Here is a 288,358-nt window from a genome sequence, read left to right on the forward strand (position 1 = left end):
GCTGCAAATCATGTATAAAGTCAGAAACAAACTGCCACTAGAAAGTATCCAAGAGTTGTTTAATAGGAGAAAACCAACGTGACTTGGGAGGAATATGAATGTTAAGGAGGCATAATGTAGAAAAAACATGCATATCAGTTAAAGAGCTGAATTAATGGAACAGTTATAGAGAGAAATGAAAAGATATATAAAGATTATAAAATATAAGTATGGAGGATTAGTGTTCATTTTTTACATCAAAAAGGTGGTGTATTGTAAAAAAGGGTCAGTTCCCACATGCTTCGCCCAAACATTAGCCTTACTTGGAGTCCTGATGGGCAGGTGGCAGCCCTCTCCCCGTGCTGTCATTGTAACCGTAACAGTTCGGCGGAGGGTCTGGTGACACTACTTTCATTTCCGGCCTGGCGATGCTTCTTAGCGTGCAGATCCGTGCGTCCCATGACAACATCCGGGAGTGGTGTTGGATGGTGGATCAAGCATCTTGTAAGACAAAGGCTGGGAAGGAGAAGCCGGGCCCATTCGATGAGTGTGTGTGAGTGATCGTGTTCGAGACCAGTCCTGAATGTGGTGCGTCTGGAATAAAGGGACGTCGACGTTTTTCACACTTGGACACAAACACTGTACAAGTGTTCTTTGAGGCCTAAATGTTGTCAACATTTTAGTAAACTGGCAGCTATCCTGCACTTAGTCTATTAAAGAAATCTGGCATTTGCTCTTTTGTTACACTGGTGGAAAAAAGCAGCTATTATAAAGGATGGATTTTACCCTCCCTGACCTGTGTGTGTGTGTGTGTGTGTGTGTGTAAGCGTAAGCGCTTACTGTCTATACTTGTGTTTCTTGGCGATTCTTTAGGGCTTTGACTAGAAAAGAAAATGTTTCACTCTAAGCTATTCCTCCAATTGAAACTACATGAACATTTTTAAGATAAATGTTCATGTAGTTTTGCTTGAAATCTGCTGGAAGAGCAAATGCAGCCCAGCTATGTCATACTGTAAGATTCACATCAAACAGATACAGAATATTTTATTCATTGATTAGTCAGTGAAATGTAAAGAAAATGCCTACATTGCCCCATCTTCAAATAACTTGTTCTGTCTCCCCAAATGTCTCAAACCTAAAGATAAATTATTCCAACACCAGTCAGGAATCAGTTCTATGGTAACCAAGTTCACATTAAAAAAAATATCGGCCCATTCGATTCCAGCCCAAGCTTGATGCTAACAAAACAAAGAGGCCTAACTAGTGACTTCAGCTGCCTCTTTGTTTTGTTTTTTTACACATTACTGATACTTCTCATTTTACATATAATCTTTGGCTATTATTGAGTCTTAAAAGTTTGTGGGGAGATCATTTCCACCTGTTTTAACTGGCTTCATTCATTTTGCTGAGCACGACGTGAGTTCCAAATGGCAGACCCTAAGCTTGGGTTAAAGGTCAGCGGGTCCTAAACATAAGTCAGTAAATCCTCCTAACCTCTGTAGCTGACCCCTGAGTATTAATATCAGGTTGTTTTGCTGGACACTTCACTTAAACCGTTGGGAAAGGTTGGTCCTCACAAGTATGGTCACAAAAATGTGTGTCACAGGCTGGGTTAGTTTCTCCTGTGGGATGCTTCGCAGGTGCACACTGGGATTTACCACACTAGGTCAGCTCAGCTCCGCTCAGCTCCGCTCACCTCATTATCCTCTTTGGACAAGGACGAACGTAATCTCCCTCTCTCGCACCCCCACCCCCACACTTCTGGCTCTCTCTTGCATCACCTCTCTTTTTTTCCACCTTTCTGTCGACCTTTTTGTCCTCTCTTCTTTTCTTCTGCTATCCTTCCCACTCTCACCCCTCACCCTCCCTCTGTATGGCAGTCTCTCTTTCCCCTGTCTCTCTCTGTGTGTGGATTGATTAGTGTAGTCTGCTGTTGCTGTTGAGCCCGCTCGTCGCGCTTGGTTTAGCGGGTTAGGGTGGCTCACGGTAACATGGAGTGTGGTGGTGGGGAAAGTGGGATCGGAAGGTCGGAGGTGGGGGGCTGTTGAAAGGAAAACGTCGGCATCCGTTAAACTGCGGCGCATGCTTCTTGTTCTGTCACCCTCTCACCGCCTAATATGCCCCTGTCACGTCCTGGGGGACCGATGCGACTGAGCGAGCAATGCTTACAACTGTGTGTGTTAAAAGAGAGCGAGAGACAAGGCTTGGTGAAAGAGATTCTTTTATCTGACTGGAAAGCAAATATAAATCAAACATGTGGGGTGACATGACAAAACGGAAGGTGACAATAAACTTGTCATTGTCATGTCCCCGTGGGCCAATCAGCAGCAAGTAATTGTCAGTGTAATTGCTACTTTAATCCGTATAATCTTATAAAAGCATCACCAGAATCCATTAAGTTGTTTAAAGCGCATACAGCGTAAAATTTCTCAAAATATCTCATCCACTACAATAATAGAAAGTCAAAGTACCAGGTTTCGTAAAACACTATAAAAACATACAAACCATTGTTATAAATAACTAAATTAAGTGGCATTGAATAATCAAAATTAACTGAAATGATGCCCTAAAAAAGACTAAAAGTCCAATAAAAGTGGTGAAAAGTCTCAGGAATTAAAAGCAGGTCTCTAAAAGTCAAAGTGAAAACACCAAAGTGTCTACTGTTTCCACTTCTTTGGTTTTTCTGGTTCCAGCCCAGTCACCAGGGAAAACATGTTGGCATTGTAAGTTTCTGCAAAAACCACGGATACGTTGAATGTGGACTTATTTGCATTTGTTTAGAGTAAGTGACGTATAGCAAAACGTAGTATATCGAGTGACCGTTATTGAAAGGTACGTGGTATGAAACTTACCTGATATGACAGAAGTTGGATGTATCAGACAAACTCAGGACTTTCACCCAGGAGACACCTGTTCGTGTCCTGTGTGAAACCAGAACTAAATGTTGTTTTTACGCTTGTGATGTAACGTTGTTACGCAACACAATGTAAGAAAGTCTGTTAAAGGCGGTTGTTGTTCCGTTCATTTTTTTATTTTTTTAACAAAAAGATTTTGTTTATTTCTTAACTATGACCAAATTGTTATGTTGCTTAAACCGAACCAATCATTTCACAACCATGTGGCATCTCCATACGAGGCTGATATTAAACGCATTTACGAAACTTTTCCCCCGGTTCAAACACATCGTCATTCCACGTCTCCCATGGTGTGTAGAAACTCACAATGCCGACATTTTTTTTTATTTATGGCGGCAGGGTTGCGGTCACTTTTTGGCCTCTCGCTTTCCAGCACACTTGAGGATGCCTTGGAGGAGAAGAGAGCTGAATTCGTCCCTGCCTCACTCGTCTGTCTGTTGGCTGGTGTGGGGTCTGGCATTGACTGTTCCTTGAAGTTTAGTCAGCACCACTTCTCCACTTTCTCCCTCCTCTTAAAGCTGCCATCCACTCCATTACTCTGTCCACCTGCTGGTTATCTTTCAGGGGAGCTGGGTCAAAGCCCTGTCGGTTGGGGAAACCCGTCCTGCAGTTCACGGCACTGTGAGGCCCTCTGACACATATGAGAGACACGTTTAAGGCCGCCAGTGACCATGCACACTCTGTGTGTAGAGTCATGACTAAAACTCAGTGTATTCTAAACAGACTGTAGGTGTGAAATTAGCCATTTCTGTCATTTAAACCTGCAAATATCTGAATGAAAATCTAGATACGGAGAGCAAAAACTGCAAATCAGGTGTGGCAGCTGCTGCTTTTTTATCGGAAAACAGTTTGTGCATCACCAGTATGATTGCCAGAATACATAAGATTGGAAGGGAAGAGCAATCCTTTATTACGGTAGTATTGCTGTCTGTTGCTTTTATTAGCAGCTGGCAGTCTTTGCCATATCCACGGTATGTGCATCTGTGCAAGGTGGCGTGTGTTTCCTCTCTAAGATGTCGTCAGTGATTACAACTAGTGTGTGTGTGTGTGTGTGTGTGTGTGTGTGTGTGTGTGTGTGTGTGTGTGTGTGTGTGTGTGTGTGTGTGTGTGTGTGTGTGTGTGTGTGTGTGTGTGTGTGTGTGTGTGTGTGTGTGTGTGTGTGTGTGTGTGTGTGTGTGTGTGTGTGTGTGTGTGTGTGTGTGTGGAAATGAAGGATGGAGAGAAAATGAAGGAAGATGGTTTGAGAAGAGGAATTGTGAAAAGGGGTGAAATAGCAGAAAGACGTAGAAAATGAAAGCTTGGATTCCCCGTCGTATTTTTCATCGCTGGATTGTCTGACCAGCTGGCTGAATAGAGCAATGAAAAACAGATGGACGGAGTTGTGTGAGTGTCTAGCCAGCCAAATGGAGCAATGGAAAGAGATAAAGCTGTGTGTGTGTGTGTGTGTGTGTGTGTGTGTGTGTGTGTGTGTGTGTGTGTGTGTGTGTGTGTGTGTGTGTGTGTGTGTGTGTGTGTGTGTGTGTGTGTGTGTGTGTGTGTGTGGCTGACAGAAGCCGTGATTGTATTGACAGCTAGCTTATTGTGGCGGCACCGAGGCCCTCGATAAATCATCTGGCCCCTCATCCTGTGAGACTGTTAATGTGACATCATCACACACTCGCATTAAGCCTCGCTCTGAGTTTGTGTGTAATGGACAGACGGGGCCGGCTAGAGGGTGAGAGAGGTGGGTAATTAGAGGAGTAAGGCGCGAGGGGGAAAAATAAAGCCTGGTGGGTCGAGGTTGACGGTGAAAAACAACCCATGATTCAACAGCTTGATCATCTTTTTAAGTTATAACTTGCAACAAATGCCATTTGGCCTCTCTCTATCATGAGTAATGCAGCACATTTTAATGAGAGCATGTACGTTCTTACATTTACTGATATGAAAACAACCCTCTTTTGTCTGCTTTGTCTGCTATATGCGAACGTCGTATACTGTATAACCACGATCCATGGAAATCTGTAAAGGCGAGAAAGCACAAAGACTCCGGGAAAGAAGCAAAGTTAATAATGTGCATTAATGGGACATGAATTCATACAGAAGGAGAGAGAGAAGAGGAGAGAGGATTATCAGTGCATCCTAGGAAGTCCCCCGGCAGTCTAGGCCTACAGCAGCTTATGTAGGGGCTGGTCCAAGGCAAACCTGAGCCGGCCCCAACTATAAACCTGAGCCGGCCCCAACTATAAACCTGAGCCGGCCCCAACCGCACTATCAAAAAGGAAAGTCTTAAGCCTACTCTTAAATGTGGTGAGTGTGTCTGACCCCCGGACTGGAACGGGAAGCTGGTTCCACAGAAGAGGAGCTTGGTGACTGAAGGCTCTGGCTCCCATCCTACTTTTTAAGACTCTAGGAACCACAAGTAACCCTCCATTCTGGGAGCGCAGTGCTCTAGTGGGGTAATATTGTACTATAAGCTCCTTATGATATGATGGTGCCTGACCAATTAGGTCTTTGTAGGTGAGGAGAAGGATTTTAAATTCTATTGTAGATGTTACAGGGAGCCAGTGTAGAGAAGCTAATACAGGAGTAATATGATCTCTTTTCTTAGTTTTTGTTAGTACACGAGCTGCAGCATTCTGGATCAACTGGAGACATTTAAGAGACTTATTAGAGCTGCCTGATAATAAGGAATTGGAGTAATCTAGTCTAGAGGTAACAAATGCATGTACTCATTTTTCTGCATCGCTTTGAGACAGGATGTACCTGATTTGTGAAAGAGGCACATCCTGTGCTACCTACATCTTTTTTAAATATAGGGTCAGGGTCCGACAACTATCCTGCTGTGCTCCACAGACTCTCACACAGTCCTTTCAGATTTTGACCTGTTTTTGATGCTGACTCAATTTTAGATAATATTTCTTTAGGGGGTGCACTTGGTGACATTCCATGTCTTCGTACTGGTCTTTTAGCATGACCTTCTTGAATAAAATGGCAAAAACTCAAAAAAAGACTCACATTTTTGAGTTAGCAGGGACTTCTTTGCATGTTTTTTAAAAAATAATCACAGAAATGTAAATGCCATGGACATCAGACAAGGGTTTGCTGATTCATCAGTATGTGTTTTACATTACATTACATCCCGTTCCAGGTCGATTACCTTATGACAGTTGGTATATGGGCTGCAAAACCGCATTGATCAGTGTTAAAGGTTAATAGAAAATGCAAGGAAAAAGCTGCAGAAACACCACAGCAGTGATCACTTCATATTGTCTTCCTTTGCCTGTAATTGCATTGGAAACACTTAACTTTTAAATGTTAATTCAGGACGTCTAAACTGCCGCCATTAACATCAAAGTGATGGGCTACAGGGCTTGTGGACCTGGATGCCATTCAACAAGAAGATGGCTCATCCATGATTGAGATGATGCAAGTATGAAAACAAAGGGGGAAGTGTGCCTAGATGGAAAACTGCCTTTGCACTGCATTAATACGGCTTATTGCATTTGTCTCTCTTCGGGTATCCTCGATTTTTCCGCATACGAGTTCATAATATTGAGTCTATATGGCTGCGGTGTGGTCACAGGAGGGGGTTCAAAAGCCTTCAGTGTAAACTCAGTTGGCAAGCAGCTTAAAGTCATCCACATGACAAAAAGAAATCCTATCTGCACTCTTCGTGTGTGTGTGTCCCAAGCCAAAGCTTAACAATACTGTCATCCTTTATTTGCATTTCTCTTCTGTTTTCTTCACATCAAGGTCAGTGTGAATAGAGTCCGGCCCACAAACAAGGAGAGATGTCTTTGTGACTCGCTCTGTTATATAAAGGAGATCTTCGCTGCAGACAAATCACTTAGGTAGGAAGGAGGAAAAGGACCACAGTCACTGCCTGTGAAAGAGCGACACAAAAAGAAATGAAATTGTCGCTAACAGGCTCTCCTATAATTGTTTTGGCTTTAATTTAGCTAAACACAAAATCCAGAGCATAGTCTTGAAAAGGGAGGAGCAAGCGGAGGGATATTCAGTTGGTTAACATATTAACAAGATGGGAACGTGCTAACTTTAACTTGACTTCAAAGACATTTCATTGGTTTTAAATGTATCCATCCTTCCATCCCACATGAGTCTCAGTGTCTCATAGGAGACTCCCTGGATCTTTTGTATGTCTGTCATTGTTCCTCACCAGGAATTCCTCGCTTCGTCTGGCAGTAGGGAGACGGATAAAATAGTTTCCATCCCACCCTTTTCTCCTACCCGAGGAGCGGTGGGCTTGATAGCGATCCCCCAGTGGAAGTGTTAGCTGCAAGCTCACCGGTTGCAAAGTGTTGCATCACTTTTTTTTTTGGCGAGTCAAATTAGATTATTTTTCCCTACCCTGGCCTTCACACTGTTGCAGCGAGGAGGGATTAACTTGGCATATGTCGCTGTGATCCTTGACGTTTTCTTTATTAACACATCACATGGCGGTAGAGTTGCTGTCAGATATTTGACTCCAGTCTTTAGGGGAATCAACATTTGTTTACACAGAAACCCGAATTGAATAGAAGGCATGGTCATTTTCCCAGTTGACAGTACAAATATGAACAAATTTATGCATGCAGGTAGAAAAAGATAGACAGATGATTGGATGAAAGGATGAAATCAATGAACCAACGCGACAGATGGGAGCCGTCTCTGGCCTGTTACGAGTACATTTCTGTTGCCAGGAAAAATTTCTGGTCCCAACTTCCTGCCCAGGTTAGTGCAGAACAGAAAGGTAGAGCCAGATGGGGGAGAAGAGGAGAGTTGAAAGTCAGCATGCCTGTTTGTGGTTATTTTTTAAAGAGGCTTCCCTTGTAGATCAAAGCAAAGGCTCCATAGAACAGCTCTGAAGACGGTGTTTTTACATTTCTCGCTCAGGGAGTGTTTTGCTCTGAGGAGTTCCAGCGGAGTTGGATGTGGTGTTGTGATGTCGAATACAAGGCGCTCCTCTCTGGTCACACAATTCTTGTTTTTCCTTGCAATGTTGTGCAATGCATGAAAACCTGAGCCTTTAAGTTTGATGCCGTCATTGAACACATTCTTTAACACCTGGAAATATGGCACTGCCTGTATGAATGTGCTGGAATGCATTAGCATCAGAAAAGCTGTAATTACGGTTTGCACTGTTTCCTCATAATTATGGAATTCTCCAACCATTCCATCACTTTTGCGTGAATTAGCCACTATTCAAATTGAATTAACGTGAGTGCAATGAGACATGTGGTAGCCAACTACTGAAGAAACCTAAATTTACTGAGGAAAATGTAAGTGTACGGATTGAGAGTGGTGTAACGTTATAGTGTTTGTTGACGTGTAACTTGATGGTAGCTTATTAGCTAGTTAGCTACTCAACATTAGAATACCAAAATTACAAATCCATGCAGGAAGCTGAAATGTAATTTGACGTGTTCGCACTGAATATGTGTCTGAGTTCCAACTCTAGGCTCTAATAGGACATTTTTTGTTGTCCGTCATGATTTTCTAATGAGAGCTGTCCAAACTGGTCGATGTGGATTGCTGAAGGGGGGAGCACACCACCGGTGATGGGATATAAGCCCCAAAAAAAAAGTTTAAAGGCTTTGGTTAACTCAAAAAATCTGTCACGTTGTGAACAGCCTGGTGTTTGTTACCGTTTTACACCTGATAATAAGCGGACTATCAAACGGACTGCCCCGGGTTTTATGAGATGACATTTTTATGATCCCTGATGAACGGATGCTCTAATGGAAGTTTTGATCAACGGAAAACGCTTTTAGAGGGCCAACAGATATTTTGTGGCCAAATACGTCTTGCTGGCTTTACTTTGGTGTCTCTCAGTGAGGGACAGGCTACTACTGCCGGCTCTAGGGATGTCCATTAATGGTGTGATATTGGCTGACATTTATGTATGTGTGAATGTTTTTGTGTCTACGCTCCTGTGTGCATCAGTATGTCCATTTAAGGGTGTGTGTGTGTGTGTGTGTGCGCGTGTGTGAGTGTAGCACAAAAGTACCCCCGTCTACATCACTCAGTACCATTCACATTGCTTTTCCTATCAAAGATGGCGCTTTTAGCCCCGCGGCCAGCACTCGCAGCGCTCCTGTGTGTGTGTGTGTGTGTGTGTGTGTGTGTGATAGAGATGGACCCTCGGCAGGGTTGGATGGAGATAAAAACCGACGGAAGAGGAAAAAAAAGGAGAGATGGCCAGAGAGAGGCAGTGTGTCGGGATGGGGGTGTTCAACAAAGTGCGTTAAAAGCAAAGTTTATCAAAGTGTGTCCAGATGCACGGTGAAGGGAACAAGGGAGAAGGGAGTGAGGATAGAAGAGGGGAAAAGAACTGCACAAAGATAGGGATGGGACCAACATTTTAAATCTGTGCTATCACAGGCTTCCCAAATTGCCTTGCGTCCCCGGAGACCACGGAAAGGATGACTTTCTCTCTCTCTCTCTCTCTCTCTCTCTCCCTCTCCCTCTCCCTCTCCCTCTCTCTCTCTCACGTAGAGTCTAGCCTCGGAGCTGACAGGCATCTTTCCCCGCCACTTGAAATAGTCATCTGATCAAAACGTCTTTCAAGTCGAAAAGATTGGCGAGTACTTCTCCTGCGACAAGATCGGTCTTTATCAGTCCGGGATATTTAATGAGGAGGTCTCATTATCACCATAATAGGTGTGGTTAGCACGAGAACATGACTACAAAGGAAAATATGTCATACAAGTTAAGCCTGTGAAGTGTCCTGCATGTCATCTAGAGGGCAGCGACTGTTTTAATCGAAAGAAATCCACCATCTAAAGACGGATGTCGCTTCTGCTATTCCTGCAAGATTATTGCCTGATTAATAGCTGAACTGTTGTCAGTGTGAAGCTCCCTCCCAACCGGCAAGTTCAATTTATTTTCAATTCAGCGTCTCACACAGGCATGAAACTAAAGAGCAATATTGCAAAGGCGTCGCTAAAAATACAAAAAACCACAGATTAAATCATTTCCCTTTTGTGTGTGCTCCAAATAGCGATTTGAATGGACAAATTTAAAGGGAAACAGAAGGAAAACAAGCATCAACATCAAACATGCATGCTGGATATCATCCTAAAGATGTGATGGCTGTTTGTATGGAAACCCAAAGTGGACAATATTAAATGAATAAATAAGACACAATGAAATAAATACTTATGTATTATGTACTTTTCCAAACTTGATTTTTCTGTTTTTATTCAACATTCTTTTTCTGTGAATCAAGACAAACAGAGCCAGTTATGAGATTGGCTGTTGCTTCAGGCATTTCACAATATCATGGTTATATTGGACATTTTGTCTGCATTATTTATATGATTATTTATTTCATAATGTCTTGTTTGTTTATTTAAATTTGGACTCTTTGGGGCTCCATACTTTGGCTCATTAATAATTGACAGTCTGATGTGTAAAACAGCTTAATTAATAAGAACCAAATTCTAGTTTCCTACTCGGGTTTGTCAGTTACAATCACATGCACACTACTATCCCATTTTGGATCAGGTTCTTGAGTATTAGAACCGAGTTTTTGGCAACAAAACCACAACCATAAAACCACAATGCGGGACCAAACACCGGTCTTGTGGTTGTTTGTCCCTTCCCGCCCTCCATGAGGTGACCTTTTGGTTATTAAATACTACGTCGCCTGCTCTGACTGTTGTTTATTCATGCATTAGAATGCATTTTATTTGTGTCCACAAATAAAAAGTATCCTAATTGCTAAGCGACATGAAAAAAACCCAGACAATTTGTGTCCATGTACACGAAACCAACAGATTGTATTTTCTGACTATTTTAGAACCTGCCATGACACTGGGCTGGTCTCTAATGCGTGCACAGGTTGGGTGCAAATAGCATTGTTGACTACGGACACCTGGGTGCTAACTGCATCTGCCTTAAGTTTTCAATGTGAAACAAAAGCATGCATTGAACTTGCACGTCTTTGGAAGGGACTTTTTGTGCTTTTCTGCTGTATCTCTAACATGCCGTGGATGACAACAACAACTCTACAGTAAATAGACTGTAAATGTGATGCCCTTCGCCCAGCATTGAACGGAAACAGATGCAATCTAGAGATTACACCCACCCACGGTTGCACCTTCCTTATTTCATTCCCCTGTCGTAGGTTGAGCCGGGCCGAGGCTTGTCTGGATTCAGCGGCTCGGAACGAAAACCTCATTGTAAACAGATGCCGTCCAGAGATTAGCCTGGGCCGCCTCACATGTGTTATGGGGGACGTTGTCTCTGCTTTCCTTCAGTTTGCGGTGAATAAAAACGGATTGTGAACGGATGAATTCTGAAGATTATTCTGGAGTGATTGTCACTCAGTCTGATCGGGGTTCAGATATTACACCGGGTGCCACTAATTCAATCTGATTGTGCATTGATTTCATGTCGTCTGGTCGATTGACAAGGGCGAAAGAGGTTCATTGTCATTTCAGTCAGTGTGTACTCGTGGTGGCGGGTGTGTGTGTGTTGGCATGTGTGAGTGCAGATAGAGAGAAAGCGGTGGAGTGAGGGAGCCTGGAGGAAGTGAGGGAGCCTGGAGGAAGTGAGGGAGCCTGGAGGAAGAAAAAGAGTGTGAGAGAAGCGGACCTATTCTATTGACAGGGGGAATGCCTTGCGTGTGGAGTGCATGTGTGTAATCATGTTTTTGGCAGTGTGTTGGAGGTGTTGCACAGCCAGTTTATTGGCTAATAGATGGGCCTTATCATGCTGTGTCCTACTGGTCTTAACTCAATGCTGTCTGAGGAAATCAATGCTTACATCTTTTTTGATGTCCGTATCACTTCATTTAGTTTTTATTCATTTTTTTACCCCCCCCCCCCCCCCCTGCTGCTGTCATCTCCTCCCCCACTATTTCTCCCATCCTTCCACTTATACCGCCTGTTGACTTTCACCCCCCCCCCCCCCCCTTGCTACTCACCCGCCTCCCCTTCCAGCAGAAGCTGGGCGATACGCAGAGCACGTACTCTTCTTGTGGATACAAAGTGGAGGGTCAGTGTCTTCGCCTCCTCAGATAATATCGCCAAGAATTCTGGTTGATTCTGCATTTATATGCAGAGAGGCCAATAATATGCAGGTCCAAGAGCACATGCCGCTTCCACATTATTATGTTTTTTCTCCAGTTATTGATTCAGTTTGACCGTTGCCTATTTGAAGCAATTTAGGTGGGTTATATTGCCTTCAGCGGTGACAGAAAGTCAACGTCTTTATAGATTTAATAGAATGGCACCGTGGCCCTTGACTAATTAATTAACCATCAAAAAAGACAATAGGTTATAGCTGCTGGCAGAATTTCCTCGGTGGGTATTTCAAGACTTTACCTCTTCACAGTTTACAGGATTCGGTTGTCTGTGTATTTGCAGGTGGAATGAGCTAAATAAATCTGCTCATATGGCCTTTAAGTAAAAGCCGCTGTCAAATTGAATATAGAAATTGTTGATCATGCATTCAGTCACGTTTGTGTGTCTGTCTGTCTGTCCGCGGCTAATCTGGCAAACTACTGGGCCCGTGGCCTAATATTTTGGTCATTTTTATGACTATATGCTCAAGGACCTCTCGTGGTTTCAAGGATTCACACTTTTTCGAAAAACATATATCTTATTGACTCTTCCTCTCACTCCTCCACTGAAGTGAGCCACGTTACGATATGAATACATTCCTGTTTTTGTTTGCCACAATTTTGACTGTTAGCCAGAAGGGACTATAAATATATAGTAAGAAACAAATCTAATATGCTGCATTATAATAGGTTAAACTATCCAGCTGTATATAAAATAGGAAGTCAAAGGTCAGCCTTGCTGTTTGTAAACCCACTTATCTTTGATGCCCTATCTGCCGGGCGGGGCGTGACGTTATTAAAAACCCACTTCCTGCCTCTCTGATCACATGACTTTCCCCAGAGACGCAGACGGAGCAATACACACCCTCCTCTTATCCCGTCATCTCCCGAGGAGCTTGATAGGCCGAACCACGTCTTCATTTCCTGTCCTCTGAGCTTCGGGTCCCTTCCTGTAACAGAGCGATCTGCTGCCAGATAATGATCCGTCTCAGAGAGGAGTGGGAGAAGACAGGAGGACAATGGAGATTCTGTCTGTCTGCGAGCATCCCTCTCCCCGTTATTGCCGTGTGTGTGTGTGTGTGTGTGTGTGTGTGTGTGTGTGTGTGTGTGTGTGTGTGTGTGTGTGTGTGTGTGTGTGTGTGTGTGTGTGTGTGTGTGTGTGTGTGTGTGTGTGTGTGTGTGTGTGTGTGTGTGTGTGGTCGATTTAAGGCATGAAAGTGGCCATCAATCAGCCGGTGAATATCTGTGATCACAAACATCTGTCGGAGCAAAAATAAAAGGAGAAGATGAAACATTTGAAAGTGGAGGAGGTTATGAAATCATATTGGCAGATTGTAAACTCTGTTTCTACTCTCACCATACTTCTGCTGAGATTTTTACACATGTTTCTGTACGGCCAACACATACATGAGTGTACTATATCTATGTTCATCTTGATCCAATGTTGGTAACTCGACCACAGCAAAGGTTATTTTCCTTGTGTGCGGATTGCTTGTGATGTGCTGCTGATAGCAGAGATGCACTCCCTTTGTGTGTGTTTGAGTGTGTGAAGCCCTATTACAGTGTGTCTATATCAGTGATGGGGGTCTTAGCGGCCAGGGTGTGGATCTCAAAGCAAAAGCACTTAGAGATGTCCAGGGAATGCCCGGGACTTAGGGGGGCCCCTCTTGCTGTGAGGCAACAGCCCTATTTGCAGAAATTGAATATAATATTCATCTGAAACAAAGAATCGTGGTGTTTTGGTAAGCCTAGGATGAGCCCTTCATATCTACGAACATGGTTGTAACTTGCCCAATGAGCATCAGAGAACTCCATACAGTGCTGCTTTAATTAAAGCTGTTTGTCGAACGCTACTTTTAGAAGACCGTGAGATGAATTCTGAATACGTGGCAGCAAAACTTCACCTGCTCCCTTGTCGCGCTGCAGTGATTACGAGCTTATCTGCACACACTTAGCATACACTTTCCTCCAATGGAAATAAATGCAAAGCAGGCATGCAGTGTGTGCGCCATAGTTGCAACAAAATAAGTTACTTTAAGGAGAAGATTGCCCACGGAAGGTCACTACAAGCATCCCAAAACACACACTTATGCGGAGCACTCCACTGAGACTTAGTGAAGGAGAGCACTGGTAAAAGATTCAGAGCATGGAGTGCCTGGCAGATCATTACAGACCCAGTGTGGGAATTTAGAGAGACGATGTGTGCGTGTTTGCGCGGTGCAGTGTGTGGAAGATCATTATAAGGTCACGGCAGGGGTGTGAGATAGAGGGATAGAGGGCCGGAGGAGAGTTCAATCATGGGTTACCCAATGGAGATCGCCCATGCAAAGTGTGTGTGTGTGTGTGTGTGTGTGTTAGAGGATGAGGTAGAAAAAGAGAGCGTTCAATACTCGGTTCTCCGTTGGGAAACACCCCTGCAGTGTGTGTTTGTCTTCGTTTGTAAGAGAGAACAAGTGGGAGGAAACACTGTGGAGAGAAAGTGAAAGAGAGTGACAGGGACACTGTGAGTGTGTCTGCACTTCATCAGCCACCTTCGTAAATGAAGTCTCGCAGTGTTCCACTCATAAAAGCTTTGCTTTTTTTCCCAGACTCTTTGGGCATTTCTCGCTTTATTCCCGGAGCGAACTTCCAATTCCAGCTTTTCCTGGAATGCTGACAATCGCATCAACGCAAAAAACAATCCTTGAAATCCTCCCTCGCAGCTTCCAGAGTTGTGACAATAACGCCAGAACAAAAATGTAATTGCATTGGAGGGACTTTTTCATTCAGTACGAGCTCGGTGTTATTCTGTGCATGCGATGGTTTTTCACGGGTAAATGCACTAATTAGTACACCCTGTTGTAAACTGCTACCGTGAAATCTACAGCCTCTCGTGAATTGTGGTGCAGAAGTTCAATATTGTGATGATCAGATGACTTGTGCGGCCTGGTATATGCAGAGCTCCAGGAGCTGCGTGCATACACAAGCTCAGTTGTTGTGTGGTGTTGTAAACTCAAGCTGGAAAATTACAAGAAACATGTTAGTGTCTCATATTGATCAGAGTGGGAAATTGAACTCTGACTGATCACAAGTGATGCAGCACTATACTGAACCTGATGGCCACCAAGGGGCTTAACACACATTTCTTATTTGCATTACTCGTTCATACTGTAGCCACTTGTTAGTAATTGCTTTTTTAAGACACCGAAAGCTTCAAAATTCACGTGAAGGGTATTTATATCAATTATTTTGTATCGTGAAACAAAATCTCTTAAGCCTGTGTTAACCTAAAACTAACCAACAACACATTGGCTTCGAGACAAGCATATTTGTCTCCCCTTACCACCAGTAAACGTGAAACGTTCTAGTGACACGAGAAGCTTTACATCAGACAGTGAATGTGTCCAGGAAGCAAAACATGAGGAGAGAGTGTTGGGATGCAAACCTGGCCAGAACAGTAACCATCCAACCACCAGTGTATGATGAAATGCTGCATCTACTGAGTTTAATAAGCTGTCTTCAAGTGTCAATTTGTATCCATATGCTATTACTTGCTGTTGTGTGGATTAAATGGATCTACGTGGACCAATTCCTCTCAAAGTTTCTCTCCATTTTTCCCATAAATATATACTAAACACGACACAGTGCTGCCGTATCCTCTTCGTCTTCACACTTTGCATTGCACGCTTCTCTTGGGGCCCGGTGTCAGTGGAGACCTTGGTATCTCTCTCTTTTAAGAGATGGATTTCTCCCCGTACGTCTGTGGAATATCAGTTCAAAATGATTAATCTAGAATAGAGCCCTTGCTCTTTGATTCTGAAAGGCTGACAGCAAAACCTGACATTTACTATTGATGTTTTTAGATTGCTGAAAAATTGCTAAAAGTGCTATCAAACTCCATCGCTGTTTTGGCTGTAAATATCTTGATGGGATGAGACGTCTCTATGTTGGGCCCCAGAAGTAAGAAAAATAGCCGAGAAAACAATGAAAAGGAAGCTCGAGATGCATCGATATGAGTTTCTCCCAGTGTAACCCCCGTTTCCAACGGTACAGCAGAGATGCAGCAAGTGCACAATAAACAACTTTGGATAGTACATCAAAGAGGATCGCTGTCGAACCGGATTCATTAGTGGGAAATTGACTTGACAAGCGTGAGCAGGACTAGCAGGCTATTGATCAGCTGCTGTCATCAGTATAGGTGATTTGTGCTGGCAGCGACAACGAAGAGAGAGGCACCGCAGGAGGAGGAGGTGGAGAATACTGTACGGAATATCAGAACAGGCTGTTCTAGTGATGGAAGAGATTGAGCTTCACAGGGACTCTCAGAGGTCCTTAAGAGGAGGTCAAGAGGCCAGCAGTAAAATGAACACGAGTTCAAAAGGGAAAATTGGCAGAATTTCTTCGATGGTCTTTGATTTAACTTTTATATCTGCAGTTCACCTTTAAGAGCCTGAATGTTTTTATTGTTCTGATAATCTGTTCTAATAATCTGATAATTGTATAACATTGAATCTAGCATGATAGGCTAGTGTACATTCTGTATGTTTTACTGATGAGGGGAAATAAAAATGGTAAATGGACGTTTTTAGTCTTCCGACCACTCAAAGCACTTTAACACTACATGTCATCATTCACCCATTCACACACATTCATACACTGATGGCCAAGGCTACCATGCAAGGTGCTACCTGCCCATCAGGACTCTAACTAACAATTCATCCTCATTCATACACCGCAGGAACAGCCTGCGGGAGCAATTTGGGGTTAAGTGTCTTGCCCAAGGACAATAGCAGAGCCAGGGATCGAAACACCTTGAAGGGCAAGATGCTGCTCTACCACTGATCCACAGTCAGAACTTATTATTGACTTTTTAGTATCTACGTTATCCCTGCAAATGATCAATGATGCAGGACTTTTAGTTACTGTATGGACCTTTTGTACCACGGTGGTCTTTTGGCAAGAATACTGGCGATATGATAGGTATCACGATTTTAAGAAAACTGTAATGTCAAGAACACATCGCCATATGCATAAAATCAGAGTTAAAAAAAAACTTGCAGTTGAGAACAGCTACAGTATCACAAAACATAATATTATAAAACTCAAGTGTATCCATATTTTCTTACACCCCTTATTTGTACAGTGTGGTATTTAATTCTACTTCAATAAAGAATCTGAATACTTTCACCACAGTGATTTTTTTCTATTGAATGTCAGCAAAGGAGTCCCATGCGAGTTAATTTTGGAGTGCGAGACATTAATATGACTCGGGGGGGGGGGGGGGGGGGGGTTACCCAAGCATCCTTGTCTCTGTGGTCGGATCGTAGACAGACGGTGAAAATCTGCATGGGGGGATATCGACATGATCCTGCTCCCCTCACAGCCTCTGTCGAGTGTTTGTGACAGGCAAGTCCCAAGTTAGAATTAGTGTTACTGTGTGAAGCAGGGTGTCACTGCCGAGCTCAGTCAAACATCCCTGGATAGATGCAGTGTGGTCTCTCATTTTGAGACAGTGTTTCGGGAAAGCTTCGATTGTCTGCATAACAATTGCGTTTAGGATGCACTGGAGTCCCAAGCATATCACTGACCTGTTACTGAGATCTGCCGCCTTCGGTCTTGAGTGTTTCGGGCACTTCGTACAGACTATATGGATTGAGCCAGATTGGAACCCTGACGTGGTCACCCCTGATTCATTTTTAAATTGTCCATATTTCAAATCGGTTGTTGTTTGACGTGCAGTGTGAGGGGGTCACAACGCCTGAAGAACTGCTTCGACGATCAGCGATATGGTTTTCAAGGTCTGATTCCCCCAGATGGCTGCTGTCAAAAGTAAACTGAAGTGAGCTTGTTTTATTATGACTACAGACCTGTTTTCTATGTTGTGGCTGTTTGACTTGGAGTTAATACTGAACTTCACTGCAGAACAAACACAATAATAAGGCTCTCAAGCATTCTGTATTGCTTTTAAATATGTATTCTCCTGTAGATAAACTTTTCAAGAGGTTTCCCGTCCTTCAGATGCAGGAAGACGGTGGGCTTTTAATGAAATAATAACCGAGGTCCGGACCTTCTGACCTCCCAAAAATATCGGTCCATATGCAAACCTTTGGAGAAAAGTTGGAGAAGCCGAGATATCCTCATTTTTATTCCCTATTATGGTTTATGATCCAGAAATCGTTGATCCTATAATTCCCATCGTGCAACCCTTCTAGGTAGCATCAATTGTTATACCCTTTTCCCCTTTTTAAATGTCTGTCAAACTCCACACCTTCAATCCTGATGCGGGTTGTTTGTTATAAATGTGTAGTCAACAAATCCAAGCCATGATAACCCAGATGACATCGCTTATGACATCATCAGGGTTATTTTCACAGACCTTTCCAATTCCTCCAGAAACACAGAAGATAATAAACCACAGTGTTAACCAGCTGGCAGTATAAACTGTGTATAAACAGCTGTGATGCATAGTGGCAATGAACTTCCAAAATTCAATCCAAACTTCTGTAGAATTGCCCAAAGTTCTTATTGGTCTTATGATGCATCTAAGGGAAAGATCGTGTGATGGAGAAAGAGAAATAGAAGGGAATAAAGAGGGGTATTAAGAGGGGTGAAGAGAGGGCCACAGAGAGAGATGGGTTTCATGAATGGCTTGACAGAGCTGGGCGGAGACGGTTGAAGTGGTTGAGTTATTTCAAGTTGAAGTAACTTGCGCTGTTTCTCTTCCTCCCTCTTAGCAGGTGCGACGGTATTTTTAGGTCCTGTTACAGTATTTCTCAGCTGAGCAGGGAGGCCGAGAATGAAAGAGAGACAGATGGAGAGGAAATCATAGGGAAAGAAAGTGACGCAGCGAGAGGGAATGGAAAGGGATGTGAGAGAAAATGTGAGCAAAGTAGATGCAGGACAGCAACGAAAAGATGAAAAGTGTAGCTTTTTTCGTTCCGTTTTCTTTAAGTGCAGAAATCGTTGTGCTTTTAAAACCAGCCCGGGAATAAAATAGCATTTCTAAAGCGGAACAAATGACAGCTGTCCTCTTATGCCCAAAGCTGAATTGCAAAGCAAGAATGCAGTCGTCCTAGCATTGAATGATTGGAAACAGGTGTAACATTAAAATTGGCAGCTGTGCTTTTTCTTTCCTCTTTAATTAGCGAGTCATGTGGTTCATGATGGAAGGTGTAATTCAATTGCAGTCAGTAAAGATGTTACTTACATGTGGTCTAATTTAACCCCGGCTGTGTTGAATGTGTTTTTTTTATCATGATATTTGGTTTTGATGCATCAAGTCCCTGAGTCCAAGTTTCCCCAGCGGGAGACAATTTGGCAACCTTTACCCTGAGATACCACTCTCTTCTAGCTTGCTCTTTCGGGCTTCTGAATAGACTTAAGACTCGCTCAGAAAGACTTGAGACTTGACTTGAACTTGGTCTGATAGACTTGAGACTTGACTCGGACTTGTCATAACTTTCCTTTTATATTTCCGAAATAAAAGGAAGATAGTGTGGGTAGCAGACAGTCTTCTAAACTTTAAAAAACACAATTTCATTGCCTCTGAAAGTTTGCCACACTTCGTAGTATGTGGTGGCTTTCTAAATAATGCGACTCCACACAAAAGACAGATCCCAATGACCTGATACTCCCCACCTCGAGGTCAGTCAGCGAGTCTCTTAGAACAGCATTCCGCCCTGCAGGCCGGCCAGTCTCTCAGCCATTAGCCAAAAGAGAGAGAGTGCATATCGGCATTTCAGAGAAAGGGAGGTCGGAGGCAAGATTGATTCACGGCTCTACCAGCGCACGATGCTGCACACAGAATTAAATGGCATTAGACCGGTGCAATGTCTTGCTGCTGCAAGAGCTTACTGCCTACTCAAACAGGCCCCTTCGCAGCAACATTATGTGATTAGGAGAGCAACAAAGTTTCAGCCTGGACCTTTGACTCAACCACTGACATAGAAAAAGTGAAAGGACAGATGAAAACGGGAGAAGAAACGGAAATAACGCAGTAAAGATGGAGAACGGAGGGAAAGATTCTTGCCTCATTTAACCCAACACTGTAGGTAGAGCGTAACTGCCCAGGGCTAGCTCTGTTCCCGCTGGGGCCACTTATTCTACACCAATGTATTCACAAGTAGTTTGCTAAGACAGTGAAAGGAGCAGCTTCCAAAATCTTCACATACACGAATTGTCTTCATGTGGCAGGGAAAGAAGAGGGGAGAAAGAAAAGGTTTCTGCTGCGATAATCATAATGATCCGTCAAAAGTTTGATGTCAGTAAGTGGTGGTTGCTTCCAACTTGTGGACATATGGTGGGTTTGAAGTAGTAAGCCAGTAACTCTTCTCTGAGTCATTTCTTTCTTGTTGATTATACACATCGCAGCTGGGAATCAGGTTTAGCAATTAGACAGCCCAGCACAAATTAGAATATACGGAGAGGAATGCCACATCAGAGCTCCCTCATTGGTCTCAGGAAATCTTTAAAAACACAAGGGAGGGACATTTTTAGAAATGCTGCTGATACGGCACAATATAACAAAATGTATATTGACAACCACATATCTTTGCTTTTGTCTCATGTAAAAATAAAATAGTTTTCAGCAGAAATGTACAGCCATAATTAGAGGGAAGTGCAGCCTGTTTTTTTACATTTGGAGTGAATGGTGAGCGATTTGAGTGGCTGAAATCTGAGTTGAGCGAGGAGTGATATTAAGCAGCTACACCGAATGGACATACATGTTGATGGGTATTTTTGAATGTGAGATGTGCATGCATCCACATCGCCTTGCAGCATGCCCAGCTAATTAACACTTGAACTGTCAATCCATTGCTTTCCATCTTGCGTTAGTCCAGTAGACTGAGAGCTGAGATAATCAATCTTGTTTTACAATGATGTGCACCTATGAGGAGGGCCATCACGCCCATACATTTTCTGGACTGGGGTCTACAGAGGCTGCTGCTGGAGTTTCATTCAGCGCACAAACACATTAACGCATGTTCACGCTTGACGCGGCTATATTTAATCAACAACGGGACCCTGGCCCAATTTGGCGTCGGTGTGTGTGCATCTGGTGTGATCCCATCGCAAGATGTTCTCCAGTTTGTATTCTGAATTATATAACTGTATGGAAACGATATGAATAACATTGAGAACAGTATTTACTGAGGGAACAGGATTACACAAACAGGAGATCTCCGTCTCGCTCTGTGGTTACACGAGTTGGACCAGCAATCAAAGGCAGGCTTTTCCACGCTTTAAGGGACTTGTGAGCACAGTCAGACCAGATTTCTAGTCTGTCTTCTTATATAATATTTTATATTACACATTGATTGTAAAAAACACAATCATGTAATATTCATTTGTCAGCTCTGTATTCAAATGGTTATATATGTGGACTGTATAGAAAGAGATTCTGCAGAAGCTGTGGGAGAGGTGCGGATTAGTTCCTAATCTTCATTCATGCGTCTGCCTTGTATCATCTCCCATTGGGATTCAGACTGAAGCGTGGAGACATGATGACTCTCACCGCTGAGTTCCATCATGTCAACCTTATTCATGCTATTCATTTCAAAGTCTCATGGAAAAATTGACTTTATTCTCACGATAATGCTCAGAACTAGCTCCATGGCTTTGTGGATCTTTGAACCCGAGCATGCGTGGGTTAATGGTCACTACGTGTTAACAGGATACAGTGGAGGGTAGAATCGTAGAATTTCGAAAAACCAAGTCAGAGTGCACTAACTGATGTGCTGTCTGGGAAACAAACAACCTTGTTATCTTGATTACCTTCCACTACGGTCCAGGAAAGTTCAGTTTAACATTCTCCAACTTTCCTGCTACACCAAAAGACAGTGGTTGACATTGACTTGCATTTTCTACCACTTAAATTGTAACCCATATTTGGGTTCAGGTCCACCACCTACGTCTAATCAATTGTTCCTCGGCCCAAGGTCTGTGCACCAAATTTCACAGAAGTGGGTTAAAAATAGAAGTTATTTGGCTTTTTCACTCCCACCAAGGTCAAAGGTCTTAAATCCAATAAAGCAAAGTGTAAACAAAGCCAGCACTGGGGTGACAGGGCATCACGCTGCAGTTACAGATTGGAGACTTTATTATGTCAGTTATTTGCTATCATTTGTGTCCACTTTTAGCCAGAGAGTCTACTTTCTTTTGAGGTCCGCCCTAAAGCAGATCCCCTAAAGCCAATTAGGGACTAGAGAAGTGAAAATCGGGAAGTAAATTGGTCTTTTGGCTTATCTCTCAGGGGACTGGCTGGCAAGAGAGGCTGAAGAGGAGGGGCGTGAAGAGAAGGTTTGGAGATGGATCGAAGACGGGAGATAGAGGAGGAGGATTTAAAGATGTGCAGATGTCTGCGTCTGGGTGTGTGTGCTCACCCCCGTGTACCTCCCATATGTTAACGCACGGCTAACACACAACACGGGAAAACAGATGCTTCACGTGGAATGGAAACTAGACCAGGGAAAGAGCTGTGCCACAATCACCACGGAGGGGGGGGGAGGATTTTCAGACTTTGTGTACATGCACTAATAAACAACACAATTTGTATATATACAATATCCACAAGCTTTCCCCGAGGCCACTTCAGGCCTGATGAGTGAGTGTGCATGCCATATGCTAAGCTGAAACTCAAGAGGTTTAAACAAGTTATACATCGACTGTACTAATGCAAACACAGCAGGGATGGCAATCCACAATGCAAACATACATTTGACAAAATTAGCTGATGTTTAACATATCGTCGTACACAGCCGCAGAGCAGTCAGCAGACAATCATCAATTATTAGGCACCCAATCCACATGTTGCCGTTCTGACCGAGCGAGTGCCATGCTGTTCCTTTCTTGACTGTTCATATGCGGCGCAGACCTCAAAAGAGTAAATGTTTTCCCCTTCATCTCAAATATATATATGACTCCTTCACCGCTCACTGCCGTACACTGCTGAAGTGTGACCAGTTTTTCAGTGTGAAGTTGGGTTTATCACGCGGCTCGGCCCGACTAAAGTCTACTCATCTAATATAATGCCCTCCCTTAACAGTGGGGTTTTGTAGTGGGATAAATTGTGGTGCAACAACTACTCTGGACAGATGTGAAACCATGAAATTTCCCACTTAACACAGGTGATGATCCGACTGTGCCCACGCCTGTTCTCACCCTGCCGTTATACTGCTCCATCCCCGTTTGTATGCTCTGTTTATTTGTGTAGCTATATTTACCCAATTTTATTTTAATGTTTGATAATCATCTTGAAAGATGCTTTCTTGACCAGTTACCGTCTCCTCCAAATTACACACACGGAAAGCAAAAAAAAAGTTATTTTCTGACAAGCTAGCAGTTAAATAAACCATTTTGTTTTTTACCATCGGTTTGGTTTATATCAGAACCCCGTATCTCAGTTTTTTCTTTAAATGGCAGACTCTCAAATTTGTGCTGTAGGAGAGAACCCCATTGTTTATGGTGACGCTGTTGCTATCTTCTTTAAAAGAAATACTTCTGCCAACTGCGAGTAAATATTGACGACAGCACTTGGCAGATCAAATTGCAGCGAGGCAACAGGCAATCAACCCCACGCGGCTTCAAATGTGTGCCATCCGCATTTTTTGCCAAAGGCTTTTGACATTGTTCTGCATTTAGAACTTTTAGCTGTTTAAAGCAAGACTAGAACTTTTGAAAGAAAAGAAATACCACATTTGGACTCGAAATTCAATTTTTCTATTTTCTGTAGCAAGTTAATGTACCAGTGCATGTGAAGCTGAGAATAACGTGCACAGCTTAATACATGCAGCACCTTCCATATGCATGTGGTATTTGGAGCACTGTATTTTACTGGATATTTGTGCATTTCGGGTGTATGTGCATCCATATTTTAGATGATTTTTGATGCAACCATGCCTGATATGAGAGACATTTACAGATGAAAAACTACATATTTGCCATATTACTACGCTGCTTATTGAAGCATTTAGGAGGTATTCCTAAAAGTCCATTAAACTAAAGTTGGAGGTCAATAGAAAGTTATTGCTCGCCACTGGAGATGGACCAAAGAAAGTAAACCAGGACAGTACCCTCCATTAAGCTTGAGGTTGTGCACTTAGCATTTCTAAACAAGTCTGTGCAGAGCTGTGCAGGGGGGATTGTGGGTATTCACACCACACACAAGCTCTTACGTGTCCCTTAATGAAAGCCGTGCAACCCTGAAAAATGCTTCCACAGAGTGTGTACACATGCAATAAACAAGCCATTTTCCTTTTCTGTATCACAAATTGCTAGCAGTCAAATCATTTGGATTTGGGCAATTTTCTGATATGATATCTTTTTTTTTTTTTTTTGCTCTGAATTGGGCCTGAAATCTGATGCCAGCACCAGTAATCCCCCATTCAAAGCAGATATGAAATTTTTTTCCAATTACAGGGATGAGAAAGTACAGACAGATGATGAAAATGAGTCGACAAAGGAGAGAAATTTGAGCGAGATTAAAACAGCCCGAGGAGTGAATGGACTGGCAGACAGACGGAGACAGACGCGGGGAAACAAACCTGGAGTTGGAGCAAAGTCGGAGCTTCCAACTTAAGTTTTTTGTATCTCGAATTTGAAACGAAAGCTGACTTTCAGTGGTCTTGATGTAATGAGGAGGCTCGCTGTGTGAAAGTGGGTGTGATAATTATTTAAACTTAAATGTACTGAATTGTTGTTGATCAACTGAATGGTATCCGATACCAGATCGACACATTGTCACTGATACCCGATCCAGCTATTTGAGTCAGTATCGGACCCATATGTGATATCAGTATCGCGTCTCTAGACCCGAAGCATAGGTTTCATTCTGACTGGGGAGCAAGGTGATATATATATTTTTTGTGTGTGTGTGCAAATGTCAACAACTACAGTGTTTTACCTTTCAAATTGTGTAAATGCAACACTTTTGTTCGGTGTTAGAAATGACTCGACGGGGGAAAAAAAGAGTCAGAGCGGAGAAAAAGCCCTCCAAGGCTTCCTGTCTAATAAAACACAGCGGGAGGAAAGATTACTTTTCTTTATAGAAGAGGTAATTACATGAAAGTCTGCTTTAATGAAGACATAAATTGGTATGAGATGGGAGATGGGAGATGGGGAGGGGGGGGGGGGGACGTAGTGGGGAAGTAGAAAGTGTAGAGACGGCCTCTGTAATCCGTCAATAGGAATTATCATGCCACTGACAAAACGGACTGGCTAGTGTGTGTGGAGTGTCTGCAACCTTATTTGTCTCGCTTTCTCCCCTTTGTCAGTGTATCTTTCCACCGCACCTTTTCCATCTTGTGTCTCTCCGTACAGTGTGAGTGTGTGAGAGTGCTTCCTGTGTCCGAGTGTGTTCTTAATCTGCATTAGTGGTGCGGTTAATCCTTATCTGGCAAAAGAGCGCACTGGGTTAATCTGGAACAGGTGGCAGCTGTGTCATGTGGAACACACACACACACACACACACACCAAAATGATGGGACAACATAAAAAGACAAACGGATTTATGCATAGACAGGTGTTTAAAAAGCATTTTTTCACCATAGTTTACTACTAAATAAAATATATTTTTTTATAATTTCATAAACAATGTTTTGAGAGGTGTACATTGTGTTCACATATTCTTAACTTCAAAACTGCCAAGAGTGAAGTTTCCCCTGATGTGATTTTCATATATTTTACAGACCCAAATGTGTCCATTTTATTTTATTTTATTTCAATGTGCATCAGTTTAATTTAAGATACTTTAAGTCAAGTAAAGTAAATTCTACAGTGAAGCAGTGGCTGCATTTCCCGCCCAGATTTATCCCGCCGGACTGGAGATCGAACCTTGGCGGGCAGTAAGTCTGAATTAAGTGTAATAACTTTGACTGAAATGTGATTTATGTGATTTCTCCCCTTGATGTGATTTCACCAAGGGACGACCTCCAGGTCTGAAAAGTGAAACCAATTTAAAAGTGCCTTAAAACTGCATTCATTCTACTGACCAGCAGGGGGCAACTCCTCTGGTTGCAAAAAGAAGTCTGATTCTATAGAAGTCTATGAGAAAATGACTCTACTTCTCTCTTGATTTATTACCTCAGTAAACATTGTAAACGTGAGTTTATGGTCTCAATCTCTAGTTTCAAGTCTTCTTCAATACAGCATGATGTTCATCTAGTAAATTGGTCTACCAAGGCGTCACTACCACGTCAGTATTCAGTGTTCGATTGTACTAAAATATCCTGTTGACGATAACCACTTTGGACATTTTGGGAATTTGACGCACTGTCAACCTCTGTTCACTGGAGAATGTCAGTGTGTAGGCTACAAACGGTGATGCAAGACCTTTTTCTTTTATTCAGCAAAACAGAACTGTCCCTTTACAATAGTCAACATTTTTGGAAGATCCCAGTGTTGACTGGGAAAGGGGAAGCTAGCTTTGAAATAGTTTATTTAAAGACAATATGTCCAAATTTCCCTTCTTTTTTCATTTTGTATGCATTTGAATGGCCTTTGTATCTGAACTTATCTCTATCTGACTTTATATATATACTTGCCCAATAAATTGTCTCTCCCTGTTCATCCTAATGTTCCTCTGATGACTACTTTGATGACCAAAAAGGAGCAGAAATAAGTTGTGTATAGCCTTTTGTTCTAGAAGTGGTTTGTGGCCATCAGTATGTACATGTGGATCCACTGTGTTAGGGATCAATTGAGGGGGGATGATGTGAAAGTTGGTTTAGCTTTGTGCTGCTTCAGTGAAGTGACTTCAGTTACTTTTGTCCATCAGCAGTTTTTGTGTGTGTGTGTGTGTGTGTGTGTGTGTGTGTGTGTGTGTGTGTGTGTGTGTGTGTGTGTGTGTGTGTGTGTGTGTGTGTGTGTGTGTGTGTGTGTGTGTGTGTGTGTGTGTGTGTGTGTGCGTGTGTGCGCGCGTCAACATTTCTACAGAAAAAGCAGCCAAATCAAATATTGCTGCTCTTGAGTCACATTTTCTGGGTTTACTGTGTTTGGCTGCCGGTGACACACACACACAGTCGCAGTAAGATGTCTCACCTTTTCCCACACACTCTAATGTTTACACACACACACTCATACAGGACCATATGTTTCCATCAGTGGGGGTGTGGATGTACATTATAACAGGGTTTTTACCAGCCAGGGAAAATTAGTCTTCACTCATCTTCCTCTCTCACATCCTCTTTTATTTTTTATTCTTACCATTACACGCCAGTTTATTACTACACCTCGTTTTCCTAGCCTCTTTCTAATTAATTTTTCCTCTCTTTTTCTCTTTAATCTCTCCGTCCATCCCTCTTTTGTCTTCCTCCTGCAGTTTTCTTCGTCTATCTTCTTTAACTCTGGTCTTATTTTTTGTCATCTTCCGTTATCTGTTCTCTCTCTCTCTTTGATCTCTTTTTCTGTCCAAACCTGATCCAAATTTGGTAAAAGCTGTTATTTTGCAATACACCTGAATCCCTGCACCATGTTGAATCTAATTGTGTGTCACCTTTATTGTTTTTTCTATGGATAATGTGAAATCATTTGCATATATCATAGCGTTACACGTTGGTTTACAAGTCATTTGCTACCACAGTAATGGCGGTATCGATTTATTGATAGCTTGGCACTTGGTAAATGGACATGCATTCGTATAGTGCCTTTCCAGTTTTCCGACCACTAAAAGTGGCAGTAGCTATCATTCAAGGTGCCACCTGCCCATCAGGACCAAACAACTTTACTTTTCACGTGACATGCACAGCTCTCTCCTGAGTGAAAGTTTGTTTGTTTGACCCAGCCAGGCGGCAGCACTGGTTGCAAAAACAAGTCAGATTGTATGGAAGTCTATGAGAAAATTACCCTACTTCTCGCTTGATTTATTCCCTCAGTAAAGTGACCGACATCTTAACATTTAACATTCCACATCAGGAAAACATCCTCCAGCAACTTTGTGCATCATTGGTGCACAACAGTCACTGACCTCCTGTTGCTAGGTTCACCTTCAGTCTTATTTCCTCCAATTTTCCTGTGACCGGACATCAGAAAGCCAACTAACTGGGTTGTCTCTGAACGTCTAATACGAATCAGATGGGTTTGCATTGGAGTTGGTTGAAAGCCCGGTGCTTCTCATACAGATGCAAAATGGTGCCACAGAGTACAAGTGTCTGTATTTGACGTTGGGAGTGAGAACGGGTTGACTTAATATCTTCCTGACATTTCTTTTCCACCTGAGAAGATGAACCACTACCTGCCAAGTTGTAGATTTTTAAAATAAAAAGAGTGTGCTGTACAGTGCTGGCCACAGTGAGTAGCAGTTGGTGGACATGTTTTACCAAGAGGTTAAAGGTGTTTCTCTCTCTAGGCGTAGTAGTGCATTGTTGTTTTTTATGAACATCTCTCGGCCGTCACTTCATCCCTACCCCAATTTCTTTTTTTCTCCGGCTCTCTGACTGCAGATGACGGGCTGACTGCAGCTCCACATTTTGGAGCTTGTAAATGTATTCCTGGACAGCTGCAGACACGCGCACACACACACACACACACACTGACACGCGCATGCACACAACTATCGCACTCGTCCAGCCCATCTGTGCCTGAGAGCTGAAGAGAAAGGCCTAGAGTACATCTGTGGCAGCCTTATTTTATTCAGAATTACTGAAGTGTGTCTGTCTGTGTGCAACACAGACAAAATGAATGTAAGTCAATGTAATGTTCCTCTAAAGTGACGAAAACCTGACTGTGTGTGTAGAGAGAGAGCGAGGCCACTAGATTAGGTGAACATTACAGTTTGTGTGGCACTGACAGAAAACTTAGTTTGACTGTGAGTGTGTGTGTGGTGCTAATTGACATTGAGGCTGACATCATCTTGTTATGGCCCTCACTTTCCAATCATCCTTTTCTCTCTCTCTCTCTCTCTCTCTTGCTCTCTGTCACTTCCTGGTTCCCTCTTTCTTTTCCTTGTCACCCTGTCTCTCCCTCTTTCTCTCTTCATCTGTTTCCCCCCTCTCCGTCTTATCTCTCAGTAATGACCCCGACCTGATTGGATTTGGTCTCGGATTCCTTCCGTGGCTAACGGCCTGCGACCGTTGCTAGGCAGCCGGTGTCAAAACAGCGACAAACATGGCGGTTGCGCCGGGGCCACGCCGACAGCGGAGACGGATCGCTCGTTTGGCCTCGCGGGGCTTCTTTGCTTACACTTTCACTGAGCGCCATTAGGACGGGTGACAGGCCCGCGAGACCGGCCTCCATGATGGATTAGACAGTTGCCACAAATTTATCCATCCAACACACACAGTGCCGGTCTATTAGACATACATTTAAGGATGATAAGTACAGGTTCTGCATAATCTCCAGGCAGATGTGTGACACATAAATGACATTTAGTGTCAGCCTCAGTTCATTATGGTTTAATTCGAATGTGATCTCGGCTCTTCTGCTGAGAACACGGTAGCGCCACGGAAAGACTGGCACGCTAGCAGCTGAGCCCTAAACACGACTTGCAGCATATTGCATAATACGTGATGGAGAAGATTTAATAACTTGTGTAAAATGGCACAAGACGAGTTGTCACAGTGACAAAGATTTAAATAAATCCAGTGCGTGGCGGCTGCCTTTGCAGAGAGATAAAGAAGATGTCAGATTAATTTGCATAGCAGAAGAGGATCACATTAGCGGTTTGAGAAATTACAGCTAATATGAGGAGATTTGTAGTTTTTTTTTCAGTGTGACAAAACTTTTAAGATGGGGTTGGTGATTCCTACAGCAATCAGTAAATCAAATCTGGTATCTGCGAGTGTCACAGGAGGATCATTTCATTTGACCTGAATAAAATGCACTTATTGCACGTCACTGGAGTTTTCACAAGCTGCTAGCTTGACCGCTGTGAGTTTATTTTCACTCTAATCATTTTTGGGGGAGTGGCTTTGGAGGGAGGCCTGAAGGGACGGGCTGCCGGTGTTGCTACATTTTGAAAAAGTCAATCACTTCCAGAGGAGCAGACTTCGTTTAGTCAACAGGTGAACAGACACACGGACAGACTTCACAATATTGAGGCTATACTGTGATAGTTTTGGGGACCTCATTTCTTCACTCCCTGCTGTAGCTCAACATGAAAGCGTCAAACTGTAATTCCACTCAGGTCTATTAACTGTGCAGCTGAGAAACCACCACCGGTGTCCATGGCAAATAGGCCTCCCCCTCCAAGGCCCTCTCGATGTCCCAAGATCAGTTCAGGAAAATATTAAGCAGACTATTACTTTTACTGTGTCCTTGCTTTATCTCTCAAGATTCAGTATTTTTTGCAATTTTAATGAGCTGAGACCTTAAGCTTATTTTACTGTTGCACTTTTGGTCAGCCGTCTGCCACATGAGCATCTGCTAAGTGTCTTAAAATATGAATAGAACTTAATGACTCAAATTAAAAATGCATTTATGGATTTGTATTCGCTTCCTTGGGAGAGTGCTGTCTTGGTCCTTTTTCACTTTGAAAGCAAAAACCATTAAGGTAGACTAAAAGGATGCCCGTGCTGTTAAAGTGTTTACACTTCAATCATTTGATTTGTTTTGAATTTTTTCTTTTCTTGCAACAAGGAACTGGGAAGACTTTATGTGCTGTGGGCTTTTGTAATGACCAGTGCAGTAGATTTATTCTCACGTTCGTATTTGTACCTTAAACACATGCTTGTTTTTGGCCTTCCAGAAAACATCTGCATCCATATTTCATGACTTACAGCTCTGTACTAAGTTGAAACTGTACTGTTTCCAGAGCCTCGGTAGTTTTGCATGCTGACAGGCTCCAGCTGGCTCCCATGACGCATCAAAACAAGCTTCCAGTTTCTCTGCCATCATTAGCTGAGAAAATGATGGGTTAAAAGTACGCCCCATGTTAGATCAGACTACCCCCCTCCCACCTAGCTTCACTAGACTCTATTAGCCGGACAGATGCTTTGATGCTGCTGCTTGCACACTGCTCCGCACTCCCTCTTCCTCCCTTTCGTTTTCTTCTGTTTGTCAAGTGCTTCGGCAGACGTTAGGTGTGCCGCTGGTCTGGCCGACTCTCTCCTGCTGTCTGACCGTCTAAGTTAACTGCGAGGTTGTGTTGCCAGCGCAGCTTCTCTCTCAGCGGGACCCGTTCGAATGGTTTTCTCAAGGGAACAGAGGACGGTATATTTTTAGATTAATTGAAGAGTTTTGTTCAGAAAAGTACAAAGCCCAGCAGGTGTCTGGAGAAGTCTTTTGATAAATCCCTCCATCACCAAAGTCATTTGTGCCCTCAAAGTACAAAATACTGACTGCATACGGTATACTACTAAAGGTAGGCAGATCAGGAGAAGTGGGAAAGTGAATTCAGCTCCGTTATCTCAGGGTGGCTGTGGGGAAACCTCAAGAATGAAATACAGCTGTGGGGGGTTCAAAGTTTTGTACAGTTTTTTTTTTTTGCCGTGAAACCATGCTGAGCTTTAAAAAAAAAAACACAGAAGAATTCAAATTGAGTCCTAAAATAGGATTAGAGCGACTGTGGCTTAGTGGGTCGTCCCTTAATCAGAGGATTGGTGGTTTGATCCCCGGATGTGTCTTTTCACAAAATAAGTTGTTCCCGCATTTTGTGCATTTGGTCTTTGAATGTTAGTTAGTCCTGATGAGCAGGTGGCACCTTGCATGGTAGCCCCTGCCATCGGTGTGTGAATGGGTGTGAATGGGTGAATGATGACATGTAGTGTGAAAGCGCTTCGAGTGGTCGTAAGATAGAAAAAGTGCCTAATAAGTCCATTTACCATTTAAAACTGATTACTTGGCTAAATGTTTCAGCTCTGATGGATCAGTTGTATCTACTGCTTTGCCACAGTCGCTGTCCAGAGTGCTGATCTGGGAGCTGTCCCAGGCACTCACAAATGTTCAGTCAGCAGGTTAGAGTCCAGCTGGAAAGAACTCCCATGTTGGCTCTTTTCACTCAGAAACCAGCTGGGGCCATTTTAACTAACTTATCTTGTTACGAGGAAAGCAGCTGATAGAAAATTTGACTGAGGAAGCTAAGAGGATAAACATCATTATTGCTTATTGTTGGTCTATAGTCCAAACAATAAGCAACATAAAATAATGAAAAGGGTTTTCTTAAGCCCTAGGTAACATCTTCAGATGACTTTTTTTTTTTTTTTTTTTGTCGACCACTTTTGAATGACCTTGGTTAGTCGGTTATAAAATAGTTACTATGTATTTATCTGTACTGCTTCTCACTTCTCTTCGAGCTGAACCTTTGTGATTTACTATTAGACCAAAAGCTTAAAGGGACAGTTCACCGGTGCGCTACTTGTTACACACATTTCAAGGTGTTTTTCTGGTTTTCTGTCACATAGATATTTTTGTAGTTCTTCCTCTGATACAGATCCTCCATCTTCTTTCCTCTCTTTCACTTTGAGTCCTCCAGCTTTCTGTTATCTTCATATATCATATATCTTTGCTTTCCACTCTCTGTCCTTTCGGCTTTCTCTGTTTCCCCTTTGCTGTTTTTCCTCTAATAATTTCCTTTCTCCCTGTCGTCTTTCCTCTCTCCTTTTATTCAGGCCTTGTCCAATCTATTCTCTCTTCCTGGGATTTCATTCTTTCATTCTCCTTACCTCTCTGCTGGATTTCCTCTCTTTCTCACACCCCTCTCAACCTAAGATTAAGCTGTTAATGTTATCTTTAATAAGATGCATGTGCATGCGTCATGACTGTGTGTGCAGCCACTGCAGGTTTCAGTGGCAGAACAGCGGTTTAAATGGACTATTGATCGTGCCTCCCTCTCTGTCAGTCTTTAACTGCCTTCTGCCTTCCCCTGTGGTTCTCACACACTCACTCACTTTGCCTGACAGCACACACGCATGGATGTAAATTTACACAGAGACTTTCAAACCAACACATTCTCACTCCAAACTTGTCAAATACCAACGCTTGGACAGAGCCCTTAAGCCTCAAACTATGACGCTCAAGGTTCCCCTCTTGCATCAGTTTTAAATGTCAGGAACTGCGTGTAAGTTTCTGCTCGTTGCATGCATACTGTCTTTTCAAAATAAATGTCTGTGTTCACAGGAAACGTACAGTTTAGCAAAGAGTATTTTCAAAATAAACTTCCAATGTAGGTTTACATAGTTTTAAGGTTTTACTTGCCATTTGGTTAGGTTCAGGAGGAGATTGTGGTACCAAACCGTGTTATGTAATTTACGTACTTAACTAACAGCAAGTTAGTTAACGGTTACAGTAAGTCAAAGTCAAGATAGCCTTGGTTTCACATGGGACACAAACTGTGGTCTACTGGGTGAACATCCTGCGTTTGTTTGACCCATCCATCCATCGAGACCAACTCACTATGCAGACTTTCTCGCTCTTAACATTACGTAAATTGTTCTGGCCATCACCAATATAAATGGTGATGTATGGCTTGTTGATATAGAGAAAATCAAATATCGCAATATTTTTGACCTCAATGTCGATATTGCGACGATATTATGAGGCCCACCACTGGTGCAACACGCACATGCAGAAGAACATTGCCCTAACATTTGCATTGTGGGAATACAGTGAGACACACACACACTGTACACCGATGGGAATGGATCACCTGCTTTAGTGTGCTACATGCTTCTATTTCATTGATGCTTCACCTCTCAGCATCAGCATGCATTGGATATATAGTGTGTGTGTGTGTGTGTGTGTGTGTGTGTGTGTGTGTGTGTGTGTGTGTGTGTGTGTGTGTGTGTGTGTGTGTGTGTGTGTGTGTGTGTGTGTGTGTGTGTGTGTGTGTGTGTGTGTGTCCGGCGTCTCACCACATTGCACCGCTCAACTCGGGACCTTTTTAATTAAGGGAGAAGTTTCATTATCAGCTCCATTAGTCAATGCCTGGCTGGTGTCAACACTCTCTCACAGACACACACACACACGCACGTGCGCTGAACGGGTACTGTTAGCTGGGCTGGTGTAATATTTAACCTGATGTTCTGTTTCACGATGAGTGTAATTTATTATCAGTAGTAATGGGAAGTGACCCTATTTCCAGTCAAATGAGAGCGGCGGTGGAGAAGTGTTATTATAAGTCATCATGTCCCTATTTGCATTGTAATGCGTGTCATAGGCCACACTGCACCGCTCTGCTGCAGAGGAAAACACACGGTACAGTGGAGGATAATGTCCCTGCTGTACAGGAATCTGCGGTGGGATTGTTTTAAGGTGGCAATTATCATTCAGTATCTCAGTGAATGTATCACCTGTATGGCTTCTTGTGGTCCTTATCATATCAAGTTAAAACAAATGTTTCAATGTCAATATAATCATCCAGAAAGCTCAGGAATGTCCACCTTTATATTTCATTCAAAGATCACATGCTCTTCAGTCGCGGTGCAGAAAGAAACGAACGGCTTTTTGAAACCTTTTGATAAATAATGGAACTGGAAAATGCCGTTATGTTGTTAAAGCAGAGCTGTGTTTCTTTGTGCCTGAGAAAGTTGACATTTCAGAGATGAGACTGTGAAAGCTTTTGGCAAACTGGTTCTCAGAAGCAGGAAAAGTGCTGGTGTTTTCTCACTGATGGCAGACCAACGTTAACGTTTGAATTTTCTGTGTGGTGGATTGTGCCAATCACAGATGAACAAGACTAAGTTGCACGAAGAAAACCCAAATGTTCGTTTCTTTTTGGTGTTTAGCAATGTTGGTGAAGTAACTGAGTTAATTAGCCAGAATATCTATAAACATCTCAATCTGTAGGCAAGGGGACAATTTTTTGGTATCTGAGGCGTTGGCATGCAGGGAAATAGTCCATGTGAAGAGCCAAAGAGGGTGAACACATTGGCAAAATTCAATCTCTGAACCCATCGGCTATCGTCTGACGAAGATTTAGCTTTTAATTATCTTAAAATTAGCCTTCAAACTGGCTACCTGTGAGACAAAACGGTTATCGAAGTCGTCTCTCAACTCCAACTCCATCCTCACATTGGAATGCGGAATCATTGTCAGACTGACAGCTGATGGGTTCAGAGATTGACCGGAAGTTATATAATAATTAGCAAATAGTGCAAAATGGATCTTACCAATGGAAATTGATCAGATCAGATATGCTTCTATTCTATTCATGGTGTTACGTACGAACCTCTGGCAGCGGTAGCACCAGGTTTCGTTGATTGGTAGCAAACGGCTACACGACTGGGATCACAATAATGTTTTTTTAATTGAAGAGAGGGGGCTGTTCCACGAGGGCAACAAAGTGCCGCAGACTCACTCCAGTTTGTCATCTGGCGCGTCGGTGAAGGCTTGTAAGCGGCGCGCTGATTGATATGATGAGGATGCAATTAGCCCTGAGCTAAATACGAGGAGCCTTTTACCATGCTGAGCACCACTTGCGTTTGTGTGGTGTGTGTTTGAGAGAGATACAGAAGCCTGTATAGAGATTGTCAACCAGTCAGTCAGAAAATTGGAGCGTGGTATGTACGGGCCTTTATCAAAGTGTACTGTAAGTAGGTCTTTTTCATGCGTTTTCTTTTTTACTCGCTGTCATTCATCTGACAGACAGACACACACACATACACACACACACACACACACACACACACACACACACACATGTATATACACACAGATATGTACAGGTCATTTTTTCCTGACTGTGCCTTTTCTCTTCCGGCAGATGAAAGAGAAGTCGTTCAGAAGAAGACTTTCACAAAATGGGTAAACTCACAGTTGGCTAAGGTAAGACAGCGTCCTGCTTACTTTCCATTATCTCCTCCATCCACTGTGTCTTCTATTCCCTGTCCACACTTGCCAGAGTCTCTAACTGGACTCCGATCGCTTTCTATCATCCCTGTGTAGTCATGTGTTCTTGAATATTATCAACGAGCAGATGACACAATCTGTTTCCATCGCTTGCTCCTTGGAGCCTCTTTGTCTCTGTATCTTGGTTGTGATGGCTGAGGCCCACTGCTTTGACAATGGCGTCTTAATGGAAGAGGTCTCTGTGTATGTTATGAGATATTCTTCATCATGTGGGAGTACTATCCATGCAGGGGGATGCATGGAAGTATATGATCGTCATTCCCATGCTCAATTATGTCTCATTCAAATTCTGGGTTGGTACCACTTGTTTCACAGATTTTGTGCTCAATTCAACAATTTTTTTTTACTGGAATTGATAGAAATGATCAAAAGTCCCTTCAGAATATCACACGAGGACATCAAGCCTTTGAGGAACACCACAGAAAAATCCACGCTGTGATTTGATTTGACATTTGAATAATGTTTTTAATGCAAATAACCAGTTTAGATTACAATTACAAAGTAAAAGGTTAACTTTAAGAATTTTGGACGGTTTATTCTGATTTTGGGAGAGTGTGAAGTCATTGTTTTGGATGATTCTGGACGGTTGTAGAAAAGAGTTAGTGTGGGCCCTTGCTTTCAATTACAGTTCTGTGAAAGACAATTGGAATCGGCAAGTCAGAGTACAAATAAGAAAATCTGGAATTGACAAAACTGCAATCTCTAATTATTAGGAAAAAATAGGATGCACTAGACTGCTAAACCACATATGTGTAGTACTAGCTTCAGCATGTGCAGTATCGATCGGGCAAGATGTAAGGGTCTGGTTGTGAGTGAGTCATGTTGTTGTTGTTCCTCTGTAGTTAAATGAGCTGATAAATGGTAAATACATTATTAAAATACATGCAACTCTGTGTTGCATAATGACGAGAAATCTTCCTTGAATCCTTAAATGATAAGAAAAGAAGATATTGGATCGGTGCATAGACTCATTTTAAGGTGTATCCGAGACATTTCAGATACAGGTATCAGAACAGCTCTACTTCAATTATTCTCTATGCCTGAACCCTCCCCTCTTCTGGAAAAAAAATAAATGAAAAAATTCAGAAGAAAACAAACGAGAAGAAAAGATTTATTTTATTTTATTTACGCCGGCAGTGCCTACCACCTCCTTTCATCTGGGGCTGTTTTCTGTTCCTCCGAGTCACGGACAATTTCAGAGGCATTTCCTTTTACGGCTGTGATTCAGACGGACACACACACACACACACACACAGAGGCTATTCCCACCACGTCCATTCTCTCTGGAGGATTGGTTCGGTGAAGCTAGGATAAAGGGGAGAGGAGAGTGTGGCACATCTTTCAGGGTTCTCTTTTTCTTGTGATTATACATGCTTTGTATGGGACTGTGTTCAGAAAATGTGTATTTAATTTGTCATCTCTTTTCTTTTTTGGACTTGATTGTTGTCTGGGGCCCTTTGTTGTGTCCCCCCCCCCCCCCCCCCCTGCCGCCCTCGTGGGGACTGAATAACTTGTTCTGAATTTCATTCTAATTACATTTCGGTGTTTATTTGCGGTGTGTGGGTATTTTGTGCGTGCCAACACATCACTTTTATTCCCATTTTCTAAGTTGATTACAATGGTGCTTGGGGTGTGCCGTTGCCAGGCGATGAAGACGTAAGCGAGTGTGTGTGTGTGATGGGTGCTCGTTTGTGCGCGTGAGTAAAACACAGTCTGATCCGAGCCAGGTGATTAAAGCCAGGAGAGGGATAAACGGGATGGAGAGGTCTTCTATATCCCCACCTCCTCTCCTCTTTTCCTAGTCCTCTGTTTTTCTCCTTCCTTCCACTTTCCTGTCTCCCCTTCTTCTTTCCTGTCCTTTCCTCATCTCCTATTTTCCTTTCATTTCTCCCCTTTCCTTCCCAGCTTGCCAGATCCCCTCTACCCTTAAATAAAAGAAAGAGGGAGGGATTGAATTTGGAGGTGCGATAAGGAGACAGATAGAAAGAGAGCGATAGATAGGCAGGAGAGGAGAGAAAGATATCTCCTCATCCATCCAAACTCAATGGAGCATAATGGGTACCCCATCCTAGATAGATGAGTCTCTCACTCACTCACTCACTCACTCACACACTCTCACACACTCACACACACAGACCTCAGTGGAGCAAGAGGTAGCGAGACAGCAGATGGGAGAAAGTAAGATTATAACAGGGGAGAAATAGAGAGGTGAGAGGAAAGGAGACGAAGGATGTAAGGAGCAGTGTGGACAAGCAATGGAAAATGAGTGAGAGGGAAACCAAAGTTCAGGCAGGGACAGGAGTGGAGGGCGAGCGAGTTATGGCAGGAGATGGAGAGTATGGTTAACGGCAGGCGTGAGAAATGTTTGGCAGTGAAGCAGCGTCACATCTGATTCTAGTGTGATTTGCTACTCAGCAAACCATAAAAAGAGGCGCTTCAGAAATGTACAAGGTCTGTCATCAGGGCAGGAAACTGAGCTTTTTTTTTTGTCCTTGTTTACCAACCACAGCTGGTACTTTATTCAGTGACGTCAACGGGTTGGCTCAGAGGACCAGTTTAAAATGTGTTAACAGCCCAAAGAAGGAAACGGAACAAGATCCCCCCCCTAACCTGACTGAGTTTAATCGATTGGTTGATAATTATTTAGGCGTTTTTTTCCCATAAGGTCAGAATGGACAAATGAATCCACCTCAAAGACCCAGGAATGGAGGGAAAAGGGTGACAGAGAGAGGGGAGCACAGCATTCATCCAGTGCCTGGTGTTAATTTCACACCCTGGCTGTCACTGTGTGCTCAGGTCCTCCAAAACCGCAGAATAGGTCTGATGGGAGAGGAGAGGGAACAGGAGAGGGAAATGAAGCTCAAAGGAACAAACAAGAAAAGAAGAGGTGGGATGATATGAAAGGATTAGGAGCACAGACTGCTGTTTTCTTGTTTTAGTATCCCTATATGCCTCGTTATGCTGACGATACAAGCTTATATTTGTCTAATACCTTTACTCATAATTTCACAGTCCTTAGCATTACAGTTATTTTGGACCATCCCACAGTTAGTGATACGTCTGCACTGCACTAGTTTTGTTTCACATCATCTGTGTTACATTTGGGCATTTTAGGAAGTGAAAATAGAGCCACAACAGAGGTGTTGACCTATTTGGCTTAGCTTCTATTTAGTTCAGAAGGAAGGGCAATCATACGAGATTTAATAGTAAATTCACTAGAGACCATCTTGCTGCCACAACGCCAAATCCGGCAAGGGGCATAAAGTGGGTGGGCCAATGGCCCCTTTTAACAGAATAAGAACTGATATGGTTGATTGAAAAGAGAGGGGCCTATTGCATATGGATAAAAGAAGAGAAATAAAACATGCATTCTGTGTCTGCGGTGTATGAATGTTGCAAGAATGGTTAGTTAGAGTCCTGATGGGCAGGTGGCACCTTGCATGGTAGCCCCTGCCATCAGTGTATGAATGGGTGAATGATGACATCTAGTGTTAAAGTGCTTTGAGTGGTCGGAAGACTAGAAAATCGCTATACAAGTACAGCCAATTTACATAGTTTCTTCTGGGATTTCTGACCTGGTCTGAATCAAGCTGTGAAAATGAAGAGCTGTCACACAGTTACAACAGCTGAGTGATCCTTTCCCAGGTCAGAACTAATCTAAACTTGCTGTGGGGGCGTGGGAGAAGTAAGACTGAATGGGCTGCTTGTTCTGTCTACTGAGAGCTTCATAACTTGCGATGTACTGTCGACTTAAACGTCATTGGATGAGGAGATTTAGGGTTTCTGATTGGCAGCTGTACCAACCTATTAGAAGTCATTTTCACTGGCTCACTGCTGACTAATTGCCCAAATTACCGTGTCAGTAATATAAGTAGTTTCAATTTATTTAAACCCCACAAACAATAATTAGGTTTATGAATTTGTTGACTTGATTTTAACACGGAGTGCTTCCGATGATGCTCGAAGTGGAGCGGATTAAATCCAACACATTGTCTGTAAGTAAACCAGGCATGCAAATGAATGTGTCAGCAAAATACAGGAGTTTTACTTGTAATAGAGTATATCTACTTCATGAAAAGTAGAAGTACTTCTTAGAAAAAACAACAGGGGCTTTCAATTCCATATGAAACTAAAAGTTAACAGGTTGATACATTTTACATTACGAAGTTATTTTAAGTTACGCACATAACTCCGATAGTACGTAGATGTTAGTACTTAACCCTTTCACTTACTTACGTAATGTACAAAAACGACGTCATGCAACAGATCCAACGTTTTTTTGCCTAAAACTAAGCAAGACCTTCCGTTTCACAACGTTAACCATGTGTTTAAAACGGTGGCCGCTTAAATAGAGTGATCGCATGTTTAAAAAGTGCCACAGTGCGGCTGTTTCACAACATTTCATAGAGCGGTCATTTAGTTTGAGGTGTCGTTGGCAAACGGCCTGTTCCGTCATTAAGTTATGAGCACGTGTTGATTATTTCAGGGTCGTACAACGTTAAGTGAAGATTTTACAGCAGAATTAGGTGGAAAAGACATTGTTACTTGTTTGTGAAGCAAGCTGCTCAATACAAATATGCTGCAGATGCACACACACAGTGTTTTCCGGGGATGGTGCACTGGAGGGTTTGATTACCATCAAGGGAAAGTAGAGTGCAAAGTAGGAGTGAGGCACCAGGGTAAGATTAAAGTAAACTATACATTATAGCTTTTCTGACCTGTGTTCACTGTCTTGTTGTTGGAGTCTTACTGAAAGGGAATAAATCAACGTCTGTCCTGACTCCACAACTGAGCTCTGTCACATACACACTGTCTCTTCATACAGCATGTAAAACACAAATTAAGACGCACACATCAGTCGGAATCATATCTTTTTTTCCCGCTCATGGTAACTTCAGCTTTAAGTAGATGCATAGTTTTGGTCAAGTTGTTCTGTTGGACAGTTGACCTGTGCCGAGGAATGCAGTAATCCATGTGTCCAGAGTTGATCATTTGCTCTAGTGATCCATGTCAACAACTTAGCACACACTCTGAGTGATACAGGCTGCTAGTATTTACTCAAAACTTGGAGCAACTTTAAATCTAAATGCTGATTTAAGCAGTACTGCATGGAAGTTTGGGGCTTTTGCTAGTGGGTAGCATTCAGGGGGATCCATTGCCAGAAATGGAATATAATGAGTGTGTTTTTCTTTAGTGTATATGTCAAAAAAGACATTTGTATAATAATGTAAACATACTAGATATTTTTTATTTCACCTTGACGTTTTTGTGTTTGCCAGTCGAGCGGAGGATTGTTTCTCTCCTTGGGGGACTCAAACTAATTTGCTTCTTTTCTTTTCTTTTACCGACTTCTGTTTGTTTTAATTAGCTCAAAAATAAATAGAATGCTGTTCCCTCAGGGTAAGATTTCATAGTGGATGACGCCTTTTTTTTTTAGTTATAATGCAAAAGCATGAAATCTGAGTGAAATCTTGTGATCCAGTAACGAGTCACCTAATCTGGAAAATCATGTATTTGGAGGCAGCGAGAGCACCAGAATCTGTTGAATTTTGATTTAAAGGATTTAAAGGATACACACTGGACACAGCTTTCTGCTGTAGCTTGTGGAGAGAGACTGAAAACTCTGGACGGCTATTCTTTATTAAATCCTCTTGAGAGCCCCCCCCCTCTAAGACCTCCCTGGCCTATTCCATGCAGGACTTTCAGGTCATCATGGCATTCAAACTGAAGTGAAGACAGATTTTTATTTTATTTGACCAAAATGTTCAATTTAATCTCCATCAGTCTCCCTCATTACTTCCATTAATACAGCTTTTATACTTTTTTAAATGTATACTGGTGTTCTATATTGTGGCTCTATGTTCATTTGCATTTTATATTTCATAGCCCTTTATTTACATAGTCCTTTATTGATATTGTTTCTTATATTTCTAGAAGAGCAACTCCAACGTACAAATTTGGGATCAATAAAGTATTCTGACTCTGACTCTGAAGATAAATCCAGAATATCTGAATATGTAAACGTTTGTTCAATTCAAAGGTTTTACTGATGGACCAGGCAGCAACCCATATCGTTAGTAATGCTAATACATGTTGTGCTCCTCTCCGTTAACTGCCACGCCCTTTATATAAGTATCTTCCCTGGTGAGCTGAGCGAATGGAGGGGAGATCATGCACATCCCTGCTTGCAACCAAATTGTAATGTAACGGCTTCTAAACTGTATACATTTACTTTAACTGATGCCTGTGGAGTGTAATGTCTGTGTCCATCTCAGGAAGTTGGGACCAAATTTGTATTTTTTTTTCAGTGTTGCCAAGATACATCAAAAGCTTTTTGTGCGTCCAGTGATCGAATCATTGCTTCCTGCTTTCTGCCTTGCGAGTTATTAAGGTTTGGTAGCCGACGGAGGTTGCCACCGTAGTACCTTCTATTAATGAATCCAGTTTGAACCAGATGTATGATATCGGTACTGATTTTACTCACTCGTCTAGCAAGAATGGTTGTTAAAATACGAAGATCTCCATTCAGCAACAATACAAGTCGATATGACAGGTAGGGTCTTTGCCCTCTTTGTGAATCACTACTATCATTGCTAGTTTCAGATTTTAGAGCATAATGATATGCTTTCAGTAGTAAGGATTTAGCGCTTTTATAGAGTTCATTTACATATAGCCATCAGGGCTGGACTTTTAATATTTTTTAATGTGGAAATGTATCTCCGATTCCTTTTTATAGGTTTATCTAATTATTTTGTCAATGAATCTAATATGTCAGTTAATTCAACGTCTTTCAATTGGTGAATTCATTTTTCATCCTCGGAACAAGTATCCGTGTTTTTGTACAAGGACTTAAGCCAATGATCCAACGATTTCATCTGTCTTTTTAGAAGTAGGTGGACTCACAGTAGATTTAACCTAAGTCTTAATCTATCCTGGAAGTATTGTCATATAAACTACTCTGTGAATTACATCTCCATTCTATTCTGCCTCAGAGGCCAGCCAGCTCTCCTATTCTGGAATGCTGCCTGGCCTCGGGTTGGCTGTTGTGTCAATTAGCTTGTGACAATTTAATTAGAAGAAGACCTGGGGCTTGGGGGACCTGGGGCTTCTGTATGTCGACTAAAACCCTTGCGGTGTTTATGACTTTGTAAATCTTCCCTGTGTAACACGGGGAGCCCGTTAGCTGTTCAGTCAGACAGCTGATGTCGCCTGTCACGAACAAAAAATAGCGGTGACTCAGAGCTGCCATTTATCTGCCACGGGAAGATGTTACCATTAAATGTGTCACGTTGACTGTTATCTCAGTGGAATCCAAACACTTCCAGAATGAAGATAAGTAGTCAGTGGGCGGACTGAAGGAAAATGTCCGCATGGAAGCCTCTCTCTGTTTACCCAGTCACTAAAATGTAAGGTTGTCTTCCTTTAACTGTCCTCAGACCAGATTGTATGGGTTGCGCCTCATCTTTTGTGTCATCTCTCCTCTTTGTGATTTGTGAGGTCACAGGATGACCTGGTAAAAATTCAATTACTGAACCTGACATCTTAAAACCTTTCTGATTTGTTTTCTTAGCAGATTCTGGGTTTGTGTCTGGCATGGAGGACAGAGCGCAAACTTCACACAGATTTGGACCTTTCACTAAAAGTACAACCACATATTGTCTGCTGGCAAGGGTTTCCTCTTTTAGTTTATGTATTCATTGGTAATGCACTCTGAATATATCTGTACTGCTTGTGCATTTTTCACAGCAATGTATTATATCTCCTTTCATTTTTGACACAATTTGCTACAAACATCACACCACTTCTTCTCTGAACTCGAATCAAAATACACAGACATAATGCACACACTGTGATCTGATACAATCAACAGAACTCTGTTCAGAAATTATAGGAAAAAAAGGCCTGAGTAACATTTCTTCCGTTTTTCCCCAGAGTAGTTCTGCAGTGCAGAATAAAGCTTTAAAGATGTTATTTTCACCACACGATTAGATATTGAATCTTGTGTGACTTGACGGTAGATGGGAACCGACCAGCAGGAGTCAGGGACTGTCATAAAAAGTGCACGCAAAATGACCCAGAGAACTTTCAGATTTTTGTTAATAGCTTTTTTCCCTTTAAAAAAATACATCAAAGACACTTTAATGCTTTTTTAATTGGTATATTTATCCTCTAAACGAGTCTCGGAACGAATCTACATGTAATCACACGCATGTGAGAAAGGAGTCAGCGGTGTTTGACCTTCTGGTCTACGTGCTTGTCGAGGTCATCTTACTTAATCTTACTCTGAAAATGTAAAGGCGCTTGTGTGTGTGGGAGGGATTTTCCTCTGAGTTCTGATGGTATGTGTGTGTGTGTGTGTGTATGTATTTGGTTGTGTATGTTACTAGCAGTTTGTGTTGGAAGAAGATAAAAAGATACTTGTGTGCTGAAACAAATCAGGGCTGAGTGTCTGAGAAGCAGCCTGGGATTTCACTTATTTGTTGGCCGATGCAAAGAACAGGCTGTCCTTTACGTTACCTGCAAAAATCTCAGTCTCTTGGAACATCAAGAGGGTTTATTTTTTATCTTTATTCATTTGAACAATGTAGCCAGTCATCACTCACAGCAGCAGACTTTAAAGTGAGCTGGACTGCCCTCGACAAATCACCTGAATGTTTTTTTCTTTTAAAAATAAAGTTGACTGAGACCGTTATGATGTGAAATGGAGTGAACAAAAGAGAAGAAAAAAGTTAACTCCAGCCACACTCTTTCATTTTTAATTTTCATGCATTTTTCTACAATCAAGCACTTTCTCTAAAGATGAAAGTTCAAAAGTTCTTCTTTTTTCATCCAGTTGAATTTGAAAACTGAGAATAATAATTGATAAAATATAATTGATGTGTACTTTCTTTGATTGATTTGACAGTTAACTACACAGAGGCTTCTTGATAAATATGGCACTACATAGCGGTGCCATAGGTTTGAGAACGCCCTGTAATAATCCATTTTGTCCAGAGCAATTGTCTTAACATTCCTCTTAAAAATGTACTTTCAAATTAAATGTAATGTTTGCAGTTGTCATACAATGCAGTTCAAATTAAATGAAATACAGAAGTGGTGTTTCTTAGCAACACATGGAGGTCACATCATCTTGGTCGACATATCTGAGTCTTAAGATCGAAGGACACCAGAAAGTGCTGCTTTGTCATTTGCATTGAATTGTTTTCTCAATCCTCCTGCGACATTACAGTACAAAACACACTTACCATGTGGTAGTCTGCAGGTAAAACCTGCAACACAACAGCCACGGAAACAGAGTAGAATAGAAAACATTTTGATTTGATTTGCCTTAAATCAACAAAACATCTGCTCTGGATCTGCGTTTCCCATTTTCGATGATTCTTCAGTTACTAAGTAAAGACCAGTTTTCAAGGTTTGAGTCGTTCCTCTGAGAGCCGCGATTATAGGAACATGATTTCAGGCCAGAGAACACCTTCATTGTTGGAGTGAACTATCAAACATGGAGGACATCGTCGCTAAAACAACAATAAATGATGGGTGCATTCGTTTATGTGCATTCTGTTTTCCGGTGTCGTAATATTCAAAAGTGCGTACGCTTCTTTTGCACAACGTTTCCTTTTCTTCTATCTGTGTTCACCTGTGGTTTCTTCACTCATCACCTACACCCATGCACTGTCCGCAACCCGTTCAAATAACACATCTACTCCCAATACACAAGCACACACACACACACACACACACACTGCCCCGGCGAGGAGTATGCCTCAATAACGTCGAGTCTCAGGACAATGCCGAGAAGCGTAGGTCGAGGGCAGAAAGGGATGGAAACAGAGAGAGACGGACAGAGGGAGGGAAATGAGAACATAGGGGAAAGGAGGATGATGTGTGAGAGAATGTGTGGGCGAGTATGAAATATAACAGAGGGAGAGAGCAGAAAGGAAAGGAGAAATGTGAGAGAAAAATTTTTAAAAAGGCAATGATAGGAAGAAGTCGTTTCTCAGAAGATTGATAACTGAATTCCGTCATTACAGAAAAGTGATTTTCCCTTTTCTTTCTATTGTGTTTATTTTGCCTTCCCACACAGTTCTGGGTCATTTCTACGACTACTTCTTCTCTCTCTGTCTCACTGCCGCTGCTAATGCATTTTAGATGCAGGAGTGGGGACTCCTACATGGCAGCCGTTCGTTGTAATAATGCATGATCGATGCGGGGAAGGAGAGATCTCTGCCACAGGAACCGGGCCGGTAATCACGCAGGGAAGATTCATGATGTTATTGCTTCATGCTGCCAACACGTGCAGAAATAAAGCTTTACTTTGCTTCCTTGTCGTCTATACCGCCTCCTTGCCCCTTTTCCTGTCCTCACCAATTCCTCCCACACTTTCTCATAATTACTTACTTCAGTGGGCTTTTACTGGATTTCCAAATAATACGATCGTGCCGCTCGCCGTGCTAAATCAAGTGTTGCCGGAAAAATTTGTCCAGATTAGCCGATCTCAAATCTGTTATGACACCCCTAATAAACCGTGTGCATGCGAAGGTCATTCGCAATACCCAAGTTCCATTGAGCTAATTGATCAGCCACAAGTTAGGAGCTGTAGTCCTGAGACTGCTGAGGTAAAAAAGCGGTGATGTTTAATCCAGTTATTGTTTTAGAGTGGTCTGATTTATTTTTTATGGTTTGGGGTTTTTAATCGTCCAGTGGCGCATTATACCTGCAAACATAGTAGTGCTGGGGAATAATTTCATAACATGTACTTAAACCGTTAATACTTTTAAAAGGACATCGGCTTTTGGTTGCCAAAACTGAAAATCTGGTTGCCATTTTTAGTGACCTTGACATTGTGAATATATGAATGCTCATAACTATGAAGTAACTCCTCAAATCCTCCTTTTTCCTTCACTCGGTGAAGGCCCAGAGAACACACTCACTGTATTCAGCCTGCGGTGTTTGCCAATGTGAAGTAACTGCTGGTTTGTAATCCCAGATTTACCAGCTCTGATAAAGAACAACCTCTTGGCTATTACCTGCTATCTTTGGATTGAACACAGGGCTGGTGTCTGTGTGTACTCTAGAGATGTCTCCAGTACAAGGATTGAACAGTTGTTTTTCATAGCCATGAAGCCAAATGCTTCTACGGACTAAACGATTGCAGAGATGTAACTCTTAAGTATGAATGCACATTGTTTTTAATGTTAACATTCTTGGTTGAATTTATAATTCTGTGTTTTAGACAGGGAGACCACCCGTGGAGGATCTGTTCTCTGATCTGTCTGATGGAAGACGCCTGCTGGAGCTGTTGGAGGGGCTGCCAGGACGTGAGCTGGTATGAATACAGACACACACACAGACACGGGAACATGCAACCTGGGCCACAATGTGTACGCAGTAAGCGCTATGACACACATGCTGGGATCAATAAATCTGATCAATCGACTGGCCGTAGTTGCCCCTGTATGGTCTCGCCGCCGCCGGACATGCTTATATCTTTGATTGAGGGTTGATTGCTCACCGTGACAGCAGTTTTGGTCCGGTTGCTCTTTGTGGATGGAGTCTGTGGCAGACTTGTATCTGTTGAAATAGCACATATTAATGAAGGAAATAAGAAAAATAATATAACGGGGGGATTCCAAACTTTTGAACACTTATGAATGTTGAAAAATGATTGTTACTGAGAAAATGACCCCATAGCATAATCAGATTTTTGCTCGTACCACGCCACTAACCCTACTTAGCATACCGTGGTAACTGGCAGATGACATTTGCTCCTGCAAAGGCCGTGAGGGATTAGGGCTGTCCCACTGCCAGATCGTCTGTTTGAGGTCTCTCTCTCACAGACAATTTGAGCCCTTTTATGAATACTTTCCGTATATGTTCGCATTTCTGCAGCCTTTGCCCGAGGGAATTACCCACAATTCATTATAAAGCAGCCACAGAAACAAAGCAACAGGCAGACGTTTGGAGTTCGTCCACTCGACTGACTCTGGTCACCACGCACTGCTTTCCCGTCACTGCTTTGCCGGCTTAAACGCAGCATTAACCTCAGCTTGACCCAAGCATGTTCCTAACCGTCGTGCTCAAATCGTCACTTGAAGAAGTGAAAAACTGCAAAAATAAATGCCAAGTGCCAAGATTAGAATCCTAATCTGGCTCTTGGAGGGAAACACACACACACACACACACACACACACACACACACACACACACACACACACACACACACATCAGTCTTAATCAAACTTCTACTCCCACCTTGTTTTTCTTTCCCTCTCCAACTCTCTTCTCCTCCACCACCAGCTCGTCTTTTTCTCATTCTCTTTATCTGTAGTCGCTCTTATTCTCTCTCTCTCTCTTCACCACCTTTCCTCCCTCCCCTCTCTCCCCTACTTATCTGAGGGAGAGACATTATCACTCGTGTCCTTTGTTTGATACTATCTCCTTATTGTAATGGCACACACACATAAACACACACTTTTTATTGTTATGTGGCTGTTCGCGATGCTCAGAGATGCCCCTGAGCAAGGTCTGTTTATGCCTCAATGATCTCCTCTGGTTTGTGTGTGTGTGTGTGTGTGTGTGTGTGTGTGTGTGTGTAGGTGAGGTTGGAGAGGGGATTCACCCGTGTTCACTCGCTCAACAATGTCAACCGCGCTCTGCAGATCCTGCAGAAGAACAATGTGAGTATAAGTGCAGTGTCACGTACATATTTCCTCATATGGTGCGTGAGAGTTTCATTGGATAAAGCTTTGACTGCATTAATGATCAGTGGTTAGACTCAGCGTCCAGTGAAGTGTCTCCTCTGTAGCTTTGTTTCCATATACCTTTACCCTTTATCCAGTACACTTTGGCTTTTCCTGTGTAAGAAAAGCATCCCTTCTTTCTTTTCCCTTCATTCCCCTTTGAGGAATTTGAAATAGATATTAAAGGGGATCTATGACCTGTTTAACTCACTCGATAACTAGAACACTAGCTCTAAGCAGTTAGCCGGGTGTACTGTTTGTAGCTTGCGTTAGCGCCGACAAACACACCGTTTAGACCGCTTAAACACACAATAAGTTTCTTACACTTTTGATCTTGTACTTTTGCTCAGGAAAACCCCTCCTACCATCCTCCAGAGTCTTTGTATAGGCCTACCAAGTACTGCTTTTACCACAGCCCCATACACACCCCCCTTCAACATGTGGAGATAAATTGGAGCAGTTATGGTTGCCAAGCTATGATTAGACAATCGCTCCTTGGGGGAAGGCTTTAGCGAACGATAAAATTGCTCACAACTCATGTTTGAAATACAATTATAACCTGCGATGAGTTGTCACAAGGGGTCACCAGCCAAAGATGATGGGAACCACTGAGTAACAGGAAGTGATGGGACTGCGTTTTGTGAAATAAACCCATCCGTTCATCCCTCTCTTCTAGGTTGAATTGGTGAACATCGGAGCGGCGGACATTGTTGATGGGAATCACAAACTGATTCTCGGGCTCATCTGGAGCATCATTGTCCACTGGCAGGTGTGTGTGTGTGTGTCTGTGTGCGTGTGTGCATGCATGTGTGTATATATATATAAATGCATTTCAGAAAGCTGTTTGTGTTGTTTTATTTACCGTAACCTTGATGACTATTTACTCATCCAATTGCACTGAGACAAACAGAAAGCTGTGCAATGTCCCTGAACTCTAAATTGTATGTAAATCCACTTCACTTTATAATTGCATCATATTCAATGGAGCCCATTCAGAGGGCCACACAAAGTTTTATAGTGATGATAAAAAATGCTACAACAAGTAGAATGACTGCTCTCACGCTGGGGAGGTGATCGGAATACACAGCTTTCACCAGGAAGCATCACTTCTGTTCATGACGCTCGAAATAACTGCGTTTCACATTCCTAGAACAAAAACACATTATCCTTCTGTGTCCATCTGAATATTTCTGTCGGTGATATTCGGAAGGTATACTGTTTCCTGTACAGGATTTAGCATTTACATATATCTGCCTACTAGTGATGCCCAGGACAGGTTTTTTAAATACCCGCACCCGAGGTGGAAAGTGGAATATTGCACTCAGTGTATCTGTAAGATGATACACTGATCAAATTCTTGAAGTTGTAGATTGCATCCAACTGTATACCCCTCCACTCCCTTTCAAAGCATGTTTGAGAACTACGGTGGCCTTCAGGTAACGTAAAAATGCAGAAGACGCTCTCTGGAAACAGTGTTTGGTTTTTCCATTCAGGGCTACTGTAGAAACATGGCGGTGCGACATGATGCACTCCATGAAGAGGACCCTTGGTAGATAAGAAGGGCTCATTCCAAAGTAACGACACAATGATTATAAGTTTCAGGTCATTATACACAAATGACAACATAGTTATGAATATTATATTCCATTTCTGCCAATAAGTCCCACACACTGTTCCTTTAAGCTGTATTTAAAGCTCGTAATTATTTTACGATGGACTTAGTGTTTAAAACCAACTTCATGTAAAGTCAGCTTTAATAGCTTACATCACAATACATTCTAATTGTATTTCATTCCTCATTAAGTTGAATAGTGTCTAATGTCTCAATCACGCTACTTTTGGCATCGACTTAATGACGCGATTAATAGCAAAACACAATTCTGTAATGAGGTGTGTGTGTGTGCGTGCATGCCCGTCAAAGGCTGCTACGCCCTGGAGGTTATCGCTTTACTTGTGTGTGGGCACGTCTGTGAGGGCTTCTGTGTGTGTGTATGTATCTCTGTCAGTGTGTAGGTGTGTGTCATTGTGAGTGTGTGTACACAGCAGTCTTTGTCAAAGCGCCCCTCCAATTAAAGTGGAAATGCATGCAGTGACCTACTCCCAAATGAGTCCCTTTTTTACCCAGCAGACCACATTCTATAAGGAATCGCTAACAAACCTGTGTGTGTGTGTGTGTGTGTGTGTGTGTGTGAGAGAGAGAGAGAGTCCCCTTGCTGGGAGTTCACCTCGACTCCAAATTACACCAAACTCTATTATTAGGTTTCGTGGTGTGTGAGTGTGTATCAGTAAATGTGTAATAGACTCTTTCCTCCTCTTTCTTACTCTATTACTTTACGTGTGTGTGTGTGTGTGTGTGTGTGTGTGTGTGTGTGTGTGTGTGTGTGTGTGTGTGTGTGTGTGTGTGTGTGTGTGTGTGTGTGTGTGTGTGTGTGTGTGTGTGTGTGTGTGTGTGTGTGTGTGTGTGTGTGTGTGTGTGTGTGTGTGGCTGTGATAGTTTTTTGACTGATTTGTTGACTGGATTTGAGGCTTTCAACTCAGTTTTTTTTGTCATTCCATCCTCCATTCATTCGTCGGAGCTCTACTAACTCACTGCAGTGCCTAGCTGCGTGTGTGTGTGTGTCGGAGTGTAGAAAGCAGGGAGACTGAGGCAGAGGAGGGTTGAGTTATTTGCTGAGGGGTAGAAAGAAGAAGAGAGGAGTGGTGTGTGTGTGTGTGTGAGTGCATGTGGCCGATAGAAAGGTGAGGGTAAGATATGCATAAGCAATGTTCAACTGGGCAGTGAAAAGTATAATCTCTCTCTCGCTCTCTCTCTCTCCCCCCCCCCCCCCCCCCCCTGAGCCCTGAACAAGTGCTCCAAAACTGTCACTCACAACTGCCAAAAAAATCCAGCTTGTGAGGATGCAACCATATCCGCGCACAGGCTCGAGTGCACACGAGTGTCTTTGTGCTGCCGTGTGTGTGTGTGAATATGCAAAGTATCCAATGACGGGCCACGTCAAAACTTTGCTCGAAAGCAGCGGATATTTTAAAAAATGCCGCTTTGTGGTAATGTGACATAGATGGGCGTCACATTAGCATGGGTTTTAATCTGTTATTCTGTCTATCAGGAGAGATCTTTGTACGTGTGTGTGTGTATGTGTGCAAGCGTATGAGCAAGAGAGAGAGTGGGTGTGTTTGATGGTATCTGCTAACAGTAGCTAACTGTGCATGTCTGTTCTCTCCAGGTGGATTTCAAAAGGAATATTTGGGTGCATTTTGCAGCCTAATCGCCCCCTTTCAATTAACTAAAAAACGACACTCTGTGTGTTCTATATGAACCATCTTCGCCTCAAATTTGAGCACACACTGTGTACATACCGGACAGACCAATAGCTCTACTACTGGCTAGAAAATCGTACACTTCTTTGGACCACTGGCATTGGAACGCACTGTGACGGCCCCTGTCTCTAATCACTGCAAGTATGCTTTTGTCCCTCTGTCCCTAGAGAGCAGATTACCTGATGCAGAGCACCTGGTCCGGGAACAGGGAGGGCATAAAAACCCTGCTCTAGCGTTGCTCGGGGCAGGTTTACTCTCCGGCGTACGTGGAGTGATCCCAGCCAGTTGCTGCCGGTTATTTTGGTTTTGGCCGTCACACGCACACGCATTGTAGAAAGACGTCACCCCAGTCATTGCGACTTTTTTTTTTTTTACTAACGTTACTACCCCTTATTAGTGTATAGATGTCAAGATATTTCCCTGAACAAATGGAAACGTTAAAGAATCACCGTAGTCACTGTGATTTATCTACTAGGGACCATGAATATCTAGACTAAATTTGCCTCTTAGGACAATGCTTGTCTTCAAAATATATCATGGCAGTCCATCAGATAGCTACTGAGATATTTCAGTCTGTCAGTATGTGGGTGTATTTGTTTACACCAGCTATACTTTGTATATGTTTGCAGGTAAAGGATGTGATGAAGGATGTGATGGCGGGCCTACAGCAGACCAACACTGAGAAGATTCTGCTGAGTTGGGTTCGTGAGAACACGCGCCAGTATCCTCAGGTCTGTTACCTTACTTTTCACTCGATCTTATCCTCAATTCACAGGCTGTCACACTGGATCCACCGTTACTGTAGTTCTCTTCTACCGCAGTCCCTCCTGGGTTTTCAAGAAACTGTAGTCCTGTGACGCCATAAAAAAGAGTTGTCTGATTAACTGACCATGTAAATGTCGAGCAAATGTCTTTCTTCATTTAAAAGCAATGGCTTCAAGTCTAATGAGTCTTCTTTAGTGGTATAAAGGGGTTTCACCAGAGCCAAAGACCTCATGTTTTTTTCTAGTTGTCTGTCATCTGTGTGGATATCTAAAACTCCTCATGAACAGATTTCCCACGAAAATTGGCTGATAGGCTCTGGGCCAAGGAATAATGGATTGGTTTTTGGTGGTGATCCAGATCTGGGACTACTGCCATGAGATGATTGTCATTTTATAGCCCTATGTATGAGGCTCGGGGTGAAAAAAGGAATCCAATTAACTTAAAATTTCAGTGGTTGGCATTATGTCTTTGGAGTATTCAATATTTGTACAGGTTTCTACAGTGCCATGTAGTTTTTTTATTTTCTCCATTTAATCTGTTTCCTTTGGCTTAAGTTGTTCTCGTATGTATTGAAGCCTCAAAGCTAAACTGCTAAGAGGACTCACAACAAATCATATGCCACTGTGTAGATAGCATATGGCATTTAATAGTTGTTTCACCCCAAATTGTACCAGGCGCACAACTTGAAAGTGTGGTCTATTTCCGCAATAATTGACCCTTCGCTAAGCCCTGCCCCCCATGTCTACTCCGTCAAGCTGTCCGAGCCACCATGGAGCCCACACTGCCACTACCTGCACTCCCTGAATAAATATCATCTAATATTTGGAAAAACAGAAAAGCAATTTCTGAGAGAAGCAAACAGCAGGGTCTACAATTTTCAACTAACTTAAATTTAAACAACATAAATTGACCAATGTTAGCCAGCAACCAGGAGTAAAATCTTATGGAGAGAGACTTCACATCAGTCGCCAAAATCAATGGTCGTTGTTAGAAATAAGGACTGATTTTGGTTAATTTATGCGTCTTCTCTTCACAGTACATGTTCTTCCAGAGCTCATGTATTGCATTTGAAAGCCATTGTTAGCTATAGTATTCTGTCACATGTATTAAATGCTCACACTGGCAATTTGAGAGGGAAGAGATATAATCTAATGTATATCTTTGAAAATGGAAACCAGTATTGGGGTGACAGCATTTCAAAAGTGGGTGTCATACTGCTTTCACAGGTTAGCCTTTTTATATCCATTATCTCTGTCCTCAGGTCAATGTGGTTAACTTCTCCAGCAGCTGGAATGATGGATTGGCCTTCAATGCCCTCATCCACAGCCACAGGTACTGTAAAATGGGTTGTGTGTGTGTGTGTGTTAGCAGAGAGAGAAATAGAAAGAAAATATAGCAATAGACACAAAGGAGTGGAATCTCAAAGTGGTACGGAGGGAGATTTATTTGGCTGCCTTTATTCTGGTCTTGTTCACATATTTTATTAAATAGATAAACAGAGAGGTGGAAAATCAGCCAATTATCACTGAGGGGAAAAATAGAAAGGGTGAAAGGGAAAAAGAATATGTCAGGTAGTATCAGCCAGCTATTAGTGATGCACTGCTACAGGAAGCCAACCAAAAGAATGATGTGGTCTTACTTTAAACCTAATCAGTTATTCTGCAGACATTTAATTAAAAAGCTTGTACTCCAGCCAGTGAGCCTCTATGCTGTGTATATAGAATAATTACATATCTAGTGCAGTGAAGTCCTGATATTATATAGAAAAGCTGCACTAAATTAAGTAGTGAATGAACAAATAAGTAAATAAATCAGTTAATGGATGAAAGCCCAATCAATGGATGGACGCACGGCTTTGTAGAGGTGAAACAATGTCAATCTGCCTCCATGGATACCCATGAGAGTTTAGGTCTCAGGCCTGGACTCATGTATTAATGAATCAAATCATGGTAAGCTGGCATGGACATCTGTTTGCAGTGTCCTTACAGGAATACAGAGTGGGAGATCACACACACACTGAAGCCATCACCCTGCAGATCACTTCGCTCATGCCAACAACGCATTCTGTTTACTGATGGTGGAGCTTCAGCAGATTTCACGGAGCAAATGTTCCAATTAAATAACAGAATCGTACCGTTTTGATTTTTTATGGCTGTTGACTGGAGACTGTGTGCAGCTAAGAATCATACATGGTTGCTGACTTGGAAAGCTGTTCCAAAAATAAACCTGACTGCCTCAGCTGAAGTGAGTTAATTACAGTGTATTTCACTTTTAAGAAAATGAATCTCGGCTATATAATAAGAACATTAAAAACTTTTTTATTACTTCAACGTCAGCCCTTTTACTTTAGAGAATGCTCTTTGTCTCCTTTTATTCAACACATCCTGAAAAACTTGCAGAGGGCAACTAAGAAAACGATCAACCGGGGACATGATCTAGTAAATACTTGGGGTGTTCCTCTATTTTAGGATGCAGTGGGTACGTGATCCTTGTTTATTTCCCCTTTGCCTCTGCAGACCTGAGCTTTTTGATTGGAGCTCAGTGGAGAAGAAGACGACTGCGATCGACAGACTGGAACACGCCTTTAATAAGGCACAACAACACCTGGGGATAGAGAGACTGCTGGACGTTGAGGGTAACTAACACACACATCCCAGTACTTTCATCCTTTTGGGGGACCCTCATTGACATAATGCATTCCACGGCCCCTTACCCTAACCTTAACCATCACAACCAAATGTCTAACCCCAACCAAGTCTGAACCCTCAAACAAGACTTTAAAGAAGTGACGACCGGCCAAAATGTCCTCACTCTGTTGGTTAAAAACTCATAGATCCTCACTATGTAGCAAGTGCAAGAACACACACACACCAATTATTCCAGAGAAGAACATTCGAGGTGAGTTACAGCTCTAACCGTATTTTGTACGCCTTCCAATCATACACCTTAATTAGCCCCGTTGAACAGGATGTGCCATGCTGTGATTGGGTGTTGCCATAGTGATGACTGAGGTCACCTTGGTGGAAGGACTTGATCAGTGATGTGCAACCTGACTGATAGGTTGGCAAACATCTTCCCACCTGCAAGAAAAGTCCTTTGATTTTGTGCAAAATAACACCAGAGATGCCTCAGAGGAGTTTATTCACGCAGAATTTGTTGACATCCGGGGTGTCCATCACTGCCAGGGCTGCTGCTGGCCTCAGACCAGTAAACAGGCTCTTATTCCAAACTGTCAGGCGGGGGTAAAGTGAGTGAAGCTGACCTGGGTATAGCAAACATAGGCTCTATGTTTCACTACACTTATCACAAAATAAATGATAAGTGATATTGCCTATTATAATATAACTAGATATTGAGAAAGTCAGTTAGTGCAAGTTGTGTATCAAAATTGTCCTAATATTTTATATGTAGCAAAAAAGATTTTTTTTTAATCTTCACCCTCGTAGGAGGACAAACTTCTTCATAACAATTATTCTTTTAATTGTCTTTTCTTTTCTTTTTATCCATTTTCTCAAAATCTCACCACATACATGTAATGGACTTTTTGTGACGGCCTCGATTGTAAATGCTCATGGACAATGGACTTGTACCTCTATAGCGCCTTTCTAGGCGTCCGACCACTCAAACTAAATTCAACATTTCACACCTATTCATACCCTGACGGCTACCGTGCCACATGCCCATCGGGACTATCTCAGCATTCACACAGGAGCAATTGGGGTTAAGTGTCTTGCCCAAGGACACATCGACAGGGAGTCGGGGATTGAACGGCCAATCGTCTGATTGAGGGACGACTTGCTCTACCTTCTGACTCACAGTTGCCCCAAACTGGTTCTGTCTGACAAACCTCTGAGAAGGTCCGGCGGTTGGCCACGCCACAGATGCATAGTTCCATAACTTTTTGAAACTAAACTAATTTACATCCCAAATGTGAACATCTTATGTACAGCAGTTTTGGCAGAAAGGCTTGTTGAACCGTGTGTCGTATGTGAATGCAGTAATTGAGCAGTATTCCTCCTTAATCCCCTCCATTGAGAGCGCTGTGTTTCGACTCTGAGCCAGCGCGACAGGGAATGTTGTAATCCCTCGCAGCTCGCTTAATCCTTGAAATGAATTTCCATTGATCTTACAACAAACAATCACAAGTTTTGAGCAAGTGGGGTGAACGTGTATCAGTAGCAGGCTGTGCACCGATGCTCAAAACACTATTAACCCCCCACCTGGGCTTTTTAAACAGTCTTATGCTGTGAAAGAATTTCAAATTGGGTTTGTCTGCGGTTTGTGCAAATCTTAGTGAAGATGTCAACTGCAGTTTAACTTTTTTTTTTTTATGGATACTCTGGTGTAATCTTAAACGTCAACCATGTTCACTTCATGTCCTTTTCTTCTTTGAGTTAAATCACTTGTGGGCATGACTTTTTAGAGGAGGGATTATCACCAAAGCTGTAAACAAATTGTTCAAATCATATTGTAGTGATGAATATTTTTGTGTTCTTCTGACTCAGTTAGGTGTAGCACCATGGGGTGGTGAGGTCCAAAACTTTGAGTTTCTATTAAAGGTGCAGGATCCGAGACTGGGAGCATTTCGGTGGCCTCTCAATGGCCATCGAAACGGCTCCTACGAGGGCGGTGCAGAGTGACTTCATTAGAGACATCATTATCTGCTCTGGTAGACATCACCCCACGATATTTTGAAACGTAATAAAAAGCTGTTTGCTGTGGAGCTTAGTAACTTAGAGTTAGTTCTTCGTTGTTCTCTCCTGCAACTTGGTTGCTGTCGGATTGGTTCCATCAATGGCTCTTTTCAAATTAAGTGTTGGACTTGCTGGGAGTGAATAGCTTAAAATGTTGATTGAGTTTTAATAATAATAATAATAATGTTTTTTCATCTTTGGGCTTGAGGGATGGCATCAAGTACTTTCAAGTCAAAAGACTTCACTTACACTGCAACCGGAAATATACTGTAAAACATACACACACACATACACACACACACACACACACACACACACACAAGGAGAGGCAAACAAAGATGTCCTTGAAGCAACATGCAAGCAACACACACACATATCAATTCATATAAATGCAGACACTATACACAGTGTGGCATGCTTATACACACACATAAATACATTTACATATGCAACACTCACGCATACACACTATAGAAAACATTCACACGCCCAAACACAAATATCCACACATGCAAACACACACTTGGATACCTGCAGAGCATCATAGGTGCGCACACACGTGTAGCTGTGGTGAAATGATTCAAATGGAGATGATGAGATGAGAAAAAATGATGAGATGAGAAAACACAAGCAGACTAAACAAGTGAGGGATGTCTACACACTTGGACGCACATTTGCAGATGGCGGCGTTATTTACGGAGCCGTTTGTCTTCCTCAGACAAACAATAACGTCCTCAGATTTCTCTGTGATGCTGATAAATCAGTATTCTACATCCAGAATTATGACTCTGTGTTTATCTGTCTATCGCTGACACACATATCTGTCTTATCACACACACATTTTTCGCTACTTTGCATCCGGCTATTTTTCTCTCCGTCTCTTCCTCTCCATCGTCATCCTCCTTTCTCCTGTTCATTATTCTGAACAGTGGCGAGCCAGCCACACTCTACACATCGCTCTGTCAACGCACCCGCCACCATCAGCTCATTAGCTCTCTCTTGTCTTTTTCTCTGTCTTTTTCTCTCCTCCCCTTCTGCTCCCGGCCTCCTCACCCTCAGCTCACCCTCTTCCCTTACATCCTCTCTCTGTCTCTTCTGGCGGTCATTTGTCCACCGTGTCTCAGCTCCGCTGTGATCCGTCTCTATTAGTTTTGCCCCGGGGCCGTCTGGCCGGACCGCAGGCTCTTTTGCCACCCTTCCTGAAACCACTGCTCTGTTATATCGCTCCTCCACCTGTCGGGGAACTTCGCTCGGACCTAATTTAGCCATGAGATTTCAGGGCAGACGGGCTGACACATGGCTGCTATGGGAAATAAAAAAGAGTGAACGGTGGTCTGCGGTTATTCACGAGCACAAAGAAAAATTACTGTTTTGGCAGTTGAGAGATCGACTGCATCACCCTGCAGCCTCTTGGATGCTTTTATAAGTGGCCGTGACATACTTACATTTATTTTCAAGCTCCCTCTCATTGAAAGTAAGAAAGATTAGTTTTCAAGTGCTGCAACTAACAATTCTCACAATCTTCCAACATCTTCAGATGTCTTGTTTTGTCAGAGCAGCACACCAACATTTTCAGTTCCCTCTCATGGAGGACTAACAAATGCCTGATCTTAAGGTGTAGGATGTGTGTGATTTGTTTTCTTCATTGTTCTTACTTTCTTCATTCTTCATTGTGTGATTGTATCTTTATTCCGTGTCCTCGGCTCCCCTAAGAACAAAAAAGTTCATCTCAAAGGGTTCCTCTTTGAATTTTGAAATGAACTTTATTTGTCTCACTTCCTGCTCTTCAGATGTGGCGGTGCCTCACCCTGACAAGAAGAGTGTCATCATGTACGTGACGTCACTCTTCCAGGTGCTTCCCCAAAGCGTTTCCATGGAAGCCATCCAGGAGGTGGAGACGCTGCCGCGGGGGTCCGCAGCCAGCGTCCCCCGGGTGACGTCAGAGGAGCACTACCAGATCCAGACCCAGCAGCGTTTCTCCCAGCAGGTTAGACACACATGTTGTCCACGCCGTCGCTGTTTGTTGACAGTGTTGCTGTTACTGCCGTGTGACACTGCTGTGGCTCATTGTTTGGGTTTCTTTGGCAACTTCCTTTTCTGAATTTATTCAAATAGTAAGATTAGTTTCAAGTAATTTTAATCCAAATTGTATGTCCTATAGACATCAATAATGAACTTCTCATCCATAGACATTTATCCACAGCAGGTAAAGACCTAGTGTTTTGTCCCACCACTGCAACATTTTCTAATGGTCCGTGGAGTCGCCAGGCGAATTAAATAGTGTCCCGCTGCAGAGCTCCATCCCCCGGACCCATGGTGAAAAGCCATTGTGTTAAAGTGGAACATCTATGGACGTGTAGTTTAGGACGAAAACAACGGCAATAGAAAGTAAACGAGGATCCGTAATTGTGGTGGACACACAGATTTAATGCATCCACGTGACTAAGCGACAGTCGGAGCAAGTGACGTAGATTTTAATATCCATAAAGAGCATTTGGTGGTGGGTGATGGGTCCAACAAGCGCAGGACTTACAATCAAACGTTTGTGACAGTTTTTGTAAACCTATTTACCGGGTTTTGTTGCCTAAACCTAACTTTAGTTTTTAACATAATGTTGTCCCGGAAAAAAATGTCGTTCCGAGCGACATGAAAAATATGGACAATTCATGTCCATGTACACGAAAACCAATAGATTGCATTCCGTGACTACTTCAAGAACTGATGTCATACTGTGTTTACGCGTAGTTTACTTCTCCAAGCAAAGAAAGGGTCCAACGGAGGAGGTGGGCTCGAGCCTGGAGCTCTGCAGCTAGACCCTTCTCGGCCAATTCCACCAACTTCTGCTGCATTAACATCTAACAAACCAAGGACAGGGAAGGAAGGAAGGAAAGGTAACCAAAACTAATGAGCCCAAGATAGTCATAGAGGCACGGCATCCTGTCCCGTTGTATCATGGGAACTAGTTGAGTTGTGATAGCTGCATCTTTGCTCCAGTGATTCTTGTCATTGGGCAATTTGGTGTTACTGTTACCATGATGGTAGTAAGACGCCGCCATTGATCTCCCATGAGCCTTTGCTCTGCATGCATTGTGTCTGTGCTCAGCGATGTACACTCACTTGGTCTTCAGAGCTTCATATTTACATGTCATTGCTTTGTTGTTGTGGCAGCGCCCACACTACCGAATGATACTCTATTGTATTGCATATTACACAAGTAAATGACTTATTATCTAACCAAGTTGCAAAATGAGTTTGCATCAACCTCCGCTATCTGGCCAACCTGCAACTTTATCAAGATGACGAAGTGGGCTTGTGAAATTCCCAGCAGCACCCTCTCTGTTGTAGTATTTTGAGTGAAACTGAAGGGGGATGAAAGAAGCAGAGGGGAGGATCCCTGCTCTCAATCGCCCTCAGAGTTGTCTTCAGTCAGCGCTGTATGCCAGCAACACCAAGAACAGAATTCTTGAGAATAAATTGAATAATGAAGGGTCGGGTAACAGCATTACTGAGGAGGCACTTCATTTTTACATCTCTACAAGCTGTAAAAGAAGAAAGAAAAACATGAGAGCACATTTTAATGATGAATTAGAAAATTAATAGTTAGAGAGCATATTTGTTTCTCAGTGGTACCACAAACCGAGAGCAGATTATCCCAATCATTTTAATCACAAGGCATGATTAAGATGAGAAACCGCTGTGAAACTGATGGTAAATACTTAAATTATATCAGTAGAAGTTTTGGCATAGAGAGGCGAAACAATTATCTGCCACGAGATAATAACCTTTCAGCTTGACTGGTCCTAAAATTGTAGATGGTAGCATGCTGGTAGATCGAGTCACCTTCCAGTGAGGAGTACTTCAATCACCGATCTCTTTCTTTTAGTCGGTCTGAAATTTGAGAGCGTCGGAATGAAAATTGACTGCTAAATTGAGACGAAACCTCTGAAAAATAAGTCACAAATTAGATCCAGCTGCGCTGACCTTTAGAGGCGAGTTGAGAAGAGGTCAGTGTCATGTTACTGTGTAACTGAGTAATGGGCGGTAATATTATTATCTCACTCTGTTTAATGGCCACATCACCCCCCCCCCCCCCCCCCCCCCCTTCATCAGCTCTCTGAGAATAGAGAAAAACTGCAGGCCTTTTCCTTCTGGGAATCAGACAGACGGAGAGGCGTAGATTTAGAGAGAAAGATGAGAGAGGAAGTGGGGTAGGTGTAAAGATTTAGAAAGACGTACAGAAAGATAGAGGGCGGGAATGTAGAGTGAGATGGAGCAGGCAAATATAGAGTGCCAAGAACAAGTCAGGTGGCAATAAAACGAGAGACGGGGAGGAAAGACGAGAGGAAAGAAACAAAGTTACTGACAGCGGCTATTATCTGCCTCCTCCCTCATCTGTCATCATCAAAGCGGTGCTGTCACCACCTCCTTACATCAACACCACCACCTGGGACTCAGGGAGGAATAGAGCTTTTTGTGGAAGCAAAGTAGAAAAGAAAAGACAAAATCCAAAGTTTGAGGCATATGCTTAAAACTAGACAAACTCAGCTTTTCTGTGACATTATCTGAGGTGTCCTGACACAGCAAAAAAACAACACCCGTCTGGTGCTCGGAGCGGGTGAAAACAAACGCAAGGAGTAATTTACCAGGAAGGGTTTGATCAAGGTCCGGGTTGCCTCTGGCTGTCTGCTCTTTGCAGCAGAAAACACACCTAATCCACCTTGAAAGAGAGAAAGGGGAGAACAGAACAGGGAAGACAGACGGAGAGTTGAAGACGGGTGAAGAGAGAGGAGAAGACAGAGAGGAGTGGAGAGAGACAGTTGATGGAGGTGAAGGAGGAGATTGATAGCGGGAGAGTAAGTGCAGAGACGGCGAGAGATTAAACTTTTACGATGTCTGTGGTGGAACGGTTGAGTAGGTTTTTAGCGATACACTCCGTCGTAGAAAAGGCAGCTTGGGAATGTCAAGCAAGCGGGGAAATCAGTCATCAATTAAAATGTTTCTTGTCCCACCAAAATAAAAGCTCAAACCGAGCTCAGCTGTTTGAAAAGGTGACACCTGTTCTGTGTGATTATAAAGGTAAAATCCTGAACTGTGCACACAACTGGGCCAAAAGCCCAAAGTATGTGGACAGAGAGAGATCACATATGGATTTAAGTTTGTGTTGACATACTTTTGGCCATAGAGTGTCTTTTAATATACATGAAAAGGCAGGACTGAAATTCCCATCCAAACCATGTACAGTACAATAGCTGTACGTGACTGTGAGCCGTATCCAAGAGGCTTCATAACTTCAAAACTGTGTTCATCCCACACTTAATGACTCATTAGTGAACTGATTTCAACAAGCCATCTTGTACATTTTTAATTTTGCACGTCAAACATTTGTAAAGAATGCGCAGATTACCACTCAAATATAAATAATGCATTCCACACCGCAGTGTGAGTGATTTAGTGTGGAGCACACCTACACTTCTGGTGAATATTGTTTTCCCTCCCACTATGGCCAAAAGCTGCAGCACTGCGGTCCCAGCTGACCCCGGTCCAAATGTCAAAGTAGACTACTTTTACTTACTGTACTACTGCATATGATTAATATTCATACATCTTATTTGTATAGCCCAAATTACACATTTTCCACAGAGGGCTTTACAATCTGTACAGCATACGACATCCTCTGTCGAAATGAACAACTAAATAAATAAATACATTACATTATTACATTACATTACAGTCATTTAGCAGATGCTTTTATCCAAAGTGACTTACAATAAGTGTATTCAACATAGGTATTCAAGAGAACTACTAGTCACCAGAAGTCATAAGTTCATCTCCTTGTTTACACAAGCATCTAAGAGCATAAACTAGAGGAAAAACCAGAGCAAAAGTACAGTGCTTGACAACAGTCAATCCATATGACAGAAATGATACATACAGTATAATGAGAGTAGAGTAGTAATAGCAGTAGGAGCACTAATAATAGCATAAATACACCTATAATATACTATAGGTGTAGGGTTGATTGAGGCTTGAGTCAAAGATGGGTGCTACTCCACCTGCTCGGCCGGTGCCAGTATTCATATGACTTCATATGGATTCATTTAGGATGACATATTCGTCATGACACAGCCAGGTTTCAGTAAGATGCAATAAATCAATACAATTATCTGATATTAAATAATTTACTAGAATAGCTTTAAATAACAGAGGGCACACATTTAATTTGTTATATTTTGTTAAATATTTTTGTTGCACTGTTGTGCTGGTGGCTTTTGTGTGGTTATTTTGTATAACTTTTCTGTTTTTGTTTGAATTAATTCAAGTGGGGGCAGACAGTCTTTATGACTGCGGTCAAGTCAGCAGACACTCAGATCTCCGTGGTCAACTCAGCAGACACTTAAATTGTAGTGCACCTATACGCTGAAACTTACGGTAAACGCAACCAAACGGCACAGGACGGGAGCGAGCGAAAGATTTTGCAAAGTTAGCGGAAATATTAACGTGAAAACTTCCGGTTTTCTACAGACGAACATCCGGTTTTCAAAATAAGATGCCAACAAAGTATACATATTGCATAATGAAATGAGATTAAATTAATTATATTCCAATAAGTATAAAAAATGATACCATCATCTCGTGAGTTAAAGGGAAAATACGCCTAAATTGTGCGTAAAGTGTATTTATTCTTTGATTTGAGGGTTGCTGGAAATTAATAATACCTGACTGACAGTCAATTAAGATGTTTTACGAAGCAAAAACTCTGAACTGAATTTATATCTTCAAATGGCAAATTTCTGAAGTTTTTAAGGTGCTATGAAAATGTTTTTCTCAATAATTCCCCACAATGACTAATGCATATATGTTCAGGACAAAAAAAAGGCTAATATCACAATATTTGAGCTGCTACAAAAATATTTTTCTCAATAATTCCATACAATGACTGATGTATATGTAATCAAGGCATCGTTGACTCCACCCATAGAGAAAATTTGACACTTTTACTGTACCAATTAAGAGATATTTCAAAGTAAAACTCATACATTTGAATTGAGAAAATATCTAATAAATGGATGTTTGAAGTGTAATAAAAACAGTTTTCTCAATAAGTCCAGACAATAACTGATATACATGTGTTGAGGACATCGTTGACTCCACCCATACTGAAAATTAGACATTTTTACTGTCCCAATTAAGAGATATTTCAAATTAAAACTCATACATTTGAACCAAGAAAAAGTATAATAAATGGATATTTGAAGTGTAATAAAAACAGTTTTCTCAATAAGTCCAGACAATGACTGACATGTATGTGTTGAGGACGTCGTTGACTCCACCCACACTGAAAATTAGACATTTTTACTGTCCCAATTAAGAGATATTTCAAATTAAAACTCATACATTTGAATTGAGAAAATATCTAATAAATGGATATTTGAAGTGTAATAAAAACAGTTTTCTCAATAAGTCCAGACAATGACTGATATGTATGTGTTGAGGACATCGTTGACTCCACCCATACTGAATATTAGACATTTTTACTGTCCCAATTAAGAGATATTTCAAATTAAAACTCATACATTTGAATTGAGAAAAAGTATAATAAATGGATATTTGAAGTGTAATAAAAAGTTTTTTCTCAAAAAGTCCAGACAATGACTGATGTACATGTGTTGAGGACGTCGTTGACTCCACCCAAACTGAAAATTAGACATTTTTACTGTCCCAATTAAGAGATATTTCAAATTAAAACTCATACATTTGAACCAAGAAAAAGTATAATAAATGGATATTTGAAGTGTAATAAAAACAGTTTTCTCAATAAGTCCAGACAATGACTGACATGTATGTGTTGAGGACGTCGTTGACTCCACCCACACTGAAAATTAGACATTTTTACTGTCCCAATTAAGAGATATTTCAAATTAAAACTCATACATTTGAATTGAGAAAATATCTAATAAATGGATATTTGAAGTGTAATAAAAACAGTTTTCTCAATAAGTCCAGACAATGACTGATATGTATGTGTTGAGGACATCGTTGACTCCACCCATACTGAATATTAGACATTTTTACTGTCCCAATTAAGAGATATTTCAAATTAAAACTCATACATTTGAATTGAGAAAAAGTATAATAAATGGATATTTGAAGTGTAATAAAAAGTTTTTTCTCAAAAAGTCCAGACAATGACTGATGTACATGTGTTGAGGACGTCGTTGACTCCACCCAAACTGAAAATTTGACATTTTTACTGTCCCAATTAAGAGATATTTCAAATTAAAACTCATACATTTGAACCAAGAAAAAGTATAATAAATGGATATTTGAAGTGTAATAAAAAGTTTTTTCTCAATAAGTCCAGACAATGACTGATATGTATGTGTTGAGGACGTCGTTGACTCCAACCACACTGAAAATTAGACATTTTTACTGTACCAATTAAGAGATATTTCAAATTAAAACTCATACATTTGAACCGAGAAAAAGTATAATAAATGGATATTTGAAGTGTAATAAAAAGTTTTTTCTCAATAAGTCCAGACAATGACTGATATGTATGTGTTGAGGACATCGTTGACTCCACCCAAACTGAAAATTAGACATTTTTACTGTCCCAATTAGGAGATATTTCAAATTAAAACTCATACATTTGAACCGAGAAAATATACACACAAGGTGATATATTTCGAGTGTTTATTTCTTTTAATGTTGATGATTATGGCTTACAGCTAATAAAAAACCCAAATTCTGTATCTCAGAAAATTTGAATATTACATAAGACCAATTTAAAAAAGGTTTTTTAATACAGAAATGTTGGCCTACTGAAAAGTATGTCTATGTACAGTATAAAGTATGCACTCAATACTTGGTCGGGGCACCTTTTGCATGAATTACTGCATCAATGCGGCGTGGCACGGAGGCGATGCGACTGTGGTCCTGCTGAGGTGTTATGGAAGCCCAGGTTGCTTTGATAGGGGCCTTCAGCTCATCTGCATTGTTGGGTCTGATGTCTCTCATCTTCCTCTTGACAATACCCCATAGATTCTCTCTGAGGTTTAGGTCATTCAAGAATTTGGTTGAGAATCACAAGGAGTGAACTGCAGCTGGAGTCAGTGCTTCAAGAGCCACCACACACAGACGTATCCAGGACATGGGCTACAACTGTCGCATTCCTTGTGTCAAGCTACTCCTGAACCAGAGACGTAAGAAGTGTCTTACCTGGGCTAAGTTACCTGGACTAAGGAGAAAAAGGACTGGACTGTTGCTCAGTGGTCCAAAGTCCTCTTTTCAGATGAAAGTCAATTTTGCATTTAATTTGGAAATCAAGGTCCAGAGTCTGGAGGCAGAGTGGAGAGGCACACAATCCAAGTGTCTTGAGGTCCAGTGTGAAGTTTCCACAGTCAGTGATGATTTGGGGAGCCATGTCATCTGCTGGTGTTGGTCCACTGTGTTTTATCAAGTCCAAAGTCAGTGCAGCCTTCTACCAGGACATTTTAGAGCACTTCATGCTTCCCTCTGCTGACAAGCTTTATGGAGATGCTGATTTCATTTTCCAGCAGGACTTGGCACCTGCCCACACTGCCAAAAGCACCAATACATGGTTTAATGACCACGGTATCACTGTGCTTGATTGGCCAGCAAACTCGCCTGACCTAAACCTCAGAGAGAATCTATGGGGTATTGTCAAGAGGAAGATGAGAGACATCAGACCCAACAATGCAGACGAGCTGAAGGCCGCTATCAAAGCAACCTGGGCTTCCATAACACCTCAGCAGTGCCAGTCTCATCGCCTCCGTGCCACGCCGCATTGATGCAGTAATTCATGCAAAAGGAGCCTCGACCAAGTATTGAGTGCATACTGTATACTGTACATGGACATACTTTTCAGTAGGCCAACATTTCTATATTAAAAATCCTTTTTTAATCGGTCTTATGTAATATCTAATTTTCTGAGATACAGAATTTGGGGTTTTTATTAGCTGTAAGCCATAATCATCAACATTAAAAGAAATAAACACTCGAAATATATCACCTTGTGTGTATATTTTCTCGGTTCAAATGTATGAGTTTTAATTTGAAATATCTCCTAATTGGGACAGTAAAAATGTCTAATATTCAGTATGGGTGGAGTCAACGACGTCCTCAACACATACATATCAGTCATTGTCTGGACTTATTGAGAAAAAACTTTTTATTACACTTCAAATATCCATTTATTAGATATTTTCTCAATTCAAATGTATGAGTTTTAATTTGAAATATCTCTTAATTGGGACAGTAAAAATGTCTAATATTCAGTATGGGTGGAGTCAACGACGTCCTCAACACATACATATCAGTCATTGTCTGGACTTATTGAGAAAAAACTTTTTATTACACTTCAAATATCCATTTATTATACTTTTTCTTGGTTCAAATGTATGAGTTTTAATTTGAAATATCTCCTAATTGGGACAGTAAAAATGTCTAATTTTCAGTTTGGGTGGAGTCAACGATGTCCTCAACACATACATGTCAGTCATTGTCTGGACTTATTGAGAAAACTGTTTTTATTACACTTCAAATATCCATTTATTAGATATTTTCTCAATTCAAATGTATGAGTTTTAATTTGAAATATCTCTTAATTGGGACAGTAAAAATGTCTACTTTTCAGTGTGGGTGGAGTCAACGACGTCCTCAACACATGTATATCAGTCATTGTCTGGACTTATTGAGAAAACTGTTTTTATTACACTTCAAATATCTATTTATTAGATATTTTCTCGATTCAAATGTATGAGTTTTAATTTGAAATATCTCTTAATTGGTACAGTAAAAATGTCTAATTTTCAGTATGGGTGGAGTCAACGATGTCCAACAATGACTGACACATACATGTCAGTCATTGTCTGGAATTATTGAGAAAAATATTTTTGTAGCACCTTAAATATTGTGATATTACCCATTTTTGTCCTGAACATATATGCATTAGTCGTTGTGTGGAATTATTGAGAAAAACATTTTTATAGCACCTTAAACATTTAAAAAATGTGCCATTTGAAGATACAAATTCAGTTCAGAGTTTTTGCTTCGTAAAATATCTTAATTGACCGTCAGTCAGGTATTATTAACTTCCAGCAACCCTCAAATCAAAGAATAAAGACACTTTACGCACAATTTAGGTGTATTTTCCCTTTAACTCAGGAGATGCAGGTAGCATGTTTTATACTGTGAATATAATTCATTTAATCTCATTTCATTATGCAATATGTATACTTTGTTGCCATCTTATTCTGAAAACCGGATATTCGTCTGTAGAAAACCGGAAGTTGTCTCACGTTAATCTTTCCGCTAACTTTGCAAAGTTCTTCGCTCGCTCCCGATCTGTGCCGTTTACCGTAAGTTTCAGCGTATATGTGCACTACAATTTAAGTGTCTGCTGAGTTGACCACGGAGATCTGAGTGTCTGCTGACTTGACCGCAGTGTCTTTATGCGGGGTTTAGGTGGGTAGATATGGCAGGAGCAAAGGAGTCCGACATTGTCTTAATATAATGTAATAGTTTTTAATTACTTGTATGTACGTGCTTTGTTACGTAGTGTTTACGTAGTCAGTCCGTGTGCATGTTAGTGCATGCGAGTTTGCTAGCTAATCTATGAAGGCAAATCACCGATATATATATATATATATATATATATATATATATATATATATATATATATATATATATATATATATATGATGTGAAAGCGCTCGCGTAGTAATATACGTGCGCGGCTGTTTGATTTGCACGCGCGGGTCTCGTTTGCGCTCTCGGATTTTGACAGTGATTTGCCTTTATTCGATAGCCCCGTCCTGACCCACGGCGTCGTCGTTGAAGCGTAGCACCCACCCTCCTGTCCCCCACTCAGGTAACACTGTTGGTTCTTTCAAGATGTTGCCATTGTTTCCGTGTTAGCACTTGGTGCTAGCCGCCGGCTCAGCCATCGCCATTAACAGAATAATTAAACGTTCTGGGACTTGTTTTGAAGTTGTTGGCATTTTTTTTTTTTTGGGAGAGTTAAGTTAGATAGGTCTCATGACTGGAAAATATAGAGCTAGACCTAATAGTTGATTAAGTTAGTTAAGATTTGTATAAAGAATGGAAACAGCTAGTCTGGCTCTGTCCAGAGGTAATAAACACCAATTAATGATAAATTAATGATGTGACCGAGTGTCCTGGGTTCGTGTATGAGGGCACTTATCAAATAGTAATAAATTGAGTCGGGAGACCAGACATCTTGTTCAGCCCACGGCTACTCTCTTTTATTTTTGTTTCCCCCCTTCGACCAGAGGCGGGAGCTGCACCTTCTCTACGGTAACCCTCAAGGGACATATCATCTTCAACACCAAAACGACAAACATGAGACAGTCTGTTACAATAATAACACATTTATGTGCAAGAAACAAAAACAAATTTTAAATACTTAATAACTAAATACTATTTTTTCCACCCTGTTATAAAGTCGTTTCTGCCACTTGGAGAAACTGTCTACTTATTGTTAGCATACGGTAGCAAGCTAGCCACCTAGCTAGCTACATCCAACAAAGAAAGGAGAGAAACACAAAAATTTGCCACAAAATGTTGATTTATTTCAGTGTTCTTATAAAAAACCCTCAATGAAAACTTGTAATGAAGCTAAAAAATCAGTAATTTACTTGCTAACCAATAAAACGATGCTGAGGACTGCGGTTCAACAGTGCTAGCTTGCTAGCCAGAGCTGCTAGTTTTGGAGCATTGCGCCAGGGTGTGAGTGAAACAGGATGCTGATGCTAAACACAACAGCAATGGGCTGTTCAACAACACCAGCTTTGACTGTGCGCCACACTGCCTGTTCAGCTTCTGCATAACACATCTGTTCTCTCTCCATCTTCCTCTGTCCTCTCTCATGTCTGCATTATCTGTGGCCAGGTTTCCATCCAATGACGCTTTGTAGTGTGTTTCTTCTTTGTAAGGTTACAAAGTCTCAAGTACGTTTTTTCTAAAGGAATTAGTTGAAGTAAATGTTTCAGTCTGATAACAGTCCATTGGAGTCCACCACATATTTCATGAACTCTATAAGGTGGCAGGACTTATAACGTTTGCTGAAACGCAAGTAAATAACTTGCCCAATATAGATTTTCGAGACTTTTCCATTTTTCTTGTAAATGTGTTTTTCGACACTCTGGTGATGGAAAAGCAAAAAAAAAAAAAAATCTATTTTATTTGTTATTCATGCCGTTTCGAAAGTTCACCTAAAATTAGCTTGACATTTGGATGGAAACTGCTTATGTGTGATTATTCATGTTTCTATTCTTTTTTTTCTTTTTTTTTTTTTCTCCTGTTTTCTGCTTTTCTCTCATCTCTCATCTTCATTTCTCATCATGCTTTGCTCCCCGTTTCCACTCTGTCACTTCATTTTTTTGCTTCTTCTTCCTCTGCATAATTTGGCTTTCGGATCTTTTTTTTTCTTATTCGCTCTGTTTTGCATCCTTCCGGCTCTCTTTTTTTTCTATCTTCCTCTCTTTTTCTGGCCTCTCCTGCCAACTCTATCTCCCTCTTCCCCTGTCCTGTTCCATCTCTCTCTCTCAGATCACAGTGAGTGTCGCTCAGGGCAGCGTGCGGACTCCCTCCCCTCAGCCTCGCTATAAAAGCTATGCCTACACCCAGGCAGCGTATGTCAAGTCGCCTGAGCAAAAGAGGAGGCGTGTTACTGATCAGGTCCGTGTCTCACAGCGCTAACACTCCACGCCAAACGTCCATCTGTCTGTTTATGGCTGCACAACTGTTGTTTCGTCTGCCCGTGGTTTTCTGCGGCGCCTGATAAAAAAATGTCCATCATAACAAGTCTTTCATATATATTTACACCTGTGACAACTGAAAACACATTGAAAAGTGGAATTGTTCAGATATTTGTTTTTTCGTGTCAAAATAATATTTTAAGAGTGAATATGAAACTATGGGACTTGTTGATTTGGACATTTTTTTGCTCCTGCCAGTCAATCATATTGTGTTTCAACAATTCATTGTTTGAAATGTATTGCATTTTGCTATTGATGTGATATGATAGTGCTACTAACTTTGCTCATGCTTATTCTTCAACCCATTTTTCCCCATGTTTTTGTCTCCAAGTGAATAATGGGAACATATATATTATTTTGAAAAGACCCTGTGCATGTAACAAGTGGAAAATAGAGTCCAGGTTGAACCGAAGTCATCCTTAAAATCAAAACTTGGCAAACTTTCCATTATTTGTTTTGTTGAACAAAGTTTACTAGAAGGACTAGAAGGAGGTAAAAGTGTAGATTTTGCTGAACTGTTGCTAATCCAAACAAAGAAATCACTGCCTTTACAACAAACACAAACTGGCAACTGTGTTTGTTTCTTATCTGTTACCTACAGCACCCTGAAACACACAAAACAGTCACTGTTCATCCACTCGTCTTGTGCTTTCTATATATACAGTATATATATATTTAATATATCCTCTGTATTCCACAACATGACATTTCAAAAAGTTCAGATGCATTCTCAAAGCCGCCGTGCCCCGCGCTGCTGCGCAACTCAATGTGGTGGAATGTGTTCAGAAGGTTGTGTCAAATATCGAATGTAACGGCAGGGCGCTCAACTCGGCTGGCATCGCACCGCGAGAAGAGAAGATAATTTGTCGGACAAGCTTCGTTCAAGCACACCCGCTGTTGTGTTAGGATGTAAAGCGGAACCTGTCTCACCGCTGCAAGGTTCTCCAAACCGATTTGCACAATGCATTGTCCTCAGTTTGCCTCAGTCAAGCATGTTTTGTATGGACAACTCGGAGCAGAAAGATATAATTTAAAACAACGAGCGTGTTTTAGACAGAATGTATTCCATATTTGATTACTTTACGAGCTCCTAACAGAGAGAGAGTCATTTCTGAGTCTGTACCATCAGACAGAAGCGCACACATTTGTAATACAAAACAGACATAACGAGAGCGGCGCCGGCTGAGGCCGGACAGTTATCAGCCTGGCGGACGGGCCCTGTGTAGGACCTTATTACCGGAGAGAAGAATAGAGCGAGAGGAGGAGGAGGAGGAGCCCAGATAAAAAGAGATGGGTTGTTAGTGTCCAGATCAGTAGTGCGCACACAAAGAGAGATATGGGGAGGGAGAGAGACCCAGAGAGAAAGAGGACAAGTTGTTGAGGTTGGACAAAGGCCAGAGCTGCTTGTTGGCACCGGTAATGGCAAACACTAACAGGCCTCTCCTCATCTCTCTCTATCTTCTTTGTTCCCTCGCTTCAACTCTTATTTACCCCTCGTACCCTCCATTCCTTTACTTACTCCTCACATCCCTTCCCTCTCTAGTTCCTCAGTCCTGGCCAGGAGGAGCTACAGCGAGGCCTCAGTCCTCTGCCTCCAGGCTCCACCAGCCTGGAGAGCTACCAGGCTGCACTGGAGGAGGTATGTGCAACTATTGTGGCGATACAGAAATGTTCATCTTACATTTAAAGTGCTCTTCTGTTAAAGGACAAATCTGGTGATTTGCTATATCTTTCTGATTGTCATCAAATTATTGTGTGTGTAGAGCTTCATTTTATGTCTAGATAACTATTAAAAACACATCAGTGAGCCAAACTGTTGCACTGTGCAGCACGTTCCTTCATTACTATGAACACAGACACTAGTTTATTTGGACTTTACCCTACATTCACAGTCTGCCCCACATACTCACTAGAACACCAATTGAGGATTAATTGATTAATTCAATTCATTCTACATTTAGTTTGCATCTTCGGTAGGAACCAAAGAGCTTGTGATTGAGAGTAAAGTCAAAGTATTGGTTTGGGCTTTTCATGATTGGTTGACAATAAGAGAAACAGAATATCGCCAGACCTATCCTTTTTGGTATGTTACGTTGATTGAAATTTGTAGGTGTTGACATGGCTGCTGTCGGCTGAGGATGGGCTCCAGGGCCAGCCTGCCATCTCCAACAATGTGGAGGAGGTGAAGGAGCAGTTTCACACTCATGAGGTGAGCCAGAGCACCGACGTCCTAGTTTTACTCACAGAACAGCCTCATTCTCTGTAATCTGTTTACCACTGTAGACAACGATTCATCGAAAGACGCGTTTGGAAGGGCAAGCACAGGAATGATACCATAACGAGATGTTAATTAGACGAGATGTATTCATATAATGAGGTGTTCAATATTTTACCACCATTGCTTCTTGTAGTGGTAACAGAGTAGCAATAACGTGCCTCTGTTTGTAGCTGTAAACCCCAAACAAGGAATGCCCAGTCTTTATTTTCCTTTAAGTCAGTGAAGCACAGATATAAGCAAGCTAAAGAACAACAAAGATATTAAAGTAATGGCAGCCATTAATCCAAAACAAAATGCCATGTCCAATAACTAGGGAAAGTGTGTAGTTAGAGAAAATAATGAGCCTCCCTCCATTACACCGAAGGGTCAGGCTTGAAAAGACTGCTGTAATGACTGTAAAGTGTACCATTACCCAAAAAACAATCTGTTGTTTGTTGATGGAAGGCGAACAGACATCTGGAAAAAGACGGCACACTGAAAATAAGACTGAACTGGAACAATAGACTTTAGCCTGAAATAGTAAGATGAGTAAAAGATTAAAATATTGTATCTGGGTATGATTTAGCCTGATTACATTTACGTAATCTCCAGTGTCCACATCGGTTCTGGTGTCTTTAAAACTTGCATTCAGTCTTCTGACAGCGGGGCGACTCCTCCGGTTGCAAAAAGAAGTCCGATTGTATGAAAGTCTATGAGAAAATACCCCTACTTGGAAATGTACTTGATGTGAGGCACTCCTCTTCTTTTGGAGGGGTAATTAGGCAGAATGAGTGGAATTGTTGTGAGAAATGTTTTGATCTGCCTCTCACCAGGGGTACATGGTGGAGCTGACCACCCACCAAGGCAGTGTGGGGCGGGTCCTCCGGGCCGGCGCCGCCCTACTGGGGGAGGGGAACCTGAGTGAAGACGAAGACTCGGAAGTCAGGGAGCAGATGAACCTCCTGAACTCCCGCTGGGAGCACCTGAGAGTGGTTAGCATGGAGAAACAGAGCAGGTAGATGAGGTTAACTTTGGTCGCCATCACACAAGATTTAGATTTGCCCAATTAAGACAGATTTTGGAAACATAACCCAGGAGACAACAAAAAAGATCTCAGAACTTTGGGAGAAGCGTGACAGAATGTATTGGCCCCCATTGAGAAATATCAATACACACTCAAACACACACACAAATGGTTTCACATGCTTTTTTTCAATCTTAATTCTGGGTTATGGATGAAGTTTCATCTCTTTTTACACAATGGGGATCCCCACAGTAGCCAGCATTCATGGATACAAAGAACAGCGGCCTTTCTAATTATGGTGAATCCAATGATAACTGACACCAAGCCAAATTTAATTAACTCTTCAGCTATCTTCTTTGATAATATTGTTGATTCAAGCACAAAGCTGTGCGGACATGGCCTGGACTACCAAATACTACTTAGACAAATACAGCAAGGGTCTGTTATCAAGCAGCGGGTGTATAAGAACTGGATAGGTGGCTTTTACCATTTCTACCAATTACATCAGCAGTAATCACTGCTTGGGGCGTCAGCGTGTCATCTGCCCTTCTGAACTATTCTTGAGCTCTTTTTGATGAGCGCTAACCCCCCCCCCACCCGGCAGTGTCAACATGTGATTGACGGCTCACTGAACTGCATCTCACCCCCCAGACTCCACGAGGCCCTGATGGACCTGCAGCACCAGCAGTTGAAGCAGCTCACGGACTGGCTGGATTTGACGGAGGCGCGGATTAAGAGGATGGGAGCTCAACCGCTGGGTCCTGACCTGGAGGATGTCAAGCACCAAGTGGAAGAGCACAAGGTGGGCAGCACCTGGTTTTCCAGCGTGGCTTAACTAATCCATGTTTACGTGTTGCTATCAAGTTCAAATGATCTTGTTCATGGACTGTTTGCCAAGCCTCAGGAGTACAACATCAGTAAGCTATAAGCTGTAGGTTGGTGACAAAGCCCAGGGAAACACAGTTTGGTGAAAAAAGCATTGCTGAGAACATAAAACCCTTTCTCCTGAGTCCCTGATCAGACGGCAACAATTGTTACCAGGCGACCATCGAATCACTCGTCCTTAGCCTCTGCATTCCTCCTCTAACAACAAAAGGACGCTGGCTGAACCTCAACGTACAAAAGTAATTGAGGCCGCATTTTTTTCAGATGTGTCTTGCTGCTTTCCTAAGGCGACGTTAAAAGTGAACTAACGTTAGCTTAACATAAACCACTTACTGTCGTCGCTTCCACAGATTTGCAATGGGAAAAAAATGCTAATGACTTCAAGTGCTTTTCTGCTCTTTTCCAACTCAATGTGCTTGCAGTAAAGCGAGGCGTATAGAGTGGGGAAAACAACACGGGGCGCTCAGCAGCGACGCACACAAAAAGCCGCCCCAGGCTGCAAAACAGCGCACTGCCTGTTGAGGGCCTAAATGTGTCATTTTAGGAGAGCTGGGGAACATTGGACCCTCGGATCATAGAACCCTGTGGACATAGAAAAAGATCCCGGTTAAACTACACCCTTTCGGCCCCTCCGTCTGTTGCCCAGTAGCCCACTAGTCAGTTTTCCAACCATGCTAGCAAGTCTTCATTCTTTGAAAGCTAAGTGTAGCAAACCGACCACGCTGTGGCTTGGACCTTTGCACATCCAGCTATTTTCTCTTGTGCTCTAAGATAACAGTTTTCTGAAGTTACATCCAATTAGTTAGCTAGCTAATGTGTTCGATTTTTTTTGATTTGAAGGTAGGTACTGTAGAATATTATTTTTTTTATAATTTTATAATTTATTTTTACAACAGAACCTCACACATCATCTCATTTCAACGACTTTCAATGCGTACCCTTGAGCCGACACTTGAACTTACATCTTTTAGTTTACACATTTGAACTGGCGCTACTTCCTGTCAGGACCACTTCAACTGACCTCACCAGTCACTAACACTTAACGTTCCAACTTGACTTGTTCCAATGTGTATCATACAAAAATATCTTTTAATATTTTTGATATAACCAGTATTATGCATATGGAAAGCACCTGTTTTCAAGGGCGTGGGTAAACTTAAAATCTTAACATTGACCATAAGTCCTTAAAAGGCTCTGAGATGAAAGTTTGAACATCTGTATAGCAAACCCCACCACATAGAATGTGATCAAATTAAAGCCACTTGGTAAACACTGAGGATTGGGATGTGTTTACAGTGGGTCCAGTTATGTTTTGGTTTTGGCTTTTCTGCAACTTCAAAAGCGGGAAAAGGAAAATGGGCTCTGATTGGTTAAATTACCACCAATCACGCTTTGCTGAACAATTCAACCCCAAGAGCATGGAGAGACACCAAACACAATCTGCTGCTGAAAGCATAGGTTAGTCACAGAAACAAACAGAGTAGACTCAGTTACTATCTACTGTGTGTGTTGTTTCTCCAACCGATTTCCCTTACTGTGATTGCAACCAATGGAGAAAAAGTAATCCTCTTAGCAGCAGTGGGGGGTTTAAACAACATGGACAAATTTAACTTTTACATTTGTGGTCGGGATTTGGTAGTCTGCTGGAGGGTAGACTAAACAATCCATTCATTAACACTTTTCAGATAAGTGGTGCTTAAAATGTGCTGTTAAAACATCTCAATTGGAATACTGAAAGAAGTTAAGGTACCAATTAAAACACAAATGAGAATGAGAAAAGGGGTTAATGCTATCTCCACAATACATAAACTCTGACCTGAAATTTGACAATAAAGACTTGTGGCTAGGGTTAGCAAGCTAGCCATGACCTCGAGGTATGACATTGGTTGGACCGAAAAATGTCATTGGTTAAACTAATGTTTGCGAAGGCCGAAATCAGCTGAAATCAAGTTCTGTCCAAAATGTTTTTCTTGCAGGGGTGTGCAAGCATTCACAAGAGCCCACAAAATCTGTTTTTATATATTACATAACCAAAATTTGTGCTCGGTGTGAAATGGCTTTAAGTAGAAGCATTGAAAGAAGTCGAAATGTCCAGTGTAATTGAATTGGCAGTATCGGATGCCAGGAGGCACTGTGCAACCGACGGTATTATTTATGAGATGGGATTGAGGCCGGGTTTTCTGGTACTCTTTGGTTGCGCTTTGACCAGATTTTTACTGTGCATGTGTTGTACCCCAACGATACCACGTGTGCCATCTCCTCTTTTAACTCCCTTTTGCATCGCAGCTCCTGCAGGAGGACCTGGAGCTGGAGCAGGTGAGGGTGAACTCTCTGACCCACATGGTGGTGGTGGTGGACGAGACCAGTGGAGACAGCGCCACTGCGGCTTTGGAGAGCAAACTTCAGGTAAAGACTCACATTGTCACCGAAAACTAAAAGCTGTTTTGAACACGCTCACATTTCGTGGGAAGACGCATACCTCGTGGGCTGATATTCATCTCTTCTTTCAAAAACAATTCTCTCTCTCTCAGTGGGCTCAGCGCGTTGTTGTTACTCTGGGACAATAGATTGAACAGGAGATAGTTTTGTCTTTGGTGTTGCGCAGTAATTGGACCTTGCCTGGGAGATGTGATTTTGCTGTCTCGTGTTGCAGCTTTCTGCTGATTTTGTTTACTCTATAAGAGTCCAGAACAGGAGCCAGACTTTGCTGCCTGTTTGTGCGGCTAATCCTCCACGCTTGTCTTAGCGTCTGATGTATGGGCCTTTGTTCCCCTTGTTAACTTCCATAGGCTGTAAACAATCAAGCTGAAAGCTATTAAATCTGCGGGTTTAGTGTGGTAAGTTGTAGTAGAGCTGGCTGTGGATGTTACAGTAAGGTTTTTCCTTCTTAAAGATCTTCAGAAACTTTACTGACCCTTCCTAAGTCCCGATCCTTGTTGCCCACTTGTTAGCGATCGCCTTTTTATAGACACGTAAAAGCATAAAGATTCCCTAGTGGGGTACTTACTGGGCGTGTATTCATCAGGCTCCATAGAGTCCAGTAGAGGGCGCAACCTGGGGGTGCGCGAGGGGGTGCCTCCAGGGGGTGCGCGAGAAGAAAAATGTAATGGTGTAATAATTGATTGAAAATTTAAGTGGGATTTTTCACAAAAACATGAATTATAAAAATTCCCTTTGTAACATTTCAATTTAAAAACTTACAATTTAATAAATAAATGCACTTCAGCTCCTGCCGCCAGACTGTCTTTTATGTACACACTAGCTAGCCTAGCTTGTGCAGCTAACGTCAGCTAACAGCTAACTTCATTCATTCAGCAACGTTCATGCAAATATGCTAAATTGGCTGAAATCTGGGAAACTGTCAGGTGGGACATCTGAAGCTATCAGTCATAAAAGAGGAGAGGGACAGAGAGAGAGAGAGGAACGGAGAGAAAGAAGAAAAAGACATTCCTTTATTAGTCCCACAGTGGGGAAATTATTCTCTGCATTTGACCCATCCCTGTATATATAGGGAGCAGTGGGCTGCCAATGACAGGCGCCCGGGGAGCAGTTAGGGGTACAGTGTCTTGCTCAGGGACACTTCGACACAGGACAGCCGAGGATCGAACCGGTGACCTTTCGGTTGGCGGACAACCCTCTCTACCCAGTAAGCCACGGTCGCCCTGCGATGTGCGTTGGGGAGAGACCGGGAGAAGAAATCGAACGGGAGTCAGAGAAAGATGAGACGGAGGAGACCGAAAAGGAGGAAGGGATAGCACAGACAACGGGAGCACATTGGCCCATCGCGGAGTCAAGGTGAAAAAAGAGGAAATATGATGAAAATGATCTGGGTCTGGGCTTCACTTGGATTGGCAATGCAGATTGCCCAAAGCCACAGTGCGTGGTGTGCAGTGAGGTTCTGGGTAACAGCTGTCTGAAGCCCTCTTATTTACGTCGCCACCTGTACACCAAGCATGCCAGTGCAAGTCAAAAGCCCCTTAAATTTTTTATTTCGAAATTGGAGGAGTTACAAAACAGCCAAAAACAACTGCAGTCTCATTCATGTGTTGGGTCTACAAAAAACACACTACGGGCTTCATATCTGGTTACAGAATAGCAAGAAGCTACCTCACACAATCGCCGAGACGTGTGCTTGTCAGCTACCAAAGAGATGGTGGAATGTATGATTGGAGAGAGCAACTTTATTGTAATTCGATTCAGATTAATGAAACCGCTATGTATGGTTAATTGTTAATTAAATGTGATGCAATCTGCCTCTGAGCCTGTGCGTGTGTCCTCGCCATCCTTATTGCTCTTTAAAAGTGACGCCTTGTGTAACTGAAATTTATTGAAACTGTGTTGCAGTGTTTCAGGGCGTTCTCACACCCGTAGTTTGTTTGCTTTGTTCCGATTCAGGGATTAATATGATACAATGTTGCAGTTGCCCCTTTGTTCGGTTTGTGTTCACACTGCAACATTTAACAGCGGACTAAATCTTGTAAACAAACGCCACGCGCGAGCAAACTGTTCTCTCATTGGTCCGATTGTTATGCGGCTATAAATAGGCTCTGTTGATTTTTTTTTTTGGGGGTGCGTGAACCCGGTTGGGATGTAGAAGGGGGTGCGTGGCCTAAAAAGTTTGGGAACCGCTGGAGTAGAGTATTACCCATGGAGTCCAGTAGAGGGCGGAGCCTGTGTGAGTCCTAGGACTTGCTACTGTAGATGTAGTGCAACCGGATTTCCAGAAAATCTGCAAAAGAAAAAGGGATTAATGTGTCTTTCCATCCAGCACTGTTTTGTGAATACTAGAAATATTAAATTGTGTGCGGTGCTAATTCTCCAGACAGATGACATTAAATCACTGTGAAATGTAGCTTTTTAGCTGCATTTGATATAAACTGTGATGGAGGGCTGCCTTAGTGGGAAAATTGGAAGTTTACGTGGGAAGAAAAGGGGGAGATATGCTGATTTTGTCTCTGGAAGTTGAATTTATTATATTTGGAGTAAGTGCGAAAGAGCGAGCTGAGGTCGATTTGGTTGTCGCTGGCCACACACATGAAGAGGATATGAAGAAACGTGTATAATTGGGTACGAATGAAGCTCTTCCTTTGGGAGAAAAGGGTTGAAGATATTTGAATAAAAGGAAGTTGCTCTGCACCAAAAGCCAATTAGGTGAAAATTAGAAACTTAAGCCAGAAACCAAAGGAAAGAAAAATGTAATTTGCACCAGTATATCAAAAAGACAATGCCGATGTGATGTGTCACATTAAGCATTTACAATGCAGAACACAGACTTAACATCAATAGAAAGCAAATGCAATTTTAGATTTTTCTGGAAGTTTGCAAGCGTTGTTTCCTGCAATGCGGCTCTTTACGAAATACAAGATAAGAGAGATAAACAGAAGAGAGAACAGTGTGTCGAAATGTAAATGGAAGGTGCCTTCCCTGGTTTCTCCCTGCTGTTCAACTGTCACTTGATTAATTACAGGCCATTCATTTTAAGATTAACCTGCTGGGCCTCTCTCTCTCTCTCTCTCTCTCTATCTCTCTCTCGCTCCGAGTCTGTCCTATTTTTTTTTGCATCTCATTGTCTTTTCATTTCCTCTCCTCCCTCACCTCCCTCCCCTCTCTCTGTCACCCTGATGACTTTGTGGACACACTGTGGGTTATGTCTACGCCAGTTAAACGGAACAGAAGAGCGTCGCTCCAACCTGCCGCTAATACGCCGACACGATGGAGTCAGGAAAAATACACTTTTTACAGCTCACAGCTCAAACTGAAAAAAGCTGAAGTGATATTCTGTCCATCTTATCAAAATGAAATATTTCGGTGCATTAAATTCAGCATTGATTAATCAGTTATGTTTGATTTTACCATCAGGTACTTCTTTGTTTGTGAAGTTGAAATGATTGCAGCCGTTACTTGCTTCCATAGTGTTGTTCTAGAACATTGTTAATGGTAAAACTGCACTAAAAGTGTTAATTCACCAGATGTTTCCAGCTGCACTCTGAGGTTCAACATGTGATATTGGTTCGGGCAAATTTTCTGCAATACATTTGGCAGACATTGAAAATAATTAAATCAGGGTAAATAATTCAAAGGGATTTGTTGTGCTAATGTAGACATTAATAAAATATTTTTATATATATATATATATATATGTGTGTGTGCAGGTGCTAGGTGACCGCTGGGCAGCCATTTGTAGATGGACAGAAGAACGCTGGATTCTGCTTCAGGAGATTTTACTGAAATGGCAGCACTTCACTAATGAACAGGTAAGAGTGTGTGTGTGTGTGTGTGTGTGTGTGTGTGTGTGTGTGTGTGTGTGTGTGTGTGTGTGTGTGTGTGTGTGTGTGTGTGTGTGTGTGTGTGTGTGTGTGTGTGTGTGTAGGCAGGATCACAGCAGCTGCATGTGTAATGAGATTAGATCATCCGGATCGTGTCTACTCCCACATTCCGCAGGCTTTAAGAGTCATTTGAAGCTGAAACCGACTTCATGTTCATGGAAGGAACTCGTAGACGCCACTTGATCTGTCAGACTCAGATGATGGAAGTGTCATATTAACTTGAGCTAAACTTTAGAATACGTCTTTCAGCTACACAAGCAAAGCTATGCGTGCTAACACGCTAAACTAAGATGACAAATATGGTAACCGATGTACCTGCTGAACATCAGCATGTTTTCATGCTAATCTGTGACTCTATTTACACCTGCTACCAACTACAGGGTGAACAAAAAACATTTTGTTGGAGTACCGCGATATTATGGTCAGGTTGACCTGATGATGCTGGAGGCAATAGTCAGGGGGGTCAAGTGGTGGACCGACCGTCCCGTCCCTTAAACAAACAAACAAACAAAGCAGCAAAAATATGCACAAATCTTTTTTCACAAAACATTGTATTCCATCATTCTAAAACAAGCTAGGACTTATCCACAGCATACATATGTATTTTGATCAGAATTATGAATTCGATTGCTCTTTGGAATGTCATCGTATTTTCTCCTCCCTTCGTCAGCTTCTTTGCAGTCGGTATTTTTTAGACACCGCAGACTTTTTAAAGGAAATTAAACGTGTCCCGATATCTGATCTGCTCGTGTTCTGTGATTAATATTTGAGGAAGTTGAAATCACAACATGGTATTAAACACGATTAAGTAATCAGCGTTAATCAAAAGCCCAAAATTAGATCTGCTTTGTCGCCCTCCGGGTCGCAGTCACCTTTGTTTCCTCTTCCTTTCAGAAAAAGGACATTTTAATGCTCTAACATTGGTGCTACTTAAAGACAAATGAACTCAATTTCTTTTATCAATACTCCATTTTAAGAAATTATTCCTGATATTTTTGTTCAATGACACCATAATGAAATCTAGATGATTCAGTTTTTGTGTTTTACCGATTAAAAGTGACTGTGCATATATATATATATATATATATGTGCATATATATATATATATATATATATATGTGCATATATATATATATATATGTGCATATATATATATATATATATATATATATATATATATATATATATATATATATATATATATATATATATATATATATATATATATATATATATATATATATATATATATATATATATATATATATATATATATGTATATATATATATATATATATATATATATATATATATTTATGTAATTTCATATTTAGGGGCATCTTGAGCCCATTTGATTACTCGGTTACACGGATAAGTATAGATTCATCATGAAATAAATTATTATTAGGTATAATTGGCTGCGATGGCTTCGAGACATCCATAAGAACCTAATTCAATTTGATTCATTATTCAGAAACATCAGGAAATACATTAAATTCAATTTTCTTTCATTACTTGGCTAAATGCTTGTTCAACTATTATCGCCCCGGGCTCCAGTTGCAAATGAACTGTCCATGCGCAGATAACAGAAGCATCCACCTTGTAACCCTGGACCGAGAGAGAGATGCTGTCACAGACAACACGCCTGAGAAAGATGCAGCAGTCTCGAGCTGTCTGTGCCAACAGGAGACCGCCTCCCACATGATAACATGTCTTTCTTTTCCTGTGTACTCATTCCCCTTCCGTTTCCTCTCTGCCTTCCATCCATCCATCTATCATCCATGCATCCATTTGTCCTTTCCTCCATCCATCCTTCCTTCCATCCATTCATTCTTCCCTCCATCCATCCATCCATCCGTCTATTCGCACGAGAACAGCCTTCCAGGAAATGTTTTAACAGCCGACACGCCCCCTCATTGTTCATCAGTTATGTGATTGGACGCTGCAGCTGATCAGACTGATCAGATTTGTCTAAATATCACTGGAGTTTCATACCAGACTGAAGAAAGATCACAGATTAAACTCTAGACTTGGGATGTACCCACAGTCCTCTTTCCTCTCCTTTCCCCTAATCAACTCTTCCCCTTTCCTCACTTCCTCTTGCTCTCTTTCCCCTTCTAGGTGCTTCTTAATCCTCCTCTTCTCTTGTACCTTCCTTCTCTCTCCTATCATCTTCCGTTCCTCCTCTCCTCTCTCTTCTACTAAAGTGGTGAAGGTGATTTCCAGGGCTCAAATAGAGAACTATTAAGTTCTGCCTTGTTAACTTTTATGCCCCAAATCAAAGGACAGAGAGTAGTTTTTTTCACTCCTCTCCTCTCCCCACAGTGTCTATTTGACTCCTGGCTGACTCAGAAGGAGGAGCTGGTTCGCTCCATCAAGACTGTCAACCTGAAGGACCAGGCGGAGATGGTGACCTGCCTCCGCCGTCTTGCTGTGAGTCTTCCTTTAGCAGATCTACTATCCCTTTCATTTAGCAAAAAGGAGGACTATACGTGAAGTAACTTTGGGACAAGTCCTGTGCAAAAACCAGGAGAGCTTAAATCCCCATCCTTTGTTGTTTGTGTGTATGTTCCACCAGACGGTGAAGGAGGACCTGGAGGTGAAGCGTCCCACCATGGACAAGCTGTGCTCCATGAGTCAGGACCTGCTGTCTAGCGTCAAGAACAAAGAGGTGGCCAGCAAACTGGAGGCCAGACTGGACAGCTTTGCCCAGCGCTGGGACCGACTGATCCAGAGTCTGGAGATGAGCAGCTCCCAGGTACGCCACACATGCTCAGTTAGGTTTTACGACCTTTGTACACCAGGATGCGCCAAGGGTTGTTTTGGTGTATGACGATGTGTGTCCACTGTGTACTTGGACTTACTGGTTTGAGATGCGCTAGCTTGACGGAGTGGCTGGAGGTGGTTAGCTCCTACCAAATGCAGAGCAATGCAACGTTGTCCTATATAACTGTATGTTGTTTCTTCCTCTTAGGAAATTCTCTCTAACTGGACCCCGTTGAATTTTAATTGAAGACGTCTAGCTGATCCACATTAATTAGAATCGCTATGCTACGTTAAGCTAAAAGACTATAGATCTCATCAAACTCTTGACAAAATTCTTTAACCCGTTCAGAACCCCATTATGGTCCAAACAAAACATAAGTATATGTTGTTCTCAGTCGACTCAGTCATGGCTTCAGTTGCCCCGAGGACAATATCTTTTTTTTCACAGGATCTAGTTAGTGCAAAAGGTTTATTCTAGGTGGGACATTTTAAAGGAGTCATTTAGAATAAAGTGTTTTTGATGGAATAGCACAATTTAATTTTAAGCTTAGATTTGGTTATTTTTCCTGAAGGAAGCATTCGTCACACTTGATGTGTTTAAGCACCACCTGAAAGTAAACAATTTGACCATAATGATAAATGCTGCGACTTCAAGTAATACTACTACATTTTCGGAAAATACACTCCTTCTTAATATCAATATAATTTCTTAATATAATGAACATATTTCTCAAAAGTGACAATCTTTTTCTGCAACACTACCTGAGAGGCTCATTTAAGGGCAGAGAGACGTTAGTGATTTAACACATCTGCTTTGAAACGTTTGAAATATATAAAAATGTCGTGAAATTACATTTTAAAAAAGTGGTGGAAAATCACAGCATCACAATACACAGATGCATTCTGGGTCGGGCTCGCTCTGGCTATAACTGTTAATTAAAATTGTATGAACCGAGGAGTAGAGCTTAATACTAACCCGAAAGAAATAGGGACAGACAGAATATAAAAATTATACATAAACACGTATGAACTGTAATAATCATGTGGCTCTTACACCATCTGTCTTTCACTCCCTCTCTCTCTCTCGCTCTTATGCAATTACTTGTCCATTATAATCGGTCAGATAATTAGCAGATTGACCTCTTCAGGCACACACACTCTCACCACTTCAACTGCACACACACACACACACTCGTTTCCATGGTAGCAGGGCTACCCTAGTAGTGGCACTCGCTGCTTAACTGTCATTAAGCTCTTCCCTGCTGAAACAAACTGCACACACACACACACACACACACACACACACACACTCACCAGAAAACAGTGAACGATGCTCAGAATTAGAACCATCGATACCTTCATCTAAACATGCAACAGCCACATAAAGACACGCATTGTTCTCTCTCACTCATCCTGTTGTGAAGTCGCAATCTGTCAGTCACAGAAATCCCAAGTCGCCACTTAACCGTCTCACAGCTGTCTGAACACACACACACATGCATACACACAACTGTTGAAACCCCACACACATCCTATCTTATATCTTTGTTGTGATAATGTGTGATCGATTAAACTGTTCTTTGACTCATTGCCTCTCAAGGACACTTTTGCAGTGTGTGTGTGTGTGTGTGTGTGTGTGTGTGCGCGTGTGCGTGCGCACTCAGACAGATGTGAGAGTGCGTCGAGTGGCGATTTGGGATCAGTAGGATTTTGACGGATCCTTGTAAACTGATGCTGCCTGCTGTTGTGTGCACTTTGTCAAAATGTATTTCTGTGTGTGTGTGTGTCCATTCAGCTCTCATCCACTGTCAGCACGGCCCAGCAGTCCGAGCTGACCCACTCTGTCACGCCGACCGTCACCAAGGTGATTTCCAGGGAGAAGGTGTCGACTGCAGTGCGCCAGACCCGGGAGTCCCCGCCACCACAGAAGAAGAGACAAGTCGTGGTGGATTCTGAGCTCAGGAAAAGGTGGGCGTGCTGTTGCAACACCGAAGTCTACTTTTAATATTGGTATTATAAGGTTTTATTAGCACTAGAAAGTTTATTTTCTAACTTGTGGGAAATGTTTAGTTACATGCACCCATTTCTGCTGTCTTATCTCAGCAGGTAGGTGCTGAAACACTGCAGTGATAATCGAGGCCAGCTTGAAATGAACCCTTTAATAGTAGTGAAGTAGGATGTGAAAGTCCTCTTAATACTTGTATAGTGTAGTGAACCAAGTAAACATGTGCAGTGGTGGAAAGTCTGTTGTCAGATTTTATGACCCTAAAAACAATAATCCATGGACACATTTCAATTTGAATAAAGTGAATCATCAGATTTAATGAGCTAGTCTTCTTTTAAATTAACATTAACTTTCTTTAATAGATGTAACTCTGATAAATATCCTTTTTTTCAAGATCTAGCAATAAAAATTATCAATTGTAAGTATTTTTTGACTGGAAAAGTGAACATATTACTTGGTACTGGGTTATTTGGGTTAATACCTGAAAGGTTTCCAGTACCGACGGCCCTGCTCGCCACTTAGCCACAGTCGCCCCCGTTCAATTGATAGCTGTAGTCAAAAGTCACTTTCAAGGTCAAGAATTTACTTACAAAGCAGAATGAAAGATGTTGGTTTTTACCAGGCACGACATTTCAAACAAAAATCCATCATTGAGTTGGATTGTGGGAAATGTAGGATCAAGTGTTTTGGGGTCTTGATCCAAATGGACTAAGGCTCCTTTCAGACCGACTTTAAAGGGCAACTACACCCATTTCTCTAAAATGATTCCTAATATCTATGACAGTCCAAACATATTAGTGAACATGAACAACTCTCTCCCAAATCCTAAGTGTGCTAAAAGTCAAATTTGTAATGTCGTCAAGCACCGAAACTGCTGCATGGACAATGAATTGGTAAAGACTCCAAACTTTATGGAATTGTAGTATTAAGTATTTGGAGGAATTGAAGTAAAGGATCTGAAAGCTTTTTCCACCACTGCTAGTTTTTAGTGATTACATAGATGACTTTAAAAGTGTAGTTTTAGGCTAATTTAAAGTTCCCTTGTTGAAATATAATTTCCTTTTCCTTTGAATGTCATCAGCTGTAGTGAAGTACTAGGCAATCTGCAAATTAAATCATTTATCAATATTGCCAAGTGCATGTTTGTGTGTGTGTGCGTGTCTTCAGGTTTGACGTGGACTTCACAGAGGTCCACAGCTACATGACCCGCGGCGAGGCCATCCTGCAGAGCCCAGAGTTCTCTGTGTCACGTAAGGAGGGGAGCATTCAGGAGCTGTATGACAAAGTACAGGTAAATACACTGTGTGTGTGTTTGTGTGTACTTGTAGATGTATCTTTTAGAGGACCAACTTATGAGTGAGGACAGTTTTGGAAAGTGAGGGCATTTTGACCGGTCCTGACTTCTTCAAAGGCCTGTTTGAGGCTTCAGGTTTGGCTTTAAGGTTTGGGAATAGGCATTAAATTATGATGGTTAAGTTGATCTCAGCTTAATCTGCTGAGACCTGTGATGCTGAAATAACAAGGTTCCATCACACAGTTGGGTTAGTAATTCATTTCACGTTCTGAACTTTGATTATGCATACAGGACCACACTGTATCACAGTGGAAGTAGGCTATTAGGTGCAGCAAAGGGTCCATAATGACTGGAGTTGTCTGCAGCAGCTACCTATGCATGTCAACTCACTGGATTTGTCCTCAAAAGGAGAAAACAAACAACATAAACAGAAAAATGAAGGAAGCTTCCTGCTGTGCCAGCGTCTGCTCACTGTAGCAAATAAAAAAGATTTAACAACCTGCTGTACCACAACAAATAAGTCTTCCTATGTGACTTGAAGGAGTAGCTTAGCATTTTGGGGGAAAAAACGTGCATTCGCTTTCTTGCATAGAGGAAGATGAGAAGATCTATACTACTCTCATATCTGTAGGCTGATTTTGAAGCTGGAGCCAGCGAGCAGTTAGCTTAGCTTAGCATAGAGACTGGAAGCAAGCAGAAACAGCCTGGCTCAATCCAAACTTGAGGAAACTTTGCCCACCTCTAAAGCTCGCTGATCATCAAGCTATGGAGGCCAATTCCCGAAGTTAGCATCGCACTGGTTCTCTCTACAAAAAGATGGATTTTTGGATGATTGCAGTTCATGATAATTACATGTTTTTTTCAGCAAGTGAATCTTCACAAATGAACACCACATTTATGATTTTTGAAGTGTGACGCCATCACCATAAGTAAAAAGCTAACGTTAGGCTATAACCGAACTACACTATAGTTCCATGAGCGCGAGTGTAAACAACAGGGCTGTAAAGCTGGACTAGTCGGCACTTGTTAGCAACCGCCTTTTTTAAGACACGTCGAAGCTCTTAAACCTCATTAGGCTAGGCGTGTCCCAATATTTACAGTCTTTATGCTAAGCTATGCTAACCGTCTTTTGGCTTTATGTTCATCAAAGTGGTATTGATCTTCTCATCTAAAAATATACTTTCACAAACTCTTCCTTTTTTAATTAATTAATTTGGCAATATTTATAATTTTGCCACTTGCGAGCAGCAGAAACGAGCTGTAAACACTATTCCGACATATCGTCACCCTATGAAGCTGACATGGCTTTAGTGTTAGCAAACAGCACAATCAGCAGATTATATGATTTAAAGAATTGAAAGTCAAAAAAATGTAATCCAGTTACTCTTAACTGACTCTAGGGAGCTCTACAATTAGCTTTTCAAGCTGCTACCAGTACATCACTATGTATCAACATTCACTCATATGAATACATGCACTTTAAAACTTGCTGGCATTACAAATGATGCCTGCACTTTGGAAAGAGATGCAAACTGACGAATTTTAAGGTAGGCAGATTCTTCAAAACCACCTCTTGATCTCAGTTGCCTCTTCAGTTTTTGCTGTCTGCTCGGCTCTCTGCTGCAGCTCGTATAATAAACAGCTTTAAATTCTTCCAGGACACCACTTTAGGAAGCAAAATGAGTCTGGAGGATTTCAACCTATTCACACGCTTAAGGTGTTGGATCTCTCCATTGGAGAGGATATTTTGAAACTGACTTTTATATTCATAACTATGTTTCTATTTGTGTATAATCAGCTGAAAGTAAGAATGATTGTGTTTTTGTTGGCTTAGAATGAGCCCTTCGTATCTACATAGTGTGTCCTCTTCACAGAGCATGTTTCTACAGTAGCTCAGAATAGAAACCAAACACTAGTTCTACTAAGAGCCTTTCACGTTCCTACTTTTCTCTGATACGCTTTGAAAGGGGGTGCTGAGTGGAGGGGTATTCAGCTGGTTGCAATCTGCAACCTTACCACTCAATCTGAAACACCGGACCTTTAAAGGAACAGCTCATTATGGGAAAAATTCACTTTCTTTGACGACAGATGAGACAGTCGATACCACTCTCGTGTCCGTACACCACTGTAAATGCTAGAGCCAGCTGTTGCTTAGCTTAGCAAACAAAACAATACAAATGCCGCCCTTTCTCCATGTTGGAAGTCTTTTCTTAATGATTTCATGAATTCAGCTAATTCCATCAGTATAGCAAGATATTGAGCTGCCATGAATAAAACACTGTGGCTCAGTGGTAGAGCAGGGTCGTCCTTCAATCAGAGGATCGGCGGTTTGAAGAAGGTCAGAGGTTGATGAAAAGCCACAGGAAGTGGAAGTAATAGTCTGCTGAATTGGACATTGGTTTTCTTTGTAATAAATAATAATCTCTCTCTCTCTACCTCTCTGTCTCAGGCGATAGAACGAGAGCGGCCGGAGAAGTACCGAAAGCTCCAAGAAGCAACGCGCACGGCGCAGACCCTGGCCGAGCAGGGTAACGTGCACTCTCACACGCGCTCATTCACATACGTGCACACACACACACAGCGCACGCACACACCCTGTCTGTCCCCATGGCAACGCCTCCACCTGTCCCACCCTCTCTCCTTGTCTCCATAGAAACACTGATAGAGGACCAGACAGAAAGAGAGAGATGTTTCTCCTCGTTCGTCCTCTCCTCTGTCCTTGTGCGATTATTGGGGCTTTTGAAAGCAGAGAATCACTCAATTTATACTTTTCACTGTCACTGCTGTAACCACCATCCAAACAGAACACGCCAGAATATTGCTCAACTTCTGGAAACAGATTAAACAAATGAGGTATAATATTTGAATGAGTGTGCTTAAGAGGGAGGCAGAATTTAGTGTGAGCAGAGCCACGCTTTCCCCCTTGCTCCCAGTTGTTATGCTAAGCTAAGCTAATCTGCTGCTGTTTACCCTACAGACATGAGGGTGGTAACAATCCACTCGTCTAACTCTCGGCAAAAAATACGATATTTTACAAATTGTCAAACCATTAGGTTTTTAGCAAAAGTGACTCAAATAGGAGGACATTTTCAGCAGAGCAGTGTATGTGGGATCCTTTCATTTCGAGGATGCATTTAATGCTTATCCAGCATTAAGCGTATGCTACTGTATTTATAGTAGCCTGTGCTAGAAAACAGCATCAACCAACTGCTTGACGTGTAAATGGAACCTAATGGAGGCACGGTTACAGGAAGAAGAAGCAATCTGGAGACATGCGAGCCACGATGCTACCTTCCAGGTCCAATTATCATCTGGCCGATGGGCTTCAAGTTACCCTTTTAGAGGCAGGAGCGTGAATCCATCCTCGTACAACTTTAGCATTGATTATTCCCTCCTGGAACCTCTTAGAGGTTTTCATTTTCCGGGCACTGGACTTTTACGTGGACCTCAAATTGGCCATTTACATAAAAAAAAAAAATGTTGGCGGTGAGTGTGAGATAAGTGTGTGTGTGTGTGTATGTACACAGCTTTTGGAGCTCACATTTTGTGCAGAATATTGATAGCTCACCTCACCTCTACAGATGACATTCACCACATTTTGTGTGCATAGTGTGTGTGTGTATATTTATGTCCTACAGAGAGACCAGTCGTGTGTGTGTGTGTGTGTGTGTGTGTGTGTGTGTGTGTGTGTGTGTGTGTGTGTGTGTGTGTGTGTGTGTGTGTGTGTGTGTGTGTGTGTGCGCGTGTGTGTGTGTGTGTGTGTGTTGACAGCCCACTCTCTTTTTCTGTCGTCCCCCCCCCCCCACAGAGGGGAGTCGTGCTGATGACATTGCCCAGGCAGCGGAGCAGCTGAACCAGCGCTGGTTGGGATTCTGTGCCCTGTTGGCAGACAAGCTGTTATGGCTGGCTTACCAGACAAAGGTACACACACGTACATGTGGCTCACAGGTAGAGCGGGTCGTCTTCCAATTGGAGCATCGGGGGTCCGATCGCTGGCACCTTTCAGTCCACATGTCAAAGTGTCGTTGGGCAGAGACATTTACAGTACTGTAATGACAAATGAGACTTTGACCAAAACAAATTGCTACCCATGTAGAGAGTTAGAATTCCAATGTGATATGAGCGTGAGGGTACCACAGGTTTGGTCATTCTGACTCATCGTGCAGCTCTACTGCAAACTAGGAAAGAGTTTTTCTGAAACAAGACAGATGTTGTGTTGGTGTTTGCTTGTGTCTTTGTGTGGGAAATAAACAGAGGCTTTGTTTATTTTCACTTTTATTCTAACTGTGTGTTACCATGTGTGTGTGTCTCACAGGTGCTGGCCTTCTACAGCTTGTATGAGCAGTGTGAGCAGGCTGTGGAATGCAGTGAGAACTGGCTCAAAGTCCAGGTACCGCCAGCATCTGAACCAGAACCACTCAAAGTACAACTGGACCGATGCCTGGTGAGTGAAACAAACTGTCTCCGGGTGATCCATTATTCTTTGCTCACACAAAAGCATTTCTTTTTTTGTTGAAATCCAATTGTTGTTAGCTTTTTTTATTCTATACCTTTATTTCTTCTGTATCCTTATTTATTTGGCGTGTTGTCTCTTTGCATGCATCTGTCTATCACAGCACTTTTCTGTAAGTATTTTCATTTTATTCCAACACAGACTAAATGAAGTGAACTTCTTCTCTATGTTCCTCTTAGTAAAGGATGATAGCGAAGAAAGTAGAGCCATTTATTGTAACATTGATTGACCTAAAGCTAAATTATTTCATTTACACTTTCCTGTTGGTGTGCAGATTGAATAAACCAGATACAATGTGTTAATATTTAGTGAACTTTAAAGGTGGGGGGTCATCAAATTCTTGAAACTTTTGACAGAGTCAGGTTAGCTGTTTCCTACGGAAGCCCTGAAGGGCAAGGGAGAAAAACTATTCTGTTGATCCATTTTCTAAGTCGGATCTAAGTTGTTTTCTCGTCTTGTGTACACGACTGAAGAACAGGTAAAAAAAAAAAAGTTCCTTTTTAAAAACAGGTGGGAAATAGGTTTTCTGAGGAACATTTTTATTGTGCTTATTGGTGTAAACATAAACACTAGAGAGAAAACGGTTTAGATCAGACTGGTCGGAGTGGTTCACCAGATTTTTTTTCTCACTTTCCTACGAGGGCTTCCGTAGTTTTCCCCTGCTTCCTGTTGATCTGCTCGGCTAAGCGGATTGTCTCCTGGCGTCGCACAGATATGGGGATCGATTGCGGAATCGATCTTTTCAGCTGACTGTGGGGCCTCCCCAAGGAAGAACAGGGGAGTTGAAGGGGGAGGTGCAAAGGGAGAGACGTGAGGCAAATCTATGTCAAAATCATACTCATTCTTGGAGTCATAACTCAGTCAGTTCTCGTAATACAAACATATTTTTGGATTCACTGTGACTTACACTAAGAAACGCAATATTTCCAGTGTAGCGAGTTGCAAATAAAAGTCCATAAATCCGATAAGAAATCACTGGGACTCAGTGGGATTATGACTGCAGAACGTGCCTCAGAATAATAATAATAATAATAAGGATTTAAAGTTTTCTTCAATATCAAAGCTAGTGATAGCAGTCTGTACATTCATGGGAACGTTGCAAAAAGGAATGACTAATAGGTGATTCTGCATACGTTTAATGATGCCAATTTAGCAATTTGGGGGGGATTGTCGGACTCTTGCTTTAAACCAAATTAGTCCGTCAATGAGTGGGCGGCTTAAAGTGCAGCAGTATTGACTGGCATTGAACACACACACACACACGGTTTCATTTCAGTAACATCTAAACAACAGGAGAAGAGAAGTGACAAACAGGAGGAAAAAAACAAGGAGAGATGAGAGGACGGGAGGCATAATTAAAGTGAGAGAGAGGACATAAGAAGGGGAGGTATGGGGAGGGTAAATGCCACAGATGCAAGAGAAGGGGAGACAGCTTTTAAAGTAATAGAGAAAGAAGAATGGACAGATTAGGAAGAAGGAAGAATGAAAGAGAGGCGAATGAAAAGAGATGGCGTGCTGAAAGTTTTCTTCGACAGTATGTCTCGCTTCCACCGCAGACAAATTCACACCAACAAGGTTTGGTGAAAATGTGTGCGCCCACACATTTTCATTTCCATACACACAAATGGAAAACACACAACTTGCTCCCACACGTAAATCCTTTCCGAGCTCCTATCTTTACATTCAACAGGAAAGATTTCAGCGAAAAAATAAAATATTTACTGAAACTTTTAAGACAACCTTCCCAACAGCAAACTGTCAGCTTATGAAAATATATTCTGTCGAGGTTATAAATGCTTGTGTTCTCTAACATTACTCATGAATAAGGAGTGAGTCTCTTGGCTTTAGGCTAGAGTCTTTCCTGACTCACTGTTACAGGGGGATAAGACTGAGCTGCATTCAAAGCCTTCACCCCAGGACAGTTCAGTGAATATTAACCTGCCCTACCTGCCACATCCTGCAACTCACCTGGACTGATCCCTCTTATTATCCCAGTTATCTGTAGCTGACAGCACTTAACTCTACAGCTGTCAGACAAGATTAAGTGGTAAAGTGGGGCGGGATTGAAGTTAATAGGGTGTATGTTTGTGGATTAAAACACACAAGAGTAAAAGTGTAAGGATTCAATTTAGAGTTTAGCCTAATGACAGCGGATCTGTCTTTATTGGTCTTGGGGAAGTTACTTAAGCAACACCAGCCAGTGTTACCAAGAAAACATTACTCACTGCTAACAAGGGACTTTCACCCAGGAAACCAAAAGTCAACGTTGACTTATGTTAAATTACGGAGGCTAAGTAAGTTAAGTTACAACTAATGTAACCTAATTAGCACACTACTTAGCCAACTACTTAAATTATGTAGACTACCTAAATTAAGCTATGTTCCAAATGTAGCCTTCTTAGACGACTACATCAATTATGTAGGCTACGTAAATTAGGCTACCGTACAAATGTAGCCTACTTAGCCATTTACTTCCATTATGTAGGCTATGCAATTTAAGCTTCGTTCCATAAATTAATCTACGTTCCACGCGTAGCATACTCAGCCATTTATTTAAATGATGTAGGCTACATAAATTTAGCTACGTTACAAACGTAGCTTACTTAGTCTACATAATTTAGGTAGTTGTTTATGTAAGTTAAGCTACGTTCCAAACGTAGCATACTCAACCATTTATTTAAATGATGTAGGCTACGTAAATTTAGCTACGTTACAAACGTAGCCAACTGCGAAAATACTGTAGTTATTGCTATTGAATCAGCTGATTTCTTCCTGTTCTCTTTGTACAGTTAAGGGAGAAAAGTTTCACAGCTACATTTCGGTTTTGCTGAGCTGGTCCAATTTACTGCTTGGCTTCCTGTTCATTAACAGTTGGGACTCTACATTTCTGTAAAATACAACTGATTTAGCATAAGGAAAATGGAGTGGAGCTTAAAAATGATAACACAAAATGTTTCCACAGATCAGCTCTTGTTGGACGAGTATGGATATATTACCTGGAGTTTTGTTTTTTTTCTTCCCCAAAATGTCCCATAGTAACAACAAAGTCATGCTGTGTTGGTTCATCCTTGATGTGACCCTTTTCCTTCTCCTTGTCCGGCAGGAGGAGGTGGCTCGCCTGGCCTCCCTGCAGCCCCAGGTGGACCTTCTAGAGAAGCAGCTGAAGCAGCTGAAAGAGGAGAAGGAAGGGGAGGAGGACCCGTCAGCCTTCCTGGACGCCGACATCGATGCCTTCAAAGAGCACTACCACGAGGTCCTGGAGGATCTGAGGGCGAGAGAGCGGCAGTTACACATGGGTGAGAGAGGAGAGACGCCGACTGCAAAAACTCAAACCTTGTGGAACCCTGATTTTGTTTAGGCATGCTTCATTTCATTAGTTGGTGGTACCGTCTGTTAGAGAAAGGGCTGCATTCTTCTAATTTTAAGGATTTTTCTTCTTTTTTTAAACATGGGTCTTATTTTTGGACATCATTCTTATCACCTATGACAATACACTTGCCTGCTGATATATTGGGATGCACCGATGCCTCAATAATATTATTAAACCACTGCAAGTCAATAAGAAATGAACATTAATGCCTTTAAAACGGTAACAAAATACAACCTAAAATACAATATCATTTTAAATCAGACTAAAGAGAGTTGACTCCATCCAGGACATTTCTGTTGTTTTCCTCAGTACAGCGCACGTTCCTGGAGGAACAATTGATCATATTAGTATTCAGTAGGTACCCAATGATACATTAAGTTTAATACCAAGTATTTCATCTTTGTAGGCAAATCCCTGCATCGTTGGATGACAAATGACAGCAGCCTTACAGACTGGCTGCCCTCGAGATATTAAACAATGAACTTCAAGTGATGATTTATCTAAATGGATGTAAAAGTTCTCTGAAAAAAATAGTAAAAGTCTGAACATTTTATGAAGCAAGGCATTTCAGTTGCCAGATAAAACTTAACTACCCTTCAATCCATTCCAAACAAAAGCAAATGTGTTTAAACAATATGTCGGAGGACTTTTAAAGTATCAAGCTCTGTGATTTCACAGCTTTAATTCTGAAATTAGAGTTTAATTAGATATTCAACAAACGGCATTAATCTAGAAGTGTGGTTCACCTTCAAAAAGTCACTGAAACAGCATGCATGCCATTAACTGTAGCTATATACAAGTGTTCAGATTCCCGCTGCTGAAAGTCGGCCTTGACAGCCCGTTGTAGCCCACACGCTGCATCGGACAGATTCAGAGTGGCAAATGTCCCTACCAACAACAGCCACCCAACATTCAGCACAGACACACTCGGAGCGAATGCATTGAGATCTGCGGCCTACAGCGACGTCTCTCAGCGTGGGTAGATGCGGGGATGAATGCACCACTGATTCCGTACGATCTGCTCTCCAATTACCAGCACAAATCATTCATGCACGGCACAGCGTGGCGTATCTGATAAATCAATCTGCCAGGAAACATCGCTTATTGTGCTGTAATGCTGATATTATAGTCGGCATTTTATTTCCCAGGCTGAAAATCAACTGAACACTTTGAAACCGTTCTCTAACTATGAATAGCCTTTTTCAGAATGATAAAAAAAAAATTGCAACAATCATCCACCTTGTTGAGGCATCCTCTGGTGAGACACTGCATCTCTGCTCACTTAAAAAACTACATGCTGCAACACCTCGACTCCCCAGGGTCATATACAAGGGTTCTGTTTGTGGACTTCAGCTCAGCGTTCAACACCATCATCCCGGAAATACTCAAACCCAAACTCTCCCGGCTCACTGTGCCAGCATCCACCTGTCACAGAAAAATCACATCCAGCGTACGCATACATGGCCAATAAAGCTGATTCTGATTGAGTACTGACGAGTTGAAAAAGCGCACCTGAAACTGCAAAGCAAAAGCTTTAACCAGACTCTCCATTATGCCCTCATGTCGACAACCCTCCAAAAAACTATCCGTTGGGGATTTGCAGGGATTTGCAGATGAGTATATTTCAAATGTATGGAAGGCTTTCGCTAGAACACCTACATGTTCTGTGAAGGTTTTCAACAGCTGCCGCCACTACGAGCAACCACGACTCATTCTGCTGAGTCATCTATGACTGGACTGATCAAAAATGATTGTGTCTGTAGCGCCCAATTTAAAGCAACATTTTGAGTCTGTATGTCGTGGTATTTGACGTTTTGTGCACGATCGCGCACACTTATGTAGGTCATCATGTACAACCTACAAAAGGCCCTTTTGTATTCATCCCTTCTTACATTTCATTGGGTAGACACACACATAAAAATAGCTTTCTAGGCTGTGGAAAAGTTTTACAAACATACATCAGGTGTCCTGTCAAAGGTTTTAGAGAGGTATCCTTTTATGTTGGTGATGGGGAAATGCTGTTTGGGCTTTTTGGGAAGCAACATCTTTCACAAATAGGTTTTGATTGACCTTAGACCCTCTCTGAGGACCTACATGGCTCTGACAGTTCCCCTCGACTATCATGTAATTTAGCAAAGTTTCAAGCATTTTACATACTCAAACTTTGGCCCTCTAGGTAGCCCTGTAGTGTTAGTGTTGGACGTGTCAGTTTCAGACGCGTCACAAGGCCAATTTCAGAGCTGGATCGACTCATCTGAACAGTCAGTAAGCGCTCAGCCGTGCGGTTACATCCATTTACCCGTCTTCATGGTGAGCAACTAGTGAGAATGAGTCATTTGGTCCAATTTGCAGTGCTACTCTCACCGTGTTTATGAAGATGCTCTCTGTGAAAACACTGACAACGAGACTTAACGAGACTGAAGCTGCAGCCATCGAGACGAGATGCAACTAAATCAGACAGTCGCTGAAACTAAATAAGAGCAGAAAGCTATTTGCATTAAAGAGGAAGAGAATGATGGAAATAAATGAGAAAACAAAAAAGAGATAAACTGACACAGAGAGGGTGGGGAGAAAGATGCTGACAGACAAACGGTACTTTTGTACTCACTCGGAAAGCTTCTCCCATCGTGCCACACACTGCACTTTTCTCACCCACGCCAACATGTTTAGCAGGTACAATGTTGAAAATGTTCGCCATCTTTGTTTAGCATGTTAGCATGCTAACATTTGGTAATACGCACTAAACACAGTGCAGCTGAGGCTAATGTGTCATTAGGTTTGAAGATATTTGGTCATAAACCAAAGTATTGAGCTCAACATCAAGTGGATGCCGAGAACACCAACGTCTGTAGGGTTTGTCATCTGGCGACCATGAATGTATGTCCAAAATACAGATACAATTGTATATAGAAGCACAGAACCAGCTCAGGACAATACCACAAATTCCAGCCCAGCTCGTCAGCCTGTCAAAAAGAATGCAGGGTGTCAACCGGTGAAGCCATATCGAGCACTTTAGCAGCAAAAGAGGGTTTTTGTTCCTCAATGGGTTCTTTACAACTGTACACAAAAGCATATTTTAACTTTAACGCGACGAAATAGGCCCAATTATTTCTTTGAGTGTGGAAAAGTCATACAGACAGGTGAATACAAAAATATTGAAATGAATTATGAATGAGTTCAGAAAGACACACTTTCCCATAACCGCCTAGCACAGCAGCATCTTCTCACACTGCAGGATAGAAGATCTGTAATTATGAGATATGTATTCAGGCTGGTATTTCTGCATTTGCTCCGATATTAAAGTAAAAGGTGTCATTTGCACTGACACACGTCTCTGTCTCTCTGTAGTTTTGGAGAGCTTGCCGCCGGCTCGCTATAAGGAAACCATATCGACACTGTTGGCATGGTTGCAACAGTGCGAGGCCAAGCTGGCCATCCCATCTACGGCGGTCACAGAGTATCCTGTGATGGAGCAGAGACAGAAGGACAACCAGGTAAAGACACCCATACACACACATTCACAACATGAATAAATATAACTAAGGAAGGGATTCCACACTTTAATTCTTTCATACCTTTCTCGCTTTCATTGCTTAGACTTTCACTTACGCTTCAACTACTTTTACCGCTTTCAGTGCTTACACATCGACAGCCTTCATCTCGATCGATGCGTCAACGGCATTCGTCATCGGATCGCTCCTCGATTCCTTTCGTCTCATACATTTCAAATTACATTTTAACTGCTTTCAGTGCTCTCCCATCAACCGACACTTCAAATGCATTCATCTCTCCAACTCACAGTTCAACTGCTTTCATTTTGTGACAGTTCAACTGCTTCTGGTGTTTACACTTCAGTTGACATTTAAACTGCGCTCATATCTTACTCTTTAACTCACAAGTCAACATCCCCATTGAATTTACACTTCACCTCGTTTCAACTGTTTCAGGTCATTGAAGGGATGAACCTTCAACTCGCATACAACGCGATTAGTCGACTAGTTGATTAAACCTTGTTACCTTATATGTAACCTTGTTACCCCCACTAGTCGGCACCAGAAGTACTTATTGGTGTTTTATTTTATTTTTAATGTACACATGTTCTTCAAAAGCTTAACAAGTTCACTTTTCAGGGCTAGAATTGTGTCGTGTAATGTTGGAGGTAAGTATAATGGCACGTATGAATCACAGGTAATTATGCTGTTAGGTTGGTATAACAAATTCCAATAAATGGCAAAATGATGCTGGGTCTACAATGTACAACACTGTATAACACTGTCATCAGTTTTTACTACGAGTAGTAAAGTTATATGGCCACTGGTGATGCCAAACTGCCAAAGCAGCACTCTTTTAAAGGTACTGTTCCGTTGCTCTTTAAGGATAAGGAAGGGAGAGGAAGCAGAGGTCACGCCCCATTGACCAAGACTCTTATTCATGCCCACACATCTCATCCCCAAACCCCTGTGGTAAACGTAACACGCTTTTAGTTTTTATTATTGATTTATTTGGTAGGGACAGTTCACATTAATGAAACATTCATGTAAATGCACCAGATTTAAGGATTCAAAGATCATTTATTGTCATTATGCATCACGACCAAATTCAGTTGTTAGAGTTAGCCAAGAGGCTGTTTTTCATTTGTAGTCCCTGGACAGATGTTACAAAGTCACCCTAAGAAATAGAATATCAACAAGCATGCAGAACCAGTGTAAGAGATAGAATATTAATATGAGTAGGAACATCATTCAGGACACTCGTATACTGTATTGTCAAGTTCTATGAATACATGCAACAGAGAGGCTCGTAAAGCAACAATGGAAAACTGTTTTTATGTGGCACATTATAGTGTGTGTATATATACATATATATGTACACATATATATATATATATATACGATTTAGTATATTGCAATCTGTTGCAATTCTGTCAGCAAGGCAACATTTTGCGATTTAAAGAAAATCTAATTCTAGGGAAAACAATATTTTGAATGCAATATTTGTTGCGGCTGGTTGGTTGGTTGGTTGATAGATATTGGTTTACAATTTTCAATAATCCATCTCTATATCATGTCCTGGCCCTCAATTCTGTTTTAAGAGTGAATTCCTCTCATTAAAGAACCAAGATGCTGATAAAATCCTCTTTCATCTAACAGCAAGCTCAACTCTACCGTCAGAAACCTAAAAACAAGGAGAGAGAATCCGTGATTTCTATGAAGCCAGACTGCTCAACATGCGGAGTGTGAGGCCAGAGCTGGTCTGCTGTTGGTGTGTGTGTGTGTGTGTGTGTGTGTTTGTCTACAACTCTGCAATTACGAGAGGCGGGCAAACGAAATCCCAGTGGAACAAATCAGTGCCTCTGTTTATCACAATATCTATCTTCAGATTCACACACACAAATCCCAGCGCAGTGTGTCAGTACGCATATGAAGAGAGCACACACACACACAGACATTTTTCATTGTGTCAATGTTAATCTATCTATCCAGTCAAAAGAATACAAGGACTTCTGTTCTTTTTTATCACTTTGTTTTAGAAGTGTTGATTTCTATCTACAATTTAAGTCAAGTTTGTGTGTGTGTGTGTGTGTGTGTGTGTGTGTGTGTGTGTGTGTGTGTGTGTGTGTGTGTGTGTGTGTGTGTGTGTGTGTGTGTGTGTGTGTGTGTGTGTGTGTGTGTGTGTGTGTGTGTGTGCGCGCGTGTGCGCGCGCGCACCCTCTTTAAACATGATATTGGTCTTGTAGCACAGCAGGGTAATCAAGCCTTGTAGACTGAGATCAATTAAAGTGGATTGTAGATAATAATTAGGAATTCCTTCTGCATACTAATGAGTTGTCATTAATTTTCAGCACAACACTCGCCCTCTCGTCACTCATTGAGACTTCCGCTCGTGTGTGTACACACACACGTGTGGTCGGCAACGCTTCACCCAGGTGATAGTATCACCTCTCACTATAGTTACTTTATTCATTAAAATAATGAGCGCTCCTGTCAGGTGGGAACTAAAAATGAAAAACAGCCCTGATTGTTTGAAGTAAGTGACAGATGATTAATAATATCATCCACGGCTACTGGAAGAAGTTATTAAAGACCCAATTGCAGCATTCGATCACCTATAATTTAAGTGTTCTTACATCTTATGATTGATTTGTGATTTTGCTGCAGTGATATAGTCAGAAGTGAGTAGGGGTGGACTGTATGGTATTTTAACAATAGTCATTTATTTATCAAAAGATACAGAATCAATTTTTAGATTATTATATAGTTATAGTGGAAGTCAAAAAGTAGGAGAAGAAATTCAGTCTTAATCTTCATTTTAATGGTGATAATGCCTCTGACATTTGGATTTTATACAAAGCGAGGATAGAAATCGTATTTTTTCCTTCACTGCATCTCCATTTTCTCTGGAATGGTAACACAGATAGTTTACTTACAATAGATTCATCTTCCTTTGCTTCTAACCTTTCAAAGGAAACCAGAAACATGCATATAGGCCTCATGGTTGAGGAGCTATTCCTGATTCATATTTGTATATTATTTGAGTCATCAATCTCAGGAGTCACATTCTTCCAGATAAAGCTTTGTCATATCAGATTAATAATTTAACTTTATTAACTAGTTTAGAATCGGCATCATCAGTATGTTTTACCAAGAAGTTTGTTTAAAGTTAAATGCGTTGGATTAAGTAGGCTACAGATGTTATTTGAATGTGTCAGACACATATTTAATCATCATTTAGATAAATATCAACAAGTATCCCGTATATATATATATATATATATATATATATATATATATATATATATATATATATATATATATATATATATATATATATATATATATATATTAGAGCTCTACCGAGAATTAGGTTCCCGTATTGGCTGAGTAGGAATGTTTCAAACTCACAGGGACTATTATGCTATTTTTGTATTACTTTGCATTGTGATACATCACGTTTTCGCCTTTCTTGTGGATCTCTAATAAGGGGACTCACTCATCTCAAAAGTGAACGTGGGAGTCAGTTATAGAAGGAGGCTTGTCCATGTGCTGGAGGAGGAGGAGGAGAAAAGAAAGGAAAAAAGCAAAAACTTAGAGCAAAAATAGTCTCTATTGCCTCCTTGCTAGGGATTCATTGTTGCAGCAGATGGATTGTGGGTAAGCCATAGTAACTGACGGATGTCCTGTCCAGGGGGCTGGGCTTGAGCTAAACTAAGCTAAGCCTCTGAGCCACCTTGGTGTGAACGGAGGCTTTCTTGCCCAAAATGTTCCACTGCAACCCAGCAAAAGTTCACCGGGAATTCCCTCACCTATCCACTTGTCATTCATCCTGCACAGCAGGGTAAGCGAAAGCCGATAGTGTGAAAAGGCTTTCATTACAAAATGTTCACAGTGGCAGCGCCACAACCTCTCATGCTCGTCATCCTTCACTCTCCCATTTCACCCGGCTCAATACTGTGTGATGTGACAGACAAGCTATTAAAATGGCTTCATGACATTTACATGAAGTATGCGAGCACACATGATAGATGGATATCCGATAAATCACATGTGGATTGTGAGTTTCTATTTACGGGCATGAGGATTGATTTGTTGGGCGCTAGGCCCCTTTATCCTCGTTACGAGGCTGCGTACATGTGGTGAACAGTATAAAGGGCAAAAATTCACTTATTTTATGTTTCTTTATGAACAATCTCTCCAACAGATCTTCACACATGCAAAAAGAGGCAAACAATAATGTCTTTTACATTTCCTATTAAATGCAATTTATTTACTTAATTATTTTGTTTTGGCCCAATGACATTTGCTGAAATCTTTCTTTTCTCATTTTTTATGATAGACAGTTCAGCACTACAGTCTGCATCTGGAGCTCCTCCCATTGCGTACACAACCTCCAAGCTCTTCTGACTTGTACTTCTTCTCTGTATACTTCCCCCGACCATCCAGCCCGCCCCAGCCTTATTTCGACTGTGTCTCTCTTTCAACCCCTCAAGGCCCTCCAGGTGGCTCTGGCTGAACACCAAGGGGAAGTGGACTACCTGACCTCAGCCGTGGAGCAGGTCTTCCAGAAAGCTCCACCAGACATCTGCCAAAAGTAAGATATGGAAAATAAAGCCGCTTTCCCACTGATTCTGGCGCAATGCAATATGAAGCGTGTTGAATTGAATACAATAGATACTTTCTTAGTGTTCAAAACATACAATTAATATGCTGTCCTCAAAGCCACCAGACTCCCTTCAAATAACAGTAATTTACCGAGCTGATCATCAAAACACTCCACTCGAACGTGACACACACAAAATACGACTAATCAAAACCCTTTTTGTTTGTCTTTTCCACTGTTCCAACAGTCACCAACTCTGGTTTGGTTGAAATAAACTCTCAATTCACTGAGTAAGATTTGAGAGGAAACAGCTGTTATATGCTCTCCTCAAAACCACCGGACTCCGTTGACAGAAATGATCATTTTACCTCTGATCGTTGTAAAACACCCTTGAATCAATGCAGTAAATGCAAAGGAAATGGTCTAAACAGGAAGGTGAATTAGCAATGCATCGGTAAAGAAATACGCCGTGTCACAAGCTAATGAGCTTCTGTTATTTTCTGTAGGTATCGCATCGAGATGGAGTCCATCATGGCACGTTGGAGACGACTTGGCACCACGCTGACGGACAACGCCCAGAGACTCCAAGAGCTCATGGCCAAGCTGTTGCAGTTTGAGGTGAGACCGATTACAGAGATTACCATATGTTGCTTTGAGAGGAAGTTTAATAATCACAGGACTTGATCTGTTGGTGGAAATGTCTTCATTTCAATACCCGTTTTTGTCTCACCGCTAGAATGACGTAAAGACTTTGAAGAAGTGGATGGCAGATGTGGATGTGTTCCTGAACGAGGAATGGCCAGCACTGGGAGACTCTGAAGCTCTGGAGAAACAGTTAGAGCAATGCACGGTGAGGAAGCCATGCATCTTGACATTACGTCAAAGTTCAAGATCTTTTGGTCTTGAACTTTGAACTGGTCTGGCTGGGTGGTCAGTGATCACCTCAAGGTCCCCAGCACTAACCCAATCCCAACGCAGGTTGATAAAAGGTTGAGAATGGTTTATACAGAGCGGATAGAAGTCAAATGTTCTTGGGATAAGGCCCCTGATAATTCATCAAATGACTCTTAGAGTTCATAAAATATCCACGAGTCTATAAGATATCCCTCTAGGAAATGGAAAGGAAATTGGAAATTTGCAGAAAAACACCCTTTTCATGACTACTTCTAAAGAAATTGAACTGCAGATATCTCATTAAGACCAAAATACACCACTCTTAAATAGTCACAGTCATATTTCTACCTGTGTTACCACGGTCCTGCATTCTGATAGGCTCTGGTGAACGACATCCACACCATCCAACCCAGTGTCAACGGCATAAATGAAGTGGGCCTGTACCTGAAGAAAGAGGCCGAGCCACCGTTTGCCATCTACATCCAGAAGGAACTGGACGAGCTCAACGGCCAGTGGGAGAACGTCTGCAAACAGGTGTGTAACCTTCATCCAGAGGGTGTGTGATTCCCTGCCTTCATGGTCCGTACAACGCTGAGTGTTTGTGTCGCCGTGTGTTTTCCTCTCCTCCGTCTAGGCCTACGCTAAGAAGTCCGCTCTGAAAGGTGGCCTCGATAAGACCATGGCTCTGAGGAAGGAGATGCAGGAGATGCAGGAGTGGATCAACCAGGCTGAGGAAGACTACCTGGAGAGAGATTTCACATACGAGACACCAGAGGAGCTACGCAAGGCCGTGGAGGAGCTCAAGGTATGCGCTTCAACCGGACATAGTCTATTGCTGTTTTAATTCAAAGTTTTGGTCCTTATAGTTGTGATGTGTTATAGCGGCTACTTCTGACAGAACCTGGACACTGCAAGAGTACATTTTTGGTCGATATATAAGATCACATTAAGAAGGCAAGATAGCATTATATGATTCATGTTTACATGACCCAGTATTATATTGCGCAGTGTGTTTTATCGTGCCTATGGTCAATCAATATAAGAGCCTACTGAGCGTCTATATAATACATTTATCACATCCATACCACACAACTCCACCTATAACACCAGGGTCAAAAAATGCAACATTAATATTTTTGATAGAACTGTAACTTATAAAGTTATTCACACATTCAAATTGGTTCTTTAAGGGACTGTCCGACAATGATCAGCAGGGGAAAGGGGGAGGGTAATTATTCTTTTGGCTTTGTTATGAAATGTTAATTCAGCCTTTCTCTGCGATATATTTCATAAAAACATAAAGATTACGACTTTCACTTATGCACTGGCACATGTAGGTGCACTCTTTCAGACGCGGAGGACAACTGTCCAAGTGTGGTTTCACACAGTATCTCATCTATGTCTATATTTAGACCATCATGAGCTGAGAATTATTTTTTATGTTCAATGATTTACAGGCATAGATAGATTTCCAATGGAAAAGGCACAAAAACGAATTGCGATGAACTGACTGAATAGTTGCACATTTAAAGGTATTTCTTAAATTTTGTAAAAGTGAAACCATTTTTTTCACTCAATTTATATTTCCATAGTGTGACTTTTTCCTTCTCTGTTGGGTTCCTGGCTCATGTGATTTATGTGGAGCCCTGGTTGGATTTCTCAGGGAGACCCTGATCTCGGTCTTCTCTGTATTCACAGTGGAGGCCCCGATCCTACTGACTCTCTCTTGATCCGTGTTAATTCCAGGTCGATAACGCCCCCGTCTGCCCGAGTCTCTTTCCATTGTTGAAGTTAAAAACCAGCTCTCTTCCTGTCTCTCTCTCTCTCTCTCTCTCTCTCCCTCTCTTTTATCATCTTCCCGTACCCTCACCCACAGCTTTGTGTCACTCTCATTCCCTCCATTCCTCAATTTTCTATCAAATTGCATAAGTTCTCCTTTTCTCTGCTGTGCCTTTTTTATTTTTGTTTGAGCTTTCATAACTTTAATGCGATGTATTTGTGATGTAAATGCATTTGCTTTGTGATTTACCCAAAAGCCTTGGCAATAGTAGTTCCCTCCCATTCACCCAAGCTCCCAAAAAGTTTCCTTGAGAGTCAAGTTTAAAATTAAAAATTGATTTCACTCTTGCTAGTCTTCCTCTACTCCCTCCTTTCTGCTCCAAGCTTAAAACTCGCTTATTCTTTTAATCCCCCCTGTCTCCTGTTCCTCCCTCCTTCCCTCCCTCGTTTGGGAAAGCATTAGCTGCACTCTGTCATTCATTGATTCGTTGGCTTACTTGCTCTCTCCGTCTCTCTCTGTCTCTTTACACACGGTGGCTTTGTCAACAGAAGACACATTGAATCATTTGTTTGTGCATCCATCCCTCCATCCATTAAGCCCTCCCTCTCTTCTTTCATTCTCCTGCCACCTGTCTCTCTCTCCTCTCACCGTCCAGATGACTTTTGAGAGTTTCATCGACATGACGAGGCTTGTTGACGTGCACAAACTAAATCGGACGAACCTGAGGTCCCAAAGTGTCTCCAACGACCTGTTCAACTCGTCACTTATTCATTTACTCTGTCTCTCTATCAGAGGGCTCAGGAGGAGGTCCACTCCAAGGAGCTAAAGGTCAAACTCCTGACTGACAGCGTCAACAGTTTCATCGCCAAGGCTCCGCCCACGGCCCATGATGCCCTGCGGTCCGAATTGGATGTGCTAACGGCGAACTACCAGCGCCTGTGTAGCCGGCTGGATGGGAAATGTAAAACTCTGGAGGTATGGGCTATTCTCTGTCTTGTCTGTGATCATTTGGTGTTGATGGGATGACCTTGGCATGCTTGGTAAAGAGAAAATACAATTGGAACTTTTAAGAGAGGGGAAAGAGGAGGCTGTGTGTTTACAAAAACAGCCTTAGATGTGATTTCAAGTCCAAGGCCTATAAAACAAAACATCCACAGACGAAAAACTACAATAAGTCCGAAACAATTACAAAGTGACACAAAACCAGATAGAGATGCGTAATGACGACAAAGAGACACAAAACAACAAAAAGAGGCTCTGTGTCTCGCTCCTATTGAGGAGAAATGGTGGGGTCTTTTGGATAAGATAGATTCCAGTGTGCCCCCCATTTAAAAATACTTGCATAAAGAAACAAGGGATCAGTTCCAATGCAACTTTTAAACATAAATTATGCAGTATAGTTTAATCGCATTCAATTATTTAATGTTATTTGCCGTTTCAATATGTAATAGATTTTGAACCCACAAATCATGGCGTTTGCACTCTGTGTAATGGTTATTGACCGATGAACGTCTGTGCTGAGATGTGGAAAAAAAGCATGACATCATGTGCAGAAGATAACTGTTTTTCACCAAGGAGTGCTTTGCACTCGTTTGTTTGTGTAAAATCTGCCTCTTTCTGAAGCCAGTTCAATCAGGCTCCTGCTGCTCATCTGCAGCTGGAAAGAAACCCGTCAAACATGTTGACATGGAACATATAATGATATGGCGGCCAATACAGCAATGCTGAATAAGGAAAAATAAAACAACAGCAAGAGGAAGTTGAGATAGCACTATTCTGCTCTCACTATTTGTCTTTTTCTGCTGCTGTCGTCCCTCGAACGCATCAAATGTCAAACTGGTCATCTGGTTTTTTTGTATTGATCCATTCACTAATCCCTGCCTCTGTCTATGCCTCCTGATGGTTTTGTGTGTATTATTATTATGCCCTGCAGGAGGTGTGGGCATGTTGGTGTGAGTTGCTCTCCTACCTGGAGCAGGAGAACGCCTTCCTGGACCAGCTGGAGCAGAAGCTGGACGAGACGGAAAACCTCCAAGGAGGAGCAGAGGAGCTGCAGGAGGCCCTGGATGTGAGTATGAGTTGGTGAATAAGACGAGCTGTAAGTTACAGAGAGCTTTTTGTCCTCGGTATAGTTTTGATGCAAGGTACTTCAGAAAATATGAAAGAGATTAATATCATTATGGAGGACATCAAGATCGATTCAGTGTGCCGTCTGAGGATGTTGACCTTGTGTAGGACACACACAGAAAAAAAAAAGAAGTGAATCCAATGGTCCAATGTTCAATGATATTAGGCCTTCCTGGCTTTCGTGAGGAAATCAAGTGAAAGGCTTCTGTGTTAACCACAACCTGTTAATTAGCTTAAACTGTGCTTTTGCAGGCTGCCTTAGATGTTACATCCAGGGATCTGGTGAGATTAAACACAAAGCTTAAAGCCGCTACACCAGGATGCATGCTTTCATTTAACTGTGTACAGAACAGCAAAAATGCAAATAATTGCCCACTCAGCTGTATTTGTGGAGATGTGAGAAGTTAAGCACTGAGGTCAGACTAGCAAGGGCTAATTAGCATACTCTACATGTCACCAGCTAACACTCGTATCCTGCATCGTTTTCAATATACTTCTCACCACCAAACAAAAACAGTGTCAGTTTGTGTGTAAAAAGGCAACGCCACCAAAAGGCCTATTTTTCTGTGGTTTCACTTAAACTCATATGTCCCTTTCTTCCGCTATGAGTTGAAGCTGCCATGCTGGAATTCTCCACTGCAGAAAATTCAAAAGTGGTACGGTCGAGTGCGATTGATGCCGTTGTTCGTGTTGTCAGAGTCTAGAGGTTCTTCTGCGGCACCCGGAGGACAACGGGAACCAGATCCGGGAGCTGGCCCAGACGCTGATGGACGGAGGCGTTCTGGATGAAATAATACAGCAGAAACTGGACGCTTTCAACGCTCGGTGGGATGAGCTCATGGCGAGGGTAAGACACACACAGTATACTCACACATACTGCAGCCTTCAGCCTGTCTTTGGTCGCTTTTAGAATATTCCTCCACTACAATGTTTGACCAGCGTTGGGATTGACAACCAAAGATGAAGATAATCAGAATCTATAGCACATCTATAACACTTTGTTTTTCTGATACTTTTTTGTATGTATATATATATATATATATATATATATATATATATATATATATATAATAATTCTGACAAAATAATCGTCACTCTGCTGCAGCAGCATTACATTTTTCTTTCAAAACCTTTTCAGGGACTTTAAAGCAGAATTCTACTCGCTTCAGGAATTCATGTTTTTGCTGCAGCGAAGGACAGTCCATTCAGTGTTTGAAGGCTCTGTTCCAATCATACTTTAAGAGGAAGTTCTTTAGTTTGTTTTAATTCCTCTCAACCCTTTCATAACGTTTCACACTGAGAATATTTCTCTTTTAACAAAACTACCCCACAGGGCAACGCCAAAAAGGCCAAAATGAAGTTTATCATGTTTATCTGTTGAGAGGGAGATGTTTGTGGTCACAGGCATACTCTTAAATGTAGGAGTTACACTTCATACCCCGTCGATTTCTCCCACTTTCTTCTCCACCTCTTCGCTCTCCTCCTCCTGCTCCTCCTCCTCTTCCTCTCCCAACGTCCTCCTCCGTCTTCCTTCTAGCCATCATAAGCCGGCATCAGCGGCAGCAATACCTTCTCAGCCTCCTGTGGTGATCCTCAGTGACAGATTAGGCACACTTGCACCCAAACACACACACACACACAGTCATTGCCCGCTGGGTTGATCCTCTCTCACAATAGAACCAGATTAATGTTCTCCTTGCAGCCTGATAAGCCTCCCTTTGTTTGTCTACCCATCAGAGACAGTGTGTGTGTGCGTGAGAGACACACTTTTTTGGGGGTATTTTTTTGTGTTGTCTGTGCGTTTGAGAGCATCACAGGAGCTGGTGTGTGTGTGTGTGTGTGTGTGTGTGTGTGTGTGTGTGTGTGTGTGTGTGTGTGTGTGTGTGTGTGTGTGTGTGTGTGTGTGTGTGTGTGTGTGTGTGTGTGTGTGTGTGTGTGTGTGTGTGTGTCGGCATGCGTGCATGCGAGGTGGGGCCGTCCGGCTCTGAGCCCTGTTTGTTGCTCATCTATAACGGGGACGGGGAGCGGCTGTTTGTGAGTATCTCTGCAAAGACAGATGGAGGAGCGAAAGCACACAGAGACCCAAACATTGCCCTTATGTTTTTTCTTTCTTTATTTCTTTGACCTGAGGGGATTGTGTCAAGGGGAGGTTGTTTTTTTGTTTGTTTTTTATCTATTTATTTTCTAACTAAATCAGCGCTGTTTGAAGAAAACTGTAAAATCTCTTGGGTGGTTTCATGGCCGGCCGGTTTTATGGATTTTATTTAAGCCTAATTGAGACTTGAGATTTGATGATCCATAGAAGCAAAAGTGACATGCTGGCTAAAATTGAGTTTTCTGGAAAAGGTGTTTTGCATAAATTTCACTGTGGGAAAATTGTCATAGTATGAACGTGCCGCCATATATTCGCAATAAAGTATCCCAATAGGGAACCTATTTTATTAGTTACTTTATTTAAATGATTCTCCGCATTTGACCCATCTTAACTGCGGAGGAGCCACGGTGCAGCACACATTTTTTGTCCGTCTGTTGTTGTTTTATCTTATTTCAACACACCGAGGGAGAAACCTCATCGTCAACGGGGCCGAGATACACCACCAAAATCAAATCCCCGCGTCTTTGAGCTGCAACTGCTACCGACACAATGGCTGTAGAAAAGATGTGCATGTGTGTTTGCTTGGAAGGAAACCCATGGATAGGTCTCATAACGGCTTGCTTTTAGTTGCTGTAGTTGCGTCTGGAGCAGCAACCCCCGACATTGACACTATTTTGATTGCCTTGACAACATAACCGAGAAAAAGTCGATGTCATTCAAATCCAAGTTAGACATCAAAGAAGCATATTTCTTATCTAGCTCCTACTTGTTCACCAAAGAACAGTGTGATAAGAGTCAAATAGAGAGTTCTGAGGAGCGCAGGGGTCCGAGTAAATGCCGAGACAGTAGAATAAGTACATAATCTCATTATATCAACGCCCCACTTTAAAACTCATGCGGCGATAAATCCATCCCGCGCATTCCAAAAAAAAATAGTTTGTCTCATATCTCCGTCTGCCGAGAACACTTGCTCGCCGCTCTGCCGCCGGCGTTTCCGACGCACGGCGGTGAAGCAAACAGCGATCCTCTATCTCTCTCGTTCACAACACGCCGCGTTCGTGTGCGTGAGAGAGAGAGACAGAGAGAGAGAGGAATAAGTAATAAGGGAGTGTTTAATCAGAATATGTATTCATGAGCCGACAATTGCCGGGGAAATGGAGTCGATCGCCACGGGGAAGGTTGTTATCAATGTTTGTCTAAATATTTAATCTCCCTCGACTTCTCATTTCATACATTATCAGCTGAGACACGTCTACTGGTAACATGAGGTGTGTGTGTGTGTGTGTGTGTGTGTGTGTGTGTGTGTGTGTGTGTGTGTGTGTGTGTGTGTGTGTGTGTGTGTGTGTGTGTGTGTGTGTGTGTGTGTGTGTGTGTGTGTGTGTGTGTGTGTGTGTGTGTGTGTGTGACACACACACAAGGGTTAGACACACTCGGGGCTAAACTTAGTCATTATCCTCCTGCAAGAGCTTAGCATGCTCACCTGTAAACACACACGCACACATGATGTAATCGGTCCGTTTACTAGTTAATCTTGCAGGCAGTCACCAGGAAACACTTCAGCAGTTGCCAGGCGCCGGACCAACAGTCGTCAGAGGATCCTAGGTTGTTTGTGTTGTTAGCGGCGATGGCTGTTGGTCACAAAGAAGCAGCATGAGAGAGAAACCCCGCAGTCCGTCCTTCAAGAGGGTACATGCAGGATGTGTGTGTGTGTGTGTATGTGCTCATTTTGTCGTAACAGGGGGGGGGGGGAGTGATTTACGTGTGTGTGTGTTAAAGCTGTTGCAACCTACACAGGTTAGTAACAGCTATTTAAAAATGAAAATGCTTGTTTTGCAGGCGGCAACATCCACAAAGGAAGCCAATGCGGAAGTGTTTTAAACTTGCATTCTTTTTACTGTCCAGCAGGGGGCAAAAAGAAGTCTGATTGTATAGAAGTTTCCTGTATTTATAGTAATGTGTTGGTCTGAGTTGTTTGACGAGGTGTGATGTGTGTTTTTTTTCCCCAGGCGGCGCTCAAGCAGAAGGAGCTGGAGAAGAGCGTCCAGTGGGCCCAGGACAACGACAAGACACTGGGGCAGATCCAGGACTCGCTCGCCAACACCGACCGCCACCTCAGCGCGTATATGGCCGACCACATCGACGCCCAGCAGATACCGCAGGAGGCTCAGGTAGCTTATCGGCTTATTTATTATTTATAGCTTATTTATCGGACGGAAGTCGCCTGTAGATGTTTGGTCATTTTTTTAAAGTGCCAGTATTTCAGAGTAAAGATGTCAGTTTACCGTCAGTAATTGCAGGTTTTAGTCCCGCCTTTGGCCTGGTCAGACTTCACTGTTCACAGAGACGGCTGTGTGGACAGGTAGAGAGAGACGAGAAGGGGGAAATGCACCATACAGATCTTCCATTGCTGCTTCTGTGTGTGTGTGTGTGTGTGTGTGTGTGTGTGTGTGTGTGTGTGTGTGTGTGTGTGTGTGTGTGTGTGTGTGTGTGTGTGTGTGTGTGTGTGTGTGTGTGTGTGTGTGTGTGTGTGTGTGTGCGCAAAGGAACCCAAGAGAGAATGGCAAATGCTCCTTTTCTCTCTGTGGTCCTAATTAAGCCGGGAGCTGCTTTGGACAGCAGACACACACACACCATGCCTCTGTCTTTTCATCCTCTTCCTTTAACTTTTACATATCTCCATTCTTTTTCTCTCAAACACACAGCCTCCAGACGGTATCATGAGATGATGGCACGCTGGATAGGATGAGTGATTGAAATGTGAGCGAGAGAGAGTGTGTAGGGAGGGCATTGAGAGATAATTCCACGTGCCTTGAAGACCACAAGTATGAGATAATGATTGGATTAGAGTGGTGTGGATGAGCATATGTGATTACAGGGCACTTGATATTTAAAGAGAGAGGGGTGACGGAGACCAAGTGTGTGAGAGAGAGAGAGAGGTTGACAGGTTATTAAAGCTTTTGAGCGTCCTCTCCTCGCTCCTTGATGCCTCCTGCCACCTTGTGGTCAGCAGAAGGAGGTACACTATGAAGCTGCTCCAGCTTCATTGGCTTTAGTTTCACGTTCCAGACAGATCTTATTAAATTTACTACATTTCTAACCATAATTTACGATGAGACTTTGGCTGGCTGTCATTCATAAAAGATAATCTGTTATTTTGATGATGTGCGTTTGACAGAAAATCCAGTCGGAGCTGAGCGGCCATGAAGCGACCCTGGAGGACATGAGGAAGAAGAACCAGGACAAGAAGCCGTCCCAGAGGGTCCTGGGACAGATGGACCTGACCCAGGTACAATACACACTCACGCCTGCACATGTGCAAACGCACAGATACAGAGAGCGATGGGCACACATATTGTAAATTTAGCAATGTGTCTTAGATGGAGGAAACATGTACGGGTCAATGATCGTGATGATGTTCGACTTATCAAAGATAACACCTACATTTGTAGGAGAGGGACACGATACACTCAGCAACCATGGAGGCTATACTTTCCTGAAGCAACGATAAGGACCTTAAAGAGACATACAGCTGGATGTTTCGCCCCTCTTTAGTATCATAGCACCCGAGCTTTTCCTGTATAGGTCTGTGCCTGTATTGGACTACAGGTCAGGTCAGCATCTCCTCCCTTTTCACAGAAAATGCTGGCCGACGTGTTGACGAAGTTCCGGCTCTTCCAGAAGCCGGCGAACTTCGACGCCCGGCTGTCCGAGTGCGAGCACTTGCTGGCCGGGGTGAAAAGCCAGGTGGGGGTGCTGGACATCCGCAGCGTGGAGCAGGACGTGGTGCAGTCGCAGCTGGACCAGTGCATGGTGGGTCATTGCGGCAGATAGATGGATAAAGATGGTGTGATCCTGTGTTGATCCCCTTGTTGTGTGTGTTTTGTGTGTGACAGAAGTTGTACAAGGTGCTGAGTGAAGTGAAAGGGGAGGTGGAGACGGTGATAAAGACAGGGAGACAGATCGTCCAGAAGCAGCAGACCGAGCAGCCCAAAGATCTGGACGACAGGGTGACCGCCATCAAACTGCTCTACAACCAGCTCGGCTCACAGGTTAGAACTCACGCACACAAACACACACAGTTCGACACACACGAGTCAGATTTAGATATGAATTTGTCCTTTTTTTAATGTAGGTAACTGAGAGTAAACTGGAGCTGGAGAAAAGTCTGAAGTTGTCCAGGAAGCTACGCAAGGAGCTGAACGGGCTGACGGAGTGGCTCGCCGCCACCGACAGCGAGCTCACCAGGCGCTCCGCTGTGGACGGTATGCCCAGCGACCTGGAGGCTGAGGTGGCATGGGCACAGGTACGACACACACATATTATCATTAAGGCTTGAGGGAAAATAGGCAGCCGTTTATTTGCTATCATCAAAAAATAATGGGGAGCAGAAAGACATCGGGGGAAGAAAAGTGGTCTTGTCTCTAAACTCTCCCTCTTGTGCCCTTTTTTCCGTCGTCAGTCCATCCACGTGGAGACGGAGAGGCGTCAGCCGCAGCTGCAGGCCGTGGTGGACCTCGCAGAGGCTCTCAAGACGGTGCTGCGGGGCCACGGGGGCCTGGTGGACGACAAAGTCAGCCTGCTGCACTGCAACTGGATCGCGGTCACATCCAGAGCAGAAGAATGGCTCAACCTGCTGCTGGTTAGAGAAAGAAAAAGAAAAACACCCTATTTGTCTTTCTTATCGGTGCTAAAATTAAACCTCTAAAAATAACCCATTAGAAGTGTCTCAGATTGAAATATATGCTTTCCATGTCTCTCTCTCTCTCGCTCTCTCAGGACTACCAGCAGCAGATGCAGAAGTTGGATGGAGGGATAAAGGAAGTGAATGGATGGATTGATGGAGCAGAGAAAAAGATGGACGAGATAGACAGCCAGAGACCCAACGACGCTGTGCTTAAGGTTGTAATGTCTCTTTATATATGTTGTGTGTCATGTATATCGGATAAATCCTCAGCTGTCGGACGGCCTCTGAGTGAGGCGAAGGTCCTGCAAGATACATACGCAGTTTCATTCACGTTCTTTCTGTGTTCTTTTCTGAATATTTATAAATAGTCATATCATTTGTATATATATATCAGTTATTTTGCAATTAGGTTTCTGATATGTAGCCATTTGAGAAAGGGTTTGAGAAGGTTTTCTAAAGGGACTCTGGCGCTCGGAAACACTACCGCTTTTGTCCACAGGGGCCGCCAAAACCAACACGAAATGAAAGCTCCTCGTAGTAACTTCAAATTTATTTCCGTCATTCTGTGTCTTGGCGTCCTGCAGGTGTTTCGTGCAGAGCTGGAGCTGACCAGGGGTAAGATGGAGGAGGTGAGGGCTCTGGCGCAGGACCTCATGTCCACCAGGGGGGAGAACTGCCAGGCCCAGGTGAGACCCAAAGTGGAGCAGCTCGGCCGGAGGTTTGACACCATCGCTCAACGCTTTGCCTTCGGACTGGTATTATACCCTCTGATTACTGTCCTAACAGCAATAACACACACAGTCTGATACGATCTAATTCCTGTCAGTTGTTGTTTGCCATTTTGACTCGTAAACACTTAAATGGACTCTTTCATCGTTTCTTATAATCCAACTATTCCCATATATTTACTTCAAGCTCTCTCCAAACGGACTAAGAACTCATTAAATGGACTTCAGAGTCTCACTAAATAGACTCTCTTTCTAAATGTACTTTAAACCCTCACTTAACAGACTTCAAACTCTCACACTAAATTTACTTCAAACTCTCACTAAATCTGCTCCAACCCCTCCGAACTAATTTACTTCATCTTGGCCACGAATGATCTTTCTTGTGTGTGTGTGTGTGTGTGTGTGTGTGTGTGTGTGTGTGTGTGTGTGTGTGTGTGTGTGTGTGTGTGTGTGTGTGTGTGTGTGTGTGTGTGTGTGTGTGTGTGTGTGTGTGTGTGTGTGTGTGTGTGTGTGTGTGTGGCGCAGACGGCAGCATCAGCCAAGGAGCTGGAGCAATACCACAGCGAAGCGCAGATCTGGCTGGAGCTCCTGGAGGAGGAGGCCAAGCAGGGGGAAAACCTCAAGGAGGAGGACTTCCAGGAGAACAAGGTCTCACACACACACTGAAGGATAATGACTTTCTATCATATTATGTGTGCACCTCTACTGAACATGTGTGTGTGTGTTGTGTAGGACTGTGAGGAAGGTGCAGTGAAGGAGTTACTGTTGAAGGGCGAGAATCTACAGAAGAGAGTCCCTGATCAGGACAAGAGAGAGCAGATCAGACTGAAGCACAACCAGCTCAACAGCAAGTATAACACTGTCAAGGTAACGCATTTTGTGCATTAAAGTACTTATAACACGCATGTCCACGGTGTTATAAGTTAGCTGAGCATAAAGACAGGAAAAAACAGCTAGCCTGGCTCAGTCCAAAGGGGATAAAATACCTTTAAAGCTCAATGATTAAGATGATGTATCTCTTTGTGTGTGTGTGTGTGTGTGTGTGTGTGTGCAGGACCTGCGTGGGCTGAGGAACAGGAAGGCGTTGGCCATCGCTCCCCAGTGGTACCAGTACAGGAGGAAGTCACATGACCTGCTGGCCTGGCTGGATGACATCCAACGCAGCGTGGACCAACTGCCCGACCCCCCCGAAGGAGAGAGGGTCAAGGTGATAAAACACATAGATTCAAGCATAAATAAATATCATATCTTTGCTTTTCTGCCATGTTAAGAAATGACAATGAATCTTGATATCCTTCCTCATCATCCAGCTCTTCATCTCACACCGTCTGTCTCTCGCTTTCTGTGTCTTTCATCTTTTCTCATTCTACATCCTCCTGGGACATGATAACAGTGAACGGACTTTTGTTTTTCTCCTCTCCTCTTGGTGTCGAGCCTTTTGCAATCATTCATTTGGGAAGAGGACTTTTTGAATCTTCCTCGTATCTATTTAAAGACATTATTGCAGATCGATTCTTGTCCCCAGTAGGAGACGGCGGCATTTATCTGGGATTTCTTTTGCGCTGGACCCAGAGTTAATAGGAGGCTCATTAAACAGTGATGTGTGTAGCATTTTAACATCAATAAATCATGACTAAATTATTTACGAAATGGCAAAATGGCAATAGCATTGACAATCACAATATTAGCAATTAATAAATGGTCTATAACACACTATAACAGACCAGGTGTAGTTGTAAGTAGATGTAAGGACATTTTTTAAATGTTTATTCATGTAATTTTCAACAATTATACCAAACCATCTATGATAGAGTGCTGTGGGAACGATTTCAACGTTTTGTTCTAAGATTGTTCCAAGATATAAAATACGTCAGTAGATACTAGTAGTAGTAGAAATTCGAAAGTACTCAGTTTAAACATTCTTTTATTCGTTTTTAGGCCACTCCTTATTATTGAGATAATACATTGATGTTAATGCTACACACCTTTGAGTCTGCGTGTTGAAGTGGAAAGGTTTAATGGAGGAACCCTGAACTCCACCTGTTTTTCTGCCCCCACCACCTGACTCTGTATGTGTGTCTTTCACTTTCAGATGATCACTATGACATTTCGCTAAGCGGACGTCTGACTCGCTCGCCTCAGACTCCCCCTGTCATTGCCGCAAACCAAGATTCCTCGCTGTCTGTGTGTCTGTCTGTCTACTCATCTACCTGTCTCTCTGTCTCTCCATGCTTCTTATCGCCCTCGCACCCCCCCCGCACTTACTCCTCTGTACTTATTTAAAAGGCCAGTTACTGTACTCCTTCTCAATGTAAATAAAGGCTGAAGGCAGTATGCGCCTCCTAATTATAGCACCACTTTCTTATGTGATGTGGATTGTTGAAACGGCGATGCATACAGTATAATATTAACATACAATGAATGGTTGACACTTACAAACATGATATCTCAATGTGTTGTGGGTCTGTTGGAGTGGATGCTAGTGAGTGAATAATGTAAATGTTTTATTATTTTTATTATGTATGATCACTGTGTGTGTGTGTGTATCTGTATGAGTGTGTGTGCATGTCTGTGAATGTGTATTATTCAACATCCCCCCCCCACGGGCTCAGCCAATAGCAAGTGACCCCCCCCCTGGTTGATTTTGTCCAATAGGAAATTGGCACAGAGTTCGACAAGAAGAAGGAGGAGCTTAACGAGGTGCAGGGCTTAGCCAATCAGCTCTCAGAAGCTGGAGCCGCCAATCTAGTGGAGCCCCGCCAACTCCAGCTCAACACACGCTGGGTTGAGGTGGAGGGCAAGTTCAGACCCTTCAAGAGACAATGTGTGAGTTTCAGTAGGCACGACTTCTATACAGTATATCTACAGTACTAACAGAGAATACTACACTAATCAGACCAGGTTATCATACTAATACTACTTTCTTCATGCATGAAATTAGCCTGAAGAGCTTCTAATAACAACTATCTGAAATGAATCCCCTTCAAAATGTGTTCAGCAAGCTGAATATTAACGTCCCAGTTTACGATTAGTTCTAGAATAACTAATAGGTTTAGTTTGTTCCTACGTCATGTTAGAGCCTTTTCACAACGGGAGACGTTTTAATTTTCTGCGATCTATTCACAAGTCAAGATATTTTTTCTAAAAAAAAATGTTGTCATGAATACTTACACGAAGAACGCAGATATTACGCATCGAAAAGGCGACGTCATTGTTTTTCTGAGCTTTCACACCGTGAATAAAGGCATGAACCAATTTATTAAATCTACATTTATATCATCTCGAAAGCTTCCTAGTCCGAACCTAGACGGCAAACTTTATTAGTCCTTCCACCTTGACAGGAAGTGTAGGGAAGTACACTGAAATACAGTTAAAGAAGACATTTCTCTATATTCATCTGTAACAATAAATGTCTTATATTCGGGTTATTTAGTGTTATTCTATATTTTTCTGATTGTCAACAAATCCCATGAAAAGACCAATATCACCAGACTTAACCTTCAAGATACTTTGAAGCTCATTTGAGCTAATGTCAGTTTAAAAAAGTTACTTAAAATCTAAATCAGAACTAGATTGTTCCCTTTCAAAATAAAATGTGAGTTGCCTATTTTTATTTTTATTTATTTTTTTTGCATCTTCTCATTTACATGTCTTAATGTGGTCATGTGAAGCACGGTCACATGTCCAAATCTCATTGGTTGCTCTGTCTGGCTCTGTGTCACCGCATGCTCCCCCGCCCACACACCACACTGCTCGGCCTGCCAACCAATCATATTACACCCTCACAGTTCCCTGATCTGCTGACCACTGAAGATGTATGTATCCTGTCAACCAATCACGTGAATCAACCACTTACACTAACACCACATGGTGTCAACTTGGACAAATGCACATCTGAACTGTCCGATTTTTAGATTTCTTCAGGCGCACTGAGAGGAATCAAAAGCACAAATTTCATTATCTTAATTTGCCAAGAGACCACGGACTGAACACACTCACTCTGTCTCAGTGATGTTGTGCTTCAGTGTTGTACAGTAGGGCGTCTGAGCTGCTCCACTCGAACTGTTTAGCCACTTCGGCACATTGATTACGAACCCATGAGCAGTAATGGGTGCACTTACTTTCCCATACTCTCCAGGCTGGGTTCTCCGCACCCCAGCACCAAAAATGGGGCTGAGCAACAGCACTTAACACAATGTTTTTTTATGAAAGCAAATACAGTATAGATGTGTATTCAGTCCGAGTGATGTAGAAGATGGAGAAGAGTAGACTAGATCATGAGAGGAAGAGCCATTTAGAGCTTAAACATTTCGGGGTGCAGAAACTGAAGAAACAAATTCTTTGTGTGTTGGAGAGCGACATCAGACCACATGTTACTTTAAAGCTCTTCCTCTCATCAGCAAGATCTGCTCTGCTCTCATGTCTCAGCAACACACATTGAAATCACAAACGCGTGTCTAAAACGGCTCTAAATTAAACATGCAATGTGTGAACAGGTGGGTCTATGTGTGTGTACACTGAGAACAGGATCGGGCCTTTACTATGAATGTGATTCATCAGATGACGGATAATGTGTAAGTCTGTCACACTGGATTAAATTCATTAGTTGCAAACGTAGAAATCAAATATGTCAAATACTTTTTTTTATTCAGTCATGGCCACAATGTTTCCCTCGGACCTTAAAGGATGAGTTCACATATTAATGAAACAGTATACACGCTCATATATACGTTGAAGAAATGGTAAATGTCATGAATCCTCCTGGCTGTCCCTGGCCTTTTGAACTTTAATCGAAGACATGATAGACAAGACATAATCCACAGTTCTAGTTCTGTGTATGAATTCTATGACAAACGAAAGATGACAAACGAATGGCCTGTGGTATTGTCACATAGCAGTGGTGGAAGACGTATTCAAAGCCTCTACTTAAAGTGAGACTATGTCACTTCTAAAAGACGTGAGGAGATTCTTCTTCTTACTGTAGCAAAGTTACATTTACAAGCAATCAAACACACCCGTGCTCTCATCAGTACACTAAGGGCTTTTACTGCTTCAGCCTTACTTGGTCTGGGCTGACCAGTAGTTTGGAGGCTACGGTTAGCAAAAGTAAAAGTACTCATTATACCACAGAAGCACCCATCAGTCAGAGTTACAATAATATGTTAGTTGAATATTAGCGGATAGTAACGATACATAATTTACCATAATTTGTATGTAAAATCTTAATTAGCTAATTCCAGATGAATTATGTTTTAAGACATACTTAGAGAAATGTGAACCCATCCTTTAACCAGTTAATTAACAACCATCAGTTTAGCTCTGGAGCTTGTGATCATAACACATGACCTTAGCCCGGTTGGATTTGTAGATGTTGATAGTTAATAGAATAGTTTGCATGTACAATTTCTATTTTCTAAAGATCAGTGCCACTAAATATGAAGCCGCAGCCACTTAGCTCAACTTAGCATAAAGACTGGAAGCAGGGGAAAAAGCCAACAATAGTGTAGCTTTGTCCCATAGTTCAAAAAGTGACATCATACCTCAAAATACAATGTTGTAGCTCATTTGTTAAATCCAAAATAAAACCAAAGTGTAAAAATGTTTGCTAAGCTAATTGGTTGCATGCTCTAGCATGATACACAATGCAGATTAATAATGTGTTTGAGTAGGAATCTTCCGTGAAACAATCTGGGGGCTTCATTTGTCAAAGCTTCTAGTTCATCTAAAAATGTATCTACAACGACTAATGTGTTCACTTATATTCATACAATTCAATTTATTTTGTAAAGCCCAAAACAAATTTGGGAGGAAAATGAAAGAAAAACTAAATAAATTACACTTTTGTTCATATTAAAATGTATGTCTTCTATAGATGTGATTTATACGGAAGCCCTGAGAGGCAAGTGAGGAAAAAGATTCTGGTGATCCATATTCTAAGTCTTTCTCTCCTGTGTTTATGACTGAAGAACTGGTTATTATCCAGGGAGAATCCGTCTATGTTCCTGATTTATATCCCTCTGTGACACAGGTGGGGGGGGGGAGGTTTTGCCAGGATAATTTCATAAACTAATTAATTAAAATTAAGATTTTTTTAAGCCATGAAAACAGTTGGGGCAGGTGAAAATGTTTTCTAGTTGTTTTTTTCAGCATCACTGTGTTAGTTGTTGTAATACTCATTTAAGCCACATGAAGCTGAAGTGCACCACTTCATGTTTGAAATTGAACAGAAAGCGTTCGTGTTTTCCTCCAAGTTACATACATGTGTTAGCAAGTTATGGAACAATACCATCATGTCTTTTGGCTAGAATTGTGTTTTAGTCAGCGCTAATCTGCCGTTAGGGGGAACATAAATGCTTTTGGTGCTATTTAGTGGCGCAATTCAGCCCCTTGTAGAAGTTAAATTAAGTAAAATGATATCGGCAAAACTTTTTTTACCAAACAAAATCAGACCTTGAAAATGGATCCCCACTCTCAATTGCCTCTCAGGGCTCCCGCAGACATAGATATTTTTGTATGTATTTTTTAAATTGCATGGAATTTCAATGGTGAACTCATTTAATAATTGAAGTCCCAGATTGCTTTCTCAATCAGTTGAAACTCAGATTTGTTTCCCCTAAAGCTAGCTTTGATATGTTGCCTGGTTAGATACATGAACATTGAGCATTGATATCAAACGTTATTTGTGTGAAGTAATAATGTTTTCTTCTTCTGATCTACCTCCCTACGCCTTCCTGTGTGTGTGTGTGTGTGTGTGTGTGTGTGTGTGTGCGCGTGTGTCCAGGAGTACGTAGCAGAGCTGCAGGCATTGCTGCGCTCGGTGTCAGAGACGGACTTCAAGCTGAACTCTCCTGAATACTGGCCTGCAGCGTATTATAACCTGCCTCAGCAAGAGCACTGCCTGAAGGTCAGCACCACTTTAATGTTTGTGCCGGAGAGCAAGAATATGAGAATATTTCTCAGGTGATAACATGAAGAGCAATCACGCCATAGGTAATAATGAAATGACAAATATACACAGTTATACGTATTATACACCCAAGATTTATACCAATCTAATATCTGGCTGTTCCATATGAAGTTACACCCAGTTAGCTTAGCTTAGCATAAAGACTGGAAACGGGGGGGAAACCCTTAGCTCTGTCCTGCGGTAACAAAATCCACTCACCACACAGGAGGTGAAGGGGAACATTGACGAGTTGCGAGGCCCAGTGGAGGGAGCGCTGGCCCGCAGAGAGGAGATGGCGTCTGGGGCTCGGCCTCTGGAGGGTCAGAGGATCCAGGAGACCGCCGCCCACCTCAATACTAACTGGGACAAGCTGAACAAGCTCTACCACGACAGGCTGAAGTAAGGAGGGGGTGGAGGGATGCGCGGGATCGCGTGAATATTGACTCGTTTTGTGCACGAGTTTGAATGAAAAATGTGTGTGTGTGTGTGTGTGTGTGTGTGTGTGTGTGTGTGTGTGTGTGTGTGTGTGTGTGTGTGTGTGTGTAGGCGTTGGCAGGACTGCAGCTCCAAGTGGCAGAAGCTGGTTTCGGATCAGAAGGCGATGGAGGAGTGGCTGAATGACGCCGAGAGCGCTTTGGGACTGGCCGAGCATGAGCCTGTGGGACACAGACTCAGGGTAACGCACATTTACCCGCCGACACGGTTTGCACACACGGCCGATCGTACCCAGAAAGCTGCTGGATGTATTCCAGCTGAGTCATATTTTGTCTCAAGTGTCCACCAACACTGCTAAAGTGCCCTTGAGCAATGCCACAGGAGTCCAAAAGACACATTCCCTGTTGCAGCATGAAGTAGCACATGACATGACCTGACAAGATGTGACATATCATGGCCTAACGTCATATCACGACATGATCTGGCATCCATGACATCAAAATGTGTCACTGTGATTCATTTATGCTCTATTTGTTGTGAAACATCATAGTATCATCTCCTGGTTAAATAATGAGTTCAATATACACCAGGACTTCTGTCTTCTCTCTCTTAAAGTCCAGGTTAAGCAAAAATAAATATGTGATCGCATTTTATCGCAACACAGAAAAGTGTGTTTTTAACCACCTAACAAAAAGAATGGTGAAAAACTCCACCATTCAGTACAATGTAGTTCAGTCTTTTCATGTTTTAGCAGCAATTATTTTCTCATGTGTTTAATGCGTTTACAAACAAATCTCTCGTTTTATTTTACCCATACTATGTGTATTAAAAGAACAGTAGGATTTTCCCCAAAAACATTTATTTTGGTGCCCCCCATGTTTGAAGAAAACACAGCCCTCTTGGATGCCCCAATGGTAGCTAAACGGTGAGCCATTGTGCAAAACAATGTTGTGAAGTTCCCTCTATGGTGTTCTTCAATTGGAGAAAATTTGATGAATTTTTCCTCCAGGGTGCCATTTGAGTGGGAAAAAAACAAGATGCAGCGCAAGAATGTGTGTCCTTAAAATGGAGAAAGCCTGATCAAATGCCCTCCAGTTTGCTGTTGCACCGCCGCATGCAGCTGGTGCCTCCTTTCTATTTATTATTTTAGTATGCCACGACGTAAACGTAGCGTGTTTTGACAATACATGACTTAATAATACCTAAAACAGCAAGCCCAAAAGGACATGATATGAAACGACATCAATAAATTACATTAAATAGCTGTGAGTAGTCAATAGCACACGCACGCACGCGCGCATGCTTTCACCAAATGCCAGTTGTCAAGAGGAAAGGGAAGTGTGCAGTCAGCCTCGATGCGAACAAACAAAACACTTTCTATTTTAGGCCTTATGTAACAAGATGTCATCAAATTCGACATTTCAAACCGCAAAAGCTGAAATTGAAGGATTACGAAAAGCAATTTAACACACGTGAAGAACAACGGGCTTTTACATCACCGAGACCCAGATGAATAATGTATGAGGGGATCATTCTTAGAAATGTACGAGGGGTGCTTTCACAGACGCTTCAATGAGTTGACTTTAATTCCCGGTTGCTGTGGTTAAACTGATGCACTCAGACGCATATGAAGTATTGCTGTACGTGTGTGTGCATATGTGTTTGCATCGTCAGACATGCCCACTTCCCTTTGGGCTGCTGTGATCAGCTCGCAGTGCCCACCTGCACAGACGAGGACACAGTGCCCAAGTGACAATCAAGTGCCAACCTGTGTGTGTGTGTGTGTGACGGAGAACCATCTGGTTCCTCAAAACACAAGCTGCCGCCTGAACCGCACCTAATCCTGATCCCCCATTGTACAAGCACGCACTCATTGAATGAATTGCTGTTGATGCACTTGTGGGGGCGTCATATTCACTTTGTGGAGACTCAAATGGTTGGCTCACATTTAACAAAAAAAATGCATTTAAATGCATAATCCGTGATTTTGAGGAAATATTTAAGAAGTTTGCACTAAATCTGAAGGCAGGAGGTGATTAGCTTACCTTAGCTTAGCGACCGGCCAGGCCAAGAAAAAGTTCCAGCACGCAATTTCCCTTAATACCACAGATTGTGATGTATGTGTTCATTTTTGACCAAGCTAGGCTAACTGTTTCCACCCATTTCCAGTTGAACCACCTCCTTTAGCTTCATACTTAACAGATAGATATGAGAGTGGTATCAATCTTCTCATCCAACCCCCAGCAACGTAACATTAGAAAAATTCAAAACCAATACGTCTAATCATCCACTTTGTGTGTGTGTGTGTGTGTGTGTGTGTGTGTGTGTGTGTGTGTGTGTGTGTGTGTGTGTGTGTGTGTGCAGGACCTGACGGAGGCCATACCTCTCCAGGAAGTGGTGTTGTGCAGAGTAAACTCAGCAGGAGAGGACATCAGCCAGTTGAGCACGCCGGACGATGCCTCGCGGCTCCGAACGCAGCTTAAATTACTCGGCGCTCGCTGGGTTAACGTCTGCCAGCAGCTCAACGAGCGCAAGAGAAAGTGTGTGTGTGTGTGTGTGTGTGTCTGTCATGTTGCTGTTCATGAATAACAATAACCAATGTTTGTTTCACTTTCAAATGTCCCTGAAAGTACATTTTAATGGAATATTCTGTCGGCACATTGGTGCTCTCCCATGACAGCCACCTATAGCTCACGTTGGCCTGGATCTCACCCTCCTTTTTTCTCCTGCTGCCGCTCTCGACTCCTGCAGGTCTGCCGAGGCACGCACGGCGACCGCCGATCTGCAGGAGAACATGGGCTCCATGCTGGGCTGGCTGGACAAAGCGGAGGGCGTCCTGGCCATCCCTCTGCAGCCTGCCGAGCCACAGCACATCAGAGACACTCTGGGCAAAGTCCAGGTATCCATCGAGTCACAACACGGCAGTCATAATGAGCTGTGTGTGTGTGTGTGTACATGCGTGGGTGTGTGTTGATCGGTGTAAGTTAATTTAGCTGCTATCATAGTGTAAATGAGATACAGTTCTTTATTATTACACTCGGCGTTAAAAGAACATTTGAATGTGTGTGTGTGTGTTGATTCAATTTAGACGGTATTATGTTTTCCAATGATTCTATGATGTTTCATTCTGAAATCCAACCTCGAAAAGACGTTATTGTTAGTGTGTGTGTGTGTATTTGCTTTTGTTAGTTTAGATAATTAGGTTGAAAGAGCTTGTGTCCTACATTGAGCTGCTGCAATTATTTCTTATTAAATTCAGTGTGTATGACTTTGTGTGTGTGTGTGTGTGTGTGTGTGTGTGTGTGTTTGTCAGGCACATGTGGAGGTGCTTCCTGCCAAGAGGGCGGTGATGGAGGATCTGAACTCCAGACACAAGCAGATAACACTTCCTGCTGAGAGACAGAAAGACATGAGGATCATCAACACGCGCTGGGCTCAGGTTAGCGGCAGCCACTGTGAACACTACGGATAACAGTACGCCAGCGTTTTTTGAATATTCATCTTTTCTCATCAGTGCAATACAGAAGCCCTGAGAGGCAAGTGATCAAAGAAATCCATGTTATCCATGTCTTATCTAAATGGTTTATGTCTAAAGAACAAGTGAATACAAAATGTTTTGCCAGGATAACGTTTCCAAGTTCCTTAATTTTAAAAAAGAGTGTTTTTTACCGTAATAAATCACAGCCTGTCCTTGTTTAGGCGTCCAAGGCTCTGCCTGAGCGTCAGCTGGAGATCGAGGGTCTGCTGAGGGAGCTGGAGAAGTTTCAGGGTCAGCTGGACGTCCTTTCAGGCTGGGCGTCCAGCACCAGGGACAAGCTAGAGCACAGCCCTGATGAGCCGCCAGCAAGGGTGGGACACACACACACACACACACACACACACACACACACACACACACACACACACACACACACACACACAGCAGTAATGCCCCATTTGAGAAAATAAATTCCGGTCCTTTTGAATCAAACCTTTCTCCGTTCATTTCTCCAGCTCATTGAGGAAGTGCAAGCAAAGCAGCCGGAAGTGGAGTTTGTTTTGAAGCGAGCCGACCAACTGTACAAGGACAGTCCTCACAGCCAACCGGACAAGGTGAGGAATATTCCCCACCTGAAGTTTCCATATCAAAATAAAAGCATTTCATTTTATCACTGTAACTCAATCATCTGTAACTTTGTGTGCGTGGTGACAGATGAAGTACATCAAGATAAGGGAGGACTGGACTGTGATCCTGGAGCTGATGCGGCAGCATAAGGAGAGGATGGCTGTCCTGCTAGTGGCGAAAAAAGCCAGTAAGTACATGTTCATATGCAATACGTGGTCTCTATTATGTGGCTTGTAGCTGTCCATTACAGTCTGACTAGTTTTCGGGAGATTCTTTCACAAAATGAGTGCGGCGTTAGGTAAAAATGGCCGCCATGTGAATTCGGTCTGTTTGCAGGTTTACTTGTATGTTTATGCACGTTTTTGTTCAGGTGTGAACTTTTTCTATATATATATATTTATCCTCCCAACAATCAAAACGAGCCTTGGAAGACTTGATCACAGTAAGCCAGCTCTAAAGCATCCCCTGCTTTATGGTCTGTTTGACTGTAAATGGACCATAACTTACGAAATGAACATCATGCTGTATTGAAGAAGACTTGAAACTAGAGATTGAGACCATAAACTCATGTTTACAATGTTTACTGAGGTAGTAAATCAAGAGAGAAGTAGAGTCATTTTCTCATAGACTTCTATACAACCAGCGGAGTCGCCCCCTGGTGGACATCAGAGAGAATGCAGCTTTAAGACACTTCTGCATCGGCTTCACTCGGCAGAACCTGAGGTTGCCGCCTGCTATAACTGGACATAAATAAGTGGTTTTAAACGTTGTGTGTGTGTGTGTGTCCCAGATGAAAGTCTGGTAGGGAGTTCCCTGCCTGAATCTGCGGCCTTGGCTCAGTTCAACAAGTCCTGGGCGGAGCTCACTGATTGGCTGACCATGCTGGATAACATGGTGCAGAACAAGCGCGTGGTGGTGGCTGACCTGGAGGACATCGACGACAACATCAGCGGGCTTAAGGTCAGGACCTCAGAGATCACTGAAGCAATTGTTGTGGTCCGTGTACAAAGCAATGATTCATTTGATCTGCTAAAGTGCACTAATCGATGCGGAAATGAATCAGTAAATTACAGATATTGATTCTGGTGTTTTCAGGTGTCTCTGCAGGAGCTGGACCAGCGGCGCCCCCTGCTGGAGCGACAGGTCACAGCAGCACAGAACCTGAAGAACAAAACCAGCAACCAGGAGACCCGCAATGCTATCACTGAACGCAGTATGTCCCTCACACACACACACACACGCATAATCTTGTGACAAATTGTATTTCAACATTTCCCAACTACAGAAATGAAAGCTATGAGACAAACGTACAAATCTATCCAATCAAGCACAATGACAGGATTTCCCCCACATGAAGCTACATCTTATATTTATATACATATTTACTGAGTCTGCATATGCTATTTATGATGAAAGCTGTATATTTTAATTATTGGACCTGGCTCGTGTGGATTTCGGCTCAAACCGTATGCTTGTACAGATTTCCTGCGCTCCAGGTTCAGCCCTTCTCCTCCCATGCTGCCCTACAAGGCATTATGTACTTCATTTGCTTTCTTTATGACTTTTGAAATAAAATGACAGTATGCCAGCGCCCATACTTTTTCTTTTACCTTAATAACTACGCCAGTTACTTTTTTCTGGACCTAATATTTTATACTGACATATTTTGTACACTGACAAGAATGCCTTGAATCAACCACGTCAGATCATGCTCGTGCAAATCAGAACCCAGAGCGAGCCGTTAGCTTTCCAATGCTAGCTAAAACTGAGATGATAACCACTGCGGTCTGCCCACGTTAAGCTAGCTACCTCGCTGTAGCTATAAGCTTAAACTGAACATACTAATGTTGAAAGTGCTATATTGATATTTACATATATATATATATATATATATATATATATATATATTTGCCATTTTCATTCTTTCTGTCATTGTAGTTGACAGGCTTCAGACTCACTGGGAAGACTCCCAGACGAAACTCTACGACAGGACGAAGCAGCTCCGCAACATGCAGCAGGACTCCGCTGATTGGCTGGATGCCAAGAAGAGGGTGGATCACCTCATCAAGCGGGCCAGTGAGAGGATGGAGTCCTGGCAGGAAGTCACGTACACGGTGGAAGCCTTGAAGAAACAAAACGCCGAGCTGAAGGTCGGGCAAAGTGTTTTACACTCTCAGATGTCTGTTTTTTTTCTCTAAATTTGCATAATTATGACTCGTAATTTAGATGCACACATGGTTTTTCCACCTTGCATGTGAGATTCATAAACAGAGGGAATCGTCACATTTTACAGTTCTTGTCCTTTCTGCCTCAGCTCTTTGCGAGGGAGCTGCAGCAGTGGCAGGGTCAGGTGGATGAAACCAACGCGCTGGCTGACAAACTGCTGACACTGTACGCCAATGACGACACGCACAAAGTCACCCAGGTCAACGACAACATGGTGGCCACCTGGACACACATCAACAGGCGGTAAGAACACTGAAGACAGATATATATGTAGATAAAGCTTTAGGATTATAACTCTAAGCAACATATTGAAAACGGAGGCTGTTATGTTTATATTTCAGATAAAAATGCTGTTTTTCTCTTGAGGCTTCAGCAGGAGACGGCTAGTTGCCGCTACCCTTTTGTTCTTCATTATGGGGAATTTCAAACATGTTGGAATACCTGTCCAGATAGTCATTGTTGTCTAGTATTTTCTTTAGCAGTATTTTAGTATTTATTTTGAGTATATTTTGGGACAGTTATTTGGGTTCATTTTATAGCAGCTTTAGTTCGATCATTTTACAGAATGATCCATATTTTCAGCTTTTCACAATGTAATTACACAAAGTAGATCATGGGGTGTTTTTCATTTGATATAAAAAAAATGTCAATACATTTAAAAACGAGATTTAACGAAAGAAGAGCGTTTTGGGGAAATATAAATGTTTCACTTCTCCTAAATTTGGAAATACAAGCCAGTTTTCCTTTCCTATTTCTGCTTTATGTAGATGGTGTGTTTTACTATTTTTTATCTGCTTTCAGTGTTTTATCCATTGCCGGATTTTGTATTGTTTGTCTGTAACCTTCTTTAGCGACTGTCTTGGCTAACCAACTTAGGACTTACCTCGTTAAATCAAGTTTTCTTTTAATAAAAACTAAAAATCTTAGTGAGAATTTTTGAATGAAACTCAACCTTAAAACAATAAAAACAAGCTCAGAATGGACAAAATATTAGAAATTTGGCAGCATGTACACCTTGGTAGCATGTATCTTGTCATGTGTGTGTCTCCAGTGTTTCGGACAGAGAGGCGGCTCTGGAGGCAGCTCTGAAGTTGCTGCAGCAGTCATACCTCGACCTGGAGAAGTTCCTCAACTGGCTGACGGAGGCTGAGACGACCTGCAACGTTTTAATAGACGCCACCAACAAAGAGAGAATGCAGGAGCAGCCGGAGGCAGGAAGGAACCTGCTGGCACAGTGGAAGGTAGGACACACTGTTGTGTATTTCATACATTCCTCCAAAGAAAAGGATTCTTACTACCTGACCGGCCATGCTGGACACCCAGCCCCAATTGAGGGAGAGATGCGACGAAATCTTTCCTGTGTGAGTCCACTTTTGTGGTTGCAACGAAATAAAGTTGCTCAAAATTCCTCTGTTGGAATCCTGACAGGTATGGAAAGTCCTCCTGCTCTGACATAACCTCTTAAATAAAGTTTTTAATTCTAGTAGAAACATAAAATACAATTGTCATTATGCAACACAGGGATGCACAATAAAATTCAGTTGTAGCCCATTTGTAACACAACAAAACAAAAACTCGTACATTCCTGTAGTGATTTGTTATTTATTTTTTGAGGCCTCTTTGTGTTCTTTTCTCTAACGTTGATATACACGTATATAGAAATGCTGATATGAGACACACATACACACACACAGACACAACGTTTAAAACCACTTATTTATGTCCAGTTATAGCAGGCGGCAACCTCAGGTTCTGCCGAGTGAAGCCAATGCAGAAGTGTCTTAAAGCTGCATTCTCTCTACTGTCCACCAGGGGGCGACTCCTCTGGTTGTATAGAAGTATATGAGAAAATGACTCTACTTCTCTCTTGATTTATTACCTCAGTAAACATTGTAAACATGAGTTTATGGTCTCAATCTCTAGTTTCAAGTCTTCTTCAATACAGCATGAATTACAGCAGTTTTTTCTTGTAAATTTACAACTTTAATCTCGGAAATTCCGATTTTTTTCTTCACGGAACATTACATGTTAATCAATACAATATTTTGTCGGGTGGGATCTATCAGACATTCAGTACATTTCCAGTTTGTGACCAAGGGTTTGATATTGTCTTCCTTGACTGTCCCGGCTGGTATGACAGGAATGCTGACATAGCAGTATAGAGAGATCTCATTGGCCGGTCGGTGCCTGGCAGACAAATGTAAAAATCCCCCCACTGCATTGTGGGTGTTAAAGGGAAGGCTCTGTTCTGCGAGAGAACATATTTTGACCCTCCGCCGTCACCCTGCACCCACACACAGTTTCTGGTGGAACGGCGTGTGCACGATGCACTTGCACATACACACACACACACACATGCATACTGTAGAGGAAACACAATATGCTGCACACATGCAACATATTGGAAATACATTTTCGGATACACACTTCCTTTCGACGTGCACGCACTGTCAGTACAACAGCAGCACTGTATGCAGAGCTGAGATAGTCTTCTGTGTCCAATTATAATGGCAGGCAGCAACGCAGCGTAGCATCCAGGGAGCGCACACACACACACACACACACACACACACACACACACACACGGGCTATAACACTGAATGCAGATAACGTTTAATTGGAAAATGAGCGCACGTATAGTTTATGCACCCTTTCAAGTTCTCCCTGCCTCTCCCCTCCTCCTCTCTCTTTCTCACCCTCTGTCGTTCAAACTCACACTGACTCACACCCTCCAACTCCGTCTCCCTTTTTATGGGTAACTAACCCTCCCTCCATCGCTCTCGACTCTCCCTCCCTTCCTCTTCATTTCCAAATCCCTCTTTGTCACACGCATTTAAACAGAGGGCATGCTTGTGCAGTCACATTGAGTGCTAATCTTGGAGGACTGGAAGAAGCAGAAGATGATGCTTCTTCTTCTTCTCCGCCTTGACATCTAGTTTTGGGATTCCAGAGTAAAAGTTTCGGGGATGCTGCGCAGGAAGGTCTACCATGTTCAGGTTGGGAAAGAAAATCAAGTGCTGTTCTTAAGCAAATAAGCATTGTAATCCTAAATCGTGGCATTTTATTTTAGGGAGAATGTGTCATCTGTTCCAAAAAGCTTTCGAGATGTAGCTTATACATTAGAAGAATTGACGTTTCAGCTGCAGTTTGACCATGTTTTTTAGTTGATATAGATCCACTAGCTTTGGACACATTTTGCTGTATTCACGCTTTGCTTCTGCAACAGGAACTTGTCACATTGTGGGCACAAGTGCTTTTCCTATAAACTAAAAATCTCGACGTGAGCGTATTCTGCTCCAACTGAAAGGCACCGAATATTTTTTTTAAAGAAAGAAAAAGTAGAAACATGTAAAAACCCACAGAGGCACATGTCAACAAACAAACACACCCAAAATTATACAGAAAACAAAAATCCATTCAAGCTATCAACAATATTTTTACCACATACTTATCCCGTAAGGCCTTTATGCACCGGGGGCCTGACGATGCCAAGTCGCAGCACTTTGTCGATAAAAGGAATATATTCTAATATAGTCGTGCAAGCAGAGCATGGAACCTTGTCTGAGGTAAATTGTTGCATAGCTTTAGCTACTGTAAGCTATTACATTGAGTTTCCTTTTAGCAATACGAACTCTGATTGAGTTTGCGTTCCCTCTGGTAAACAGTTATGCAGTGTACTGTATATGTTTAGTCCTTATTTGCCTTTGTGTGAATGACAAAAACAACAGTTTGAAAGAAAAGATTGCAATCTGAATTAAATAATTAATTTACTGCATTTTCCTGACTGAAATTGAAAATTGAAATTGTTAAATTGAAATAACAGATAATATCATATCCAAGTATCTATGTTGTATACCATTTTCCAAAACATTAATATTTTATGGCATTTACAAAATATATGCAAGTGATCTGCATCTGGTACTCCACACTAGCTCCAGCATGGTAGATTCATGTTTAAATATTTATACCTGAACTGTAATTAAAAAACAAACGGATAACATTTTTCCAGGAGAAGTCTCCCTTCATATCCGGGAACGGGTCAGTGTTTGATGTATTTTCCACAATCGTCATCTGAAATGTTGTGCCTGATATGCTCTCGGATGTTGTCCTCTGCGTTTGGATATTTTACTCACAACAACCCAGTCAAAATTCCCCAACTAATAATATTCCACGTGTAGTGTTTACAGATGAAATGACCCTGCCTCGTGGCTGCATGCGCTTCACTGGAGTGTCCCTACGTAATAATGTAACTAAAGTGTTACTCTTTAACCTGGCTTTAACTTCTGCCCTCGAAGACTCTATTATAACGCTTTCTTTACGACTTCTGGAATAAGAGGACAGTTGATGTGTTTTACCACAAGTAGCCAGTTTACAAGCTAATATTAAACCAGTGAAGACATTCAAGTTTAGGTCCATATGAAGGCAAAGGGCTGGGATTGAGCAAAACACACACAGAGGGACAGGGCGCTACTCCGCTATACCTTTCCATAGATAATAGTTGTTTGCTGCCATATTGATAAGATAAGATAATCCCTCATTAGTCCCACAGTGGGGACATCTGCATTTGAATTCTAATGCCCAGGATGTTAAATACAGCTCCTTTTCAGAGTTGGGGTAATGGATCGTCTGTTGGAAAATTTAACACAGGTGGGACTACAGCTGTCGAAGTTACCAGCTGATTCCAGGCTGAGTAACGCATCGTGACCTTTCAGCGCAGCATTAACAAGCTTAATAATAATAATAATAATAATATTGATAAAGAAAAAGCTAACTAGCCAGATGTTCAACTAGAGCTGAAATACTGATTAATCACTGAATAATGAATTCGTTTTTTGCTTAAAGTAAATAGTGTCCTATCACTTAATTTGATTCTCAGAGTACATCAGAATGCTACATGTTAAAGCTCATATTTAAAATAAAATTCCCGGAGCATGCACTGCACCCCCCCCCCCTTTCGGGCCTGTCACCTTTTTCACCTCTCATGAGTTTGCAGGTATTATGGCTCAATCCTAGTAATTGCTGCTTTTTATAGAGTAAATCACTCTCTCACATCCCATTACTGACCACTCAAGCAGTGAAAGATAGTGAATTACTGTTACTAAGTGTTACTCTTTAACCCGGCTTTAACTTCTGCCCTCGAAGACTCTATTATAACGCTTTCTTTACGACTTCTGGAATAAGAGGACAGTTGATGTGTGTCCCAGAGCAGCGGTGCCGGCTAGTGGAGCAAGTTAGCGCTAATCGCACAGGTAGCCGTCGCCTGTGCTAGTGAGATACGGTTTATGTCGATGCAATACAAGCCGCTGTATGAAGCTGGGACGGGGTTTTGGGGAAAAGCATTTCAAAATCTGAGGTGAAATCAGCGAGTCATGCTCTCAAATTGAAAGAACATGTTCTTGAACGACAATAGGAAGAAAAAAAACTTGATATGTGATGACGGATAAGCCTCTGGGAGAAAGGGGCTTTATTTCCGTGTAGCCACAACATATCCTCTTCCCTCATTGTTTACAGTCCGATTAGCAACTTCAGATGCCAGACTGGAGTTGACAGACGAAATGTGTTTTACCACAAGTAGCCAGTTTACAAGCTAATATTAAACCAGTGAAGACATTCAAGTTTAGGTCCATATGAAGGCAAAGGGCTGGGATTGAGCAAAACAACACACACAGAGGGACAGGGCGCTACTCCGCTATATCTTTCCATAGATAATAGTTGTTTGCTGCCATATTGATAAGATAAGATAATCCCTCATTAGTCCCACAGTGGGGACATCTGCATTTGAATTCTAATGCCCAGGATGTTAAATACAGCTCCTTTTCAGAGTTGGGGTAATGGATCGTCTGTTGGAAAATTGAACACAGGTGGGACTACAGCTGTCGAAGTTACCAGCTGATTCCAGGCTGAGTAACGCATTGTGACCTTTCAGCGCAACAAAGGCTTCCATCCACAATACATTAAGCCCCTGCATTATGGCTCAATCCTAGTGGTTGCTGCTTTTTATAGAGTAAATCACTCTCGCATCCCATTACTGAGCACTCAAGCAGTGAAAAATAGTGAATTCTTGAAAGATTGCTGCAATTACCAAGAAAATAAAGTGTCTGCTCCAACAGAAATGACTGCTCTTGCTTCTTTTCCACTAACTCTTACTGTTTGCGTCACTAGGATCTCCAGGCAGAGATTGACAGCCACACAGAGCTGTATCACTCCCTGGATGAGAACGGGCAGAGGATAAAGTATCTGCTCCAACAGAATTTACTACTCTTGCTTCTTTTCCACTAACTCTTACTGTTTGTGTCACTAGGACCTCCAGGCAGAGATTGACAGCCACACAGAGCTGTATCACTCCCTGGATGAGAACGGGCAGAGGATCATGACCTCACTGGGGGACTCTGAGGATGGGGCTCTGCTCCAGAGACGTCTGGACAACATGAGCCAGCGCTGGAACGACCTGCGCAACAAGACCCTCAGCATGAGGTGAGGCCGGGACTCAGTCTTTGTTCTGGACCGCCGTGGTGTTTATGTAAAGCGTAAGAGACAAAAAAAACAACTGTGATTGTGTTTCAAGGGCCCACCTGGACTCGGAGATGGCTCCGTGGAAGAGGCTCCACATGTCGCTGCAGGAGCTGCTGAACTGGCTTAGGCTTAAAAGTCAACAGCTGGAAAAGGAGCCGCCTGTTGGGGGGGATGTCCCCGCCGTGCAGGCACAGCTGGACACACACCGGGTAGGAGGACACACACACACTATGTGGGACACGGACAATTAGACCGCTTGTCTCTGCAGCATTTTATACTGAAAAATGTGACATTTTTGCAGATTCTGGATTTTTTTTGTTTTTCAACACACGCACTTGATCGTCTGTCATTCCACAGTCAACCAAACAATTACCAAGAAGAGTGTAGCACAGCGTAGGATCACGTGGACCTTTGGGTTTTGCTATTAGAAAATAAGACATCTGATCCTATCAGGACACAACATCATTTGATCTAATTTGTAGTTAATATTTATTATTCTAAATCTTCGGTGGGGTGGCAGAATTTGCGGTTCTTACTCGGTATTTATCCATCCTGAGTGTAGCTCCGAGTCATAATAGAAGGAAACGCGTCTAGGAACCTTCAGCTCAGCACCAGTGCAGTAAGCAAGCAACGAAAAGAGCCTGTTTGATACTTTCATAATAAAAGTTTTGTGGTTTCATTGTAAAAGCATCCATTTACGTTTGAGGCACACTTAATGTCCCCCTGACTAACCTTACGCAGATCAAAGGCTCACAATAAATGGAAAGTATTGTGGAAAGGGTTCAAGGAAAATCCATTTTATGCAAAAAAAAACGAGATGATTGGCTCTGCTGATTTTGTCATTTCATCTGTAAAACTACAATGAGTTCTCCCAGATGCATTAGGGAAAAGGCTTTTAGTCAAAGCGTTGCATAATAAATCCAGACATGTTTTAGTTTGAAGGGACACTTAAGTCCAACAGTGTTTGTGCACAGAATACACGCAGTGGGCTACGTTCACTCCTGAGGCTGTTTTATGCATCCTTGAAGCAGAGGTCTTTAGCTCAAATGACCACAATAATATCTACATAATGTTACTTTCAATAAAAGTTAAAAACATTCATTGTGTGTGTGTGTGTGTGTGTTTGCACAGGGCTTCAGGAGGGACTTGAGAGCTAAGGAGCCAGTTGTGACCAAGGCTCTGGACGATGTGGGAGTCTTTCTGTCGGAGCTGCCCCGGGAGACACCATCACCTGAGCAGAGGGGTAACACAGACACATGTTTCCAAAAAAAGAATTGATTGCAGACAAATCTGCATAGAGGATGCTGCAGGAATGAGTCCTAAAACCGGGGAAATAGGCCAATTTGTTCTGAGATGCTTTAGAAACAGGAGATCTTATAGAGTGTAAACATCTCCGTTCATGCTCGGAGCTTGCGCGCCGTCTGCTGAGGCGCGAGTATAAAACAAGGCTTGACCCGACAACTCATTATCTTCAGTAACCAGGTCATCATTTCTGGAAAGAGACATTGCTGATGAGTTTTTCAAATGTGTTTTTATATTTGCCGCTTTGAGCACCGTCTAGTCCCATTATATTGGAGAGAGGGCAGACATCTCGATGGCTAACACTCGGCAACTCGCATCAAAACAATCGAGATTGATAAATGGCACTGCAAGTAAGAGGGACAATATATTTTTTTGATTTTGGGATGAACTTAAAAGATACATCGATATGATAGATTAAGAATGTAAGCGTTGTAAGCAGCATAAGCAGTTATTTCGATTGGATTATTTACATTTGAACACACCTTGCACCTGCCATTCAAATGTGGAAACACAGGAATAAAAGCTCATTAATTACCAGAGCAGCACCAGGATCAGCTCCAGCACTTGAAGTCCTGCATAAAAGGCAAATATGAAGTGAATTTAACAGACCTTTGGACCCTAGTAACAGCTTGGTAACAACCACACATGGGGGTTAACGCACACACGCATGCACGCACACAGGCACACACACACACAGACTTTCCTGCAGCACCTTGTTCACCATGGCTGCAGCCCGGTTACCAGGCTCGTAGAAAGCAGCTGAACTTTAACTGTGGCCCAAATAAACCCATTCAGCCGCCAAACTCACTTGGAGAACACAGAAAAGAAAGGGTGAACTCCAGCTGCTACGAGCACTTACTTCCTCATAGGAAGTAGTTTGACCTTCAAACCGGCGGCGGTTGGGGACGCCTAGAAAGCTGAATCGACAGTGCTTTTGAGAATATGACATTTTGCTTGCTTTAAATTCATCCGAACCACCTGTGTCTTCACAAACAGCCTGAATGGTTTGACATATACGTCGCTCCTAATGCTTCATTGTCACAGCTAAAGCCTGTGGTTTTGGTTGCCCACATCTTAAACAGTTAGAACTCTGCACGGTTTGAAGACATTCGATGTACAACAGCAATACAGAATACCGCTGCAGTTGCTCTTCTTCTTCTAAGTACTGATGGTCGTGTAGCATCAGGGTTTTCCTCCTCATCAGGACATGTGGAATCTAAATATTAGACGTAGTGGTGGAGAGAATAAGAGATTCTAGATGTGTGGATTATGTGCCACAGCCTTTGAGGATACAGATCGCTGCTTTCATTGTCCCCAGATGTTAATCCAGTATCTCTTCTTTCCACAACCGTCAGATATCGGCCCCGAGGAGCGTGCTCAGAATGTCGGGCGAGTCCTGCGCAAAGAAGCCGAGGACGTGATGGCCAAGTGGGACAGGCTCTACTCCGATTCGGCCGACTGGCAGAGGAGGCTCGAGCTGGCTCTGGATCGGCTGATGGAGCTCCAGGAGGCGGAGGACCTGCTGGACGGACAGCTGCGGCAGGCCGAGATGGTGAAGGAGGCGTGGGAACCCGTTGGTGACTCCTTGCTGATTAACTCCCTGCCGGAGCACATCGACAGAGTCAAGGTCAGATCCAACGACGCTCACTTCAAAAATTGAGCAGCATGTGGCATCAAAGTATTAAAGGAGCCCCGAGAGGTGAAGGGAGAGAAATAGGACTAAATAGATGCATTCACTCTCAGCAAGTGAGATCATGGTTGAGAGACTGGTGACTTTTAGACGATCGTCGTGTCATTGCATGATTTTTGTAAAATAATTTGAGCTTTGGACGACGCTAGGTGGAATCCTGTGCTACCACTCTTTATGCCTCTTTTTGACAGCAAGATAAAGCCATGAAAATATTGTAAATATAGTTATTAAATATATATATATATATATGCACAAACACTTGAACGTTTTTTCCCTGTCCACAGCAGTACATTACTTTACTCCCGTTTGTTGTAAATGTACCAAGATCTAAAAAATGATTTGATAATGATTCATTGGTGTTTAAATGCTCCCACAGCATATTTAAGAAACATATGTAACAGTCACAGATGTGCATTACCGTCCCCTTAATCTGCACGCATCATGGAAGACATAGAGTAAGCCCACCTTGCATCTATCAACCAGTATAGTTGCACTTGTATAGCGATAGTTGCATTAATCCTACTTAAGCCTGTCAGTGTTTTCCATACATCAGCAAGCATTAAACATGCAGAAGAAGAGGGGTTTACATGATGGATGCATCAGTTTCTCCCTGTTAGAGGAGTTGAGGTGAGAAACGACTGAACGGGGGGGCAACTAACAACCTGTCTGTGTTTCCCATCTGTCCTCTCATCACTGTAAACAATGCAGCGCAATACAAACGGCCTGACAATTAATTTCCAGTGTGTGTGTGTGTGTGTGTTCCAGGAGTTCCAGGAAGAGATCGCTCCGATTGAGGATGACGTAATACACATAAACCAGTTGGCGTCCACTTTCCGTCCGCCCGACATCCAGCTGTCGCCTGGCAACCTGGACCGCATTGACGATCTCAACACCCGCTGGAGGCTGCTCCAGGTACAGACACACAGATGCTGTACATACATTCATCTGCAAGTCTCCACAGCTTTGTCCCGCTACCCTAGACTTCTATCACTAACTCTTTCTAACAGCTCCATGCCGAGCCCAGCATGAGTCCAGTTTTGCAAACCCGCACCCGTCTGCACCCACAGAGCTCTAATACCAGAACCTTCCCGTTACCCCGCAATTATTTCTGAGTCAAAACCTGTGGTTAGACACACACACACGGTCGCTCCCTTTAATGTGCTTTATTATTTGACTGTGGTTTGAATTTGGCTTCTCCGTTCTTGACTCACAAATCCAGCTGAGCAAAAGTGTCGTGGACCTGTTAGCACATGTGTGTGTTTGTGTTACTTTTTGGTAAAGCTGTAATAAGGAGAGAAAACACACACACACACACACACACACCATGTGTGATCAGAGGCAGCACAGGGTGGGCCTCCATCAGTCTCAATAAACCCGGTGGCAGCCATGCTGGAAGTCAGACAGTGATTGTTACCGGGGGTGACAGACGGAGCCAATCAGCTGCCAGAGAGGCCGACCGATGCAGAGGAGCCACGGGCGGAGATGGGCGTCGTGGTGACACCGCGGTGACGGGACCAGACGGCCGGTCTCTCTGAAGTTAGCACCTGACCAGATGTTAGCACACACACACACATTGTCTTGTAGTGAAGGTGAGAACATCAGTGTAGTGGATGGAGCTTACTTCATACCTGCAAACTCATAAGAGGTGAAAAAGGTGACAAGCACCGAAACCCGAAACCCTGTCGGGGGGGGGGGGGGCATGAGCTTTAAAAGCATTCTGGTGTACTCTGAGAAGAACATTAAGTGATAAGACATTTACTGCAAAAAACTAATTTATTATTCAGTTATTAATCAGTGTTTCAGCTCTATTATTATTAACCTTTATTTAGACAAAATCCATTGAGACCGAGGTCTCATTTTCATAAGTTTTAGTCAAATAAAAACACAGATAGTAGCGAGAACCATCGCCTGTACAAAATAAAGTGATTCGTTTTCATTGAACCCTGTTACTGTACGGCTTCATATTTACTTCCACTGTTACTGTAAAGCTGTTAGAATTGTGGCCTATCTTCTATTTGCAATTAATATGCATTCAATCCAGTTCAATTATTTAAATTAAAATGATAATCTACTCTGGCTGAGGTAGTTTATCAAGAGTAAAATAATAGCTGTGATCTATACACACCTCTGCATTAGCAACCCGGTGAAATGAAGGTACAGGCACCTTAACCCTCTCTGGTCCGTGTACGTTTTGATAGTCTGTTTTACCGTTCAGTCGAAGATATGAACACGGGCCCTCCTCTTCCTTAAGCTCTTTGACCACATCATCTCATCAGTATCCGGGCCTCATTATTCGTGTTCATAAAAGTTATCACAACGAAATCGCCTCATTCTACTTTGAGTTAAAAAAAGAACGCGCAATCAGAACTGTGTTCGGTGGACACTTACAAAATCAAGCAAGGGGTCAAATAATGATACCCTTTACTCTATGTAGTATTGTTGCAAATAGAGCATACGTGACTAAAAGCATTTGGAAAACACATATAATAATATACATACATATACAATTATTTCTATAACTGCCAGAGCTGCACTTCTCACAGGAGGTTGCCTTTCAGAAACATGAATGCCCACGTCAGAAATAGAACACTCTCAATACGTCCTACTGTGCAAGTGATTGCTTGCAGGCTTTCTGATAGTTCATGTAATTTAAACTTTAACGGAGGGAAATGAAGACGCTGTAGACATCTTAACGCTGATTGGCCAAGACTCGACACATCAAAGATGTTCTATTGAGAAGATCACGACATCACCTTTTCTCCTCGTCTCACTCCAATCTGAGAAACGCTGGCTGGCCAGTTGACCCCCCCAAAACAATCTCTACGGATCTACATGATTCACGTGGATGATATATTTTGATTCAAAACGGCGAATTTTGCTGAGAAGTGACAAGTTTGCAGGTATGTTACTTCAAGAAATACTTAAAAAAGAGTTGTCTTCAAGAATTCAAGATAACACAGACTGAGTCATTGATACGAATGATCATTTTGGAGGTGAAGTATTTCTGTAAAATTCAAAAGCGCATTTGATTCAACAGAAACACGAGGAACGGCCTTTATTCTCTGCAACGAGGAATAACAGTGAAGGATTCTCACTTTTAGCGGCTTCGTAAATACAGCCGTTGGTCAGAGACGGCGAGATACTCATTTCCACACGCGCGAGCTGATATTAAGAGGATAAGAAAGGAATTTTTAAAGTATTTAATTTGGACAGAAACGGGGATTTAACTGCCAGTTTTTCAAAAGTCAGTTTCCATTGCAGGTGGTTCATTGGAAGCGGGATGTTTGCCCAGGAATTCTGGCATCATGAGAATTCTGGTAACATGAGGTGTGTGTGTGTGTGTGTGTGTGTGTGTGTGTGTGTGTGTGTGTGTGTGTGTGTGTGTGTGTGTGTGTGTGTGTGTGTGTGTGTGTGTGTGTGTGTGTCAGTGCGCGCGCGCGCCGCGTCCAATATAAGTGTTTGTGCTTTCATGTTTTCTGCTTTAGTAAATGTGGCTTAAATTTGGGGTGAGTGTACACGTTTAATGCGTGTGTGCGCTTGCACATTCAGGTCACTTTAGTTGGTTCAGAGTGTTCTGTCATGCCTAGAAGCTGATTGGTCAGCGCGGGGACATCGTGCACTCTGAGTAATTTCAACAAATTCCTCCTCAACAATCCCGCTCCTCTTGTTTGTACAACTCTAATTAGGTTACCATGGATACGGGGAAAGGCAACTCAGACAGAAATGGATTGGGTGAGGTGGACTCGAAGGTAATGTCATCGTTTAGTTTCATGTCACATCAAAGCCCCCACCCATCCCAAAAAAAGTACCGGTCATATCTTCATTATCTTCACCCGTTCCATGCCAACAATATCTCATCATGGCCGACTTATGTGGGGTGTGGATGAACGGTTGGCTGGTTCATCAGCTGTCCACTCAGGCTGGGTAATAATAACCCATCTCAGTCCCTCAGCCTCAGGACTTCAATCGAAGGAAGTTGAGACGCCAATGAGCTTTCAATGATTCACTTTCCAATTCACTTTTTTTTTACCTCCTGGAACAAAAATCCGTGGCTAATCAGTCTCTGCCAAAGGTCTGCATGCCGGCCGGAGCTGCATGTGTTGCCCGGGAACATTAGATCATCGAACATGGGGTCAGGAAGCGTCAGTGATGACAACACACGGCGGCTCCTCCGGGGACGGTCGGGATGAAATCATCCCTGCAAGCATCGGATGTCTTTTCATGTGAATTATACATCAGATTAGAAAGGCGTGATGAGAAATTATAATGATGAATGGGGATAGAGATACAGAAGTGGTTGTACATGCCATCCTCTAAGGCTGTTTCAGTATTTGCATTTTCTTCAAACCGTATGAACTATGGCTGACATTATTGTTGTCACTTAACCTTTTATATACTTACTTCCACCCAGGAGACAGATGTTCGTGTTCCGTTGGAAATCAAAAGTCAAAGTTGACTTATTTCAAATTAAGTATCTACACAACTTATGTTACGTAACAAACTAGCCTGCTTATTGAAACGCCCACCAGCATCTTTTCTTTCCTGAACCGAACCAGGAAGTTGTAGTTTTGTTTCTTCGACCTGAACGACTGCTTCTCTGCAATGGTTGTGCGTTTGATAATGAAGAACTTGAAACAGTAGTTCAAACCAACATCGGTGTCAGTGTGGCCGCCGAATTGTGGATGTGTGGAGTGAATTTATATAGCAGTACCTTTTGGGGTTTGGGTGTCTGTTGAACATATTTCTTCTGATGCGATACCTCACATGAAGTAGATATTGTAAATCTGCCAAGAAATAAAAGTCTTTCCTTGGATGAATGAATGTGTGAGCCAGGAGAAAAGTGCCTGCCCCCCGCTGGGCTTAGTGCCCTCCTCGCTGTGTGTACCTACAGAGCCGTGCTGATTTGCTGCGATTATCTCAACTCCATCTAGACAGACAGCTCATTCGGAGCTGAAGGAGACTCACGGGAGACTGCATCCCCTCTAATTCCTCCACTACAAATTCAATTATCTCTTCCATGCTTGTCTTTGTGCTTCCTCTCCCTCCGTCTGCCCATCCGTGTACTTCTACTGGCTGCTTTTTTTTTTTGAGGCATATTATGTGTCAGAGTTTACATTGATACACGCAAAAAACATCACTCTCTGTATTCCCACCGTTGCCTTTTAAAGCTATTCATAACTTTCAGGAAACATAATGGCTGAAAGTTGTGTTGTGGCCATAAAATGATCCATCTATCCATCCGTCTATCTAAACGCATTTCTTTCCATCTTTCTCCATCAGATCTCCATCAATGAACATCTGAAGCAGCTGACTGACGCTCAGAGGGACTTTGTCCTTCTGCACGGTGAGTAAAACACACTCGCACACACACGCATATGTGCGCACACACCTACCTGGAAACAGTCTGGTCAGTTGACAAGACTGTCAGGTTGTGTGGGAAAGAGTAAAGACAGAATGTGTTAGACAAAGTGAGGCACCCACCTCCTGTCAGTGGCACTCAATAAGTGATAAGTGTTAGTGAGAGAGAGAGAGTGGAACAGTGCTCGATTGTCAACAGGCCACTGAATAACTGAATAATGGAAAAGGGAAAGAGTATATAAAGGCTCCTCATCGAGCCTATGATGGCGTATCGATCTGTTAATGCAGCCTGTTTATTTTAGTTTTTATGACCCAGCGCTTTATCCAACACGGCCGAGGCTCTCATCCGTATCACAGTCCCATCTTAAAGATTAAAGTCCATCAATGATCGATGCATTGAATGAAAGAGTAGAGGTCGTGTCTTCTTCTCCAGCATTTCAAAAACACAAAGAACAAACATGGATTAAACATTGCGTTTGTCAGCGTGCATTTTATTCTCTCAACAATTAGTCTCACCCGACTGTGCTGTGATTTGGCTAGTGCTGCTGGGCTGGGATTGGTGTATTATCTGGCAGTAGAATGCTGCAGTTATGAGTCCTTAATCCCGGAAACGAGTTAACATTTTGTTAAATTTGACTAATTAAGCGGCTGGCTAGTTAGCTAACGAGCTTTCTATTTTCATCAAGCTTTCATGCTACACACTGCCTGGTCTGCGTTTGAGTCCTCCATCATGCCACGTGACAGTGGGCACTTACAAAATCAAGCAAGGGGTCAAATAATGATATCCTTTACTGTATGTAGCATTGTTGCAAATAGAGCATACGTGACTAAAACCATTTGGAAAACACATATAATAATATACTATTATAATACAATCATTTCTATAACTGTAGCGACAGCCAGAGCTGCACTTCTCACGCCTTTCAGAAACTGTTCATCATAAATGCCCACCTCAGAAATAGAACACTCTCAACACGTCCTACTGTGCAAGTGATTTCTTGTACGCTTTCTGATGATTCATGTAAATTAAACTTTAACAGAGGGAAATGAAGACGCTGTAGACATCTTAACGCTGATTGGCCAAGACTCGACACATCAAAGGCTGGCTAGTTAGCTAACTAGCTTTCTATTTCCATCAAGCTTTCATGGTACACTGGCTACGAAAAATTATAGCATCCAAGAAAACGTTGAGGCAACCAGTACTAGCCAATCAAAGCACAGAAGTACTAGCCAATCATAGCAGAGTAGGGTGGGACTAGGCAGAACACTCTTGGGGGGGGCGGGGGGTGGTAACGCTGAGCTGACTCTATTGTAAGCCGCAAAGAGCTACTCTTATTGATACTCGGTTCTTTTTTCATGACAAAATAATCACTTTTAACAACATGTAATAGGACACAGGTAATGTAGAAATCAGAGCTAGGCTTGGCATTCAAGAGAAATTGACACAAAGGAACTCTTGGAATACATTAAACATTGCCGATTAATGTTGTATTCAACTGTAAGACTTTTTTTTTTTTTCATTTAAGGACGTCCACCTGGAGCCACTCATTAAACTGCTAGCTGCTTTCTCTCATCAATTCTCTTTAGTTTAATTACAAGACCACGGATAACATCACAACAACACTCATACGCTCATGGCGGTGATTACAATTCAGGAACCACAGGGGGGGCTTGTAAGAAAAAAAATAAGAAAAGGAAGAAACCAAAAATTCAGATGCAAATTATATGGCCATGACTTAGTGTGTAAGATGGTGGAAAAGATGGTAGAACAGCAACCACTTGTATAAAATATCATGATATCAAAGGACAAAACATAGATGAGTCAATAAACTATGAGTCAATGTCACATTTGCTCATATATGAATGTTCCATCTAGCTTAATAATCAAGCAATAATAAATATAGCAGAACGGATAGAGATGGTGATAGGGGAACAATCAAAATGACAGTGATGATGTAAGAATTTACATGTTTTCATATCTTACTGCCGTGTTGCTATGTGTCTGGCAGTTGTCCTACGAAGCATCATTCTGTTTTTATATGCAGCAACTTTTACCCGTAGGGCACAATAATGCTTATGCAGCGGGTAGTTTCAGCCGAGCGATCCGATTGGTCCGAGATACAATCCAACTGTGCTGACAATTCCCAGACAGCACAGTCTGCTTAAATGGCTGGTGTGCCAACTCTTGTGGGCATAATAAATGAGATAATTAGCAATAATTCTTGTTTTTCTGCTGTTTTTCATTATCATGTATATATTACTTTGAAGAAAACTTTTCATTACACAAGACTTTTTGCTGCGTACACGTTTCCTGGACGTCCATGCTTATGTTGGACCTACAGGATGTTGCTTGTGCAGTCAAATGTGCGTGTGAGAAGTTTAATAGCATGCGGAAAGTTTGTACAGTTGTTTTGACCTTTGTTTCTCTTCATCAGCAGGATCTGTAGAGAGCCCCTTCGAGCAGGGCGTCTCCCCAAACAACGTGCCCTATTACATAAAGTAAGTAGCTGAGCTGTTGCCAGCAGATCTCTCAACTAGTCTACACACAAATTCTGACCAAATTAGTTAGTACTAGTCAACACAGTCTCACTGCAGTTCGTGAGATAGTCACAAAATGCAATCTATTGGTTTTGTGTATAAGGACACAAATTATCTGTTTTTTTTGTCGCCCTGAATGACTTTTTTTCAGGACGACATTACGTTAATAACAGAAGTTAGGTTCAGGCAACAAAACCACTTAGTTAGCATCAGGAAAAACATCATGGTTGGCTTTAAAATAACTGAATACAGTTAGGTTGAGGCAACAAAACCACCAACAGTTAGGTTGAGGCAACAAAACCACCAACAGTTAGGTTGAGGCAACTAAACCTCAACGTGGTGTCGACTGGTTGAAAGTCCTGGAATGACGGATGTTTACTCCTAGTGGTTACAGAAATGTTCAAGAGAAATATGAGTGACCATGAAAACAAAACACACAATATTATAATCAACTCTTCAAAAATCTTTATCTAAACAACCAGTGGGTAAAAAGTTGGGTTTTCGGGATACAAAGCAGCAAATCTTCTCTCTACTGTTTATGGACTTTTCTAAAAAATAGAAATAATCATTTTTTCAGCTATGAGTAGAGGAAAAGTCACTTTGCCCTTCTTATGCTAAATAACGCTAGCGTATTGTATTTAGAGGAAGTGTGACGAGCAAAAGACAATTGTTTTAAGTTATAACAGAGCCGAATGCTGTACTTATATTAAATGATGTTGCTGTTAAGTTATGTTTTAGGTGTGTTAATGGAATCGTTATGAAGTAAACTTTAAGGAGTGAGCTATCTTTAGTTCTTTTGTCTGCCTCCTAACTGGGTTTTCCTCAAAGTAGTAGCTATTTCCAATTGCATAGATACATTATATGTGCCTTATGTAAATAAGTTATGTGTGAGGCAGCAACATACTGTATTATGAAGCAGTGTTTGGGAAATCACATCTGACAAGTCAAATTATTATTATTACTCTATTTCTTACGGACAAAAGCAGAAAAGAAAGGGAGGGCAGCTTTGTTTTGTCCTTTTCCCCACCGATCGGTTCAGATGAATATATCCTCACTATACTCACAATATGTTGATGCATTAGCTGTTATGTAATATGTTTTGTATATCCGGTCATTCATATTTCTCTTGTACATTTCTGCATCCACTAGATGTAAATATTCCATTTAGTTTTCTATACTTTCTATCTATGGTGATCTGTAAGCCACATGCCACCCTGATGAAGGCGAGATTGTTAAATATATACTTTTTTACTGGAGAAGAGTTGGTTTGCACATTTTAGCTTTGGTGGACTTTCGCTGAAGCTTACACGGCTCTGCACATCACGTGTGTGCATTGTTAAAGTAAGATAGCAGAATAATATTTGTTTTCTGTGTGAAAGAAATATATTGACGTAGAAATTTAAAATGCCCATGGCGTGTGAATGCCATGGGTTAACCAGTTGCTGTTGGATCTAACGTCTAACTTTGTGCTGGATTGATGCAGTGTTTCCTGTGACTGTTGTGTTGTTTAGCCCTAAACTTTTGGCTTGCCTGATATCTCTTAATATCTAATCGTGTCTAATATTCATCCATTTGTCTGTCTGTCTTTGAAGAATTCATGCAACAGTCCCGTTTCTGTAATTATGGATCCCACTACTTTTCCAAGGCGGCCTTTAATAGCCAGTTGAGGTCAGTGGCATTGGTTGAGGTAAGGCATTGACCACGAGTTGTTGGGGTCAGGATAGCCATTGGTTATGACGAAGGACCTGGACAAATCGGGTTCCCGGTACCTTGCGTGAGCATGGACGCCTGGCCAATCCTAGCGCTCTAATGCTACGCAGGGCAGGTCTTGCCAAGAAAAGCATTGGGATTTATAATAACGCTCTACTTTCACATTGAGTGCATTCAATCCTTTAACCATCTGTCCATCCATCAATCCACCCATACTTTCATCCAACTATCCATCCATCCACTCAGCCCCAGATAATGTTTGAGCTCAGGGAATCAAAGGGGTCGCCGGTTTAAGTCCCCGCGCGGAGTGGTGGCTGGAGAGGTGCCAGTTTGCATCCTGGGCACTGCCAAGGTGCCCCTGAGCAAGGCACCGAATCCCCAAACTGCTCCCTGGGAGCTGTATACTGGCTGCCCACTGCTCCTAATACTAGGATGGGCTAAATGCAGAGGTTAAACTTAACTTTGTGCTATTCTATGCACAATGTGTGACAATAAAAGTTGATTTCCACTTACCTGATCATGGGTCAGACCAACAGGAAAACATTTGTTGAACAGTATTGGCTAGCTTTATTGTATCATAAGCTTGTTTTTCACTGGTTGGTAACTGAATCCCATTGGTGACACATCAGAAGCGACAGTCCCCTTGGTTTTCACCCGATAGATGTCTGGTTAAATTTTAAAATCAATGAATCCTTAATCATTATCAGGTCAATGCAAGTTTTACTGTATTGCTACTCAGCTGAAACTCTGATGCTAAGTTACCTTCATGGTTTAGTTGTACAGTCTCTGCCTTTCCTCTACTGCTGACCATAACATGATCATCTTTAACAGGTTGTCGAAATGTGTTCAAACTTATATTATAACTGTCATTGGCAAAAGACTGCATAGTGGGTCCAAATTTGAGACATTTTTCCTTCATTATGTCTCAAAACATGCTTGTCGAGCCGGTGCTCTGGTGAATGCTGGGAGACTGTTTACTACTCATCAGCAGATAGCAGAAGTTTGTTTGTTAGCACAGTAGTAAGCCCTGTCTTGGAGCTTGTGCCTCAGTGCTGCAGGCTCAGTGGTAGAGCGGTAGATCAAAGGATCGACGGTTTGATCCCCGACTCCGCTAGTCCATGTCGATGCGTCCTTGGGCAAGCCAAAACTGCTCCCGTAGCTGTGCCTACGTGACTTTTGAAAGAAGAACTAACTATTATCTCCCATTACAAATTAAACATTTAATTCATTAGCAATAAAACATACCCTTGCTCAATTCAACACACTGTTTTGCCGCTACAACGTTATAACCCATAGCTTATAATAGCTTATGTTAGATAATGTTAGCAAATTTTGGTTAGGTATTAGGTATTTTAATGGCTCCTCACCACTTGTGCTAATGTAGCACTACATATTAGCATTTTCCACCAAGGCTTTGTCAACCAGTGTTTAAAATAATGGAACTTCGTAGAAAAATATTGCTGTGACAGGTAGCAAGCCAACTTCCCCGATAAAATTCTTTATTAAAAAATAATGTCAGGGCGAAGTAAATGGCGCAACACAGAGAAAACAGAAATAGCAAAGAAGCCCCAAAAGCTACTTGCGCTACAATGTTAGTACGCAGATACAGTAGCTGACCAGCCAGTCCTGTGAGTAGTTCCTACGTCACCAAGCTTCTAGCACCACGTACTTTGCAAATACACAAGAATGAACTTAGTTGTTACCATAGACTGTATAAAAGTGAATGTAGTGGATTTCCTGTTCTATTTGACTCTAATGGACCATAATTTACTAAATGAACATCATGCTGTATTGAAGATACAATGTTTACTGAGGTAATAAATCAAGAGAGACGTAGGCTCATTTCCTCATAGACGTCTATACAATATGACTTAATTTTGCAAACAGCGTAGTCGCCCCCTGATGGCCATTAGAAAGAATGCACTTCCAATGTCCACATTTTGATGTGACCACGCCTTCAGTCTGTAATTGTTACATCGGCACTGTAGCCTCAGTGGCCCACATATGACATAGGCTTAACTCTCCACCTCACATTCCTAACTCATTGGTCAGAATAACCCCACAATGCCATTGGTCAACCTTGCTTCCTGCTGCTTCTTCAGTCAAGAGAGCTCACACAGCAGATTGCATGGGCTTGGTAATCAGCAACTAGCAGTTTGGTGTGTTTGAGTTAATATCTAATGACTGAGTGAGACGTGGAATTAACTGCAAGTGTGCATGTGGGGAAAAAACACTCAACTGAGAGGAGGAGGAGGAAGGAGGAAGGGAAAGAGAAGTGACAGATTCTCCTCTCCACATGCAGTGATAAAGCTGGACCTGACCAGATGACCCAAACCCTGTGAGTGCCAGCTGAATGCAAACACACACACACACACACACACACACACACACACATGTTTACACACACATAAAAGTCCTTCACTGTACTTGGCATGAAAGACACATGTATATGTATGTATTGTAGAGAAAGAGACAGAAAGAAAGCATATGGATTATTATCACACATATATGGATATTAACACAGGTAAACAAACGTTATATGGCCATAAGTATGTGGACATACTTTACTACTATACTCATGTGATTGTTGGAGATGTCTTTCAAAGGCCATTAATATAGTGCAATAACAACTATGTTATAGTACTATGTTCAAGTACAATTTTGAGGTACTTAACTTGAGTAGTTTCACAGTATTCTATTTTATTCTTTGACTCCACTACGTTTCAAAGGGAGAACGTAACGCAATTTTTAATTCACTCGACCCAAATTTTTAAATATGGCAGCTGGTAAGACTGCCGAGTTTGGAATTTCGGCCGTCGCCATCTTGGTTTATGAACTTTGCCATCTTGACTTTTTGCAACCAGTGAACGAAAGTGACCATATTTGGACTGTAGAGGCGCGTGACGTAGAGATGCCGTATATGATTCTGGAAGCGGTAGCGGCCTGTCCATCACAAGGTAGCCCCGCCCTAAAGCATAACGGGTCTATTTGACTCTAAATGGAACACACCATACTAAATGAACATCATGCTGTATTAAAGAAGACTTGAAACCAGCGATTGAGAACAAAAACTCATGGTTACTGAGGTAATAAATCAAGAGAGACGTAGGCTCATTTTACTCATGTTACTGTATGGAACTAAGGGGCTCAAACCATGAAAACAAGCTCCGAACCAAAAGTACACAATGTTTACAGGGGTGTCTGCATAGTTGTGTCTACAAAGGGTCCATGCACACACTTCACACCCACTCAGGCTACACTGTGCCTCGTGCATACAAACGCACTCTCACACATTTGGGGCACAGCACGACAACATATGGCCGACCAACTGCTTCATGTGCGCGATCAGTCGTCAGCTCCTGGAGACGTTTTCTTCGAAAATGACGTCCCGAGAGCTTAAAGTCAGTAATCGGGGGGAATTGTTTGATGTGTTGAATCCATCCCTCTCCGTCTTCTTCCTCCGTCTCAATCTGTCATCACTTTTTCTGCTACACACACACACACACACACACACCTACACACTCGGGTATAATCACACTGTTGTGATTGGGAAAAATAACAGTTGAGACTTGCCTATAAATTACAGGCTTTTCTCTGTCTTTGCTGGTGCAACATAGCCCACATTTCTTAAGCCTTAAACACAGATTCCCAAAGCAAAGAGACCCCCCCCCCTCCTCCTCCTTTTCTTCCACCTCTCTCTCTCGCTCTCTCTCTATCTTCCTGACTCTCCTGTGTGCCTTGTAAAAGCAAAAAGCGCCTCCGCCTTCTTTCCCTTTTTCGTCTCTCCCACTTTTCGTCTTTCTTCTTTTCTGTCCCTCTGTCTCTCTCTCTCCACGGCCTTGAGTGTAGAAATTTGTGTGCCCTGAAAAGCAAAGAGTCTCTCTCTCTCTCTCTCTCTCTCTCTCTCTCTCTCTCTCTCTCTCTCTCTCTCTCTCTCTCTTGTCAGTGAGGTGAAAAACCTCCACGGATGGTGTTGAGGCTCCTTTGCTTTCAGAGACAGCGGGATGGGGGGAAGGGAGGCAGAGGGGGCCTGAGCTCCGCCTCGTCTATCTAATCTGCGTCAAGTTTCCCAGAGGAGAGGACAAAACCGGAAACTGTCCTAACTTTAATTTCAAAGTAAAGGTGTCAACCGTGTCGGGTGGTTAAATCTTGCTACTTTTTGTCAACACCCTGGGCTGGATTAACCCACTTGGGGACCCTGGGGTAAAAATCAGCAGGGGGGGCCCCCAATTGATCCCTGAGGCACTTGTCATATTGTTTTGGATCCAAAAATGATAGGGCCACACACATTCATACACTGATGGCAGAAACTGCCATGCAAGATGCCTCATGCTTATTTACACGCTCAAAATACACACATTGGCACAGCCTTCAGTATTTTCCTCAATGACACTTTAACATGTGGACTGAAGGAGCTCTACGATCCTCCGATTTTTGATTAACTATGGGACCAATCTCTGTGAATAGATTTTTCTTATTTCCACGATATAACGTTGGTATGTCAAAAGAAAAACGCAGCCTCTTTCTACGCGAAGCTTTTATTTTTGAAGCATTAAACGGAAATTGTCTTCGTTTTATTCCGGTGGATTGACCCTTGTGTCTCGCTGGCCGGTTCAGCCCGAGCAACCCACCGCTGCTGCTTGCAGAGGAGCACACACACGCACACACACACACACATACACGCACGTAGGCTACACACTGTAATCTCGGACGCCTCTCCCCGGTGGTAGAGGACTCTCGGTCGGACCGCGGAGGGGGTCTGGATATCGCCTCGGTTTTTCCCCGGGAATCGGTTTATTTCTTCCCGGACGCGGAGCGCTCTGATCGGCCAGCGATGCGGGAGCAGCTTCGGAAGTGAGTGCCGGGCTGGGGGGGGGGTTACTGTTTATGGCGGTGATTAATAATGGTGATGGTAATGGTGCTGGTCGTAATGCAGTAAACCTGTTCACGGCTAGCGGAGAGGCGGTGAGCCGGGGCAGAGATCTCCCACACACTCAGCGGGCAACGCGCATTATTACCTCCACTGTGGGCAAGAATCTGCGCCAAAATAGGCATTACAACCGGAATAGGATGCATTCAAATTCTATTTTGGACGTGGGGAAATAGAATCTCTGACTTTGTGTGCTGTTAACCTATTTCTGCATAAGTCCACCCAACATGCATCTCCGATGAATGTCACCTAGCATGTTCAAATACATCTGTGGCCGACTCTCAAGTATATAGCAAAGCTATTCATAGTTTAAAATATATATATATTTGCATTTAGGGATGAAGCCCATAGCACATGACAGGAAAAAAACGGGACGTTAAGTCTTCAATGAAAAGGGAGGAAAACGTCTGTTTTTGGTAGCCATTGCACTCAATCAGCCCCCTTTCTCCACAGCGGCTGTTGGTCGCAGTTGTACCCGGGGAAGCAGGCGAGGTGTGCGGCCACTGAGACTCTTCAACCCACTGCCCCCCCCCCCCCCCCCCCCCCCCCTCGCTCAGGGTCCCCCGTACCGTCCATTTCTTAATTCTAAAGCCACTGTTTCACTGGCTACTTGCTGCCATGTTGGAATAAAAAAAGGGCATTAAGTGCTTTAAAGCAAACGGAATACAAATGGAGCTCTGCGCAGCCTGCCTTTATTTACCCGTATGAATGTGGCCCGACAGGGATTTGTGTTAATTTATGCGTGTGTTGGCTGAAAGAGAGAGAGAGAAAGGGCCGTACCGAGCAAAGCGGCGATGTATCACTGTGTTGCATTCCTTCACAGTCACAAACGCGCACAGGAAGGTGCAAAACACTATCATCCCCCGTGCCAGCAAAGCAGCCCGTGTCTGGATCGGCGGAGGTGTGTGTGCGCACTGAGCACAGGCGATTTGGATGCGCTGCTGTTGATCTATTTTCGGCTGGAAAAATGATGCCGGGCCTCGTTTTTTTTGTTTTTTTCCCCCCAGCGCAAACAGCAGGGTTTTAGGTCCAACTGTGCTGACCATCCGCGATCCGGATCACCATGCTGATCCGTGTTTTAGTTGTACAGTGGGGTGTGCTTGTCCTGCAATGATGGGACACGAACCTTCCGTGCACATGTGTGCACTTCAGGAGTTTGTCAAATGAAGAGCAGGGGGTGCAGCGGACTGGCTGGTGCAGAGTTTTTGGCACCAATGGTGTGTGTGTGTGTGTGTGTGTGTGTGTGTGCACTGATTAAATACAGCTGATGGATAAAAAGCCTTAACACAGAGATTCAACTTGCTGGATAGTGGTGCTGACATGCTGGGGCATGATTGTTATGGCGTGTGTCTTTGTGTGCTGTCGTAGATTAAGCTGTAGTTCAGTTTGTGGGTTTTTTGGAGGGTGGGGGGCCAATTTCTGCATTCAGAATTAGTGATGGAAAGAACTTTCCCCACATTCGAGCTGCACGCCTTTTTCTGGTCAGGTGTGGTGTTTGAGTAATATATGATACCGGTTCTGGGTGATCGAGGCAGCAAGACGACACTGCGATATTTCACTACCAGCATACATGCGAGAACAAACGTCTCGGTACAAATAACATGTTTAGTTGAAATTACGTCTAGTCAAATTTTCAACAGAAATTTGGATTAATTTGATGCCAAAAGTCAGTATGATTTGCATCCCACTGCAGATGTGGATTTGACAGTGGTTGAAAAATAGCCTATAGCTTCACTTCTAATGATGTTACGCAAGATGTTCGTTATATTCAAACTCTCAGTTGAATGTGCCTTTCAAATGTTAATGTTTCAGTGTCTGGTATGAAGTTTCAGTGCCATCTTGGATTACGGCTGTCGCCATGTTGTTTTTCTCCGCAACCAATGAACCATATTACCATATTTGGAATGTGGAGGACTGATGTAGAGACCATAGTTTACTAAATGTATTCCGTATCATTCTGTGTTGAAGAAGACTTGAAACTAGGCGATTGAGGCTTCACACGGCACAACCGGAGGATTACAATCTGAGGTTTATATTAAATCTTATTTGCAAATGTAGTTTGCAGAGACACCAACAAAGAAGTACATTGTTGGCCACTAATAAAACAATGACAATGTAGACAAGTTGGTTACTAACGAAACTATTTGACAATTTCAACAGAAATGAACCACACAAAAGTGATAAGGGTTCCACTAAAGACCAGCAGAAAGGTTTATTAAAACAACCCTTTATTTACAGAATGGAAATACTTGTTCATATGTATTTATTGCAATCACAAAATATGTAAAGACAACAATTAGACTGGAGCCTTCGTCCCCTTATAATAACGGAGAGTCCTTCATAGGAGGATAAAATGGCCGTTGACTTGACTTGTCCTTATCAGCATTATTCGTGCCATGTACAGTTTTATCCGTCCACATGTAGCCTACTTAAACAGTTTGCTGTGTTAGCTGGCACACAACGCTCGCTAGCTAACTAGATAGAACATTAGCTAGTAGTTAGTTCATTAGCCAGCTGACGTTAGCTTCAGCACAGCTAAACCAGATCCAAAAGCTGTCATTGGGTCGGTGTTTGTTTCTAGAGTCGATGTGTGACGCGATTCAGAAGAAATTCCTTTTTAAAAAGTTGAACCATTGACCATCAGATACCCCGATAAAAGCCAGCTGGCGCACCAGCCAGCTAGCTTCTTAACACAGGTCAACGGAGTCAAGTTAGCACCTTTTAGCATGACCTAAGCTTTTAAGTAGGTGGACAATTCACCTTTCGTGAAATGGTCAGCCAGGCTTTTATTTCTTTCTGTTCAGATCTACGGGCTTCATTTTGATCCTTTGATTGAGACAAAGGGGAGATTTCATGATCCAGATCATTCTGATCCACATTGCAAGTTTTGAAATTATGGCCCGAGGGTATAATCGGCCTGCCCAAAATCCCTGCAGCTCACAGCCCAAAAATGTAAAATATGAATGTCCGCCACTACAGAACAGGAGAAGAGCGGCTTCTGTTTTCCCTTCTTCCAGACTTTGTGGGGGAGCCGTCAGACGTGCATTACCAGAGCCAGAGCCACCATTTCTGCAGGAAAAGTTCACACCATACTGCGTGTGTGAAAGGGACTTCTGTGCAGAATCAGTTATTAGTATGAATCCACTCTTATTCAAAGTCATTTTTTCCGCATCCTCAGGTTGTATTTTAAGATGATGGAAAAAAAAATATTATAATAATATTAAATTCAGTTCTATGCAGGGAGTCAGTCAAAGGGTTAGGGTATCTGTGAGCTCTTTTCATTGGCTTTGTTTGCAATAACTAAAATATAGAACATCAGAATTATCCTTTAAAAAAATGTCACGTATTTTTTTAAGATGCCTAAAATGCATTGGTATTATAGTCATTATCTTCTAGCGCTGTGTGATCCTTCAGGTTTTGTCTGTACGTTTAGGTTCTCTTTCAACAAACAGCCTCCTCTAATATCCAGCTGATGAATACCGCTTTCATGCCTTTTTTACCCTTTTCTTTACTCCTGTTCACATTAGCCCCCCGAAGGCCAATGTTTGAGCTCATTCACAAACCTGGTGTGCGGGAAAACATTCTGCCGGCACTCCCTCTCAATGATAGCCAGAGGAAGACATCGCCATAGCCCGTAAACCACCTTTTAATCATTCATCCAAGAGCCATAATTGACTGCAGCGAGAAGTGACACTCGTGTCTCTGTGCGGGTCCATTATTTACAACGCCTATCTGTCACCGCCACAAAGAGCTTTTCAGCTGCCCGTTAACTGTAATATGTAGCATTGTGTGTTCAGAGTTAGGGTGTGTGGGTGTGTGTGTGACGAAAGTGTGCGCAATTGTCTGTTCAATCCAACTAAAAGTTATGCTGCACAGAGGAATGCCACATATTTTCTGGAAGGGAAAAAAAGGCCCTGAGAAATAAAGTGATCAGATTCTTTTTCTTCAATATCCAGTAATTGTTTCTCTTACTCTTCCCCCTCCCTCGTCAGGTTCAATCATATCGCCCTCGAGCAAGGCAGCGAATGTAACTGCTCCGCGGGAGCCGCCCAGTGTGCGGTGGTTTATCTTCTGACAGTTTACGATGTATTATCAACACTTTGGCTTGTCCTCGGGCCATGATGCATTTTCTAAGGAGACGGTTTCAGTTTTCAAAAGGCATAAAAAAAAGAGTCAAAACTAGAGATGCTTGGTTCCTTCAGGCCGCCCCTGATGTGAGATTTTTCTCTTGTGTTGTTTTTGTTCATTCATCCCAATGGGACATCTGATGGGAGGTGGTTCCGTTGACATATTAGAACAATGTGTGTCCGTCTGCTGTATCGTCCTCTTCCGAACAAATATCTGCTTTCCTATAGGAGGCTGGAGACAGATAAGGTGTTGAGGACAGGTTGGTGGTGTGGCAGACATTGGGACGGGGAGTTTGTGGTTTGAATTTCATGCAATTTTGAAATAAACCACAATACTTACTTGATCTCTTCAGGGGAATTTGCGTTTGGTTTGCCCAAGGGCTGGGGCGATCAACCAATCTAGAACATTTTCACAATAACTGCTCTCTGTCTCAGACCTTCTTTGGAATCAGACAGTTAAATTTGCCAATTGCATTGACAGTAATCGCCCCAAAATCACCCTGCTGGTCTTGGTTGTCTTTTCCGGTTCCGGTCTCCAGCACCTCTGTGTCTAGGTGAGGACGAAAACTTTCATGCAAAGTAACACACACACACTGCTCTCTCTCTCTAATTTGTCGTTGGCGTTGACAGCATCCAATAAAAGCTGCCCAGGCTGGTATTCACTAATTCTTTTGGCATTTGAGGGCAATTCAAGCAACCAGTCTGTGTTTGCTCCCAGCAGCTCAGGTTGTGGAGGGTCCCCACCGGTCATATCCGATCTCAAGGCACAACCGGGGTGATGAGAGTGTCCGGTTTGGGGACCTCAGAATTGCATCTCTGCTCTTTGCAATTGATGTGGTTCCATTGGCTCCATCTAGACCATGACCTTCAGCAGGCACTGGGGTGGTTTGCAGCCGAATATGAAGTGTTTGTGTTGAGAGTCAATACCTCCAAGTCCGAGGCCATTGTTCTCTGCCAGGAAACAGCGGGTTGGGAGTGAGTCAAGTACCTCGTGGTATGATGAAAGACAATGGATGGATGGACTTAAACTTACTGAGGGTTAAGGATTGTTTATTTGTTTCTGAGCAGCTGCTAGTCACCCATCTTGCTCAAGGACGTCTTGTTAGATTTTCTCAACAGATTCAGGGTTTTGAACTAAAACAGTCAGAAGCCCACATCTCTGAGTATTTGATTCTATTAGAGCACCTGGCTCGTAGCAGCTAGCCGGCGATGAGCCCAGAGTGACCGAGCCACTGTTTGCAAAGACTCCGAGCCTCGAGGATTTCTAAGTGGCTCTTCGCCATGGGACCCCTCTCATTATCTGGAGTGGGAGTGCAGGAGAGAGGAAAAACAAAGGCAATGGGAAAAGACACAGCATATGGATTATTATTTGGCTGCTTTTCAGACAAAGGTTAACTGCAGGTGCACTTGTGTGTGTGACCGACTCGACATGTGTTCTTTTAACAAGTCGGGAAAGGGTTGCAGTTGTGTAAAAAACATGCCCCAGGCCAGAATTATGAAGCGGAAAACAGGGCTTTTGTCTGTGAAGGAACGCTGAGCGGCACTGTATTTTTTAACAGCGCTTCTGTTATTGTTTCAGCTGTTTTGTTCAGTTTTATTTTTTCCCCCATTGACCCACAACACCCACTGTGCTCAGTGGTGGCCCACTTTGCACACCTACTATTCACATGTGTGTGAGGCTGATCATACACACCTGTGCTGAAGAAATGGGACTCTGTGTTTGCTCTTACAGATGGAAGAAAACCGTTAGTTTGAAGTCTTTTCTCCGCCTCCAGCTTTTGTCTCATTTTCACCATCACGACAGCCGCACAACGGCTCTAATTCATTCTAGCTGGCACTGAATAGGCCTCTAACTGTCCTGTTTCACTTCATGACCAAAGCACCACAGACACATTGATTGACACGTACTTCTAAATAAGAAGTCGCTCTCATTTCCAGGATTGCAGGGAGGCAAATGTGTATTTATTAACCATCTGACGGATAAAGTTGAAAGTATTTCTTAAGATGCCACTGTTCTCTGTCTCCTGTGAAGGACTTTTCAAATATTTGATGTGCTCCAAACCAAAAAAAAGCGTAATTGCCTCGCTGATAAGCCATGTGGCTCCTATTAGCTTTATGTAAACAGGCAGCTGGCATATTACCATCACATTTAGTATCTGACACTTCTTCACACTCTACATATTAACTGTGGCAAAGAACATTTCAAATTTTTATTTTGCGAAAATGGATGCACTTTGTTATGCAGCTGGAATAAGCTGTCCAGATTCCCTTAGAATGTTAGCACAATAATTATTACAACAGCCGCTAAGTGGAATTAATGGCCAGGGAAAATCTGCTCTTTGCTTTACAGTAACACAATCAGTTTCTCCTGCCATTTAATGACTTTCTATTCAAAGTGGGTGTTTAGAGATGCCGTGAAATACAGATTAGAGCTCAGATCGTGGGTTAGACTGGAAACGTCGAGAGGGAATATGGAGACAGCAACATAAATGTACAACATGTTTAAGGGAATAAGCAGCAGTGAAATATCACCTTATTAAACTAAAGGATTTGAATCGTATCACCAACTTTTCATCCCGAGTCGTTTCGTTTTTCTCTGCAATACAGAAGTCCTTGAACTCTGTGGAAACATCACAACCATTGAGCTGTGTATAACACAATGATATAAGGTTTCTTTCATGTATTTATTTTACACAAATTTGGGGGGGAAATTGGAATCTAAATGTACAAATGTTTCCCAAGTGGCCACAAGTGTTACCGATATTGGGGGGAAAAATGGTGGCTCTACTTGATACGAATTGATACGCTAATTATGACAATTTCCCACAAATGTATGTAATAGGATAAAAATGATGAAGTGTTGACATTTTGATGGACACGGAAGTAAACTGTGACATCCATGGTTTTAACACTTGAAATGACCTGAGAGGAATTGGACCACCTACTTTCAGAGGGATGGTTGGTTTTCAAAGTCTAATATTTGAGTGCTCTTGAGTCTGAGGTGTTTAAGATTTTAGCATTAAGTATTCCGATGCATTTAGGGTTAGGGTTACTGAACAGTCACTAAGGAGTCCAAGTGACTGTTCAGTGAATTTACCACACAGCTCATCTGAGGCGAGGTAATATTCAGTGAGAGCTGGAATAATTGAAAAGGGTTCAAGACCACAACGAGTTCTTTAAATATCATCGGAATCATTCGTATTCCGTTGGGAAAATGCACGTCCCTCATTTCAGTTCTGACGGCGTAAATCACACACACACACACACACACACACGTTCCCTTTTCACTCTGATCGGTTTGTCTCCCACACACACACACACAAGTGCACAGTCTCCTGTGAGCGGCGAGCTGCAGTCACGAGGACAGAACGTGTGAGGGAAGAATGACACAGCAGCCATCCATCTCTGCCTCTTTTCTCTCTCTTCCTCTTCGTCCTCTGTCACACTGCCGTGATGCAGGGAGTGATAGGAGTCCGTGTGCTTTTTAAGCCACGGTTTGCTAACCTTTGTCAAATGTTAGGCCCATTTAGTTTGGTACAGTGGATTTGTTTGGGGAAGTAAAGCTCTTGGTAGAGCAGAGCGAGCAGAACTTTTGAATTCCTCGAAAGAATTATCCGCTGAGTTACAGACGTCTCTTTCCCCATTTCAGTCTACGGGGAAAGTGTTTTTGGGGCACCGTTTGGCCACGCTCTTGTGATTGGTTGGTAGTGGAGACATCTGATTGGCTAGAGATAGTTCCTTGTTGTAAAAAGATGTCGGGGGACTTTCAAAGTGAAGCTGACACATGACAAGCAGTTTGTAAATGCAAGTTTAACAGTTTCTATATGAATGTAACAGCCATATCTTTTTCAACTCCTTCCAACTACATATATTTGTGGATTCATATTACATGTATGTAAAACGAGAAATATTTGTGTGCTTCAGAAACATATTTGCGAATCTTGCTTTTTTTACATGTGGGTTTTTGTAAACATTTATATAGAATGATAATTACTTTTTGTGGCGAGAGTCATTTTTATAGAAATCACAAAATATATTTGTGAGTCCTTAATTAATATAGAGACTGATCTGACCTCATAGCTGATTTTTTTTTTGTCCCCTTCCAGCCACCAGACGCAGACGACATGCTGGGATCATCCCAAGATGGCCGAGCTCTACCAGTCTCTGGGTAAGATACCAAATTCTCGCACCCGTGCCGTGGAGTTGGGTGATCAGATGAGATGGAAGAATTTCTGAAGCCGTCGGCTTTGGTTGAGTCCACCATCTCCTCTCCTCTCCCAACTCTTCCCTCTTGTTTCTCTTTCTTTAGCCGACCTAAACAACGTTCGGTTCTCGGCCTACCGAACAGCCATGAAGCTCAGGCGCCTGCAGAAGGCTCTCTGCCGTGAGTACCCTCCGTCTATATATATATATATATATATATATCATTTACATGTATACCTCTTCTGAATGTGCCGTTTCCGTCTCTTGCTTCAAGTACACTCCTCTCATCATGAGTGCTCATCTCATTGTGTTCCAGCCCTCCTACACTCCTCCTTTGTTCCTTCTTTTCCTCCACTTCCATGTCTTTTATTTAATTCACCTCATATGCTGCTGCGTTCTCCTCCTCGGATCGTCTCCTCTACACTTCATTCCTTAGTGTATTATTTTTTCCACTCGGCTCTGAGTGTGCGTGTGCGTGCGTGTGTCCATATGTGTGTTTAGTCATCCTTCTCGTCTCCCGCCGGTGGAGCTGAAGAGTGTGAGCCACCTACGAGCTGTTATGCTTGTGATGTGTTTTCAGGCGTATATGGTGCTGCATTGCACTGAAGCACTATTTATGTTAAGGAGGCTTTCTAAAGATAATAATGAACAGGTTTCGTGATTAACCCCGGCGAAAGATGTTTTTCTTCTGCTCCCATTATTCCCAGCAGGAGACTTGGTGGGCATTTCTCTCTTTTGTTGATTACTCTGTTTCTTCTTCTCATTTCTTTTTTTCCTCCCCCTCAATCTCCTTTTCTTGTCCTCCCTTCTCTACCAGGTATTTGCCTTAACGGCATTCCACAGTGGTACACAAAAGAATCAATCTTCTTTTTGTAGAATTCTCTTTTCATTTGAATACAAACAAGACAATATATAAATACTTTATACTTTAGACTGTTTAACAGTTATGACAGAAAAAGGGGCGAGACCTTGCAAAATTACATGTTTTTTTTTTTTGTCGACCTTGAATTTAATTTTCACCGTGTTGCTTCTGGGGCTTCGTGAAAAACTCCTTACAGCAGATATCATCAATACTTTTAACAACGGACCACATGTGTATGACTACGGTGATGCTTTTAGGGACACACAGAACTGTCTGGTGGAGAACAAGAACAGAGCTAAAAGAGTGGGAATATTAAACTTCCGTTCATCAGGTGGAGATAAACACCCCTCCAAAGGAATGGTAGAAAGCAACTTATAACTGGCAAGTTGGCAATAACAACCGTATATATGTTATATTTACAGCTTGTGGTGTTAAGATATCAGTTAATGCAGCTTCAAGTGGAACCACAACCTTGAGGTGCACCATAATGATATTTGAGTTATTTACAGTGTAGCTGTCAAGTTTAGAAATACAATTAAAATGCACACTGTGTCATTTTTTGCTGCTTGGGGTCTCTCAATCAAAACGATTACGAATGACAAAGTTTGAAGTCGTGAAGTAGCGTGGGATCATGGGAGTTGTTGTCTTCACCACCATTGCTGTGGCTCAAAACTGGATATATGCATTTGATAATGCAAGACAGCACTTCAGAGATTCTAATCAGAGCTCTTGTATGTAAAAGAATATTAAAAAAAAATGAAATATCTTGTACTCTGTAGCCTTCATCCCATTAATTCTAATCACTGCACATTTAGCCGTTCTTTTTTTACCTTCAATTGACTCGTTGACCGTTGCCAGGCCTCTCTCCTCTCCCCGTCCTTTAGTGGACGTCATGAAGGATAAAGATGAATAATGTGATACTTTATTGATCCCCGGAGTCCTTCTCATTGCTGTCCTTGAGCAGCTCAAGGAGACTTTTTGAACACGGGGCATCTGAACCGAGCAGGTTCTGTTGAAGCGTAGTGTGAGCTGTCCGCTAACCGACTCTCCGTCCGCAGTGGACCTGCTGAGCATGCCGATGGCGTGCGAGGTGTTCGATCAGCACGGCCTGAAGCAGAACGAGCAGCTGCTGGACATCTCCCTGCTGGTCACCTGTCTGACCAGCTTGTACCAGCGGCTGGAGCAGAGCCACTCCCACCTGGTCAACGTCCCGCTGTGCGTGGACATGTGCCTCAACTGGCTGCTCAACGTCTACGACACGTACGTGGAGCTTTTTTATTATTTCAGTGAAATTGAACATCCTTTGACATGCTGTTTTTTTGGGTGATAGTGGGCGCACCGGAAAGATCCGAACTCTGTCATTCAAAACTGGAATCATCTCACTCTGCAAGGCTCACCTGGAGGATAAATACAGATGTAAGTAATACACACACACACACCGACCGCATGCGCTATATAAGAGATTCAAATCAGAGGATGCAGTGCTTTAATACTCCTAATACTCCGAAACAGCTGAGCTAATCACAGTGGAGCATTAAAACAATGCTGGCTTCTCCAAGAAATCACATTGTTGTCTGAATTTTGCAGAGCGGCAGGACGTGAACACACAATACCACACATCTGCAGCCAGGTGACATGGGCCTTTTTCAACAGTTAATCAGTGCCAAATGAACAATGGAAACAATTGTAGATCGTTGAAACTGTTGGTGTGACCTCATCAATCCCTCTCTTGCTGCTTGATCTCTTGTGATTTATGGTATCGCGATTGATTCGGGTTCAGCAGCGTAATGTATTATAAGATGCAATGTTTGAGATCATAAACAGGAGGAGTACTGAGTTCTAACTGACCTGTCTGATGTTCGTGTCTCATTTCTCCCTTTGGAACCCTCCCACCGTCCCTCCTCATCCTCATCCTCCATCCTCCAGTCTTGTTCAGGCAGGTTGCCAGCGCAACAGGTTTCTGCGACCAGCGTCGCCTGGGTCTCCTCCTCCACGACTCCATCCAGATCCCCCGGCAGCTCGGCGAGGTCGCCTCCTTCGGCGGCTCCAACATCGAGCCCTCCGTCCGCAGCTGCTTCCAGTTTGTACGTGAACACTTAGTTCTAAGTGATATGTTTTGACTTGGCGGTGCGGTTTGACTCTCGGAACTTATAGGCAGTCGTAAAGAATGCACTCACTAATAATAGTAACAGTCGAATGCGATAGCCCGCATGTCTATTGGCACTGATGCCTAAGGCCCTTCAGATGAAGGTCTCATATTAGCACAGTCCATTGAGTATTTACATTTTGCTAAATTAGGTTTATTTATAGAAAGCAACTGGATATGGTGCTTTGAGATTTACAGAAAATAATGGGCAAATAGAAACAAGAGGGAGACCAAGTGCATGGCGGAGTCCAGTAAATAGGACCAGAGACAGAGAAATGATCTCTGACAGCTGCAGAGATGTAGTTGGGATGGAAACATGGAGAACGCTCACAAACGGGAGAGAATGAACACCATGTACCATCTATCTAACTCTTTCGTTTTCGAGCAAGAGACATTAAAAAATGGCTGCGTAGCACCTGGTGACTTTAGTTTTTAACAAATAACAGGAAAATGTGCATTTGCATTATTTTATTTGTTGGGGGCTATTTTCAACGTTGGATTGATCCCCAATGGGTGCTCGAGTGAGTACTTGGCACAGCATGACGGTGTATGTGGAACCAGTGTGGCTCACTGATGTGTTTTTAATCGTTTTTTAATAGACAACTCTAAGGCACAGAGGAAAATGACATATCAGATTTTGGATACACACACAGTACTTGTTAGTAGATACATTTATTTACCGTTTTTTTTTTTTTTTTCAAAATAAGACGGGAAGAATAGACTTTCAAAAAGTGGTATTTTAATTTAGTTTGATTTAGTCAGTCATGTGGGAAGCTTTTAAATGCCAACGAATGTGTATTGAAACAGAACATATTGGACACACACACTCCTGTGTGTTAGGAGTCACCATGGCTGAGTTGTACTAATCCGAGTTGTTTTGTTTTATTTGCAAACTATGCTTACGGTGAGTCCATTTTCTTCCCAGGCCAATAACAAACCCGAGCTGGAAGCCGCCATGTTCCTGGACTGGATGCGCCTGGAGCCCCAGTCCATGGTGTGGCTGCCCGTCCTGCACCGCGTCGCCGCCGCCGAGACCGCCAAGCACCAGGCCAAGTGTAATATCTGCAAGGAGTGTCCCATCATAGGATTCAGGTCACTAGAGCCACGCAGCACAACCACTTTTCCTTTTCACAGTACAAATGTGTTCTTTTTTTGTCACGGGCATGATAGGTGAATGTTCCGCATGTAATCCACCTTTTGAGCAGCACATCTGAATGTCTAATCAGGAGAAATGAGCAGAATTGGAGCCATTTTGCCGTAGAGTATTATATTCTTCATCTCATTACATAGAGGGCAATAAAACTCGAAACTAGTGTAATTTTCAATTAAGCCCAAATGAAAGTGAATGAGGATTATGCTCTTTTGTGGTGCAGCACTGAACCTCTACGTTCCCATCGTCGGGAAGGTTGAAACTGATTTAAGTGCAATGGTTTCTGGAAATAGTGTTTTAATATATCAATATGTGGTCCTTAGCATAGATCAGCTTTATTTGTTCTTTTAGATATCTTTGCATCACACCATAGTCTGTTTTTTTTTTCAAATAACTGGAGAAGACATTGTTTTTTGCTGTAGAGATAATACAGAAGAGCATCCTTGCCCCCGTCGTGTTCTTCTTTATTTCAACAGGAAGAGAAGAGAAGTGTGATTTATCATATTTCTTTTCATGTGTTGCACACACACACACAGAAAAAGAAAAGAGAAAGATGGCTCCCTGGTTGGCTCCACAAAGCTATTCTCTTTATCATGACACCCGGCGAGGTGTTTTATAGCCAGCTATTTTAAACGTGACGCTTCAGCATCTGTTCAAAGAAGCTGTATTGATAATTGCCAAATTGATGTCACCAGGGAGTCTATTTGCAAGAAGCACTCATACGAACAGATTTGTATGAGTCACATGCACTCGTTTTCTCCTTCATAGAATTGCTAGTGAAGCCCTAAGAGGCAGGTGAGTCTGATATATATATTTTATCTCCTGTGTTAACGGGTGAATAAAAGAAAATCTTTCTAAGTTACTTTCTTCAGTCTAAAAAAAGTTTTGATGGGATTTTTTTGGGGGGGCCACAAGAGCCTGAAGTACACCACTACCCCATGTTCTTGATGGGAAGAAAACATGAATGCGTTTAGTCCCTTGGCCTCTTGTGGCCGACATACAGAACTTGTTTTTCGGGAGTTATTATTTCAGTAAAAACAAATAAGCTTCACATTTTTGACAGAGTCACCAGAGTTGAGATCCAGCTGTGAAACCTATTCATCCCCTAAATCTCAATTCAACAGCAGCAGCAGGGCAGTAAAACAGCCCACTTCTGCATATGAATGATTGATGCTACTGACAGAACTGTAGTCCCATGTGTAACCACGACCCTTAGAATGCGGGTGAAGGAGGTGTGTCTGCTCTGTTGTTGGTGGGCCCCTTCATTACAAGAGCAGCAATACATTTCAATGAAGAGTCCCAGGGCCAGAGAATAAATATCTCATTTAGTTACTGGGCTGAAAGAATTTTAACTACTCCTACCCCGGAGAAAACAGAGCTATAAATTTACCTCTTTTATTGATTCTCTCCCTTTCTTCTTTTTGCTCTCTTTTCTTTCACTCCCACGTCTCCTCTCTCCTCCTTTTGTCTTCTTCCTTTTGCTCTCTCGACCTGCCTCCCGTGTTCTCTCTTTCCCTCCCCAGATATCGGAGTCTGAAACATTTCAACTATGACATTTGCCAAAGCTGCTTCTTCTCCGGTCGCGTCGCCAAGGGACACAAGATGCAGTACCCCATGGTCGAGTACTGCACTCCGGTATAAATATATTCATATTCCTGCTCTGCGATGTGTCAATGAAAACGGAGAAAGATGGAAATTTTTCTTTGCCAGACTTGTCGAATCATTTCCTTCCTCCTGTTACGAAGTGTTGATGCTTTTCCTACCAGTATCTTATTTCAACAAGTCTTTTTTTGTTTTTGGTGAGCAGCCATCTTTGTATATTGGACTTCCTGCAGTCATGACAGCTAACAACCCCAAAATAATTAATTATCTTCCCGAAAATCTACACCACTCTCATGTCTGTTTGCTAAATATGAGCTAGCTAGACAATTAGCTTAGCAAAACATGTTGCTTTCAGATTAGTTTATTTACAAATTAAACAAATGATATTTAAGCTTTCATTTGTAAATGACAAATGGCAGATTTTCTTTTCTTTATATTAGCTTAACTAGCTGTTTCTCCTCTATTCCAGTGTCATGCTGCGGCTAAGCTAATCAGCTAGCTTCATATTTAGCATACAGACACAAGAGTGGTATCGGCCTTCTCGGCAAGAAAGCCGAATCAACACATTCCCCAAAAGGTCAAACTATTCCTTTAACGGTGTCCTGACAAGTAACGTGAAAGGTGATGTTAGCGACTAGCTTGGTGAACACACTGGAGCATTTAGCAGCTAAAGAGCCAGGCGTTTCTCTCAGGAGACGGTAGAGACCAAACTGCTGCACCTGGAGGGAAATTAAAATGTTTTGGGCCATGAGTAATATCTGACATGATACAGAAAGTCATGGAAACCCCTCTGAGTTTTATAGTAGGCCCACAGTGTAAACATCAAAGTGGGTATTAAATACCTTAGTGCGTGCATGCATGTGCGTATGTGTTTTTTTCCCACCCCACTCCCATGGAGTGAACAAAGCCACCGTTGTGCCCCGTCTCTCTCCAGACTACATCAGGGGAGGATGTCAGGGACTTTGCCAAGGTGCTGAAGAACAAATTCAGGACTAAGCGCTACTTCGCCAAACACCCACGCATGGGCTACCTGCCCGTCCAGACCATCTTGGAGGGGGACAACATGGAAACGTGAGTCCCACATACACACAAGGGCAAACAGGAAGAGAAACTAGGTTTTATTACAAATTGAAAGACACCTGAATTATGCCCTCAGACGTCTCTGATTACACACAGACATAACCCTAACCCATGCATACCCACACATTGAGATCTGTGCATACACACGTGGATGCATGGAAGAGTTGTTTGCTAACAGATTTAGCTGTGATGGTGTCTGTGCAGTAGTGTGTTCAAAATTGCTTCCAGCTCCTCATAAGTGTGTATGCTGCCTACACAGCAAATGTTGGATTGTTTAGATTATGTGTTTGATGCTTCTTACAGTTGAGGGATGTGAGAGAGGTGAATGTTGAAGAGTCACGAAGCAAAATTTGTGATTATAAATTTATGATTTCTGTAATTATTATCATTTTTCCTACAGTTTTCCCTAATATGCCGTCAGAGGATACTGATGATTATGGAAATGTTACAATGAGCTAAATATACACTGTCAATAATAATGGAGCTGTTAAAGAATGACGAATGTGTCACTATTATTTATTCAAGGCCGAGTGCTCACTGCCGCACGGTAGATCTGAAACACAGTGACTCCGTAACCATACACAATATTGTTGAAAGTTTTACAGTTACAGACCCTTATGGTGTATAAAGAGAGTGATGCTACTGGGAGAGTTTCAGATACACAGAGTATACATATTAATGTATGACTGAGATGTGCCCTTTGTTTCGTGTTCATGCGTTTTATTATATCTAAAATGCTAATTAATAATCAATTCCTTATCAATAGTGATACCTCAGCAGTATGTTTTGTATGCGTGTGTCACATGTGCGCTATAACCCATATTTTCGCACCCTGTCTTGTTTTTGCCAATCTGGTCTCCCTCTCTCACCCCCCCCTCCCCCCTATCTGCCCCATCCATACAACAGCTCCCATCATGCCTTCCTGTGCAGTGTCCTCCCACTTCCTGTGTCATCATCTAGCGTTTTTTGTTTTTTTCTGTCTTTCAGTCCTGTCACTCTGATCAACTTCTGGCCCGTAGACCATGCGTGAGTACCTGGCTGGCACATGAGCACACACTCACTACGTGGGTTGTAAAGGAACACAGAGGACAAGACGCACATATATATACGCGCGTGTGATTATTTACTAAAAGTCCCACATGTGTGTGATTAGTACAACGCACCGCTTATTTACATGCGTGTTGTCCTCTGTTATCATTTCTAGCCCCCGATCAAACACACACACTCTCTGTACTTCTATCTTTGTGAGAACCCTTATTGACATAATATATTCCCTAACTGCCCCACAGAATTTCTGACCCTCATCCTAACCTAATTCAAATTCTTACCTGAACCTTTAACCAAGTCTTAACCCTCAAACGGACCTTTGGAGAAGTGAGAACCGGCCTAAATGTCCCCACATTCCAAAAATGTCCCCTCTCTGTGGTGAACTTAATTCGGTCCTCACTACGTGGCAAGTACAAGAACTCACACACACAACTCCACCCATTTCACACTCGTTGTTGTTGTTGTGCCATTCTGTTTGTAGCTGTGGTGGGTTTACATCTCATAGTTTCTCACTGCTGCTTGACCTGACATCACCCTGCAAATGGTGTACGTCGGAAAGTGTACGGGTGCAGTGTGTAGAGAGTGTAAGTTCACTATGTAACTATATATATATATATATATATATATATATATATATATATATATATATATATATATATATATATATATATATATATATATATATATATATATATATATATTCATTCACACACTGATGGTACAGCCTTCTTGAGCAACTTGGGGTCCAGTGTCTTGCCCAAGGACACTTTGACATGGGAAGTAGAGGAGCCGGGGATCGAATCGATCCTCCGATTAGAGGACGACCCGCTTTACTGCCGTATGCATTAAATGCCTTGCTTCAGTCTGGGGCTACTATTTCTCAGAACAAATATAATTGCCAATATTTACATCTAAAAAATAAAAGGACTAAAACCCTGCAGGAGAGGTTATCCTCAGAGAGTCCCGGTTAATGATGTCAAAATACTGATCTTTCCCTGTGCAGACGAGGTGCGAGATCTCAGATCTGACGCGTCTTTTGAAGTAAAGGCAAATGTATTCCAAACCAGGAGTGCAGGATGCAAGCGGGGACGTTTATTTACCGAGTATTTTACACCGTCGCACACCTTTGCTTCGTACTGTCACTCGCCTCATAGCTCTCCAGCGGATCCATGCGGCTTGTGCATGTGTGCGTCGGGTTTAATGAATCCCTCCCGGTTGGATTCGGTATTTCTTTTTATCCTGTCTGTTTCTCTCTCTCTCTCTTTGTCGCAGGCCCGGATCGTCCCCTCAGCTCTCGCATGACGACACGCACACTCGGATCGAGCACTACGCCAACCGGTAACGCACTAATCTGCATTCAGCAGCAGCTCCTTTGCAGCGTAGACCCACAGAGTTGCGAGCAGGACGCAGTGGTGGAGTAATGCTCCGCTTTTGCATTCCCCCGCCGCCATCCGCGGCCCTTTACGAGCGCCGCGGGTAATGGCTCCTCCGGAGAGCTCTCCGAGACACTAGAAACATTTTGATTGATGCGATTTGGAATAATGAATTTAGAGAACAACGCTAAAGCACAGCACACTTCCTGCATTGGGATGTCTGCCCCCCCTACCCCAGCAGCAGTTGACTCACAAGAAGGGATCAGATGCCCTAATTCATGCTGATGCATTCTGGGAAGCTTGCGGTCAACATTCTCATGTTCATTCCACTCAGTAGATCGAAAAGCTGATCATTATAAAGTTGTATTAGAGAGCGGCTTCAGGTCCCCTCGCGTGTCTGACGGCACGGTGAAGTAGTGAAGATATTCTAAATATAGAGTACACTTAAACTGATGTTGATATTCTTAGGTGGCTAAACTACATTTTGCCTGCCGACCACCATCTAGTGTCGGTAATCCACCGACTATAGATGCGTACCTCATACAACCCCACCTCAAAAAGCCCAAACTTTCCATTGAAACACGTTATCACTGCATGGGCTTTTCACATTGAAGAACAACAGCACTTACATAATCCTTTTTAATGCTGAATGTGCTCCAATGATTTTTCAGTCAGGTTCTAATGAAGATGACAAATAGTATACGGCTGAACAGAAATGTCAAGATATCCCTTTGCATACAGCAGAAACTGAAACTGTTGCCATGATAAAGTGATGCTTTGGGTTTTTGGTGAATAAGCGTTCTGCAGTAAGTCCAGTTCGTGCATATGTTAATGTTAAAAAAAACATTGATTTTGCCACATTGAGTCAGTCGGAGCTTATTCACCAAAACGCTTTAGAGTTCCCGCGGTTTGCAGTGAGTCTAAGTGCTCCCAGAAACCCACCGCTGAGGGGACAAGAAGCAGTCAAATCAATCAGACTATGAGTCAATCAAGCCGCTGATCGATCGGCCGCTGAATCAGTCAGTCGTGCACTGTTGGCGGTCCTCCGTGGAGTCAGTATGAGGTCTGTGTTGGCCGGGTCTTTGATCCCTGCCAGTGTTTACTTGACACCACTCACTGTTGCCTCGGGCTAACACACGCACATAAATACACACCAGCACACGCCGACAGACACATATGCTGAGTCACACTTCCCTCTGGCCCTGTGCTCTCAGCCCCCGTCGCATCTAGATCTGGCGGATTCCAGATACCATCCAGCAGATTAAAGGGAGGTGGTAGGGTGAAGAAGTAACATAATTAAGCCTCCAGTGAGCGGACGGTTCCGACACCACGAGGTTATCTCTTGTTTCTGTAGCGTGCAGCAGCTTATGAGTACAAATACACCGGCCTGTGCAGATGTCACCGTCCAGCTGCTGAAACGCTCACTGCCAAGCACCAAGCAGTTTTTTTTTAATTTTCTTTATTCTGTTTGATTTTCGGGCTCACACCACGAGGACACTGATCGTGGAGATAGAGACAGAGCAGTTTAAATCTTGGGCTTTTCGCTCACTCAGCTTAATACATGCTCCAGGTAAAACCCTTTATTATGGGTTCTAGGTTATTAGAAGCCAAGTCTGTCCATTTAAACTCTCCCTAGTTTGGCCCTTTGCTCCTCTTTGCTATGGCAGCTTTCCTGTGTTAAGCATATGTTGTCCTAATATTTTCTCTCCCCACGCTGCACACAGTGTTACTGCAGTGTTTGTGACTAATGCACCAGAAATGTGACTGCTGTAAATCAGCCACAAAGGCCGTAACACAAGCGAGTCCAGCCAAAAAGCCGTGTTATTATGTGTTAGAGGCAGCTTTCAAGGCAATATAAGCCAACTTGTATACAATGTAAAAAAGGCCAGGTACTGAAGGTGCGGCAATGATTTTGTACTGCCAGCGGTTGTAAACACTATAAAATAGAGTACAGAGGGCTGCACACAGCGTGTGGGTGTCTATCATTTCATCTGTTACGGGTAAAATGATAACACAGAGGAACTCAAACAGTCTCAACCTAATAACACCACGATCGCCAAAATCTCCACTATTACTGCTGCTGTTTGCACACAATTAGTGTAACACCAGGCCTCATTTTCCGATTTTTTTTAAAAGCTATTTGTATTGTACGTTACCAGAGAAACATTAGCAGCAGCCGGGCGGCGTCAAAGAAACGTTGTTTTGTTTTTTTCACAGTGAAATCGCTTTAATTAGAGTTTCTTTACCATTTTGAATCACCTGGTTGGTTTTGGGTTGCGATAATTCGGCTCCTGCGAAAAAACTCGATGAACGGTGAAACGGTTACAACGGTTACACATTGAGCGTTTAAGTGTTTACGTATCCGACTGCACATTAGATTACCCTCTGAAGAAATCCACATCCATATCAATATGACATACTAATTCTGATTTGAGGGGGATTTTCTCTCCAGAATCTGCAACTTTGGGACTGACTGCTCTGTTTCTTCCCCCTCCGCAGGTTAGCAGAAATGGAGAACCGTAATGGCTCTTATCTGAATGACAGTATCTCACCCAATGAGAGCATGTGAGAACCGCTTTTTGTTTGCTTGCTTTGTCTTTGCCAACCCTCCTCACTCACCGATTGGCTCGCTAATGTGTGTACTGGCTATGTCGTCTTTGGTCCCATTGGCTGGTTGGGATATACGTCAGTGACTTATGTTTACATGTGCTCAAGATTCCCCTAAAAACGTACTTAATGCGAAGGAATCTGATTATCTTCAACAGGAAGTTTTGCATGGTACAGAGAGTGTTGTAGTTTTAAATGAATGAATAAGATATATATTTTCAACAAGCTTTAAAGAAACTTTAATTGTTTTAAAATAGGATTTCATTCCACACACGCTCAAAGCAAATAGTCTGTGGACGCTTACAGATGTGAAAAATGTTCATGTATTTTAGTATGTCCGCTGCGAGACTCATTTCTAGCCCACTGTTTTTAGCAGCTAAGCTAGCTAGCTAGTAAATTCTACCATGCTCTCATGCTACACTGGTTCCAGAAAGATTGTACTAGCCAATCACAGCACAGCCAACGCTGTGTCAGGCTTTCAACACACAGAAGTGGGCGTGGTTTCACCTAAAGTGGGCTGGAAGAATGATGGATGCTTCAGGGACAATGAAGCGGAAAGTGCAATAAATCCACACGCAATCTGACATGCAAAGTCAAGCCTGTAATTAGAATTGCAGAGTTAAAAAAAAATTGCTCCAGTGTAACACATCAACATAACTTTCAAATGCAGCTGGCTTGATGAAGCAAAAAAAAAAAAGATCCGGAGGCTGTTTTAAACCAGAGCTGAGAGAGCGACACACTCTAGTCTTACTTTCAAGTCAGCAATCATTAAAGGGGATTTGTTGTTCTCATACGGCACATGTCTGCCGCTCCTATATTATTCAGAATGGAAGGCTGGCTGAGCTGAAAGCAGTGAAAACAGCAGCATCTAAATACCTGGCCTGATTACCCCCCCCCCCCCAAACACAGCAGGGGTCACGCGACTGACTAGTTGGTCGAGCAAATCGCTCCTAAATCACCAGCGTGTTTCAGATTGTTCTTCTGTGGTGCAGTCCTGGTCAGCAGCTCTTTCAGTCACTTGCTGATTTTTTTTCTTCTCCATTCGTGTGTGTGTGTGTGTGTGTGTGTGCGTGTGCGTGTGTGCGTGCGTGCGTGCGTTCATATGTTTGGCGTGTGCGTGCGTTTGCAGCGATGACGAGCACATGTTGATCCAGCACTACTGCCAGTCTCTGAACCAAGGCTCTCCTCTCAGCCAGCCCCGCAGCCCCGCCCAGATCCTCATCTCCATGGAGACAGAGGAGAAGGGAGAGCTGGAGAGGGTCCTCAATGACCTGGAACAAGAGAACAGGTCAGTGGACAGACCCGTCCCCCCGTTACTGTCTGCTGTTGGCTGCATCTTTACTCTCGGTCAGGTTATTTGCATGAAAACACACGATTAGGAAATAAATGGTTTGTATTTAAATAAAAAACATCTCGCCATTAATAGTTTTCATTTTATATTATAAGCTGATTAGAGCTAATGTTTAACAGGTCGTAATTTATATATTGTAAAATATCTATTTTATGTTACTCTCAAAAACAAAACGTCACCATCTCTCTGAAGCAGTGGGCGTTTCATGTGTCACTTGTGTATCAGAGCTTGCAGCAGTAGATTAATTCCTCTGCTGACCTCGCCACAGGAAGCTGCAGTCCGAGTACGACCGCCTGAAGAAGGCCCACGACAGGAAGGGCCTGTCCCCGCTGCCCTCGCCCCCGGAGATGCTCCCGGCGTCGCCGCAGAGTGCGCGCGACGCCGAGCTTATCGCCGAGGCCAAGCTGCTGCGGCAGCACAAGGGACGCCTGGAGGCCCGTATGCAGATCCTGGAGGACCACAACAAACAGCTGGAGTCCCAACTGCACCGGCTGAGACAGCTGCTGGAGCAGGTACTCGTCCACTCACTGTGGCTCTCTGCATACAGATGCTGAGTGGACAAATTTACATCTGCTGTGTCATTTTCTGTCGCTGCTCAAGTGTCACCCAAAAGAACGACCATGCCTCAGCTCTTTGTGTGAACTGAAGCACATTCTCATTGATGTTCCAACATTTTTGAATACATAATTTCCCCTATGATTATTCACCATATCTGTCATACAAAATAAGCCACAACCATTCAAAGCTTCGTTCCAAAACCTCAATAGAAGCTTTGAAAGTAAAGAAATGACGAAGCTGCTTCAGATCCCTCACCAGGTTGTGGAAACAATTACGCCAAAACTGCTTCTGCCCACTCAACAATCTGCTGTTCAACATGCCCTTGAGCAAGGCGGTGCACCCTCACATGCCGCAGCGGACCCAGCTCCCTAGCTTGGTGTCCTGGCTCAATGAAACAGAATCTCAAAGTTGGTGTGAAGTTCTGACCAGTGAGCTTCGAGCTGAAGCAGCTTTCCTCCGCGCTGTCTAGCTGCCAGTAACAGCTGACACAGAGGATCGGGCCAACTCCTTAGTCCAACACACACACACTTCACTCCCCTTTTGACTCCTCTAATTAAGCTGTGCGGCGTGGCCGCCAATTTGCTGTGTATCTAATGTGTGTGTGTGTGTGTGTGTCAGACGGATTCCAAGGTGAACGGCACAGCACTGTCCTCTCCTTCCACCTCCTCTCAACGCTCCGACTCCTCCCTCCCACTGCTACGTGTGGCTGCCAGCCAAACTACTGATACAATGGGTAAGAACACACACACACACACACACACACACACACACACATACACTGACTGATTTCCTTTAATTTGCATCCACCGTTTTAAAAACATGGAGGATATAAATAGAGATGTGTGATTTCACAGCTTGTAGATGCCATACTGATGGACGATGTTCTACATTGGACCGAAATGTACTGTTTAAATGTGTGTGTTTGTGTGTGTGTGTGTGTGTGTGTATGTGTATGAACATATATCTTTGTGAGGACCAATTTAAGTTTCAGACCTTCAGGAAAGTACCTCGACTTAAGGGGGTAGGGAATGCTTTCTGTCAATGAGGGTCTTCACAAAGATAGAAGTGCAGGGATGTGAGTGTCTGAAATAATTCTGAAAAATTTAAAAACATCACCTCCTTCCTGTTTTCAGGCGATGACGAGCTGTCCAGCCACTCCCAAGATCCATCTGGGTTGGAGGAAGTGATGGAACAGCTCAATAATTCTTTTCCTCATAGCCAGGGTACTGACCACCGACACCTACACAATATCCACCTGTTTAAAATCATATTTAGATGAAATTATTACAATTTCTGAAAGGATAAAAAAAGGTTTATTTAAGTGAGGCTTTACTTAAGGCATTCAACTTGAACATGAACATCACATTATATCCAGTTGTCATGTCCTAAAATAACATCAGTAACGATGCAGATATGGACAAAATTAGAATTATGTCAATGAATGTTGCCCTGCTGCATGCTGGGAGGTTTCCCTATACGTCTACCTCAGGATGCCACACTATGAAATCACTGTTGTTGGTTCCAATAAGAACTTTTAATATTTGTCCTCGTCAAACAACTTAGATAAATCCAAATAAGATATACAACATCAGTCAAAGTAAAGATTTGGAACAAACCATGAACTGTAAATAGGAAGTGGACGTAGCTACCATGACGCCATCCATTGGTTTGTGAACTACGGTTTTGTTCCCTTAAGTTTGGCATCTTAGCTGTCGCCATCTTAGCTTTTTGGAACCAGAAGGGAGCATATGTGGACGAGAGCAACAACAGTGTAGCAGTGTTATAGTCGTGTGTATGATTTGGCCAGAGGTGATATATTATAGACTACTTAGTCTTTTAGCACAAAGCTAATGCTAAACATTCCTGTGGTTTATCAATCACATGGTAGCCACGCCCTGAAACCTACCCTGCTTTATGGTCTGTTTGACTCTGATTGGACCATAATGTACAAAATGAACATCATGCTGTATGGAAGAAGACTTGAAACTAGAGATTGAGACCATAAACTCATGTTCACAATGTTTACTGAGGTAATAAATCAAGAGGGAAGTAGAGTCACTTTCTCATAGACTTCTATACAGTTGGACTTTAAGGCACTAGCGCATTGGCTTTCCGTTTTCAGACTCTGAGGTTTATGCTATGGGAATACAAATTACACTGAATGACCACGATAAACCACGAATACTTTTTCCCTCCAATCAAATGCACACACTGAACTTCATTACACCTGTAAGCCTTAAGTAAAGCCTAACTTGCTTAGTCTTTCAATCTCTCTATTACCAACACTGGGCTGATTTCTTTCTTTCTCTCTATTTCCTCCTTTCTCTTCCTTTTCCTCTTTGTCTCCATGAGCCAGCAGGGAGAAGGGAACGCCCATGACGGGTAAGTGGCTCAACTTGACCCCCCCCCCCCCCCCCCCCCTTTTTTTTTTTGTTCTCATCTCATTTCCCTACCTCTAAGGAGTACTTCAACTTCATGCAGGCACCATGTTTGTACCACTTCTGGTCGTGATAGAAATCTCACAATTGGCTAAATAAATGGGATTGACTTTTGGCTGCTGTAGCAGGTAGAATTGTGCACAAAACGCACAACAGAGTGGAAGCGCCATGGTGCGGTGATGCAGTGTCCTCCCTCCCTTTCCCTGTGTTTAATTTCCTTTTCTGCTGTTTACTACTCTGCCACTTTCTTTGTGCTCTCATTTGAGCTCCATTGAGAAAACGAGCATTTTAAAAGTTCAATCTGACTATTTGTGAGTGTGTTTCATGTAAGCATTTCCTCTCCCCCCCCCCCCCCCTCCAGGTCCCCGTATTGGCCGTTTGTTCCACATGGCCGATGATCTGGGCCGTGCCATGGAGTCACTGGTCAGCGTGATGACAGACGAGCAGAGCGCCGAACAGCACGAGGCCCTGCCCTTCTGATCCCCCCCTCCTCCTCCAACCCTTCATCCCCTTGTCCTCCCTCCCTCCCTCCCTAACGCATGCTTTTCTAGTCATATCAACTGGATCGGAAACACAGTTTACAAAGAGAATATATAACGTATATTTTTGTGAAGGATTGCGGTTCCAGCAATGACGCGAAAAAACCCCAACAAAAGAAAAAGTTTCAGTAGTTTCTTAAAACGTCCTGAAGTTGTTTTATTAATAACAGAGGCTGGTTTTTAAACTTCTATGCAATGTATAAAACAAGTATGGGATGGATAAGGGGGGGGGGCAAAGAGAGATGAGATACAAATAGGTGTGTTCATCGTGGTCGGATATTTGCCATCTCTTTGTAATTGCGGAAACAGCTAAAAGCATTTCAAACATTTGTATCAAAAAAAAAAAAGAATGATTGTAATCAAGAGGGTGCTTTCTAAGAGGAACATTTCTACAACAGCGTACACTACTGTCAAGGTAATGCAGGCATCCTGGATCTTTACAGTACGTTGTGTGCGTGTGTGTGTGTGCGTGTGTGTGTGTGTGTGTTTGTGTGGTCGTGCCTAATTTCCACATTACACTACGGCTTTTTTTTTGTTTTTGTTTTTGTTTTGGCTGACAAACCTCAAGTTGTATTTGAATTATTGTTTTCTATCCACTCATCCGTCCATCTATCCGTCATCCCTGTGATTCACATCTCTACGGCAGCACTTTTTTAAAACCCGTATTTGTTTTCAACAGTGTGCGGTGTGCATAAACGGGCTGTACCAGGTCAAACCTAATGCACATATGGGAAGTAATTTGGAGACCATTTGCCAATAATTGAACTACATAGTTGTAGAGACTGTAATCTTTTCTTTTCTCAAGTAGTCCAGGGGGAAACTCCTCTTGGTGTTGGTTTTTCTTCGTGGTATTTCTTCGGGTAAAGCTTTAAAAACACTGGATCCTACATTTCCCATGATGCAACTTTGTAGCATCTACCAATGGGTGCTCCTCCTGGTCTGTTCGATCTCTTCAGTCAGCATCACTGATGGGTGTTCTGTTGCACCTTTAACCACACAGACTACGTTTATGCACCAAATATTCAGTTTTTTGCCCAATATTCCCAATAAGCTGTTTACATGGCTAATGAATATGAATATTCCACTAATATTCCTGTGAATAATATCGACATATTCCACATGTCTGAATCAGAATTTAGAATAATGACTTCATATCCAAACATAAAATATGTTTACATATCGAATTTGGAATATTGTCATATTCTGAATAATAGTGGAATATGAGCATGTAAACATAGTTATGTGTGAAAGTGTACATCTTAAGTAAGGATTTGATGAAAGTCTCTTTAGGGCCTGTTGAGTACACACAGTACACTGTACAGAAGTACTGTGAGAGGAACTGAGGAGAATGTGATTGTCACAGGGCTGCTGGTCGAGATTATTTTTGAGGGAATTCTTCTGTTAGAGTGCTGACGGGGAACTCTTTCAGGAAGCCCGGGAACGCGAGCTCTACCTCGTCTGACTCGGCCATTCCCTCCACCGTGCTCCACCCCGCACTCCCTCCGCTTGTTGATTCTCAGTGATTCACGGAGCAGCCAACCCGAATGTTTAGATGCATTCACTGCATCGCTCGCCTCCACCAGAGATTCATGACTCGAGTATTAAAAACACCGTTCAGATGAATCTGTGTGCACTACTGTCATACCTGGGTCATGCTAGATATCTGTTTTCTGTGTGGGGGTTGCGTTTATTCTAGCGGTGTCTTTTTTGTCTTTGGCTAAAAGGCTATTTTGTTTTGTGCCGTGTGAGGTGTTACGATATTAGCATGTGTGACTAAATGAACTCCAATCTTTATTTAATGTAACACCACTCCGAGGAGCCCATGGCGAGCATCGTTTGTTTTACAGCATCATGTTCTTGGAGTATTTTCTTTTCTTTTGAACCCAGACACTGGATTTGATTGGTGTTTGTTGTTGTTTTTCATTTCTAATGTTTCATTCTCACATCATTTTTTTTCAAATAACGCGTCAATACTTCACAACATATCAGATTCCACCAAATATATGCCTTACTACTGTATTATAAAATGCTTTACTGTATATCAATAAAGCACGCAGTTCTGTTGATTTGACTTGCCTCTTTGATTTGTTTATTTTTAACAAAAGCACAAAAAAGAAATGGGCACCTTACACACTTGTGTGCGTCTAAAAAAATGTGTCGCATCCTCGTCGCCCCGATGAAAAAGATTTTTAATCATCTTCAACTTTCCAAAAGGAGGAAAGTTGAAGAGTCTAGAATGCAGCCGTATAACGACACACAGCAGCAGGAGAGACAGACGGATACAAATGAAGCGAAAAAATACCGTTGGTTCCTAAAAAGGAGACCTTGGGCTAGACGTACAGTATTATCTCAGGTGGAGTTCAAATATACACATTTAGAAAATTAAGAATTTGTTAGGAAAATATATTTATTTTTAGAAAGAACAGGGAAGTTGCTAAAGTTAAGGACAAAGGTAGAGGGTAGGCTGCTGCAACAGGGTATTTTTGCATCTTATCTTCCGTAGTATTTGCAACAACGGCACGAAATAATATAAATAACGCCTCTTGTGGTGCAAGAGATGACCCTTAATGTGGACTTTCCTACTGCTGCATTGTGCAGGAGCTTTCTGTCTGTACAGACATCACTTCAAATGGTTCTTGTATAGAGGATGATAGACCCTGCACGTAAGTACAGTACATAAAGTATGTTCGGTCAAGTACATTACGCAAAGTACGTTTGGTAGAGTACATGACGTAATGTAATGCATGTGACATAGAGTACTTAACTTATGTACATAATGTAGGTTTATGTAGGTAGGTTTAACCCGAACCATTGTGTTTTCCTAGACCTAGCCAAATAGTTTTTAGCCTAAACCTAAGTGGCGCCAAGGAGTACCCAACGCGTTACAAAGTGACACCAAAGGGTCCTGACCAAGCATCCATATGCGACCTCAGCAGGGTCTTCTGTCTGTCCCACGCACACGCCTTAAGACCCGTGGTGACCGAGCTTTTGAGGCAGTAGCACCGAGGCTGTGGGATGCTCTGCCTGCACCTCTACGCCTCGCAGACTCTGTGAACACTTTTAGAAACCAGCTCAAAACGCACCTCTTTAAACTGCCGTTTGGGTAAAACCCATGTCCTAGACCTGCTTTTAAACTATGTTTTAATTTTGTATGTTTTCTGTGTGTATGTAAATTATTGGCCCCATGGTCACATTGTGATTTTTATGCCTGTAATTTCTGCCCTGTTAAGCACTTTGACTTGTCTGCGAAAAGCGCTTTATAAATAAATTTGACTTATTTACTTACTTGTGACAGAGTTCTACTCTACTGGCGTTTTGGCCTAACGCTCCACATTCCTATCAAAGTGTATCGGAAGGACCTCATCCTGTACGCGTAGAGGATCGGGTTGAGGGCCGAGTTGGCGTGGGAAAGCAAAATGGCCGCTAGTGTGAGTGACATGGGCACGTCACACTGTGGGCAGAACAGTAGAACGCAGTTGATGAGGTGGATGGGCATCCAGCATACCATGAAGAGAAACAGGACCAGGAAGAGGGAGGTGGCCTTGCGCATCTCCTGACGGGTGCGACGGTTGGATTTGGCCTCGTTGGACTCTCTGGGAGGGGGGTCAGCAGGAGCAGAGCCAGCTGAGGCGATCCTGAACCCTGGCTTTGTAAAGACAGTGGTAGTCTCGGTTTCAATGAGAGACCCAATCCCGGACTCTACTTCTTCCCCAGCCCTCACTTCACCCTCACATTTCCGCGCCTCATCTCTGGCTTGTCTGCCTGTTACGATATCTGCTCCCCCTCCCGTGGTTCCCCCAGCAAAAGAACTTCCAATGTCATCTGTCCCGGTGCTCCCGCTGACCGCGGCTCTTGGGTCCTTTGCGGTCCCCCTGGCCACAGCGATGCGTTGGAGCTGGCGGCGGATGGTGAGGAAGATGTGGCCGTAGATGGCGAACATGGCCACCAGCGGCACCACGAGGCAGCAGAAGAAGTTGAAGTACACCATGTAGTTCATGTCCACCACACAAGTGAAGATACAGTAGCTGGAATAACAGGGACCAAAATGAAAGAGTTTATGGTGACAATACTGCAGGCAAATGAAAATGGCATGCGACGTATATCTTCATCCATCCATCTCATTCTCTTACTCGGAGTTTGCTGGTTATCTCATCCAGTCCATGAGCGGCACAGTGCCGGAGATGGCTCCCAGGCCCCAGGTGACCAGCAGGGCCAGCTGGGCGTTCCTGGGGCTCATGACACGCTGGTACTGGAAGGGCAGAAGGATGGCCATGTAACGCTCTGCTGCTACCGCTACCAGACTCAGGATGGAGCTCTGGAAGAGAAAGCAGACCATACACAGAGTCTTAAGCATGATGGGGAAATATATTAGTTCCTTGGCGTAAACACAAAATAAAAGAAACCTTCGTAGGTCGAAGGTTTGATCAATTCTGTATTAAGGGACATTATAGGTGGCGCTCTTGCCCTGCAGGATTCCAACCGGCAATCGATCCCCAAAGCCACCAGGTTAGATGCTCCTACCTGTGTGAGCACCATCAGGATGCTGAGCAGCACCAGGCAGAGGGGCAGGTCATGGTGAGGTCGACCCAGGTCTGTCAGCACTGCGCAGGGAATGGCCACCAAGCCCACCAGGATATCTGCCACTGACAATGATACCTTCACAGAGTAAAACACACTTTTGGTCCTTTAGATATCTGCTCGTAGTTTTCCTCAAACCACAGGTTCGTATGTCACATTTTAGATGGGGTCGAAACAGGTTTCCTCACCAGGAAGTAATTGGTGACAGTGCGGAGTTTTCTGTTGCGGCTGACAGCCAGACAGACCAGGAAGTTGCCGATGATGGCCAGCACTGCGATGACGAGCTCGGTGGCGATGTAAAGCCCCCTCATGCGGGGTTGGTGTCCGTACGGCATCTCTGCCGTACAGCTGCCCGGAGTCACGTTCATGACGGGAGAGAGACAGAGACTCCACAGTCATGGAAAACCTGGAGATAAGGAAAGAAAAGGAAACAAAACTTGAAAAAATAAGCGTTTTAACTATTTGTAAAGAAAGTAATGCAAGAAGAGTACAAATCTCCCACTTCCTTTATGTATTATTTGTTTCCATAGTGATTACACAGACTGAGGAGAAGAAAACACATGAATGGAGAGAGAAACAGTGGTTGTTAGAAGCGCAGCATGTGGCCTTTGTGCTGACCAACTGACCGATGAAATTTGTTCCTGGAAAGGGACAAAAACAATGACACACACACACACACACACACACACTCGCAGACCCGAAGTGTTCACTATTTACACACACTGATAGGGATTCAAACCTGCTGCTCGTTGCCGTGCCCACATGTCAATAGATGGATTGTAAATGAACGGCAACAGTTTCAAATCAGCCGTACGTAACTTATTAGAGACTTGACACAAATGATTGCTGTGCTTATGTTATGGTTATTATAGTTTTGTTTGAATCCTCCCCTTGACTTGGAAGATTTGCAACACTCTCACCCTAATTCTCAGCTCTACCCTGATTTCATAGGCCACAGTGCGTGGACTCAAAGACCTCTTCAGACAATTTAAGGCATCACCTTGTAAACTGTGTTGGGAATTTTTCCCTATTCAAAAAAATAATTGTAAGTTGCAAGACCAAACCGAGACAAATTCCTTCATGAGTATTGTTTTTGGTGGATTAAGTACTTCAGGTTTGGAGTATGCGGTGTACTCACCTGCGCTACAGACTTCAGGTGCAGTCGTCACAAAGTTTGAACGGTCCTGACCATCCAGGACACCAACACGATGTGAGCTTGATGGAGAAGCATCAGAGTCCACTGATGTGCAGGACACCCTGAAGGGGGAGCTGGGAAAGAAGCACCGTGTGCCGGGGTGAAACCACACCCTCCTCCACTCTTCCCTCCATCACTCTCTCTCTCTCTATATATAAAAAGATAACGCAGAATACGTCAATCACGAGCCTGTTGATTGAACAGCAGCACTATCTGGGTCTCTGTGAGATGGAAAAGCAGACATGTTTTGACGTAAATCTCCAGCCGGTTTAGAACAAAACAAACACGTCGTATGAAATGTTCAATTATGTACGCTCGAGCTACGCTTTCGTGTGGTAAAAATACTTTGTGATATTTCAGCGAAGGACAATGAGTGAGGAAGCCAAACATGTTGTGCAAAGAATACGTGGTGTGCAGCTTAAATAAGAAACAAGTGCACTGCATGAGTTGGAAATGATATCTATGAATTACAAAGAAACATGCAGTACAGTTACTAGTGAAACGTTTTTAGAATATCTAGAATAAAAGTACACAATGCAGGAAAATGCACCCTGTAAGTAATACACAATGATATACTGTATTACTAGATTATCATCACTGATGTGTAAGTATAGTTGTATTGTTGTAGTTAGCCTACTATACTGCTAGACAGTGTAATCTACACTCAAACAAAGTACAAGTACCTCAAATCTGTACTTGAGTAAATTTACTTAGTTACATTCCACTTCTGTTTGTATATATGTGACTTTCTGGTGAAAAGGGAAGTTTTTAAGGAACAAAAGGTTTAAGGTATGACAAAGATAAATAGCTTATAACTAAGTGAACAATGAATTAATGGATAAACGTGGTTATTCAAAGGTAATCCACAGACATTCATAAATAAAAATGTAAACATATGACTATCTTTATTTCCATTATATAATAACATTTGGTTGGAAATATTTCAACACTATTGATGCGCAGATGAAGGCCACAAAATACGGTTGTCGTTCCCGCTTTTCACCGCTGGGTGCCGCCAAAACACTTGATAACGCCAAACACTTCGTGTGACGTCCCGACGATAATAGAGGAAATGGTTACGTTTAGCCCTCCTGAATATAATTAAATATCACTAACAGTTTAATAACTGGATAGTTATTGACAATAAAGGTACGCTAAATAATCAAATGCATGTAGAATGCTACCGGCTTGGCACCGATGTGAGTTCCGTGACGCCAACCCGGAAGTATTTGCGTGTCACGTGACTGCAGTTGAAGATGCTGGCGATTTGTTGTCAGCGTCTCTTGAAGCGCTGCAGTCGGTTACGAGGATGTGTTCCGCTATTAACAGTTACTGTTTTGTTGCAGCTGTAGCGTGATATGATGCCTTTTGTGCCCGTCAGTCACAGACTCATAACGGAGTAACGGTAACAGGGAAAAGATGTCCGGTTTCAGCTCGGAGCTCATAGACTACCTGGAGGGGAGGATAACTTTTGAGGAGTTTGACCAGCGGAGGGATGAGCGCAAAGCCAAGGTGAAGCACAAGTTATGATTATAATAACTGATAGCTGAGCGAGTTAGCTACACCAGCTAAAACCCACAGCACAGACGCAGAGCTAAGTTAGCATAGCCAAAGTATCTAGCTGAATCAGCAGTATAACCTTTTACATCGCTACACACGTTTGTTAGACTTAACTTCGACACTTTTCAATGAACTGTTTTAACAGTCCAACAGTATACTTAACTAACAATGTGCATTGTTTGCTGTTTAGGTAACATAAAATTGATATTTTCTTTCCTCCAAATTATGGATATCAAAGCTAGTTAGCTACACCGGCTGAACCCCACAGCCCAGAAGCAGAGCTAAGTTAGCATAGCAGCATCAGTCTTTACACCTGTCGTTGGTTTAACGTGAGCTACATTCGTGTAATAGACTCTACAACGACAATATGGTTGGGTTTAGAATGAAACGTCTGCTTGTCGTTTAGGTCGCGTTAACACGAAGTCTAACGCTGTATGTTCTCTCCTCTCTCAGGAGTCGGAGGTATCGGCTGAACGTGTGGAGGAGGATGCTGCTCAGCCCTCTACATCTGCACACGTCCCGGGGAACATCGGTAAATCTTCTTCTTCTTCTTTCACTTTAATGGTGGACTACAAACCAACGTTTAAGGTGCATGCCGCCACATACTGGACCGGAGTGTGTAACATCATGACTTTATGACAGTTATCATTTAAACACAATAATAATGTTTTTTATAAATAAATAAATACAAATATAAAAATAAAACAAAGATAAACTTCATAAAGAAGTTATATTCTGGATATTAAACCCATTCCATTAAAGAAATGCTCCCAATAATAATCAAAGGTGACTCCTCATCTGTTTTTTTTGTCAGCTGGAAAGTAAGAAGACACGGTTTAGAGAATTGATGAAAAATAAAATATTATAATTATATTATTTTATTACTTATTAGTGTTGATGACATCACTTGACAATACTCTCCCCTCCTATCAGAGGAGGGAGTCAGCCCGGGGGTCCAGCAGGCCTTTGCCTCCATGCTGGGAGACAAGCCGGAACCACCGTCTTCAGACGAGCAGCAGGAGGAGGGAGAGGAGGACGGCTTTAGCTACGTGGATGATGAAGAGGATGAGGACTACAAGGCGGAGGAAGAGCAAAAAGTGAGGCTGGAGATGGAGGAGACTGAGAAGAAGCGGAAGCGGCGGGGGAAAGGAGGAAGAGGACGGAGGAACAGGAAACAGAGAGAGCTGGAGGAAGAGGAGGACGCGGAGGAGGATCCGACGGTGGGGGACGTGTTTGCGCTGGAGATGGAGCTGAACAGAGAAAACAAGAAGATGATGAGGGTGAGGAGGAGGAGAGTGTGTTAGTGTGTTTCCCAGCTCTTAATGTGGGTTAGTTTGTGACTTTGTGTGTGTGTCCAGGAGCGGCGGCAACGCAGCAAGCTGCCCCGAGCTCTGAGAGGCTTGATGGGAGAAGCTAACATCCGCTACGCTAGAGGAGAGAAAGAGGACGCCATCTTGATGTGTATGGAAATCATAAGACAGGGTATGAAACAAACTTTTTGGAGTTATTAGTTTTTTATATTTATTATCAATTATTATCAATTATCTAAATTAATCGTCTTCCCCATCTCTTCCAGCTCCTTTGGCCTATGAGCCTTTCTCCACATTGGCCATGATCTACGAGGACGATGAAGACATGGACAAGGCGCTGCAGTTTGGTCTGATCGCCGCCCACCTGAACCCTTCAGACTGTGAGGAGTGGATCCGACTGGCAGAAATGTCTCTGGAGCAGGACAACATCCGACAGGCCATTGTGTGCTACTCAAAAGGTCAGCCCGACACTCAAAAGTCCAAGATTCATAGATACGATGGATCCATTGGTATGCAAACCATTATTTTCTGTGTGAAAATAGTTCTTTGCATTACTCCCGTTCCCTCTTGTCCCCTACCACCGCAGCCATCAAGTACGACCCCACTAACGTGCGCTACGTGTGGGAGCGCTCCAGCCTCCACATGCGCCTGGGCGAACACAGGCAGTGCATGGACGGCTACCGCAGGATCCTATCACTGCTGCCGATGGAGGACGGAGAGCACTTCATGCAGCTCTCCAAAGACATGGCCAAGTACAGCAAACACTAGCCAGACCAGGTCCACGCATACTGTGCATCCACATATGCTGGGCCTAACACGGTGTGTGTGTGTGTGTGCGCGTGTGTGTGTGTGTGTGTGTGTGTGTGTGCGCGCGTGTGTGTGTCCTGTTCAGGAGTTACTATGAGAGTAACGACTTGCCCTCAGCTCTGGGTGTAATAGAGGAAGCTCTGGAGCGACACCCCGGCCTGGTCAGCGATGACTTCATCAACATGGCAGCTGAGCTCCACATCGCCAACCGCCAGTACAGCAAGGCACTGCAGGTAGACCTCTGTGTGTGTGAACAAATAGTTCACGGATTAAAAACACTATTTACACGTCTGGGGATTATACAAAGAAGGCCAATTAGAAACAGGAGGTCTTAAAAATCTACATGTGAGTTTATATTTTGCAGCCAACTTGGGCCTTAGAGATAGAGCAAATGAAAGGTGTATTCTGTGTTAATGAATGCATGTACTTTGTGTGTGTTTTCCCAGGTCTTGGTCCAGTTTGCGGGTGTAATTTTGGTGAAGGATGAATCCGAATCAGTGTGTGAGGAACCAAGACAAGAAGAGAGGGTGGCAGAGGAAACGACTGAGGAAGAAGAGAAGAAGAGCGAGGAAGACACAAAGACTGAAGAGGAAATGGCTGTTAAAGAGGACGGTGAGTAACCCTTTGCAAAAATGTAAATCTTTATGCAGATATTTCCCTTTTCGTTGATTTTACAGAAGAAAGCTGCTGTGCTTATAGCGAGGCACGGTAGTCGATCAAAAATCAAAATTGCTCCAAAATGTGAACATTTTAAGAACTATAAAATCCAATACAGCTTTGTTTTTACCTTTGTCTGTCTCCAGGTGAAATCAAAGATGTCCATGTACCAGACAGTGTCCCAGTGGACCTGAGGGCCAAGCTCACTGTCTGCCTCATACACCTGCATGTCGACACACCCCTGGAGGTAAACGGAACTTAAAAGATTTCATTGGTAACACACTTGCATCATTTCAAAAATCCAATTTAGGCTTAAAATATTGATTCCTAGCAGTGAGTTGAAACTGAAAATGGATATTAAACATCTGTCTCACTCACAGGGGCTGGTGTCATTGCTGATGGAGCAGAGTCCAGAGGAGATTGGTGACTTGTACCTGGACGTAGGTGAAGCCTACCTGGAGGAGGGCAAGTACATGGCTGCTCTGCCGCTGCTGTCTGCCCTCGTCATATCCGAGAAGTACAACCTGGCTGTCGTCTGGCTCCGACACGCAGGTGGGACCATCAGAAAGCAAGAGTTTAAGCAGTTATCACATATCCTACGTGATATAAATATGATGTATACAAATTAGCAAATATCTTCAAGGCGTAACACTGACGGCTAGCGTTTCAAAAGGGAACTGCAGGCCAAAAATCCAAATTTTGGTCAGAGTTGATATTGTTCCTTTAAAATGAAGAATGAGGGTCAAGTTGAACATTTTGTTTTCAGGATAGAGTCTTAAGCTTCAAGCCTCTGGGCGTTTTGTGTAGATACAGTTCAACAGCACACGAATGTGGACCTCCAAAATTATCCTATGGTTGAATCAACCACTTTCTCGCATTATAACCTTTTTTTATTTCAGTTAGACTTGGCTTTAAAAGCTCCAACTAGATGGTTCAAACATCAACACTCAACACCCCCTCAATTCAGCTCTTTTTGAGAAAATGCAATGTAAACCACTGCTACATGGGCACCTTCATCGCTTGTCCCACGCAGAGTGTCTGAAGGCGCTGGGCCACATGGAGGCGGCGGCACAGAGCTACACTAAAGTGGTGGACATGGCCCCGCAGCACCTGGAGGCTCGCCTCTCCCTGGCCACCCTGCAGCAGCAGCTGGGCCGGCCCGAGTGCGCCCTCAAGGCTCTGGAGTCCATGTACGACAGCGAAACGCTGGCACAGGACTCGTCAGCGGCACAGAAGGTGAAGTGTGTGATTTGAAAAAGAGGGCCAATATAGTTTTTTCCTCTATGTGTCTACTCATATCTCTGTGTGCTGTGGTTGTAGGAATTAAAGCTGCTGCTGCATCGTTCCACACTGCTGAAGACTCAGGGCCAGACACAGGACTACCTGGATGCTATGATCACTATGATCTCCATGCTGCTCAAGGTAACACACTCGTGCACGGAAGATTTTATCTCAACAGTGAGTTAGTTCAAGCTAATATGTAATCATTAGGACTTTAAAGCACAATTTGTTTGTCTTGGTGTCTTAGGTGGCCATGCAGCGAGCGAAGGTGTGTGTGCGTTCTGTAACCGTGTCAGGTGTCAATCACCTGAGACTGGCGAAGGCCATCCTGCCAGAGATCGCTGACCATGAAGCTGCCTATCTGGACAACACTGGTAAGGATATACTGTGTGTGTGTATCGTTTGGCTGTCTGCTTTAAAGTCCCAGTGAAGTGGAAGTTATATATATATGACACTTGACTTCACTCGGCAGAACCCGGAGGATGCCGCCTGGGGTCATTACAATTCATACCGATGCCATGCTGATGGCATAATCTCACCCCTGTGCCCAGGTAAAACCAACGTTATGTCCAAAGAAGACTGGTGGCAGCTGCTGGTGAGCTGCGTGCTGACACTGTGCGAGGTGCGGCGCTACGAGGAGGCCGAGCTGCTGGTGGAGTCCGCCATGGAGTTCTACTCCTTCTACGACAACAAGCCCCGGAGGAAGGAGATGGAGTGCTTCGGCCTGTCCGCCACCATCCTTGACCACAACTACTACAAGGCCTACAACTACATAAGGTCAACTCACATGTACAGCTCCACGAGGCAGGGAATCAGTTGTTCACTTGTATGGCTTATGTTGTGACGGTTGTTTAAAAGTACAGTATGAATTGTCCTCTGTGTGTTTTCCCTCTTCTCAACAGATTGATGCTGATGGAAAATGTGGATCGGCCTCAGCTGTGGAATATTTTCAACCAGGTCTGGTATATGTGCTAAAATATATCTTTATGAGATAATTATCTGAAAACCAATTATCAGTGACAGAAATACCAAGTGGTCTTTAAAGCGTTCCCTGTTTCTGTGTAAAAATGAATGTCTGAGATGTTTCTGTGCTCCTCTCAGCTGACCATAACCTCCCAGCACCAGCGTCACCATCGCTTCTGTCTGCGTCTGCTGTTAAAGTATCCCGACAACCACGCTGGGTGTCCTGTGCGGACACAACGCCATGGTGTCGGGGAGCTTCAAGCACGCTCTGGGTACCACCCACACCCACACAAACACACACATTGCACACTGCATTTCTGCAGACTTTGCCCAAGGGAATTACCCACAATTCATAGCAATGTGACGTTACACACGGGGTAACCGGTGGAAGCATGGCAACGTAGAAAAGGGGAAACAAATATTTGCAAAAAAAATCTTTTAAAATGTAATCGCAGGGATAAAACAAAGACCATAACAGAAATGATTTTTTCCAGTTTTTTTGTCCTTAATCTCAGTCTAGTTGTAAATTTCTCAATTTCACACACTCCTTTAATTTGCATGTCCGTTCTCATAGCCCCATAGGACGATGCAGAGTGAGAATAAAACACGATTGTTTACAGGTTGTTGTCCAGCGGGCTCCCGTTAGCTTCTGCCTTACTTTGACCAGTTAGCTTGAGGTTAGGAAACATTTGTCGATCACTTTCCTTCAGTATTCATCTAACACATTCACTCTGTCTTTAGGCCAGTATGTTCAGGCCTTCCAGACTCACCCCGAAACCCCACTCCACAGCCTGTGTGTGGGTCTCACCTTTTTCCACATGGCATCTCAAAAGTATGTCGCCAAACGACATACACTCGTGCTGCAGGTAGGTTTTTTGTGTCTGTGTCTGTGTGTGTGTGTGTGTCTTGTGCGTTAACACAGTGGCGATTCTGTCAAATTTAACACACATCTGTACTTCCTCTTTTAGCGTCACAGTTACATACCCCACTCCGTTCCTCCTAAATGTGTGTGTGTGTGTGTGTGTGTGTGTGTGTGTGTGTTTAGGGTTTTTCCTTTCTGTGGCGGTACGTGGACCTCCGTGGAGTGTGTCAGGAGAGCATGTACAACCTGGGCAGGGCACTGCACCAGATCGGCCTCACGCATTTGGCCATACATTACTACCAGACGGCACTTACACTGCCCGCTCAGAAACTGGAGGTGCGTATACAAACATCACTTTAGGACATTGATGGATGGACCTACATCCACAACTCTTTTTCCCGCCAGTTTTTGTGCCCATACGATCCTCCTGTAGGTTTTTAGAAAATGCTGCTTTATAAGAGCTTTTCATCTTGTTGTCTGTCCCCCTCTTCCTCCTCTCACCGCTGGTCCTACTTTCAGGGTATCCCCGATGATCAGCTGGATCTGAGGAGGGAGATCGCCTTCAACCTCTCTCTCATCTACCAGGCCAGCGGGAACATGGCGATGGCCCACCAGCTAATCAACACACACTGCGTTGTTTAAAAAATGCACACGAACGCCTCATCGTCATCATGTTGAGTTTTGAGACGCCATGCAAGTACCGTACGGAGGACTAAAAACACCATATTCAAGAATATACAAATAGATATTGTTTATTAAACAATAAAAAATTAATACAAAAATAAGTGAATGCATTCGTGAATCAATACATTTATGTTGATAACAAATGAGCAAATCCATTTTTATTTATTTCTACATCTGTTATTTATGTTTTATATTTCTGTAATTTTATTTATTGATTTATGTGTGTTAATGAGTTACTCATTAGTACTAATTTCACTGCAGCACAATTGGTCAAAGGATCCTTTCATTATTATTACGCGCTGACTGCTACACCTGCCTCCTATTGTTAGTAGCTGCAAGATCTTTAGCTAAAGCATGCTCGGTCCTGCTGACCAATCGGGCTATACAGTGAGTATCAATAGGTTTATTATATCATATCGGTTTAATGTATGTGTTCATGTATTTTGTATGCATGTATTTATAGATGTATGTATTCATTCCAACCTAAATTGATCCATTATTCAATTTATTGATATTAATTCATTTAGTTATTTTTGTATTGGTTGATTTATGAACAAGTCGTTTTTAATCCTCCGTACAAAACAGCCGTCCGGTTCACATTTCTGTCTCGTCATAACATATCGACATGTATGCTTTCATTTCACTTGTGTTGAACATGTAAGGCGCTGGGATTTAATAAGTTGTCATGGTGTTTATATTTGTCCATATGTGGACGATCTACTGTAGGCATCAACGTCAGTATCACTTTTACAGAGATGTTTGAGGCTGGGCTAGTAATCGATGTTTATTGTTCTCCAGTCCTATGTTGTGGATGTCAGGTTTTCTCATTAAATTTAATTTAGATTGTATTATATGTACAGCCCTAATGTTGCAAAAAATCTACTTTTTATACCACTAATGCTGTTCTAACCTATTTTGTGAAGACAACTCTATTTTTGTTCAATAAACATTTTCACTCTTGAGTCTATTGATTTTGATTGATGTAGATATATTTGTTAAATCACAAAAAAATGAGCATAATTTTGCTTTTAGCACTCTCTTGTGATTGTTTTATTTAAATTTTTTTTAGCAGTAATGTGCCAAAAAGATGGACGGACAGACTTTTCCTTTTGTTGTTGCGGGGATTAAGGCAGTTGGATTAATTGACGAATCCCTCTTTTCTCCCGTCCTGACAGTCTGCTTCCATCATGTCTCCTCGCCGGGTCACTGCACTCCATCTAGGACAGGGGCGGGACAAGCCTATCGGTGGTGGTGGGGGGGGGGGGGCACTGAATAATGTAAGCAGCAGCAATATTGTTCAAAATCACAGTAGAAAAAAGTGTACTTTCTGAATCCTATTAGGAATTACAACACCAGTTGACAGTTTATCATGTTACAATATGACTACTAATCCTATATCTGGATTTAGAGAATGTGGTAGAGTTCAGTATTATGGGCTCCTGAATGGTCCTTAATGTGGGGCCCTTTGTCTAGCGACCCTTTGAAGGAACCTTAGTTTGGGAAACCATGATCCATAACGGGAGGCGGGGGATGGGGGGCAGTTATTTTGACTCTGAGCTCGGTCGGTATGGACTCACACAACAAGGCCTGGCTTTTAAAAGCGCTAGTAGTGGAAACATATTGCTTATAATCGGAATGCTGGTGGTTTGTATCTCCCTCTAGCATGGCAGCGTGTAAGCAAAGCGGGCGTCGAGTGCAGCGGAAACGGGGGAGGCGGATGTGAAGCGGTCCAGACGAATAAATAAGATATGAACGCGTCTTTCTACCGAGCCTGGCAACATCGTGGTGGAGTCAACGACGCCGCGGAGTGACAGACCTGGCAACCATGATCCAAGAATAGGACTAATTCAATGAAACGATACAATTAACGGGAAGTTATTTTTGTTCTGGACTACCGGGGAGCAGCGGTGCTGCGCACGGGCTCTGGAGCACCGGATCCCGGCTTGGAAGCCGATGAAGAGTCGGTGGCGGTGGCCGGGCCGTATGGAGATCCGTCGTCCATAATTAAAACGACTTATTCGGGGCATTTTGTGCGTGCAGTGGTGGTTGTAAACGACGTTTAAAATCGCCCCAGCAGAGGTAAGCAGTGTGTCCGATTGAATGATAGATGTGTGTCTTATTGGTTCACGCAGGGTGTTGCTGTGATGTGGACCTGGGAGCAACATACGTTGCCATCACGCTTTTAATTGACTCTACACAGCGAGTGTATTGCATCACATTTGGTTATTTTTTCACTCATCAGTCCACTTTTGAAGGGCTGGTTATGAGCTGATGAAGTCATGCTTTGATGTGCTATATGGTGAGCGCATGGGCACCAGCGACACATATTAGGCCTAATAGAGACAACAACAACAACAAAGCCAAAAATCTAATCCACAGCAGTATGCGTTGCTGTCAAAGCGGCTTTACGCAAAGAAAGAAGCGAAAAGTCAACAGTGATTTCAACCTGCTCGCTCACTCTGTTGAAGAATGTGAGTCCGATCAGAGCTCACACAATCGGATCAATAACCAGGACAGCTCGTCTCCTGTTTCCTCCCTAATGGCTCCACGTAGGATCTGAAAACTAATTGTAATATACCGCAGTGAAGGCTGGGGTTCATTTAGGCAGGAGACAGATTGGCAGGTCAACTGAGTGTTGCTTCATTGCTGCTGTGATCTGTTTTTATTTCTCTTTCTTGCAGATGTTTGTTTATCACTCCAGGGATGTTGTTGTTGCATTTCAGACAGATAAAAAAAAAAAAACTGGTCAAGACTGAAGCTGCAGAGGTTAACATATCCTGACATTTATTCCGGTTCTACATTTCCCATAATGCAACCCAGTGGTGTTCTTCCGTAAACCCGAATGCCCACTTCTTTCAAAGGTCCCAGTTTACTTTCAAACATTAACCAGTATAGTTTTTGTCCAGGCAGGCCAGCGAATCAAACGTCTTCAGCGCTGTCCCGTTGGATCGGGCACCTTTGTCCTGCACGAGGTTAGAGGTTACAAGAGTGCACCGAAACACACCAACCCACCGGCCCAGAGGAATGTGAGGGGCGCGTTGGGGACAGGAAGCTGTCGCCTCCTGAATGGCCCACCTCATTGTTCTCCAAGCACGCTACTGCTATTTCAGGACTGTGTGTGTGTGTGTGTGTGTGTGTGTGTGTTTATCGATGTGTTTTATAGTGGTCCTGTTTTGTACAAATGTCTTCCAGATTTCTACCAGTAAATTCAACTTAAGAGACCTTTCACTTGTTGTCTATATTGCACAACACCCTGCCAGAAACCAGAGGAGAGTACCGCCCCAACACCACGACGCTATTTGGGCAAATGGGACACATTTCTTGGCATCTCTTCAGGGAGTGGGTCAGCCATCTCCACCGTAGCTCCACTTTGGGATTTAATGAGGCTGATGCGACTATTTTTTTATTTTTGTCATTCCATCTAAATCATTCCCAGTGCAGCTTTTAAGCTCCGACACTTGCATTATTCAGTCGGGTAGCGTTGTCTGCGCAGGCGCATACACCCAAGGACTGCCCCAGCTAGAAGAATAACAGCAATGTTTTGATGTCTGCAAGAGATTTAGAGTCACAGGCATGAAATGATCCTCCCGTCCAACCCACAAACATTTAGCTTTTATAGGAAACACTTGAATGTGCACTCTCTTCTACCCATCATTCCTTTGTCTTAGCGTGGGATGAAAGTAGTGCCAAATCAAACGCAGGTTTTGGGCGTGCGCAAATATTCTCTCAGTGCATACAGCCTGTGTGCGTACCACCACCACCACCTGCTGTGGTGTATTGATATCAGTGTCTGTTTTCACGGGGTTGTGTGTGTATATTTAGTCACAAAGTCTCACGACTTATAAATAACCTGGAAGCGGCTGCCAGGGGATAGAGTACACTCAATACACACAGCACAATGTAACACTTCAGGTATGGAGGGGGGGGTCAACATAGATGATATTTAATATGAAAAAATATGTATGTCAAGTTTAAACCATTAAGCAATCATCAGGTGATTCCATAACAGTGAGCTGGTGGGACATCTAGGGATGTTAGGTAGATAACCTCATCAGGCAATGGCAGGGCTACCCCATTAGTTCTCTGCCATTGCAGCAGCTCCCATTCAACATAATAGCTTTTGATCTCACACACCTTAATCGAAACCCTGCACCGATGACCGCACACACTTCGAGTCTTGGAGGCCGCGGGGCAGTAGGGCAGTGATGAGTCAGCGCTGTGATCCAGTCTGTACACCCCATCAATCCACTCACTGTCTGCTCTGTCTCTGTGCGTTTGTGAAGGTATTCGTGTGTGTGTGCGTGCGACTTCACCACTGTGTGTGTGTGTGTGTCTGCTGATATTACGGCGTCAGTGCCCCCTCCCCACCACCCACCACCCACCACCCACTTTCTCCTGCTGAATTCAGCCTGCGCATAGTTGCAGTCTGCTGAGGCGGAAGTACAGCGGGACATTCTTGTGCTTGTAAATCTATGCACACTGGAAGATGTCATACAGGAGCTGTAATTTCATTAAATTGAAAGACTTCTGCAGTATAATTGCATTAGGAATATTTACCTGTCCAATGGTAATCAGAATCTAACATTAGCAAGCTAGCCTAGCTAGCATCCTAGCTAGTGTAAGATGCGAGAGAATTTTAGTTTAAAACATTCACAAAATGAACATTCACAACAGAATGAGAAGAGGATACAGCACTGGCATTAAGTCAAAGATGTCTATGTTGCAGACATATCGAATGTTACCATATTGTAACCCTAGTTCTATAAGCACAGCTGGAGCCCTCTACTGGACTCTATTGCTCCAATCACAAGCATGAGCATCGGCCAATTAGGGCGTGCCTACCCAAATACGTTTGAAGCCTCCAGTATATAAAGCAGCACCCATCGCTGCTCGACATCCTACACTCTGCAGTAAGGGATGTAGGAGCGGCAGGGTCCCCTTGGTAAAGGGCTTCGCTTTTGCTTCTAAAACTAAGGCTCCGCCCTCTACTGGACTCTATGGGTACAGTGGGTGGAGCCTGAGGTATGCAAGCCCTGCCGAGACATAGCATCAACCCAACCACACGTGTCGCCACACGGTGGGAGGCCCTCTTCCCGCCCGCCTATAGGCTTGGGAGCATAGACAGGAACTGTCAGTGAAATCAGGCAACACTGCTGTTTAGATGCTTCAGCCACAAAAACTGTGTCATCATTTGTCCTTCTTTCTCTGACATTTTCCAATAATTTTCTCAAAGAATTTACAGCAAAATAACCTCAAATCATGAGGGTCATCCTGGACAGTTTAAATTGAAATTTTCAGCAATCCTCTGGAGGAAAAGGAGTCTAAAAATGAGGACATTTTCAATGTATTACAATATCATCTGAGCTGACTTTCCCAGTAATGTGCAGTCAGACTTTGTCAAATTTGATATGGTCATTGGAACATTTTGAGCAGCTTCTCAGCAAACCTAATATATAATATATTGTATCCAACAAGATGTAATTATTTAAAGGTGCTTATGGTGCTTTTGTTTTTGCATTTTATTGGATACAGATACCGATAGATGGGGAAGGGGGAGAGAGAGGGGACATGCAGCAACGGGTCGGATTCCATACCCAGGCAGTCTTGGTTTGTTTGGCAGAAATCAAGTGACCCTGTACAACTCACATAACTTACCGAATACAAGCTCAGATATAAATTATGAAGGAAAAAACAACTTAACCTGAAACATGGCTGCCGAGGCAGCCGCGACTCCAGCTGCAGATTGAAACTGTGTGGTAATGCAGCGGATTAGACGAGGCATTCTGTCAACCATAAATCCCCTCTATTCTCTGTTTTAATCCTACTGCTATATCATGGCATCTACCTCCAGAGAGGTTCACGTGTGTGTGTGTGTGTGTGTGTGTGTGTGTGTGTGTGTGTATTTCTGATTCGTTTTTTAAAGACAAGAGGCAGCTCTGTGTTTTTGAAAGCAATGTTTTCGTTTGACTCTGAGATGGAGAGAGTGAAGGGGCGTGTGAGAGGGTTTTAGTTTGTTAAGTATGCGGACATTCAGGATGATTTTACAAGTTTGTAAATGTGTGTATTTGGGCACAAGTGGCTTTAAACTCTGTCAGCAGCACGATGCTAAACACTGGCCTCTCCCCTGAGCTATTTATAAATCAGTCCAGCTGTGTTGCAGGGAATTTGTGTGTGTGCATGAGCGTGTGTGTATGTGTACTGAGCCTGGTTTAGTTAGTGTTTTATGGTTTGCTGGTAAAAAAAAAAAATTTGAATTGGATTTTTAATTTCGAGGATTTTCCACAGTAAAAGCTTGGAATTTCTTTTGGAAAAGTAAGGAAACTGCACTGTGATTCTGACAAGAAATTATGTAGAAATAATATTTAAAATATTATTTGACACATCATGATGATGTGTCCCACTGCTTCTTCAACTAACTTTTGACTGGATGCCTATGGACAGACGGGAAGAGCTTTTGCAACTTTTCCTCAACATTTCCTCTGAAAATGAGCCGAAAGAAAAGGATCCAAAAGAACACCCAAACAACATGCGGGTCGGGGTTAGGAGTAGCCTACCTTTAGCCTACACTCACAGTTGTTGTTCGCCGCGATGGTAACTTGTATGGCGATCAACAATTACCGTAAGTGACAAAAAAGGGTGCACAAAATAGCACAGGCTTTACCTGGCTCCTACACCTAGTCATTTAGCACAGTGGTCCCCAACCACCGGGCCGCGGACCGGTACCGGGCCGTGGATCATTTAGTACCGGGCCGCACAGAAAGAATATATTGGTCTTATGTAATATTCTAATTTTCTGAGATGCTGAATTTGGGGTTTTCATTAGCTGTAAGCCATAATCATCAACATTCAAAGAAATAAACGCTTGAAATATATCACCTTGTGTGTAATGAATCTATATAATACATGAGTTTCCCTTTTTGAATTGAAGTACTGAAATAAATTAACTTTTCGATGATATTCTAATTCATTGAGATGCACCTGTAATGAAGATGAAGGAAATAGAACAGACTGAAGTTGAAAGGAATAGTTACCATTACAATTTTGTTTCTCATAGTAAAAGTGACAATTTGCCCTCCTGCACACAAAGCACTACCACACGATACTGACCACCATTCTTACTTTTGTCCTCCTTGTCCTCCTCTTTCCCCTTCCACCTTTCTTACTTCCTCTCTCTCTCACTCTCCCTATAGGTCTTCAATCTCCCTTCACCCCTCTCCTCCCTGTGGATCATAGGAACGCCCCGTCATCACACCGTCCTCTCCAGACAGACCAGATGGATTCCCGGATCGCCTTTCATCCTTAATACCTTGTCTCTCTTTCTGCCCATCTTCCAACTCCACCACTTCCCTGTGTCATAATGGGTACCTGGATGGTTTACAAAGTACTCTAGGGCCCTAGAGCAAGGCATTGCTCTGCTGTTGACACTTTAGTGTTTGCCAGAATGGATATGGTGTCTTGGGGTGTTAAGACAGATAAATCAGCATCGACAGTCGCAGTGGAAACGTGATATCCATGACGGATCTGAGAGAGAGAGAAGGGCAAAAAACAGAGACATAGGTTCAACTATGGTTTAAAACGGCCTCATAGCACCTTAAATGACGGCTAGTGGAATCTGGGAACTCTGAAGTGCCTTGCCTAAGGGTACGCCAGCAGGGCCAAAGCAATGTACTTTAAGGAACCCAAACCCTTTTTTAAAAAAGTTTCTTTGGACAGTGCGCTGCTCTTGTGATCACTCTCCAGTCCTCTTCATTTCATCTTTCCAGTCCATCCATTGCTTCTACACTTTGGTCTAGAGGTGCGTGTCTCCTTCCCTCTTTGTTGTTTTCTTTTGGCTTGCCCATCTGACCTCCACCATTCGCCCCTCTCTAGCAACGGCTGTCCTCCCCCCTCGCCCCCGCCCCCAGTCATCGTCCGCCAGCCTCTCCACGCCCTCTCCCCCTTCCCCTCCCCACCACCACCATCACCACCACCACCGCCATCCTCACCCTAAGCCCCACTCACACCTGCACCACCGTCACCACCACCAACTCTCCTCCTCTCCCCCTCGCTTCTTGCCCCCTCCCTTCCTCGCCTCATCTTCAACGGAAACCATGGCGATGGCTGCCACTGCCTCCTCCTCTCCCTCATCCCCTTCGTCCTCATCATCGACCAACGGCGGCAGCGCCCGGGAGCACCTGCTGGCGGTGCGTCGGCGCACCCGGCCGTACACAATTGGTCCAGATAACCTCCGCAGCCTGTCGGTGCAGGGCACAGATGGGGAAGTCGGTGCCCCTGTGTCCTCCTCCCCCACTACGTCGCCGGGGAGCCAACCAGAAACAGCGGGAGTTGGGCTGCAGCGGGCCATTAGCGACACAGACCTGGTGACATCAGACAGCCGCTCATCACTTGCGGCGTCTACGTACCAGCTGACTCTAGGCCACAGCCACCTGGTAATCTCCTGGGACATCAAGGAGGAGGTGGATGCCACGGACTGGATCGGCCTGTACCACATCGGTAAGCAAACTCAGGGTTGGAGGGTGGGCATAACGCTTCCACAACAACACGGTGGGTCGGGTGGGGGGGGGGCGGCAATATCACCAATAACTGCCATATAAGCACTGTGTAGTGCGGCAGCAATAAGCGAGCCAGTGGAACACACACATAGCTTCCATTCGCCACACTACACAGTGGATGTGTTAGTCCTGAACATTTTTCTAACTCAAAGGCAGGGTTGGTAATCTTCAAGAATTCTTTACTTCTCTTTCCGTACATTTTTTTTAGTCTTGCTAGTTTTTTTTGTCTTGATTTAGGACAATAAAATCCCTGTGGACTAAAATGGGAGTGTTTACGAGCACTTCAGTCCCGTCAGAAAACCTCTCATTTCACCGCTGGACAGTCTCACAGTCTGCCCCTCTCAGTCCTGGTACTGGTTGTCCCAGGCCTTCCTTCCAGTAAGTTCCATTTCACTGGGACTTTAAAGTGACCGTGAGGAACTTTGGCCTACAGCTACTCGGTGTTGGGACGGCGTAGCAGCAAGGCGGGGATCGCTCCTCTTCCCGCCACAGCTACCGAGTGCCGGTAGAAGGGATCTGGGTCTGGGCTGATTTCCACCTTGTCACTCACTTCCATGTTGTCTCTCAGTCCGTCTGTCTCCCTGCCTGTCTGTCCACTTGTCTGGTGGTGCAATAGAAGTTTCTGTAGGATGGTGATACGATAGCGTTCCATCCTACATCAGCCCCACTGCTGCAACATTAACTGGCAATGGATTGTGTGCTTGTGTTTGTGTGTGCGAAAAAGATGGTGCGAGAAAGGGAGTGTATTAACCTGATGAAAAGTGATGCTGACTCAGCATCAGTAAGAGCAGTACGTTTCTTCTCATGTTACATCTTCTCACACACGAACATTTCAAGTATGTTGTTTTCATCCCAGACTGACGTGCAGGTGAATGACCGAGGGTGTTAAGTGTGACCAGTCCGTCACAAAACGATACCACAAAATCCAAAGTGAATCAAGGCCTATCAATCAGAGAGCTAGAAAAAAGCAGCTTCGCTGTGAAGAACTCTAAGTGAGTGAGCAAGGTTGGTCGACGACGGCACTTTGTGTACTGCTCATATAACAACGTTGTTGGTGAGTTAATAACCTAGTCGCTCTCCATTCTTCTGGTGTTCTCAACGCGGGAATGCCGCCACAGACACCAGACACCACAATTTCACTATACAGTCCGGAAAATCCAGTGAAACATGTCTTCTTGTAGCAGGAATCACTACAAATTGTGGATGTGAGGACATCAAATCTGGACAAAATAATATCTAAAAAGCGCATTTCTACCATCAAAATCAGTTCAAAACAACAATAATGTATATATGTGATACAATAAGACGTGCAAGTGTCTTATAGCATTGACCCTAATATATTTTCCTGATATATCGTTATGCCTCTGTGCCAGCAACAGCAGTGGCCACAAGGATGATGTTTTTTGGGTGGTCAGTCCGTCCGTCCTTCCAGTCCATTCTCGCGAAATTCGTCAAATTTGGCACAAATATCCACTTGCACATTTGAACTGATCAGAATTTGGTGGTCAAAAAGTCCCTGTGACCTCACAAAATGTGAGATAAAAGCCAGTCTCTGTCAACAGCTGGGCTTGGTGATGCAGTTCTTAGGCTCAGGTGTGAAAGAGCAGCTTCATGCAGCAAATTAATTACTGTACGCACCAAGCTAAGGTCATCTCATACCACAGATGACCAATTTTGTGTGTGTGTGTGTGCGTGTGTGTGTGAAAGAAAGTGATTGCCTGTGGACAATCCTCTATCTGAGACAGAGAAATTCGGTGAAAGGTGATATCCATCCATTCATCCTCTCTGCCGCTCTTCGGTGGTATTGACTCAATGCAGGGGGATTTCTGGGGGCCTTCTTCTCCTCAGGGCCAAGCACTGTTTCCAGCCTGCCTGTCAGCCATTCTCCCCTGGAGCCGCCTGAGTTCCGTTACCTCACCCCACTGTTTGACCTTTGTGTCACACTGTGTTATCAGGTCAAACAGATGTGTGTGTGTGTGTGTGTGTGAGGAATTTGCTGTCACCAACAAAGGCTCAGATGTTATTGATGGTGACCTGGTGTGACTGTGGTGCTGGTGTGCGTGTGTGTGAGACAGACAGACATCAGCATTGATCCATTAGGACACTGGCCATTTGTCACAGGACATACACATGAATGTTTGATGGCTCTACAGGCACTGGGATGTGGTTTATGACCTGAGGGCAGAGCATCCCTCAGTAACCAGTAACCCCCTTTTTTATTCTTGTGACCGTTTGACTGACAGCTGACAGCCGTGGTCTGGAACAGTCCCGAGACTCACGACTCCTGCCTCTCATTAATGAGGAGAAATGTTACACGACCTCTATATAGAAGGCGCATGATAGAGATCATGTCACATATGTCCGCTGCACTGAAAAAAGTATTTGAAAACAGTAACTACCATCTCTCCGTGCTTTGTTCACCTTGCAAAAGCATCTGTGTAGAGCCAAGGGTGGTAGAACACAAAGGGAACAACGTGTGAATATAAATGTGTGTATTTCACAGATGAGACGTGCGTGGCCAACGTGTGGGACTCCAAGAATCGTGGAGTGAATGGCACCCAGAGAGGACAGATTGTGTGGAGACTGGAGCCGGAACCCTACTTCATGGAGCGTGAGTGGACCCCATGGGTGCTGTGTTGGTCTTAGGCTATGTCCACACTTATAGTTTCAAAACAAAAACGATCTCCGTCCATACTAGCACGCCTGAAAACTAATATCACGTAACTATTAACGTACACTGGGCGTGCGGGTGGCTACAGGAAGTAGAAAATACGGCAAAGTAATAAAGTAGTCTAGTAGTCTAGTAGTAAAGGACAGGAAAGTCCTCCGTATTTTGTCCATCACCCTCCCTAACGCCGCTAACCGTGACTTCAGACGGCCGCTCCGTAGGTCTGATGACGCCGCTGGACACGCCGCTCCCTGATCGCTCTAATAACAGCTGCTTCCTCCACAAAAATGCAGACTTTAACTGAACAACAGCTGCTAGTAAAGACAACAAGGTCAGCAACGCCTGTAGTCAGTCGATCGGCAATCAAGGCTGATGTTGTTTGTGATCTTTCGGGAAAGGGTCACGTGATAGAGGCGTGACGAATCGGGGAAGGACACGTCGTGACTGCTAAGAACCAATCAAGTAGCGAATGCGGGTGTCTACGTCATCGTTTCCAAACGTATGCGTTTACGACCGTCTACACTAGTCTGTAACCCCGGAGTTTTCAAATGTATCCGTCCTCGGGAGAGTTTCAAACGTATCTGTTTTCGGTGCTCTGAAACTCCGGCCTAGTGTAAACGTAGCAAAAGATATGTGCTTTCAAATGGAAACGTAGTAGTGTGGACATGGCCTTCAGTTCAGTTATTTTTTAGCTAAAGGGGCATTCCACCAATTGTTTTATTTCAGATCAGTTGTGTAGCGTCTTCAGTGGATATGGAGGAGCTTTGTCAGGTCTGAGAAAATAGCCGTGATAATGTCGTAGTGATGTCATCATTTGTATCTTTGTTCTTTCCACAGCGGAGACTAAGATCTGCTTTAAATACTATCACGGCGTAAGTGGAGCATTAAGAGCAACAACTTCTTGTATCACCGTCAAGAACCCTGGAGTACCGGTATGTTAGTGTGTGTGACCCATCTACATCTCCCTCAGGTCCCACCAGTCATTCCTCCACCTCTTTCACCATCGGCTCTTATTCTTTCTTTCTACTCTCATATGAAACTGTCGCATCCTAAATCCTGGCATCTGATTGGCTTCCGGTGGCCAGCGATCAGCTGCCATATTTATCAAGCATTTCAGAAGGAACAACTTAACTTTTAATCTTGGCCCCTGACACTTTGGACCTCTGGTCTTGTGCCCGGTAGGTGCGATCAGTAAAACATCCAAGCCGGACATAGTATCTGCTTTGCGAGTATTGTAAGACAGCAGCAGTGTCATGCTTTGTCACAGGAATTGTGCTGCTGAAAGTCAAGCCGTGAGAATATCTTTAAGTCCTACAATGAGGTAGGTGTTTTTAGTCTTAGGTTAACTTTTTGTTTGATTCCTCAAAAGGATAAAAAAAATCGGGCCTGGTTATCGTCTTCAACGAACACAGTGACTAAATAAAGGATTACTTGAGGGTCCAGTTCAGAAAAGGTGGTTTTGAGAAGAAAATCTTCTTGACTGCTGCCCCTTAACCCGGAAAAGTTATTGGGTCACATATTTTGGACTCCACTCAGCGAAGACAGAAGCTGGAAACTAATGAAGAGAAGTCCGATGCAGTCCGAGTGAATGGAAGGAAGTGAACGTCATTGAGCTCTTGGCAGCACAAACTGAGGCTAAGAGATATTTGCTCCAGTTGAGTCAGTAAAATGTAAAGCAGTCAGCCTGAATCAGGACTCTCTCTCTCTCATTATTCCTCTCCCTCTCTGATGTTCCTCCTTTTAACTTGTCATCAATATCTAATGTTTTTTTTCTCCAACAGTGAAGTTGGTTCACTCTAAAAATGGGAAGGGTAAGGGGTCCACTCATAATGCTCTCCTATTGATTGGTTTCTCATCAGGTGGGCAGTGAAGGCCAAGTGGAGGACCAATCAGGGACTGAGCACTGTCGTAAACTTGTCAGCTTCACCCTATCCGGTATGAGGACTGATTCGGTGGAATTGTGGTGTACTTGTGGTCAAGTAAAAGATGGTCACAAACGCTTAAAAATGTGTGTTTTCTCCTCCAGACATCCGGGCGGTGGGCCTAAAGAAGGGCATGTTCTTCAACCCCGACCCCTACCTGAAGATGTCGATCCAGCCCGGGAAGAGGAGCGGCCTCCCCAAGTTCACCCACCACGGCCAGGAGAGACGCTCCTCCATCATAGCCAACACCACCAACCCTGTGTGGCACGGGGAGGTCAGCGCAAACACACACACACACACACACACACACACACACAACTTCACATCTAAAAGTAATGTCTGTGCTGTCTTTAGGGTTGCAAAGGGTTGGAACATTTTCACTACATTTCTGGGAAATGTTAAAGCATTACACTCTCATGTAATTATTGATAATTATATTGGAGTGAATATATTTTATATTTTGTATGAACCAGCAAAGTACACAGTTTATAACTTGTTAACACTTTCTGCTGGTGTGTGCTTTCTAGCCGTTAGCATGTGGGATGTAAATTGATTGAGCAAATTAAGGAGTTTTAATTAATCAATTTCCTTCTTTCTTAAGTGTAAAACATTTATTTTATGAATCAGCTGTCTACGTTAGACCCTAAGTTTGAACACAACCCACAAACTTCCTTTCCCCATTAGTTGACTGCATATTTCACACTGTGCTCATTTGACAAATGAATGGATTATGTCAGTTTATGATATGGTAAATGTTTCTATCCGTACACTAAATACAGCCTAAGCAGATAATCCCTATATTTCCATTTTATTCTCGTCATTTCCCAGTTCAAATCCCATAAATTCCTATTAATTCCCCAGCAAAATTTCCTGATATATGTAAATAATTATTATTTCATATGGCAAGACCATAGTGTGGATTTAAAAAATGACTTCATTAGGTTTTGATACTTGGATTTTTGCTGTTCTGTAGTTTGTCTTTATAATATTCCCAGCAACAAGGAAGAGCTCGAATGTGACATTTAGTATTTTAGCTTCTTGTCTACACTAGAATTGTTACTATTTCATGTTGTATTTCTACTAGAACATGTTTATATGCTTAAAGATTAAAAAAATAAACCAGTATATTTCGTATACTCTCTGGTCTTTAGATTGGCCGGATGTCACTCTGACACAGACGCTAGGTGGCGGTATAGAGCTGGTTTTCAATCCGCCACCAAACAAGTTGATGGATAGCTGTTTCCCTGATGTCGACTTCTTTCATGTTAATAGTTTGCCGATATTGTCCAGAGAACTAACTCAATGTACTTACAAGCAGCCTAGTCGGGCTTAGATGTAGAAATTGTTGAAGCATTTGAATCCAATTTATTTCTAAATGCACAGTGTAAATAAATGAACCGTAAATGTCAATAAAACTATACTTTTTACTCTTGATCGTCCTGTAGAAATACACCTTTGTGGCTCTGATGACTGACGTGTTGGAGATCGAGGTGAAGGATAAGTTTGCCAAGAGCCGACCGATCATCAAGCGGTTTCTGGGTCAGCTGATCCTCCCTGTTCAGAGGCTTCTGGAGGGGCCGACCGCTGAGTGAGTGTCCACACACACACACACACACACACACATAGCTCTTATTCCCTTTGCGTGCACATCTATGAAAGGTGCAGGTTTGTAGACGAGCACTCAGAAAGAAAGCGGGAACGTCTGAGGAGGTCGACAGTCATCTGAACTTCAGCACAGCGACTCAACATAGTGCAGTCAATACCGATCGATACGTCCTAATCAGCTCAGGTATTGATTTGATTGTGTGTGTGTGTGTGTGTGTGTGTGTGTGAGCGTGCAGTGATCAGCCAGTCAGCTACAGCCTGTGTCGTCGTCTCCCTACGGACCATGTGAGCGGGCAGCTTTCGTTCAGGGTGGTTGTCACCTCCACTGGACATGAAGGTGTGTGTGTGTGTATGTTTACATTATACTGTTTTGTGGTAATGTAAATGAGCAACACACACATTAGTGTACAGTGTTTTGCATGATCAAAAGTTGTTTGACTGTCACATTCACGTCATATATCAAATAAATGTGGAAATCCATGTGAATGGATTAATACACGTTGAGGGGATTTGGAGGATTAAATTTGTGATCTGGACCTCTGGATATGTTAGATAGTTATCAGCTAAAGTCATTTGTTATTTATACTGGATGAATGGATTAATTCTGCACCAGAAAAATATAATACTATAAAACGTGTTCTCTGCTCAATGCTGTACACAGCAGACTGACCTCAGACATTTCCATTGTATTAAATACCACATAAGGGATATTATAATATTTTCTAAATGTTTCTGACACACTCGTCTCATTTAGCTGGTATGACGTTGAATACCGCATTTTATATTTATATATATATATATATATATATATATATATATATATATATATATATATATATATATATATATATATATATATATATATATATATATATATATATATATATATATATATATATATATATATATATATATATATATATATATATATATATATATATATATATATATATATATATATATATATATATATATATATATATATATATATATATATATATATATATATATATATATATATATATATATACACACAACGTACAAGCTGTTCATTTTTCTTTTTTTATAGAAGAGTTCCATGCTTTTATTCAGAATAACTGATGCACATTCTCAAAGTCTAACTTCACAATTTCCCCTAAACCATTTCCTCGGTTTATTGATCCATGTGCACGGGTTTCCATGGCCAACATTTGTTTTCTACCACATGACTCCCACGGGACTGTGCTTATCCCCAATCTTCATTTCTCCATCCTCTCCTTCTCCCAGAAGCCTCCCCAGAGGCTGTAGGAGCCGTCCTAGGTGCAGTGAACGGTGACCCTGGAAGTCCCTCAGACGACGAAGACCTCCCTCACCAATCCTCTTCACGCGTCACATACAGACCTTCCCCGACAGGCCCCGACGAAGGCTCCATGTTAGTCAATGGTGCTTGTTACTATGGAGATGACAGCATTTGGCAGGAGCCTGGGCAGATGGGACAGGAGGATCTGCTTGCTGTGGCTCTGGGCTGTCACACCCACCGGCAGGTGTCGCTCAACGACTACCTGGACACCATCGAGGCTCCGAGGAGCCCCGGGGACCGACCTTTCGCGGGGCCTTCGCCGAAACTCCGCTCCAGCTTTCCAACAGACACGCGGCTCAATGCCATGCTGCACATAGACTCCGATGAGGATGAGGAGACGGCGGGGCAGCACAGGGAGCAATCCCAGGAGACAAGGACACAGCACAGCACAGACTTAGCCTTATCGAGTAGGTGGGCTACATCTGAGTCTCGACAGGGGAATGAGGGTTCAAAAGGAGAGCCACAGGGGCAGAGCGGAGCAGAAGCAGGTTCCTCTGCCAGGGCTCAGCCTGGAACTGAACCTGCAGGTGCCGAACCTGGAGATGAAGCTGCAGAAGCACAGGCAGGAACATCAACAGCTGCCGAGACAGCAGCTGGGACCGGAGGGGTTGCTGGAGCGTCAGCAGAGGCTGCACACGTCACTGGAGACATTCTGACAGCTTCTTGCTCATCTCAGGCATCAGGGACTGATGTACAAGCAGCAGCTGGGCCGGTTGAGTCCGTGGGGGAATGTACCTGTCAGGAGCAGAGCAGCAGGACAGGGGCAAACCAGGAGGTACCCTGCACTCCCTCACTTGGTCCACTTTCACCCATTCCGGTGAGCAGCTGTAGTTTGGTGGCTAAAAGCTACATGCCTTGGATGTCAATTGGACAGAGTTGGTTTTTTTAAATCTCTTCTCTGCTCATTTTTTCCCCTCTCCTGTCCACAGGAGGTGGAGACAAGACAAGAAGTGGCTCCGAAGGCGGAGGAGGAAGGGGAGTCATCGAGCAGCGAGGCCAATGGACCAGTAGAAGCAGCTGCTCCTGTGAGCAGCACCATAGCTACCCAAGGAGGAGGGACTTCTGAAGTTGGTAAGTGGTAAATGTTGCTGTTTATGGGCAACAATATTTACTACAATATTATTAAAATACAATATAAAATGAGTCAAACTCTGGTCGTCGACTTTTTAGCAGTGCCCGACTCCGCCCAACTCCCGGCTAATACAAAAATGGGCAAAGACGGTGAGCGGGGGTGGAGCTGACACACGCTTTTCCCCGATGCAGTTCATGTTGTGTAGTGTGGTGTGGTGGGGTTTGAGTATTTACCCATACTGTTAATACTTCTTTCCTGTGTTATTTGTAGCGCATACTATAATATATAATATAGGTTGCCTACAGCTTGGATTCAGCACTAAAACAACTTGTTAATTACAGGAGCGACAGCCAGTGAGAGAGGCGCTCGGGAGGAGCAGGAGGACGGGGAGGTGTGGAGGAGGAGGCAGTCCATGCAGGCCTCCGGAGGCACAGCCCAAAACCAGGAGGTTTGTGGGGCCAGAGGCAGTCCGAACGGGACAGTTGTGGAGAGAGAGACAGGTGACATACACGATGGCTATGGCTTTTTTTTTTTTTGCTCTATTTTTCAGGTGCATTTTTTAAATAAATGACATATTATTCCTTTTATTTACAAGGGAAAATATTACAACACCTCCACACATGCTTACCTCCTGTACAGCTTTACTCCTCTATTAGGCGTGACTGAGCAGTAATAGTATAGTAGCCTCACTGGAGGTCTTCTTAATAGTTCATATTGAGAGAATCAAGAATATTAATCATTCAATTTTCACGTCAATATTTTACAGTCTCTGCTGCAGCAGTTGTCTCTTCAATACAATTCAATTTTATTTATTTAGCTCGATATCACCAATCACAAATTTGTCAATTTGTGTTTGTGTGTGTGTGTGTGTGTGTGTGTGTGTGTGTGTGTGTGATCCAGACTGGGAGGCTCGTATTGACAGCCATGGTAGGATCTTTTACGTGGACCATGTGAACAGAACCACAACCTGGCAGCGTCCCACCGCTCCCCCCGCCCCGCAGACCCTCCAGAGGTCCAGCTCCATACAGCAGATGGAGCAGCTGAACCGCAGGTCAGATCGTGCACACAGACACTCTACTCCTCAAACTGTGAAAGCAAAAAAACAACAGTATTTTGAATCTTAACAGTTTTGCCATTACCTTGATTACTTCAACTATCATCATGGCAGTTAACACAAACACACACACCGTTCCAGGTATCAGAGTATACGTAGGACGATAACCAATGACAGCAGACCAGAGGAGCAGCCAGCCAATGAGCTGCCGACAGATGAGACTGACATGCAACCTTCTATACCAGGTAATCCTCTCATGTACTGCATTATTGTCTATGCAGTCTGGAAAGCATGTCCTGGAGACTTGATTAGTTTGGTCTGACTTTGTGTGTGTGTGTGTGTGTGTTGCAGAGCTGCGTGGGGACACCAGTGTGGCTCAGTCCAGTCCCAGGTCTCGCCTCACTCTGCTGCTTCAGTCCCCCAGCGCCAAGTTCCTCACCAGCCCCGACTTCTTCACTGTGCTGCATTCCAACCCTGTACGGGCAGTCTTTTTCCTCTTTTCTCTCTTCTCTCTCTCCTCAACCAATCGATTGCTTTTTCCTCCTACATCCATCTCATAGGTCACACACTCTGCTGCTTGTTTCAGGAACAGCAAAGTCTGTTGACCACACACTCATTAAGGGACTGTACGGAAATTATTAGGGGGGTCAGAAAAGGGGGAGCTTAGTCTAGCATAAAGACTGGCTCTGTCCAAAGGTAACAAAATCCAGCACCTCTAATCTTACTCTAGAATTAGCACGCTAAAATTTGCTAATTAACACCGAACACAAACTACAACTGAGGCTGATGAAAATGCAGGTATTTAATAATAAACCAATTGTTGACCTGATGAATTCAGCCCCCCTCCCCACACCAATCATTTTCAGTCTTTTACTCATTAAAACCAAAACACAATGTAAAAATGGTAAATAATTACACAGTATCACAGTGGGATGACTTCACAAGACAACTTGTGTGTTTCCCCTCTTCTTTCTGTCTGTTCTCCTTCCTTTTCCTCTATAAATTCTCCCCTGCTTCCCTTTGCGTGCCTAGAGTGCCTACCGTATGTTCACCACCAACACGTGTCTGAAGCACATGATCAGTAAGGTTCGTCGGGACGGTCACCACTTTGAGCGCTACCAGCACAACAGGGACCTGGTGGCCTTCCTCAACTTGTTCGCCAACAAACAGCTGGAGCTGCCGAGAGGCTGGGAGATGAAGCACGACCATACCGGCAAGGTGGGGCGACGCCCATATCAACCAGTGCGTCCTATAGTCTTCTAACTCGAGGGCTTTAAGGGTTGTGGATACAGTCGGTGTTTAAATTCAGTTCAAGATAAAGTACAGATACATATGCTCAACATTTGCATATATTGTTGAATATATATATATATTGTTGAATATAGTATTGTCTACTGGGGATGTGGTGTAAATGCTTCAAAAGGCTTTTTTTTCGTTTTGTCTCCACTGTAAAATGGATGCTTGACTGACAGCCTCATGTTGTGTGTACATATTCAGTCTTTCTTCGTGGACCATAACTGCCGCGCCACCACCTTCATCGATCCCCGGCTTCCTCTCCAGAGCACTCGGCCCCCGAGCCTCCTGGCCCACCGCCAACACCTGACTCGCCAACGCAGCCACAGCGCCGGGGAGGTCAGCCCGAGGCGACTGGTGAGATCGAAAAATCCCGCAGCTTACAGCAGTATGAGGAGGTAGAAACTATGAAAAATCGAACGCGCTTCTCCCCTCCCTCTGTAGGTTGGTGAAGACCCCCGTCACGCCGGCCCGCCCGTCCTGCCGCGGCCTTCCAGCACCTTCACCTCTGCCAACAGGGGGCAGTGCCAAGACGTCGTGCCAGTGGGTGAGTACAAACGCACACAAGCCTTCAGAAATGATCGAAGACGACCTACATGGATGCGTCTGCTTTTCCTCCAGCTTACAACGAGAAGATTGTGGCGTTTCTTCGACAACCAAACATCTTTGAGATTTTGCAGGAAAGACAGCCTGACTTCAACCGGAACCATCCACTCAGGTATATGGCTAACATACTAACACAGACAACCCAAAACACCGACTTTTCCTGTTTGGTACCATAAGTATAGCTATTGGTGTAGCTTCCATAACAAGCAAAGCTCAAGTCCTCAGCATCTGTCTCAGTGTGATATTAATGTGACATTAGGGAGAAGGTGCAGCTCATACGCACAGATGGAGGGTCAGGATTGGCCAGGCTGTCAAGTGATGCTGATCTTGTCATGCTACTAAGGTGAGACCTGCTTCCTTCTTCCCTTCCCTCAGTGTCTACACCCCTCCCTGATGTTTGCTTCCTTATTTCACTCCTAGTTTTTTCCCCCCGCTCTCTTTCTTTTTTTTAATATACTTCCTTTGTCTATCTTCCTTACATATCGGCTATGTATCACCTTCCTCTTTACTTCCTGGCTTCCTCCCTAATGTGTATCCTTCCTCTCACTCTTTCTTTCAACTGAAGTCACTCTACTCATTCAGTTTCTTCCTCGCTTCGTCTCTCATCCTCTCTCTCCTCCGCAGTCTGTTTGAAGATGAAGTGATGTCCTACGTGCCTCCTCATGCCTTACTTCACCCCAGCTACTGCCAGTCACCTCGGGGATCCCCTGTCGCCTCCCCACAGAACTCGCCTGGTAAGTGACTGAGGAACAAGTCACACACAGACAGTACACACTTGTGCGTTGAAGAGAGTAATTATAAGTGACTGCAAAAGATCATTTACTGTGATGAAACTAAATTTGGTTGCCGAAATACAACAAATCAATTCATTACAATTTATCAGAAAAGATTTCCAAAGATCTCCAAATTGAAAAGCCAGCAGAAAACATCAGTCAACAAAGATATGCAACGTGTGGTTTTGTGACAATATAAACAAAATAGACGACATAACAGTGAGGAACAGCACAAACACGTACATAACTAACTTTACAGGTTTGAAGCAGATTTGAATAGATGAGTTTTAAGTGCAGTTTTGAAAGACAAGGCCCCGGTGGAAGTGTGCTGAGCATAGAATAGAATAGAATCTTGTTTAGCTACAGCTTGGAACTGCTTGGATGCATGTGTATTTGCAATCCATTGGTTTCCCATGCCATGCAGCACAGTATACAACTCCCCTCTTTCTCTCGACCTGTAGGTACTCAGAGGGCCAACGCCAGAGCCCCAGCACCCTATAAGAGAGACTTTGAGGCCAAACTGCGCAATTTCTACAGGAAACTGGAAACTAAAGGCTACGGCCAAGGACCGGGCAAGCTAAAGTCGGTGGAATGTGTTCTTATGAAGAGAGACGTTTCTTTGTGTATGTGTCCGTCTGTCCGCTCATTGCTTGCTTGTGTTTGTGTCTCAGGTTGATCATCCGTCGTGACCATCTGCTGGAAGACGCCTTCAACCAGATCATGTGCTATTCCCGTAAAGACCTGCAGCGCAGCAAGCTCTACGTCAGCTTTGTCGGGGAGGAGGGGTGAGTACGTGGGAGGGGGAGGAGAGGAATACGAGGCCGTAGCTTTGGTGTCAACATTGGTGGGGAGACATGTTTTGAAAACGCTTCATTTGCTGCATTCTGGTGAATGTTTCTGCATCAATTTATGGTGGAAATGTCGTCATTTATGTAAAGGGCCACTGTGGCTATATATATATATATATATATATATATATATATATATATATATATATATATATATATATATATATATATATATATATATATATATATATATATATATATATATATATATATATATATATATATATATATATATATATATATATATATATATATATATATATATATATATATATACGTATATACATATGTAGACTCCAAATAATCCGGTCCTGGTCTGGATAGAACTTTTATGACCAGCTCAGCAAATAATGTTCTCGATTACTAGAACATGGAGCATACATCTATAAACATAATGGGCATGTATGGTAATGGGTTCAGCAACTGATATCTGAATATGTATGTTGCAGGTTGGACTACAGCGGGCCTTCCAGAGAGTTCTTCTTCTTGGTTTCCAGGGAGCTGTTCAACCCTTACTATGGTCTCTTTGAGTACTCTGCAAACGACACTTACACCGTCCAGATCAGCCCAATGTCTGCTTTTGTAGACAATCACCACGAATGGTGAGGTTTACTGTACACACACACACACACACACACACACACACACACACACACACATATGAAGCTCAGATATGATCTTTAGTATCCTGATTACTTTAACTTTGTTAATGTGTGTGTGTGTGTGTGTGTGTGTGTTTCAGGTTCCGGTTCAGTGGTCGTATTCTGGGTTTGGCTCTGATCCACCAGTACCTGCTGGATGCCTTCTTCACCAGACCCTTCTATAAAGGCCTACTGCGCATGTACGTACAGTATGTGTATTCAAAGCACAGATGCATACAAAAATCTGATTTTTTAAAAACTCATTTGACCTGTTTATTCTCTTCCCTTTCCTGTTTGCATCTTGTCCTGAGCCAATATGTGTTACAGTTCTCACACACACACACACACACACACACACACACACACACACACTCTCACTTGCATTTCTCACCATGTAGTCCCTGTGACCTGAGTGACCTGGAGTACCTGGATGAGGAGTTTCACCAGTCCCTTCAGTGGATGAAGGACAACGACATAGAAGACATGCTGGACCTCACCTTCACCGTCAATGAGGAGGTGTTCGGACAGGTTAGCTTCTGAGCGTTAAACAGCACGCACGCACGCAAACACAACCACAGACCCGTTCATTACCGACATCATGATTACATCACGGTGTTAGCTGGTGGCTAAGTTCAGAAAAGGAGATTATAGGTTTGTGTTCACCATGCATGCATGTTTTCTCTATCAGGTGTTTAAATATATGGTGTTGAGTCAGCGTGTAGAGGCCAGATAATCTGTACTTATTTCTGCCTGTGTGCTCCCTACAGATAACAGAAAGGGAACTGAAGCCCGGCGGAGCCAACATCCCAGTATCGGAGAAGAACAAAAAAGAATACATTGAGCGGATGGTGAAGTGGAGGATAGAGAGAGGAGTGGTGCAGCAGACCGACAGCCTGGTCAGAGGTTTCTACGAGGTATGGATTGGTTTGACATACTCTATTCTAAGAATCTAAGTTCCTATACTTTGACATGATTTATTTTTTCTTACGCCTGGCACTAATAATACAAGTTGAACCGTATGCTTATTCTTAAAATGTTTACTAATTTCCTTTGCCTTAAGCCTGGCTCTAAGTCTCTTTCCGCATCAAACTCAGTGGTAATGTGTGTGTGTGTGTGTGTGTGTTTTCTAGGTGGTGGATGCCAGGCTAGTATCAGTGTTTGACGCAAGGGAACTGGAGCTGGTGATCGCTGGCACAGCTGAAATTGACTTATCAGACTGGAGGAACAACACCGAGTACAGAGGAGGTACGGAAGAACAGATGGAGAATAGGCCGAAGTTCACTTTAAACCTTAATGTCCTATTTTGTTTTTTATTATTTTGTTAAAATCATTAAAATAATGAGGAAGAAGATAATATTTTTCTAATGTCCACAACTATTCCCATGAAATTATGTTCAGCCAGCACCTCAGGTTCTGCTATGACCCACAACTTCTGAAAACCCGCCAAGTAATAGACCCAGTCTGTATTCTATTTGATTTTTTCCCCCTAATGATAAAGTAATAAGTTATTTATTGTCATAAGTGCAACCATCACAGAGACGTTGGCAATGAAAGTCTTAAATCTCACAATAAAAAACATTGTCAATGAAAAACATTCAAGTAAAAAAGAGAATCTCAAAATTTCCATCGCCATAGTTACATGACATGATGTGTTATTTGTAGGTTACCACGACAACCACATCGTAATCCGGTGGTTCTGGGCAGCAGTGGAGAGGTTCAACAATGAGCAGAGACTACGGCTTCTGCAGGTGCGTGTGTGTGTGTGTGATGGAGAAAGAGGATTGTTATTTACTGAACTTTTGAGGTGAGGTGCAACAGCGATATTTGCTCCCTCCATCTTAAGCCTTCATCTTGTTTTCCTTCTCTGTCCTGCTGCACCTACCTTCAGTTTGTGACCGGGACATCCAGTATTCCTTACGAGGGCTTTGCTGCTCTGCGAGGCAGCAACGGACCCCGCAGGTTCTGTGTGGAGAAGTGGGGGAAGGTCAGCGCATTGCCCAGGTGAACACGACGCTCATTAAGGGTTTGAATTTGGTCATGATTTCATGCCCTCGTCATTTTTACTGTGATTTCGGAGTCCCAATTTATTTGAAAATAATTAAATTCGGCTTGAGAGTCGAAGAAACAGTTATGCAAAAGGCAGTGAAAGTAATCATCAAAATAATTACTTGAGAACAAAAGTAGAAAGAAGGTAACAGTCAGTTTTTTATATACTGTTACATTAAGGAGGTTGTGGTGGGCTATTTATTGGAATTGTTGTTTTTCCACTTAAGTTCTTGTGCTGATTAAACAGTGCTGGTCGGAGTTATATTTGTATAACGTGATATCCCTGTGATCTCTCTCCAGAGCCCATACCTGTTTCAATCGGCTGGACCTGCCACCTTACCCATCCTTCTCAATGCTGTATGAGAAGATGCTGACAGCCGTGGAGGAGACCAGCACCTTTGGGCTGGAATGATTCTCGTCTGACCACCGGCACAAATTTCAGCTTGCCTCAGTCACCTCAATGACGAGTGGTCATCATAAGAAGAGAGGTAGCTTTTGTGATGGTTGTCCATCACAAAGGTTCAAAAAGCTGGATTTAAAGTCCAATTTCTAGTTTGCGTTTAATTTATAATGGGCTATCATTTATAACGGAGGCTGATAAGACCTTTGAAGCTGCACTCTGACCTTTTGAAATGTCCCATGTACAGAGGTAAACACTTGCTTTTTTCTTGCACCTGCACACATTTCCCACCTGCTTAGTAACACACCCTGTGATGTGACGAATGAAGAGCCACACCGCCTTTGGGACCAGAAATATTGACTGTTGGGATTTGACCAATCTGTGACCGGGATGAGTTTTTTTTCACTTTCTCTTTGATAACAGGAGTTAACAGGAAGAAGAAGCAACTACTGCCTCCACTGTAAAAGCTCAGTGGACTCAGCGGACCTCAGATATACGGCCTGTCCAGAACTGTGTTCCTTGCAGTACAGTGTCTCTTTCTGGCCTGCAGTAATAACCACTCACGCAATTAATTCTCAAAGCCATTCGAGGACTGCCTGATGTAACATTTGGTAAGGTTTTTGGAATTTTCCCCTGAACTTCTACAGCAAATTTTGGTCTCCAGACAGAAGCTTTGGTATTTTACAGTATTTTCATCTACAAGAAAAAGTGATTTTCTAACGATGTGGCAGTGACATGTTGTGATTTGAATGTAACCAACTTTATCATGTAGATTGTGTGGGAAGTGATTTTGTACCAGATTTGGATCAACTGGCAAAACAAATATTTAGCCATCACTTAATGAGTTATTGTTTTGATGGTAAGAAAGTAACACGCACTTTTATAATCATATCCATTTATTTGGATTGTACTTGATTATTTCGCTTTGATCCAGGTCCATTTTTCAAAGTTTGTTAAAAGTAGTCTACACTCAAGAGGCGCAGATTGAAAGAAGAATGTACATCCTAATAGGCAATCTAAATTAAATGTCATCTACCAGTGGCGGATCGAGAACATTGGGGAGGTAATAAGTCTGTCTGGGTGGCATGGGAGGGTGGTGGCAGTGGCGGTCTGAGAGGCAGGGATGGAAAAAACAAAAAAGCTCTGTGTGTGGTGTGGCACCAGCACGCAGCAGAAACACTTCTACAAATGCAATGTGTCTACATGTTGATTTCTTTTTACTCTTTTAAAAATATATCATTATCGTTTATTTTTTTGCAAAGTGACGGTTGTTGCATACGAGGCCTCTAAAAGGGGCCGCGTGTTTCTATCGCAGGGACGTTTTCGAATGTCAATGCATGAAAATGACTGAAGATGAATCCATGATCATCGGATCTGGTAGGCCCCTTATCAGGGAGAACCAAATGTATCCCAGCCAGTTAATGCTGCCTAATCTGACAATAATTCTACCTTTACCGCTGCTGTGCAATCGGCCATATTTCATTTGAATCCCAGTTACACACATAGCTGTTACATGCATGAAAAAACAGTATTCGCATCAATTAGCAATTGGATTACAATTTGTGATTCGTGCATATGTAAATCATTGTAATGTTGCAGTAAGGGGGGTCATTTTATCTAATTTTAGTCTTCACTATTTCGACTCCTGCTGGAGTTAATTACAGTTGGTATTGATCGGCTCCAGTCCCCCAGCGACCTCTCTTAACAGGATAAACAGTTACAGATAATGGATGGATGGATATTTGGTATACTTTGTAAATACGCAAAATAAACAGTAACTTAAGTTTACATGCAGTGATGTAAAAAGTACAATATCTGAAGTATAAAGTAACAGAACATTAAAATACTCAAGTTCAAGTACAAATACCTAAAATTGTACTTGAGTAAATGTACTTGGTAACTTTCCAATAGTTATTGAGATATTTCAGGCTGAACTAAAGTGGTTAACCAACAGACATTGCTCTCCCTTCATCCACGTCACTAGCATGGCTAAAATGAAGGGATGAACGTATCAGCTCAGTTGCAGCCTGCAATGTATCTTTTTAAGCCAACGTAACAATAATGGACTGGCTCTGATTATTGGGCGTTATCAGTTACGGATTGTCTCCGTATTTCTTACTTGGTTCAGTTTGGACGGATCAGCTGTCCACCCCCACTGTGCCTCCCTTTAGATCCTGCCACGCACCCCCATATCAGAACCAAAAACTAAATCTCCAAGCCCCACTACAGCTGCTGGTGTGAGGAACACAATAAGGCAATTAGATTTTAAGATGCTATTTTAAGTTAATTTATTATGTACTCACAGAAAATGACCCTGAGATATGAAAACTGATTTTGATTAAGTCAAGGACCTACTGTTTTTCTTGTTTACACTTTTAATGAATGTACACACTCCGATTACAAAATATTATTTCATGTGCAAATTCAGTTTAATTCAATTGGGATCAAATAATTCCATTTTGGTAATGAAAATGTATTATTTCCATCACTGAATGCACTGCCCTTTGTCAGTCTCACCAGAATGTACCAAAGTTTTGAGCCTGAACTGGCTGCCTCACGTCCAAACAACCACTCTTTCTGTACAGTCCACCTCACTTTTGAATATGAATGTTTGTTCAGCACTCTGCTCCTAATATAAAATGTTGTTGCTCTATGCAAGCTTTCTCTTCTTCTTTCCATGTCACTTCACTCTATTTGAGTAAAACAAAGCAAGATCAAATTAAATATATATTTTTGTCTCGTCTTTTTTGTTAGAACATAAAACATACTGTCATGTTCTATTGTCCATTCTAAAGAATACTTTGCTCCTGAGAGTCACACAACATACTTAACTAATGACTACCTGAATTAATCATGAATTGCAGTATTAATACTTGTTTATAAAGCATATTAACATAGTCCCCAACCATTAGTGCATATCTAAATCATTATATATGTAGCGCCCTGCTAATTTGTTTACATGTTTTGTTTTAAATGTCTATAAAACAGTACTTTTGCATTTGTGTTCATAGTTTGGAAAAGTACTTATGTGTCCAACAGTTCGAGTTGCCCTTGAACCTCTCCTGTCCTTATAGTATTGGTTGGTCAGGTGTCAAAGGTGTTGCCAGCCAATCAGAAGAATCTGATGAGACTCTGGGGTAACCTACCGGGTTCTCAAGGGGGCGGGACTAAGGACCGGGACGCGCGAAGAAAACAAAGAGAGCGAAGAGGAATGAGATGGTGCACTGTTGTTGTTAACGTCAGAAACACGGACACTGGACAATGTGAATACATAGTAGAGAACTGAAAAGATAGTATAGAAGTGTTTATCAGGAAGCTCTAACTGTAGTGAGGTTTTCTTTTCCGGGAGACGAGAAGGCGGACAGGACAGTCTGCTCAGGGCTCAACGCGGATGTTCGTGGAGTAACGGTGCGGCTCTGAAGAGGAATTAAGTGTGCTGCTTTTCATGGAAGTTTTCTGCTCGTGACTTCAACTGACGGAGCAGAAGAGGATTTCAAAGCACTAGCCTGTTTGCAAGGTTAAGAAATCAAGTCTGAGTAACCGAGGAACAGTGAGTAGCTACACCACAACTGTTCCTTCAGGATTTCAACTGAGCTTCAACAAGCGCGCCAACGTACTGTCACACGGATCACCTCCTTGGTATTATTATTGTGTTATATTGTATGTTTCTGTGGGTCACAATGTTGATGTTAAAATAAATGTTGACTGTTAAATATCCATTTGTGGAAGTAATGTATGTCAGGGCTACAGAGGAATGCATGGGAGTTTGAACTCATAGGACAGTATAGCTGTATTAAGCTAACCAGGCCTCTCTGTACATTAGACAGAGTATATTCGTTTAAATTGATATTGTAGGCACATTCCTAAATTCTATATTTTCGTAGACCCTCTCCAATTCACGTCCCATGCAACAGGAGTATAATCTCAAGATCCTGAACTAAATTTGAATTGAGTAGGTGGGCTACATATATATAAATGCATGACAAATTTACATCTAAATAACTTTTTAATCATTTACTAACACTTTATAAATTACGTTATTAATCATCTACAACTCCTTAATAATTGGTTTTTAATATATATATAATACTTCATTTACAAATGGGGAATCCATCCATTATAAAGTATGAAAACACAATCACGAAACACATAATAGACGATCTTATTAATCAAGAATAAAACATTTATAACTGTTATGAATTGCATACTAATGAGTGTTAATGATGAAAGTGTTTACTCATACTTAACTAATGTTTCATAGCGTGTGGTTATTATAAAGTGTTACCCAAAAAGCTGAATCATACAGTAATCAACATTTTAAAGTTGAAATGGTGTCTGTATGTAGCAGTTGAGTACTCTCTCTTTTGCGTTGTGTTTTAATTCAGGCACACTTGATATCCCTTTGGCTCCAACCAACCGTTTATTCACTGGACAGCATAGAGTAGACACATCTGGTAACAAACAGAATCATATCAGGGTTTCTCACAGCCCACCTCGTGTGATAACAAGCTCCGGAACACTGCCAAAGTAAAGAAACAAATGCTTAAGCTAGCTGTTGTTAGCATGTTACTAATGATAAATAAAGTTGTCAGTATTGTAGCGACCTTGTACAGTAAGAGCTGGTAGTAGAGGGGTCAGGCTGTCACCTCCCTCTCTCTGGCCAATCACGGGACGCACTGTACACGTTAGTCAAGGTACGTGCCTGTGATTCGTAGAGCATGCATGGAGCTGCAGGGTCTGGACATTTTGGTGTTTCTAAAACACTCCGCCGCCTCCGTCACGGCTTCTACTGGGGACAGTGCAGGAGGGACGTGGAGGACTTTTGCCGCCACTGTGACCCCTGTATGGCAAGAAAGGGTCCCCCAGGTCGCTCCCACGCTCCACTGCAGCAGTTTCCAGTGGGTGCACCGATGGAAAGGGTGGATGTGGTGGGTCCGCTGCCTCGCTCAGACGGAGGAAACCGCTACGTCCTCACCGCCATAGACTATTTCACAAAATGGCCAGAGGCGTACGCCCTCCCAGACCAGTAGGCAGAGACAGTCGTGGAGGCCCTGGTGGAAGGCATGTTCCACCAGGGCCTTCCACCATGTACCAGTACCGGAGACCATACACAGCGACCAAGGGAGGAACTTCGAGTCTCGGGTGTTTGCGTCCATGTCTGAAAGATTGGGCATGCATAAGACTCGCACCTCCCCCCTGCGGCCCCAGAGTGACGGTTTGGTGGAAAGATTCCATCGCACCATGGGCCAGCAGATTGCCATCCTCACTTGGCAGCACCAGCGTGACTGGGACAGGCATTTTCTTTGGTGCTCATGGCGTGTCGCTCTGCGGTACAAGAGACCTCATCCTGTACGCCCGCCCGCCCGCCCTCATGCTGGGGAGAGAGCTCCGCACCCCCGCAGGAATGGCCTTTGGACGGCCACCTGAGTCCCCAGACACTCCCCCGGGTCCTGAGTACGTCCGGAGGCTGCAGGACCGCCTCGAGTCAGCCCACGTTTTTGCCCGGAAACAGCAGCTGAGAAAAACGCAACTACGACGTGAGGGAAAAAGGAAAGCACTTTGAGGCCGGAGACCTGGTTTGGGTCTACAACCCCCAGCGAAAGAAGGGCCGGTGCCCAAAGCTCGACAGTCAATGGGCCGGCCCCTGCAGAGTATTGGAGAGGGTGGGCGAGGTCGCCAACAGGGTGCAGCTACCTCCTAAGGGAAGGAGAGTGGTGCTCCATAGAGACAGGCTCGCCCCTTACAGAGGGGTCTCTTCTCCACTGGCATTGGGGGCACGTGAACCTCCTCCGCAGCCTCTTCCCCCCGCTCACTCCCCGGCCAGCGCCCCTGGGATAACGCAGGGGGCTTCAGTTCGGTTCGATCCTTATAAGGTGAGACCTGTTTTGACGTTCGACGTGCGATCGCAGAGTCAAATACGCCAAGACACGAATTAAGTGTGTCGGGTCGATGACAAGAAGATGAAGCTGGACGAGCTCAGAGCAAGGAGACACCAGTGAAACTAAATAATGTCGTGATATTTTAATTATTGTTTCAGTAAGTATGGTATGCCATAAAACAGCATAATATACTATGTCATGAAGAAGTCATTGTATGAAATAAAAATGTGGTCGTACAGTGAACCATAAATTAAAAATACAATGAAGTACATTATAAACAATAGTATCATTGTATAGTATGGCACATATCAAAACCCGTCTCAAAAGGTGCGACAATTTGGAAGACCAGACAAGTTGGCTGTTAAGAAAAGTAATTTTTGACAAAAGCAAAACAAATGCAACGTGAAGGAACCAGCTGATGAGTAGTGAAGTGCGTGGATGGGTGTGTGTCAAAATACATTTATTTTTACAATCAGTCATAGTGTAATATATTGAAAAAAATCATTAGATTATGTTGAAAAATGATTGGTTGAAAGGCTGGAAGTTGTGGCTTTGATCGTGTTCAGATGTCCCACATCCAATCACAAAGTCAAATATGTGTAGGGACCAGTTGCTGGTATCAGGGCAGATGGGTTAGGGTGATAGAAGACTGGTTACAAGAGAGGAGGTTGTAGGTTCCATCCTTATAGGGTGCAGCAAGTTTTGAGGCTTGACAGGCCATCGCAGAGTCAAATACGCCAGGACACGGTGTAAGTGTGTAGGGTCGAATAGCTCAGTCGGATGGCAGATGGGCTAGAACCCGAGAGATTGTGGGATCGAACCTTATAAGGTGCGACCGCTTTTGAGGTTTGACAGGCCATCGCAGAGTCAAATACGTTCCGAGAAGAGTTCCAAATGCGAATGGTGCTGGTGGCGTAGTAATGGTATTCCTGGACTAATCATCCTACTTCCATGGACTAAGTGGGTTCGATTCCTGCACGTTACATCAGTGTCTAGTGCTCCGCCGCGGAGGTGGTGGTGGGGGCATTCTCCCCACCAAAGTTTCGGAGAAATGTAACCAGGGGTTATGGAAAAATGGATGATGACCAGCTGAAATTTAAGTGAGAACAAGGAAGAGCGTGACTTCTCTTAAGACAGTTTTGCTTGATAGTTGGGTATATAGTCTCTTGCGCTCTTGCGCTCTTGCGCTCTTGCGCTCTTGTATTTGAACAAATATTTGAAACCACATTGGACTTCAAAATCCACTGCACCTCATAAAGTCAGTATAGAATGCCATAAAAAAAACTCTTAAAAAGTATTAATATAATTTAGACGGCCAGGTTAATAATAAATAATCAGCACTCACCATAGCCACGATGTCCTAAATTTATGCTGTACCATCATTGATCACCTCTGGAAAAAGTTTAAGCAAAACAATAACGGGAACCAAAGGTCTTGATATTTGGATATTTATATGAATTAAATAATGTCTAGTTTGAATATAAAGAAGCAATAATACAAGATATTAAATCAAAAATGTGTTGTCAATGCAAAGTGTGAGTGCTTTTTGTGTTTTTATTTACAATCCTACAAATTTCATCCTAAATTATAATGATCAGTGTCTTTATTTTTAGCCCATTACATCTTGTTAATTTTAAACACAACATTCTGTGAACTCATTTAATGTGGGCATAAATGAGTGCACTGCAGTACGACAGTCTGAAGCCGTTCACTCCAACACTGAGACACTGTTCACACAAAACAAACACTGTCACAGTTTGTGTTTGAGGCATTTAATAAGAACAGACACATGTGGAGAAATATGTGTATCCAATGAGGCACAGGATGGCAGCAAACATCAACCTTTAAATCACATCAGTGGATTTTTAGCTTTAGAGATGAAAGGGTTGGTTCACAGTTTGTTGTAAAACAGTAGTTCACTGAAACAGGCTGTAACATTCCTCCTGTTCAAATAACATATATAATAGTTATGTCACTGCCATGTTGTATACTTTTTAAAAGACACTACACAAATGTTTTATATAATGTGCTTTAACATGATAAGAGCTCACATACAATGCATGAACTGATATTTATAATATTTTGAGGGGGATTGGTTGTGGAGAAGTAAATATGATCCACTTTAGTTGATTTACTTGAGTTGTTTAATCTATAATAAAAACTCATGTTTTATCAAATCATGTAAAGTAAAATGACCTTACCTGAGCTGTGAGATAAAAGGCAGACACTGTAGGAAACTCCTCTCTTCACTCAGCTTCACTTGTTTCTTCTCTGGTTGGAGTTTCAGCACTTCCAGGAGGATGGAGGTCTTTCTCTCTGACAGGTCTATGGACCAGACTGAAGGAGCTGACTGGAAAAGCGGCCTCAGTTTTGGAATGACAGCTGAAAACCCTTTAGTCTCGACATGCTGATAAAAGTCAAGAAGGGTGTTATTTAAGTCAGTGGTGACAGAAAACAAGGAGATGAGCATCGTCACTTCCTTGAGAAAACTTTCTCCTTCATGAAGTGCTGCTTCCAGGCATAAATCCAGTGTCCGTTGCTCCTGGTCCTGTAATGGACCTCTGTGTGTCATCCTGAAGCTGCATGATAACAAACAGATGTATCAAACAGTACACGTACGGTAAAACTCTGTAGCATTCACAGTTGTAAACAGACACAATGTTAACACTGTGCTGATGTTAGATATGATCTATGACATGTAAACAAGCTTACTGCACTAAGCCTCTGTTATACTTTCCACGAGGACGGTCACACGGATACGAGCCGACGAGGAAGCGTGACAATGAGCATTTCTAATGCTGCAATGAATATTAGAAATACATGAAAGTTTACTTCAAACAATTAACGGTTTTACAAAAGGATCAAACTTAAAGTGTGTGGAATCAGCATCACGTAAAAACAGAAGCTACATACCTGAGCCTCTACATACCTGAGCCTCTAAGAGAGACGTGCACAGACTCGGGCAGACTGGAGTTTCTCTCTCCCAGTAGAGGCAGACATTAACCTCCGTAGGACTCCTCTGCATGACTCTCACTGCTCTTTCAAACAGCTGGCTTTGACCCTCAACTGGAAGGTGCAACTGATTTCCATCAAGGCCAAGTAAGCTGATGTGGTCCATCTGCCCTTCACTCAGAAGCAAAACCCTCCACAGCTGCTGCAGCAGCAGAGGGTCACACCTTCATTTGAAGAATAATCACAGACCACTTCCTCATTATTACAATAACCGAGTAGAGAAACAGTAAAGGATCATAAAAAAGTGTTTATGCACAGATACTACAGCTAAATTGAATTGATTTCTATTCTATTTCCTCATCCTCAATACGTCTTGGATTAATTAATGAAAATAAGTGGTTACACATGAAGAAGAACAGTTCAATTGTACTTAATTAGATGTGTTGTAACCTTAACAGTCATTTGACACTCAAAACACGTGCTCACTCATACCTTTGGACGTTTTTAAGGCATCCAAACAGTTGTCTCATTCCTTGTTCTGATACCATGACGTCCTCAAGGTTCAGCGATATTTTCCTCTCCGTCGACTGAGCGACCACATAGGCCACAGCACAGCAGTGGAGAGGGTCCAGACTCTCTCTACTGAGATCCAGATGGTAGTCCAGCTTGTCCAGGAGGTTCCTGCATGCTTCAGGACACTGGCATAGGAACAGTGTGTCCACATCAAGCCCACTGTCCTCAGGACCAGCCTCATCTTTCTCACACAATGTTTTGATCATTTTCTCAAAGAACCAGTCCGATGGATTCTTGAGCTCCTGAGCTGGAATCAGACACTTCATGAGACTCGCGCTCTTCACATTCAACAATCTACACATGAAAGGGATCAGATGTTTCATGTGTTTCTTCTCCTCAGTGAGGCATTGCTGAAACACATTCTTGATTTGATCTGGATTCTTCAAGAGCCACAGCGCTGCAAAAAACTATGGAGAAATGCATATGTGGTGATTCTCTCCGTGTGGGCGACTTTGTCAACAAGTGGATTCAGGAAGGAAAGGACACAGCTGTCTTCACAGGGACGTTCTGTCAAGTTCACAGATTTTACTTTAGTTGCATCAAAAGCAACCTCAGCCAAAGATAGTATTTCCTCTTCTTTGCCTTCATCTGGTTCACTGAACCCACCGAAGAGAAGATCCTCCAAGTTCTTGATGTCGGATTTCTTTCTCATGTCAAAGTAAAACATGTAATCGAGCTCCTCGTTGTCTCTTTCTGCCCACAGCTTCAACATTTGGTGAGTGACTGCTGTCTTTCCTATCCCAGGTTTACCGACCAACAGTATGTTTCTCCCTGTTTTCAGCAGGTCACTGGGGGACGTTTCTGCTTCGTTCTCGGGGATGTATGTCCTTAACTTTTTAGAGCGACTCTTCTTGCCTTTCTTGCTCTTGAAGTTCTTGACTTTAACTGGAGAAGAAATGTTTTGTGTGTCTAACACAAGTGGCGTGTACGACAGATCGGGCTTATTGTTTCCTTCAAACTGATTTTTGTTTGCCGTCCAAAACTGATTTGATATTTTCCGTGCTTTTGACTTCAACTTTTCCTGATATCTAATGATACCTAATTGGTCCAGTATCAGAGAACCCTGGGGGTACCCAGATATGTCAGATATGTGAAGTGAAATAATAACCACAATATTTACCTCTGAGTAGTATAAAGTATCAGAAAATAGAAATACTCAAATAGAGTTTAAGTATCTCAAATTTGCACAGAAAATGTTTATTGACAGTAGGGCTGCAACAACGAAACGATAAAATCGATAAAATTTGATTATTAAAAGAGTTGGCAACGAATTTCATTATCGATTCGTTGTGTCGCGCGACTATTACGCCACTCAATAAGTCGCGGAGATGTTTGAGTATGATATCCCATGTTGGCCAAGTCTTACCTATGTATCCCTGCCACCTCAACACCATCTGAGCGGCTGCTTTCTGGCGCAGGAAACATAGCCTCCAAGAAAAGAGCGAGCCTGAGCCAGGAGCATGTGGACATGCTCACATTTTTGCATTGCAATGCAAAGTGTCTGCACAAAGGGAGTGAGAGAGAGTGCGTGTGTGTCTGAGTGTGAGAGTTTGTGAGTGTGTACGTCTATGAGTGTGGTGTAGAGAACAAGTTCTGACGTTCAAACAAATCCTGTTAAGTTTTCTGATTTGTATTTTTCTTTATTTTTTATAAATTATTTATTGTTCTGACAGCTCAGGTCCCTTTAAACAAAAATATACAACTTTATTTAAAAAAAGCCTATATGTAAAGCATATACATGTTTTTTTTTGTGTTAGTCCATTTGTTTTTTTTTGTTTTTTAATTATTAATTTAAGCTCAGGGATGTTCAAGGAGCAACCTGTTTGTGCACTTTCTGAAGATTTTCAGTTCTGTTTTTGAATAAAGGGTTGGAAATTAATGCTTTTTTGTTTTTTGAATCCGATTCATCAATTAATCGAAAAAATAATCGCCAGATTAATCGATTATTAAAATAATCGTTAGTTGCAGCCCTAATTGACAGCTATAGTTAGTCCATTGTATTTGTTATTCTTGTTTTGTTTCTTACCTATTTGTTACGTGTTTAAAATAGCTAAAAGAAAATAAAGTGGAACAATAGTTGTCTACATGAATAGTATGACTGTATGGAAATAATGCACGAAAGGCATATTGTTTGTTTTCATTCTCTCCTTTCCTTTGGTAAAGGATGGTGCAGTGTATCCTAAGCTAAAGGAGATAAGAAAGGAAGCATTGAAGCACATTGACGGTGTGATCACATTACAGCCCGTTCAGCAGCTGACGTCTGCAGCGTTCTCCCTCAATACTAAACCAGTTTAAAACACTATAGTTCCCATTAGTCACAGAAACATGAGTGAATAGGTTGAGAAATACCAAAGTTACATCACATCAGCCCCATAAAGCTAAATAATAAAGATGTTACACACTATCAGTTAGAACTGGGCTTTCACATACCTTTTAAGTAGCTTGCGTCTGTTTGTGAGTCTTCGTTGAAGGGAAAGCAGCTGATCCAGTAGTGCAGGTCAAACTTCTTGGTCTCAGGAGAAGCTGCAGTCGTTTTCTTCGGGAGAAGGGTTGTCCTCCCATAGTTCCTATTTCTCGTCCCGTCAACAATCCAGAGGAACTCGTAGCAGGCTGCTTCCCCCTTTCTTATGACCAAGTCCAGTATTTTTCTGCGTTTCTCGTAGTCAGTGTGCTCTGCCTCTATTTATCTATTTATATCTGCCTTTTTGACGTAATCTGAGGCAGACTGTGTTGTACAAGCCATGTGTCCTTACGTCTGAGTGTTCTGCACACAGATCCAACTTCAATGATCTGGAGAACAAAATAAAAGCTTACATAAACAGTTAATTACAACAATGATTCTGACTGTGATGTATGAACTATTATGTCTCTCAAATCTTTCAGAGTAACTTGTCTAAACATCATGCAGCTGATGCGACATTTAAAAGTTTATCAATTCCAACATGTCTTTCTGAAGATTGTGCTTCCCAAGATAAGAGGATGGGGAACCAAACCAATCCGTCTCATATTTACAGATCTATCTGCACTACATTTATACCGTCTGCAGAACAGGAAACGGCCTCATTTCCTCAATGTTGTGCCTTTAACTGAAACATGCTTAAAGAAATCTGTGCCAGACTGATATGTAATAAAAATACATATTTTTTAATATTTAATATATAGAATTGGTATTTCGCGACCCATACATATTAAGTAATTTGTTCGCACTGATTCTCTTTCAGCCTTGACAATTTAGCTTCTAAGCCTTCTCCCTACTTTGAGATTGGAGAACATGCACATCTTACAACCTTTAAAAGAAAACTTAACACACAGTTTGTACTTTTTGCATCTTTTAAACTGCACAGAGAAGAATACTGAGACACTTTGAAGAAGTACTGGGGTGTTAGTGAACTCAAACAGTCCTAAATCTGAAATAAAGAGGTTTACATGAGCTCCTAAAATAATGAAATGGACATACTTCTAAACATTCTAATCATCACAGGTTTGTTATCTACAATGATGAGTCTTTGGACAATGGCACATAGCAACAAAAGAGTAGGCCTCTGTGGTCTGTTCCTCTTGATCTCCCTTTAAAAACACAGTTCTTCTTCTTCCTCACTAGAACAGCGCTCTACAACAACAGTCCATGAGCAGTTACCTCTCCAGTGTGGCCCAGTGGGAGCCTCTCATCCCTCGGTGAGGTGGACTGGGTTTCGAACAGCCTCGTTCATGCACATGTCTGTACGTTTCCTGCTCCGTTTTTACTTTCACTTCCTCAGACACTCTCGATGCTGGAAGAGGCCACAAGATGTCGCTATTGGACCAGCTGAGAGATGAACTCCAGACTCTGAACCACCATCTAAACAACTCAATTTCACATCCCTCTGTGTATGCAGACTTGTAATTTTGGCATGTGTTTTATCATTTTAATACATATATCATCTCGTATCATCTCATTTGAATGAAGTGTTAATTTAAAAAGTTTAATCAGTCAAACATGCAGAACATTTAAGTGCAATAAATCTTATTGAGAGTTCTCTTTGAGGATGCAAAAAACATTTTGCATGGCGCAGGAATTGAATTTTTTGGAGCATTTAAGGTCGATAACGAGTAGCTAGGCAGCTTCTAAAACGTGCAGTTTCCCCAGATTATTAAAAAATAATCACATCAACTTTTGACCAGAAAAATATATCACCACTTTGATGATCATATAAAGACAAAAACTGGAGATTTGAACTGTAAGAGGTGGAAATAAACAAGAGATTAGATGAACATTTGGTCTACAAAATAAATCCCGAAACAGCTGCTTCACTTTTTGTCCCGTAATGATCTTAGTAGTTAGATTCTAACTTTGGGAGAATGTTTAATGTTCACAGGCATCTATATGTCTTCATATTGTCTGTGTGAACAGAATATACATATTGTTACAGTTTAAGAACACGACTATAGGAACAAGAGCGTCACTCTCTCCAAAGAAAAAGAAAAAACCTCGTCAGTTCATCAACTCTTCTTTGTTTTCATTTCACAACAAACTCAAAATTTCTGTCTTAATCTCAACTGTTAGAAAAAATATATATTAAACTCTGTTAGTACACAGCTCCCACAAGACAAAAACATAAAGTGCTCTGTGCCTCATAGTGGAGGGTTTGGAACAACACGGAACGCAGATTGGACAAGTTACAAAAACATGAACTACCACTGGTAGAGTTTCAACATAAATAACTCAGAAATACTGCATGCAAACTCCTGCTAGAATGAATCTCTAATGTACCAATGCCGCTGCACAGAAAAACACAATCAAAACAAGAAAATAGAGGAAACGTCCCATTAGTTCAAAGTCGTCCTGGTATTGGGTAAAGAGTGAAGTGCTGGTCCAACATGAAGAGCGTTTGTTTCACTTCCCTCTTTGCTTCAACGCCTCCACAAGTTCAGTCGCGGCCTGATGTGGACAGAGACCAGGAACATTTTGTTCATTTAATAAACGCAATACAAAGAAATCAATGACAATTAACTTGCATGCATTTGCTTTGTTATTTCTCATCAAACCGTAATAAGTAAAAACTTTTTAATGTTTATTCTTTATGCTCCATCCAGTAGACACTGACCTGCGAGGTATTTGGCACCGACTAACATCAACATGCTGCCCATGATGTAGAGGCCCAGGGGGATGCTGCTGAAGATACTCGTCTCACCTTTTGGTCATTTAAACACAGAGAACAGCAATTAAACAACAAAACAAACGCACCATGAAAAAATGAATTTGGCTCGTCAGTAAGCGCTAAACTTCCTACCGTTTCCATTACAGACGGGCTCCGTCGTCTCCCAGTTCATGGATTTCTGAACCGCCTTCTTCCACCGAGCGTACCGAAACTCGCTCTCTGAGAACACACAGACAGACCTTTTACTTTTCAAAGCGGCGGCTACTGATGACTTTGCCAGACAGCGGCGGCTCACCGTACCTTCGGGGTTGATCTGAGGCTCGAACTTCTCGGAGGTGACTTCACTCAGGTCCTCTGGGCTCAGGCTCCACACACTCACCCCCTCTGCTGCTCCTGCTGCCATCGCTGCACCGAGAGCTGTGGTCTCGGGCATGGACGGCTTCACTGCAAACAATCAGTTTAATCACTGCAAGTTTATTTATTATGTACCCACAGCTTCCCTTTGGCATCACACTCATCTGTTTTGACGCACTGAATACAGCAACAAACATGATAAGACATGAATGGACATCTTACCAACGGGGATGCAGAGGATGTCTGCCTGCAGCTGCATCAGCAGCCTGTTGGACGTCATTCCTCCGTCCACCTGGAGCTGAGTCAGCGGGATGCCGCTGTCCTGGTTCATAGCGTCCAGTATCTGCATTCAAACACAAATATCACAATTAGTATTATATTAGTTTACAAAAATGTATCTTGTGCATCATGTGCTGCAGTACTTTTCTCTGATGACCAATTAGAGAAGCAGCTCACCTCTCTGGTCTGGAAACACACAGCTTCCAGAGCAGCAAAGGCGACGTGACTCTTATTGGTGAACTGAGTTAACCCACAAATGATCCTGTGAATCAGAGAGGACGGCTGCGTGAATAACTTCAGACGATGATTTCATTCTTAGCTGCGGAGTAGATCTTGGACTTACCCTCGAGCACTGGGCTCCCAGTACGGAGCATAAAGACCTGAAAAAGCAGGAACAAAATAACAGCCGTAGGATGTACCGACCGATGCAGCCAGCTTCTCTGCAACGGGAAAGAAACAGAAAAAGGAATGAAGGAGAAAAGGGTTCACCAAAAGTAAATCACAACACATAAACAGACCCGTGTTTCCTTAAATATAAAGACTCAAGTAATCAGTGAAGCAACGTCAGAACTATTTCATATCCAGGCACACTTGGGGATAAAAGAGTCTTGAATCATTTTCTTGTACTGTCCTTGTATATGATGATTTGATACAGATTAAATGACACAACACTCCTGAAGATGTCACGTGTGATTCTTCTTTAAAGACCGGCACATACCGAGCTCTTCAGATGATCCGATGATCCCCAGATTGTCCTGCAGCCAACGAACCACGGCTCCACAAATGGCCACAGAGCCCTGGCAAGAAGCACCAGAAAGAACATCTTTTGAGATTATACGGAATTTAATGAAAGGAATATTAGTGCATTTAAGATACTGTACCTCGAGTGCGTAGCAGGCAGGTTTGTCTCGACCAAGGACCGGGCAAGCTAAAGTCGGTGGAATGTGTTCTTATGAAGAGAGACGTTTCTTTGTGTATGTGTCCGTCTGTCCGCTCATTGCTTGCTTGTGTTTGTGTCTCAGGTTGATCATCCGTCGTGACCATCTGCTGGAAGACGCCTTCAACCAGATCATGTGCTATTCCCGTAAAGACCTGCAGCGCAGCAAGCTCTACGTCAGCTTTGTCGGGGAGGAGGGGTGAGTACGTGGGAGGGGGAGGAGAGGAATACGAGGCCGTAGCTTTGGTGTCAACATTGGTGGGGAGACATGTTTTGAAAACGCTTCATTTGCTGCATTCTGGTGAATGTTTCTGCATCAATTTATGGTGGAAATGTCGTCATTTATGTAAAGGGCCACTGTGGCTATATATATATATATATATATATATATATATATATATATATATATATATATATATATATATATATATATATATATATATATATATATATATATATATATATATATATATATATATATATATATATATATATATATATATATATATATATATATATATACGTATATACATATGTAGACTCCAAATAATCCGGTCCTGGTCTGGATAGAACTTTTATGACCAGCTCAGCAAATAATGTTCTCGATTACTAGAACATGGAGCATACATCTATAAACATAATGGGCATGTATGGTAATGGGTTCAGCAACTGATATCTGAATATGTATGTTGCAGGTTGGACTACAGCGGGCCTTCCAGAGAGTTCTTCTTCTTGGTTTCCAGGGAGCTGTTCAACCCTTACTATGGTCTCTTTGAGTACTCTGCAAACGACACTTACACCGTCCAGATCAGCCCAATGTCTGCTTTTGTAGACAATCACCACGAATGGTGAGGTTTACTGTACACACACACACACACACACACACACACACACACACACACACATATGAAGCTCAGATATGATCTTTAGTATCCTGATTACTTTAACTTTGTTAATGTGTGTGTGTGTGTGTGTGTGTGTGTTTCAGGTTCCGGTTCAGTGGTCGTATTCTGGGTTTGGCTCTGATCCACCAGTACCTGCTGGATGCCTTCTTCACCAGACCCTTCTATAAAGGCCTACTGCGCATGTACGTACAGTATGTGTATTCAAAGCACAGATGCATACAAAAATCTGATTTTTTAAAAACTCATTTGACCTGTTTATTCTCTTCCCTTTCCTGTTTGCATCTTGTCCTGAGCCAATATGTGTTACAGTTCTCACACACACACACACACACACACACACACACACACACACACTCTCACTTGCATTTCTCACCATGTAGTCCCTGTGACCTGAGTGACCTGGAGTACCTGGATGAGGAGTTTCACCAGTCCCTTCAGTGGATGAAGGACAACGACATAGAAGACATGCTGGACCTCACCTTCACCGTCAATGAGGAGGTGTTCGGACAGGTTAGCTTCTGAGCGTTAAACAGCACGCACGCACGCAAACACAACCACAGACCCGTTCATTACCGACATCATGATTACATCACGGTGTTAGCTGGTGGCTAAGTTCAGAAAAGGAGATTATAGGTTTGTGTTCACCATGCATGCATGTTTTCTCTATCAGGTGTTTAAATATATGGTGTTGAGTCAGCGTGTAGAGGCCAGATAATCTGTACTTATTTCTGCCTGTGTGCTCCCTACAGATAACAGAAAGGGAACTGAAGCCCGGCGGAGCCAACATCCCAGTATCGGAGAAGAACAAAAAAGAATACATTGAGCGGATGGTGAAGTGGAGGATAGAGAGAGGAGTGGTGCAGCAGACCGACAGCCTGGTCAGAGGTTTCTACGAGGTATGGATTGGTTTGACATACTCTATTCTAAGAATCTAAGTTCCTATACTTTGACATGATTTATTTTTTCTTACGCCTGGCACTAATAATACAAGTTGAACCGTATGCTTATTCTTAAAATGTTTACTAATTTCCTTTGCCTTAAGCCTGGCTCTAAGTCTCTTTCCGCATCAAACTCAGTGGTAATGTGTGTGTGTGTGTGTGTGTGTTTTCTAGGTGGTGGATGCCAGGCTAGTATCAGTGTTTGACGCAAGGGAACTGGAGCTGGTGATCGCTGGCACAGCTGAAATTGACTTATCAGACTGGAGGAACAACACCGAGTACAGAGGAGGTACGGAAGAACAGATGGAGAATAGGCCGAAGTTCACTTTAAACCTTAATGTCCTATTTTGTTTTTTATTATTTTGTTAAAATCATTAAAATAATGAGGAAGAAGATAATATTTTTCTAATGTCCACAACTATTCCCATGAAATTATGTTCAGCCAGCACCTCAGGTTCTGCTATGACCCACAACTTCTGAAAACCCGCCAAGTAATAGACCCAGTCTGTATTCTATTTGATTTTTTCCCCCTAATGATAAAGTAATAAGTTATTTATTGTCATAAGTGCAACCATCACAGAGACGTTGGCAATGAAAGTCTTAAATCTCACAATAAAAAACATTGTCAATGAAAAACATTCAAGTAAAAAAGAGAATCTCAAAATTTCCATCGCCATAGTTACATGACATGATGTGTTATTTGTAGGTTACCACGACAACCACATCGTAATCCGGTGGTTCTGGGCAGCAGTGGAGAGGTTCAACAATGAGCAGAGACTACGGCTTCTGCAGGTGCGTGTGTGTGTGTGTGATGGAGAAAGAGGATTGTTATTTACTGAACTTTTGAGGTGAGGTGCAACAGCGATATTTGCTCCCTCCATCTTAAGCCTTCATCTTGTTTTCCTTCTCTGTCCTGCTGCACCTACCTTCAGTTTGTGACCGGGACATCCAGTATTCCTTACGAGGGCTTTGCTGCTCTGCGAGGCAGCAACGGACCCCGCAGGTTCTGTGTGGAGAAGTGGGGGAAGGTCAGCGCATTGCCCAGGTGAACACGACGCTCATTAAGGGTTTGAATTTGGTCATGATTTCATGCCCTCGTCATTTTTACTGTGATTTCGGAGTCCCAATTTATTTGAAAATAATTAAATTCGGCTTGAGAGTCGAAGAAACAGTTATGCAAAAGGCAGTGAAAGTAATCATCAAAATAATTACTTGAGAACAAAAGTAGAAAGAAGGTAACAGTCAGTTTTTTATATACTGTTACATTAAGGAGGTTGTGGTGGGCTATTTATTGGAATTGTTGTTTTTCCACTTAAGTTCTTGTGCTGATTAAACAGTGCTGGTCGGAGTTATATTTGTATAACGTGATATCCCTGTGATCTCTCTCCAGAGCCCATACCTGTTTCAATCGGCTGGACCTGCCACCTTACCCATCCTTCTCAATGCTGTATGAGAAGATGCTGACAGCCGTGGAGGAGACCAGCACCTTTGGGCTGGAATGATTCTCGTCTGACCACCGGCACAAATTTCAGCTTGCCTCAGTCACCTCAATGACGAGTGGTCATCATAAGAAGAGAGGTAGCTTTTGTGATGGTTGTCCATCACAAAGGTTCAAAAAGCTGGATTTAAAGTCCAATTTCTAGTTTGCGTTTAATTTATAATGGGCTATCATTTATAACGGAGGCTGATAAGACCTTTGAAGCTGCACTCTGACCTTTTGAAATGTCCCATGTACAGAGGTAAACACTTGCTTTTTTCTTGCACCTGCACACATTTCCCACCTGCTTAGTAACACACCCTGTGATGTGACGAATGAAGAGCCACACCGCCTTTGGGACCAGAAATATTGACTGTTGGGATTTGACCAATCTGTGACCGGGATGAGTTTTTTTTCACTTTCTCTTTGATAACAGGAGTTAACAGGAAGAAGAAGCAACTACTGCCTCCACTGTAAAAGCTCAGTGGACTCAGCGGACCTCAGATATACGGCCTGTCCAGAACTGTGTTCCTTGCAGTACAGTGTCTCTTTCTGGCCTGCAGTAATAACCACTCACGCAATTAATTCTCAAAGCCATTCGAGGACTGCCTGATGTAACATTTGGTAAGGTTTTTGGAATTTTCCCCTGAACTTCTACAGCAAATTTTGGTCTCCAGACAGAAGCTTTGGTATTTTACAGTATTTTCATCTACAAGAAAAAGTGATTTTCTAACGATGTGGCAGTGACATGTTGTGATTTGAATGTAACCAACTTTATCATGTAGATTGTGTGGGAAGTGATTTTGTACCAGATTTGGATCAACTGGCAAAACAAATATTTAGCCATCACTTAATGAGTTATTGTTTTGATGGTAAGAAAGTAACACGCACTTTTATAATCATATCCATTTATTTGGATTGTACTTGATTATTTCGCTTTGATCCAGGTCCATTTTTCAAAGTTTGTTAAAAGTAGTCTACACTCAAGAGGCGCAGATTGAAAGAAGAATGTACATCCTAATAGGCAATCTAAATTAAATGTCATCTACCAGTGGCGGATCGAGAACATTGGGGAGGTAATAAGTCTGTCTGGGTGGCATGGGAGGGTGGTGGCAGTGGCGGTCTGAGAGGCAGGGATGGAAAAAACAAAAAAGCTCTGTGTGTGGTGTGGCACCAGCACGCAGCAGAAACACTTCTACAAATGCAATGTGTCTACATGTTGATTTCTTTTTACTCTTTTAAAAATATATCATTATCGTTTATTTTTTTGCAAAGTGACGGTTGTTGCATACGAGGCCTCTAAAAGGGGCCGCGTGTTTCTATCGCAGGGACGTTTTCGAATGTCAATGCATGAAAATGACTGAAGATGAATCCATGATCATCGGATCTGGTAGGCCCCTTATCAGGGAGAACCAAATGTATCCCAGCCAGTTAATGCTGCCTAATCTGACAATAATTCTACCTTTACCGCTGCTGTGCAATCGGCCATATTTCATTTGAATCCCAGTTACACACATAGCTGTTACATGCATGAAAAAACAGTATTCGCATCAATTAGCAATTGGATTACAATTTGTGATTCGTGCATATGTAAATCATTGTAATGTTGCAGTAAGGGGGGTCATTTTATCTAATTTTAGTCTTCACTATTTCGACTCCTGCTGGAGTTAATTACAGTTGGTATTGATCGGCTCCAGTCCCCCAGCGACCTCTCTTAACAGGATAAACAGTTACAGATAATGGATGGATGGATATTTGGTATACTTTGTAAATACGCAAAATAAACAGTAACTTAAGTTTACATGCAGTGATGTAAAAAGTACAATATCTGAAGTATAAAGTAACAGAACATTAAAATACTCAAGTTCAAGTACAAATACCTAAAATTGTACTTGAGTAAATGTACTTGGTAACTTTCCAATAGTTATTGAGATATTTCAGGCTGAACTAAAGTGGTTAACCAACAGACATTGCTCTCCCTTCATCCACGTCACTAGCATGGCTAAAATGAAGGGATGAACGTATCAGCTCAGTTGCAGCCTGCAATGTATCTTTTTAAGCCAACGTAACAATAATGGACTGGCTCTGATTATTGGGCGTTATCAGTTACGGATTGTCTCCGTATTTCTTACTTGGTTCAGTTTGGACGGATCAGCTGTCCACCCCCACTGTGCCTCCCTTTAGATCCTGCCACGCACCCCCATATCAGAACCAAAAACTAAATCTCCAAGCCCCACTACAGCTGCTGGTGTGAGGAACACAATAAGGCAATTAGATTTTAAGATGCTATTTTAAGTTAATTTATTATGTACTCACAGAAAATGACCCTGAGATATGAAAACTGATTTTGATTAAGTCAAGGACCTACTGTTTTTCTTGTTTACACTTTTAATGAATGTACACACTCCGATTACAAAATATTATTTCATGTGCAAATTCAGTTTAATTCAATTGGGATCAAATAATTCCATTTTGGTAATGAAAATGTATTATTTCCATCACTGAATGCACTGCCCTTTGTCAGTCTCACCAGAATGTACCAAAGTTTTGAGCCTGAACTGGCTGCCTCACGTCCAAACAACCACTCTTTCTGTACAGTCCACCTCACTTTTGAATATGAATGTTTGTTCAGCACTCTGCTCCTAATATAAAATGTTGTTGCTCTATGCAAGCTTTCTCTTCTTCTTTCCATGTCACTTCACTCTATTTGAGTAAAACAAAGCAAGATCAAATTAAATATATATTTTTGTCTCGTCTTTTTTGTTAGAACATAAAACATACTGTCATGTTCTATTGTCCATTCTAAAGAATACTTTGCTCCTGAGAGTCACACAACATACTTAACTAATGACTACCTGAATTAATCATGAATTGCAGTATTAATACTTGTTTATAAAGCATATTAACATAGTCCCCAACCATTAGTGCATATCTAAATCATTATATATGTAGCGCCCTGCTAATTTGTTTACATGTTTTGTTTTAAATGTCTATAAAACAGTACTTTTGCATTTGTGTTCATAGTTTGGAAAAGTACTTATGTGTCCAACAGTTCGAGTTGCCCTTGAACCTCTCCTGTCCTTATAGTATTGGTTGGTCAGGTGTCAAAGGTGTTGCCAGCCAATCAGAAGAATCTGATGAGACTCTGGGGTAACCTACCGGGTTCTCAAGGGGGCGGGACTAAGGACCGGGACGCGCGAAGAAAACAAAGAGAGCGAAGAGGAATGAGATGGTGCACTGTTGTTGTTAACGTCAGAAACACGGACACTGGACAATGTGAATACATAGTAGAGAACTGAAAAGATAGTATAGAAGTGTTTATCAGGAAGCTCTAACTGTAGTGAGGTTTTCTTTTCCGGGAGACGAGAAGGCGGACAGGACAGTCTGCTCAGGGCTCAACGCGGATGTTCGTGGAGTAACGGTGCGGCTCTGAAGAGGAATTAAGTGTGCTGCTTTTCATGGAAGTTTTCTGCTCGTGACTTCAACTGACGGAGCAGAAGAGGATTTCAAAGCACTAGCCTGTTTGCAAGGTTAAGAAATCAAGTCTGAGTAACCGAGGAACAGTGAGTAGCTACACCACAACTGTTCCTTCAGGATTTCAACTGAGCTTCAACAAGCGCGCCAACGTACTGTCACACGGATCACCTCCTTGGTATTATTATTGTGTTATATTGTATGTTTCTGTGGGTCACAATGTTGATGTTAAAATAAATGTTGACTGTTAAATATCCATTTGTGGAAGTAATGTATGTCAGGGCTACAGAGGAATGCATGGGAGTTTGAACTCATAGGACAGTATAGCTGTATTAAGCTAACCAGGCCTCTCTGTACATTAGACAGAGTATATTCGTTTAAATTGATATTGTAGGCACATTCCTAAATTCTATATTTTCGTAGACCCTCTCCAATTCACGTCCCATGCAACAGGAGTATAATCTCAAGATCCTGAACTAAATTTGAATTGAGTAGGTGGGCTACATATATATAAATGCATGACAAATTTACATCTAAATAACTTTTTAATCATTTACTAACACTTTATAAATTACGTTATTAATCATCTACAACTCCTTAATAATTGGTTTTTAATATATATATAATACTTCATTTACAAATGGGGAATCCATCCATTATAAAGTATGAAAACACAATCACGAAACACATAATAGACGATCTTATTAATCAAGAATAAAACATTTATAACTGTTATGAATTGCATACTAATGAGTGTTAATGATGAAAGTGTTTACTCATACTTAACTAATGTTTCATAGCGTGTGGTTATTATAAAGTGTTACCCAAAAAGCTGAATCATACAGTAATCAACATTTTAAAGTTGAAATGGTGTCTGTATGTAGCAGTTGAGTACTCTCTCTTTTGCGTTGTGTTTTAATTCAGGCACACTTGATATCCCTTTGGCTCCAACCAACCGTTTATTCACTGGACAGCATAGAGTAGACACATCTGGTAACAAACAGAATCATATCAGGGTTTCTCACAGCCCACCTCGTGTGATAACAAGCTCCGGAACACTGCCAAAGTAAAGAAACAAATGCTTAAGCTAGCTGTTGTTAGCATGTTACTAATGATAAATAAAGTTGTCAGTATTGTAGCGACCTTGTACAGTAAGAGCTGGTAGTAGAGGGGTCAGGCTGTCACCTCCCTCTCTCTGGCCAATCACGGGACGCACTGTACACGTTAGTCAAGGTACGTGCCTGTGATTCGTAGAGCATGCATGGAGCTGCAGGGTCTGGACATTTTGGTGTTTCTAAAACACTCCGCCGCCTCCGTCACGGCTTCTACTGGGGACAGTGCAGGAGGGACGTGGAGGACTTTTGCCGCCACTGTGACCCCTGTATGGCAAGAAAGGGTCCCCCAGGTCGCTCCCACGCTCCACTGCAGCAGTTTCCAGTGGGTGCACCGATGGAAAGGGTGGATGTGGTGGGTCCGCTGCCTCGCTCAGACGGAGGAAACCGCTACGTCCTCACCGCCATAGACTATTTCACAAAATGGCCAGAGGCGTACGCCCTCCCAGACCAGTAGGCAGAGACAGTCGTGGAGGCCCTGGTGGAAGGCATGTTCCACCAGGGCCTTCCACCATGTACCAGTACCGGAGACCATACACAGCGACCAAGGGAGGAACTTCGAGTCTCGGGTGTTTGCGTCCATGTCTGAAAGATTGGGCATGCATAAGACTCGCACCTCCCCCCTGCGGCCCCAGAGTGACGGTTTGGTGGAAAGATTCCATCGCACCATGGGCCAGCAGATTGCCATCCTCACTTGGCAGCACCAGCGTGACTGGGACAGGCATTTTCTTTGGTGCTCATGGCGTGTCGCTCTGCGGTACAAGAGACCTCATCCTGTACGCCCGCCCGCCCGCCCTCATGCTGGGGAGAGAGCTCCGCACCCCCGCAGGAATGGCCTTTGGACGGCCACCTGAGTCCCCAGACACTCCCCCGGGTCCTGAGTACGTCCGGAGGCTGCAGGACCGCCTCGAGTCAGCCCACGTTTTTGCCCGGAAACAGCAGCTGAGAAAAACGCAACTACGACGTGAGGGAAAAAGGAAAGCACTTTGAGGCCGGAGACCTGGTTTGGGTCTACAACCCCCAGCGAAAGAAGGGCCGGTGCCCAAAGCTCGACAGTCAATGGGCCGGCCCCTGCAGAGTATTGGAGAGGGTGGGCGAGGTCGCCAACAGGGTGCAGCTACCTCCTAAGGGAAGGAGAGTGGTGCTCCATAGAGACAGGCTCGCCCCTTACAGAGGGGTCTCTTCTCCACTGGCATTGGGGGCACGTGAACCTCCTCCGCAGCCTCTTCCCCCCGCTCACTCCCCGGCCAGCGCCCCTGGGATAACGCAGGGGGCTTCAGTTCGGTTCGATCCTTATAAGGTGAGACCTGTTTTGACGTTCGACGTGCGATCGCAGAGTCAAATACGCCAAGACACGAATTAAGTGTGTCGGGTCGATGACAAGAAGATGAAGCTGGACGAGCTCAGAGCAAGGAGACACCAGTGAAACTAAATAATGTCGTGATATTTTAATTATTGTTTCAGTAAGTATGGTATGCCATAAAACAGCATAATATACTATGTCATGAAGAAGTCATTGTATGAAATAAAAATGTGGTCGTACAGTGAACCATAAATTAAAAATACAATGAAGTACATTATAAACAATAGTATCATTGTATAGTATGGCACATATCAAAACCCGTCTCAAAAGGTGCGACAATTTGGAAGACCAGACAAGTTGGCTGTTAAGAAAAGTAATTTTTGACAAAAGCAAAACAAATGCAACGTGAAGGAACCAGCTGATGAGTAGTGAAGTGCGTGGATGGGTGTGTGTCAAAATACATTTATTTTTACAATCAGTCATAGTGTAATATATTGAAAAAAATCATTAGATTATGTTGAAAAATGATTGGTTGAAAGGCTGGAAGTTGTGGCTTTGATCGTGTTCAGATGTCCCACATCCAATCACAAAGTCAAATATGTGTAGGGACCAGTTGCTGGTATCAGGGCAGATGGGTTAGGGTGATAGAAGACTGGTTACAAGAGAGGAGGTTGTAGGTTCCATCCTTATAGGGTGCAGCAAGTTTTGAGGCTTGACAGGCCATCGCAGAGTCAAATACGCCAGGACACGGTGTAAGTGTGTAGGGTCGAATAGCTCAGTCGGATGGCAGATGGGCTAGAACCCGAGAGATTGTGGGATCGAACCTTATAAGGTGCGACCGCTTTTGAGGTTTGACAGGCCATCGCAGAGTCAAATACGTTCCGAGAAGAGTTCCAAATGCGAATGGTGCTGGTGGCGTAGTAATGGTATTCCTGGACTAATCATCCTACTTCCATGGACTAAGTGGGTTCGATTCCTGCACGTTACATCAGTGTCTAGTGCTCCGCCGCGGAGGTGGTGGTGGGGGCATTCTCCCCACCAAAGTTTCGGAGAAATGTAACCAGGGGTTATGGAAAAATGGATGATGACCAGCTGAAATTTAAGTGAGAACAAGGAAGAGCGTGACTTCTCTTAAGACAGTTTTGCTTGATAGTTGGGTATATAGTCTCTTGCGCTCTTGCGCTCTTGCGCTCTTGCGCTCTTGTATTTGAACAAATATTTGAAACCACATTGGACTTCAAAATCCACTGCACCTCATAAAGTCAGTATAGAATGCCATAAAAAAAACTCTTAAAAAGTATTAATATAATTTAGACGGCCAGGTTAATAATAAATAATCAGCACTCACCATAGCCACGATGTCCTAAATTTATGCTGTACCATCATTGATCACCTCTGGAAAAAGTTTAAGCAAAACAATAACGGGAACCAAAGGTCTTGATATTTGGATATTTATATGAATTAAATAATGTCTAGTTTGAATATAAAGAAGCAATAATACAAGATATTAAATCAAAAATGTGTTGTCAATGCAAAGTGTGAGTGCTTTTTGTGTTTTTATTTACAATCCTACAAATTTCATCCTAAATTATAATGATCAGTGTCTTTATTTTTAGCCCATTACATCTTGTTAATTTTAAACACAACATTCTGTGAACTCATTTAATGTGGGCATAAATGAGTGCACTGCAGTACGACAGTCTGAAGCCGTTCACTCCAACACTGAGACACTGTTCACACAAAACAAACACTGTCACAGTTTGTGTTTGAGGCATTTAATAAGAACAGACACATGTGGAGAAATATGTGTATCCAATGAGGCACAGGATGGCAGCAAACATCAACCTTTAAATCACATCAGTGGATTTTTAGCTTTAGAGATGAAAGGGTTGGTTCACAGTTTGTTGTAAAACAGTAGTTCACTGAAACAGGCTGTAACATTCCTCCTGTTCAAATAACATATATAATAGTTATGTCACTGCCATGTTGTATACTTTTTAAAAGACACTACACAAATGTTTTATATAATGTGCTTTAACATGATAAGAGCTCACATACAATGCATGAACTGATATTTATAATATTTTGAGGGGGATTGGTTGTGGAGAAGTAAATATGATCCACTTTAGTTGATTTACTTGAGTTGTTTAATCTATAATAAAAACTCATGTTTTATCAAATCATGTAAAGTAAAATGACCTTACCTGAGCTGTGAGATAAAAGGCAGACACTGTAGGAAACTCCTCTCTTCACTCAGCTTCACTTGTTTCTTCTCTGGTTGGAGTTTCAGCACTTCCAGGAGGATGGAGGTCTTTCTCTCTGACAGGTCTATGGACCAGACTGAAGGAGCTGACTGGAAAAGCGGCCTCAGTTTTGGAATGACAGCTGAAAACCCTTTAGTCTCGACATGCTGATAAAAGTCAAGAAGGGTGTTATTTAAGTCAGTGGTGACAGAAAACAAGGAGATGAGCATCGTCACTTCCTTGAGAAAACTTTCTCCTTCATGAAGTGCTGCTTCCAGGCATAAATCCAGTGTCCGTTGCTCCTGGTCCTGTAATGGACCTCTGTGTGTCATCCTGAAGCTGCATGATAACAAACAGATGTATCAAACAGTACACGTACGGTAAAACTCTGTAGCATTCACAGTTGTAAACAGACACAATGTTAACACTGTGCTGATGTTAGATATGATCTATGACATGTAAACAAGCTTACTGCACTAAGCCTCTGTTATACTTTCCACGAGGACGGTCACACGGATACGAGCCGACGAGGAAGCGTGACAATGAGCATTTCTAATGCTGCAATGAATATTAGAAATACATGAAAGTTTACTTCAAACAATTAACGGTTTTACAAAAGGATCAAACTTAAAGTGTGTGGAATCAGCATCACGTAAAAACAGAAGCTACATACCTGAGCCTCTACATACCTGAGCCTCTAAGAGAGACGTGCACAGACTCGGGCAGACTGGAGTTTCTCTCTCCCAGTAGAGGCAGACATTAACCTCCGTAGGACTCCTCTGCATGACTCTCACTGCTCTTTCAAACAGCTGGCTTTGACCCTCAACTGGAAGGTGCAACTGATTTCCATCAAGGCCAAGTAAGCTGATGTGGTCCATCTGCCCTTCACTCAGAAGCAAAACCCTCCACAGCTGCTGCAGCAGCAGAGGGTCACACCTTCATTTGAAGAATAATCACAGACCACTTCCTCATTATTACAATAACCGAGTAGAGAAACAGTAAAGGATCATAAAAAAGTGTTTATGCACAGATACTACAGCTAAATTGAATTGATTTCTATTCTATTTCCTCATCCTCAATACGTCTTGGATTAATTAATGAAAATAAGTGGTTACACATGAAGAAGAACAGTTCAATTGTACTTAATTAGATGTGTTGTAACCTTAACAGTCATTTGACACTCAAAACACGTGCTCACTCATACCTTTGGACGTTTTTAAGGCATCCAAACAGTTGTCTCATTCCTTGTTCTGATACCATGACGTCCTCAAGGTTCAGCGATATTTTCCTCTCCGTCGACTGAGCGACCACATAGGCCACAGCACAGCAGTGGAGAGGGTCCAGACTCTCTCTACTGAGATCCAGATGGTAGTCCAGCTTGTCCAGGAGGTTCCTGCATGCTTCAGGACACTGGCATAGGAACAGTGTGTCCACATCAAGCCCACTGTCCTCAGGACCAGCCTCATCTTTCTCACACAATGTTTTGATCATTTTCTCAAAGAACCAGTCCGATGGATTCTTGAGCTCCTGAGCTGGAATCAGACACTTCATGAGACTCGCGCTCTTCACATTCAACAATCTACACATGAAAGGGATCAGATGTTTCATGTGTTTCTTCTCCTCAGTGAGGCATTGCTGAAACACATTCTTGATTTGATCTGGATTCTTCAAGAGCCACAGCGCTGCAAAAAACTATGGAGAAATGCATATGTGGTGATTCTCTCCGTGTGGGCGACTTTGTCAACAAGTGGATTCAGGAAGGAAAGGACACAGCTGTCTTCACAGGGACGTTCTGTCAAGTTCACAGATTTTACTTTAGTTGCATCAAAAGCAACCTCAGCCAAAGATAGTATTTCCTCTTCTTTGCCTTCATCTGGTTCACTGAACCCACCGAAGAGAAGATCCTCCAAGTTCTTGATGTCGGATTTCTTTCTCATGTCAAAGTAAAACATGTAATCGAGCTCCTCGTTGTCTCTTTCTGCCCACAGCTTCAACATTTGGTGAGTGACTGCTGTCTTTCCTATCCCAGGTTTACCGACCAACAGTATGTTTCTCCCTGTTTTCAGCAGGTCACTGGGGGACGTTTCTGCTTCGTTCTCGGGGATGTATGTCCTTAACTTTTTAGAGCGACTCTTCTTGCCTTTCTTGCTCTTGAAGTTCTTGACTTTAACTGGAGAAGAAATGTTTTGTGTGTCTAACACAAGTGGCGTGTACGACAGATCGGGCTTATTGTTTCCTTCAAACTGATTTTTGTTTGCCGTCCAAAACTGATTTGATATTTTCCGTGCTTTTGACTTCAACTTTTCCTGATATCTAATGATACCTAATTGGTCCAGTATCAGAGAACCCTGGGGGTACCCAGATATGTCAGATATGTGAAGTGAAATAATAACCACAATATTTACCTCTGAGTAGTATAAAGTATCAGAAAATAGAAATACTCAAATAGAGTTTAAGTATCTCAAATTTGCACAGAAAATGTTTATTGACAGTAGGGCTGCAACAACGAAACGATAAAATCGATAAAATTTGATTATTAAAAGAGTTGGCAACGAATTTCATTATCGATTCGTTGTGTCGCGCGACTATTACGCCACTCAATAAGTCGCGGAGATGTTTGAGTATGATATCCCATGTTGGCCAAGTCTTACCTATGTATCCCTGCCACCTCAACACCATCTGAGCGGCTGCTTTCTGGCGCAGGAAACATAGCCTCCAAGAAAAGAGCGAGCCTGAGCCAGGAGCATGTGGACATGCTCACATTTTTGCATTGCAATGCAAAGTGTCTGCACAAAGGGAGTGAGAGAGAGTGCGTGTGTGTCTGAGTGTGAGAGTTTGTGAGTGTGTACGTCTATGAGTGTGGTGTAGAGAACAAGTTCTGACGTTCAAACAAATCCTGTTAAGTTTTCTGATTTGTATTTTTCTTTATTTTTTATAAATTATTTATTGTTCTGACAGCTCAGGTCCCTTTAAACAAAAATATACAACTTTATTTAAAAAAAGCCTATATGTAAAGCATATACATGTTTTTTTTTGTGTTAGTCCATTTGTTTTTTTTTGTTTTTTAATTATTAATTTAAGCTCAGGGATGTTCAAGGAGCAACCTGTTTGTGCACTTTCTGAAGATTTTCAGTTCTGTTTTTGAATAAAGGGTTGGAAATTAATGCTTTTTTGTTTTTTGAATCCGATTCATCAATTAATCGAAAAAATAATCGCCAGATTAATCGATTATTAAAATAATCGTTAGTTGCAGCCCTAATTGACAGCTATAGTTAGTCCATTGTATTTGTTATTCTTGTTTTGTTTCTTACCTATTTGTTACGTGTTTAAAATAGCTAAAAGAAAATAAAGTGGAACAATAGTTGTCTACATGAATAGTATGACTGTATGGAAATAATGCACGAAAGGCATATTGTTTGTTTTCATTCTCTCCTTTCCTTTGGTAAAGGATGGTGCAGTGTATCCTAAGCTAAAGGAGATAAGAAAGGAAGCATTGAAGCACATTGACGGTGTGATCACATTACAGCCCGTTCAGCAGCTGACGTCTGCAGCGTTCTCCCTCAATACTAAACCAGTTTAAAACACTATAGTTCCCATTAGTCACAGAAACATGAGTGAATAGGTTGAGAAATACCAAAGTTACATCACATCAGCCCCATAAAGCTAAATAATAAAGATGTTACACACTATCAGTTAGAACTGGGCTTTCACATACCTTTTAAGTAGCTTGCGTCTGTTTGTGAGTCTTCGTTGAAGGGAAAGCAGCTGATCCAGTAGTGCAGGTCAAACTTCTTGGTCTCAGGAGAAGCTGCAGTCGTTTTCTTCGGGAGAAGGGTTGTCCTCCCATAGTTCCTATTTCTCGTCCCGTCAACAATCCAGAGGAACTCGTAGCAGGCTGCTTCCCCCTTTCTTATGACCAAGTCCAGTATTTTTCTGCGTTTCTCGTAGTCAGTGTGCTCTGCCTCTATTTATCTATTTATATCTGCCTTTTTGACGTAATCTGAGGCAGACTGTGTTGTACAAGCCATGTGTCCTTACGTCTGAGTGTTCTGCACACAGATCCAACTTCAATGATCTGGAGAACAAAATAAAAGCTTACATAAACAGTTAATTACAACAATGATTCTGACTGTGATGTATGAACTATTATGTCTCTCAAATCTTTCAGAGTAACTTGTCTAAACATCATGCAGCTGATGCGACATTTAAAAGTTTATCAATTCCAACATGTCTTTCTGAAGATTGTGCTTCCCAAGATAAGAGGATGGGGAACCAAACCAATCCGTCTCATATTTACAGATCTATCTGCACTACATTTATACCGTCTGCAGAACAGGAAACGGCCTCATTTCCTCAATGTTGTGCCTTTAACTGAAACATGCTTAAAGAAATCTGTGCCAGACTGATATGTAATAAAAATACATATTTTTTAATATTTAATATATAGAATTGGTATTTCGCGACCCATACATATTAAGTAATTTGTTCGCACTGATTCTCTTTCAGCCTTGACAATTTAGCTTCTAAGCCTTCTCCCTACTTTGAGATTGGAGAACATGCACATCTTACAACCTTTAAAAGAAAACTTAACACACAGTTTGTACTTTTTGCATCTTTTAAACTGCACAGAGAAGAATACTGAGACACTTTGAAGAAGTACTGGGGTGTTAGTGAACTCAAACAGTCCTAAATCTGAAATAAAGAGGTTTACATGAGCTCCTAAAATAATGAAATGGACATACTTCTAAACATTCTAATCATCACAGGTTTGTTATCTACAATGATGAGTCTTTGGACAATGGCACATAGCAACAAAAGAGTAGGCCTCTGTGGTCTGTTCCTCTTGATCTCCCTTTAAAAACACAGTTCTTCTTCTTCCTCACTAGAACAGCGCTCTACAACAACAGTCCATGAGCAGTTACCTCTCCAGTGTGGCCCAGTGGGAGCCTCTCATCCCTCGGTGAGGTGGACTGGGTTTCGAACAGCCTCGTTCATGCACATGTCTGTACGTTTCCTGCTCCGTTTTTACTTTCACTTCCTCAGACACTCTCGATGCTGGAAGAGGCCACAAGATGTCGCTATTGGACCAGCTGAGAGATGAACTCCAGACTCTGAACCACCATCTAAACAACTCAATTTCACATCCCTCTGTGTATGCAGACTTGTAATTTTGGCATGTGTTTTATCATTTTAATACATATATCATCTCGTATCATCTCATTTGAATGAAGTGTTAATTTAAAAAGTTTAATCAGTCAAACATGCAGAACATTTAAGTGCAATAAATCTTATTGAGAGTTCTCTTTGAGGATGCAAAAAACATTTTGCATGGCGCAGGAATTGAATTTTTTGGAGCATTTAAGGTCGATAACGAGTAGCTAGGCAGCTTCTAAAACGTGCAGTTTCCCCAGATTATTAAAAAATAATCACATCAACTTTTGACCAGAAAAATATATCACCACTTTGATGATCATATAAAGACAAAAACTGGAGATTTGAACTGTAAGAGGTGGAAATAAACAAGAGATTAGATGAACATTTGGTCTACAAAATAAATCCCGAAACAGCTGCTTCACTTTTTGTCCCGTAATGATCTTAGTAGTTAGATTCTAACTTTGGGAGAATGTTTAATGTTCACAGGCATCTATATGTCTTCATATTGTCTGTGTGAACAGAATATACATATTGTTACAGTTTAAGAACACGACTATAGGAACAAGAGCGTCACTCTCTCCAAAGAAAAAGAAAAAACCTCGTCAGTTCATCAACTCTTCTTTGTTTTCATTTCACAACAAACTCAAAATTTCTGTCTTAATCTCAACTGTTAGAAAAAATATATATTAAACTCTGTTAGTACACAGCTCCCACAAGACAAAAACATAAAGTGCTCTGTGCCTCATAGTGGAGGGTTTGGAACAACACGGAACGCAGATTGGACAAGTTACAAAAACATGAACTACCACTGGTAGAGTTTCAACATAAATAACTCAGAAATACTGCATGCAAACTCCTGCTAGAATGAATCTCTAATGTACCAATGCCGCTGCACAGAAAAACACAATCAAAACAAGAAAATAGAGGAAACGTCCCATTAGTTCAAAGTCGTCCTGGTATTGGGTAAAGAGTGAAGTGCTGGTCCAACATGAAGAGCGTTTGTTTCACTTCCCTCTTTGCTTCAACGCCTCCACAAGTTCAGTCGCGGCCTGATGTGGACAGAGACCAGGAACATTTTGTTCATTTAATAAACGCAATACAAAGAAATCAATGACAATTAACTTGCATGCATTTGCTTTGTTATTTCTCATCAAACCGTAATAAGTAAAAACTTTTTAATGTTTATTCTTTATGCTCCATCCAGTAGACACTGACCTGCGAGGTATTTGGCACCGACTAACATCAACATGCTGCCCATGATGTAGAGGCCCAGGGGGATGCTGCTGAAGATACTCGTCTCACCTTTTGGTCATTTAAACACAGAGAACAGCAATTAAACAACAAAACAAACGCACCATGAAAAAATGAATTTGGCTCGTCAGTAAGCGCTAAACTTCCTACCGTTTCCATTACAGACGGGCTCCGTCGTCTCCCAGTTCATGGATTTCTGAACCGCCTTCTTCCACCGAGCGTACCGAAACTCGCTCTCTGAGAACACACAGACAGACCTTTTACTTTTCAAAGCGGCGGCTACTGATGACTTTGCCAGACAGCGGCGGCTCACCGTACCTTCGGGGTTGATCTGAGGCTCGAACTTCTCGGAGGTGACTTCACTCAGGTCCTCTGGGCTCAGGCTCCACACACTCACCCCCTCTGCTGCTCCTGCTGCCATCGCTGCACCGAGAGCTGTGGTCTCGGGCATGGACGGCTTCACTGCAAACAATCAGTTTAATCACTGCAAGTTTATTTATTATGTACCCACAGCTTCCCTTTGGCATCACACTCATCTGTTTTGACGCACTGAATACAGCAACAAACATGATAAGACATGAATGGACATCTTACCAACGGGGATGCAGAGGATGTCTGCCTGCAGCTGCATCAGCAGCCTGTTGGACGTCATTCCTCCGTCCACCTGGAGCTGAGTCAGCGGGATGCCGCTGTCCTGGTTCATAGCGTCCAGTATCTGCATTCAAACACAAATATCACAATTAGTATTATATTAGTTTACAAAAATGTATCTTGTGCATCATGTGCTGCAGTACTTTTCTCTGATGACCAATTAGAGAAGCAGCTCACCTCTCTGGTCTGGAAACACACAGCTTCCAGAGCAGCAAAGGCGACGTGACTCTTATTGGTGAACTGAGTTAACCCACAAATGATCCTGTGAATCAGAGAGGACGGCTGCGTGAATAACTTCAGACGATGATTTCATTCTTAGCTGCGGAGTAGATCTTGGACTTACCCTCGAGCACTGGGCTCCCAGTACGGAGCATAAAGACCTGAAAAAGCAGGAACAAAATAACAGCCGTAGGATGTACCGACCGATGCAGCCAGCTTCTCTGCAACGGGAAAGAAACAGAAAAAGGAATGAAGGAGAAAAGGGTTCACCAAAAGTAAATCACAACACATAAACAGACCCGTGTTTCCTTAAATATAAAGACTCAAGTAATCAGTGAAGCAACGTCAGAACTATTTCATATCCAGGCACACTTGGGGATAAAAGAGTCTTGAATCATTTTCTTGTACTGTCCTTGTATATGATGATTTGATACAGATTAAATGACACAACACTCCTGAAGATGTCACGTGTGATTCTTCTTTAAAGACCGGCACATACCGAGCTCTTCAGATGATCCGATGATCCCCAGATTGTCCTGCAGCCAACGAACCACGGCTCCACAAATGGCCACAGAGCCCTGGCAAGAAGCACCAGAAAGAACATCTTTTGAGATTATACGGAATTTAATGAAAGGAATATTAGTGCATTTAAGATACTGTACCTCGAGTGCGTAGCAGGCAGGTTTGTCTCGACCAAGTTTGTAGGCCACAGTGGTCAGAAGGCCGTGGTCAGACATTACAGGCTGCGAACGACAGAAGAACAATGCCACTGTGTGCAGAATGTGCTCCGATGTCACCGTTAAAATGAAAATCTGTCGTATTGTACCTTGGCTCCTGTGTTTCGCAGGAGAAAGCAGCCAGTGCCATACCTGAAAACACAAAATACATCAAACTACTGATACTAGAACCGACACATCTGAAGAGAATGAAAACACACAGAGCCACCTACGTGTTTTTAGCCTGCCCTTCCTGAAAACACATCTGTCCAACCAGCGCCGCCGACTGATCCCCAAGACACTGTGTTGAATTCACACATAAATCCATCAGGTGGCGCCATTGAATGCCTCAAATACTTCAGAGATTAGATGGAGAGAAAACGCTGGAAAGTAAAACCAGAGGTGAACTTACCCCTGAAATAGGGATACCGGAGAGAGCTCCAGATTTCTGCCAAAAGAAAAGATGAACTTGTTTAATAAGAGTCCCATTAAAAGAGCATTTTGATTCAGAAATCAGTTAAAAATGTAACGATTAAAACCTTGAACTTAAACATGCATATTTGTAGCTAAAATATCAAATCAATAGCAATAATTAAACAGAAGTCAGTCACCAATCATTTGAATCACTATGAGATACTTTGACAACATGAGGCCAAATAACACAAATATACAGACTCTAATTCTACCTTCTAGTGGCGAGTGTGAACCTCTAAAATGTCTTCACTCCTACACGTGAGGCGATCTCTGTTTAAGTTATAGATGTTTAAAGAGAAAGGTTGATTCAATAAAAACTGTGCAAAAGAGTGAAGAGATTTCGGGACGTTGCAGAGGAGGAGGGCCCGTCAATGACAACCAGCCGAGTGACATGCCACCACAGAAGCAATGAGGGACGGGGCGCCTCCAGTACATTTCCAACATGTACGCACTCGTGTGTGTGTGTGTGTGTGTGTGTTGCTGGGTCCAAAATCACTGAACAAAGAATGTTTTTTTACACACTAATGCCTGTGATCAAGCCGTGTCCCTGCGGTCTGTTTGGTTAAACTGTTTTGGGTTTGCACCAACTCTTGTGTGAAATATCCGGCTCTTGAGCAGCTAAATGCTCCACCATGAATCAGCGTTTTGCATGGAGGCTCCGTTCACATAATGAGCGCAACTGGCGCTCAAAATACAGCTCAGCTACTGAGGCGTAAGCCTTCACGTGAATCTTGGAAATGCACTGAGTGACGGCGTGTCCGCCTTGGCCTCAGAAAAGCAGGACAGGTTGCTGTGCATGATGAGGAAAATGATGTGATGGCGAGTATTACTTACCCGGCTAGAACAAATTTTCTACCAGTGAGAGAGGGGAGACAATGGCACACAAGATAAAAGCCTAAATTAATTTATCAGTCCACCTTCATGCACTAGAGTCACACTAGACACAGCAATGACAATATTAGGATAACACATTAATATGATAGACTCATTGTAGGAAAATTAAATATGCATGCATGCTTACCATGAGACCGTAGATTTCTGAAGAACTCCTCACTCGGGGCAAGATCTCCATGGGAATACCAAAATACCTGACGGGAAAGAGCAGCAGCGTCACAATGATTGAGCCAATTCTGCTTTCCAGACTATTTCTATTTATGAATGAAAGGGCAAATGACAGACGGATGCCGTACGTGCAGAGTTCTGGGTCCCAGTCCAAAGTGTGGATGTTAAACAACATGGTTCTGCTGGCGTTGGTCACATCTGTGCAGTGGACTCCGCCTGACTTGCCCCCGGTTAAACACTGTGTGACCGCCAATTAAAAAATACACACAAAGAGTCAGTTTCTACACCCGTCAGCTCCGGGTTGTCACCATCATGACACCTACACAACCGTTACTCACCCAAATGAGCCAGGAGTCCACGGTGCCGAACATGGCGCGGTGAGACACGACGGCCTCGTGGACCTCGTCCACGTTGTCCATCAGCCAGCGGAGCTTCACTGCGCTGAAGTAGGTGCTGATCGGGAGCCCCGTCTTATGCTGCGGGACGACAATAAACAACTCAGCAAGGTGCTTGAATTAAGAATGACGCATTACGATGAATGAACAAGAGAGAGCAGAGCGTGACTCACCTTCAAGTGGTTCTTATTCTTTCCTGGAGTTTTGTTGATTAGACGTTCAACTGTCGATTGAGTCCGCAGGTCGAGCCAAACTGAACAAAAATCAATCAATCTGCTGTTTGTGTCCACATCCAGACCGCTTACATTAGTAAAGAATGTCACATCTGTGCCAGGATGAATGGAAATGAAGGAAACACAACATCACAACTTTACCGATGGCATTGTAGAGGGGCTCCCCCGTCTCTTTGTCCCAAACAACCGTGGTCTCTCTTTGGTTGGTCACTCCAATAGCTGGACAGATTCAAGCAACAATTTCCTAAGATTTCAGGTCGTTAACGCGTCTTTGAAAGAAATGAAAACGTGTGAGTGAATACCTTTAATGTTCGAGATGTCTATGTTGAGCTGGGTGAGCTTTTCACACGTCCGCTCCATGCACTCGTACACCGACTGCAGAATTTCTTTGGGGTCTTCCTCCACCCATCTGAAAATAAAAGGGCAAAAAACCCAGTAAATCAGATCTACACATTTCTAAGTTATGTAAGCATCTTTCAGGAGTTGTATCGGAGCTTTTCACGAACCCTTCTTTGGGGAAGCTCTGTTTGATTTCCACCTGATGATGGCTGAGGAGCTCTGCTGTTTTTGAATTAAACACCTTCAAAGGAGAGAAATGGCAGAAGGAAAAGATGTTCGCTTCAGCCAATAACACTTTATTCTTCAGTCATGCAGGGAAAGCTGAACATGCAGTAGCTCTAACTCCATTCTGAATAGTTAGATTACACCAGTTGTCATTTTATGACTCACGTCACCAGAACATGAAACACAAACCTTCAATAATTACACACGCTAACAGTACAATTATATTAAAACAAAGTAGTCATTTCTGCAGTTTTGTAGGCTTTTGGCACATGTCTTCAATTAGCACAACCAAAAATATCTCAGCATAGGTCAAGTGGCATTTCATTTACTCAACTCTAATGAGAACTGAATACACTTGTGTTTTGCTATTCTTGCCATGGACTAAAATGTATCAATAATGGTTAAATAAACTAGTTTAGCCACATTTTAATGGCAAGATATATGTTTTAAACGGCATTATGTATGGTCAGATTACACCATTTGTCTCTACAACCAGAGGGCAAAAACCACACGCTCACTTATGACAACAGAAGCAGGCAAATACAGCCAAGGACACCGTCAGTGAGCCACACATTACCAGAAACCGCGTGGAGCTCGTGCCCTGGTCGATGGCTGCAACCAACGGTCCTAACGTTATCCGGTGAGAGGATGCGGCCATGGCGCCGTTCATGGGCAACACGAAGAGCTTCACCACTGGATTAGAAAACCGATTATCAACATCGACAAAGCGGCTCAAGCGAAAGGAGAGACTGGGGGGGGGGGGGCGTGGTCCGTCGCGGAGTTTCTACGCACTATTCGTCCTTGCGCACAATGATGACGCGAACCAGTCTGTGCGACAGTGAAAAACAGCAAAATATTGAAACAAATGAAACATTTCTTTTGAGTTTTTCTTACTCCAAGACATTCTGACAAGTATATTGCAGATTATCTTTAAAGAATAAAAGTTGGGGTTTGGTTTCTTCATAAATCCAAGAAAGAATACAAATAATTTCGTATAATATATTTGATAATGATGTATTCATAAATGTAATTTTAACGATAAAAATAATAATTTGGCCCCAAGAAGAAAAGAGCAGTTCCCATACCGGGAGTCGAACCCGGGCCGCCTGGGTGAAAACCAGGAATCCTAACCGCTAGACCATATGGGACGGTACGCACTTGAGAAGTATAACATTAACTAAATAAACAGTATAACACAACCCTACCTACCAATTATGATATATAAATGTATAATTTACCATGCGTTGTCGTTCGAGATGAACTGCGCAGGCGGCAGCAGCAGGGGGCGTTGACAAAAAACTGCAACAGTTGCCTGCAAAGAATAAACAGGAAGTCACAGATACAGTTACTTCCTGTTAGATCCGATCTGTAGGCTACTAGTAGTTTACAGAACTCAATCGGATTTATTCATGTGTTTTTGTAAATATATATTCATGTGGAAATGTACATGTACCTGCATTGTATTCTATCTTTTGTTCTTTATATTTGGCGTCAGTAATATCATTATTTTTAGAAGATGTGCAGCTTTTAACGTACTATAGCTCAGTTTTAATACTGATAAGAATATGCAATTGGTTTATCCCAAAGCAGTTTAAAGTATTGATCATTTGTTAATATGTATTACTCATTTATAAAGCTATTGCGTTATTTAGGGATTTACCATGACACAAATACATTATTCAATATTTTATTAGGAAAATAAAAACCTCTATACACAAGCGTACATTAATATTTACATTCAAATAATATAAATAAGTATATTTTTAGCCTGCAAGCCTGTAAACTCTGTACTCCTCTTTCTCACACTTTCACAAGACACATTTTTATGCTGTATTTTTTTTCATATCATTTTCTTTAGTCATTCATTATTAATTTCCTAATTTAATGTTATTATAAAGGTTTTCATACACTCATGGGGATTTTGGTGGGACAGACATAAACTGGCTACAACAAACCGTCTACATGGATTATGTGCTAAAAGGCTCACACCATCAAACAATGTCTTTAAATCCTGGTTTCCTCGTGATGGAGACAACTGACTCAGTTTGTAGATATGTTGTCCAAAATCTTCGGAATGGCACATCTCAAAGAATATATTTCCTTTTAAACTGGTGTGGCTGAGATGTAGTGACAGTAAATATCCACAAGGGGGAGACAAGTGAACATCCAATAATGATCCCCCGCTCTCTCTTCTTAATGAATGAAGTATTAATAGCTGATAAACATGCTGACAAGACTTTGTACATTTTAATTAACCGTAAAACATATTCAAAACGTTGATTAATTGAATTCCAGAACACCATTCAAGCCTTTATTAGTGTACACCAAATATGTTGCACTGAATAAGGATTAAAGTGTGTTTTGAGGTCTGTAGGTGATGCTCTTCCAGTCACAGTGTTGAATAGCTGCACAAATAGCTGATTTTATGCACTTTTGCTGACACCGAAGGGAAACTGTTTATTTCATGTTCAGAATTTGCGATTGCATTGCTTATGTATGGGATTTCCAAGATGGCCTGTACAAGTCACCACAGAGCAGTAGGAAGCATCAGATAAATGCTTGATCAGTAATAATTTCAGGGGTCAGGAAAAAAAAAAAGTTCCCCTAAAAAAATCCAATTACAGTATTATACAAATTCAAAAGTCACTGGCCACATTCTGTGACCACATACCAGTGGTCTTATCCTACAGTACGGAGACCAATCTGTCCTCTTGAACAGGATTCTCAGATTCATAGCTCAGGAAATAATGCAACAGTAAAAGTTTGGAGCCTCATTGTTGGAACTGTCTTACAGAATAACACCTGTGAAGACAAGTTCAATTAGAAGGAAGGGTAAAAAATTTATATGAAATATGAAGTGCAATTATCGCTGTTATTGAGGGCACAGCCTAATTGTGATGCTCTTTGACAGACTTTTTAATTTACTTGTACTTGAACAATATAAAAGGTGGACAAAATGGAAGTGCAAAAATCCCCTGAAGTTCCAGAGTTTTGGGGGAAACTACCTGCTGTGCAAAATGGACTCCGGTGCAGATCATCTTCTGTCTCTCCCTCCTCTCTGTGCTGCTGTGTCTCGTCCCTTCTGCCCTTTCCTGCTTTGCGAGCTCGCGTGTGTGCTTGAGTGTGTACTTGTGTGGCGTGTGACAGTGGCTGAGTGAGGTGAACCAGGATAAAATGTTACAGATGAACACATTTAGACTGCCGCGTCCATTAACTTAGTGGATGTACCTACACACACCTATCTCTCATCTGTAATTGCCGTGTAGGTGCTGTTTGGAGAGCGAGCTACTAGTTACAGCCAGTTCATTCCTTTCTCGTGTGCACGGCTGCTTGAATTATGCATTGGATTGTAAATGAATGACAACCCGTTTAATTACACACCTCGTCTTACTGCTAATTCTAAGTTACCTGCCTCTCTAATGCAGCATTATTGCAGCACTTTAACAAACCTGCTTTCGCCGCTGACGACATTATAATCTGGGAACAAAAGTTATTTGTATAAATTAAACAAAAAGCATCAAAATGTAAGCAGTTGAGATTATCTGCCTGCATGTGATGATTCTATTAAGATAAATAAGACCTTCTGTTTTTGTCTGTAATGAACAATGTCATCTTGTTTATCATTTTTTGAGTCTTTCTCTCTGTGGACTTGACCCATAAAGCTTAACAGAAATGTTCACGTTGTATCAATTGGAGAATAAAAGCTTGAAGGCCGCTCTATTGTATCCATTCATGTGCGTGTTCCACGTACCTCCCTGTTCGATACTCTATACCCCCCCCATGTGACAGGACTCTCAGGGGGCAGCTCTATTGGGAATCAGGGATAAGCAGAACGTTACAGGTGTGTGTGTGTGTGTGTGTGTGTGTGTGTGTGTGTGTGTGTTTTCATCTCAGCAGCTGTGACCCAGAACAAGACATGTTTTCATCCCCTCATGTTCCTTCCTCTCATAAATTCAAGTGAGTGTTTCCTATGAAGAAGGACCACAGTTAATCATTCTACTATGTGAATACATGTTCATGTGTCTCATCCACCATTTGTCCCCCATGCAAGGACAAGGAACAAGGGACACATTCACATGCACAGAGTGGGACTGGCAGAGATGGATGGGGGAGGTGGGCAAGAGAAGCAGAAAAAAAGCTGCATTGGGTTTTGTACGCTTGACTGACTTCAATAGAAACATCACTGAAAGTAATTTAGATGAGTGGTTTTACGTGTGTTGCACTGCATTTAACATTTAATTACCTTATACAGCAAACAAATTAGAACGGACGCTGAAAAGCATCTTCACCACGAAACAATCTGTGTGAAAATTGTACTTGCGTTACTACTGTATGATAGAAAAGCACACAGGATATAATATGTTACCGTTGACGGAGCTAAAGTGACATTATGCCCTGCAGTTTTTAGTTCTCTTTACATTTAAAGGTAACCAGCGTTCCAATTCATTTCAGAGATTTTAAACTAGCTTTAGACAGGTGATACATCCCATTTAGTCACCTTTATTTTCATGTGACCCTGACAAAAACATGTTAAATGTTCTTTGTTTGCACATTTAGTCCAAGGAAGAGTTAACTCCTAGAAATCAACCTTGATTTCCAGCATCTTCCACTAAATCCCATCTCTCTGTAGATGCTCGAGCTCCCTTGAGCAACAAAAGTCTCAGCATTTTCATTCTACATTTGCAGCAGCCTGCCAAAGCCGCTGGCTGCCTGAGAGGAAGCAAATCAAACTTTAAGTAAGAACTGAACATCATTTAAAGGGATTCGCTTTCCTCCCATCCACCTGTCATCTCGCCGCTCTACGTATCCTCGTATCTCTTCTTTAACTTTTGGCCCCCTCGCATTCAATCCCCTGTCTCCTCCTTTCCCTCCCCCCTCTCTCCCTTTCGCCTCTTCCTGTCCTCCACTCACCACTCTGTAGATGGTCCAAGTGACATTTGGCTGTCCCCTGCCTCGAGGGGGTCCAGGAGATGCAGACGTTTTTGGCAGGCGGGCACAGGGACGCCTAGGGGTCCTGACGGGGACTCCTGGACCAGGAAGAGAAAAAAAGTACACATCATAAAATGCACCCGCAGTCAGAAACACACATACGCTCTCGGGGTGCACATGCATAAGCAAACAATTGCACAGACAGTGGAGAGCTCACGCAGACACACACACACTGACTCCTGTAAATGCGTGTGCGCACAAACACTCATGCACCTACCAATCAAAGACCCGTAATGAAGACACTGTGGACGGTAAATGTGAGAAGGCGAGGGAAGCTGCCCCCATGGAAAAGTTTGTGAAACAGTGAATAAACTGGGATTTGAATTGGTAAACGAGTGAGCTTCAATGTGACTGGCTGGCTTCATTCCCGGTCCTCCCTATAGTCACAACTTTATTTATTACGGCTTTTTATGCTGGGAGTCAAATCTGATACAAGAGCAAATTCAGACGACACAATCAAACAAAACCAGACAGACATTTGCGTCTGACTTGTCGAATATGAATGTTTTATCCCAAATCCCCAAACTACACTTTCATCAGTCACAAAGATGCTAGTATCGAGTACAAAGACTGAACAGAGTATAAAACAGTTGATAGGGAATGAATGGGAGTTCCTGTACATGGCACTCTTCTTCTCTATTGCTTTTGAACACCAGAGAAATTCCAGGTGTTCACATTCATCCATAAACCAAATACAGGCTGAAAAGTAGCAAAATATAGATGAAAATGCATGAAATTATCGCTAAAAGACTTGTTCAGATGGACAGTTTTGGTGGTGTGATTGTCCCTCTGAGGTCACTTATCTGTCTTTACCACCCCCCCCCCCCCCAACACACACACACACACACATTCTCCTCTGTCTCTTCAGAGCGATATGCTGGTCATCGGGGGAGAGACGGACGGGCTAATTGGCGGGTGCCGGAGCTCGTCGACGTGCCACTGCCCGCTGGCTTCTGGCTCAGCCATAATTACCTGATAGCCGCAGATGTTTCACGCCATTGTTGTACACCCAGACAGAAAGGAAGGGACGGATAGATGGACGGAGAGGTCATGTAAAGAGGGGGAGACAGAGGCCTGGTTCCCCTCGCCAAACTTCTGCACACGCGCAAAGAAACAGCGACCAGACGGCATTCATCCTACCATCTTTTTTTTTTCCAACCCAATCTTTTATTCATCTCTTTCAATCCATTAACAAACCAACCCTTTTATATTTGCACCTTGAGTGTTGATAGGTGATAATAATTTGTGTGTGTGTGTGCGCGGGGTGCAGCCTTCCCACTGAGGCAGAACAAAGTAGCATAATAACTCAGACACTGAGCTGACCCTTTCTGCTGCTCTGGAGCTGTGTGTGTGTGTGTTAGCATGTATGTGTATCCTCGTGTGTCTATTTGAATACGACTGCTTGCACTCAGCCGACTGTGTGTGTGTGTGTGAGTTTGTGCTCGTGCACGTGAGCATCCCTATGTATGAGTGTATCCTGTGTGCTCAAATAGCTGACACCCTCCAGGGGTGAATTGTTATGGATGCTGTTCTGTTGAAATTACTGTTATTTGTTTCCTTTAAAACAAGCTAATTGCAGCATAGCGGGTTGCTCTGTGTGTGTGTGTGTGTGTGTGTTCATGTATGCTCAATTTGTTTGCTTCCTTGTTTATTGTTTGTTTGTGTCGCATTGCAGACCCCTCCAATGTCTTTAGCGTGGACACATTTTCATTCCGGCGTCAAAACTCATTGTGCTGCAGCTGCTGGGCAGTAATTTGACTTTTTAGCCAATTGTTTTTTCTCAGCTAAACTCAATAAAATAGGACAGGGAATTATCTGCACTTAAATTGTATGACAAACAATTAATCTCATCCAGTGAAAAGGATCAATTACCTCTTTGGTGTTTTTATACCACATTCTTAGAGAACACGGAAAACGGCCAACTGGGATTGTTAAGTGCTGCAATCTCTTGTGAGTCTTTTCTAATTAAAATACAACAGCAATTATACTCAACATGAATCAGTTGATTCACCCAATTAGAAGAAAAGATCGTATTATAGTGGTATCCAACCCTGCAGGATTTTGGTTTTATTTGTCTGTATTTCTAAATATCTATTTCTCATATTTCTGCCTTCACCTCATGAGTTACTGTAGAGATTCATTGAATTTAGTTTGAGGTGCTCACAGGATTTAAAAACAGACAGAGGCCCTGTCTATACGCATTTTCAAAAACGTTTTGGCCTTTTGTCAACACACAGAGTTTTAGATTAATTAAGCGTTGATTTTTAAATCTAAAGTGTAGATTTTTTCAAAAATGGAAACAATGATGTCACCTCCTCAATGCATGCATGCCTATTATCAACAAATGCAAACTACCCGTTTGTTTACGTTCACCTGGCCGATCAAATATGTATAAATAAATACAAAACAAATCCCTGGCCTTATGCTACCGTACATACACATTATTCCAATCACAAGGACATTTTTTAATTCAGAAAGAAAAAAAAAAGATCCTGTTATCAGCATGGGGCAAAAGCAAACCTATATAGAAACCAAAAGTTACACCTCATGTCAGAAATACAACCACCGTTGCATGAAATATAGTCAAGCTGATTTAGTGTGAATATGAATGTAAGTGCTGGGAGCAAGAGAAAGAGGAGCATGCTGGTGTTGAGCGGGTTAAGTGTGTGTCAGTGTTAAGTGGGACATCTCAGACAGACAGGCCATCCTCTCACAGGCCCCCTTGTCTGCCAGGCAGGTGAGGCAGTGTCTCTTTATCTGTTTCTTTCACCCACCCACACACACACACACACACACACACACACACACACACACACACACACACCTCTGCCAGCTCCTTCACGTCCCCCTGTGCCAGGTACGTCTACGTCCCGTCTTTGTGTGCGAATGAAAGCGTGGCAGATCTGACGAGGAAGAAAATACACACATGCAGGCGGCATTCTCACGGGGGGAAGAGGAGGGACGAGAGGAGGAGAGGGAGAAGAAGAGGTGGCCTCGCCTTCCCTCTCATCCCTCAATCCAACACTTCTCCTCCTTTCGTTCGGTTCCATTCGTTCGTCAGTTCTTTCCGTTTTGTTCCGTTCCATGTGCTGCTGCTCTGTCTGTCTGTCTCTGCCTCCGCTCTTCTCCTGTCCTCCCTTTCTTTGCGCTCCATCCTTTTTCTCCCCCATCGCATCGTTCTCTTTCTTTCCCATCCATCCCTTCTTTCTCCTCGCCTCGTTCCAGTTTCCAAGTGCCTGGACGGGGGCTTACTGCTCCGGTCACTGCTCAGGGAGTACGGCGAGCGAAAGTAGGCTCGGCGTAGAAGAACATCAGACGCACACTCACAGGCACACACTTGAACAAACAAACAGAAACGGGCCCTTTCTCTTGCTCCAATTTCAATTGTGTCTTGTTTGCTACCTGCATATGTCTCTACCTTCTCCAGATCCCAAAGCTTATCTGTACACGCAGCCTAGAAAGCATTATGAGAACTGGTCTGACATCATACGTATCCAAACACCAAGCACTCAGAGATAAGCTCCCCTGCTCCTATCTCAATCGGTTACCCAGCTCTCCAGGCCAAGCAAAGTTCAGCACAACAGAACTGCACTGAAGTTCAACCCAGCAGAAGAGAAACCGCTCTGTCATTCTTGTATCTGAAAATTAGAAAAGTTATGGTGGCCTTGAGGATAAAGGAGGAAAATATGTCATATTTGTAATGTGTGTGCGGTAAGATTAGTCCTGCAACGGCACAAAACTGAGACCCAAAGCTGGGCTGAGCATTTTTAAGACCTGATCCGGTAGCTGTTTTAAACTGGTACTGGCAAATATGAACACTTTACAAAGCTTTTCTTTTGCTTCATCCACAAGAAAGAAAATGAATCCTCCGCTAAACCAACTTAACGTACAAAAATGTCACGTACTTCAACAACTTGTGAAGGTTTGCACAGATTGAACCTGTCATCACTCAATGAACTAACAGTGTCAAAGTAATGAAATACACAGTTAATTCTCCTCTCCTCCTCCTCCTCCTCTCTTTATAGAGAGAGAAAACACAAGCAAATGAAGAAACATCTTCACCAACTTGACGACACAAAAAGCGCTGCAAATACAGAAATGAGCTGCAAAGAAGTTCACAATACAAAGGAAATTGTATCCGGAGGACATTCAAAAGTGTTACACGCGTCCGGCCACGTGCATCACTTTTTAGTGTCCCCTGGAAACAAAGTTTGACATGATTAATGACTAAAAGGTGAAGTTAAATATAAATTCTATCTTTGAAGACAATAGGACAATCAGCAGCTCTGTTCTTCTTCTCCTTCTATTTACCCTCAACATCCTCTCCCTCTTTGTTTTCGTCACCATCATTCCTTCTATAATTCATCCTCATCATCACCTTCATCGTTGCATATTGATTTTGTCGTAGCTCTGCAGGCGTGCGCTGACCTTTCATATGAGGTGCTCGTTCTTCAAGACTTCAAGAGGGGAGAATGATTGATCTCTAATCTTTGATATCCTCTGAAGATGTGTGTGTGGTTGTCTGTGTGTGTGTGTGTGTGTGTGTGTGTGTGTGTGTGTGTGGGCTGGTTGCTTAGGACCTCCTATAGTTAAGGAACCAAAGGTCCTCAGGGTATTAGAGCAGGAGATCAGGGAGTCAGCTCACGCGCACAAACGCATAAACACACTCACACTTGCACACACACATTCGGGTGTCTCAGCGACCTCTTGGTGAGTTCAGTGGCAAGGCGTGGTGTGAGTAGTCGTTTGAACCGGCAGATCTTAAAGATCACACACACACACACACACAGACACACACAGACACACACATGGAAACAGAAACAGAGACCCGTAGGAAGAGAGTTAGTTTGAGACTGGATAATCACAGAGATGAGGAGGAAGAAGCAGAGAAAGAAAACTAGTGAGAAGTGGCTGAAAAGAGAAAAATGAAGACACTGACGAGTACTAGGCCAATAAAGTAAAAATGTTGCTGATCATGACTTAAAATATATTATTGCTTTGCTTCTTCTTGGCTGTTACATTTCCTCAGATAAGTGAGTGCACATTGAGTTGAAATTGTTTTGTTTGCTCCAAGATCAAGAATAAACTGTCAGCTCAACTTTTTAGTTTGGTTTAGTTCGCTGAAAGAACTGAAATCTCTGGCCATATTTGAGCTCTTTTTCCTACTCGAGTACTTACTGTTATAAAGCAACAATACTTTCACTCGAGTACAACCTTTGACAACTCTACTCTACTCATGTAACATTTGCTGTGAGTTACATATGTCAGTATCAGAGAAAACGCATCAAACACTTTCTGAATTAAAGGAATACACCTGACAAATGCATGAGAATGGGAGAATGATAGAGTTATGTAAAAGAGATGAAGATGAAGAGGAAGAAAAGAGAGATGAAGGAACAGAGAGAAGTCTTTAATGTGCATGGGTCTTGTAAGGTCAGACGGGGGTTGGGGAGGAGGAGGAAGGGGGGAAAGGTTACAGGAAAGGTTACCATTATTTATTTAATCACTGATCCATCACACGCCGCACGCACACACACACACGCACACACACACACACACACACGCACGCACGCACGCACGCACGCACGCACGCACGCACGCACGCACGCACGCACGCACGCACACGCACACACACACACACACACACACAAATTACTCTCACATACACACACTTATTATCTCCCACTCACCATTTTCACACGCACACAAACACACACAAGCGTAACAGCTTAATCTCTGTCAGATTTAGGAAATATATATAAAAGATGAAGCAGAAAGAAGAACTACAGCGTCTCATACAGAAGTAGAGTACGTACATAAAACTATTGGATGGACTGCCACACACTCATGTTCCCTTCAGGATAATTTGTCCAAATTCTGGTGATATCTTAACTTTGAATCTAGAGATCGGGTCAACATTATGTCCAATACTTTGGTTCATGACCAAATACCTGCAAAACTAATAGCATCCCCATGAACTTCAGCTGTGCTTTGTGTCCTTAATGTTGGCGTCTCGCTGAAAGCACCACTGTGCCTTTATTGCCAGAGAAGACTTCGTCCAAGTCTGCATCTTTTGATAGTTCGGCCAAAAGTCTTTTTGAGTAAAATCAGCTATAAAGGTCACATTTTGCTATTATGTATTTGAAAATGTATATCATTCTTATCTTTGTTTTTCTGCTTTTAATACATGCATGTGTTTAGATTGAGCTCTTATTACTATCATAACATAAAAGTATAGGTTTCACTTACACTTACTAAACTTTAAAGGTATGATGAGTTGAAAGAACACTATTTGTTAAGAGTATGATGCGCGTTATTCACTGTGATTTATGGGGATTATGGGAATTATCAGCACATTTGGATGTTGTCTTTGACCAATCATGTTTTTTGGCGAAGGTATAATGAGGAAATTGTTATTGTTTCCTGTGCAGCCAACAGTGAGCTTTAAAGGCTTTTGTTGTACAAAAAAACCTGACATATTGAGGACATTTGGGAAACATTGTCTCTTCTACACTCATCCAAAAAAAAATTGTTTTTTTCAGATTAATATTGATACAAAATTTAGTTTTTTTGCATTAACAATGTTGTATTCGTTCTTTTATACATCTCTAAGCTTTGCCAAACCTGAACTTAGTTGGACAACTGCGGAAACTGCCACCGCTGTTACCACAACTGCATTTTGTGAACCTTCCAAGGTATTTTTGGCCCGATTCCCTGTTGGATTTCTAACCCACCCTGATACTGACAGGAGCGCCGGGTTTCCTGGAACGTGTAAAGAGGCACAGGAAGACTAAAGAGAATAGGAGAGTGCTGCATCGCCCGTGTATGCAAAAGAACACTCATGAAATATGGAAGACTTTGGAATAGTCAATGTAATTAATGTTAGCGTTGAAACAAAACGTCAACCCCCGCTGTCACAGCGCTTGTTTTCGCACATACGCACACATCTTATCCGGAAGAGGCAGAGGGTCGGGTAGATGGACGGAAAGGATGATGAGAGGATGAAAGTGCCACACTCGTTTTTTGTTTTTTCCTGCCTTCTGTCGCGGAGAATGCCCCGAGGCGAGATTTAACAGAGGGAAGAGATAGAGAGAGGAAGTGAAGGATAGGAAAAAAGGGACGCAAAAAAAGGTGGTGTCTCAGTGACAATGCCAACTCCACCACCCTCGCTTCCCCCCCCATCTCATCCCCTCCGTGTCTCTCTCTCTCTCTGCTCCGTTCTCAATTGCCTTGCTGGAGGCCTCACTAGCCCTTTGCAGGGTGTGACCTTGGTGGCCACTGAGCTGGTGTGAACATGCAAGAAACGAGCCATATGGGTGAGACAGAGCGAGAAATAGATGTAGAGATTCAAGGAGAGAGCTATCTAATCCTTGATTTGTCTCTGTGTCTCCACCCCCCCCGCCCCATCCTCTTCTCTCTCACTCACACCGTCTGGGCTACATATGTGCTCCTTCACCCCTATCTCTTGGCTGAGGCCGGGGCCAGTGCCCCTGCCACCTTACCCAGGGCAAGGGCTGCATATGTTGGGAAGGTGGGCTCTACAGAGGGGGGGAGATGGGCTGGGTGGGCGGCAGATGGCTGAGCCCTAAGGCCTCCGCTGGTGTGGCCGGTGGGTGAGTGTGTATGCATGTGGTGGGGGTGGGACGTAGGTGTGTGTGAGGAGGACGAGTGTCCGTCTGTGTGTGTGTGTGTGTGTGTGTGTGTGTGTGTGTGTGTGTGTGTGTGTATGTGTGTGTGCAGGTTTTCTGCTTGGAAGGATGGATGGAGGGGCACCAGTGCAGAATAACTTCTTCTGGTCACGGTGAGAGAAAAGAGGAAGCGGAAAGAGAGCGAAAGAAAAGAAGGACCGAGATAAATCCGTTACAGCATTAAGAAGCGCTACCTGTCTGTCTGTCACCTTAATTATTCTTCACACACACAGATCAAACATATCTGATGCCGTATACTGAGATTTCCTTTCAACTGTAGGTCTGTTAATCACTCTTAAATGTTTGTGCAATTACTTAGCCTTTTATATCATTGGTTTCTCTCTTATATTTACTTTTAGGGTCTTCAAAAATACATTGTTGTTGGCAGTTTGCAGTGGTAATTTGGCTTGTGTCACTTTAAATAGTGTACTAAAAGTAGAGGTAGTGTCTAAATCTAAATCTATGCAATGTATTTAAAGGAAAAGAAGCTAAATCCGGTACAAAAAACTATGATTTCTAATAGTTTAATATAACAGTTTAAGTTTGTTTCCTTTAACAATGACTTTAATAATTTCCTATCAGACACATGTTTTAGTTAACATCAGCCAAACCGTAACAATGTATTTGCCACATACAACTATAATCTTTCTCTAACCATAAAGTTATAAACCTTATAAACAACATTTGTGATTACTGGTGTACTGACAAGCGTATTCTATTTATGCATGTCCCGGAATTCTGTCCAAAAAAGACGTCTGTTGACCAATAGGGGCAGCACACACTACTGTGTAAGAAATGCAACAGACGAAGAGCGGCTCATGTTTACAGTGTTAATTACTTAAAAATGCATAAATGGTTATCTAAAATGGGGTTTGATATGCTAACTTTATGCCATTTTCTAAATCATCAATTTATTGTGAAGTGTTCTTTTGTTGTCTTATTTGATTTCATTACAGCCGTGCGTGTATTGTCTGAGTGTGTGTGCGTGTCTAATGTGTGTGTATATGGCCTCTGGCACCCTGTCTCCTCTCTGCCCTCCAAGGAGGCGAGGAAAACGTCCGCCACGCCGCCCTCTCTCACACGTGGGAAGGAGACGGGGGGGAGAGAAAGACGAGAGGGAGGTAGAAGGTATCAGTTTTTGTCCTTCACCTCTCCCACAATCCCCCTCTTCTGCACCATTATGGACGAGGAGAGTGTCCCGAAGACGCTCGCAGGTATGACACAGCTGCCACGCTCTGAATCTCTCACACACACACACACCTTGCAGGTATGGGCCAGTTGCCATGCTCTAGATAATAGGCTGTTGAGGGTGCAGCTTGTTAGCCAGACACAGCTGACATACCACACGCACACACACACACACACACACACACACACACACACACACACACACACACACACACACACACACACACACACACACACACACACACACACACACACACACACACAGCAACTGAGGATGCAGTGATGACTGAATCTTTTTTCCTCAGGCTCTCTCTTTCTATATTTCTGTCGTCCTTCTTTTCCGACATTTGATCGCTTTCTCTTCATCTTCTCGTCCATATTTCACTTTCTTCTTTTTTTTTGTTGGACTTTATCACTTCCATGTCTCTCTCAGACAGATGGGTCGTCCTGCTGCTCCTGACGTTTCTATTAAAATGACATTACCGACCGTAAAAACTTGCGCTGGATCGTCCAGCAGCCCATTCATAACTATTTAGCCCCGCACCTGTTTGCTAGGAAGGTGTGTGTTTGTGTGTGTGTGCATTGTTTGTGTGTGACTGAGAAACGTCAGAAGGAGCTGATTGTACTCAACTCACACCTTCATCACCCACACACACACACACACATGCACACGTCCCACAGACTCCCAGAAGGTCATCCCCTCTGAGAATGTCTGTTTGAAGTAAGGACCTCTGTCGCGAGCCGCTGGAGGCCTGTCAAGTGTGTTTGTCTGTGAGTAGATTTCTAAATACCTATGCAGATATCTTTTTCTATATTTATAACTATCTGAGCGGTTAATTGCATGCATTTCTTATGAAGCCACATGAGTGTAAAAGCAGGAATTTCACTCGCACTTATGTGCATTATGTGGACTTCTGTCTTTATTGCAAGTCCGCTCATGCAAGAGTGTCTGCGTGTGGAAATTAAGCGCCACAGGCTGTGGTTGTGCGTGCCTCCTGGTAATGGATACTAATGGCCCTGGGCAGGCCTCCATGGAGCAGGGGGGTAGATTTGTCTGTTTGACCCCCATCCTGCTGCCCTCACCCTGGGGGAGGAGAGGGCCTGAGGGGTGGGAGGCCCTGTGGGGGTCTGGGTCACCATCAGCATGCATAACACGCAACATAAACACACACTGCTCGCAGTGTAAGTGACAGCGAAGGCACGCAGGCTCACATCTCACACACCGTGTGCTAACAAAAGCAAAGTACGATGATGATGATGATTTTTTAAGCAGAATATATCTATGTTGCAGTACTTCATATTGATAAAGCGTTTTATACAGTCTGTGTGAACCTTCATACCTGCGGTGGATTCAAAGTAAAAGGATGAAACCACTTTTCCAATCTAACCTCTATAAAAGGGAAAAAAGAGACTTGACTTGTTTAACGTGTCATTCAGCAATAACATGGTGACGGGCACAGATACAGATGAAATACAATCTCGTAGGTAAACCCGCTACATCCTTTTTAAAGAGGCCGTGGCATTTATCTCTCCCAGGAGCCGTTTGGAAGAGAACAGAACAAAGAGCTAAACGCATCAAGTGCAAATTGTCTGAATTGAATTCCTTATGTGTAAAGGACAATCAATTAGCTTGGTGTGAATGCATTTCAAGGACTGGGACATTTCAAACTTATTTTTTCAAATCATTAAAAGGATAGTTCGAATTTTATGTAGTGGGTTTGTATGAGGTACTTCTCCATAGTCAGTGTTTTACCTACAGTAGAAACAGACAGTAGTACCAGCACAGGAGCAGAGTGATGTACTGATGTATTGTAGACCTAAAAAAGGTTACGTCTAAGTTTAAGCAAACGCTACAGTATGAGACTTCTCTTTCTGATGGGAGATGAAGCCATTATTACAGTCTTAGCTAATATAGTTTATTGGTTGCTTAAGCCTAAAGATGTGGGAGCATGTTAAGTGATGGATTCTTCTTGTGTAACTACTTGACATTTGTGCAAAAGATGAAGAAAAGAGACATTTTTTAAGATCCATTGTGAACTTGTCAAGTGTCTCTGATTAAAGCTTTGTGCAGAAAACTGACATTTCGTTTTCTGTGCCTGTAAAGGTTTGTAGAGTGACCGACCTCCAGGCTAAGAGTAGCTAAATGTGTTCTTACCTTTCCTCCAAGTAGGTGAATGTCAAAAAGAAAGGGAGCGGTTCAGGTAAACAGGGCTCTCAGGGGAGAGGTGACCTTTGGGTTCGCAGTCAGGGGGAAAGAAAGGGGAGGGAGAGGGAAGGGGGAGGCCGAGGGGAGAGAACGAGGTTGAGTGCAGCGATAGTAGAGGAATGAAAAAGCATAGAACAAGAAGAGAGGAAGAGGGAGAGTAAGAGGAAATAAGAGGAAAAAGATGGTGAGATGGAGGAAAGAAAAGGAGCCTGACGACTTTCTGAATTTAAAGAATCGTTTTGTTTGTGTTGTGCATGTTCACAAAGACGAACATGCACACGTGTGAGCCGGGATTCACATCCTTCACGATTCACAAACAATAAACAATTTAAAATATAAAAAAATAGATGGTTTTATATGGAAGAATCTCTGCTTTAGACATTTGTTTGACTGGTCAATTTGGAATATTTGGGCTATTTTGCTTCCATAACATTACTTTAGTTGCTCTTACATACACCAAACTTTCCAGTTTCATTCTTATCTATGTGGTTTGCTCTTATATCATTCATAGTCTGATTTATACAACATTTTATTCCTGAAAACATGATGAAAATAGATCTATTTTTGGCTGTTGATAGTACTTTCTGATTTATGGAGTGATACAAAGAGATATCCATAACTCTCTTCATAAAATGTTCAGATTTGGAAATGTATGCAAATTTAAACTCGAATTCTTCAAGAGGCCTGTAAAGCAGAAAGTTTGTCGCATTATGTGTCCCATGTGCCCACAGCAGGGCCGGCTGTGTGTCTTCACTCGTCAGTGTGGCTGTATTCACATCAATGTCTCCTCTCCACAGGTAACTGCCACTGCTCATAAGGCTGACTCTCCTCGCCTTACCGGAGGCTCTGTGTGGTAATGTTAGAGCAGAACAAAAGTGACAGATCCTCTCTTTGAGCTTTACACATCTTTCTCTCTACCTTGCGTCTCATGTGGCACTGAAACTTCCTCACTACCCTTTCTCCACGTTCCTCTCTCTTTCCCTTCTTTCCCTGAGTCCTGTTCTCTCTCTGCCGCTCTGTCTCCCAGCGTGCCAGGCACACATCAGTAGCCCTAGGGAAGTGCTTCGCTGTGGGAAGGAGCCTTGGCTTTAAGTGGCTCTAAGTGGCTCTCGCTGTTTGTCTCTTTAGTTGTTTATTTTCTCCTTCGCTCGCCCCGGGCAGGGAGGAGAGAGGGACACTTAGCGTTGGAGAAACCACAGCGCGGCCAGGCAGGGAGGTTTAATGCTGCTTAGTAGCCTGCAGAGTTTACGTGTGAGGGAGGCACAGAAAGACAAAGTGCAAGTGTGTGCAAGTTTATTATTTGTGCGTCGCAGTGTGTGTGTCATTTCATCATTAGAAATGTTATAAAGATGTCCGAGGGCTAGTGTGCATTTTACGATGTTGTTGTAATTATAGTGTGTGTTTGCACGTGTGTGTGTTTGTATCGACGAAGCCGAAAGGTCCAGGTATGACCTTCTAAGATGACATTATTTGCCATTGATTTGCCTCTGTTTCGTATTTTGTCTCACTGGGACTACTGCGCCAACAATCGCCCTCTATTGTTCTGTTTTTAAAGACAAACAGCGACTCTACGGTCCCTCATGAAAAAGGTGAAACAGTTGAAAATTTAAAGCTGACCCAAACCAAAGGCCAAGTGTTTTTGTTCAAACGCAACCCAAAAATTAGAACAATGTACTTTACCAGCTCCAAACGCTCCAAAATGTTAATAATGTATGAGTAGCCACCATGTTAATGTCATGTCTTGCTACTGTTCACTGGAGAAGTGGAGATTGTTATATGACAGTGAAAAAACACTTAACATTGCACTATATCCACTGAATTAGTATTTAAATACCTTGAACAATAGCTTGTGTATTGTTTTGCGCAAAGTTGGATATATTTCCAGTTTCTAGAGAATGTTAGAGCTTTCCTCGTTATAATTATGACTTGGATGTTAAAATCGGAAGTCATTGGAAGTTGGAAACTGGTGTGGATGCTCCTACATGATCGAACTGGTTAATGTTCCAAGTTTATGGTTTTGTGTTTGAGTCCTGCTGTTCGGCTACAGCCGGCATTACAACAAACAGCTTTTCAAGCGGTTTCACTGTTGCAGACTTATTTCAAATGTCGAAAATAAAATCGTGAGAGTCCTGCTAGAGTTGAGGTGTGCTCCCGAGATCTTGATCCTTTGGTCTTAGGTGTTCATAAAACATAAACAGACATGTCGAATATGATCAAACGTTTTTTGGCAAAATCGCATAGTCTGCGACTAAAAAAAGACGTACGACTATTCTTTTAAAAGTATCTTCCAAGTCTTTGAATGTTGTGTACTGAAGGCATCATATGACACCCAGCCTTTGCCTCCCCTGGATCTGTCCGAGGTGCTGATTCTCCTTTCCAAAATGGCTGCCTAATGATCGTCATCGGCCATCTCAATTTACAACATCAGAACTTTCTCCTCTTTCTGCAACGCAACATGTCCAGAAAATAAAAAAGGATATTTGATAACAGATCTGCAGCTTTGCATCATGCACATACATGCACATCTCAGAGCATTTCAATTGGTCGAACTGGCTTCCCACACAGGCCTCTCAACAGAAAGTAACTTCTCTGTTTGTTGGCACGAGTATGTGTTGTTCAAAGATTAAGGCAAATAGGGGTTTAATTTCTCAAAGTGGTATGCAAGCATGAGCAGTGAAGTCATGCGAAACGCCAGCGAGCATGTGTTTGTAAATGTGTGTGTTACCAAGAACCTAAGCGAGTGCATCTTACTGTGTAATGCGTGCGAGGGCAGGCAGATGTACGGAGAGCAGTCAGAGCTCTCTTAAATATTCACCTCACCTCACACATATCAACACACACGCACACACACCTCGCAAAAGTGAACACTTCCACATCGTAATGAGGATTACCTGCATGGCCTCACATTGCACTTCTCATCCGATTGCAAACACACACACTTGTGCAGTTGCTCATCTGTCCTTGTTCCATATCCTCCCCCTATCACTCTTTCTTGTTCTCATCCTTGTTTTCTCTCTCTATCTGCCACACACACACACACACACACACACACACAAAACACATACACACACACACACACACCCTTTCAGTGTCCTAGCTGTCTCAACTTGAGCAGCAAATGAACACAATTAACCACGGCTCCACAAACACACACTGGGGTATTGTTCTGCTCACACTCACTCAGACCTTAATCTGGTGCTCCAGAGGGACCTGTGCGTGTGTGTGTGTGTGAGAGAATGTATGTATGTGTGTGTGTGAAGGCAGTCGAGGGGAAGCGCTGCAGAGCCCAGCTGACAGAAGGGGCTTCCAGGCCTTTTTCCCTCAGAGGTTTCCACGACGATGCTCAACTCCTCGCGCCTTAGTCCTTGCTGTGCTCGCCTCAGTGCCCAAACACACACACGCACACACACACATACACACACACACACACACACTCACTCTTTGAGCAATGGCCCATTCGGCTTGAATGCATTTCAAACACGCACACACACACACAGCCACAGCCTTCGGTCAGAGCCAGATGTTACGGGGTGAACAAAGGCATTGACTCACAAGTTACTGTTCTCAACAGCAGGTTGAGCCTCAGGTCATTATTAGCACACACACACACTCCTTCACACACACACACACACACACACACACACACACACACACACACACACACTGAGCAGAGGGCCCACTCACTACATTGCACATCCACTGACTGTGCTTGTCGTCTCTTCCCCTTGAGCAAGTGTGTGTGCCGCCTGCCTAATTAGACAGCAGGTGTCCGCCTGACAAGATTTCTTGCAAGAACACCTACACAAGTGGCTGCCTAATGACTGCACTTTAAGATGCCTCCCAGGCCTTTCCAGAGGAGGTGGGTGCCTTCGCAGGCAGCAGCTCGACTCAGTGGCTCCAGGCCAATCGCCGCAGTCACACCAGCAGCCTGTGGCGCGTAGCGTTTAGCATCAATGCTAATCGACCGAATCCCAGTCCTTTTAAACTTGAAAACAGTGTTTTTAAAACAAACTGCTGAGACTAAGAGGGAAATATTTTCAGTCTGATCCGCAACTGGGCGACAACTCAATAAACCAGGGTGAAAACAGCGGCTTAACAAAAGGAAATCCTCAACACCAAGGCGGCATACTTTGTGTTTCTGAAACTGTTCCTCTGCAGAATTATAGAGTTGATCAGTTGTAATGAAAATCTCAAAATAACAACAACTTAAACTATAATAACACAACAAACACACAGACAAAATAAGCTATTTTATACTCAAAGTTTGCTCTCATATTATGCATTATTGTCACATGCAGTTAATCACTTTAAACATGATTTAGATTTGTATATGTCATTTGTGATACATTAGCTGAAGATATGCGTATTAATATGGTGGTATTGATAATCCAACACAGAAATGTTGTGTGTGTGATGACTGCATGCTTGCAGAAGTTTATACAAATACTACTCTTTTAGCTGCATCTGCCAGAACAACAATGATAACAAAGTATGCTACAAATGCAACCGCTCCAATTCAGACAAAAAGCTTTTTTATCATGAGGTCTTTTTCCGTTCTCCTGTGAGTGACAATGAGACGAGCTGAACCCTGTGAAGCACCGCAGTGGCATTTGGAGTGGACACACACCCACCCACCCACACCCACCCACACCCACACACACACACACACACACACACACACACACACACACACACACTATGTCATTACCATCGCTGCATAGAGCCAGAACTCAATCTCAAAGTGCACCAGATGTGCTCGCTCGTGCAATTATTCCAGCAAAGACATTGGCTCAGATGTATTTATATTTATGTGTGTGTGTGTGTGTGTGTACATACGGTCTTGTTAGAGCTGTAAATGTCTTCCATTTGAGCTGCTGGCTGACCTTTTAGCTCTCGGTTTTTCATGTTTAGCCTTTCACACTGTTCTCACCTTTCCTGCCAAGACAACGTTAATCTCTCCATCTCTCTTTCAGTCTCTATTATTTCTACTGTTTCACTCTTTCTACATATTTCTCTCGCTTTCATCTCAGTCACTTTGTCACTTTTTTTTAACTGTCTATTATATCTGTGGACTGCTGTCATTATTTCTTTCTTTTAATTGCAATTATTTTATCTTTTTTTATGGCTGACTCAGTCACTAAAGGATACATTAAATATATAATGTTTATATGTGTACCCAATTTTTGTATTTTTAGATTCATCATGTTTGCATACCTCTAGATCAACAAAAATAAATCATGCAATAAAAACATAAAAAGGATGGTAATATACAGTAAAGAAATACAATACAAATACATATTTACTTTATGCCATTTTATCACCTTAGCGTCAATTTCAGTCCAATGAGTTCAGGTGCACACACACACACACACACACACTGAACCTTTAGTTAACATGTCCGTTAGTCGCGCCCCCCCCCCCTTTACTTCATGTGACAGTAGTGCCAGCTTTGTTTGGGCAAATTGCTGCAGAGTCATTTGCATATGTCTGTTCTGTGCTTACAAGTTCACATTGTTTTTCAACTGAAAAATATGCTAATGTTTCTGTGCGAGGGGGGAACATGTGTGTGGTTGTGCTCATGCCTTTATTCCAGTGTGTGTGTGTGTGTGTGTGTGTGCTATGTTGCAGGCCTTGTAATAACAGCACAAGGTGAGGGTGACAAAGGTGAGAGCTTGTGTCGCATTAATACACACTGCAACTATTATGTCCATTTGCATGATTCCATATGCTGCTGCAGAGCTGAAGTGCACCTACATTACCCCAACAATGTATATCTGAACAGGTTGTTTTGTTGAATGGAGAGTGGCGAAGATTGTCAAACATTACATTTTGACCCGTGATGTGAGAAATTCCCAGAGTGCCCCTGGGCGTTGGTGTTGGGGAGGGAGTTAACCCTGCACCAGCACCCACGTAACCTCTGTGTTAACTGGAGATTACAGTGCATTAGTCAGGGTAAACAACTATTTTCCTGCCGGCTGTCACTGTTCCTAATTTCGTTAAAAACAAACAGAAACGATGCATTTAACAGACAAGGAAAGGAAGAGGATTATGTGATGAAGAATACGATTTAAAGGCATGAACACACACATATGCATCTGTTTATTTGGGATTATGGAGCTGCCTGTAATGATCTTTGTTTCTACTAGCAACAACGTCCTTTGCAAACTGATGTGTTAAGTTTGCTTAAATATCTTTTGTTTTAGCCAAGTATCAGTTGAATGAATCCTACGTTTTGGTAAGTCTCTAAATTCATACCCATCTGAGTGCGTATTCAACAATAGTCCTAGCCTGATATTTGTATTAATTTAGCTTGATGGCCGATGCTTTTTGAGCAAGAAGCATGTACTTTATCAACTGATCTGAACGCATTTAATTGAGTAAAACTGGAGCTTTTCACCAAACGTGATGACGTGACGAACGTGACAAAGTTTAGGTATAAGTTACAAACTGCTTTACACACACACAACATGGCCTTTTTTCATCAATAAATGAAGTGCCACTTCACACCTATTTTTTCTCTCTCTCAAATCCTCTGTTCTTCACTCTTTCACTCTCCACTCAATCGTTGTATTCCTCCCTCCCTCTCTCCATCCTCTCTCTGTAAAAGTGTCTCCTTTCTCCTCTTCTGTGCCTCCAATTAAATGCGTAGGCGTTTTATCCTGTGATTAGTATCTTGGTTGTTCAGTGGGCAGGCTCATTATCTATGCACCCCGTTAGTAAAAGCCTTAACGATGCCTAACGACACGTCTAATCAGACTGGTTTTAGCCACAAAGGGCTAATTGCAGCTGTTGCTTCTGTCCTCCGTCGCGGCTGAGAGAGGACACAGGAAAACCTGTTTGGATTGTAATTTGAAAAATGCACAAACACACACAAATACACACAGTAAAAATACAAACGCACTCAGGGTTATTGGTTGTTTCAGTGCGATGCGTGTGCGTCTCACAGTGGGGAGTCTCTCTGTGGCTACTTGTCATCACAGAGCTCCAGGCTTGACATGACGGGATGACGAAAAGGCCCCAGAGTGCCTCAGGTAGGTACACACACACACACACACACACACACATACACACACACACACACACACACACACACACACACACACACACACACACACACACACACACACACACACACACACACACACACCTCAGCTCTAAAAGGGTTTAACATATAAATACCCCACTGGACAGTAGTACAAGTAAGCACAATGGAGTTCTGAGTGTTTGTTCATCTGTGTGTGGGTGCGCGCATGTGTTCAGATCTCTTTGTTGATGTTCGCTCTGATTCTGTGCCAGCATCACATCCATCTGTCTCCATTACACACTCACACACTCTCTCACACACACACACACACACACACACACACACACACACACACACACACACACACACATGTACTGTACAGGTAATTTTTAGTTTATGATTTAAAACCAAAGCAATAGTGACTCATTTTTATTTTTGTTGTGGCTGACACATCTGAGCAGTTAGTTTCTTTCTAGTTGCCAAATTAATTTGCTCAACTTTCCTTTAACCCACACACACTAAAAAAACACAATGGATCAGAATGAGAAAACACAGATTTGTACGACATCAAGAGTCCAAACCCATAATGACAGTGATCACTGGTTTCATGATTAGCTTACTTGTCTGCTGACATCAGGATTCTGATGCTGTCTAGTGTTTTGGACACCTGAATAAATTTGGGATCAGAGCTAAATTTACAACTTTAAACATATTTCCACAGCGAAGAATCAGAGCAAAAAAGAATCATAGTAAACTAATCTAACAAACAGAAATGACATAATCCCCTATATTCTCCTCCTGTCAGTTTAAAGTGGCGCTCTGATTCAAACAATCTGGTCAAATAAGAAAAGTTTAAATCCTAAAACTTGCCGCAAAGTGAGTCAAAAAAGAAATGATCATGGAACTACAAGTATTAAAATGGCATTGTATGAAAAAGTAAATGAACTGCATTTATATTTGGATTTGAATGCATTCCATTGCACACGTTTTTCCACTAAACATACAACTCTTCAAATGTCACTGGATTTTACTCTAAAATACCAAATATCAACTTTCAAACAATATTTTCTTAATATTGTTTCCTTGATTTAGTTCATTTGATCCTTTCCTGTCACAAGAGGTTAAAGACAAAACACTTCTTATGTGGAGGTAAGGAAAAGGCCGAACTAGTTGCATGTGAATACAATACAATTTGGCAATTTAAATAACAATTTTGAAGCATTGCAATAGATCATCTTATATTAGCTTATTTCAGTGCACAATCGTATGTACACAGATGAAAAGATTAAAGCAAGACTTTTCATTATTCAGTAGTGACCCAGCTGTTGTGATTCCTCTTCCACAAGAATTCCTGTTCATATCTGGAGTCAGAAATGATCTTAATCACCTGTTTCCCCTGTTGGTATTTGTCTTCTTATAACATTTCAGTGCCTGTTGAATCGTTTGGTGTGTGTTGTAGTCGCCGTGTTTGACCAGTAGGTGGGGACATGTTCAGTCATGGGACCACATCTCTCCTCCTGCATCTCCATCCAGCATAACGCTACTTTTATGAAGATTTTCATGAAAATCACCCTTTTCTTCCATCAATAAGGCTCAAATCAAACATCCTATTTAAACCTTGACTCTGTGTCTTGTGTTGAAAAGGAATCTTTTACAGATGTTTTCAAAGTGACGCATTCTTTCTACAAATGGACAAAAAGATTGCTGGTCATGATTTGTGATTTATCTTGGTGGAATGATTTATGAAGTAGTTAAATGTGCTGATGTTGTTGAGTGAATAAAAAGGAAGTCATTCCTCACTTCTTTCCTGAAGTGTATTTGTCCTGCCTCAGAGCGCTTATCAGATGGCATCTCTTACTCTGTGTGTGTGTGTGTGGAGTTCAGTGGTACCCCTTTTGTTCAGTTCAGTAAGTGTGTCTATGTGTGTGTTGACCTGATAATCTGTGTGCTTTATAGAGTGCTGTTCACACATCGGTCTCCACTCTGATCCCAAACCCAAACACAGCTCCCCCTCCTTTACCAACACACGCACACACACACACACACACACACACACACACACACACACACACACACACACACACACACACACCATCCTGTTAATACCAACCTACTTCATTGAGCGAATGATGAGACAGTTCTTCGACTGAACAGAAAAAAACTGAAAAAACAGATTTAATTCAGAGCTGAAAACAAATTTAGTCTATCTGTTACCAACAATTTCATTTTTGATGCTGCATCACATTTTAGTAAATCACAGTCTCTCGTGCTAATTCCCATAGTTTGACCCATCTCTCTCTCCGTCTCTCTTTTTCCCCCAGAGGCCAGTTGTGCTGATCACACACACTGCCTCCGACACAGATCCCAAACTCAAACACAGATTCTTTATCGGAGAGCACACTCCCTCATAATCCCTGGATAACTACACCTGTGAGTGTGTGTGATTGTGCGTTTGTGTGTCCCCTGTCCTGTGTTAATGCTCTTAACACAGGACACTGCGTTATTGTTTGGTGAATGGTTTTTAGATAGTAAAGACATTCCTTTTGTACTGTGAAACTCCAAACAGAAAGAAGATATCTGGATTAGCTAACCAGACGTAGAAATAAGTACCCGATATAACTGTTGACACCAAATGATACCCTTCAGCATATATTCCTCTTGTTGCTAACATTAGCTTAGATAGGAAAACAAATCTTCCACCTCTATTGTCCTTTTGATCATATAATATAATATTGTGTTTTTGCCTTAAAGGCAACATGTGAGGGTGCAACGACTCCACACTCCTTTCTTTTACTTGCATGTGATGTGAAAACACTGTTGATAACAGCATTAAGATCATAAGAGTGATATGGTGGATTTTTTCTCATCACACTCAACTTCAGTTCATGCTTTCACAAATAAAGATGAATTAAGACTAGACCTAGCAGCAGAGGTGAAACACGAGATAAATACACAAGTTCCATTTCCAGCACTAACCAGGGGATTTTTAAGCCACGTTGACGACGCAGAGTAGAAATAAATGTCTAATGATTAAATGGGGCGCACTTGGTTTCCTTGTTGATGTCAATTACATCTTTAATTAGTGCATGTGTAATGTAAATACAGTCTGTTTTGATTGCTCCTGCGCCTCCTGTCCCACGGTAAAACAGATTTTCTCCCTCATTAGGCAGTCACTCCTTCAAGTGCCTCCTTCCCCCCGGACCTGCCCTGGACGAGCCTGTGAGTGTGTGTGTGTGTGTGTGTGATCAAAAAAAAAAGGAGAGAGCATATGGATCCATAAAGTGCTGTTAAAATCTTTTAAAAACACAAAAAATGGTCTCAAATTGGAAGGAAGTTACACTGTGATAAAAATGAACAAATTGTCTTTAATATGCCTCAGAACACGACAAAAAGCGTGTAATCATGCATCCCAGTCTGACCTATTCTCTTCAGTCAAACTCTGGAGGCTCCTTTAGCTGCTGTCATTGTTGAGGATGTCATTATTTATGTCTCGTCATTACTCCCCGGGTCGAGGCATAAAAAAAGGAACACGACTGTTTGAATAAGTGAAGCTGAAATGTCTCTTAAATGCTTTGAAAAGACTGGATTTGGTTTCCAAGAGCTGGAGGCTTTTATGTGAACACCAGTGGACTGCGTGGCCCGCAGCACTGTCTTCACAGGATGGAGGCGAGCAGGTGTGTTCAATGCATGCTCCCCACATTGTGAACTATAAACAGCCCTCCAAAGAGAGTTTCTCAGGATGCAGAAGATGGAGGAAAAAGACAAGCGAGAGAAGGACGTGCAGAGTTAGAGGAAGTGACAAAAAGCAGAGCTCAGAGAGTTTCAAGAGCACTGAAATGACGAGGAAAGAGAATCAGAGGGAGAAACAAGGCAAGTCAGCCAGAAAACAAGGGAGAAAAAAGAGGGAGAGATGCCATGTGTTGCACACCTGAGCCCTGAGAAAAGGAGGGAGAGTGGTATGAGGAGGTGGAGGAGGAGGAGGAAAGAGGGGGATGATGGGAGGGAATCAGTTCCACTACACGCTCATTACCACCTATTCATCTGGAAGACATCTCTGCACAGATCCAGTGCTGGCTAGCTCTCAGTGTCCCAATGTGTGTGTGTTACTGTGTGTGTGTGTGTGCCTTAATGTAGGTCTGCCTTTGTGTCTCTGCCCCCATTCCTAATAAGATAAATGGCTCCGTAACGGTCCTTATGTACATTTTAACTCCCTGCTCTTTTCAAGTCATTCTCTTCTTCATACACGCTGCATGACTTCCTTTCCGCTCTTACTTTGAAGGCTGTGACAGTAATTAAATCCCTTTAATATGAAAAACACAATGCTGGGGTCTTCTTGTTGATGTAGGCTCGTTATATTACAAGGTCTCTCATCAGGTCCATTTAGGACATTTACTAATAAATGCAGTATTAAATATTCGTCTTCAGAAGCTCAATCACACAAATGGTGAAGGACAACTGATGCTAATATGTACATATGTCTGTCAATGAATGAAAGTCTGTATAAATTGTAGTTCAGTGGTCTTTAAAGTCCAGAGAGGGAGAGACCTTGAGAGAGGTAAAGTGAACGAGACACAAGCATCAACTACGTACAAGTGTGTACGTGGTTGATGTATATCTTCATTACAGGATTCTTCTTCACAGGTGGATAGTAAGTGAACATTTAATTTAAGAAAATGTATTTGTGCAAGCTACTTTTGAGTGTATTTTTGCTGGATGAAGCTAGAAATTCACTTGAGAACCCTCCTAAAAATATATATATTTATTGTAAGTTAACTTCCGGTCTGTTTTTGATTTATTGATCAGAGTAGTGAGGGGGAGAGAAAGGAAAAAGGAGATAGAAACACTGCCGCTAATACAATATTCAGGATAAACACATACAGACACCATGTAGTCATTAAACTACAGTACAGTATGGCCATAAAGCATCTGATTCCACATCTAAATGGGCTACAAACATGGACTTAATATCCTTGTAAAACTAGACAAATGTGGGCAAAACAGCCCTTTAAAATATTGGCAATATGGCTGCTGATTAACGAACTGTTTGAAGAAGCTCCGCTTATGAAACGCTTCCTGTGGACATTGGAACGGCGACGGAGACGTGACATAGCCGCTGACTCTCCGGATCTCTTTTCCCTCAAAGGTCGGCACAATCAAAACTTTGCCTGTCAAAGTTGATCAATGAAGATGAAAGCTTCTCAATCAAACCAGCGTTCACACCAAAGTATAAAGTCACCATCACTAATTTCCTCAATGCACTGCCTCACGTCTCTTTAGATGCAGCCATACTTCCATAACGGCCATTAGCACGAAGATCAATCAAACCTTTGTTACACTTTGTAAATCTGTCTTCATGCACTCTTGTCTCCCTGTTTATGTGTTGACATCTTTGTGTGTGCATCACCTCCCACATGTACGTGCACATTCGTGTGCGTCGTACAGCTGGCAGCCTTGCAGACAGGTGGGCAGGCAGCACTTCCCTTCCAAAGAGTCGTAGCCTCGCAAATGTTCCCTCCTCCCCCGTCCTTCCCTCTCGCTCCTCCCCCGCGCTGCCTTCCTCCTCGTCTCGTTAGCTGCTGTTTTTTTTAATGCGCTGTCCCAATCTGGACGGACATATGCAGTCGCACATTTCCCCCCTCGTTTGCGCTCCTAAGAAATTGTCCCACATAAACGTTGCAAATTAGTGAGACCAAATGGCCTTTTATGAATTCTTCTGTCACCAAACCATTTCAAATGGCTGCTTTTATTTTCTCTCTGATGTACATCTGTTGAAGGAAATAAACAACAAAACAACAACAGATTTTTGCATGTGAGCACATGTTGGTGAACTAAAGAAGCGAGATGAACGATGTGTGTGTGTACGTTCAAAAGTCTAAACTTCCATAATTTGGCATTTTCTCATGCATATATTTATTAGAAAACAAAGAAGTTCTTTGCATGTTTTTCCTGCAAAAGATCATGGAGTGACATTCCTAAATCGGGATGTTCCTGACTGGATTTCCTTCCGAAACAGAGCTATTGTGTCGGAGCGAAAGGCAGGCCCTGTCCAGACACACACAAAGTCACCCCACCAGCTTGAGAATTTGTCTGTATGAGTGTGTATATGTGTGTGTGTGTGTGTGTGTGTGGTGCAGACTATCGTGCCAGAGCCCTCTGCCCCTCTCTCCATCTGCTGAAGCCCCCCAGGCTGGACCAAGGTCACTTCTCTCCTCTCCTTTAGCATGGATGTGGATCTGTGTGCACATTTTACTGCACGTGTGTGTGTGTGTGTGTGTGTGCGTGTGTGTCAGGAGCGGGGGGAGATAAGGTTGAAAGAAACTGCTAATGCTGTAGGAGAGACTTATAGGAACATATAATCTCATTACATGTGAAGTGCTTGTTATAGATTATCGGAGCTGATATTTCATATAATCAGTAAGGTTGGCTTCCTTCTTGTATGCATGAATCAGGAGCTTCTTAAAGCGTTAGTTTTAGTCACCATGATGTTTCAGTTGGGTGGAGCTTCCCTGTTAGTGCAAGGTGAGTCTTTATCCATATAACAGCGGATTGGTAGCTCTGCAAAGATATATTCTACTAAATAACGTGAAGAAGTGACTGGAAACCAGCTCTTCAGTATTAACGCCTGCATGTTCTGATCCGCAGCCAACAATTATCAACGATTATAATAATCGGAAACATTTTTAATCAAAATAAAATGTAATAACTTGTTAGCAGAACAAACACGGCAGGCAAGAAAAAAAAAGCGGTGTCTCTCCTCAAATCTCCAGACAAAACACTCAGACAGACAGACACACACACACACACACACACACACACACACACACACACACACACACACCGAGCAGAAGCCAAACATTGACAGAGCGCTGCTCCTTCTCTCAGTCTTAAGACGTGCTTTCTCCCTCCAGAGGGAACAGACTGGGCACACTGCCAGACACTGAAGTCCACTTAGCAGCTAATAGCTCACATAAGCACTGCACTCTCTCTCTCTCTCTCTCTCTCTCTCACACACACACACACACACACAGAAAGACACCGTATGTACACAAACAGACGTAATAAGTATTATACCAAATAAAAACAAATAATCAGGGAAATGCAGACTGAAAGAGATGTGTTTTAGCAGCACTTTAGAAGAAATGACTTGCGGGGGTGGGAAATATAAAAGAAACAGGTCTAATAAAGAGCAGGGAGAAGCTTTGACTTCTCCATTTGTCTTAGGTCCTGCTCGCTGAGAGGTACATACAGCTTATAGACGATGTAAGGAACATCATAAGAACTCCAAAGTTGAACTATTGTACTTTAACTTTAACTACTATCATTTTCAATACTATTTTATTTTGACTTAAAGTCACTGGTCTGGTTAAGGAGCAGAGCTCCTCCGGTCCCCGCTGGGGGCCAGCACCGACACCAGGCTGCTGGAGAACCAGGACTGAGTGCAGCAGACTGTCAGAGCCTGCTGCAGTAACATGAGAAGATTTCTAAAGGGACTCTGGTGCTCAGAAACATACTGCTTCTGTCCACAGGGTCGGCAAAAATCCATTCCTTTCTACAGTGTCTACAATGTTAGAGTCTTCTTCAAGAAAAAAGAAGAACCACCATAACAAAATAGTTTTTCCATTGATGCATTCTCAGAATTATGCTTTTATATGACTAGAAACTGATTCTTATTATTTGAATATTCACATCTATCCATCTATTTGTTAATTATCATTGATGCGTACACAGGTATATTGTGTCATGCTGTCATAAACTCGTTATCCTGGTGTCTTTTCATTGCTGCGTCTCAGCACCAGTTGTCATGCGGTAAAGTGAAATGCCTCTGTTTCCCTCCTGGTACCTGCAGTGTACGTACGGTAAACCTGCTCTTTTTTCATCAATGAGGAGAAACTGGAGAGGAGCCAGAGGTTGAGCTCGTTTCTAATTAATCCATTCAGCGCACCAGCCTCAAAGTAACAGCCTTTTTGTCACACTGAGGTTATTACAACGACAACAAAAAGCATGTAAAAGCTTTAGGTCAAAGAGGAATGTAGCAGGTAGTGTGTGTGTGTGTGTGTGTGTGTTCATACTGGGTCAATGTATATATGTGTGTGTGTTATGTTACATTTAGATACAGTGTGTGTCTCAAGGTGAGACTATCTCCTCTCTTATCTGCTGTGTCTTCAAGGTGTACTGTTGATTGGTCGATAGGGGGACACACACACACACACACACACTCTATTCATTAGACTGAGATTTGTCATCCTCTGATCTGCAATATCCCTTTAACATTTGCAAGTCACGATAAGCTTGATCACATTTTAAATGTAAAAAATGTACATAAATGTATATTTTTTATTTCTGTCTATCTTCAAGAAACCAGGTTACTGAGAGAAATCGGGTCAACACATTTACATGCACTAACATTGTGAAATAACACATGCAGCAGATCAGTAATCGTATTTTGGAAGTATTACCTACTTCTGTTAACCGCAGTAGTTATGGGTAGGAGTAGTTTCCCCTTCTGCCCACACCTGTCTAGATTATAAATGCTCAAAAATACTTTGCTCATGTACTTGTAATCATAAAACTACTCAATGCACTGAAATGAAACATATGCCCACTGCTATATGGAGCATAGTCAACGTTTTGATAGAGCTCATTCAAATAAACAGTTGACTTTCACAACAAGTCGGCCGTCTTGGCTGTGGACCCGACAAATTCATATCAGGAAATGCCTGCTAGGTCACATTATGAATAAAAAAGGTATTTAACATCTAAGTCATGAACGCTTTTAATCAGAGTCGTAAATACAATTCAAAGAGGACTAGTTAGTGATTGTTAAACCCTTAAATGAATCAACAATGCAGTTGAAATTCAATTTAAATGTCTTGTTTTCATGAAGAAATCCATTTATTTTGCAGGTAGGCAGGACGCACAAGTATAATATTCTCTTTGTCAAGGCACACACACACACACACACACACACACACACACACACACACACACACACACACACACACACACACACACAGTTAACCATGTCATTAGACCAGTTCCCCCTTCCCTCTGTGCCTCCTTGCCCATAACTAAGGCTCCAGGCAGCTGTTGAACATCGAGCAAAGTCAAAAGGTGTCCAGTCCAGAGAAGGGCACTTTCACTCACTCACACACTTACTCGTTGATTTGCACGTAAAACTGTTCCAGATACAGAAACATACCCAAGTATATTGACATCAAAAGACTTGAGAGAGCAAAAAACACTGTGATCTGATGCAAAAAAATAAAGTTTCAAACAAACAAATAAACATTCAGAAGGACAGCATTTTTTAGAATTGGCATGATGCAACTCTGACTCAGTATGAATAAACTAGGCGACGGTAAGGTGATCAGTTTTATACACACAAAACTCACAAACGCACTGCTCTGCATACAGAGAAATGTCACCTTACTCTTGCAAGCTGTTAGCCAAGCACTCCCATGCCAAACCACCCTGCCCCACTGGAAGCGAGGGAGAGTGCGTGTGTGTGTGTGTGTGTGTGTGTGTGTGTGTGTGTCCGTTGGACAGCTCTTTAAAGTAGAGAGT

General features: G+C 42.6%; 6 protein-coding genes, 1 non-coding gene and 1 pseudogene across 10 annotated transcripts; 4 read left to right on the forward strand and 4 right to left on the reverse strand.

The window, feature by feature from the left end:
- Positions 1-52,387: 52,387 nt before the first annotated feature.
- Positions 52,388-180,766, forward strand: dmd (dystrophin). The gene is made up of 76 exons (XM_076095112.1): positions 52,388-52,489; positions 53,785-53,855; positions 55,040-55,158; positions 59,008-59,204; positions 70,811-70,939; positions 72,563-72,658; positions 73,130-73,228; positions 74,110-74,291; positions 74,952-75,102; positions 77,472-77,591; positions 81,338-81,439; positions 83,837-83,944; positions 84,090-84,269; positions 86,073-86,245; positions 87,450-87,573; positions 90,026-90,104; positions 91,385-91,497; positions 91,892-92,020; positions 95,193-95,385; positions 98,808-98,953; positions 103,447-103,547; positions 104,063-104,174; positions 104,293-104,406; positions 104,829-104,984; positions 105,085-105,255; positions 107,023-107,205; positions 108,164-108,298; positions 109,055-109,204; positions 112,459-112,620; positions 113,628-113,738; positions 114,089-114,262; positions 114,346-114,501; positions 114,585-114,755; positions 114,912-115,091; positions 115,229-115,351; positions 115,721-115,891; positions 116,390-116,512; positions 116,606-116,731; positions 116,919-117,071; positions 118,520-118,690; positions 122,646-122,768; positions 123,037-123,209; positions 123,357-123,486; positions 125,637-125,785; positions 125,997-126,144; positions 126,945-127,094; positions 127,239-127,337; positions 127,438-127,537; positions 128,141-128,310; positions 128,446-128,563; positions 129,289-129,500; positions 129,665-129,819; positions 130,628-130,817; positions 135,878-136,050; positions 136,142-136,298; positions 137,221-137,332; positions 138,747-139,018; positions 139,847-139,993; positions 144,362-144,425; positions 146,878-146,938; positions 161,851-161,912; positions 162,054-162,128; positions 163,868-164,069; positions 164,140-164,225; positions 164,736-164,893; positions 165,881-166,047; positions 167,629-167,740; positions 168,642-168,778; positions 169,775-169,813; positions 171,107-171,172; positions 173,707-173,772; positions 174,944-175,106; positions 175,438-175,683; positions 176,342-176,456; positions 176,857-176,946; positions 178,523-180,766. The coding sequence occupies exons 1-76, from the start codon at positions 52,400-52,402 to the stop codon at positions 178,639-178,641; spliced, it is 10,350 nt and encodes a 3,449-aa protein (XP_075951227.1). The 5' UTR covers positions 52,388-52,399; the 3' UTR covers positions 178,642-180,766.
- Positions 180,767-181,086: 320 nt separating this feature from the next.
- LOC142952559 (adenosine receptor A1-like) lies at positions 181,087-183,646 on the reverse strand (annotated as a pseudogene).
- Positions 183,647-185,714: 2,068 nt separating this feature from the next.
- On the forward strand, positions 185,715-193,559 carry gtf3c3 (general transcription factor IIIC, polypeptide 3). Its single transcript, XM_076094344.1, is given in 20 exon segments — positions 185,715-185,985; positions 186,487-186,565; positions 186,967-187,313; positions 187,392-187,515; positions 187,610-187,801; positions 187,930-188,095; positions 188,236-188,383; positions 188,597-188,762; positions 188,954-189,054; positions 189,188-189,359; positions 189,841-190,043; positions 190,128-190,229; positions 190,336-190,462; positions 190,640-190,865; positions 190,991-191,045; positions 191,190-191,272; positions 191,274-191,323; positions 191,793-191,917; positions 192,097-192,249; positions 192,433-193,559. Coding segments are annotated over 20 exon segments (2,835 nt in total). The 5' UTR covers positions 185,715-185,892; the 3' UTR covers positions 192,556-193,559.
- A 602-nt stretch (positions 193,560-194,161) lies between these two features.
- On the forward strand, positions 194,162-220,144 carry hecw2b (HECT, C2 and WW domain containing E3 ubiquitin protein ligase 2b). Of its 4 annotated transcripts, XM_076094346.1 has the most exons (31): positions 194,162-194,676; positions 199,788-200,392; positions 200,467-201,090; positions 203,653-203,760; positions 204,655-204,749; positions 205,677-205,752; positions 205,844-206,013; positions 207,185-207,327; positions 207,581-207,681; positions 208,611-209,500; positions 209,613-209,754; positions 210,097-210,255; positions 210,656-210,806; positions 210,951-211,054; positions 211,161-211,285; positions 211,842-212,051; positions 212,307-212,459; positions 212,547-212,649; positions 212,724-212,820; positions 212,968-213,051; positions 213,333-213,442; positions 213,943-214,063; positions 214,153-214,266; positions 214,779-214,931; positions 215,072-215,170; positions 215,369-215,498; positions 215,738-215,884; positions 216,101-216,215; positions 216,633-216,718; positions 216,859-216,971; positions 217,317-220,144. In XM_076094346.1, exons 3-31 carry the CDS (start codon positions 200,688-200,690, stop codon positions 217,426-217,428), a joined length of 4,614 nt encoding a protein of 1,537 aa, XP_075950461.1. In that variant the 5' UTR covers positions 194,162-194,676; positions 199,788-200,392; positions 200,467-200,687; the 3' UTR covers positions 217,429-220,144. The 4 variants fall into 4 exon arrangements, with proteins under 4 accessions (XP_075950461.1, XP_075950460.1, XP_075950462.1 ...); XM_076094345.1 differs by having other exon boundaries at positions 199,788-201,090; XM_076094347.1 differs by having other exon boundaries at positions 199,788-201,090; positions 208,614-209,500.
- Positions 220,145-230,768: 10,624 nt separating this feature from the next.
- LOC142952564 (glycerol kinase-like) lies at positions 230,769-233,502 on the reverse strand. The gene is made up of 9 exons (XM_076094352.1): positions 233,473-233,502; positions 233,310-233,388; positions 232,935-233,031; positions 232,769-232,853; positions 232,535-232,655; positions 232,259-232,402; positions 232,091-232,177; positions 231,905-231,991; positions 230,769-231,738 (listed from the first exon to the last, which is right to left on the reverse strand). Exons 5-9 carry the CDS (start codon positions 232,641-232,643, stop codon positions 231,728-231,730), a joined length of 438 nt encoding a protein of 145 aa, XP_075950467.1. The 5' UTR covers positions 232,644-232,655; positions 232,769-232,853; positions 232,935-233,031; positions 233,310-233,388; positions 233,473-233,502; the 3' UTR covers positions 230,769-231,727.
- A 7-nt stretch (positions 233,503-233,509) lies between these two features.
- Positions 233,510-239,589, forward strand: LOC142952563 (E3 ubiquitin-protein ligase HECW2-like). The gene is made up of 10 exons (XM_076094350.1): positions 233,510-233,524; positions 233,614-233,727; positions 234,224-234,376; positions 234,517-234,615; positions 234,814-234,943; positions 235,183-235,329; positions 235,546-235,660; positions 236,078-236,163; positions 236,304-236,416; positions 236,762-239,589. Exons 2-10 carry the CDS (start codon positions 233,663-233,665, stop codon positions 236,871-236,873), a joined length of 1,020 nt encoding a protein of 339 aa, XP_075950465.1. The 5' UTR covers positions 233,510-233,524; positions 233,614-233,662; the 3' UTR covers positions 236,874-239,589.
- Positions 239,590-250,213: 10,624 nt separating this feature from the next.
- Positions 250,214-256,468, reverse strand: LOC142952562 (glycerol kinase-like). Its single transcript, XM_076094349.1, has 21 exons — positions 256,277-256,468; positions 255,642-255,715; positions 255,438-255,544; positions 255,277-255,354; positions 255,076-255,155; positions 254,846-254,983; positions 254,636-254,745; positions 254,467-254,533; positions 254,280-254,297; positions 253,384-253,419; positions 253,205-253,272; positions 253,082-253,124; positions 252,918-252,998; positions 252,755-252,833; positions 252,380-252,476; positions 252,214-252,298; positions 251,980-252,100; positions 251,704-251,847; positions 251,536-251,622; positions 251,350-251,436; positions 250,214-251,183 (listed from the first exon to the last, which is right to left on the reverse strand). Exons 1-21 carry the CDS (start codon positions 256,367-256,369, stop codon positions 251,173-251,175), a joined length of 1,704 nt encoding a protein of 567 aa, XP_075950464.1. The 5' UTR covers positions 256,370-256,468; the 3' UTR covers positions 250,214-251,172.
- Positions 256,469-256,775: 307 nt separating this feature from the next.
- On the reverse strand, positions 256,776-256,847 carry trnae-uuc (transfer RNA glutamic acid (anticodon UUC)). The gene has a single exon. It is a non-coding gene; the product is annotated as a tRNA-Glu (tRNA).
- Between the last annotated feature and the right edge of the window lie 31,511 nt (positions 256,848-288,358).

The sequence above is a fragment of the Anarhichas minor genome, unplaced genomic scaffold, assembly GCF_050575085.1.
Source record: "Anarhichas minor isolate MPS153535 unplaced genomic scaffold, ASM5057508v1 ptg000018l, whole genome shotgun sequence".
In the NCBI taxonomy this organism is placed as follows: domain Eukaryota; kingdom Metazoa; phylum Chordata; class Actinopteri; order Perciformes; family Anarhichadidae; genus Anarhichas; species Anarhichas minor.

Excerpts from the sequence above, each read along its gene's own strand:
- dmd (XM_076095112.1), top strand. The coding sequence starts at position 52,400 with ATGAAGGATGTGATGGCGGGCCTACAGCAGACCAACACTGAGAAGATT. Across the intron at positions 114,502-114,584 it reads ACAACCAGCTCGGCTCACAG|GTAACTGAGAGTAAACTGGA; the intron begins GTTAGAACTCAC and ends TTTTTAATGTAG. Across the intron at positions 129,820-130,627 it reads TGGACACACATCAACAGGCG|TGTTTCGGACAGAGAGGCGG; the intron begins GTAAGAACACTG and ends GTGTGTCTCCAG.
- hecw2b (XM_076094345.1), top strand. The coding sequence starts at position 200,688 with ATGGCGATGGCTGCCACTGCCTCCTCCTCTCCCTCATCCCCTTCGTCC. Across the intron at positions 207,328-207,580 it reads CTGGAGGGGCCGACCGCTGA|TGATCAGCCAGTCAGCTACA; the intron begins GTGAGTGTCCAC and ends GTGAGCGTGCAG. Across the intron at positions 212,460-212,546 it reads AGGTCAGCCCGAGGCGACTG|GTTGGTGAAGACCCCCGTCA; the intron begins GTGAGATCGAAA and ends CTCCCTCTGTAG.
- LOC142952564 (XM_076094352.1), bottom strand. The coding sequence starts at position 232,643 with ATGAACCAGGACAGCGGCATCCCGCTGACTCAGCTCCAGGTGGACGGA. Across the intron at positions 232,178-232,258 it reads GCCTCAGATCAACCCCGAAG|AGAGCGAGTTTCGGTACGCT; the intron begins GTACGGTGAGCC and ends GTGTGTTCTCAG. Across the intron at positions 231,992-232,090 it reads GCCCGTCTGTAATGGAAACG|GTGAGACGAGTATCTTCAGC; the intron begins GTAGGAAGTTTA and ends AATGACCAAAAG.
- LOC142952563 (XM_076094350.1), top strand. The coding sequence starts at position 233,663 with ATGTGCTATTCCCGTAAAGACCTGCAGCGCAGCAAGCTCTACGTCAGC. Across the intron at positions 235,330-235,545 it reads TGGTCAGAGGTTTCTACGAG|GTGGTGGATGCCAGGCTAGT; the intron begins GTATGGATTGGT and ends TGTGTTTTCTAG. Across the intron at positions 235,661-236,077 it reads CAACACCGAGTACAGAGGAG|GTTACCACGACAACCACATC; the intron begins GTACGGAAGAAC and ends TGTTATTTGTAG.
- LOC142952562 (XM_076094349.1), bottom strand. The coding sequence starts at position 256,369 with ATGAACGGCGCCATGGCCGCATCCTCTCACCGGATAACGTTAGGACCG. Across the intron at positions 254,746-254,845 it reads TGGACTCCTGGCTCATTTGG|TGTTTAACCGGGGGCAAGTC; the intron begins GTGAGTAACGGT and ends GCGGTCACACAG. Across the intron at positions 251,848-251,979 it reads CATCCTCTGCATCCCCGTTG|TGAAGCCGTCCATGCCCGAG; the intron begins GTAAGATGTCCA and ends GATTGTTTGCAG.